Source organism: Heterodontus francisci, chromosome 4 (genome assembly GCF_036365525.1).
Source record: "Heterodontus francisci isolate sHetFra1 chromosome 4, sHetFra1.hap1, whole genome shotgun sequence".
Classification (NCBI taxonomy): Eukaryota; Metazoa; Chordata; class Chondrichthyes; order Heterodontiformes; family Heterodontidae; genus Heterodontus; species Heterodontus francisci.
In genome coordinates, this window is record NC_090374.1 from 119,968,392 (window position 1) to 120,256,749 (window position 288,358).

Consider the following 288,358-nt stretch of genomic DNA (forward strand, 5'->3'; position numbering starts at 1 on the left):
AATGATAAAACTTTAAAACCCTGAATTTATTCTAAAATACTCGATAAGGAAGGGACAGATTCGGGTCGATATGCATGAATTACCCCATTTTACAGAAGGCAGGTTAGGTTAAAATTGGTGTTTTAAAGTAACAAAAAGCAAAGACTTATTTGCATATGGGGACATTACTGCTGAACTAGATCCTATCCTCACGTGACATTCACTTCCAGTTTGGATCACTGGATAATGATCAAGTGCAGAAGCTAGGTCAATTTTCTCTTTCCCAACTGAGACTACTTAAACTGCTGTCCTAGCTGAGATCAGTTAACTCAGCATACAAAGGGAATCAAACCTGTGATTCTTTCAGTCTGGATGTTTCAGCTACTCATTGCCTTAACCACCGGTTCTGGAAAATTAGTGTTAAACTTGCAGCCTGCAATAAATTACTCACAGTGCACAAATATATTCCAACAGACTACAGATGCATGAAATGCTTCTCACTTTAGAATAAGAAGGTCAGCAGACAATTCAGATTTTCAAAGAACCATGATTTATTGGCTGCACAAAAATTGGCAAGAGAACAAGTCATACTTGTGTCTCTAGAACACTTCTATATATTTATTACCTTTGCAGATCAAAGGAACAGGAAGATTTCCTTTATGCTGTCTCTGTGTTAGGATGGGCTGTAATATGCATTTATGTTCATCCATTAGCACTTCAGGTGCTCTTTTTTTCACAGCTCCTTTATATAGCTTCCACTGTAAGTCTTTTAAGCCAATGAAAGGTTCATAACGCACTGCTCCTGAAAGTGAACACGAACACCTTAATTGACAGAACATTCAGAATTTCCTCTGGGTGTCTCCCGATTGGGCACAATAATTTCGGTGTAAGAAAAACTACTTAAGTGTCTATGCAGCTTTCTGCCAATCTTCTGCTGAAGTTACCGTCGCTTCATGGCTGACCCCTCCCCCACCCCAAGGAAATTCCTGACATAACTTTGTTTATTTATTAAGTGAATATACCAGCCTGGAATTTCCTGGAAGATTTCGGCATAACTATTGCTTAAGAGGGACGTTATGCCATTCACTGCTCCCCCGAGGAAATTGGCCCCTAATTGATTTACGTTGGCTTTACGCCAAAATCTCACTACCATAAATTTTCTTGATCATTTACATAGCACCACCCCCACAAAAAAGACCAGCTCACTCAAATTTCCTGCATTTACGTCAGTAATGTATTGGCGTAAATTTACTCCCAAATTTATATGAAAGACTCATTGCCACCTGATAGCAGTGTCACTGCAATTTTCAGTTCTGTAGCTTTTTTTTTTAGATTAGATTAGATTAGATTAGAGATACAGCACTGAAACAGGCCCTTCGGCCCACCGAGTCTGTGCCGAACATCAACCACCCATTTATACTAATCCTACACTAATCCCATATTCCTACCAAACATCCCCACCTGTCCCTATATTTCCCTACCACCTACCTATACTAGTGACAATTTATAATGGCCAATTTACCTATCAACCTGCAAGTCTTTTGGCTTGTGGGAGGAAACCGGAGCACCCGGAGAAAACCCACGCAGACACAGGGAGAACTTGCAAACTCCACACAGGCAGTACCCGGAATCGAACCCGGGTCCCTGGAGCTGTGAGGCTGCGGTGCTAACCACTGCGCCACTGTGCCGCCCCTTTTAGGAAAGATGCTTTTATAACTATTGATACTTCCTTGCTTTAAATAATTTTAACTACTGAATAGAAACTAGTTTCTATCCTAGAGATTCAAATACTTTTTCAAGCTCCCCTCCAATGGACCACCAACTTAAATTAGCAACCAACCTAAATACTTAAACTGCAAGATCCAGAGTATTCTCCATAGAACTTTATTAGTGCAAAGGTGTAATTTCTCATGAAGTTTCATTCTAGCACTTAGGTTTTGTAAATAACTACAGTTCTTAGAATTGCTTACTTTGTCATTTTCATGTCATCTGCTGAATTAGGAATCGATGCATTGGGTGGAACACATTTTGCAAATATTTATTTAATTAAATAATTACTGGTCTAATTCAATAATGCAATTATAAGGATGATTGTATGAAACCATGTGATCCAGTAGTAGCTACCAATCAAATCCACATTTGGGTTTCCTGAATTGGTGGCATTAACATAGTCAAGAACAACATTTAATTTATTAGCAAGTTTGATTATTTTTTAAATTTCTGTTATGACCAGGTGAGAAAGGTGTCTAGGGGTCCCTTTTAGCCATCACCTGGTCTTACTGTAACAGGGTTTTTTTTTAAAACACACTGTGTTTTGAGCTCCCCTTTGGTGAATCCTTGTTCACCGCTTTCTAATTCTAAGGCAAGGAAATGAGCACAAACAGGCTTCCTTAGGTTTAAAGAAGAAAAGTGAAATTTATTAAAACTTAAACTCTAATTTGGTTAATGCCTACAGATACACGCCGCGCCCATGCTAGCATGCATACTCAATATGCACATGCAAATAGAGACAGAAAACAGCAGAAGAAAAATAAAGTAGAGAGGTTTGAGGCAATCTCTGAAGAGGGATTTTTGTTACAGTGCTTCGAGCTCGCTGTAGTCCTTGCTTGTAGGTAGATCTTGCTATTCGTTGGGGCCCAGTATTCTTCTTAAACCTTGTTCACTGTCGAAGACTTTTCTCTCTTGGGGTTTATATGTATTCAATGGGTCTTCAGTTCCATGAGAAAGAGATGGGAGCAGACAGGAGAGAGGTCTTTTCCAGTCCAGAAACAAACAGCTTTCTGAGTTCAAATTCTCTGTGGCAAGTTCAAATTCAAAAAACTCGTGTGACTAAACTGGTCTGACCACATCTGTTTGTGTATTGGGGGAGCAGAGACTGGTTCCTTTGTTCCAACACTGTCTGATAGTCTGCAAAAAATGTCTTTCTGGTCAGGGGCCTGGCAATTCCTTGTGCTCGGCCCTCTTTTCTTCCCAGCAACTATTTTAAGTTTAATGTCTGTGTGGTGAAATTAAGGTGCCTCATTCTTGGCAGATGGGGGCCTGCATGACAATACTGTGACAGAAATCACACCTGCCAAATGGAAACATATTAATTTTATCATATGGAACACTAATTTGAATTGTTACTGGACATTGAACATAACTTGTTTAAAAAATACCACAGAGCAGTGGCTGAAAATATGGCTGCACATTTGCATTCTGAGAGACAGTTGCCCAGAGAGACAATGGAAGTGCCCCCTGATTCAATTAGTGAGTGGCTTTTGTCAATAGTGGTGATCAACATCCTTTGACTGTGTAAGAGCCAGAACTTCACCCTCCCCGCCACCCCCCCCCCCCCCCCCCCCCCACTGAGTGTGTCTGGAAAGCTTTGAAATCCATCAACCCTCAAGAAGCTGCTGTTGCAAACAAAGAGATGGTCACATGACCGACCTGCTGGTAAGACTGGGGCTTTTTGAATTGAGTCAGACACAGAAAGGGACAGACTGCTTGTTGAAGACCAAAGAGAAGCGAGGCCTCTCTCTCTCTCTCTCTCTGTCTCTCTCTCATGCCAAGTTCCAGGGACCCACAGAAGTAACTTAAGCCTCAAGATAGAAGACCCTGCAGCTCTCTGGTACCAACTAAACAAGTTGGAAAGTGTACACTGGGCCCCAACGAGAACTGCAAGACTTAACTTCAAGCAAAGACTTTACATCCACCCCAAAACCAGTAACTGAATTCCATCTACAACTTCAAACCTTCCCCCCTTTAATTCTTTCTCCTCTTCTGTATCTATTTGTGTGTGAGTGTATCGCGTATGCATGCTAGCGTGGTCGCATCGCGCATTTTTAGTAGTTTTAACTGAGTTAGAGTTTAAGGTTAATAAACTTACACCTTTCTTGTTGAAACCTAAGAAAACCTGTCTGGTTGATTCCTTTACAATTACAATTAGAAAGCAGTGAGCTAGGACTCACTGAGGGAAAGCTAAAAACACTGGGTTTTTAAAAGTTAAAACCTGTTACAGCCAAACCAGGAAAAGGCCGAGAAGGCAGCCCTAGACCCCTTCCTCACCTGGTCATAACAATACAATAAAGTGAACATGATAGCATTTGGGTGTACAGTTTGATCAATTTTATTGGAACTACTGAAGCAACCATTATTTTAAGTTGAGGTTCATCCATTTAGAATACTGAAATTAAAATGCACTGACCTCACTTATTTTTTTAAATATTCTGGCATAGGCAAATAAACTGCAGGGAATTTGGGTGTACGTTCCTGTCAGCCAAAATCCGTGCAGTAACAAGTGTAAATTTCAGCTTAAGTGCGATTGAGGAAATTCTGAGCCTTTTGTTTTAAACAAACCTTTCTCCCCCTACCACCACCACCATTTTTTAAAGAACATTACCCATTTGTAGTGTCTTTTCTATGAAAATCATTTTCTTTGAAAATTATTTTTTAAAACTACTATAGTATTAATTTGACTTTCATTTTTTAAAGTTTATAACAGACTTTTTTCCCACTCCACATTTTTCCTTGTTGCATCTCCTTGAGCCTCACAACTTGTGTGTTCCTAATTGGGCTACTTAAGCAGGCAGCCAAATATAACACATCAATAGTGCAATCTTGTTTCTGAGCCCAAAATCACTGGGATTTCCTGTAATGTAAGTTTTATTGAAGGGCTTTTCTACTCCTTGAGAATCTATTCTCAAGATATGCTGTTATTTTATAGAATTACACAGCAGTAATGAAGATTGTTTATATCACTGTACTTGTCAGCTTTTTTTAAAAAATCTAACTTTTTACTCTAAATGTTTTTCTTGAGTTTTCAACATTTACAGACTTACCTATCGCTCTGTAGAGATACAAAATAATGCTCACGTCTGCTGCGCTAAATTGCATTGCAAACTGTGCTCGCCCTTTAATTTTCTCTTTCTCTAGTTTTTTATAATCCCAGTTTTGTTTAGTTCTGCTTTTTATTTTCTCTGTTTCTCAGTTCGACTTATCAGCATTTCAGTGTCCATTAGAGGTTCAAAAATGTGTATATGCGGTACAAAAATGGATTTGAAACTTAGCAGTGAAATTAGCATAAAATAAAAAGTTAGAAATGAATGGTAAGGGTACTAACATGCTCAAAATAAAACTGCTGAACCTATGTCAAATGTTCCGGTAATTATAATAGTAGCAGGAGCAGCAGCTATGAATGTCAATTAGATCTATGTGTTATGGGGCAGAAACTGGAGGCTGAGGACAGACCTGAACAATCTTGAGGATACGGCTAAGAGATGTAAAAGAACCAAAATGGGGATTCCAGGGACAAAGTAAGAATGAGAAACAGAAAGATTATGTTGATGAAGTAGGGTGGGAAGAGGCTCATGTAGAGCAGAAACACTGGCATGGACAAATAAAAAAGAAGAACAAAAAGGAGGAGGAGTGGAGATGGAAGTTCCACAGGAAATTCCCTTTGAGCTCTGGGGACACAAGGCACCTGGGGAACGTTCTGGTACTTTAGCTCTCCACCACACCGCATTGTCCTGGGATTTCTATGAGTTCCCAAGATGGATAGTACTAATCCTGCCTCTGCAATAAGAGCAGGTCGAGCATAGTTGTGATATTGCTTTAAATATGTAAATAGTGAGTGTGCATCATCACTGCAGGAAGTGATGTTATACAGTATGTGACACAGTAGCAGGAGTTGTGTTGATCCCTAGTAAGGCATGTGTGTAGAGCTATCCTGTACCTTATATATAGCATTGTGAATCTTCAATAAAAAGAACCCAAAGTATTTGTTACCATTCATCATTGTGTGATTGGTAAGTTTGTGGGAAGATCCCAGTAACACAGCAAGCATAAGCATGCGAATGAAGTGAGGAGGACTTAACCAACCTCCAACTTTACTTTACCTCTTCATGCTCTTGTGGTCTGCCCAAAAGGTCAGCACCTCAAAGAGATTGTGGCGTGGATTGGAGCAGACTGGAAGGTCTGCAGGTGGTTCCGGGGCACCCCCAAGAAGGAGGTTTGCTGAAAATTATTTTCTTTGTATGGTGGGATTGTCTTTGGGCCTTGGATTTTTCAGCAGTGGGCAAAAAACTCCAATGGTGTTGGCCAGAAGCCCAACTGGAGACCTGTTCAGCTTACTGGTGCACCCATGTATTTGTTCCCACGGGGTGGGCCTCTGCCAGAAAGGCACCCAAACTGTGCAAAATGATCAGTGCCAGGAAATCAGCACCCGCTCCTCCCTCAGTAGGCACAGTGCACCTATATTACGCAGTGTTTGTCTGATGCTTAATTATGGGGAGGGAGGGAGGGAGCAAGGAGGAGAGAGGAAAGAAAATCAGTCCTATGCTTTATAGCTACAGCTATAGCTTACCTGCTAGTACTGACTGTTGAATCTGGGGCTGAAATAGAAATGGCTTGATGTTTGGACATGGTCTTCTGACTTGATTTGGCTTATCAGCACCTGTTCTCTTCTTGCTATTTTGTTCCGGTGGAAATGGTATTGACTGAGATGGAAGATTGTATTCTCCACCAAATACATTCGAATGAAGCGAAACGTTTCTCTTCCTTAGTGGACTAATTTCCCGATCAAATTGGATATCCAATATAGGTTTTTTGGGCCAATTACATACAAGCTTTGATTTTTGATTAACTTGCAGTTTAGTGTCTATGTTGCATTTAAGAGGTTTCGCATCCATGTTGCATTTAAAAATGCTTCGTTGAGGGCACGCTGAAAATGTAGTTCTTTTGGATAAGCCAGATTTAATATTATGTTCTGGTAATTTGGCAGTTTTTATATGCTGATTGTCATTAGTAGTTGATATCTCTACCTTGGGTAATTGGAGCCTCTGTGCTTTTGTTACTTTCTCCACACGATTCTGTTCATTGTAAGAATTCAGCCATCCCTGGCTTAAACTTTCAATGGCAATCAACAATTCTGATATCTAAAGAAAAAAAATTAAAAAAACAGAATTCCCATTAACTAAAATCTTGATAGATGTATAAACTTGAGATTTTAAGTCCAGCTGTGACATTACAAAGGAATACTGCTATCTTGTTAGGTCACATGGCAACTAGCCCATGTACAACATGCAAGAAATTTCATTCTGAATGCCTCGGCATCTGAGAGACATGCACTTGGGTGGTGATTCGTAGAATCAAAGAAATTTACAGCACAGGAAGTGGTGATTTGACCCATCATATCTGTGCTGACTCTTCAAAAGAGCAGTTGTGCTTACTCCCACATCCCTGCTTTTTGTCCATAATCCTATAAGTTCCTCATCTCAAGTACTTGTCCAACTTCCTTTTCAAATTATTTATGGATCCAGTTCCACCACCTTTTCAGATAGAGCACTCCAGATTCTGACAACTCTTGAGTGAAAAGAATTTCTCATGGCCCCTCTAGTTTTTTCTCCACTGGTTTTAAATCCATAACCTCTAGTTATTGACACTTTTACCAAAGGCAATATTTATTCCCTATTTACCCTACTAAAACCTATCATCATCTTGAGAACTTCTATTAAGCCACCTTGTAACCTTCTCTGTTCCAAGGAGAACAGTCCAACCTCTCCTCCTAACTGAAGTCCCTCATCCCTGGTAACATCCTGGTAAACCGTCTCTGCACTCTTTTTAATGCCTTTATATCTTTCCTGAAATGTCATGCCTAGAATTGTCCACAATACTCCAGCTGAGGCCTAACCAGTGATTTATAAATTATCATGGTCTATTTGCTTTTATATTCTATTCTTCTATTTATAAAATCAAATAACTTATATGCTTTTTAACCACCTTATCAGCTTTCCCAGCCACTTTTAAGGATATGTGTGCATGGACACCAAGGTCTCCCTGCTCATCTATACTTTTCAAAATTGTGGCATTTATAGTTTACTGTCTTTCCATATTAGTCCTTTCAAAGTGCATCACTTCACACTTCTCCACATTGAACTCTATCTGCTAGGCTTCTGCTCATTTCACAACCCCAAGTCATCCTGAAGTCTACAACTATCCTCATCATGATCTACTACTTTGCCAATTTTGTATCATCTACAAAACTTTATAGTGCTGCTCCCTATATCCAAGTTTAAGTCATTTATAAAAATTACAAAGAGTAATGAACCCAATTAAGAGGTTATTACCCTATTTAGCCATCTAGACTTTAGCTCTGAGATTCACACAAACCTCTCTGCCTCACTACCTCTTGCTCCTCCTTTAAGACACTCTTTAAAACCTAGCCCTATGAGCAATCTTTTGGTCACCTGACCTCATGTCTCCTTTAGCTCAGTGTCAATCTTTGCCTGATTACACTCCTGGAAGTACTTTGGGTGCAATTGGTCAATTTAATATTCTTCTGTTATGAGTATATGGGTAAACACACTCACTGCAACATAACAAGAATTTATCTGTCCTATTCAGTTAATTAGAATAGTTATATAATAAAAGCAAAATACTGCGGATGCTGGAAATCTGAAACAAAAACAAGAAATGCTGGATTCACTCAGCAGGTCTGGCAGCATCTGTGGAAAGAGAAGCAGAGTTAACGTTTCGGGTCAGTGACCCTTCTTCGGAACTGACAAATATTAGAAAAGTCACAGATTATAAACAAGTGAGGTGGGGGTTGGGCAAGAGATAACAAAGGAGAAGGTGCAGATTGGACCAGGCCACATAGCTGACCAAAAGGTCACGGAGCAAAGGCAAACAATATGTTAATGGTGTGTTGAAAGACAAAGCATTAGTACAGATTAGGTGTGAATATACTGAATATTGAACATCAGCAAGTGCAAACCTGAAGAAAAACAACCTGAAAAAAACAGTGGGTAAGCAAACTGAACAAACTAAGATGAAATGAAATAAATGCAAAAAAAGATTGTAAAAAATGTAAAAAGGAATGCAAAAAAAAAGGAAGAAAAAATAACTAAAAATGACTAAAAATGAAAGTAAAGTGGGGGGCTGTCATGCTCTGAAATTATTGAACTCAATGTTCAGTCCGGCAGGCTGCAGTGTGCCTAATCGGTAGATGAGATGCTGTTCCTCGAGCTTGCGTTGATGTTCACTGGAACACTGCAGCAATCCCAGGACAGAGATGTGAGCATGAGAGCAGGGGGGAGTGTTGAAATGGCAAGCAACCGGAAGCTCAGGGTCCTGCTTGCGGACTGAGCGGAGATGTTCCGCAAAGCGGTCACCCAGTCTGCGCTTGGTCTCCCCAATGTAGAGGAGACCACACTGTGAGCAGCGAATACAGTATACTACATTGAAAGAAGTACAAGTAAATCGCTGCTTCACCTGAAAGGAGTGTTTGGGGCCTGGGATAGTGAGGAGAGAGGAGGTAAATGGGCAGGTATTACACCTCCTGCGATTGCAAGGGAAGGTGCCCTGGGACGGGGACGAGGTGGTGGGGGTAATGGAGGAGTGGACCAGGGTGTCGCGGAGGGAATGATCCCTTCGGAATGCTGACAGGGGAAGGGAGGGGAAGATGCGACTGGTAGTGGCATCACGCTGGAGGTGGCGAAAATGGCGGAGGATGATCCTTTGGATATGGAGGCTGGTGGGATGAAAAGTGAGGACAAGGGGAACCCTGTCACGGTTCTGGGAGGGAGGGGAATGGGTCGGACACGGTTGAGGGCCCTGTCAACCACAGTGGGGGGAAATCCTCGGTTGAGGAAAAAGGAGGTCATATCAGAAGCACCGTCATGGAAGGTAGCATCATCAGAGCAGATGCGTCGGAGACGGAGAAACTGGGAGAATGGAATGGAGTCCTTACAGGAGGTAGGGTGTGAAGAAGTGTAGTCGAGGTAGCTGTGGGAGTCAGTGGGCTTATAATGGATATTGGTAGACAACCTATCCCCAGAGATGGAGACAGAGAAGTCGAGGAAGGGAAGGGAAATTAGAATAGTTGTTTCATTGATGAGCTTTGTTTGTTTTCTTTGTCATGTGCTATGTTATTCTTAGCAATAGCACTGCCTCTTTTTTTCTCCTCAATTGGGCATTTCCACATCATGCAATATCAACAACTGAGAGCTAAATCAGAGGGAGTGTCATCTGTACTTTTCTTTGGGATCTCTGCAGATGTTCAGGGTATTGATATTTCGAAATGCTAGTTTAACTTGTGTGACCTTGGAACACATTTTTCACTCAACTTTGAGGTGAAATTTCCTTACTATTGCCTTAAATGTTTCCTCAAAATAGAGTCAGTAGTCATACTTAATGGTAGGAACAGAAATGGCTAATGCTAATTAAACAAAGGCCTTTATAAACAAAATATTTCTTATCCATGATAGAAAATAAACCATCAAGACCACAGGCTTGGAGATGGCCTGTTCAGGAGACATTAAATATGGTGGTCCAAATTTTGCAGTCAGCAGCAAAGCAAGGGCACTCACCACTGACCTCAAAGAAAGCTGCCCACAAAAATCTAGCGATCTCTGTGGCAAGAATTTTCCCTCTCCCCACAGCAGTTTAAACCTGGCACCAAATCAAGGAAATGTCTTGGCGTGCAGCAGCTGTGATGTCAGCGAGCAGGTAGGTAACTGATCAAATTGAAGTATTCACACACAGCAAAGCAGGAAGTTAAAAGCACTTAAAACCTTTCAATTTCAATTTAAACTTGCAGAGATAAATGTATGACTGTATTAAGATAGAAGCTAAAATGAAGGTAAACACTTTTTAAAAGTAAGAATTTTATGTTTTTAAAATTATATGGCATTCTTTATCATTGTGGAGAAATTTGACATTCTGCAAATATAAAATTAACTTTTTAGGGCTAATAAGGATGCTTACCATAAATATGAAGTTAGTATGCTGTTAAAACCCCAGCTACAGCCTCATTCAACAAGGTGTTACTTTTTCTAGGGTTTTTACAATGAGGCTAAGAGCATTAGAGTGGAATTTCTCATCAATTCATGATTGCAGGGAAGATTGTGTCTGTGGGAACTTCTACAGTGCATCCCTACGGAGGAGCGTAGACTCACTGACAGCAACTCCTGGACTGATGTGTTATTCTCCATATGTCTGAACTCCCAAAGTTGCTGTCAGTTTCAGTAGAGCCATCATTGCCACAGAAAAAATCCAGGCCGTTGGCCTGGAAATTCAATTGTGCACCTGAAAACAAGCAGGGTGGGGTGTGTGCTGTGCATGGTCCCAGTGACCATGTGACATTGGTACTAGCACCTCATTATGGGCCATTTATATCTGTGTCCCATTTTCATGGCAGCACTACCATTCGAATTGATTTAGCGGTGCTAGGAATACCTTACAGCAAGTTAAGTAGAAAAACTACAGAAAAAAATTCCATTATCCTCGGTCTTAAAACGTCTCAAGATTGGGGTGGAAATTGCTTAGGGTATGACCCGCTCCGCTGCTGTAGCTTTGGTGGAAGTGTGGCAGAAACCCCATTTGCAGAAGCTGGGGGGGTTCTCTGACAAGCTTCTACTGAAGTTAAGTCAGTGGAGCTGGAGAAAGATTCCAAGGGAAGGAAGCACCAGCTGTGGCTCACTAAGGAAGTTAAAGATAGTATCAAATTGAAAGAAAAAGTGTACAATTCAGCAAAGAGTAGTGGCAGGTCAGAAAATTGGACAGAATATAAAAAATAGCAAAGCATGACTAAAAGAATGAGAGAAATTAGAGTACCAGAGAAAGCTAGCTAGAAATATAAAAATGGATAGTAAGAGTTTCTACAAGTATTTAAAAAGGAAAAGAGTAAGTAAAGTGAGTGTTGGTCCTCTAGAGAGTGAGTCTGGGGAGTGTTATGATCCTGTAGTTTTTTTTTACTTTTTTGGGAAGTATGCGGTGTGTCTTTATAGCTGTAAAAGGATCAGTATTGCTTTAAGACAACAAGTTCCAGGAACTGTGAGCAAGGAAAGTGCATCTTGGTTGCCATGGGATTCAGCCATACAGAGTGGAAGTACCAGCCAGCTTTAAATGTGCATTCTGGTTGCCCTTGGATACAGCCACTCAGAGACTGAGGATCGAGAGATGCAACGTTGCAATTTAATTTTGAACTGGCTTATAGTGGAAACAGACCTTTTTAACTCACAGACACAGATAGCTGGACCAGTGTTACGACCAGCTGAGAAAAGTATCTAGGGGTCCCTCTCAATCTTCACCTGGTCTTACCATAACAGGGTTTAATTTTAAACACACCGGGCTGGATTTTACCGCAGGTGGACAGGAATTTGCCACTGATGTAAAAGCCGGTGGTGAACCTGCTTCTGCCTAGCCCGGGGATCCGTCCTGCATTTCACGGGGCCCTGGGCCTTTAATTGTCCCAAGGCAGGACTTCCACCCGCTTGAGGGAAGAGGTCCCATGTCAGTGAGCTGCCAGCCGATCAGTGGGCTGGCGCTCCTCGTCGCAGCAGCACCACTGATGCCATGGAGCCAGGAGGGAAGGTAAGTTGGGCATGCCTCACCAGTGAGATCAGTTGTGCCCTTGTGAGGCTAGAGTGGTCATTTGGGATGTCTTGGGTCCCAGGGGTGGGTTGGAAGGTGGGGCAGGCCCTCAATTGGGCACTCTGTGCCTGACTGCCATGGCCCCGTCCCCGGTGCACAGAATGGCCAGCAGCTATTGCTGGGTGGCCTTTCATATCCCCAGCATGCCTGCTTGCCATGGGTAAAATACCCATGGAGGTGGGCGAGGGCCCTCAAGTGGCTGTTAAGTGGCCACTTAAGGGCCTTGATTGGCCTTGGGTGGGTGGCTGTTCCTCCCTCCAACCCCCCTGCCCGACTGCCGTAAAGTTGACTGGGGGCAGGAATGGGGTGGGTAGGCCTCACGGAGTCTCCCACAATTTTACGCCACCCCATCCTCCCCCATGCCACCATCTGACCTGCTGGGGCGGCGTAAAATTCAGCACACAGTGTTTTTAGCTCCCCCTTGGTGAATCCTTGTTCACCGCTTTCCAATTATAAGGCAAAGAAATCAACACAAACAGGGTTTCTTATGTTTAAAGAAGAAAAGTTGAAATTTATTAAATTTGAACTTAAACTCTAATTCGGTTGACGCCTACAGATATACGACGTGTCCATGCTAGCGTGCGTATGCGATACACACATGCAAATAGAGACAGAAAAGAGCAGAAGAAAAATAAAGTGGAAACATTTGAGGCAATATCGGAAGAGTTTTTGTTATGGTTCTTCGAGCTCACTGTAGAGTCCTTGATGTAGGTAGATCTTGCTTTTCTGGGGCCCAATATTCTTCTTAAACCTTGTTCGCTGTAAGAGACTTTTCTCTCTTGGGGTTCATATGTCTTCAGTAGATTCAGAGGCTTGTGAGAAAGAGATGGGAGCAGACAAGAGAGATCTTCTCAGTCCAGGAGCAAACAGTCTTTCTCAGTTTAAACTCTCTGTGGCTAGTTCAAAAGACCTTGGAACAGCCAGTTGGTCATGTGACCAGCTGGTCTAACCAGTCCTGGATTGTATCACCTTAGCAGATTCTGGAATTCTCCTCTTACACACAATACCTGGTGATCAAGGTCCATTATGGTTGAATGTGTCAGGGAATGGTCCTTTGTCCTTCCAAGCGTTGTCAGTTAATATGCAAATGTCTTTTCCATTCACAGCTGATCTGTTTAACAAGTAACAGTTCTTCGGTCCAGCAATAGTTTAAAATCAATGTTCATGACAAGTGGGGGCCTAGCATGACAACCAGCATGAATGGAACAGAGATCTCTGATCATTTAAACCGAAGGAAGATGACTTTAGACTGATCACTTTTTCACCCCTCAAAATTCTAAAGTGAAATTGATTCATTGAAGTGTTGGCGAGTTGTTGATCGGCTGAGGTCATCGCTGGATGAAAGAGGTGTTGAAGTTTCTGATGTTAGACATTTTTTTATCCCCATCGGACGGCTGTGAGGACTTCAAGCAACCTTGGACTATTCCATATTAGAAGATTCCACTTCAGCAGGAGCGTAAATCTGCAAGAACACTAATTTTTCTATTTTAAATGTTGTTTATCCTTTAGTAGTATTTAAGAATTTAGTTTTTTCTAATTAAACAGTTAATTTGTTGATCTAAAGACATCTGGTTTGGTTAGCCTCATTTGGGGGTTAATAGATGGTCAATTTGGCTGTTGTTTTCTTTAATTTGGAAAGTTTAAAGAGACATTATCTGTGGAGTGGCAGGACTGATTTGGCAGTGCCTTGCTCCCACCACAATCAGAATTATATAGTTTGATTGGGGAGTTTGTCTTGAGCGGTTGGTAGAATCATATTTAATTAGGTAGGTCGCGTCTGGGATCAGAATCAGACTAATTGGAGGGCTCACATTTGGGATCATATTAATTACTTGTTTCTGGGATAACATGTTTAAATTGAGGTCAATTGGAAACTCTATTGTTGGGATCTAAATCTAACACCAATTACAAAGAAATTAAAAGAACCAAGTCTCTTGTATAATAAGGTATAGTTTATACCATTGTAATGGCAATAGTGGTTGCAGCAGGGTTTTTGGGAAAGCAGAATGTTTCCCTGAGTGACTTGATAACTAACTAAGAACAAGTTAAAAGAACTGGCATCAAAATTGGGGTTGGAATTGAAATCAGGTGCTAAAAAAGCAGAGATGATTGACATAATAGCCGAACATCTGGAATTAATAGAAGATGATGATGATGCTGATGAAGGGCAATATGAGGAACAAAAAAGTAGTAGGTTCGAGAGTGATATTGCCTAGGATTCAGGTAGAAACAAAAAAAACTTGAAATAGAAAAAGAAACAGCAATAGCAATAAGTAAACTTGAACTTCAAAGCGAGCATGAAAGAGAGGGAATTTAAGTTAAAAGAGATGGAACTAATACAAAAGGGTAGTCTTAAATCCAGGGAAAATTCAGGTCAAGAAGAATCTGAATTTAGCTCAGGATCCAGAAAAAAAGTTGTTCAAATTTATACAAGCTTTTCATACATTCAAGGAAAGGGACATAGAGGCACTTTCATATCTTTTGAAAAAATAGCCAAACAGATGAATTGGTCGAAAGAAAGCAGGACACTGCTTATGCAGGACAGGTTGGTAGGCAGAGCTCATGAACCTTATGCCATGCTTCCTGAAGAGGCTTCTACAGATTATGAGATGGCAAAAAAGGCTATTATCACTCCGTATGAGTTAGTCCCTGAAGCTTACCGTTAGAGGTTTACGAACTTACAGAGATTGTCTGGGCAGACATATTTAGAATTTGAGAGGGTGAAGCAAATTAACATCGACAAATTAAAGATAGAAACCACATATGAGAACCTTCGAGAATTGATTCTCTTAGAAGAGTTTAAAAACTCATTCGTTCAGTAGTGAGAACTCATATAGATAACCTGAAAGTTTTGAAAGCTAGGCAAGCAGCAGAAATTGCTGATGATTTTGAGTTTGTGAATAAGCCAATCTATTTTGTCCGTCACTCCCATAAACCCAAGAAGGATAGAAAGTGGGAGAGTGAAAGGAAGGCAAGTAGCCGGGGACAAGAAGGAACAGCTGGGAATGCCCCAGGATCACCTCCTCAGGTCAGAAAGGAAGGTCCTGAAGGTAAAAGTGAGGTTTGCAAGCCCAAGTGTTATCATTGCAACAAAATGGGTCATCTTCGTTCAGAGTGCTGGAAATTACGAGGTAAACCCATAGGACTTGTAGGGGTATGCAAAGCTAGTGCAGAGGAAAAGACCCTTACTGAGAGTTTAGCAGACCAGGCCATAGCTTTAACAACAGCTGTGAAATCAGATACTAAAACTGAAAGGAGTATAGAGGTTAAGAATAAAATACCTGAGAGTTATAAAGAATTTTTGTCAAAGGGGAGAGTAATTCCATATCCAGTAAGTGAGGCAGGAAAAACTATCATTATACTAAGGGACACAGGAGCAACCCAAACACTCTTGCTGGGGAAAGATATGAGGTTTCCACCAAAGAGTGCCTTGAACCCTAAAGTTTTAGTTAATGGAACTGGCGGGGAGAATATACCCATACCTTTGTATAAAGTATGCCTAGAGAGTGACTTAATAACTGGGGTAGTAACTGTAGGTGTTGTCCAGTTTACCAGTAAAGGGAATTGATCTACTTCTAGGAAATGATGTGGCTGGATCAAAAGTATCAATTTCTCCTATAGTTATAGAGGAACCAAGTGAAGTTAAGGAAACGGAGCAATTACAGGAACAGGTTCCAGGAATATTTCCTGCCTGAGTAGTCATCCGAGCAATGGCTAAACAGGATCCATTATCGGAGGTAAAAGGGGCACCACAAATAGAGAGCCAAGTATCTGAAACCTTATTTGGGGATTTAGGTAATCCAAATGAGATGTTTAACAGATCATCTATCATTGTAGCACAGCAAGCTGATCCAGAGATAAACCGATTAGCACAGACGGCTCTGTCAGAAGCTGAGGCGAAAGGAGTTCCGGAAGGCTATTACATGGCAAACGGGGTTTTGAGGAGGAAATGGAAACCACCTCATAGACCTGCCGACCAAGACTGGACAGTTGGTGAACAGATAGTGGTACCACCTAAGTATCTACAAGGATTATTAAGGCTAGCACATGGCATTCCTTTTGCAGGACATAGGAAAATTCGGAAGACCAAATCACACATAAGCCAACATTATTATTGGCCAGCTCTTACGAAGGACATGCCATACTGTCAAATGGTGGGAAAACTGCAACCTACCATACAACCAGGGGATGAAGTATAAGTGTTGTTATTGTTACAGGGAGAACCATTAAAAACACGCTTCAGTGGCCCATATTGAGTGATCAAAAGAGTGGGTAAGGTAGATTACTTGATTGACACCCCTGATCGCCAGAAGCAGAACCGGTTGTGTCACATTAATATGCTCAAACAATATTACCACACGGAGGAGGATAAGCCAGTACAGGTATGTCAGATAATCAGGACTGTTGAGAAGAAAAAGGATAGTGAGGAAAAGGCAGAAGCAGGCCTAGGAAATTCTCAGACTGAATCTCCAACTATCCCAATAGCGAATAAAGAATGGCTAGGAAAATTAAACAATAGGCTTTTACACTTAGAGGCAAAACAGCGTGAAAACTAACCAGGGTTTACACAATGTTTCAAAAAGTTTGTAGGGACAAGCCAGTACGTACAACCTTAGCCACACATGATGTGGGTATAGGAGGGACCATTCCTTTGAAACAATATCCTTGCCACTTAGGTCCAGACAGACAGGCCCAAGTGGAAGCAGAGGTACAATGCATGCTGAAGGGCAGCTTCGATGAACCTAGTCAGGATAGCTGGAATTCGCAGGTATCTTGATGCTTAAACCTGTTGGGTTGGCTCAAACTTGCACAGACTATAGAAAAGTCACTGCAGTAAAGAAGGCAGATTCCTACCCAAATTCTCATTTAGAAGACTGTATGGACAGAGTGGGCAACACAATGTGTCTAAAAGAGACAGATGTGTTGGACGGATACTGTCAAATTCCTTTGACACCCTAGGGTAAGAAAAAGTCAGCTTCTGTTACACCAGACAGGGTTTTCTAGCATCAAGTGATGCCACATGGGTTAAGGGGTACTCGAGAAACATCTCAGAGAATAGTGAACCCAGTAGCGGTCAGTGCTCCTAGCTGGCTGAAGGGATGGTCAATAGGGACACTTGGAAGGAAAACTCAAAACAACTGGAAGACTATGCTTGGAAATTTGAAATGGGTTAATTGGGACAATCTTTGAAAAAACTTAAAGCCGAAAATGTTCTGCTGGAACTTGTTGCTGTAATCTTAACATTTTAGAAAAGTGTATGCCAGTAAATGTGGAAAAAAATATTTTAGACGTTTTTTTTCAAATTTTATATTTCACACATTGTAATGAAACGTATTTCAGGAATGGTGTTTCATTCCGCCAGGGGCGGAGGTGTTATGATCCTGTAGTTTTTTTTCTTTTCCGGGAAGTATGCGGTGTGCCTTTAAGGCTGTAAAAGGCTCAGTACTGCTTTAATTCAACAAGCTCCAGGGATGGTGAGCAAGGAAAGTGCATCTTGGTTGCCCCGGGATACAAACATAGAGTGTGGAAGTACCAGCCAGCTTCAAATGTGCATTCTGGTTGCCCTTGGATACAGCCATTCAGAGACTGAGGATTGAGAGATACAATGTTGCAATTTAATTTTGAACTGACTTATAGTGGAAACAGACTGTTCTAACTCAGAGATACAGACAGACAGCTGGACCAGCAAGAATGGAACAGAGATCTTTGATAATTTAAACTGAAGGAAAATGAATTTTAGACTGATCACTTTTTCACCCCTCAAAATTCAAAAGCCAAATTGATTCATTGAAGTGTTTGCGAGTTATTGATCAGCTGAGCTCATCGCTGGATGAAAGAGGAGTTGAAGTTTCGATGTTGGACATTTTTTGTCCCCATCAGATGGCTGTAAGGACTTCAAGCAACCTTGGACTGTTCCACATTGGAAGATTCCACTTCAGCAGGAGCGTAAATCTGCAAAGACGCTAATTTTTTTCTATTTTAAATGTTTATATCTTAGCAGTGTTTAAGAATTTAGTTTCTTCTAATTAATTAGTTAAATTTGTTGATCTAAAGACATCTGATTTGGTTAGCCTCATTCGGGGGTTCATAGATGGTCAATTTGGCTGTGTTTTTCTTTAATTTGTAACGCTTAAAGTGATATGTTAGGCAATCTGTGGAGTGGCAGGACTGATTTGACAGTGCATTGCTCTCACCGCACTCAGAATTATATATTTTGATTGGGGGCTTTGTCTTGAGCAATCGGTCGTAACAGGAATTAATAATGGAAAATAAGGAAATGGTGGAGGAATTGAACAGATTTTGTGCACCTGTCCTCACTGCCTCACTGTAGAGGATACAAATAACATCCTTGAAATAACCGTGAATCAAGAGTTGAAAGGGAACTTAAAACAATTACCATCACCAGGGAAAGAGTACTGAGAAAATTATTGGAACTAAAAGCTTACAAGTTCTCAGGTCCTGATGGACTTCATCCTAGGGTCTTAAAAGAGGTGGCTGTTGAGATGGTGGATGCATTGGTTTTAATTTTCCAATATTCCCTAGATTCTGGAAAGGTCCCATCAGATTGGAAAATGACGAATGTAGCTCCGCTATTCAAGGAGAAAGACAGAAAGCAGAAAGCTACAGGCCAGTTAGCTTAACATCTATCATAGAGAAAATGCTGGAATCTATTATTAATTAGGTTAAAGCAGGTCATTTAGAAAATCTCAAAGTAATCAGATAGGGTCAACATGGTTTTGTGAAAGGGAATTCATGTTTGACTAATTTATTAGAGTTCTTTGAGGCAGTGACAAGCAATGTGGATAAAGGGGAACCTTTGGATGTGTAATTGGATTTCCAGAAGGCATTTGACATGGTGCCATATCAAAGGTTACTAAACAAAATAAGAGCCCATGGTATAGGGAGTAACATATTAGCATGGATAGAGGATTGGTTAGCTAATAGGAAACAGAGTGTTGGCATAAAGGGTTGTTTTCAGGTTGGCAAACTGTAACTAGTGGAGTGCCACAGGGATCATTGCTGGGGCCTCAAATATTTACAATCTATATTAATGACATGGATAAAGGGACAGAATGTATGACTGCTAAATTTGATGATGATACAAAGATAGGCAGGAGAGTAAGTTGTGAAGAGCATATAAGGAGTGTGCAAGGGGATACTGATAGGTTAAGTGAGTGGGCAAAGATTTGGCAGATGGAGTATAATGTGGGAAAGTGTGAACTTGTTCACTTTGGCTGGAAAAATTAAAAAGCAAAATATTATTTAAATGGAGAGAGACTGCAGAACTCTGAGATGCAAAGGGATCTGGGTGTCCTAGTATACAAAACAAAAAAAGTTAGTATGCAGGCACAGCAAGTGATTAAGAAGGCAAATGCAATGTTGTTGTTTATTGCAAGGGGAATGGAATAGAAAAGTAAAGATGGTTTGCTACAGTTGTACAGGGCATTGGTGAGACCACATCTAGAGTATGGTGCACAGTTTCGGTCTCCTTACTTAAGAAAGGATATAATTGCAATGGAAGCAGTTGAGAGAAGGTTCACTGGACTGATGCCGGGGATGAGAGGGTTATCTTATAAGGAAAGGTTGAACCGGCTTGGTGTGTATTCGTTGGAGTTTTGGAGGATGAGAGGTGATCTTCTTGAAACTTATAAGATCCTGAGAGGACTTGACAGGGTGGATGTTGAAAGGATGTTTCCCCTTGTGGGAGAGATTAAAACAAGGGGCACAGTTTAAAAATAGGGGGTCTCCCATTTAAGACAGAGATGAGGAGAAATTTTTTCTCTCAGAGGGTTGTGAGTCTGTGGAACTCTCCTCCCTGGAGAACAGTGGAAGCAGTGTCATTGAATGGTTTTATGTGAGAGGTAGACAGATTCTTGACAAACAAGGGAGTCAAAGGATACCAGGCGTAGGCAGGAAAGTGGAGTTGAGTCCACAAATAGATCAGTCATGATCTCACAGAATGGTGGAGGAAATTCACCACAGACATCTTCAGTGTTTTGCAAAAACATTCACTTCAGCAATTAAATTGTACTACTACTTAATTGATTAGCCACTTAAAAGAATTGTCCAGTTTGATAAATTATATTTTTAATTTACTTAAAGAGTTGTAGAGTCAAAATGAGGAGACCATTGTTTTTCAGGTTGAGACCATTTGCCCATTGAGTCCATGCCGGCTCTCTGCAGAGCAATCAAATCAGTCCCATTCCCCGGCTCTGTCCCCATTGCCCTATAAGTTTATTTCCCTCAAGTGCCCATCCAATTTTTTTTTAAATCATTCATTGTCTCCACCTCCACCACTCTCGTAGGCGGCAAGATCCAGGTCATTATCACTCACTGCATACAAAAGTTCTTCCTCACATCCTCCTTGCACTTCTTGCCCAAAACATAAAATCTGTGTCTCCTAGTCCTTGCACCATCAGCTAATGGGAACTTCTTTTCTTTGTCAACCCTATCCAAACCTGTCAGAATCGTTTACATCTCTATCAAATCTTCCATCAATCTCCTTTGCTCCAAGGAGAACAAACCCAGCTTCTACTGCATAACCTTGTAGCAAAAATCCGTCATCCCTGGAAGCATTCCAATAAATTCCTCTGCACTGTCTCAAGGACCCTCACATTCCTTCCTAAAGTGTGAGTGACCAGAACTGGGAGCAATACACTAGTTATGGCCTAACCCAAGCTTTATAAAGGTTCAGCATAACTTCTCCACTTTTGTACTCAATAGCCCTATTTATGAAGCCCAAGATCCCATATGCTTTATGAACTATCCTCTCAATATGTCCTGCCACCTTTAATGATCTATTCACATGAACTTCCAGGTCCCTCTGTCCCTGCACACTCTTTAGAACTGTACCATTTAGTCTATATTGCCTCTCCCTATCCCTTTTGCCAAAATGCATCACCTCACAGATCTCTGTATTAAATTCCATCTCCACTTGTCTGACCATTCTGCTAGCCTATCTATGGCCTGTTTCTGTTGATTGGTGTTATCCTTACTGTCTGCCATACCTCCAATTTTGGTATCATTGGAAAGTTTTGAACTTTTACGCTGTATTCCAATATCCAAGTCATTTATGTGTATCAAAAAACACAGTGAACCTTGGAGAAACCGCTGTCTACCATCATTCAACCTGAAAAACAACCATTTATCATGACTTATTGTTTTCTGTCCTTAAGCTAATTTTTTATCCAAGCTGACACTGCCCCCCCTATTCCATGAACCTCAACTTTGGTAACCGGCCTTTTATGTGGTACTTTGTCAAAAGCTTTCCTGAAATCCATATAGACAACATCCATTGCTTTCCCGTCAAAAACCTTTTCTGTTAGTCAAGCATGATCTGCCTTTTACAAATCCGTGCTGGGTCTCCCTAATTAACTCCTATTTTATTTCTCACTAATTTTTCATCACCCCCGCCTGACCTGGAGTTGCCAACTACTTGCAGAGGAATAGTACCAAGGCTGCCAGTTCCCCTCCTGTACTGCTTATTTGGCTGCTAATTATGTATGAGCTTTGACAAAAAGTGTTGGTAGCTGCAGACACTTTGGTGTCCCCAGGTAGCTCGCTGGAAATATGGCCTTGAAGATCAAGATGCTGTGTCACCAGCAATGGCTCGCAGTTAATTTCTTGAAGGTGCCATGAGAGGAAGGCAACCAGGAGGGTAGTTAGTGGTGTCTGAGATTGGGATTGGTTGGGAAGGGTAATGCAGTAAGCAGAAGCCCATCTGGTTTAAATGTGGAGCTGGAGGGAGGCTCCACATCAAGATAAATATAATTTAAACACTTATGTTGTTGGTTGTGGCCTGCAGCAGTTCCCTTAGGTAAGAACATAAGAACAGCAGCAGGGGTAGGCCATACGACCCTGCGAGCCTGCTCCTCCACTCAATAAGAATGTGGCTGATCTGATCTTGGCTACAACTCCACTTTCCAGCCTGATCCACACAACCATTGTATCCCCTATAGTTCAAAAACCGGTCTATCTCAGTCTTGAATATATTCAATGATTCAGCCCCACCGCTCTCCGTGATAGAGAATTCCAAAGATTCATGACACTCTGAGATAAGAAATTCCTCCTCATCTCTGTCTTAAATGGGCAACCCTTATTCTGAATCAAATAGGACGCATGTAAATCTGCTTTTCATTCAAGGCAACCCAAAATCCCACAGGGTCTTTAAGTAGTCAGTGGGCTTCTTATTTAAATATGCAAAGGAACGAAAACCTGTTTCAGGCATGGACCCTGAATGCCTATTTTTTGACTACACCAATACGGTGGGCAGCACACTTTTAGCTTGTAATGAACATGTGCTTCCGGCCCACTGTATTAGAGACTTACGCATCTCTTTTGTGCCCAAAAATGAGGCACAGTGTCATCAAATTTCTCGGTCCACAGTTCCTCAACCAAGTGGATGGACTCAGGCCTATAGCCGTTTCATTGTTATCCAAAAAGAAGATTGCATGCACTGTTGGTTGACTTGCCATCTGAATGCAACATTTACATTTGCTCCACAAAGCTGCTCATTTTTAATGTAGTGATAAAACCCATTTCATCAGGTAATATTGACACCTCCAGATGCCTAATTACAACAGTAAACTGAAGCATGGCTGCTGTTAGGGACATTATCAATGTACAGTGGCACAAGTCTTTAGGTAAACTACGCAAAAGAATTATTAGTAGGCTCAGGAGACACATTAGCATATGCTAATTTGCTACTTGTATTTTTCCCATTTGGTTCTTACCCTAAAGGAGGAACTTTCAATTAGTCTGTCCTCTTCATCGCTCCATTCTTCTTCATTTCCTTTCATCTTAAAATTCTTCAGATTTTAAGCACTATGGAGAGATTCACCAGCTCTTCTTTTAGCAAGCAGCTAATATAAAGACAGCATAACATAAATAGGTTTGCCGTCCTGTTCATATTCTATACTACTTTTAGTAATCGAATTATGATGAAATGTTACTACACTCTACTCTAAATAATTTGCCACATACCTATTTCTTTTATGAATAACACAAGTGAAATTCAGACAGTGCTTTACTGTAGGCTTTTAATTCATTTTATCAGTGAATTCACTGATGCTTGTTGACACTGACTGCAAGCAGTGACCAAAGAGCTAAATCAGATTTATAATCCAATGTGATTTGAATTAGGGCACTTTTGGGCTAAATGACAAAAAAAAATTGCCCAATTTGAATAATTGTAGGTTTAGAATTAGATGACTAATTCCCATTATTTCAGATGATTAAATCTTAATGATTCACCAAAATCAATTTTAAAAAATGGATTTAGGAGGAATTGTAAAAATCAAAACTAGGGACAGAATTAATAAATTAAATTTCTTACACGGGTTTCATGATTCATTAATAAGTCTTCAACATAACAATGGGCTGAATTTTATCAGCTACACTGCGCTGTGCGGTTGCGCACTGTGAAGTCGGCAACCTTCCGACACTGAAGTGCCGCTGCAGAGCCCCCATGATATTACGCGTGGGGGCTCGCTTAAAAGGGGGCAGAATGGTTGCCCCAGATGACGTAGAGGGGGCAGCCACCGCGTACCTGGCAGCGGTGTCCGGCGCCACCGCGCAGGCGCCGTCGCCATTTTTAAAGGGCTTCAAGCCCTTCAGGAGAGATTTAAATATTTAAAGGTGCTGGTTTGATAAAAGTTTCAATAAAAGTTTAATTTAACTTTGAATCCCCTCTTCCACCACCCCCCCAATACTCAGTACTCAATACATAAATTGACCTATCCCCCCCAAAAAAACTTTTTGAAATTCTGAACTTTCCCTCCGAACTTCAGCATCTTTGACCCTCAAACCCTTCCCATCATCCCCTCAACCAATAGGAATAGTTTTCCCCGCTCCCACCCTGATAATTTTAGTCCTCCCTCCTCCCCACTAGTGTCTCTACTCAGAACTCCGTAGGATTTGTGGCCGGCTCCCGTAATATCGCCGTGGGCAACTGCTGGTCCAGGTAAGTTCATTACCATTTATTTTAATATATTTTAATATTTAAATGAAGTCTCTGCCACTGCTGTTAATATGTGGCGAGGCCTTCTCGGAGTCGTGGGGGGCCACTCCCTGCCAAGACCCACGGCATCGAGGGGCTGGTAAAATCCAGCCGAGTGTTTCCATCTACCTTGATTCCCTGTCATGCCACGAAGTGAATTTAATAAGATTTAAAATGTTAATCTGACCACTGGCTGGTCATAACTGCCTGTTATAACTACATGGTACTGTACTACCTATTCCCCAAAAATCACTCAAAATGTTTTCTGAAAATATGTCATCCACTTTTTAAAGCCCAAAAATGAAAAAAATCATATTTCACACTATTGGATTCATCCTTTACCCTTTTAACAGATTTGAAAATCTAGAGTTAGTAATATGTTTGATAATTCACTTAATTTATTATTGACAATACATTAATCTTAAAACCATACAACATAGCACACATCAGCCTCACTTCTAACACTCACAGGCATAGATTTAATGAGGAACTGTGAAAATGGCTTCTCCAAGCCTGTTCAAGACTCTGGGTCTTGAAGGTAGCAAAATGTCTTTGCAACTAAGGAAAACATTGCATCTCTTCTTATACCTTTTTTTTATGGTCTGATTCCTGCTGGATGCAACACTATATGATCTTTTATGGCCAATCACTGTTAGAATAGATTGTCAAAGAGAGATGAGAGGCCTCATGTCTTTTAATACCATACTGTTACTTCCTATCATTGCTTTACCCCAAGCCATAGCTTTGTTGTAAACAACCTTTGATGCATGCTTTAGAGCAGCATTTGCTTTTTATATTGCAGTAATCGCCTTCTCTCACACTATCTTGTACTGTGATGAAAAGTCTGTGTTTCAAAAGCCAATGGGGGCTAAATTCAACAGCTCCAAAAATGGGCACAAGGATCGCCCTGTGGAAAGAACCCTGACCCATTACTTCCGATGTCAATCTGCCTGCTAATTAACATCTAACTGTGCTGTTTAAGCCCCCCTCAGCAGGGGGCTTAAAATTATCGGAGGCTAGCGTGTTAAATCTAGCCTGCACTACTTAAAGCCTGTACCTCCTAAAAGGGATATAGATTGTGGTTGGAAGTCAGTGTGGAACTTATTCTGATGTGGAAAAAAATGTAATAAAGGCACAAATGGAAAAGCGCATCTTTAAAAGTCATATCCTCCCTGCAACTACACCACTAGCCTCAGCAACTGCTCAATACACCATAGAATCATAGAAAATTTAAGGCACAGAAAGATGCCACTTGGCCCATCATGTCTGTGCCGGCCGAAAAACGATCCACCTATTCTAATCCCACCTTCAAAGCATTTGGTCCGTAGCCCTGCAGATTACAGCACTTGAGGTGCATATCCAGACTCCTTTTGAATGAGTTGAGGGTCTCTGCCTCAACTACCCTTTCAGGCAGTGAGTTCCAGACCCCCACCACCCTCTGGGTGAAAATGTTTTTCCTCATCTCCCCTCTAATTTTTCTACCAATCACTTTAAACCTATACCCCCTCATCACTGACCTCTCTGCTAAGGTGAATAGACCCTTCACCTCCAGTCTATCCAGGCCCCTCAAAATTTTGTACATTTCAATCAGATCTCCCCTCAGCCTTCTCTGTTCCAAGGAGAACAACCCCAGCCGATCCAATGTTTCCTCAGAGTTGCATTTTTCCAGTCCTGGCAACATCCTCGTGAATCTCCTCTGTACCCTCTCTAGTACAATTATGTCCTTTCTGTAATGAGGTGACCAGAACTGCACACAGTACTCAAGTTCTGGCCTAACCAATAAGTTATACAGTTCCAGCATAACCTCCCTGCTCTTATATTCTACACCTCGGTTAAATAAAGGACAGGATTCCATATGCCTTCTTTACCACATTATCAACCTGTCCTGCTACCTTCAGGGATCTGTGGACAGTCACTCCAAGGTCCCTCACTTCCTCTTCGCTTCTCCGTATTTTCCCATTTCTCGTGTATTCCTTTGCCTTGTTTGACCTCCCCAACTGCATCACCTCACACTTCTCCAGGTTGAATTCCATTTGCCACTTTTTTGCCCATCTGACCAGACCATCAATATCTTCCTGCAGCCTATAGCTATCCTCCTCGCTATCAACCACACGGCCAATTTTTGTGTTGTCTGCAAACTTCTTGATCATGTCCCCTACATTTATGTCCAGATCGTTAATATATACTACAAAAAGTACTGAGCGCTGTGGAACGCCACTGGAAACAGTCCTCCAGTCGCTAAAACATCCGTCAACAATTACCCTTTGTTTCCTGCCATTCAGCCAATTTCGTAGCGACCTTGCTGCATTTCCCTGGATCCCATGGGATTTTATTTTTTTAACCAGTCTGCCATGGGGACCTTGTCAAAAGTCTTGCTAAAATCCATGTAGACCACATCAACTACACTATCCTCATCGATCTTCCTTGTTACTTCTCCAAAAATTCGATCAAATTGGTCAAACAAGATCTTGCCTTAACAAATCCATGATGACTATCCTTGATTAACCTGTGCTTTTCCAGGTGACAGTTTATCCTGTCTCTCAGAACAGATTTCAATAATTTGCTCACTATTGCGGTTAGACTGACTGGCCTGTAATTATTCGGTCTATCCTTCGCTCCCTTTTTAAACAGAGGATCAACGTTAGCAGTTCTCCAATCCTCCGGCACCACACCTGTATCCAGTGAGGACCGGAAAATGATGGTCAGACCTTCTGCTTTTTCCTCTCTTGCTTCTTTTAACAGCCTAGGATACATTTCATCTGGCCCTGGTGATTTATCAACTTTCAAGGATGTTAATCCCATTAATACTGCCTCGCTCCCTATGTTTATCACATCGAATACTTCACGCTCCTCCTCCTTATCTACAATATCTGCATCATCCCCCTCTTTTGTGAAGACAGATGCAAAGTATTCATTAAGAACCATACCAACATCTTCCGCCCCTACACATAGGTTACCTTTTTGGTCTTTTATGGGCCCTACTCTCCTTAGTTATCCTCTTACTCTTAATGTATTGATAAAACATCTTTGGGTTCACCTGGATTTTGCTTGTCAATATTCTTTCATCCCTCTCTTTGCTTTCCTAATTTCCTTTTTGATTTTCTCTCTCCATTTTCTATACTCCTCTCAGCTTTCTGTAGTATTGAGTTCTTGTTGTCGGACATAAGCTTTCAAAGAACAAAGAACAGTACAGCACAGGAACAGGCCATTCGGCCCTCCAAGCCTGCGCCGATCTTGATGCCTGCCTAAACTAACACCTTCTGCACTTCTGGGGCCCATATCCCTCTATTCGCTTCCTATTCATGTATTTGTCAAGATGTCTCTTAAATGTTGCTATCGTATCTGCTTCTACCACCTCCCCTGGCAGCAAGTTCCAGCCACTCACCACCCTCTGTGTAAAGAACTTGCCTCGCACATCCCCTCTAAACATTGCCCCTCGAACCTTAAACCTATGTCCCCTAGTAACTGACTCTTCCACCCTGGGAAAAAGCTTCTGACTATCCACTCTGTCCATGCCGCTCATAACTTTGTAAACCTCTATCATGTCGCCCCTCCACCTCCGTCGTTCCAGTGAAAACAATCGGAGTTTTTCCAACCTCTCCTCATAACTAATGCCCTCCAGACCAGGCAACATCCTGGTAAACCTCCTCTGTACCCTCTCCAAAGCCTTCTGGTAGTGTGGCGACCAGAATTGCACGCAATATTCCAAGTGTGGCCTAACTAAGGTTCTGTACAGCTGCAACATGACTTGCCAATTTTTATACTCTATTCCTCGACCGATGAAGGCAAGCATGCTGTATGCCTTCTTGACTACCTTATCCACCTGCGTTGCCACTTTCAGTAACCTGTGGACCTGTACGTCCAGATCTCTCTGCCTGTCAATACTCCTAAGGGTTCTGCCATTTATTGTATACCTCCCACCTGCATTAGACCTTTCAAAATGCATGACCTCACATTTGTCCGGATTAAACTCCATCTGCCATTTCTCCGCCCAAGTCTCCAACCGATCTATATCCTGCTGTATCCTCTGACAATCGTCACCATTATCCGCAACTCCACCAACCTTTGTGTCGTCCGCAAACTTACTAATCAGACCAGCTACATTTTCCTCCAAATCATTTAAATATACTACAAACAGCAAAGGTCCCAGCACTGATCCCTGCAGAACACCACTAGTCACATCCCTCCATTCAGAAAAACACCCATCCACTGATACCCTCTGTCTTCTGTGACCGAGCCAGTTCTGTATCCATCTTGCCAGCTCACCTCTGATCCCGTGTTACTTCACCTTTTGTACCAGTCTGCCATGTGGGACCTTGTCAAAGGCTTTACTAAAGTCCATATAGATAACATCCACTGCCCTTCCTTCATCAATCATCTTCGTCACTTCCTCAAAAAACTCAATCAAATTAGTAAGACGCGACGTGCCCTTCACAAAACCATGCTGTCTCTCACTAATAAGTTCGTTTGTTTCCAAATGGGAGTAAATCCTGTCCCGAATAATCCTCTCTAATAGTTTCCCTACCACTGACGTAAGGTTCACCGGCCTATAATTTCCTGGATTATCCTTGCCACCCTTCTTAAACAAAGGAACAACATTGGCTATTGTCCAGTCCTCTGGGACCTCACCTGTAGCCAATGAGGATGCAAAGATTTCTGTCAAGGCCCCAGCAATTTCTTCCCTTGCCTCCCTCAGTATTCTGGGGTACATCCCATCAGGCCCTGGGGACTTATCTACCTTAATGCTTTGCAAGACACCCAACACCTCCTCCTTTTTGATAATGAGATGACTGAGACTATCTGCACTCCTTTCTCTAGGCTCATCATCCACCAAGTCCTTCTCCTTGGTGAATACTGATGCAAAGTAGTCATTTAGCACCTCGCCCATTTCCTCTGGCTCCATGCATAGATTCCCATCTCTGTCCTTGAGTGGGCCAACCCTTTCCCTGGTTACCCTCTTGCTCTTTATATATGTATAAAAAGCCTTGGGATTTTCCTTAATCCTGTTTGCCAATGACTTTTCATGACCCCTTTTAGCCCTCCTAACTCCTTGCTTAAGTTCCCTCCTACTGTCTTTATATTCCTCAAGTGCTTCGTCTGTTCCTAGCCTTCCAGCCCTTACAAATGCTTCCTTTTTCTTTTTGACTAGGCTCACAATATCCCGTGTTATCCAAGCTTCCCGAAACTTGCCAAACTTGTCTTTCTTCCTCACAGGAACATGCTGGTCCTGGATTCTAATCAGCTGACGTTTGAAAGACTCCCACATGTCAGATGTTTCCTTTAATAAATAAAAACAAGAAATGCTGGAAATACTCAGCAGGTCTGACAGCATCTGTGGAGAGAGAAGCAGAGTTAACGTTTCAGGTCAGTGACCCTTCATCAGCATCTGCAGTATTTTGCTTTTATCTAAGCTTTCCTTTTCTGCCTTAACTTACCTGTAGGCTCCTTGACATCCATGGGGCTGTATATTTGGCCATCTCACCCTTTTTCTTTGTGGGAACATGTTTACTCTGAACCCCTTGAATTTTCCCTTTGAATGCCTCCCACTGTTCTGACACTGATTTACCTTCAAGTAGCTATTTCCAGTCCACTTTCGCTAAATCATTCCTCGGTTTAGTAAAATTGGCCTTTCCCCAATCGAGAATTCTAACTCCTGTTCTATCTCCTGCCACCCCTTCCACCTGCCCATCTTCATTTCCTAAAACTAAGTCTAAAACTGCACTCTCTCTTGTTGGACTTGCTACACACTGGGCAAAAAAGTTCTCCTGATTGCACCTCAAGAATTCAGCTCCCTCAATTCCTTTCACACTAAAGCTGTCCCAGTTAATATTGGGGCAGTTAAAATCCCCTACTATTACTGCCCTATTGTTCTTGCACTTCTCAGAGATTTGCCACATCCCAATCACTCACATATCAACAATCTCTATCATTCAGCACTCATACATAATATTCTTGGCTTCACCTCACTCTCACACACTTAGCACTGCTGCAAGCCTACACCCACATAATCGCAGCTTGAACACACAGCCAGCTATTCAACAAATACAGCCACATCACCCAAACAGATTTCACCACATACTCGGACACGCTTCCCTCTCTCTTGCAGGACAGGGTGGCGGATAACGGGAGGCAGCAAGACCTAACAGGCACAGATGCATGTCCTTACCCCCATGGAGGCGACGGTGCTCTCCATCATTGGAGGAGTCATGTCTGAGGTTGTGGTCAGCGGCGGGGCTGAAACCAAAGTTGACAGTATCCTCATATCTAATCTTCCTTCTCGCATCCCACTTTCCCTCACCCCACAATCTCTTTTTATTTACAAGATGCAGATGGTGTAAACATGCACCTCCTACTTCCCACCCCCAACTCTCTTTTACCACAACCCTACCCTTGTGCCTTTCTCCTTTCAGATACCCAAGAACTGCAAACTGGCCAGGCAGTGTGGAAGAAGAACAGGTGGAAGAGCAAGAAGATAGTGATGATGAAAAAAACACCATCACTCAATCTCATAGTCGTAGCCACCAGCTCGGATATTGACCGTGTAATTTGGAGGATAGCTTAGAGGCAGGATCTGCACATGGTGAGACACTGGGCACAAATATCCTACAACCAGAGCAGGGGAGCAAGTGTTGTGCAGCTTTCCAGAGGGCAAGGTTGCATACAAGTTCTGCTGCCGACGACTTCGATGGGGCAGGCTATAGAAAGTGATTGATGGGCATGCACAATAAAATTCTTGATACGTTGGCAGAAGGCCTGCATGCAATGTCAAGGAGTACAGAGGAATCCAACAACAACTTTGCACAAGGTTATGCACAGAACTTGAAGCCCATCTAGCATGGAAGTAATGGTCAACTCTATTAGCATGCTTGCAGACTGAGCCATGTTGCAGCGTCTATATCTCAGCTTCCACTGCAGCACAAACAGAAGCCACCCAACATTTGGGTACCACAGTGGAAGCTCAGATGTCAACTTCCTGCCATGCCAGCTCAAACTGCTGCCACCATGGCTGCGGATACCAGTGTTAAAAGGGGCTTGCAAGGTGTCACAGGAGCCCATCATCTGTCCTCCAACAGATTACTAGGAATGCTGAGGTGCTGACCTGAAGGAGTGACCGTGGAGCATGAAGCTTAGTTGCCTCCTTCTACTCCTCAGCTGCTTGCCGTATAACTGATGACAAAGGCGAGTTTGTGCAGGATGCAGCAGACCACCACAAATCTTGACACCCACTCTGCCAAGTACAGCAGGGCTCCTCCAGAGCAGTCATCCAGGCAGCGGAAGCATTGTTTCAGTATGCAAATGATCTGCTCTACAACATTTTGTGTGGTAGCATGGCTTTCTTTGTACACATATTGCCCACACATATGTAGGTTGTGCCACAGAGTCACAAGCGGTGATGTCAGCGAATAGTCCTATTGCCAAGTAGTTTGCCGTGGTGGTTCAAATGCAGTGGCGCAACAGAATGCCACAGAATGAAGATACCATGACTGCTGCCAGGATACCAGGCACTGATCTGCATGATTCTCTGCATACAGTCATACACCAGCTGGATTTTGAGGGAGTGGAATCCCTCTCAGTTGCGGTACCTCTCAAGAGTTGACATCCAGCGCTGCAAAGTGACGTGTGTGCAGTCAATGGCACCCTGCACCATTGGAAGCCTGCAATCCTAGCTAAGCTGCATGCATGATACCCCTGCTGCTCTTTAGCAAAAGAGAACAAAATGTAGTCAGCTCCCTTTAAATAGACAACTTTATACAACACTGGACAGCAAACAGATTTTGCAACTATCTCCAGCTCCAGCCTGGAAGGAACCGGCCACATAAAAGTTCATGGCCACAGCCACAGGCAATGCAGTCCTTGCCTTGCTTTGAGGTTGCAGATGTAGCTGCAGTAGGTGGCATATATCAGTGAGGATGTTCTCAGTGAAGTGCAGATGTCTCACATGCTGGCCGGAATTTTATGACACCCTCACCCCCACCACTGGGAGCAGGCTAGGAGACAGTGGGAGGTGAGACATAAAATTGTGTAGGCCATTTCAGGGCCTTTTCCTGCTGCTGCTGGGATTTTACCAGAGGCGGATGAGCACTTCGGCACCTGAGGAGGTCACCCAATAATACCTGGTGGCCTCCTTACGGGCTGGGAGTCCCTCCTGATCGGGCACCCTGATCGCCACAGAGGGCCCCCAAAGCACCATGGGCCACCTTGCTGAAACACCCCCTGCCCTATTGCTCAACTCTCACCCACCTCACCAGGGCCTGGCCAATTGTACCCGGAAAGGCCCAACCCCACTTACCTTTTCCGCGTCCATCATGGCTCCTCTCATTGGGTGCAGGCCCAGCAGTGACCACTGCTCTCCGGTGGCACCACTGGGACTGAAGAGCTGCCCTGATTGGCCGACAGTTCTTGGAGGCAGGACATCCTGCCTCAGAGGGGCGGAAGCCACAACTGCATAATAGCTGCGTGGCTTCCAGGCCCAGTGAGGCAGGCTCACCCCTGGCTTTCTAGCCGGTGGGCAGGGTCACTGTCTCCATGTAAAATTCTGGCCACTGTTCATCACTGAGGTTCAGGTAGGAGAATTGCTCCCTGAACGCCCTGGATGGATCATCAACTTTACTTCCAATTTCCAGCCTTCTCTCACCTTCACATGGTTCATCTCCAACATTTCCCTTCCCTTCCTCAACTTCTTTGTCTCTATCTCTGGGGATAGGCTGTCCACTAATATTCATTATAAGCCCACTCACTCCCACAGCTACCTTGACTACTCTTCCTCACAGCCTGCCTCGTATAAGGACTCCATTCCATTCTCCCAGTTTCTCCGTCTCCGACGCATCAGTTCTAATGACACCTCATCCCCTTCCCACAGCACCTTCGCATGCAATCACAGGAGGTGTAACATCTGCCTCTCCTCACCATCCAAGGCCCCAAATACTTCTTCCAGGTGAAACAGCGATTTACTTGTGCTTCTTTCAATTTAGTACACTGTACTGGCTGCTCACAATGCTTTCAGGCAGAGCTGTTCATTATTCTGCCATTAACACTTTGTCTGGACTCATGCTTTGTCTTTCACTACAACTATTAGGATTCCCTTTGTCTTTGCTTTTTGTTCCTTGACATCTCTACCATTAATTTCTCCTGCCCTCTGCCCTACATACACCTTTTTGTTCTTCCTCCCTTCACTTGCTCAAAGCCTATTACATTTCTAACTTCTTTTGCCAGTTCTAACGAGAGGTCTCTGACCTGAAACATTAACTCTGTTTCTCTCTCCACAGATGCTGCCAGACCTGCTGAGTATTTCCAGCACTTTCTGTTTTATTTCTGGGTGAATGTGGCCTGCTGCTGAGAGACCTTCTCCCCCTCCTCTTCTAGCAGCTTGGCCTGCTCTCATACCCTTTGCTTACTCTCCCAGTCATGCTGTATTCCAATGCCTATTACTGCACCCATGTCTGGGATAAAGCCTGGCTACCTGACCCGACCAAACCCAGCTACGTGGTGTCGGGTTCGGGTCGGGTCTATATTCTGTGTCCAGCATTCGGGCTTGGGTCAGGTTTGGGTTGGCTCTGGTCGGGTATGTTGTGTATTCTTTTCTTTTTAATCTACATTTTGACTCAATTTTTTTCTGTACTAATAACATGTTTGATATTTTTGGGTCGGGTTGGGCGTGAAAAAATATTGAAGGACTCGGGCCCGGGTTGGGTCCAGCTTGGCTGTGGTCGGGTCGGGCCTGGGTTTTAATTTTATACCCAAGCCAGGTTTTTGTCCGGGAGAAAGTGAGCTGTGCAAAATCTGTGAAGTCAGAAAAATGCCCTACAGCACATGCCACACCACTCCCTGTAGACGTTAGCAACTTTAAAGAACTCTAGAAAGGACCAAACACTTGACCAACTGAAGCAACAACCAGAAGAAATCAATCAGCAACTTATCTGAAAGTAGTTGCTGATTGCTTTAAATTGTGCTGGTAAGGGAAGGGTCAGGGTGCTTCCTGCTGCAGCCATGCGTGATTAAAACAGGTTTTAACTGGAGCATTGAGCTCGTAAATGGCAGTGCTGCAGTACAATTGAACAGCCTACTCAGCATACTTCCGGTGGACGCGCACATTAAGCCCTCACCTGCACTTGAACTATGTGCGCACGCTGCGGATCCTTTTGCATTTCTTAAGGTCACTCATCGTGCCAAAGAAATGCACGCTACGCATCCGAATTTTATGCCAAAAGTATTTCAATGCTAACAACTCTTTAAACTCAGTATTAATTACCAGGCTTATTTATTTAACAACATGCATGTTTTAAAGTGCAATGTCCTCTGTCCTGAAATTCATTCTTCTCCACTGTTATCATCACTTTGAGAAAAAGACAGGCTTTGAGAGAACTAATTTTGTCTACAATACTGTTCTGCTTTGTTCTGTTAGAATAATGTAAAAAAAATGCGTAGTCTTACATAGACTAACATAATGACATTGATATATTGAATTTTCTTTTCTTTCTTTTAATGTTGCATTTTTCCAAAAGTCCAAACTTTGACTTGGTATTTTTGCCCAGAGCTTGTGGGCAGCTTTCTTCAAGGTCAGTCGCAAAACCGTTCTTGGGTTGCTGACCGCAAAATCCAGGTAATTACATTTTCGTAAGCAGAGAGGCTGCTTGAGATCTATGTGCGAGTGTGTGTGTAGGGGGGAGAATGATTTATGATTTACTAACTTTTGTGTATTATAGACGTTACGTTTGAAATTTCCCTGTTATCTGCTCTGCCCTCCCTCACAATATTCAATAATTGAAGTTTGCACTATACCGTATCTCCGGCAACGTCCATGCAAGGCTTCGTGTTCACAAGCGCTAAGAACTGCCTATCCAGACTTAACTCGGAGATTCAATCTGCCATTGATGCACTTAGCACCAAATACACATGTCGGCGTCCACCCAATGCCTACCTAAATCAGTCACAATCAAGTCAGGATATCGTCACAATCAAGTCTTTCGCCCGAGGAACCCTTCCCAGCAGTGCAGGCGCGATACAGCTATACAGTGAAGCCAGCTCTGGGGGACTAACTGTTATGACGCTGGCTTTAATAGTTGCTCCACAAATGCCTCAACACCGTTTGTAGTTCACAGATTCATTTAATTGAAATTATTGGGAAAGGTGGGACAAATCGCGAGATGTTTTGTCTTCTGCAGTTAAAAATAGTTCAGACGTTTGGCCAAAAATCCTTTGGTGCTCACTTCATGGGTGACCTCTGCACGGGAAAGTTCGAATTTGCAACTTATGTACATTGAGTTACAAGAGGGATTTAAAATTAGTCACATTTAAGATATAGATATTAAATTAAAGGAGAACAACTAAGATTGGTCAAAAAAGCTTTCGCTTTACCATTTGATAGAAAGTTATTTTTGCACAGTAAATTTTTAGCATTTTAAATTAACAAGTAAAAGGTGTTAATGGTACTTTTATCACTGACCAACGCAAACAGATGGACCGCTGGGTTGAGCACTACCTAGAACTGTACTCCAGGGAGAATGCTGTCACTGAGACTGCCCTCAATGCAGCCCAGCCTCTACCAGTCATGGATGAGCTGGACATACAGCCAACCAAATCGGAACTCAGTGATGCCATTGATTCCCTAGCCAGCGGAAAAGCCCCTGGGAAGGACAGCATTACCCCTGAAATAATCAAGAGTGATTATGCCAGCCAAGAGCGACGTCTCAATTCATTCAATCTTCGCTGCCTTCGGAGAATACTTGGCATCAGGTGGCAGGACTATATCTCCAACACAGAAGTCCTTGAAGCGGCCAACATCCCCAGCTTATACACACTACTGAGTCAGCGGCGCTTGAGATGGCTTGGCCATGTGAGCCGCATGGAAGATGGCAGGATCCCCAAAGACACATTGTACAGCGAGCTCGCCACTGGTATCAGACCCACCGGCCGTCCATGTCTCCGTTATAAAGACGTCTGCAAACGCGACATGAAATCGTGTGACATTGATCACAAGTCGTGGGAGTCAGTTGCCAGCATTCGCCAGAGCTGGCGGGCAGCCATAAAGACAGGGCTAAATTGTGGCGAGTCGAAGAGACTTAGTAGTTGGCAGGAAAAAAGACAGAGGCGCAAGGGGAGAGCCAACTGTGCAACAGCCCCAACAAACAAATTTCTCTGCAGCACCTGTGGAAGAGCCTGTCACTCCAGAATTGGCCTTTATAGCCACTCCAGGCGCTGCTTCACAAACCACTGACCACCTCCAGGCGCGTATCCATTGTCTCTCGAGATAAGGAGGCCCAAAAAGAAAAAGAAAAGAAAGAAAAAGATCCTTGGCTTAAAAATGGCTGTGTTAGGTAATCAAAGTTATACAGGGTCTGGTTTAGGAGATTGTTTAGAGAGAAAATGTCAAAAGCAAAGCATTGAAATGAACTAAGAACAGTACAGCACAGGAACAGGCTATTCGGCCCTCCAAGCCTGCGCTGATCTTGATGCCTGCCTAAACTAAAACCTTCTGCACTTCCGGGGACCGTATCCCTCTATTCCCATCCTATTCATGTATTTGTCAAGATGCCTCTTAAACGTCGCTATTGTACCTGCTTCCACCACCTCCCCCGGCAGCACGTTCCAGGCACTCACCACCCTCTGTGTAAAGAACTTGCCTCGCACATCCCTTCTAAACTTTGCCCCTCTTACCTTAACCCTATGTCCCCTAGTAACTGACTCTTCCACCGTGGGAAAAAGCTTCTGACTATCCACTCTGTCCATGCCGCTCATAACTTTGTAAATCTCTATCATGTCATCCCTCCACCTCCGTCGTTCCAGTGAAAACAATCCAAGTTTATCCAACCTCTCCTCATAGCTAATGCCCTCCAGACCAGGCAACATCCTGGTAAACCTCTTCTGTACCCTCTCCACATCCTTCTGGTAGTGTGGCGACCAGAATTGCATGCAATATTCTAAGTGTGACCTAACTAAAGTTCTGTACAGCTGCAGCATGACTTGCCAATTTTTATACCCTATGCCCCGACCGATGAAGGCAAGCATGCTGCATGACTTCTTGCCTACCTTATCCACCTGCGTTGCCACTTTCAGTGACCTGTGGACCTGTACGCCCAGATCTCTCTGCCTGTCAATACTCCTAAGGGTTCTGCCATTTACTGTATACTTCCCACCTGCATTAGACCTTCCAAAATGCATGACCTCACATTTGTCCGGATTAAACTCCATCTGCCATTTTTCTGCCCAAGTCTCCAACCGATCTATATCCTGCTGTATCCTCTGACAATCCTCATCACTATCCGCAACTCCACCAACCTTTGTGTCGTTCGCAAACTTACTAATCAGACCAGCTACATTTTCCTCCAAATCATTTATATATACTACAAACAGCAAAGGTCCCAGCACTGATCCCTGCGGAACACCACTAGTCACAGCCCTCCATTCAGAAAAGCACCCTTCCACTGCTACCCTCTGTCTTCTATGACGGAGCCAGTTCTGTATCCATCTTGCAAGATCACCTCTGATCCTGTGTGACTTCACCTTTTGTAACAGTCTGCCATGAGGGACCTTGTCAAAGGCTTTACTGAAGTCCATATAGAGAACATCCACTGCCCTTCCTTCATCAATCATCTTCGTCACTTCCTCAAAAAACTCAATCAATTTATTGAGACACGACCTCCGCTTCACAAAACCATGCTGCCTCTTGCTAATAAGTTCGTATGTTTCCAAATGGGAGTAAATCCTGTCCCGAAGAATCCTCTCTAATAATTTCCCTACCATTGATGTCAGGTTCACCGGCCTATAATTTCCTGGATTATCCTTGCTACGCTTCTTAAACAAAGGAACAACATTGGCTATTGTCCAGTCCTCTGGGACCTCACCTGTAGCCAATGAGGATGCAAAGATTTCTGTCAAGGCCCCAGCAATTTCTTCCCTTGCCTCCCTCAGTATTCTGGGGTACATCCCATCAGGCCCTGGGGACTTATCTACCTTAATGCTTTGCAAGACACCCAACACCTCCTCCAAATGGTCGGGAACTTTTGAATAACCGTGTTCTATTCCCATTTTGGCTCACCAGATTTTTCAATGATGAGAATTATCTATTGTTGGCCATGAACAGGCTGAGAAGAAAATAGTTTTCAAAACCCAGAAATTGGTCGCATTAAATGAGTTTTTTATTCCATTCAACGTATAACATACCTGTTATAGATAAGGGGTTCAAAAGCCAATATCTGACATTTGGAGGTTAGTCAGTAAGATGAAGACCCAAATGTTATTGCGTTTTTGACATTATTGGGTATAATGGCAGCAGGCAATTCATTATCAAAGCTGAAACTGGCTCGAACCATTGCCCATGATGTCATTTCCACTGTGGGTAGGAGAGCCAAATCCTCCACCCATCCCTTAGGCTTAGGCTTTACATATATTGTGATGGAAATCCCACATGGAGGACAGCGAATGTGGTACCATTATTCAAGAGGGTAGCAGGGATAAACCAGGTAATTACAGGCCAGTGAGTATAACATCAGTGAAACTATTGGAAAAAATTCTGAGGGACAGGATTAATTTCCACTTGGAGAGGCAGGAATTAATCAGGGATAGTCAGCATGGCTTTGTCAGGGGGAGATCGTGTCTAACTAACTTGATTAAATTTCGAGGTAGTGAGTAGATGTGTAGATGAGGGTAAAGCAGTTGATGAGGTCTACATCGATTTCAGTAAGGCTTATGATAAGATCCCACATGGGAGATTGGCTAAGAAGGTAAGAGCCCATGGGATCCAGGGCAATTTGGCAAATTGCATCCAAAATTAGCTTAGTGGCAGGAGGCAGAGGGTGATGGTCGAGGGTTGTTTTTGCGAGTGGAAGCCTGTGACCAGTGGTGTACTGCAGGAATCGATGCTGGGATCCTTGCTGTTTGTCGTGTACATTAATGATTTAGAAGTGAATATAGGAGGTATGATCAGTAAGTTTGCAGATGACACGAAAATTGGTGGTGTTGTAAATAGTGAGGAGGAAAGCCTTTGATTACAGGATGATATAGATGTGCTGGTAAGATGGGTGGAGCAGTGGCAAATGGAATTTAATCCTGAGAAATGTGAGGTGATGCATTTTGGGAGGACTAACAAGGCAAGGGAATATACAATGGATGGTAGGATCCTACGCAGTACAGAGGGTCAGAGGGACCTTGGTGTACTTGTCCATAGATCACTGAAGGCAGCAGCACGGGTAGATAAGGTGGTTAGGAAGGCATATGGGATACTTGCCTTTATTAGCCGAGGCATAGAATATAAGAGCAGGGAGGTTATGATGGAGCTTTATAAAACGCGAGTGAGGCCACAGCTGGAGTACTGTGTACAGTTCTGGGCACCACACTACAGGAAGGATGTGATTGCACTGGAGAGGATGCAGAGGAGATTCACCAGGATGTTGCCTGGGCTGGAGCATTTCAGCTATGAAGAGAGACTGAAAAGGCTAGAGTTGTTTTCCTTAGAGCAGAGAAGGCTGAGGGGGGACCTGATTGAGGTATACAAAATTATGAGGGGCATTGGTAGGATAGATAGGAAGAAACTTTTTCCCTTAGCGGAGGGGTCAATAACCAGGGGGCATAGATTTAAGGTAAGGGGCAGGAGGTTGAGAGGGGATTTGAGGAAAAGAATTTTCACCCAGAGAGTGGGTGGAATCTGGAACACACTGCGTGAAGGGGTGGCAGACGCAGGAACCCTCATAACATTTAAGAAGCATTTAGATGAGCACTTGATACGCCATAGCATACAAGGCTATGGGCCAAGTGTTGGAAATGGGATTAGAATATATAGGTGTTTGATGGCCGTCACAGACACGATAGGCTGAACGGCCTGTTTCTGTGCTGGATAACACTATGACTGTATGCCAAATGGAAAATAATAATTTTGTCGTATGGAACTTTGCTTGAGACTCTTCCTAAAATTGTTACAAATAACTTTGAAAAGGCAGAACAGCATCTAAAGATGGCCACACACAAATTTGCACATGAAAATCCAGAGGCTGTCTGGAGGTGATTACCCAGTCTAATCAGAACAATGGGGGTACTATCTGATTAAATTACGTAGAATGGCTTTGTCAATGTTGATCTTCAAAAGCCATCGACACCCATTAACTTGGAAAGAGGCAAACACCCACCTACCAAGTATGTCTCAACAGCCTTGAATTTCAAAGATCCTTCCAGAAGTTGCTGTTTCAAACAAAGAGGCGGTCACATGACATGACTACCTGTGTAACTCTGAGAATTTGTGAATTGTGTCTCAAAAAGACAGTAACTGAAATCCTGGAAGAAAACAGCACCACTCTCTCTCTCTCCAGCAAAGTCCCATGGAAGCCTTGGTGGCAGCTACGAAGCCTCAAGACTACAGATCCTTACAGTCAACAACCAGAAGGACATGAATAAAGCCCCTCTCCTGTCTTCCGGAACCAGAGAAGCAAGCTCGAATTGTGCACGTGTCTCAGCGAAGTCTTCAAGACTTTAACTTCATCTAAAGACACTGACACTCAAAGAACAAAGAAACAAAGAAAATTACAACACAGGAACAGGCCCTTCGGCCCTCCAAGTCTGCGCCGATCCAGATCCTCTATCTAAACATGTCGCCTATTTTCTAAGGGTCTGTATCTCTTTGCTTCCTGCCCATTCATGTATCTGTCTAGATACATCTTAAAAGATGCTATCCTGCCCGCGTCTACCACCTCCGCTGGCAGTGCGTTCCAGGCACCCACCACCCTCTGCGTAAAGAACTTTCCACGCATATCCCCCCTAAACTTTTCCCCTCTCACTTTGAACTCGTGACCCCTAGTAATTGAATCCCCCACTCTGGGAAAAAGCTTCTTGCTATCCACCCTGTCTATACCTCTCATGATTTTGTACACCTCAATCAGGTCCCCCCTCAACCTCCGTCTTTCTAATGAAAATAATCGTAATCTTCATAGCTAGCGCCCTCCATACCAGGCAACATCCTGGTGAACCTCCTCTGCACCCTCTCCAAAGCATCTACATTCTTTTGGTAATGTGGCGACCAGAACTGCACGCAGTATTCCAAATGTGGCCGAACCAAAGTCTTATACAACTGTAACATGACCTGCCAACCCTTGTACTCAATACCCCGTCCGATGAAGGAAAGCATGCCGTATGCCTTCTTGACCACTCTATTGACCTGCGTTGCCACCTTCAGGGAACAATGGACTTGAACACCCAAATTTCTCTGTACATCAATTTTCCCCAGGACTTTTCCATTTACTGTATAGTTCACTCTTGAATTGGATCTTCCAAAATGCATCACCTCGCATTTGCCCTGATTGAACTCCATCTGCCATTTCTCTGCCCAACTCTCCAATCTATCTATATTCTGCTGTATTCTCTGACAGTCCCCTTCACTATCTGCTACTCCACCAATCTTAGTGTCGTCTGCAAACTTGCTAATCAGACCACCTATACTTTCCTCCAAATCATTTATGTATATCACAAACAACAGTGGTCCCAGCACAGATCCCTGTGGAACACCACTGGTTACACGTCTCCATTTTGAGAAACTCCCTTCCACTGCTACTCTCTGTCTCCTGTTGCCCAGCCAGTTCTTTATCCATCCAGCTAGTACACCCTGGACCCCATGCGACTTCACTTTCTCCATCAGCCTACGTTGGGGAACCTTATCAAACGCCTTACTGAAATCCATGTATATGACATCTACAGCCCTTCCCTCATCAATCAACTTTGTCACTTCCTCAAAGAATTCTATTAAGTTGGTAAGACATGACCTTCCCTGCACAAAACCATGTTGCCTATCACTGATAAGCCCATTTTCTTCCAAATGGGAATAGATCCTATCCCTCAGTATCTTCTCCAGCAGCTTCCCTACCACTGACGTCAGGCTCACCGGTCTATAATTACCTGGATTATCCCTGCTACCCTTCTTAAACAAGGGGACAACATTAGCAATTCTCCAGTCCTCCGGGACCTCACCCGTGTTTAAGGATGCTGCAAAGATATCTGTTAAGGCCCCAGCTATTTCCTCTCTCGCTTCCCTTAGTAACCTGGGATAGATCCCATCCGGACCTGGGGACCTGTCCACCTTAATGCCTTTTAGAATACCCAACACTTCCTCCCTCCTTATGCCGACTTGACCTAGAGTAATCAAACATTTGTCCCTAACCTCAACATCCGTCATGTCCCTCTCCTCGGTGAATACCGATGCAAAGTACTCGTTTAGAATCTCACCCATTTTCTCTGACTCCACGCATAACTTTCCTCCTTTGTCCTTGAGTGGGCCAATCCTTTCTCTAGTTACCCTCTTGCTCCTTATATATGAATTAAAGGCTTTGGGATTTTCCTTAACCTTGTTTGCTAAAGATATTTCATGACCCTTTTTAGCCCTCTTAATTCCTCGTTTCAGATTGGTCCTACATTCCCGATATTCTTCCAAAGCTTCGTCTTTCTTCAGCCGCCTAGACCTTATGTATGCTTCCTTTTTCCTCTTAGCTAGTTTCACAATTTCACCTGTCATCCATGGTTCCCTAATCTTGCCATTTCTATCCCTCATTTTCACAGGAACATGTCTCTCCTGCACGCTAATCAACCTCTCTTTAAAAGACTCCCACATATCAAATGTGGATTTACCTTCAAACAGCTGCTCCCAATCTACATTCCCCAGCTCCTGCTGAATTTTGGTATAGTTGGCCTTCCCCAAATTTAGCACTCTTCCTTTAGGACCACTCTCGTCTTTGTCCATGAGTATTCTAAAACTTACGGAATTGTGATCACTATTCCCAAAGTAGTCCCCTACTGAAACTTCAACCACCTGGCCGGGCTCATTCCCCAACACCAGGTCCAGTATGGCCGCTTCCCGAGTTGGACTATTTACATACTGCTCTAGAAAACCCTCCTGGATGCTCCTTACAAATTCTGCTCCATCTGGACCTCTAACACTAAGTGAATCCCAGTCAATGTTGGGAAAATTAAAATCTCCTATCACCACCACCCTGTTGCTGCTACATCTTTCCATAATCTGTTTACATATTTGTACCTCTATCTCACGCTCGCTGTTGGGAGGCCTGTAGTACAGCCCCAACATTGTTACCGCACCCTTCCTGTTTGAGTTCTGCCCATATTGCCTCACTGCTCGAGTCCTCCATAGTGCCCTCCTTCAGCACAGCTGTGATATCCTCTTTGACCAGTAATGCAACTCCTCCACCCCTTTTACCTCCCTCTCTATCCCGCCTGAAGCATCGATATCCTGGGATATTTAATTGCCAATCATGCCCTTCCCTCAACCTAGTCTCAGTAATAGCAATAACATCATACTCCCAAGTACTTATCCAAGCCCTAAGTTCATCTGCCTTACCTACTACACTTCTTGCATTAAAACAAATGCACCTCAGACCACCAGTCCCTTTGCGTTCATCATCTGCTCCCTGTCTACTCTTTCCCTTAGTCACGCTGACTTCATTATCTAGTTCCTTACAGGCTTCAGTTACTACCTCCTTACTGTCCACTGACCTCCTCATTTGGTTCCCATCCCCCTGCCACATTAGTTTAAACCCTCCCCAACAGCGTTAGCAAAAGCACCCCCAAGGACATTGGTTCCAGTCCAGCCCAGGTGTAGACCGTCCAATTTGTAATAGTCCCACCTCCCCCAGAACCGGTCCCAATGTCCCAAAAATCTGAACCCCTCCCTCCTGCTCCATCTCTCAAGCCACGCATTCATCCTGACTATTCTTTCATTTCTACTCTGACTAGCACTTGGCACTGGTAGGAATCCTGAGATTACTACCTCTGAGGTCCTACTTTTTAACTTGGCTCCTAACTCCCTAAATTCTGCTTGTAGGACCTCATCCCGTTTTTTACCTATATCATTGGTGCCTATGTGCATAACGATAACTGGCTGTTCACCCTCCCCTTTCAGAATGTTCTGCAGCCGATCTGAGACATCCCTGACCCGTGCACCTGGGAGGCAACATACCATTCGGGAGTACTAAAAGCAAAATACTGCGGATGCTGGAAATCTGAAATCTGGAGTTCCAAAGAAGGGTCACTGATCCGAAATGTTAACTCTGCTTCTCTTTCCACAGATGCTGCCAGACCTGCTGAGTGATTCCAGCATTTCTTGTTTTTGATACCATTCGGGAGTCTCGTTTTCGACCACAGAACCGCCTATCTACTCCCCTTACAATCGAATCCCCTATGACTATAGCCCTTCCACTCTTTTTCCCGCCCTTCTGAACAGCAGAGCCAGCCACGGTGCCATGAACCTGGCTACTGCTGTCTTCCCCTGGTGAGCCATCTCCCTCAACAGTATCCAAAACGGTATCCCTGTTTTGGAGGGAGATGACCGCAGGGGACACCTGCGCTGCCTTCCTGCTTTCTCTGCCTTTTGGTCACCCATTTCCTTTCTCCCTCAGCAATCCTACTCTGCGGTGTGACCAATTCGCTAAACGTGCTATCCACGACCTCCTCAGCATCGCGGATGCTCCAAAGTGAGTCCATCCGCAGCTCCAGAGCCGTCATGCGGTCTAACAAGAGCTGCAGCTGGACACACTTCCAGCACGTGAAGGAGTCAGGGACAGCAGCCATGTCCCTGAGCTCCGACATTGAGCAAGAGGAGCATAACACGGGTCTGAGATCTCCTGCCATTTTTAATCTCAGTATTTGAATTCCATTTATTATGAACTTTACTTCAAGCTCCCAACTCTGTTTTCCCTCTGTAATCTATTTATATGTGTGCGTGTCTCTCGTGTGAATGTGAGCATGGATGCGTCATGTATTTTTGTAATTTTAACCGGTTTAGAGTGATCAAGTTAGTAAACTTACATTTCTTTTTTAAACTCAACAAAACCTGCCTGATTAATTTCAATTGCAAATGTACCAGAGGAACAGGAGCAAGTGCTCACTGAGGTGGTAAGCTAAATCATTGTGTTAAAAGAATAAACCTTGTTGCGGTCAAACCAGAGAAACAGCGAAAGGGGAGCCTGAGACCCCTTCCTCATCTGGTCGTAACAACAGACATACTGATACAAAAGTATGGTGTCATATGTCAGGCTTTTGCTTGACTAGTCTGTGGGACAGCTCTCCCAGTTTTGGCACAAGCCCCCAGGAGGACTTTGCAGGGTCAACAGGGCTGGGTGTGCCATTATCATTTCCGGTGCCTAGGTTGCTGCCGGATGGTCCGTCCAGCTTGATTCCTTTTACATTTTTCTCAAGTAGTTTTGGTAAAACTGAGTGGCCATTTTAGAGGGCATTGCTGTAGGTCTGGAGTCACATGTAGGCCAGATGAGGTAAGGATGTCCTGCCACATCCAGCCGTGAATGGTGATGGACAATAAACAACTAACTGGAGGAGGTGGCTCCACAAATATCCCCATCCTCAATGATGGGGAAGCCCAGCACATCAGTGCGAAAGATAAGGCTGAAGCATTTGCAACAATCTTCAGCCAGAAGTGCTGAGTTGATTATCCATCTCAGCCTCCACCTGAAGTCCCCAGCATCACAGATGCCAGACTTCAGCCAATTTGTTTCACTCCGCGTGATATCAAGAAACGACTGAAGGCACTGGATACTGCAAAAGCTATGGGCCCTGACAATATTCCGGCAATAGTACTGAAGACCTGTGCTCCAGAACTTGCTGCGCCCCTAGCCAAGCTGTTCCAGTACAGCTCCAACACTGGCATCTACCCTGCAATGTGGAAAATTGCCCAGGTATGTCCTGTACACAAAAAGCAGGACAAGTCCAACCCGGCCAATTACCGCCCCATCAGCCTACTCTCAATCATCAGTAAAGTGATGGAAGGTGTCATCAACAATGCCATCAAGCGGCACTTGCTTAGCAATAACCTGCTCAGTGACGCTCAGTTTGGGTTCCGCCAGGGCCACTCAGCTCCTGACCTCATTACAGCCTTGGTTCAAACATGGACAAAAGAGCTGAACTCAAGAGGTGAGGTGAGAGTGTGAGTGCCCTTGACATCAAGGCAACATTTGACCGAGTATGGCATCAAGGAGCCCGAGCAAAACGGAGGTCAATGGGAATCAGGGGGAAACCCTCCGCTGGCTGGAGTCATACCTAGCGCAAAGGAAGATGGTTGTGGTTGTTGGAGGTCAATCATCTGAGCTCCAGGACATCACTGCAGGAGTTCCTCAGGGTTGTGTCCAAGGCCCAACCATCTTCAGCTGCTTCATCAATGACCTTCCTTCAATCATAAGGTCAGAAGTGGGGATGTTCGCTGATGATTGCACAATGTTCCGCACCATTCGTGACTCCTCAGATACTGAAGCAGTCCATGTAGAAATGCAGCAAGACCTGGACAATATCCAGGCTTGGGCTGATAAGTGGCAAGTAACATTCGCGCCACACAAGTGCCAGGCAATGACCATCTCCAACAAGAGAGAATCTAACCATCTCCCCTTGACATTCAATGGCATTACCATCGCTGAATCCCCCATTATCAACATCTTAGGGACTACCATTGACCAGAAACTGAACTGGAGTAGCCATATAAATACCGTGGCTACAAGAGCAGGTCAGAGGCTAGGAATCCTGAGGCGAGTAACTCACCTCCTGACTCCCCAAAGCCTGTCCACCATTTACAAGGCACAAATCAGGAGTGTGATGGAATACTCTCCACTTGACTGGATGGGTTCAGCTCCAACAACACTCAAGAAGCTCGACACCATCCAGGACAAAGCAGCCCGCTTGATTGGCACCCCATCTACAAACATTCACTCCCTCCACCACTGAAGCACAGTGGCAGCAGTGTGTACCATCTACAAGATGCACTGCAGCAATGCACCAAGGCTCCCTCGACAGCACCTTCCAAACCCATGACCTCTACCAACTGGAAGGACAAGGGCAGCAAATACATGAAAACACCACCACCTGCAAGTTCCCCTCCAAGTCTCACACCATCCTGACTTGGAACTGTATCGCCGTTCCTTCACTGTCGCTGGGTGAAAATCCTGGAACTCCCTTCCTAACAGCACTGTGGGTATACCTACCCCAAATGGACTGCAGCGGTTCAAGAAGGCAGCTCACCACCACCTTCTCAAGGGCAATTAGGGATGGGCAATAAATGCTGGCCTGGCCAGTCACGCCCACATCCCATGAATGAATAATAAATTTTAAAAAATCCTACCCTAAAGGTCATTAGTGAACCAGATCGGTTTTTATGACAATCCACATTACTGAGACTAGCTTTTTAATTCCAGATTTAATAATTGAATTTAAATTCCACCAGCTGCCATGATTTGAACCTGTGACCCCAGAGCAGTAGTTTGGGCCTCTGGATTGCTAGTCCAGTAACATTGCCACTATGCCACCACCTGCCCTGAGGAGTGATGGAGAGGATAGTGCAATACAAGAGGTAATTTATAGGAATGGAATGGCTAATGAGAAGGAAGCAGTAAGGTGGTGAAGGGTAGTGGATCTAATAATAATACAGAAGCTGTGTTAAGTATTATTAGGGTTTATCATTATTCATAAGGTTTACTAATAGTCGTACGGTTTATTAGTATTGGCAAAGCTTTATTAGCATTGGTACGGTCTATTAAACTGACGGTGTGCGGATTGCAAACTGAGTGTGGAGATTCAAGTTCGGTGAAGGGAGAGGAGGTACTCCATTTTTCTACTTTTTTAACCCTCCAGTATTTGGTTCCTGCTTTGGTGCAATGGAAGCAGCTGTTTGGTGATTACCTGGTAAGCTATTCTACTGATAGTAAATAGTCTGTAAAGTTAAGGTATGGCAGGACAGCTCTGCCAAATGGAATGTACAGGCTGTGGCATGTGGAATGTCACAGAAGCACCACATATCTTAGACAAACACATCTGCAGGAAATGTCACCGGCGCAGACGCTTGAGCTCCTGATTTTGGAACTCGAGCGGCAGCTGTAGTTACTGTGTTGCGTCTGCAAGGTGGAGGACGATGTGGATAGCACGTTTAGGGAGATGGTCACACCACAGGTTAGGAGCATGCGGGCAGATAGGGAATAGGTGATCCCCAGGCAGTCTAAGGGAACCAGGCAGGTAGTGCAGGAATCCCTTCTGATCTCACTCGCTAATTGATTTTCCATTTTGGATACATGAGAGGGTGATGGCTCCTCAGAGGAGTGCTGTCAGAACCAAGTTTGTGACACCACATGTGGCTCAGCTGCACAGAAGAGGAGTGGAAGAGCAGTAGTGATAGGGGATTCATAGGCCATTTCAACACCCACTCCCTTTGCTGTCATGCCCACCTCTCTGTCCTGGGATTGCTGCAGTTTTCCAGTGAACCTCACGCAAGCTCGAGGAACAGCATCTCATTTACCAATTAGGCACGCTACAGCCTGCTGGACTGAACATTGAGTTCAATAATTTCAGAGCATGATGGGCCCCCCTTTTTATTTTTAGTTATTTTTTTCTTTTTCATTTGTTCTATTTTACTTTTTTAATTTGGAAAATGTAAAAATGTTAATGGCATGACAAATGAAATGGAAGGGTTGTGAGGCAACTCATGATTGTATAGAAGGAAACTGATCTCCCTTGCACTTTGTATTTTTTGGTGCTGTTTGAAACTGTTTGGCAATGTAATTTTTACAGATTTTTATGAATAAAGTATATTTTGGAAATAAAAAAAGTGAATCATGATCTTAACTGCCCTTATTGTATTTTTTTTTCAAGAAGAATTTAAAGCATTGAGAAAGCATCACCAGCAATAGTTCTCTCATCCTCTGCTGGCAACAATCCGATTTCGTTTACATTACAGTATTGATGCTGAAATCAAGCTGTAGTCAGCTGTATGCAAATGTTATGGAGACTTTCAACCAGTAAAAAAAAAGTATACTTTTCCTCAAAAAGTGGCATTCAGACTGAGACTTGCTATGTTTTCACCCCTATTCCCCACTTACTCATGCGAGTGTCCCATCATCAAAAGGTGGGACACTTCACTAATATATTTAAACCCGGCTTCCAAAGTACAATTAGGAGCCTGATTTAAATTTAACGGCTTCCAAGTGGGTTTCCCAGGACCCTCCTGAGGCTGGTTTCCTCACCGGGCAGCCAGTCGACCGGTCAATTTGGCTGGCTGCCAAGAGGAAAACAGGAAAAAAAAAGCCCTGGAGGTCTGCTGATAAATTCGGCAGGAGCTCAGCGTCACCAGCCACAACTTCCCTTCCATATTGGGACGAATGGTTATTGTACATTTAGGACGATTACAGAGCTACACTAATGCTATTTGTCAAGCGGATGAATACTGTAGCGGGGACAAATAACTTGTATTGAATGTAAATGCCACTTAGATAAGATTTTTAAAATTCCTTTTTGTGGGATGTAGGCGTCGCTGGCAAGGTCGGCATTTATTGCCCATCCCTAATTGCCCTTGAACTGAGTGGCTTGCAAGAGGGCAGAGGGCAGTTAACAGTCAACCACATTACTGTGGGTCTGCAGTCACATAGGCCAGACCAGGTAAGGACAGCAGATTTCTTTCCCTAAAGGACATTAGTGAACCAGATGGGTTTTAACAAATCAATGATAGTTTCATGACACTAGTACTGAGACCAGCTTTCAATTCCAGATTTTTATTAATTAGCCTGGGCCTCTTGATTATTAGTCCAATGATTATAATCACTACACCATCTCCCTGATTACAAGATTAACAGAAGAATGAAGTGGGAGGTTGAATACTTTACCGCCAATGGCTATTGAGTTACAGAGTACATCATTTAAACATATTTGGGTAAGTCTATAAAAGGGAAGCAAAGTAAATGCATGAGAATGGAATTTGAATAGATAGCTCTGGTTGAAGAGCTACTAGCACACGTATATTGGACTGAATGGTTTCCTGTGCTGTAATTTCTATGATTTTATGATGTTGGAGCTTTCGCTTAACCTACCCAGGTATTGATCACTTTATGTGAAGTACTACTTTCCTAATATTAGTCTCAAATTTGACTTTTACCAATTCATGCAGTTTTGAAATCCTTTTTAAGATCAATGTTTTCTATTAGTATCATACTCAAGGTAACAATATAAACGTGATTAATTTTTGCTTCGTCCCATATTTCTGGGCTAATCCATTATCTCACCGAAAATATAATAATCCACTGTAACAGCCATTTAATATGAAGTTTTTGTACAATTTAGCATTTTGTGTTTTTTTAAATACATTCACTACAGTCCTGGGGAGCATAACACTTTCACTTTCAATAAAAACAAGAAATGTTGGAAATACTCAGCAGGTCTGGCAGCATCTGTGCAGAGAGAAGCAGAGTTAACGTTTCAGGTCAGTACCCTTCTTCAGAACTGACCTAAAACGTTAACTCTGCTTCTCTCTGCACAGATGCTGCCACACCTGCTGAGTATTTCCAGCATTTCTTGTTTTTATTTCAGTTTCCAGCATCTGCAGTATTCTGCTTTTACTTTCACTTTCTATTTTGGACTCAATCTCAGCATCACTCTTAACTCTGGTATAAACAGCCAGACGCAATGTAATGTTTTCTAACCATCCTTCAGGGTTCGCCAATTCTGCATTTATATTACAGTGCCACCTTCTGCAGGTCAGGTGAATCAGGCAGCAGAGACACACCTGTTCATGTGCTGCTGCATGGCCACCAGCCATTGCAAAGGTCCAGGAGTCAGAAATGAAAATCATACGTGTGACTTTCAAGCAATGGCATGTGCAAAACCTGGTTTATATTTCTCCCAATGTTATAGAATTTGTCATGCAATGTAAATGGGGCAGACTGCACAGCACCAGCAATCAAGAGAAACTGTCAAATATGAGTTGGCCATGAGTTAGTATCGACTTAATGCCAAGTATTGAGTTCCATGTCGCAGGCTCACAACCATTAAGTTTGACCTAAATTACTGGCAGATTTGATTTAGTGTAGCAAGTCATAAATTTCTACTTGCTCTTAAGCCAGGCAGATCTTCAGTGAACTTCTGAGATTCTACATACACAGCACATCTACTATTAGACTTTAATTAAAAAATAAATAAATACAACTTTTGTTTTAAAAGGAACCTAAGAAACGGGGAACCTATGTGAGCACAAACAATAAATTACAGAAATTTTAGACTGAAAATCCTGAATTACAATGTGCGTATCAAGTTACAAAATGATTAAATATTTGACCATTTAAAATACACTTTATACATGTAATTTCTATTAAAACTTTTCATATTTCATGGAGATGAAAAGTCATGGATTACTGGAAATATCTCAATGTTCAAAGCATTATCTCACAATAGTTAATACTCACATCCAACAGCTGCACTGGAACCAAACAAATAAAAGCTGTGCACCATCAAGAATTTAATAACTTGATACTAATTCTGGATATATAGTAAACAGAATACATTTCAAAGCCCCAAGGATTTACATCCCTCTAATGGGGCACAGCATAATTTATGAACTTATTGCTCATGAAGTATCAGATCTGCCCAATCATGAGATATAAATCACCAAACAGCAATAATCATTCACATCTCTTAGGTGCATTTTTATCTGATGAAAAAACCTGAAAGGGGTCAGGCTCCAGACAACTCGTGGATATTTTAGAGTTTCATTAATCTGAAAGAAACAATCTTGTATCCAATTTTGATGGTGCCACAGCACATTGGACTGCATGTGTGGCATACAGTGTAGAATGTAGATACTTCAATTTATTAAGCTTCCAATATCAGCCTTACTTTCATTTTGCACCCTTAGTAGTTGGCAGTGGAAAAGAAGGATGCAGACAGCAAAAAGATGCTAATTACAGCCTGTTAATAGCTTTGTCTTTGACATAGAGTATAAAAATTGGCAAGTCATGCTGCAGCTGTACAGAACTTTAGTTAGGCCATACTTAGAATATTGCATGCAAGTCTGGTTGCCACACTACCAGAAGGACATGGAGGCTTTGGAGAGGGTACAGAAGAGGTTTACCAGGATGTTGCCTGGTCTGGAGGGCATTAGCTATGAGGAGCGGTTGGATAAACTCGGATTGTTTTCACTGGAACAACGGAGGTGGAGGGATGACATGATAGAGATTTACAAAGTTATGAGCGGCATGGACAGAGTGGATAGTCAGAAGGTTTTTCCCACGGTGGAAGAGTCAGTTACTAGGGGACATAGGTTTAAGGTGAGAGGGATAAAGTTTAGAGGGGATGTGCGAGGCAAGTTCTTTACACAGAGGGTGGTGAGTGCCTGGAACTTGCTGCCGGGGGAGGTGGTGGAAAGAGGTCCAATAGCGACGTTTAAGAGGCATCTTGACAAATACATGAACAGGATGGGAATAGAGGGATACGGTCCCCGGAAGTGCAGAAGGTTTTAGTTTAGGCAGGCATCAAGATCGGCGCAGGCTTGGAGGGCCGAATGGCCTGTTCCTGTGCTGTACTGTTCTTTAACATTAATGAAGCTGAAATAATAAAAAGGCCAAAACAAGCCTTTAATTCTATACATTTTCAAATTCTGTTTATGGCACAGTTTGTAGTGACTATAAATATATGAGCAGAAACAACAGTATAGAAGATTTGAAGATATCAAATGCAAGCATCTTTTTCCCCCAGAAGAGAATTGTATTTATCTGAATCAGGCACAAATTTATTAATCTCACCAGCTAACACTTCAGTTACACAAACTTATTATCCATTATATCATGATTGAACAGAAATGAAAGTATATTATTTTACACCATAACCTCTTGTGCAAAACTCCCCATCAGGAGAAAGATCCATTGCTAGTGCTAAAATACCAGAAATGCATTTTCAGTTTCTTCCCCCTTCAAAACTCATTAAAACAAAGATTCAGCTACACTCAATGGCCTAAATGTTGTGTCTCAACACAATAATGCTCTTATTAGTATTCACTTTTCATCGTTGGTTTCAGTTAAACATGAAAACTCTCTCCACAGCCACAGGTTCCTTTGATGTTAGGATTGTGGAATACAAATTCACTTGCGAGTTTATTTTCAGTATAGTCCATTTCTGTTCCTAAAAGTGTCAACTGTGCCTTCTTTTCAATGAATATTCGAACACCTGTAAGAGAAAATGAAAAGCAAATATATCCCCATGCCATGGGAAAACTAGAATATATGCCACCTTTTTATACATTGTACCACACTGTTACCTCTGGAGTCTGCAAGGATCTATCCTTAAGCCACCTCTTATTTCTCACCTGCATGATACCCCTTGAAGACATCCAAAAACCCAATGTCAAGTTGCACATGTAGCTCTACCTCACCATCACCCCTCTTGACCCATCCACTGCCTCTGATTTGTCATGCAGCTGAACCAAAATTAGTACTGGATGAGCAGAAATTTCATTCAATTACATATTCGGAAGACCGAAGCCACTGTATTCAGCTCCCACCGTCATGATCCTGTTGGTTTTTTTGGGGAAATATACGATGTGCCTTTAAGGCTATAAGAGATTAGTACTTCTTGAAGGCAGCAAGCTTCAGAAGTTACTGAGTGAAGGTGCATCTTGGTTGCCCTGGATACAAGCAGAGATAGAGAACAGGACATACAATGTTGCATTTCAATTTTTTGAACCTGATGTTGGAGACAGTTTGAGACACAGACTGCTCTGACAGACAGCTGCGTGCTAGCACCTAAAAAGAGATTTCTCAGTCAATTTAAATTGAAGGAAGTGAATTTAGAATATTTATTTTTACCTTTCAAAATTCTAAAAGTCAAGCCAGATTGATTCTTTTGAAAGTGATTGCGAATTGTTGATCTGCTGTGGTCATCGCTGGAAAGAAGAGTTTGATGCTTCAAATGTTGAACTGAATTACCGAATTCCTATCGTTGGATTCATTGGACTCTAGAAAATTGCGAATGGACTTTGATTCAGAGGACTGTTCGTGAGGAAGTGTAAATCTGCAAGGACTTTACTGTTATTTCTATTTTTAGATATCGGTTTATCTTAGCATTGTTAAAGATTTTTTAGTTTTTCTAATAAACAGTTAATTTGTTAATGTCTAAAGATATCTGGTTTGGTTCACCTCAATCGGGGGTTATTGGATTGTTCAATTTGGCTGCTGCTTTCTTTGATTTGGAAAGCTTAAAGATATATGTTATGTGATCTGTGGGGCGGCAGGACTGAATTGACAGTGCGTTGCTCCCACTGCAATCAGAATCATATATTTTGATTGGGGGCTTTGTCTTGAGCGGTCATGCCATAACACCACACAAACATCGCTCTCCCTGGCCACTGTCTGAGGTTGAACCATACCATTCGCAATACTGGCATCCTCTTTGACATGAGCTGAGCTACTGACCCCATTCCACTTTTTTTTTAATTATTTAGTTACAGTTACAGAGATCCAGCACTGAAACAGGCCCTTCGGCCCACCAAGTCTGTGCCGACCATCAACCGCCCATTGATACTAATCCTACACTAATTCCATATTCCTACCACATCCCCACCTGTCCCTATATTTCCCTACCTATACTAGGGGCAATTTATAATGGCCAATTAACCTATCAACCAGCAAGTCTTTGGCTTGTGGGAGGAAACCGGAGCACCCGGAGGAAACCCACGCAGACACAGGGAGAACTTGCAAACTCCACACAGGCAGTACCCAGAATTGAACCCGGGTCGCTGGAGCTGTGAGGCTGCAGTGCTAACCACTTTATTTGTTCATGGAATGTGGGCATTGCTGGCAACATCAGCATTTATTGCTCATCCCTAATGAGGAGGAGGTGGTGAGCCATCTTCTTTAACCGCTGCAGTCTATCTGGTGTCGACACACCCATGGTGCTATTAGAAAAGGAGTTTCAGGATTTGATTCCAGCGACAGTGAAGGAATGGCAATATATTTCCAAATAAAGATAGTGTGAGACTTGGCAGGAACTTGCAGGTCATGGTGATCCAATGTGCCTGCTGCCCTTGATCTTCTGATGGTAGAGGCTGTGGGTTTGGAATATGCTGCCAAAGGAGCCTTGGCGAGTTGATGCAGTGCATTTTGTAGATGGTACACACTGCTGCCATGATGCACCAGTGGCTGAGGGAGTGAATGTTTAAGGTGGTGAATGTGGTCCTGCTTTGTCCTACATTGAGTCACGCTCCATGAATGTTGTTGGAGCTGCACTCATCCAGGCTAATGCGGAGTACTCTATTACACTCCTGACTTGTGCCTTGCAGATGGTGGACAGGCGTTGGGGAGTCAGTAGATGAGTTACTCACCGTAGAATTCCCAGCCTCTGACCCGCTCTTATAGCCATAGTATTTATGCGGCTGGTCCAGTTAGGTTTCTGGTCAATGGTTACTCCCAGGATGTTGATGGTGGGGAATACAGTAATGGTAATGTCATTGAACATCAACGTGAGGTAGTTGATTGTCTCTTGTTGGAGATGGTCATTGTCAAGCACTTGTGTAACATGAATGTTACTTGCCACTTATCAGCTCAAGCCTGAATGTTGCCCAGGTCTTGCTGCATACTGGCACAGACATTATGAGGACTTGCGAATGGAACTGAACCCTGTGCAATCATCAGCGAACATCCTCACTTCTGACCTCATGATACAGGTAAGACAACTGATGAAGCAGCTGAAGATAGTTGGGCCTCAGACACTGCCCTGAGGAACTCCTGTGGCAATGTCCTGAGGCTGGGATGATTGACCAACAGCCACAACCATCTTCCTTTGTGTGAGGTATGACTCCAACCAGTGGAGAGATTTCCTGATTCCCACTGACTTTTGTTTTACTAGGGCTCTTTGATGCAACACTCTGCCAAATGCTGCCTTGATGTCAAGGGCAGTCACTCTCACCTCACCTCTGTAATTCAGGCTTCTGTCCATGTTTGAACCAAGGCTGTTGTCAGGAAAACACTATATGCCAAAAGGGACATATTAATTTCATTGGTTGGAAACTTACCTTAGACTTTTAATGGGAAAAATCCTACAAGTTAACCTTTAAAAAAAACTAGCAGCCAAGGTGGCCACTGCAAATTACATTTGAAACACCAGGAGATTAGACTGGAGACAAAGAGTCTAACAAGAAGCCCAGCCAGAACAATGCTTTGGCTAACCGAGTAGATTAGCCAGATGATCCTTGTTAGCGAGCCAAAGCCATCCTGAGGCATTCATAAGTGGAGACGTCCCTCCGGGGGATGCACACTAGCAACCCCACCTAAGAGGAGTTTTGGGTTTTAGACTTTGGACCTCATTAGAAACAAAGGGGATTGATAGAACCATGTGATTACTTGCTCATCTCTGAAGAAACTGGACGTTTTGTCACAGACAGCAGACAAGCAGTACCTGAGTATACAGCAACGAAGCCGGAGGTTGCTCTCTCCCCACAAAATATCAAAAGAACCAGCCGCGACTAGGGACCCTCCAAGCCTAAGACTGCTAAAGCCAGCAACCAGGGGAAGAGAATCAACTACCAATTCTGCCTTCAGGAAAACTATGACCAAAGCAAGCCAACCAAAGCACACTTTGACCAGCGAGGATTTCAAGATTACAGCTTCAACCGAGGACTACTGGATTTACAGACTGTATTTAAATTCTATTTATTTTGGACTTTAATCCAACCATCAAATCTGTTTCTCTCTGTAATCTACTTGTGTGTGAGAGATTCTCGTGTGAATGCGTGCATGAATGTGTAGCGTATTTTGAGTGTTTAAATCGGGGTTAAAGTGTTAAGTATAATAAACTTACCTCTTTCTTGTTTAAAGTCAAGAAAACCTGTCCGATTGGTTCTTTTGCAATAACATTAGAGGAAAAAGGAGTGCAGGACACGACGTTTGGCACCAGTATGGCTGCAGGAACTGCCGGAAACATGCCAAGAACCCCACCAGAAAGGCCGAGAGGGGGGTTTTGACGACTGGGCAACTCTCAACCTCCATAAATTTGCCCAGGCATGCGCCATGGAGAGGTCACTCCACTGACCACCTCCAGGCGCGTATCCATTGTCTCTCGAGATAAGGAGGCCCAAAAGAAAAGAAAGAAAGAGGAAAAAGGTAAAACACTCAGAGGTGGTAAGCACAACCACTGTTTTTAAAAAGGAATAAACCCGGTTGCGTTCAAACAGGAGGAAGGGCAAAAGGGGAGCCTGAGACCCCCTCCTCACCTGGTCGTAACACTGTAATGAGGTCTGGAGCCAAGTGGTCTGTGCAGAACCTAAACTGAGTGTCGGTGAGCAGGTTATTTGGGAATAAATGCTGCTTGATAGCCCTGTTGATGACACCTTCCATCACTTTGCTGACGATTGAGAGTAGACTGATGGGGTGGGAATTGGCTGGATTGGCTTTTTGTGAAAAGGACATACCTGGATAATTTTCCACATTGTGGGGTAGATGCCAGTGTTGTAGCTGCACTGGAACAACTTGGCTAGGGGTGTGGCTATTTCTGGAACATTAGTCTTCAGCACCAAAACCGGAATGTTGTCAGGGCCCATAGCCTTTTCTGTATCTGATGCATTCTGATGTTTCTTGATAAATTGTTGAGGACACAGCTCTGATCCTTGATTGCATTCAGCACCGTAAACATTCACTCTTGCCACCACTGGTGCACTACGGCAGCAGTACGTGCCATCTACAAGATGCAGTGCAGCAACTCAAGGGTTCTTCGACAGCACCTTCTAAACTCACAACCTCTACCTTCCAGAAGAACAAGGGCAACAGGCACATGGGAACGAGCACTACCACCTCCAAGGTCCCCTCCAAGTCACACACCATCCTGACTTGGAAATACATCATCGTTCCTTCACTGTTGCTGGTTCAAAATCCTCCCTAACAGCACTGTGGGTGTACCTACACTACATGGACTGCAGTGGTTCAAGAAGACAACGCACAACCACCTTCTCAAGGACAATTAAGAATGAGCATTAAATGCTGGCCTTGCCAGCGATGCCCACATCCCTTGAACAAATAAAAAAAGTCATTTTGACTACTCCTTTTGGTGCAAGTTCCATGTTCTAACCACTTTCTGGATAAAGACATTAAGGGCTCTAGTTCTAGTCTCCTCTGCAAGTGGAAACATCTCTGAATCTACCCAACTAACCCCTTTCATAATCTTGAAGACCATCATCAAATCAAGTCCAGTTTTCCTCTTTTCTAAAGAAGAGTCTTAGCCTCTTCCATCTTTCCTGATTCTTTCCTCTCAATTCTGCTATCTTTCTAATGAATCTTTATTGCACCTTCTCTAGTGTTTCTGTATCCTTTTTATGTTATGGAGACCAGAACTGTTCACAGTAGTCGAAGTGTAGTTTAACCAAGGTTATATACAAGCTTAGCATAACTTTTCCACTTCTCAATTCCATCTCTCTAAAAATGAATCCCAGTGTTTTATTTAAAATAGCTTTACGTGAATAATGTTTTGCTGCTTTTAGTGATTTGTGTAACTTGACCCGCAGATCCCTTCTGCTGCTCTATCCCATTAAGACACTTATTTTCCAAGAAGTATGTGGCCTCATCTCTTCTTGGCCTTTTGGCCACGATCAAGTGTGTGTAGTATCCTTATTCTTCCTAACAAAATATATCACCACACGCTTGTCTATATTGAGGTTCATTTGACATTTACAAACTCATTCCGAAAGTTTATTAATGCCTTCCTGTATTTTGTCGCAGTCCTCGATATTAACTACAACCCCCAAATTGACGGCGTCTGCAAATATTTAAGTTGTACTTCTGATTCCCGAGTTCACATCGCTTATGTTAACGGTAAACAACAGTGGTCCTAGCACTGATACTTGTGCAATATCCCTTTCCACCTTGTGCCAGTCTGGGAAACTACCTTTAACCCCTACTCTCTAATTTCTGTCAGCCATTGTAGAATGGAATGTATCCATTCTGCTACTTGTCCCACCTTCACATGCTCTGACCTTAGTCATGAGTCAACTAAGTGTTAACTTATCAAAGGCCTTTTGAAAATCCATTTAGTATATTACCCTTATCCACCCATTCCATTACTTCTTCAAAGAATTCAGTAAGGTTGGTCAGGCCTTCCCTTTTGAAATTTGTACTTTATTATATTTTTAGTTTCTAGATGTTTTTCTATCGGCTGCATTTGCTGACAACACAACCACTAGGTGGCGTACTGCTGGCACATGCACAAATGCATCCTCACCGACTGAAATGTCACTGCCGGCAACGTCTCAAGAAGCTGCGAGTAATAAAGATGCAGTACCCAATTAGACACAAAAAAGTGAATTTAGCCCAAACCACCTCACCCCTCAATGGATCGCTGCCTCCAGCCCCCTCCCCCAACAGTACCCCGCTCTCTCCCGCGATTGCCGCCTCCATCCCCAACAGTTCCCTGCTCCCTCCTGCAATCACCGCTTCAATTGCTGCAATCAGTTTCCTGCTCCCTCCCGCAATCGCCGCTTCAATTGCTGCATTCAGTTCACCACTCAGAGTTTTACAGCACAGTAAAAGTCCTGCGATCGTCACCTCCATCCCCAACAGTTCCCTGCTCCTTCCCGCAATTGCAGTGGCAATCAGTTCCCCATTCCCTCCCGTGATCGCTGCTTTCTCTTCCCTGCTCCCTCCGCAATCGTCGCTTCTCTTACCCGCTCCCTTCCGCGACTGCCAACTCAATTGTTGCTTCTCTGCCCCGCTCCCTCCTGCGTCCATCTGCTTGCTGTTCTCTCCCATTTCCAACTGCTCACCACTCTTCCCCACACCGCCCCAACTTCTCCCACTTGGCCACTTGCTGCGTGGTTACGTCATTACATGCGGATGTCATTACGTGGTGACATCAGTGCACGGTATCAGAGGAAGGTATATGCCCATACCTTTATATCAGGTGCACCTGGAGTGCAACCTTGTTTTAGGACCGGTAACCATGGGGATTATCCAGTTTACCTGCGGACGGGACCAACCTGCTCCTGGGTAATGATCTGGTGGGGGCAAAGGTGGTTTCCCCAGTGGTTTCAGAGAGACCGAAAGAGGTCAGGGAGACAGAGCAGTTGCAGGAGAAGGTCACGGCATTTTCCGACTGTGTTGTGACCTGGTCCATGGTCAAACAAGCTCCGTCAGAGGTGGCTGAACTGACACTGCAGACAGATGACCCTACTGTCTGGTTATCTGAAACGTTCTTTGGGAAGTTAGAGGACCCAAAGGATGTGTTCAACAAGTCTTCCTTGGTTGAGGCTCAGCAAGCCGACCCAGTGTTAAAGTTAGCACAGACTGACCAAACTGAAGTTGAAGCAAAGGGAATCTCAGAGTGCTTTTTGGAGAATGAGGTGCTGATGAGGAAGTGGAGACCTCCTCACAGACCTGCAGACGAAGAGTGCACAGGAATTCACCAGATAGTGGTGCCGCTGAGGTACCATAAGGAAATACTAAGAACAGCCCATGAATATCCAATGCCTGGACATGTCGGTATATGGAAAGCCAAGCCCACATAAGACAGTGTTTTGACTGGCCACAACTCCATAAAGATGTGGTGGAGTTCTGTAAAACTTGCCACACATGTCAGGTCGTGGGGAAGCCCCAACCTGCAAGAAAACCTGCACCCCTAATTCCCATACCAGCTTTTGGGGAACCCTTCAGCAGAGTGCTGGTGGATTGTGTGGGATCACTGCCAAAAGCAAAAGGGGACTACTAGTATCTTCTTACCATTACGTATGTGGCTATCTGATTCCCAGAGACCATCCCCCTAAAAACTATCTCTGCTAAGGTAGCGGTGGAGGGGCGAACCCAATTCTTTACCCAATGTGGGCAGCCTGCCAAGATCCAGATGGATCAAGACATGAATTTCATATCTAGTATCTTTCAAAAAGTCATGGGTAAAATGGGCAAAATACAGCTAAAGTCCTCAGCCTACCACCCACAGTCACAAGGGGCTTTGGAATAGTACCACCAGACCCTAAAGGCAATGATCAGGGCATACTGCTTTGGAGTACCCCCATGACTAGGACAAAGGGCTGGGATTTCTCCTGTTTGCTACCAGGGACTCACCCAATGAGTCCACTGGCTTTAGTCCCTTTGAATTAGTTTATAGACACAAGGTGAGAGGTCCTCTTAAACTAATCAAGGAGAGGTTTTTGGGACACAAGGATGAGCCTTCCTTGTTAGACTATATTTCCACATTCTGGGGCAGCTTACGAGAGCCTGTGCAGTGGCTCAGGAGCACCTAAAAATCTCCCAGACAGTTATGAAAAGGCAAGCAGATAAAAATGCCAAGGCCAAAACATTTCAGCATGGAGATCATGTATTAGTACTACTCTCAATACAGGGTGAACCCGAGAGCCTGGTTCAGTGGCCCCTACAGAGTAGGGTGAACTATTTCATTGACACCCCAGACTGTAGAAAAAAAACAAAGGCTGTGCCACATTCATATGTTAACACACTATCACAGCCGGGAAGAGGTCAAACAGCCCAGGCAGTCAGGAAAGAGGAGGACAAAAAGGACAGCGAGGAAGAGTTAAAGGAGGGCCTGGAGGATTACCAAATTGAACCCCTTACTGTCCGATTGGCCAACACTGAAATGTTAGGAAAATTAGACACTGTACTCTCCTATTTAAATGCAGAATGAAGAGGAGTCCTAACAAGGCTGCTCACAGCATTTAAAGAAATCTGCAGGGACACACCAGGGTGCACAACCCTAACCCTACATGATGTGGATGTAGGAGAGACCCCTCCCATAAAACAAAAACTCCTATCGCCTAGGTTCCAGGAAACTGACCCAGGTTAGAGATGAAATTCGGTATATGCTATAAAAACAAGCTGATTGAACCCAGCCAGAGCATCTGCAGTTACCCAGTTGTGCTGGTGCCCAAGCCCGATGGCTCATCAAGGCTCTGCATTGATTGCAGGAAGGTTAATGCAGTGACCAGAGCTGACTCCTACCCAATTCCTTGCCTGGAAGACTATTGATAGAGTAGGAAATGCCCCCTGCATAACCAAGATAGACTTGCTAAAAGGATACTGGCAGGTTCCCTTACCAACTCAAATCAAAGAGATCTCAGCTTTTGTCACCCCCAGATGGCCTATTCTAGTGCCAAGTGATGCCCCTTGTATTAAGGAATGCCTCAGCCACTTTCCAATGGCTGATGAACCAGGCAGTGGCTGGTCTTCCCAACTGTGTCGTATACCTGAATGATTTGTTAGTGTACAGTGAGACCTGGAGGGACCTAGACCTATTAGAAACCCTCTTCTAAAGGTTACAGTCAGCTGTCCTTGTGGTAAACCTTGCAAAAAGTGTTTGCTAAAATTTAAGTACCCTACCTAGGGCATGTTGTAGGTCAGGGGTGAATGCTGCCCAGAGCAGTAACAGTACAGGCGCTGATGGATTTTCCCGTCCCCATGACCAAAAAGGGGAAATAATGCGATTTTTGGGGATGTGTGAGTTTTACCGCAAATTTGTCCCAAACTTCAGCACTATAGCTGCCCGACTGACAGACTTACTGCAAAAAAGAGCAAAGTTAGTGTGGTTAGAGAGGTGCCAAACAGCTTTCGAGAGGCTAAAAGCCATCTTAACCAATGAGCCGGTGCTTGCAGCTCTGAATTTTAATAAACCATTTAAACTGGAAGTTGATGCTAGTGACCTAGGGTAGGTGCCGTTCTGCTCCAAGATGTTGAGTCAGGCATTGAAAGAACAGTTGGGTACTTCTCCAAAAAATTAAATCGACACCAAAACAGGTGTTCCACTGTGGAAAAGGAGGTGCTGGAAATGTTGCTAGCTCTCCAGCACTTTGAGGTCTATGTCCAAAATGGATATAGGGAGATTATAGACTATATCAACCATAATCCTTTAACCTTTGTAGAGAAATTCAAAAATCAAAATACACTAAAAAGGGTGCGAGGGATAGGCCAAATAACTACAGGCCGGGTAGTCTGACCTCAGTGGTGGGTAAACTGTTAGAATCAATTCTGAGGGACAGGATAAACTGCCACTTAGAAAGGTACGGATTGATCAGGGATAGTCAGCATGGATTTATTAAGGGAAGGTCATGTCTTACTAACTTAAATTCGTTGAGGAAGTAGCAAGGAGGATTGATGAGGATAGTGCAGTGGATGTGGTCTACATGGATTTTAGATAGGCACTGACAAGGTCTCGCATGCAGACTGGTCAGTAAAACGAAAGCCCGTGGGATACAGGGGAATGAGGCAGGTTGGATCCAAAATTAGCTCAGTGACAGGAAACAAAGGAATAGAAAGCTGGGCTCAGTGTTGGCTCCCTTGCTGTCTGTATTAATGATTTGGACTTAAATGTGGGAGGCATGTTTGGGAAATTTGCTGATGACACATAAATTGGCCATGTAGTTGATAGTGAAGAGGATAGCTGTAGACGCCAGAATATCAATGGTTTGGTTGAGTGGGCGGAAAAGTGGTAAATGGAATTCAATCGAGAAAAGTGAGGTAATGCACTTGGGGATGGCAAATAAAGCGAGGGAATATACAATAAACGGGAAGATATTGAGATGGGTGGAAGTGAGACTTTGGAGTGCATGTTCACAGGTCCCTAAAGGTGGCAGGGTAGGTAGACAGAATAGTGAAGGCAGCATATGGAATGTTTTCCTTTATTGGCCAAGGTATAGAATACAAAAGCAGGGATGTAATGCTGGAACTGTATAAAACGCTGGTTAGGCCACAGCTGGAGTACTGCGTACAGTTCTGGTCACCACATTTCAGGAAGGACATAATTGTTCTGGAGAGAGTACAGAGGAGATTTACAAGAATGTTGCCAGGGCTTGAAAGTTGCAGCTATGAAGAAAGATTGGATCGGCTAGGGTTGTTTTCCTTAAAACAGAGGAGGCTGATGGATGACTTAATTGAGGTGTACAAAATTTTGAGGGGCCTAGATAGAGTACACAGGAAGGACCGGTGCCCCTTAGTGGAGAGGTCAATTACCAGGGACACGGATTTAAGGTGATTGGTAGAAGGATTAGAGGGGACATGAGGAAAAACTTTTTCACCCAGAGGGTGGTGGGTATCTGAAATTCACTGCCAGGAATGGTGGTGGAGGCAGAAACCCTCAATTCTTTTCAAAAGGTACCAGGACATGCACTTGAAGTGCTGTAACCTGCAAAGCTATGGACCAGGTGCTGGAAGGTGGGATTAGATTGGGCAGCTAGTTTTTACGGCTGGCACGGACAAGACGGGCTGAATGGCCTACTTCAGTGCCGTAATTTTTCTAGGGTTCTATGGTTCAGGCTACTTCGATGGAGCCTGCTTTTGCAACCCTACCACATCGCAGGAAAAAACAATGTGATAGCTAATGCGTTGTCCAGAGTCTAACTCATTGCAGAATCATCCCAGATGAAAATTAAACCAGAGCATAGCTATGGCAGTGTGAGACTGAGAAGTGATTGTTTGAGAATGAATGTGTACGCACAGTTCCTTTCTTTTTAAAAATCTAATAATGAAATGCCCCTGTTGTCACATCTTATTCCACATGGCGTGGAGGTGGCATGAATGTGCTATGCTGAATGATGATTTTAATTCATCGGTTGCGAACCTAAGTTAAACTTTTAATAAGAAAGCTGGAAACCTACATTCAACTTTTAAAAAGAAAGCAGCTAAGATGGCCACCGCAATTTGCATTGAAATACCTCACATTCCAAGGTATCGAGGTAGAGATGCATGTCTTAATAGCCCTCATCCAGAACAAGGGCTTGAGCAGTTTGAATGAGCTCCCTGGTATTGCCTTCATTAGCAAGACATTCAAAGCCATCTTGGATTATTAACACTAGTGGAGACATACCTCAGAGTGGAGAAACAATGAGACCTGAGAGAAACTGGAATTCTTAGACTTGGATATCATTAAAGTGCAAAAGAGAATACACTGGGACAATCATGTGACAGTCTCTCCATCTGTATGAAAACTTGGAGTTTCTTTCAGACATCAGACAAGCACTTGAGTTTTTTTTAAACCAGTGCAGGACTCAAGTGGTCTGTCTGTCTCCCCTAGGCAACACTAAATTTTGAACCCTGTCTGCGGGCTGCAAAACATCCAAGTCTATCGTTGCTGCAGGCAGAGACTCTGGGGGGAAAGCCATCTGCAATACTATCTCAAGGAAAACCTGAACCAAGTGGCCACCTCTACCAGCCAGAAACTTCAGGACCACAAGTTCAGCGGGAAGACCACTGAATTACCAGACTCCACAGACTATATATTCTTTTAATTGTTCTGGACTCTAATCCAACCAATCTATTCTTCTTCACTCTGTAACCTATTTGTGTGTGCGGAGATTCTCATGTGTGAGAAAGTTGGAGCATGGTTTATTATTTTACTTAGATCAGGTTTTGATTTTAAGTATAATAAATTAACCAGTTTCTTGTTTAAACTCAAGAAACCTGTCCGATTGATTCTTTTATGATCATAGCACATTAAGGGTTAAACACTCACTGAATTAGTAAGCACATCCACTGTTTAAAAGAAATAAAGCCTATTGCAGTCAAACAAAGATGGATAAGAGAAGTGCCTTTTGACCCCTCCTCTCCTGATCATAACACAATATACCACAGATATTTACAATAGTGTACAGAAACTGATGGAAAATACTTCTAGAGTGTGTATATAACTAGTATACTTACCATCCTGGATTACTTCTTCATCTGATTCTGTTTTCTCCTTTGTGTATTCTAAAGTATAAGACAGGCCATTGCATCCTCTGGTTCGAACACCGATCTTCAATCCAATCTACCACATTTACATAATTTACATAGTTGTAATAGATTATTTTGCATTATATAAGTAGCATCACTATATAACTTAAGCTGTAAAGAAAAGTTTTTTTTTTAAACCAACACTCACTCTTGCCAACACTCACTCACTGTCCATCTTTTATCTATTTTCGACAGACAGGCAAGGGTGTTTTTTTTAACCTGATGATACTCACATATTCAGGCTTTTCCTGAAGCAGCTGCTTAATTTTATTAACAGCCAAAGGAGTCTAGGGAGGAGGAAAAAACATGTTTAAATGTTTAATAATTGTTTCAATTTTTAAATATCATGCACATAATTTAGAAGCCCATCATTTTTGTAGGAACATATTGATAACATTGAACTCTATTTACTGTACTGAATCTGGGAACTGTGGATATTTCTCATATTTCCTCCAGTGACATCATAATTAATCAATTGGAGATCAGGACTACTTTATTAGCTCCCACCGATTTTCCACAATTGAATTTATCCATTTCCTTCCACTCAAAGCCTACTTGAATCTGTAATTGTCATCTTAGTTTGAGAATACGAAAGATTAATGGGATACAAACACAATATCCCTTTGAAGCGGAGGCTAGTTTTCTCTTTATCGTGTCGACTATTTGACATGCATTGAAACCCGTCACGATAGCTAAAAATCTGCAAACCAACCTACACGAAAAAATCTACAATTTTATATTTGCCAATAATGAATGTACACTCGGGGACACAACCACATTATCCAAGTCCAGAGAGCTCAGGTGCAGTTCTGCCAAACTGCACCTGCACTGCGGCGCAGGGGTTAGCACCACAGCCTCAGAGCTCCAGCGACTCGGGTTCGGTTCTGAGTACTGCCTGTGCGGAGTTTGCAAGTTCTCCCTGTGACCGCGTGGGTTTTCGCCGGGTGCTCTGGTTTCCTCCCACAGCCAAAGACTTGCAGGTTGATAGGTAAATTGGCCATTGTAAATTGCCCCTAGTGTAGGTAGGTGGTAGGGAATATGGGATTACTGTAGGGTTAGTGTAAATGGGTGGTTGTTGGTCGGCACAGACTCGGTGGGCTGAAGGGCCTGTTTCAGTGCTGTATCTCTAAATAAACATTGGTACCCTTGACACACTCGTGGATCCCTAATCATTATTTTTTATTATTTATTTAGAGATACAGCACTGAAACAGGCCTTCGGCCCACCGAGTTTGAATAGCTAAAACTGCACTGTTTACAAGCAGAGAGCGCTGGTATGCTTCCCACTGCTTGTCTATCTCCTTGTAAGATCATTGGTTCGTGGAGGTTTTTGGACTCAACTGGAAAGAATTCCAGCTCCCAGTGACCAGTCTACACTTCAGGTTCCTTTAGTCAAATGACTAACAGGGTCCGACAATACTGCAGACCTGCCTGTTTCAGGTATCAGATTTATCAAAAGACAATTTCAAACTTGCATCACCAAGAATGTTATTTTGCAATCATTTCAACTGCTAAGGGAGGGGGGGGGCGGTGGAAGAGGAGGACGGGGGGGCGGTGGGAGAGGAGGACGGGGGGGCGGTGGGAGAGGAGGACGGGGGGGCGGTGGGAGAGGAGGACGGGGGGGCGGTGGGAGAGGAGGACGGGGGGGCGGTGGGAGAGGAGGACGGGGGGGCGGTGGGAGAGGAGGACGGGGGGGCGGTGGGAGAGGAGGACGGGGGGGCGGTGGGAGAGGAGGACGGGGGGGCGGTGGGAGAGGAGGACGGGGGGGCGGTGGGAGAGGAGGACGGGGGGGCGGTGGGAGAGGAGGACGGGGGGGCGGTGGGAGAGGAGGACGGGGGGGCGGTGGGAGAGGAGGACGGGGGGGCGGTGGGAGAGGAGGACGGGGGGGCGGTGGGAGAGGAGGACGGGGGGGCGGTGGGAGAGGAGGACGGGGGGGGGTTGGGAGAGGAGGACGGGGGGGGTTGGGAGAGGAGGACGGGGGGGGTTGGGAGAGGAGGACGGGGGGGGTTGGGAGAGGAGGACGGGGGGGGTTGGGAGAGGAGGACGGGGGGGGTTGGGAGAGGAGGACGGGGGGGGTTGGGAGAGGAGGACGGGGGGGGTTGGGAGCGGAGGACGGGGGGGGTTGGGAGCGGAGGACGGGGGGGGTTGGGAGCGGAGGACGGGGGGGGTTGGGAGCGGAGGACGGGGGGGGTTGGGAGCGGAGGACGGGGGGGGTTGGGAGAGGAGGACGGGGGGGGTTGGGAGAGGAGGACGGGGGGGGTTGGGAGAGGAGGACGGGGGGGGTTGGGAGAGGAGGACGGGGGGGGTTGGGAGAGGAGGACGGGGGGGGTTGGGAGAGGAGGACGGGGGGGGTTGGGAGAGGAGGACGGGGGGGGTTGGGAGAGGAGGACGGGGGGGGTTGGGAGAGGAGGACGGGGGGGGTTGGGAGAGGAGGACGGGGGGGGTTGGGAGAGGAGGACGGGGGGGGTTGGGAGAGGAGGACGGGGGGGGTTGGGAGAGGAGGACGGGGGGGGTTGGGAGAGGAGGACGGGGGGGGGTTGGGAGAGGAGGACGGGGGGGGGTTGGGAGAGGAGGACGGGGGGGGGTTGGGAGAGGAGGACGGGGGGGGGTTGGGAGAGGAGGACGGGGGGGGGTTGGGAGAGGAGGACGGGGGGGGGTTGGGAGAGGAGGACGGGGGGGGGTTGGGAGAGGAGGACGGGGGGGGGTTGGGAGAGGAGGACGGGGGGGGGTTGGGAGAGGAGGACGGGGGGGGGTTGGGAGAGGAGGACGGGGGGGGGTTGGGAGAGGAGGACGGGGGGGGGTTGGGAGAGGAGGACGGGGGGGGGTTGGGAGAGGAGGACGGGGGGGGGTTGGGAGAGGAGGACGGGGGGGGGTTGGGAGAGGAGGACGGGGGGGGGTTGGGAGAGGAGGACGGGGGGGGGTTGGGAGAGGAGGACGGGGGGGGGTTGGGAGAGGAGGACGGGGGGGGGTTGGGAGAGGAGGACGGGGGGGGGTTGGGAGAGGAGGACGGGGGGGGGTTGGGAGAGGAGGACGGGGGGGGGTTGGGAGAGGAGGACGGGGGGGGGTTGGGAGAGGAGGACGGGGGGGGGTTGGGAGAGGAGGACGGGGGGGGGTTGGGAGAGGAGGACGGGGGGGGGTTGGGAGAGGAGGACGGGGGGGGGTTGGGAGAGGAGGACGGGGGGGGGTTGGGAGAGGAGGACGGGGGGGGGTTGGGAGAGGAGGACGGGGGGGGGGTTGGGAGAGGAGGACGGGGGGGGGGTTGGGAGAGGAGGACGGGGGGGGGGTTGGGAGAGGAGGACGGGGGGGGGTTGGGAGAGGAGGACGGGGGGGGGTTGGGAGAGGAGGACGGGGGGGGGTTGGGAGAGGAGGACGGGGGGGGGTTGGGAGAGGAGGACGGGGGGGGGTTGGGAGAGGAGGACGGGGGGGGGTTGGGAGAGGAGGACGGGGGGGGGTTGGGAGAGGAGGACGGGGGGGGGTTGGGAGAGGAGGACGGGGGGGGGTTGGGAGAGGAGGACGGGGGGGGGTTGGGAGAGGAGGACGGGGGGGGGTTGGGAGAGGAGGACGGGGGGGGGTTGGGAGAGGAGGACGGGGGGGGTTGGGAGAGGAGGACGGGGGGGGTTGGGAGAGGAGGACGGGGGGGGTTGGGAGAGGAGGACGGGGGGGGTTGGGAGAGGAGGACGGGGGGGGTTGGGAGAGGAGGACGGGGGGGGTTGGGAGAGGAGGACGGGGGGGGTTGGGAGAGGAGGACGGGGGGGGTTGGGAGAGGAGGACGGGGGGGGTTGGGAGAGGAGGACGGGGGGGGTTGGGAGAGGAGGACGGGGGGGGTTGGGAGAGGAGGACGGGGGGGGGTTGGGAGAGGAGGACGGGGGGGGGTTGGGAGAGGAGGACGGGGGGGGGTTGGGAGAGGAGGACGGGGGGGGGTTGGGAGAGGAGGACGGGGGGGGGTTGGGAGAGGAGGACGGGGGGGGGTTGGGAGAGGAGGACGGGGGGGGTTGGGAGAGGAGGACGGGGGGGGTTGGGAGAGGAGGACGGGGGGGTTGGGAGAGGAGGACGGGGGGGTTGGGAGAGGAGGACGGGGGGGTTGGGAGAGGAGGACGGGGGGGTTGGGAGAGGAGGACGGGGGGGTTGGGAGAGGAGGACGGGGGGGTTGGGAGAGGAGGACGGGGGGGTTGGGAGAGGAGGACGGGGGGGTTGGGAGAGGAGGACGGGGGGGTTGGGAGAGGAGGACGGGGGGGTTGGGAGAGGAGGACGGGGGGGTTGGGAGAGGAGGACGGGGGGGTTGGGAGAGGAGGACGGGGGGGTTGGGAGAGGAGGACGGGGGGGTTGGGAGAGGAGGACGGGGGGGTTGGGAGAGGAGGACGGGGGGGTTGGGAGAGGAGGACGGGGGGGTTGGGAGAGGAGGACGGGGGGGGTTGGGAGAGGAGGACGGGGGGGGTTGGGAGAGGAGGACGGGGGGGGTTGGGAGAGGAGGACGGGGGGGGTTGGGAGAGGAGGACGGGGGGGGTTGGGAGAGGAGGACGGGGGGGGTTGGGAGAGGAGGACGGGGGGGGTTGGGAGAGGAGGACGGGGGGGGTTGGGAGAGGAGGACGGGGGGGGTTGGGAGAGGAGGACGGGGGGGGTTGGGAGAGGAGGACGGGGGGGGTTGGGAGAGGAGGACGGGGGGGGTTGGGAGAGGAGGACGGGGGGGGTTGGGAGAGGAGGACGGGGGGGGTTGGGAGAGGAGGACGGGGGGGGTTGGGAGAGGAGGACGGGGGGGGTTGGGAGAGGAGGACGGGGGGGGTTGGGAGAGGAGGACGGGGGGGGTTGGGAGAGGAGGACGGGGGGTGGGGGGGGAGAAAGGACGGGGGGTGGGGGGGGGAGAAAGGACGGGGGGTGGGGGGGGGAGAAAGGACGGGGGGTGGGGGGGGGGGAGAAAGGACGGGGGGTGGGGGAGAAAGGACGGGGGGGGGGGGGGAGAAAGGACGGGGGGTGGGAAAAAGAGGACCCAGGTGAGGGGGTGAAGACGGCGGAGGGGGGGGGGTGAAGACGGCGGAGGGGGGGGGGGTGAAGACGGCGGAGGGGGGGGGGGTGAAGACGGCGGAGGGGGGGGGTGGAGACGGCGGAGGGGGGGGGGGGTGAAGACGGCGGAGGGGGGGGGGGTGAAGACGGCGGAGGGGGGGGGGGGGTGAAGACGGCGGAGGGGGGGGGGGTGAAGACGGCGGAGGGGGGGGGGGGGGTGAAGACGGCGGAGCGGGGTGGGGGGCAAGTACAGGGATGAAGAGGAGGAGGGGAGATTTAGGATGGTTTGTGGGGGGAAAGATAATGAGTGTTCGCTCGATGATTATGCCTGCCTGGACAATCTTTGAACAGTTTTACTGATGGAGACATAATCCAATAATGCTTTAAGCGGTCTAACGAGATCTGGTGTTTGTCAAAGACGTTCTCGCTGCCGAGATATTCATGATGAATTAAAGGCCAAAGACTAGATAGTTGGAAATTTCAGAGTGCAGAGGTAAGTGAGTTGAGGAAAGAGTTTATTTCCAGGGTAGATACTTTTTCAGAAAAATGTGAATCATATAATGTTTAAAAATAATTGTCCATTACTCTCAAAATGGGGGAGGCGTTATTAAAAGGGACTGCGACTTTGAAATCTATTGCCGGAGCTACGTAAAAATGCATTAGATTCTCAAAACATCCTAAGTTGCAGTTTGTGATGGAGCTCTGCAATAACCGGAGCCGCAGCATCTCGAACGCCCGCTCCCCGGGACCCCCGCGAGCCCCCAGCCGTTTGTTTGTTTATCCGGGAACCCCGCGAGCCCCCAGCCGTTTGTTCACCCGGGACCCCCGCGAGCCCCCAGCCGTTTGTTCACCCGGGACCCCCGCGAGCCCCCAGCCGTTTGTTCACCCGGGACCCCCGCGAGCCCCCAGCCGTTTGTTCACCCGGGACCCCCGCGAGCCCCCAGCCGTTTGTTCACCCGGGACCCCCGCGAGCTCTCGGGCTGGGGTTGGACGAAAGTGTGTGGAAACGGTGAGACTTAAAATTGGAGTGGTGTCTTCTCACTTACCAAAGTAAGCGCCACTCTGGTCGGGACCAGCTTTCTCCTGGCACTGACAGCTCTAATAGAGGCTCTCAATATGGAGCCAGACATATTGTAAGGACTGGGGGAGGGAATGAAGGAGGACCTTGGGGAGGGAGGAGAGGAATAAAGAACAGACACATTGGGGCATACTGCTACCCACTCTGCAGTATTGGACAATCTGATTGGTAAGGCCAATAATCAGCCCCAATATCAGCCAATGGGGAAGCTCTATAGTAAGACGTGCCTATCTTGTCAAGGTTACAGAATCAAAACAAGTGTTATTTAAGGCGAGTGCCTCAACGGGTTTGAATGCTACTCTCATTTACATAATTTAATTCAGAATTTTTAACTATATATAATAATCAGGAGTTTAATGAGGGTTGAAACTAACTTGGCAGGGGCGTGAGAAATAAGAGGTAATGTTAGAGAAGAAAAACAAGATGCACAGAGAATTCGGAGAGATATATAGTACTCAAATAGGAAATTATAAGGTATTAGGTGGGTCAGAGTAAGAGGGAATGCAATAAGGCCTAAATTAGAAGCAAAATACTGCAGACGCTGGAAATCTGAAATAAAAACAAGGAATGCTGGAAATACTCAGCAGGTTTGGCAGCATCTGTGGAGAAGCAGAGTTAATGTTTCAGGTCAGTGACCCTTCAGCAGAACTGACCTGAAACGTTAATTAGAATCATGCAAGAATTATAGTCTAGATATAATGGGGGACTTTGTCTGAATTTAAACTGGGATAGTAATAGTGTGAAGAGCAGAGAGGGGGAGGAGTTTATGAAGTGTGTCAGAAGAATTTTCTAGATCAGTAAGTCTGGCCCAATGAGGAAGGAGGGATTGTTGGATCGGGTTCTGGGGAATGAAGCGGGTTAAGAGTCAGCAGGGAACATTTAGGGGACAGATATAATATCATAAGGTTTAGGTTGGCTATTGAAAAGGACAAGGAGAAATCCAGAGTAAAAATAATTAATTGGGTGGGTGGGTGGGGGGCAATTTCAATGGGTGGCATGGATTTTGCCCAGGTAAATTAGAATCAAAGATTGGCAGGCAAAACTAACAGAACAATGGGCTGCCTTGACAGAGGAGATAGTTTGGGTACAGTCCAATTACATTCCCACAAGGGGGAAAGGTAGGACAAGCAAAGCTAGATCTCCCTGGATGAGGAAAGAGATAGAAAGTAATAAGAAGCAGAAAAACGTTGCATATGACAGATGTAAGTTGATAATATAAATGAGAACCAGGATAAAAATATAAAGTTCAGAGGGGAAATGAGAAAAGGAACAAGTAAAGAGAGACAGTATGACACTGGCAGCTAACATAAAAGGGAATCCACAAGTCTTCTATAGGCATATAAATAGTAAAAGGGTGGTAAAAGAAAGAGTGAGGCCGATAAGGGACCAAAAAGGGGATTTATGCATGGAAGCAGAGGGCATAGCTGAGGCACTAAAAGAGTACTTTGCATCTGTCTTTATCAAGGAAGAAGATCTACCTAAGTCATAGTGAAAGAGGAGGTAGTTAAGACACTAGATGGGCTAAAAATTGATAAAGAGGAGATATTAGATAGGTTGGCTGTACTTAAAGATGATCAGTCACCAATACTGGATGAGATGCATCTGAGGATACTTAGGGAAGTAAGGGCAGATATTACGGAGGCATTGGCACAATCTTCCATTCCTCCTTAGATACAGGGGTGATGCCACAGGACTTTATTTGAAGAATTGTAAATGTTACACCCTTGTTCAAAAAAAGGAGTAAGGATAAGGCTAGTAACTACAGGCCAATCAATTTAATCTCAGTAGTGGGAAAGCTTTTAGAAATGATAATCTGAGACAAAATTAACAGTCACTTGAACAAATGTTAATTAATTAAGGAAAGCCAGCATGGATTTATTAAGGGCAAATTGTGTTTAACTAACTTGATTGAGTTTTTGATGCAGAAACAGGGTTGATAAGGGCAATGCAGTTGATGTGGTGTACATGGACTTCCAAAAGGTGTTTGATAAAGTGCCACATAACAGGCTTGTCAGCAAAGTTAAAGTCCATGGAAGAAAAGGGGTAGTGGACGCAAGCATACAAAGTTAGCTGAGTGACAGGAAACAGGGAGTAGTGGTGAACATTTTTCATACTGGAGAAAGATATATACTGGTGTTCCCCAGAAGTCGATGTTAGGACCTCTGCTTTTCTATGTTAATGGCCTAGGCTTGGATATGCAGGGTACAATTTCAAAATTTGCAGATGACACAAACCTTGGAAGTAATGTGAATTGTGAGGAAGATAGTGATAAACTTCAAGAGGATGTAGCTAGGCTAGTGGAATGGGCAGATATGTGGCAGATGAAATTTAATGCAGAGAAGTGTGAAGTGATTTATTTTTGTAGGAAGAACAAGGAGAGGCAATGTAAAATTGTTAAGGCCATGTGGTGAGATTAAGGTGGTTCCTACTGTTCAATTCCCACCTGATCACAGCAAGTGTGTTTGATTAGGGTTTAACCTCTGTTTTTTTTAATTTGTCAAATAAACAGACAGACAGGTTTTCTTTAGGTTAAAAACAGAAAATCAATTATTTAGTGAACAATACACCTTATCCTGAAATTATTGCAACTCCATCCGCTCATTCATTCGTACACACCAACAGCATTGTGGCTGTACCTTCCTCACATGGACTGCAGTGGTTCAAGATGGCAGCTCACCACCACCTTCTCAAGGGCAATTAGGGATGGGCAATAAATGCTGGCCTTGCCAGCGATGCTCACATCCCATGAATGAATAGAAAAAAACACACAAGAAGAGACAGAGAGAGGAAAAGGGTGAAGTTTAGGGAGGTGGTGGCATAGTGGCATTGTCACTGGACTAGTAACCCAAAGACCCAAGGTAGAAGGTGGAATTTGAATTCAATTAATAAATCTGGAATTAAAAAAGTTAGTCCAATGTCCATTGTCATAAAAAATATCTGGTTCACTAATGTCCTTTAGGGAAGAATCTCTGCTGTCCTTACCTGGTCTGGCCTACATGACACCCACAGCAATGTGGTTGACTCTTACATGCCCCCTGAAATGGCGTAGTTGTATCAAACCACTACAAAGTCAATAAGGAATGAAACGAGACGGACCACCCAGCATCGACCTAGGCACCGGAAACAACAACAGCCCAACCCTGTCGACCCTGCAAAGTCCTCCTTACTAACATCTGGGGGCTTGTACCAAAGTTGGGAGAGCTGTCCCACAGACTAGTTAAGCAGCAGCCTGACATAGCCATACTCATGGAATCATACCTTGCAGACAATGTCCCAGGCACCGCTATCACCATCTCTAGGTTTGTCCTATCCCACCGGCAGGACAGACCCAGCAGAGGTGGTGGCACAGTGGTATACAGTCGGGAGGGAGTTGCCCTGGGAGTCCTCGACATTGACTGCAGATCCCATGAAGTCTCATGGCAGCAGGTCAAACATGGGCAAGGAAATCACCTGCTGATTACCACCTACTGCCCCCCCCCCTCAGCTGATGAATCAGTACTCTGCCATGTTGAACAGCACTTTCAAGGGCACAGAATGTACTCTGGGTGGGGGACTTAAATGTCCATCACCAAGAGTGGCTTGGTCGCACCACTGCTGACCAAGCTGGCCGAGTCCTAAAGGACATAGCTGTTAGACTAGGTCTGCAGCAGGTAGTGAGGGAACGAACAAGAGGGAAAAACATGACCTCGTCTTCACCAATCTGCCTGCCGCAGATGCATCTGTCCATGACAGTATTGGTAGGAGTGACCACCACAGTCCTTATGGAGACAGAGTCCCGTCTTCACATTGAGGATACCCTCTGTCATGTTGTGTGGCACTACCACTGTGCTAAATGGGATAATTTCAAACAGATCTAGCAATGCAAAACTGGGCATCCATGAGGTGCTGTGAGCCAACAGCAGCAGCAAAATTGTACTCAACCACAATCTGTAACCTCAAGGTCCTGCAAATCCCCACTCTACCATTACCATCAAGCTGGGGGACCAACCCTGGTTCAACGAAGAGTGCAGGAGGGCATGCCAGGAGCAGCACCAGGCATACCTCAAAATGAGGTATCAACCTGGTGAAGCTACAACACAGAACTACTTGCATGCCAAACAGCATAAGCAGCATATGATAGATAAGTAATTCCATAACTAACGGATCAGATCTAAGCTCTGCAGTCCTGCCACATCCAATCATGAATGGTGGTGGACAATTAAACAACCAGCTGGAGAAGGTGGCTCCACAAATATCTACATCCTCAATGAAGGGGGAGCCCAGCACATCAGTGCAAAAGAAAAGGCTGAAGCATTTGCAACAATCTTCAGCCAGAAGTGCTGAGTGGATGATCCATCTCGGCCTCCTCTTGAAGTTCACAGATGTCAGTCTTCAGCCAATTCGATTCATTCTGCGTGATATAAACAAACAACTGAAGGCACTGGATACTGCAAAAGCTATGGGCCCTGACAACATTCCGGCAATAGTACTGAAGACCCGTGCTCCAGAATTTGCTGTGCCCCTAGCCAAGCTGTTCCAGTATAGCTACAACACTGGCATCTACCCAGCAATGTGGAAAATTGCCCAGGTATGTCCTGTACACAAAAAGCAGGACAAATCCAACCCGGCCAGTTACCACCCCATCAGTCCACTCTCTATTATCACTGAAGTGATGGAAAGTGTCATCGACAGTGCTAACAAACGGCACTTGCTTAGCAATAACCTGACCAGTGATGCTCAGTTTTGGCTCGCCAGGGTCATTCAGTTCCTGACCTCATTACAGCCTTGGTTCAAACATGGACAAAAGAGCTGAACTCAAGAGGTGAGGTGAGAGTAAATGCCCTTGACATCAAGTCAGCATTTGACCAAGTATGGCATCAAGGAGCCCAAGCAAAACTGGATTCAATGGGAATCAAGGGGAAAATTCTCCACTGGTTGGAGTCATACCTTGAGCAAAGGAAGATGGTTGTGGCTGTTGGAGGTCAGTCATCTCAGCTCCAGGACATTACTGCAGGACTTCCTCAGGGTAGTGTCCTCGGCCCAACCATCTTCAGCTGCTTCATCAATGACTTTCCCTCCATCATCAGGTCAGAAGTGGGGATGTTCACTGATGATTGCGCAATGTTCAGCACCATTTGCGACCCCTCAGATGCTGAAGCTGTCCGTGTAGAAATGCAGCAAGACCTGGACAATATCCAGGCTTGGGCTGATAAGTGGCAAGTAACATTTGTGCCACACAAGTGCCAGGCAATGACCACCTCCAACAAGAGAGAATCTAACCATCTCCCCTTGACATTCAATGGCATTATGATTGCTGAATTCCCTGGGGGTTACCATTGACCAGAAACTGAACTGGAGTAGCCATATAAATACCATAGCTACAAGAGCAGGTCAGAGGCTAGGAAATCTGCGGCAAGTAACTCACCTCCTGACTCCCCAAGGCCTGTCCACCATCTCCAAGGCACACGTCAGGACTGTGATGGAATACTCTCCATTTGCCTGGATGGGTGCAGCTCAACAAAACTCAAGAAGCTTGACACCATCCAGGATAAAGCAGCCTGCTTGATTGACACCCCTTCCACAAACATTCACTCCCTCCACCACCAACGCACAATAGCAGCAGTGTGTACCATCTACAAGATGCACTGCAGCAAGGCACCAAAGCTCCTTTGACAGCATCTTCCAAACCCACGACCTCTACCACGTGAAGGACGGGCATCAGATGCATGGGAACACCACCACCTGCAAGGTCCCCTCCAAGCGACACACCATCCTGACTTGGAACTATATCACCATTCCTTCACTGTCGCTGGGTCAAAATCCTGGAACTCCCTTCCTCTCAGCACTGTAGAGGTACCTACCCCAAATGAACTGCAGCGCTTCAAGAAGGCAGCTCACCACCACCTTCTCAAGGGCAATGATGAGGAAAAAACGCTGGCCTAGCCAACGACGCCCACTTCCTAGGAACAAATAAAAAAAACAAAGGACGTCTAACATCTTTCCATATCTTTTCTTTTTTCTTCAAGAATTAGCAAGTATTTGGACAAAGTATTCTTTTTGTCTGTTTTTTTTGTAATAGAGCTCTAAAGAGTAAATCTCTATTTTTTCAGTTAACTAGTGTATGTGTGTGTGTGTGCGATGGGCCTAAGGTAAAAAGGGAACTTATATTTCAATCTGTGTGTTCATGCTTTGGCTTAATTTCTGTTATATCTTGTTTTATAATAAACTGATAATTTTGTTGTTTATTCAAGAAACCTGGTTGGTGTATTTTATTCTGGGCTAAAAATAGAGTCTATGACTGACCATAACGGTAACTGGAAAACATTTTATGATATGTTGTGACTTGTGGAGAAGTGGAACGAGAAAAACAGTGCACTCCTCCCGCCTTGGTTGTAACAATGTGGTCGGTGCAATTTTCATATCAAATGGCATGACTTTACACTGGAACAGACCATCAGGTGTCACAAAGGCAGATATTTATTTAGCTTGGTCAGACAGGGAACTGGCTAATATCCTTTAAGCAAATCAATCTTTCTAACAAAGGCCCAGTTTCCCACACTATCAATACAATCTTCAAGCCTTGGGATTGGATAGGAGTCCATCTTAGTTACTGCATTAAACTTTCAGTAATCTATACAGAATCTTTGAAAACTGTCTGGTTTTGGTACTAAAACCACAGGAGAACACCAATGACTTTGACTAGGTGCAATTACATCAATTCTTAGCATGTACTGAACTTCCTCACTGACTTTAGCCAATTTACTGGGATTGAGTCTGTATGGGTTCTGTTTAATGTGTTTGACTTCCTCTACATCACCCTCATGAATCACCAGAAAAGTATGACTTGGCTTATCTACACATACTAACTTATACTCCCTCAATAGGTCAATTATGTCTTTCCTTTGGTACTCAGGTAGGTGTTGTAGCACCTCATCCAGGCCCTCTAACACCTCTGTGTTCACCAGTTTTACCGCAGAAGGTTCAATCTGGGACACTCAGTCTTAGACTCATCATCTGGTATATGGCATGCACCAGTCTCACCTCTACATTCTGTACCACCGGTGCTGCAGCTACACAATCCACAAGAACCCTACTAAATGACTCATTAAATTGATATTAATGGTGCTGGCTTAATCAAAGGCTGTGGCTTCCCAATGATTTGACATGTGTGGTATGTCTTACAGAAGTCAACCACATTCATGTGCAGTTTTGGCCAGTAAAAATGCATCATTACCCTAGTCTGTGTTTTCTGGATACCCAAATGACCTGTGACTGGTATCACATATACAGTTGTCAAAATTTTACTGCAGTAGCTAGGAGGGACAACAATTTGATGAACCACAGCCCAATCCTCTTCAGCGGGCTTCTGGGGAGGTCCCCACTTCCTCATCAAAATGTCATTCTAAACATAATAACACTTAGGGACCTTTTCAGTCTCTGCCTCAGAACCCATTGTCTGAGACAAGCTTCTCAAGTCAGGGTCTGCCTGTTTTGCCTCAATCAAAGAAGATCTGCTAAACAATTCAGCATTGTTAGCCTTGGAACCTTTGCCACCATCTCCATCCAAATCCTTTGTTATGGCGGTGCTTCTATATTTTTTGTTAGGTTTCTTTTGAGGACTCATGTATTACAGAGTTATGGACAATGTTTTGTTTGGGAAAACTGAAAAGGATTCCATGGTTGTTTTTTTCACTGGGGTCATTGAAAAGACACTGAGAGGTCTTGTTTGAAGATAATATTTACTGGAAGTTACCTGTGTTTATATAAATACCCAGCAGGGGCTTTTTGACTTGGGGGAAATAACAAAGAACAAAGAACAGTACAGCACAGGAACAGGCCATTCGGCCCTCCAAGCCTGCGCCGATCTTGATGCCTGCCTAAACTAAAACCTTCTGCAGTTCCAGGGACCGTATCCCTCTATTCCCATCCTATTCATGTATTTGTCAAGATGCCTCTTAAACGTCATTATCGTACCTGCTTCCACCACCTCCCCTGGCAGCAGGTTCCAGGCACTCACCACCCTCTGCGTAAAGAACTTGCCTTGCACATCCACTCTAAACTTTGCCCCTCTCACCTTAAACCTATGTCCCCTAGTAACTGACTCTTCCACCCTGGGAAAAAGCTTCTGACTATCCACTCTGTCCATGCCGCTCATAACTTTGTAAACCTCTATCATGTCGCCCCTCCACCTCCGTCGTTTAAGTGAAAACAATCCGAGTTTATCCAACCTCTCCTCATAGCTAATGCCCTCCAGACCAGGCAACATCCTGGTAAACCTCTTCTGTACCCTCTCCAAAGCCTCCACGTCCTTCTGGTAGTGTGGCGACCAGAATGAGATGTTTAAAGAGAAGTGACAGCTCAAGGTATATAGGGGCCAGGAGGCTTGACTCTTGAGATACTCTTTTTGGATTAACTTTGGACAGTGTGTTGGTGTGTGAACTGTTTTGAAGGCAGTTGGAGAAAACCAGCCAAGAGATCAGTCACCATCACCACCCTCTTTCATCTCTTGGAGAACTTCCTGAGAATCAAGTGTAAGAAATAGAGAAACATTTCTCCTGAAAAGCCTACCAGAAACCCCTGTTTCTGCATTTCTCTTGGAAAGCCTGCCAAACTGATCATCGCCTGAAAAGAACTGTTCTGGAAAGATCCCAATGACAGCCGTCCACGTGTATTTGGGATGCCAAACCAAAAAGGGACAACTGACATCTTTCCATATCTTCTCTTTTTTTCTTCAAGAATTAGCAAGAATTTGGCCAAAGTATCCTTTTTGTCTTTTTTTTTGGAACAGAGCTCGAAAGAGAAAATCTCTATTTTTCAGTGAACTGGTGTGTGTTTTTTTTTATTCATTCATGGGATGTGGGTATCGCAGGCCAGGCCAGCATTTATTGCCCATCCCTAATTGCCCTTGAGAAGGTGGTGGTGAGCTGCCTTCTTGAACTGCTGCAGTCCATGTGGGGTAGGTACACCCAGAGTTCTGTTAGGAAGTTCCAGGATTTTGACCCAGTGACAGTGAAGGAACAGCGATACAGTTCCAAGTCAGGATGGTGTGTGACTTGGATGGGAACTTGCAGGTGGTGGTGTTCCCATGTATTTGCTGCCCTTGTCCTTCCAGTTGGTAGAGGTCACGGGTTTGGAAGGTGCTGTCTAAGGAGCATTGGTGCGTTGCTGCAGTGCATCTTGTAGATGGTACACACTGCTGCTACTGTGCGTCGGTGGTGGAGGGAGTAAATGTTAGTAGATGGGGTGCAAATCAAGCGGGCTGCTTTGTCCTGGATGGTGTCGAGCTTCTTAAGTGTTGTTGGAGCTGCACCCATCCAGGCAAGTGGAGAGTATTCCATCACAGTCCTGATTTGCGCCTTGTAGGCGGTGGAGAGGCTTTGGGGAGTCAGGAGGTGAGTTACTCGCCTTAGGATTCCTAGCCTCTGACCTGCTCTTGTAGCCACGGTATTTATATGGCTACTCCAGTTCAGTTTCTGGTCAATGGTAGCCCCCAGGATGTTGATGGTGGGGGATTCAGTGATGGTAATGCCATTGAATGTCAAGGGGAGATGGTTAGATTCTCTCTTGTTGGAGATGGCCATTGCCTGGCACTTGTGTGGCACAAATGTTACTTGCCACTTATCAGCCCAAGCCTGGATATTGTCCAAGTCTTACTGCATTTCTACACGGACTGCTTCAGTATTTGAGGAGTCATGAATGGTGCTGAACATTGTGCAATCATCAGCAAATATCCCCACTTCTGACCTTATGATTGAAGGGAGGTCATTGATGAAGCAGCTGAAGATGGTTTGGCCTAGGACACTACCCCGAGGAACTTCTGCAGTGATGTCTTGGAGCTGAGATGATTGACCTCCAACAACCACAACCATCTTCCTTTGCGCTAGGTATTGCTCCAACCAGCGGAGGGTTTCCCCCCTGATTCCCATCGACTACAGTTTTGCTCGGGCTCCCTGATGCCATACTCAGTCAAATGCTGCCTTGATGTCAAGGGCAGTCACTCTCACTTCACCTCTTGAGTTCAGCTCTTTTGTCCATGTTTGAACCAAGGCTGTAATGAGGTCAGGAGCTGAGTGACCCCGGCGGAACCCAAATTGAGCGTCACTGAGCAGGTTATTGCTAAGCAAGTACCACTTGATGGCACTGTTGATGACACCTTCCATCACTTTACTGATGATTGAGAGTTGGCTGATGGGGCGGTAATTGGCTGTGTTGGACTTGTCCTGCTTTTTGTGTACAGGACATAACTGGGCAATTTTCCACATTGTAGGGTAGATGCCAGTGTTGTAGATGTACTGGAACAGCTTGGCTAGGGGTGCGGCTAGTTCTGGAGCACAGGTCTTCAGTACTATTGCTGGAATATCGTCAGGGCCCATCGTCTTTGCAGTATCCAGTGCCTTCAGTCGTTTCTTGATATCATGCGGAGTGAATCGAATTGGCTCAAGTCTGGCATCTGTGATGCTGGGGACTTCAAGAGGAGGCCGAGTTGGATTAGCAACTCGGCACTTCTGGCTGAAGACTTTTGCAAATGCTTCAGACTTATCTTTCGCACTGATGTGCTGGGCTCCCCCATCATTAAGGATGGGGATATTTGTAGAGCCACCTCCTCCAATTAATTGTTTAATTGTCCACCACCACTCACGGCTAGATGTTGCAGGACTGCAGAGCTTTGATCTGATCCGTTGGTTATGGGATCGCTTAGCTCTATCACATGCTACTTACGCAGTTTGGCACGCAGATAGTCCTGTGTGTAGCTTCACCTGGTGCTGCTCCTGGCATGCCCTCCTGCACTCTTCATTGAACCAGGGTTGGTCTCCTGGCTTGATGGTAATGGTAGAATGGGGGATATGCCGGGCCATGAGGTTACAGATTGTGGTTGAGTACAATTCTGCTGCTGCTGATGGCCCACAGCAGCTCATGGATGCCCAGTTTTGCATTGATAGATCTGTTTGAAATCTATCCATTTGGCATGGTGGTTGTGCCACACAACACGATGGTGGGTATCCTCAATGTGAAGGTGGGACTTCGTCTCCACAAGGACTGTGCAGTGGTCACTCCTACCAATACTGTCATGGACAGATGCCTCTGCGGCAGGCAGGTTGGTGAGGACGAGGTCAAGTATGTTTTCCCCTCTTGTTGGTTCCCTCAATACCTGCCACATACCCAGTCTAGCAGATATGTCCTTTAGGACTCAGCCAGCTTGGTCAGTAGTGGTGCTACCAAGCCCACTTTTGGTGATGGACTTTGAAGTCCCCCACCCAGAGTCCATTCTGTGCCCTTGCCACCCTCAGTGCTTCCTCTAAGTGCTGTTCAACATGGAGGAGTACTGACTCATCAGCTGAGGGAGGACAGTCGTTGGTAATCAGCAGGAGGTTTCCTTGTCTATGTATGACCTGGTGCCATGAGACTTCATGGGGTCCAGAGTCAATGTTGAGGACTCCCAGGGCAACTCCCTCCCTTATGTGCCGCCACCTCTGGTGGGTCTGTCCTGTCAGTGGGACAGGACATACCCGGGGATGGTGATGGCAGTGTCTGGGACATTGTCTGTCAGGTATGATTCCGTGAGTATGACTATGTCAGGCTGTTGCTTGACTAATCTGTGGGACAGCTCTCCCAACTTTGGCACAAGCCCCCAGATGTTAGTAAGGAGGACTTTGCAGGGTCGACAGGGCTGTGGGTCTGGAGTCACATGTTAGGCCAGACCAGGTAAGGACAGCAGATTTCCTTCCCTAAAGGGCATTAGTGAACCAGATGGGTTTTTACAACAATCGACAATGTTTTCATGGCCATCATTAGACTAGCTTTTTAATTCCAGATTTATTAATTGAATTCAAATTCCACCTTCTGCTGTGGTGGGATTTGAACCCATGTCCCCAGAGCAATACCCTGGGTGTCTAGGTTACTAGTCCAGTGACAATATCGTGTGCGTGCGTGCGCGTGTGTGTAAAAAGGGAACTTTCGTATTTCAATATTTGTGTTCATTACTGGTTAAGTCTTGTTTTATAATAAACTGATAATTTTTTTGTTTATTAAAAAAACCTGGTTGGTCTATTTTATTCTGGGATAAAGAGTAGACTATATGATCGACCGCATCGATAACTGGGTAAACATTTAAATATTTGTTGTGACCTACGGAGGAGTGGAACTAGAAAAGACAGTGCACTCCTCCCAGCTCGGTCGTAACAGCTTAAAAAAAGTATCAGCCAACCAAACACCTGAATTGTCCTCCGCGACAACAGAATCCTTTTAATCTTGTTTAACCCTATGAGACTGGGATCTAGTGACAACACAATTTGGGAATATTCCAGGATATTCTTCCTGCAAAACCTCAGTTTTGGTAGCCTCAGCTGGCTTTTCCAAAACTACTGGAGATACTAATACCTTATCCTCAGCCAAGTCATTTTCTAGCAGAAAATCTACCCCCTCAATGGGCAAACTAGGAACGACACCAACGATAACAGGACCAGTGACCATGTCACATTTTAAATTAACCTTATATAAAGGAATGGGTAAATAAGTTCTATCTATCCCTTGGACTAATACCTTCACATTCAGCGAACTACCGGGAAGAAATTCATGTCACCTGCCAACATTAGTGACTCTGCTGCCCCTGTATCTCTAAGGATAAAAATTGGCTTGCCTGCCTCACCAGATAACTGTGGAGATACTTCACCCTTAAACAGAAAACTTCTATAGCCTTCTACAACTTTATTCACTCTATCAGTGAACGTAGGAGTAACTACCTGCTTGTCGTGAATGTTACCCACTAAGACAGTATTTCCTGGGGAAGCACCCTTCAACATGCAACCACGCAATGGGCTTGTTTTTCCACTTCCAACACTCAGCCTTCAAGTGTCCTTTCTTATGACAGAAATAGCATGACGGTTCCCTCGAACCAAACCATTCCTCCTGGCTTTCTCTTTTACTAACCTGAGGTGTGTCTGTGTATTTACTTTTGTCATATTTCTCAGTAGAACCAGATCTTTTTTCATTATCAACCTTCCTATCTCTCCAACTTCTCTGAATGCTTCCAAGCTGGCCCTAGTAACTATTGCTTTTGTGGGTCAATTGGTCATCATCTGCCATTACTACAGCGTCCCTTCCTTTACCAACTTTATGTTTTTCCAGGTGGGACCTTATTTTTGAAGGGACACTATTCTTGAATTCTTTCATCAGAATTACTTTCCTAAGGCTCCCAAAATCTTGCACAATCTTTTGTCAATCTACATCACCTATCAAACACCATTTTGTTCTCCCTCGCAAATTCCATTTATTTATGGCCCTGTTACTTTTTTAAATTTCAAATTTTTTGTCTGCAGGCCTCTGATCCCAACCCACAGGCATTGAGAACAGCTGTCTTTACTTTGTCATTGTCTCGTGAGGATTCATCTGAAAGAAATGAGGACACCTTCAAAGCTTTCCCTACAAAAATACTCTGTAGGAGCATTGTCCAAGATGATTTAGGCTACTCAAGATTCATGGCAATCTTCTCAAATGACACAAGATACATTTCTATTCCCATTCACTAAATTTAGGTACCAAGCGTATATTTTTTGCCAAATCAAAACTACGAGGAGTTTCATCTGGGTCATCCTCAATTTTTACACCCGATGCATGCCCACTGGCTTTGAGACTTTCCATTTTCATTTTGTGGTTTAATACCATTTTTTACATTTCTTGTTCCCTTTCGTTTTCTTTCTCTTCCCTTTCAAGTTTAATCCTCTTCAGTTCAAAATCAAGTTTTCTCATTTCAAATTGTTTTTGTCTTTTTCTTCTTTTTCCACTCTCATCTTCTCTAATTTGAATTGCCCCCTTTCTCTTTCTCTTTCTTTTTCTGATTCAATTTTGGCTAGTTCTACTTGAATACTAGCAGAAACATTCTTTTCTTCCTCAAGCTTCTGGCAAGGAATCAATTCTTGGACTTTTCCGGGAGCGGACTCCGCTCCACAGAGATGGGCAGCCAATTAAGGCCCCTCTTTAGGGGCCTTTTGGTGCTGATGCCAGTATGTACCAGTATTTTACCAGCATCGGAGTGGCACCCCACTCCCCAACCCCCACTGTGCGTGTGGAGGCTGCCAGCTTATTCAAGGTGTCCTCCCAGTGGTGAGCAAAGGGCCATCAGAGCCAGAAGCTCCATGTCCCAATGACAGGGCCCTGCCCTCCAATCTGATGGCCCTACCGGCTTTGGGCTTCGTGATTTAATTAATTCTATGCAGGCAGCAGAGGGAGCCTTCTGGTGATGCTGCTGGCCTGACATAGCTGCGGGCTCTCTGTTTGGGCCTGCAGCGTCTGGCATCCTCTGGCTGTCCTTAATAGCAAGCTGGAAGCGTCCATCAGGAGGTTGCCTTCTGGAAGGTTGAGCCAGTGAATGCGCTAACGACATGGGCAGGCTCAAAAACCCATATGGACCTGACAACGGGGTCCCAACACGCACTGGAAAATCCAGCCCGTGGTGTCTAAGGAACTAGTTAACCAAAGCCAACTTCAAGCTGTCTCACCCACTTTTCAGGCACAATTAGGCTGAATTTGAAGCTACCGGGTTTGATGTGGTGAACTATATGTAAATGAACTAATGGCATCAACATTTCGAATGAAATATGGCTCCGGTACCAAACTTTTTTATGTGAAGCTGTGAAGCATTTGTCATAATTATTACCTTGGTTGCATATTTAATGAAAATCATTACATTGTACACCAAATTTAATATTAGATTTTGCTACCTCTTTTCAACAACCATGCAAAGAAAAAGGATGTGAGGTAAATTTTAGGTATTCAATATCATATGAATGTACACTATAAATTATTTATTTAAGAGATAAAAGAACTATGAATCTAAATTAAAAATATGTTGTAAATATACTCGTTCTGATGAAGAACGTCTATCCAAAACATTGTTCGGCAGCATATTTAAAGAGAAAAGATAAGTTCATATTTTGGGTGTTGACTGTTGGTGGACTAAAGATATTCTGACTGTGTGAACAAGATAGGGTTGTTGTTTATGAATTAGCAAATAGATAGCTTCCCTTTGACTGGGTGTGGGGAGGAAGAGAGAGAAGGCAGCATGATTAAAATGTTAAAGTATTAAACTTTTGTCAGACCAGTGCGTAATTTGTAATTGTTATCCTGTGCTAATACAATCTGCTTCAATTATAAAGTAAATGCAATTATTAACTATTATTCCAATGTTTACCAAAGTTTGAAAATGGTTAACATTTGGATTGCTAGGCTTCTACAAAGAAATTGCTTGAATTTCAAAAAGGAAAATATCATAATTTGAACATTATTTGGCTTTCATGTGTTCTGTCAAAGACACACCACGTTGCACGGCCAGTGGAGTCTCATGTATTCCACTATTCAAGAAGAGAAGACTAATTTGATTCATCATATATACAGTTTAATTCCTAGGAACTGCAAAAAAATGTTGCGAGTAACATGCATGGTGGGCTGTTTCTGGTTCTTGTATACAAGTATTGTGGCTGTTTGTGTTTTGCCCATATTTTTGCTATTATGAATTATTATTAATTGTTAAAACGACCAATAGTTTAACCCGGACGAAGTGTGCTAGGGTTGTGATGTTTTAAAATCTTTGAGTTGGCAAGAGATATACTAGGCACCCTTCTTGTTCTCAGAATCACAGAAACAGGCCATTTGGCCCATCAAGTCTGTACCAATGTTTTTCTCTACCTCGTCTGATTCTACTCTCCTGCACATTCCCCATACTCTAACATTGCTTTTTCATGCAAATATCTAGTTCCCTTTAAAATGAATTTACGGGCTTTGCTTCAGCAATGGTTTGTGGCAGAGCAATCCACATTCTAACCATCCTCTGTGCTTAGAAATATTTTAACATATCCTTTAGATCACTTTGTGATTATATTAAATTTTCCCCCTCTCATTGTTGTCTTAAGTCTGAAGCTGAGGAGAATCATCAAGCATTTGAGTGGAAACAATTTATCACTATTTACTTATCTCAACCTCTCATAACCATCAGGTCACCTCCTTGACCTTCTTGGTTCATGTGGAAAAAGCTCTAATTTCACAATTCTCTCTTCATCATAACCCCTCATAACATCTTAGTGAATCGACACTGCATATTTTTATTGTTTTATATTAATCCACTAAGGGTGTGTCTAAAACTGTACAAAGTACTCCAACTGGAGCCTAAGATCTTGTACAAATTCAATATTACATCCTTACTTTTGTATTTTTTGCATTAATATGCAAACCAAGGATTCAATTTGCCTTTTTATGACCATATCTACTTGCTACCTTTAATAAATGTACCTGTGCTCCACTACCCTATTTAAAATCTTACCATTTAAGCTGCATTTCCTTTTTCCCTTACTTTAAAAATGTATTATTTCACATTTTCTCTAAAGTGAATTACATCTGCTGTCTACCTATCCTGCTAGCCTGTATAATGCCTTCCAAAATGGTAACATTTTCCATAATCTTTAATTTGATGTCATCAGCAAATTTTAATACTGTCCTCTCACTTCCAAAGTTCAAATTATTGATGTACATAATAAATAAGAGCAGTCAAACCAGAGCTTTCCAGTTGAGAAACTACCTTTTACTCTTGGTTTCTATCCTCCAACTATATTCTATCATGTTATCACATTCTCCTTACTTGCTTTTGCCATTATCTTTTACATTAACATAGGCCTATCATGTCTGTGCCGGCTCTTTGAAATAGCTCTCCAATTTAGCCCCACACCCCAGCTTTTTCCCCCATAATCCTTAAAGTTAGTCCTCTGCAAGTACCAGCCTTTTGAAAGTTCCCATAGTATCTGATTATACCACCCTTTCAGGTAGTGTGTTCCAAATCTTAACAACCCACTGTGTGAACAAAATTTCTCATGCCACCTCTAGTTCTTTTGCCAATTATTTTAAATCTATGACATCTGGTTACTGACCCACTTGACACAGAGAACAGCTTCTCCTCACTTGCTTGATCAAAATGCCTCATTATATTGAATACTTCTATTAGGTCTCAATATCAACAACATGCATTTACATAGCACTTTTATCGTAATGCCAACATCCCAAGGTGCTTCACAGGAGCGTTATAAAGCTAAAGTTGACACGAGCCACATAAGGAGATATTAGGGTAGATGACCAAAAGCTTGTTCAAAGAGATAGGTTTTAAGGACCGTCTTAAAGGAGGAAAGTGATATATAGAGGAAGGAAATTCCAAAGCTTAGGGCCTACGTAGCTGAAGGCACAGCCACCAATGATGGAGCAATTAAATTCAGGATGTTCAGGAGGCCAGAAAGTGTGGATATCTCAGAGTTGTGGGACTGGAAGAGATTACAGAGATAGGGAGGGGTGAGGCCATGGAGGGATTTGAAAACAAGGATGAGAACTTTGAAAGTGAAGCATTGCTTAACTAGGAGCCAGTGTAGGTCAGCAAGAACAGAGTGATGGGTAAAGGGAACTTGGTGCAAGTACGGACACAGGCAGCAGAGTTTTGGATGAGCTCAAGTTTACGGAGGGTAGAATGTGGGAGACTGGCCATGAGTGCGCTGTAATAGCCAAGTCTATTGGTAACAAAACATGCATCAGAATTTCAGCAGCAGATGAGCTTAGATGGGGCAGAGTCAGGTGATATTTCTGCCTCCATGTAAGAGGTTGTCTTTGTGATGCAGCAACTATGTGATTGGAAGATCATCTTGGGGTCAAATATGACACCAAGGTTGTGAAGAGGTTGTTTCAGCCTCAGACAGTTGCTAGGGAGAGGGATGGAGTCGGTGGCGAGGGAACGGAGCTTGTAGTGGGAACTGTAGACAATGGCTTCGGTCATCTTCCAATATGTAATTGGAGGAAATTTCTGCTTATCTAGTACTGGATAGCGGACAAGTATTTGACAATTTAGAGATAGCAGAGGAGTCGAGAGAGGTGGTGACGAGGTAGAGCTGGATGTCATTCAGCGTACATCCCGGGGGCAGGATAGACTGATGATGGCCTTCCCGCTCAGAGGCCAACTGAGGCCCTTAAGTGGCCTATGACCTCATAAAATGAGGCACCTTCCCTGTTGTCTTGGGGGGGTTCTTCCTTTGTAGTTAGTTTGTGGCACACGGAGGACTCTCACTAGGAACAACTTTACCCCTTGGGACTGCCCACCCCCCCTCGCAGGGACTATCCGGACTAGCCCCGGCGACCCTGCCTCACCTACCTCTGTTCTGGGGTTCCAGTGCTGGGCCTGGGTCCAAGGCCTCTGCAGTACTGACAGTGGCCATCGCTCCCGGTGGTGCTGTCAATACTGCTGAGCGGCCAGCCCTCTGATTGGCTGGCAGTTCTTAGTGGTGGGATCCCTGTCCCTTTAAAGAATTTAAAGGGACAAGGATCCCACCTCCTGAAACTTTGCTTTAAAAAGACCGGACAATCGCTCTGGGGGGCACGACAAGGTCGAGGCTGGGCTCCCGCCCCCCCACTTCTTCGGTCTAGCGCCTGAAGCCCCCATCTCCAGCACAAAATCCAACCCATGATTTACCTTTAACAAATCTTTGTTGGGTATCTGTTATTAACCCATGCCTCTCCAAGTGAGAATTAATTTTGTCCTTGACAATGGTCTCCAGTAGTTTCCCCACCACTGAGGTTAGACTGACTGGCTTGTAGTTACCAAGTTTATCCCTCACCCCTTTTTTTGAATAAGAGTGTAACATTTGAAATCCTCCAGCCCTTTGGCACAGTGTCATAACCAAAGAGGATTGAAAGATTGTGGTCAGAGCTTCTAATATCTTCACCCTTGATTCTCTTAGCAACCTAGGATGCATCCCATTTGGACTGGGTGGCTTGTTAACTTTGAGTGATGTCAACCTATTTAGCATGCCCTTTTTATTTATTTTTTGATCCTATCCAATATCTCTACTCCTTCCTTTCTCCTCTACTGTGACATTAATGTCATCATCTTATTTTGTGAAGACTGATGCAAACCTGCCTCCACAAGATTTTCGTTTTTGTCCTTAATTGGCCCCATCATTCCTTTAACTAACTTTTTACTTTTTATATGTTGATAAAGATTTTTGGGTTCACTTTTACATTATCCACTAATCTTTTCTCATTCTCTCTTTGCTCTTATTATCTTTTTCCAATTTCCCCCTGCGCTACCTGCATTCTGCATGGTTTTTGATTGTATTCTGTACCTGACTTTTGCCATAAAACATTTTATATTTTATTTTAACCTTTATTTCCTGTCATCCAGGGAGCTCCAGCTTTGGATGTCCCATCTTTCCTCCTAAAGGAAATATGCTTGATTTGCACCTAAATATCTCTGCTATTGCTCATTTACTGCAGCATAAATTGGCTAAGTTCTGGAGATTTGTAACTCACCTTGTATCTCTTCATCTCCTGTATTTGTTGGCCATTATGTTTCCAGGAAAATTTGACCCCTTCTGTCTTTTGGAATTCCACATGGACTGGTCCTAATTAGCTCATATTATTTCAAGTGCATAGAAATTTCATCTGATGCAATAGACTGGGGGCTAGAATTTCCACTAGGATTCCTTGATATCCTGTTGTAACCTTGGCAGATGGCAGAAACCCCAGAGAAACATAATGCTCTGGAGACATGAGTTCAAATCCCACCACGGCAGCTGATAGAATTTAAATTCAATAAATTAATAAATCTGGAGCTTCAGCGACCTGGGTCCGATTCTGGGTTCTGCCTGTGTGGAGTTTGCAAGTTCTCCCTGTGACCGCGTGGGTTTCCGCCGGGTGCTCTGGTTTCCTCCCACAGCCAAAGACTCGCAGGTTGATAAGTAAATTGGCAATTGTAAATTGCCCCTAGTGTAGGGATGTGGTAGGGAATATGGGATTAATGTAGGATTCGTATAAATGGGTGGTTGATGGTTGGCACAGACTCAGTGGGCCGAAGGGCCTGTTTCAGTGCTGTATCTCTAAATAAATAAATATAAATAAATAAAAAGTTAGTGTCAGTAATAATGATCATGAAACTACCAGATTTTCGTAGAAACCCATCTGATTCACTAATGTCCAACAGGGAAGGAACTCTGCCGTCCTTACCTGCACTGATCTACATGTGACTCCAAACTCACATCAATGTAGTTGATTTTAACTGCCCGCTGAAATGACCTAGCAAGCCACTCAGTTGCGTCAAACTGCTACAGAAAAGTCAAAGAAGAATAAAACCAGTGGACCACCCGATATCGACCAAGGCACCAGAAACGACAGAGGCGCACCCTGCAATGTCCTCCTTGCTAACATCTGGGGACTTGTGTCAAAATTGGGATAGTTGTCCTCAGACTATTCAAGCAACAGCCAGACATAGTCATCCTCACCGAATCATACCTTACAGCCAATGTCCCAGACTCCTCCATCACCATCCCTAAATCTGTCCTCCCACTGCAGGACACACCCATTAAGGATGGTGACACACTGGTATACAATCAGGAGGAAGTGGCACTGGGAGTCCCCAACATCGACTGTGGACCCCATGTAGTCTCATGGCATCAGCTCAAACATGGGCAAGGAAACCTCCTGGTGATTACCACCTACCGCCCTTCCTCAGCTGATAAATCAATACTCCTCCATGTTGAACGCCAATTGGAAGAAGTAAGGGTGCACAATGTACGCTGGGTGGGGGACTTCAATATCCATCACCAGTAGTGGTAGCACCACTACTGACCGAGCTGGCTGTATCCTGAAGGACATATCTACCAGACTGGCCTGAGGCAGGTGGTGAGAGAACCAACAAGAGGAAAAAACCTACTCGACCTCACCCTCACCAATCTATCTGTTGCAGATATATCTGACCATGACAGTATTGGTAGGAGTGACCACTGCACAGTCTTCGAGGAGATGAAATCGCATCTTCACATTGAGGATACCTTCCATTGTGTTGTGTGGCACTACCACTGTGCCAAATGGGACAGATTCAGAACAAATCTAGCAGCTCAAAACTGGGCATCCATGAGGCGCTGTGGGCCATCAGCAGCAGAATTGTATTCGACCATAATCTGTAACCTCATGGCCCAGCATATCCCTCACTCTACCATTGCCATCAAGCCAGGATCAACCCTGGATTCAGTGAGGGGTGCAGAAGAGCATGCCAGGAGCAGCACCAGGCATACATTAATTGAAGTCCAAACCTGGTGAAGCTACAACATGCATGTTAAACAGCGCAAGCAGCATGCAATAGATAGAGCTAAGCGATCCCACAACCTACGAAGCAGATCAAAGCTCTGCAGTCCTACCACATCCAACATCCAGCAGTTAATGGTGATGGACAATTAAACAATTAACCAGAGAAGGCGGCTCCACAAACAGCCTCATCCTTGATAATGGGGGAGCCCATCACCTCAGTGCAAAAGACTAGACTAATGCATTTACAACTATTTTAACCAGAAGTGCCGAGTAGATGATCCATCTCGGTCTCCTCCTGAGTTTCCCAGCATCACAGGTGCTAGCCTTCAGCTGATTCAATTCACTCAAGAAATGCCTGAACGCACTGGACACAGCAAAGGCTACAACATCCTGGCTGAAGATTTGTGCTCCAGAACTAGCCACAACCCCAAACCAAGCTGTTCCAGTACAGCTACAACATTGGCATTTACCGGACAATGTAGAAAATTGCCCAATCTGGTCAATTGGCGCCCCATCAGTCCACTCTCAAACATTAGCAAAGTGATGGAAAGCATCAACAGTGCTATCAAGTGGCACTTACTCAGCAATCACCTGCTCAGTTAGGGGTCCACCAGGACTTCAGACCTCAATACAGCCTTGGTCCAAACATGGACAAAAGAGATGAATTCCAGAGGTGAGGTGAGAGTGACTGCCCTTGACATCAAAGCAGCATTTGACTGTGTTGCATCAAGGTGACAAGTTCCCCTCTAAGCCACACACCATCCTGACTTGGAACTATACCACCGTTCCTTCACTGTCACTGCAATAATCCTGAAACTCTGTTCCTCACATCACACGGGCTGCAGCGGTTCAGGAAGGGAGTTCCCCACCCTCTCTCAAGGGCAATTAGCAGGGATGAGAAATTTTTGCCAAATGGCAGATATTGGGGTTTCGGAAATCTGCCATTGGCTTCTCCTTTTCCGACCTTAAAAGACTGGCTTAAAAAAAATCGTAACTACAGTTCCATTTCTTTTTTAAGTTGCCAACCATGAAGCTGCCCGAGTTCAATGGGTTACAGTGTGCGCGTGTGTGGGGGGATGTTGGATGGAGTACTCTGTGTATGTTGGGGGGGGGGGGGGGGTGTGTGGTGCGAGTTGGATGGAATACAATGTGTGCGCGCGCCACGGAATTGCATGGCTACAGTGTGTGGGGGGAGGAAGTTGGAGGGGGTAGTGTGTGTGTGTGTGTGTGGGGGGGGGGGGGGGGGGCAGTTGTTTGGGGTATAGTGTGTGGAGGGCAGCTGGATGGGGTATAGTTCTGATGAAGGGTCACTGACCTGAACCGTTAACTCTACTTCTCTCTCCACAGATGCTGCCAGACCTGCTGAGTATTTCCAGCATTTCCTGTTTTTATTTCAGATTTCCAGCATCTGCAGTATTTTGCTTTTATTATATGGATGGGCTAGAGTATGTGTGTGGAGGGCAGCTGGATGGGGTAGTGTGTTTGGGGCAGCATTAGATGGAATAGTGTGTGTATGTGTGGGTGAGTGTTAGATGGGGACAACTTCTGAGCTTCAATCTGGAGGACAGACAAATCCATATAGACAAACAGTTGCCCCTAGATAAGAAGGAAGGTTAGACTTATGGCAGAATGAAGTAACAAGGGGGGCAAGTACAACACTGTCTGCTGACTTATATTTGCTCTGATGAGCTGCCTCCATGGACCTATGGTTGAAGGTTCTTTCAGCACCATGGCTAATATCATTGACTCAGATCATTGACTCAGGGTGAATGTTAGAACATGCAGTGCCATCCAAGAAGACACAAGACTAGCGATCCTGTCAGTGGCAAACTGGACAAGATGTAGGCTGAGGAGAAACATCAGGGGAGAAAAGAAAAAGAGGAACAGATGAAAAGATTAGAAATCACACACCAGAAACTGACTACAAAACACTCTGCCAAAGCAGTTATGATGGCTAGAAAGGCCCATGTTACAACTCTACATTCATCAGCTAAAGGGAAAACCTAACCAGTCAATTAGCAGTGTTTGTTACACTTTAGCACAGATTTGTTTACAAAGCCAAGAATATCTCAAATTGTGTGATGTGAAGAAAACCTGTATAAAAGCCAACAACAACTGGCTGAGCATAAGAGCTGAAGCAGAGGAAACTTTCAAGAATGGTCATAGCTGGAAAGATATCAAGGACGAAAATGCAGACTTGTTATACAAGGACAAGATCAGGCTGAGATGGGAAAATGCAGGAAACTGCTTGAAGAACCAGAAAAGATAAAAGATATAAAGTTAAAAGAAGATCTAGAACCTGAGGTACTGAAAGATAAGAAAAGCTATAAAGAACATCGAATGGAAAAGCAGAAGGACAAAATCAGTTACCAGCAGAAGCACTAAAAGTGAGAGGTGAAACAGTAGTAGATGCAGTGAAAGAAATTATTGATGATATATGTACAATAGGTGAATGTGCTTGCAAGTGGACTATATCTGAGATGGTCACAATGCCCAAAATAGCAGGCATCCCAGGACTATCCAAAACATTGTACACTAAGTTTCAGTCATGCATCTAAAGTACTGCTTGATGTCATCAGGCAGTCACCCCCGAGTGAACAGAGAAGTGGTAGAGGAGCAGTTTGGCTTCATTCCAGGAAAGGGTACAACTGAAACTATGCTCAGAAATCTCATGGAGAAATGTGAAAACAAGCAGTAAGTCCAGCTTTGGCTCATGTTCATAGACCATGCCAAAGCTTTCAACACTGTCCAGCTTGATGCTCTATAGAAGACACATATAGACTTTTGAAGAGCTATACAGAAATGTTTCATGAGTTATCAGAGTCAGCAATGAGCATACAAACCAATTCAGTTTGAGAAGGGAGTCAAGCAGGGGTGTCTTCTGTGACCTACACTGTTTAATGCTGTGGGAGAGAAGATAATGAGGATGGTGCAGGAAGAGAGTACTAGAGAGATGTGCCTGCATCATAGGAGATTGTAGCATATGAAATCTCAGGTATGCAGATGACACCACACTCATAGCCAGAAAAAAGGAAGAGCTAGAGACTATGGCAGGCCTGGTCAAAAGACATGGAGAGTCTTTTGAACTGAACATAAATGAGGCAAAGACCAACATTAGGGCTCTAAATCACCGAGTTAGAAGCAGTGGATAAATTCAAGTACCTTAACTTGATGATAACCAACAAAGTTACATTCAAAAATGAAATACAGGTTAGATTAGCTATAGCAAGAGGCGTGACCAGCGACTTAAGTAGCATCTGGAAGTCCAAAAGCATCAACATTATATCTAGTAGCCACTAGTGTGGAGTGTTGCATTTTAAGGATGCGCGAGTTGGACTCTGAAGAGGATAACAGCTTATGAAATGTGGGTGTGGCGGAGGATGCTCAGAATCAGCTGGAAGGACAAAAAAGTGGGTTAGGTCAAGAATAGAAGTTCAGGAATCAAAAGAGTTGCCAAATACAGTTAGAGAGAATAAATTGGCCAAGTATGAACATCGGAAATGAAGATCCGACAAGCTTTGTCTTGGCAACAATTGAAGGAGAATTTGAGGGAAAAAACAAAAAAGAGGAAAAATCAGATCGGTGGATGACATTGAGAGGTGGACTGAGGGAGGCTTGAAGAAAGCCAGAGAAGAAGCAAGACGATGCCAATGGCCCCACTAAGGCTATGGTGACAATGAATGAACTAGCAGAGATTTACAAATAAGTTTTCAAGGTCATGTTCTGGTGTTAAAATTTACTTCATCCTTCATAATTACACGATGAAGAGGCTTGGAAGCATTTGCATTCATTACAGATCATTAACAGTACTATAATTACATGATTGCTTGTCAAAATCTTTTTGACTTTTTTTTGGCTTCGGCCACTCTCACCCGAATTAGGGAGGAGCAACAAATGCTGGCCTTGTTAGTGATGTTCACATCCCATGAATGAAAAAAAAAGCAATGGCCATTTATGCAGTTTTCGCTGATCATTGACTAAAATTGTGGCAGGAGATAGGTAGAAGCTCCTGAGAAATTCCAGACATAGTTTAACAATATTTGAAGAAAGATTAATTGTTCTGTACTTTTCCTGGCTTATCCCAGTCTCTCATTTGAAAAGAGTCAAAGTTGCCATCCTTCAATCTTCTGGCACAATCATCCTTTTTTGAAACGATAGTTAGACTCTCAGCTATTTCCTGCCTCGGAAAAGGTGAATAGCTACATTTATATCAGGTATGGCTCAGTTGGTAACTCTTGCTTCTTAGTCAGAAGATTGTGGGTTCAAGTCCCACTCCACAACCTGGAGCTCAAAAATCAAGGCTGAGACTCCATTGCAGTACTGAGCAAGTGCTACACTGTTGGAGGTGCTATTTACTCGAAATCAAACTTGGAGGAGTGGCAAACAGTAAGGATGATATGAACCACCTACAACAGGACACAGATAGGCTATCAGAATGGGCAGAAAAGTGGCAGATGGAATTTAATACAAGAGTGAGGTGATGTATTTTGGCAGAAAGGATAGGGTGAGGCAACATAGACTTAATGGTACAGTTCTAAAGCGTGTGCAAGAACAGAGGGACCTGGGAGTGTATGTGCATCGATCTTTGAAGGTGGCAGGACATAGAGAGAGTGGATAGCAAAACATATGGAATCTTAGGCTTTAGAAATAGAGGTATAGAGTATAAAAACAGGGAAGTTATACTGAATCTTTATAGAGCTCTGTTTAGGCCACAACTCGAGTACTGTATTCAGTTCTGGTCACCACACTTTAGGAATAATGTGTAAGTTCTTGAGAGGATGCAGAGGAGATTTACCAGAATGATTCCAGGGATGGGAGCTTTTAGTTACAAGGTTAGGTTGGAAAAGCTGTGGTTGTTCTCCTTGGAGCAAAGGAGATTGAGGGGAGATTTGATAGGTGTATAAAATTATGTCAAGCTTAGATAGGTTAGACAGGCAAAACTGTTCCCATTAACTGATGGCGCAAGGACTAAGAGACACAGGTTGAAGGTTTTGGGCAAGAGATCCAGGGGGAATGTGAGGAAGAACTTTTTTACGCAGTGAGTGGTGTTGATCTGGAACCCGCTGCCCACGAGGGTGGTGGAAGCGCAGCCGATCAATGATTTCAAGAGGAAATTGGATTGGCATTTGAAAAAAATATACTTGTAGGGCTATGGGGATCGAGTTAGGGAGTGGGACTGATTGGATTGCTCTGCCGAGAGCTGACATGGACTCGATGGGCCAAATGGCCTCCTTCTGTGCCATAAATGTCTATGACTCGACCTCCCTCTTTGGGAGGCCAGAGAAAACCCATTTCTTGTTCTTGGGATCAGTACAATGCAAAGCTTGGCAGACCAGTGGGCCTGACACCAAAAAGCAAAGAATGGTTGTGTTTTAAATTCTATACAGGAGTATTATCATCCAAGAGTTGAAGTTCTTAAATTATAACTCCTTATATATTATATGCTGCTAGATATGCATCACAACATTCTGGTGGTGATTTGCTGCGTAATCATTGGCAGTGAGTACTTAGAAAATTAGCCTCTGTCACTATTTAAAAAAAAATCTGCACAGCATACCAAAGGCAAAACTCCAGACAGCTTCTCCTTATGTTCCACTTTCCTAAACAATGTTGTTTTCTGAAACTCTATTCTGTCCATATAGAAAGTCAAATGCTGAGCCAAGGATGCTTAAATTGACTTGTTTTAGACTGCTACATAATGCATTCCAAAGGAAACTGGTCATTGCCCAAACCAGATCTATCAGCAGGACCACAGTGAAGTGCAACTTAACTCTTACTTAAGAGATATCAAAGACAAGAGATATTAGTAACATTCCAAATGCAAGTACAACTATAATTGGAAGGTCATTGATCCTATCACAAGGTAAGCATTAATTATAGTAGAGATAAAGTGATTCTTAACAACAAATGAGTGCCTAAATCCTTATAACAGTATCTTAGCTATACGTTTCAAAATATCTCGGATGGAAATTCTGGAGGGGATAGTCTTCCCATGGTGTTGTTGCTCTGGTGTTTTTCAGTGGTACTGGGACTGGGAATTGCTTTCAAAATGCCACTGTCTACAAATCATAGCCTAGGAATTTATATAATGTCACCATGAGTCACCATAAATGCTAGCAGGTAAGTCAGCTGCCTTCTTTTACATAGTAAACCACAAAATGTCCATAATCGGAACAGTAACAGCACTTACAAAAAAGTTACATTGTAGCTGATGCAGAAGGATTTGTAACAAAGCCCAAGGAATTAAACCTAAGGATTCATTTATTTATTTACAGTATTTAACTAAATGATAGAATAGGAGTTACTTAACTTTAAAACATTAGGAATTAATAAATAAGAGGCAAGGGCAAAAACTGAACTATTAGCTGTAAATAAGTCACCAAAGACGTACTAGGCTAAATAAACTAAACTTAGCAAGAGAAGTAAAAGAATCAGGTTAACTCCATTTGTTAATCATAATTTATTAAAGTTAGCACTAGAAATAACTGCTGTACAATACAATAGGTAATGGCACTACTGTGTCAGGAGTGCAGAATATGGGAATTTGTGGACAGTGAAACTGTCTAGGATGACCAATGGGTGAATTGAGAACAAGGGAGGATATAGCCATTAACAGATCAAATAAAGAATTTAGGAAAAATGTATTTACAGAGTGGTTAGAATGTTGAATGTGCTACCACGTAGAGTGCTTGAAGCAAAATAACTGACATTTAAGGGGAAGCTTGATGCATGCATGAGGGGAAAGAGAATAGAGGTGACTGGGGCATTTTATCAGGATTACTTGCAAATAAACATATAATCAATGCAAAATTACAGTAAAGTAAATTGAGTAACAAAGTCCAATTAGTAAATAGCAATATTGTGGACTAAAAATCTGTTCAATACAAAAATGTTTTGAATAATTGGGGGACTGGGCGGTCAGAATACTGTCCCTTCCTAAAATCCGGATAAAACCTTCCTCTTTTGGTATGAAGACACTTTGTTGCAGCCCTATCCTGCAATTGTTCCGCTAATAATGAACAAGGTGACCATCAAGTGCATCTGCTGTCTGCCACCTATTATTGCATAACTAATACATTTTTGTTTTCAACTCAATGCCATACAGCTTTTATTTTTGCTGCACTTCATAGAAAAAACCATTAGGGTTTAACTACACCAGAGAGATCTATAAGTGTTCTGTAGAAAAAAACTACCATGGTGTAATTAACGACCAGTGGACTTACTTTATATCCTGACTATTGCAGACCAATTATGTTTTAAGGAGATTTCTGTCTCTTGAGCTGTTTAAAGGTGTTTGTGAATTTGAAAAAAAGTTCATGCATTGTGCACAAAGACATCATGCTGAAATACTTCTTCCCACATCCTTAGAAAATTTAGTTGGAATATCTTATTCCTAGACAATGCTCATTTCTGAACAAATTGTTTATAATTATAGTTCAGGTACTTAAGTGTTTGGTACAAATAAAAAGTTATGAACACAATTCAAAATGGCCAAACTTTACCTTTTCCACATAATTAGAAACTCAGTTAAGTTTTTCTACGAATTTTATTTGTTGCCACAAGACAGTAGTTGAGAGATTTTGAATGTATATTTACCACATATGTACAAACACAAGATATCTGGTTCACATTTTTTATACAAGCATCATTGTTTTAAACAGCTGGGCAACTGAAGCAGCAAATCCTCAAAAACATACATTTATTCAAAAGCAACATATCACAATCATACAGTATCAAGCATATTCAAGATTCCCTTCTCCTGATGTGTGACTTGTGGATTACATAAAACAAGTCATTGTATAATTTTCTTAGTTGTATTTTTTCAAAAATAACACTGTAAAAATATCACTGGTACAATAATTCAAGGTACTTACTTTTTGGGTGTAATTAATGGTTCAAGGTAAATGAATGTAAGTGTAAATAAACAGAATCCATCCATTCATCTTTGCCATATAACCAATGTCCAAGATTGATTTTATTGTTTAGAAACAATGATACATTTCTTCTATTGTTCACATCTATAGTAATTAAATAACTTTTGAATCACTGTTGTGATATTTCTGTGTTTTAATAAATTTACCAAATATGACAAGTTTTTGTACAAACTTTATTCCCCCCGACAAATTCACAAATATGGCACTGCAAAACGAAACAAAATAAAATTCAAGATTGAATAGAAAAGTAATTTATGAAATTAGATACATACTTGCCTGAACTTTGTTAATTGCTTTGAAATAATTTAACAGTGAATGTGCCACCTTTTTATCTATTCAATTTGCATAATAATTAGGAAGTTAGTAAGTTGTAATTTGGTTTACAGTAAAGAAAAGGCGTCAGATCAGTCAAAAAAATTAAAATATGGCTTGAAATTTACACTTGATATAACAAAGGAACGTTTTAAACAAAGAGTGTGATTTAATGAAAAACTCAATAAGATCCCACTGCGGCAACATTTTACGGAACATAAAATCACTCTATTCCTTTAAGAACAAGCATAAAACATTTACTGGGTTGCCTTAACTGTGGCAGAATTGCAGAGGATTTCCACAAAGCTGCTGGTTTATAACCATCAATCAAATGAAATGCAAATATACCATTTTCTCTCCCTCCTTTGAAATTTATTCTGGTTGGGTCCTTTTACGTTGCGATCTTCCCTGAGTTGAAGAACTTGTTGAAAATTTACTGCTAAGACCTGTAAGCAGATTTATTTATTTTTGAACAGAAATGTGAAATTTTAAATAAATCATGAAAATGCTAGTATTACAGCAAAACGAGTACTCAAAAAGATGGGAAATCTGGGGGGAGTACTCTGTATTCAAACTGTATTCAAAGTACAACCCCTTACATCTATTGTCACACACACAAGAATTGCAATGATACATCAATCATGAACAAAATCTGAGGTTATAAAAACTGACTTTGTCTTTTAAAAATGGCCACTGAAGAAAATGGCTTTGCCTTTGTGTATTCGAACAGTCTGGCAAGGATAAAGGGCAAATCTTCAAAGCTAAGAGATGTCAACTGAACCCATCCTAGAACATTCCAGGATTTAATGTATTCTTCTGAAACAAAGCAGGTGTGAAGTAGCCACGTCCTGAGCTATTGTGCTATCACCCTGGGGTAGAGACCAGAGCGTCTCCTACCAGGAGGTGAGAAGTAACACAGCTTTACCTTAAAAAAGACAGCCGAGAGAAATAGACTCCAGAGAAACAGAGAAGAAAAACAACTTGTTTTCCAGCAAACCAGAAGCCCTGCTGTAGAATCCTGTATCCAAACTAGACAGCAGTGAACTAGAAGCGATCCACCATCTTCAACTGAACTTTCAATCGAGAGAGAAATCTACAATCATCTCAGGCCTGCATCCGAGAACTTGATGTCCAAGAGAATTCAATAGGTTTATCGTGACCTCCCCCCACCTCTAAAAATCACTTTCCTCTTTTCCCTATCTGTCTCTTTTCGTGTGTGCGCGCATACCAGCAAATGTGTGAATGGATGCAGTTGTGACAATTTCGGGATAAGGCGTATTGATCAATAAACAATTGATTTTCTGTTTTTAAACCTACAAGGATACCTGTTGCTGTTTGTTTTTCTGAAAAATAAAACACCAAGGGGTTAAACCCTAATAACAAAACACACTTGCTGCAGCCAGGTGGGGAACTGAACAGTGGGAACCACCCACATCACACCATATGGCCGTAACACTATGAAGTGGGAAGGGGAATAGGTTAAAAAATCAATTTCCTGCTCTCAGAAACGCTTGGGTGATACAGCTGACTGGAAAGTGTGTCCGGGGAGTGGTTCCATTTGAGTCGAATTAAAGCTTCTATCCAGCCAAGGCACCAAACCAGAGCCATCCAATGCCAACAAAACACACCAGCTAGGCACAATGAATACTTTATATACATAACTCATAAGAAAATACAATGCAGTTCACTCTTTCTACCTTCTAAAGCCTTAAATTGTAGTGGTCAGATTAATGCTGTTGTAGGTTTTGCAATGAATTCTTTCTAATTAAAATTGGGCTTTGACTGGGGTGGGGGGGGGGCGTAAAGCCAGAAAATGCCTCCAGCAGAGGTCCACCATGGGCACCAATGCCGGGAAGGTCTGGCCCGATATTGCCAGCGGCGGCGAGGCCTCGTGGTGGCACCCCCCACCACTCAGCGACGGGAGCACAATTTAAGTATGTAAAACAATGCAAATTAACGAGTTAATCACTTACCTGCTCCCACCCGCTGTCCTGCTCTGATAATTGGTGCCGGTGGCTGACACTCCCGTGCCTTCAGATCTCCTTCCGGAGATCTGATGCGCGACACTGGTGGGGAGGGGGAGCAGGTATGTATTCCAGTGCAAGGTTGGGGGGGTGGGGGGCAGGGGGAGTGGGAAGAGCAGCATCAACCTATTCTGATTGGTGTAGGGGATGGTGGGAAGGGGTTGAAGTTAAAAATTTATAAACTTGGGGGGGGGGGGGGAAGAGAAGGTCAAGTTAAGAATTTTGGCGAGGGGGGGGTGGGGAGAAGAGGGCAAGGAATGAACTGTATGGTTATGGGGGGCAGGGTGTGAGAGGGGCTGGAAAAATTTTTTTTTAAATTAAATGTAAAATGCCTATTTCTTTAAATATGTAAACTAAATGGAAGGGCTGGAATCACTTAAAAAATGGGATTGGCGCCTGTGCAATGGCACCCGACGCTGTTGCTGGGGATGCACCACCTGCCCCCTCCACGTTATTGGGGTGTGGGGGCGATCCGCCCAAGCCATTTAAATGAGCTGCTGTGTTTAACATCGTGAACATATCAATAACTTACATTAACATAGCACTTTAAACTTAAAAATGAATGCAGAGCCAAAGGAAACATGACCAAAGGCTTGGTCAAGCATATCAGAGGGTCTTAAAAGAGGAGAGTGAGATGGGAAGGCAGAGGAGAACAGAGGGGGAATTCCAGAATTGGGGCCTAGGCAGCAGAAGGCATTACATCCAATAGTTGGGAAAAGAGAAAGGAAAATGTACAAGAGGCTAGAGGCAGTGGAGATTTGAAGGTGGGTGGTTTGTAGGGCTAGGAGGAGATTACAGAGATAGGGAGCAGAGAGGTGAAGTAAACACTTAAAAGCAAGGATAGGATTTTAACATTTGAGGCTTTGGCAGCCAGGATCCAATGTGAGTCAATGAGAACTGGGATGATGGGCAAACAAGATCTGGATACGGCATGGACAGTTTGAGACTGAGCCCCAGGAAGGGGAAAATGCAATAGGGCTCAAGGGTATGGAATTCACAGCAAAAGCCAAAGGCAGTGGCATTGGTCTTCACAATGTTTAAATGGCAGAAATCACAGACTGGATAATGAACAGGAAGTCTGATTACTGAGACGTAGCAGAGTAGTCGAAGGAAGTGGAGGGCAGGTAAAGCTGACATGTGAAAGCGCACTTCAAGTTTGCAGAAGATGTCACAAACGCACAGCATGTAGATGAATAAAAGGTGGGGGTGGGGCAGGTGAGAGGGCAAGGTTAGAATTTTGGGGACTCAAGGTGGCAGTGCAGATCAGGAAGAAAAGTCATTGTTGGAGATGCTTTGACTACAAATGGTTAGATAAGAGTGCAACCAAGTGAAAGTAGTCCTTTTTTAATTCTTTCATGCGATGTGGGTGTCACTGGCAAGGCCAGCATTTGTTGCCCATCCCTAAATGCCCGTGAGAAGGTGAAGGTGAGCTGCCTTCTTGAAGCGTTGCAGTCCATCTGGTGCGGCTACACTCTTAGTGCTGTTAGGGAGGGAATTCCAGGATTTTAACCCAGCAACAGTGAAGGAACGGCGATATATTTCCATGGCAGGATGGTGTGTGAGACTTGGAGGGGAACTTGCAGGTGGTGGTGTTCCCATGCATCTGCTGCCCTTGTCCTTCTAGGTGGAAAAGGTCAAGGGTTTGGAAAGTGCTGTTGAAGGAGGCATGGTAAATTACTGCAGTGCATCTTGAAGATGGTACACACTGCTGCCATTGTGCGTCACTGTTGGAGGAAGTGAATGTTTAAGGTGTTGGATGGGGTGCCAATTAAGCAGGCTGCTTTGTCCTGGATGGTGTCAAGTTTCCTCAGTGTTGCTACAGCCGCACTTCATCCAGGCAAGTGGAGAGTATTCCATCACACTCCTGACTTGTGCCTTGCAGATGGTGAACAAGCTTTGGGCAGGCAGGAGGTGGGTTACTTGCTGCAGAATTCCCAGCCTCAGACTTGCTCTTGTCGCCACATATTTATGTGGCTGCTCTACTTCAGCTTCTGGTCAATGGTAATCCCCAGGATGTTTTTAATGGGGCATTCAGTGATGGTAATGCCATGTCTGTCAAGGAGGGATGGTTAGATTCTCTCTTGTTGGAGTTCATCATTGCCTGGCACTTAGGTGGCACGAATGTTACTTGCCACTTATCAGCTGAAGCCTGAATGTTGTCTAGGTCTTGCTGCATATGGACACAGACTGCTTCAATATCCGAGGAGTTGCAAATGATGCTGAACATCCTACAATCATTAGAAAACATTCCCATCTCTGACCTTATGATGGAGCTTAGCTCATTGATGAAACAGCAGAAAATGTTTGTGCCTAGGACACTACCCTGAGGAACTCTTGCAGTAATGTCCTGGGGCTGAGATGATGGGCCTCCAACAACCACAACCATCTTCCTTTGTGGTAGGTAGACTCAAACCAGTGCACAATTTTCCCTGACCAGTTTGGTTAGGGTTCCTTGATGCCACACTCGGTCAAATGCTGCCTGGATATCCACGGCAATCACTCTCAGCTCACCTCTGGAGTTCAGCTCTTTTGTCCATATTTAGAGCAAAGGCTGTAATGAGTTCAGGAGCTGAGAGGCCCTGGCAGAACCCAAACTGAGCATCGGTGAACAGGTTATTGGTGTTTAAGTGGCACTTGATAGCACTGTCGACGACACTTGCCACCAATTTGCTGATGATCGAGTAGACTAATGGGGCAGTAATTGGCCAGATTGGATTTGTCCTGCTTTTTGTGGATAGGACACATCTGGGCAATTTTCCACACTGTCGGTGCCAGTGCTGTAGCTGTACTGGAACAGCTTAGCTAAGGGCACGGCTAGTTCTGCAGCACATATCTTCAGTACTATTGCCGGAATGTTGTCAGGACCCATAGCCTTTGCAGTATCCAGTGCCTTCATCAGTTTCTTGATATCACATGGACTGAATCAGATTGGCTGAAGACTGGCATCTGTGATGCTGGGGACTTCAGGAGCAGACCGAAATGGCTCATCCACTCAGCACTTCTGGCTGAAGATGGCTGCAAACGCTTCAGCCTTTTCTTTTGCACTGATGCGTTGGGTTCCCCAATCATTGAGGATGGGATATTTGTGGAGTCTCCTGTTCATTGTTTAATTGTCCACCACCATTCATGATGGATGTGGCAGGACTGTAGAGCTTTGATCTGATCTGTTGGTTCTGGGATTGTTTAGCTGTGTTTATATTGCATGCTGTTTCCAATATTTGGCATGCAAGTATCCTGTGTTGTAGCTTCACTGGGTTAACACCTAGCTGGAGGTGTTGACAGAGACGTTGATGATGTCAAAGGCTGCAGAGAGGATGAGGAGGAATAATATACCATGGCTACAGTCAAACAGGATGGCATTTCTGACTTTGATGTGGGTCGTTCCGATGCTGTGGCAGGAATGGAAACCTGATTGGCGAGGTTCAAACAGAGTGTTGCGGAAAAGATGGGTACAGATTTGTGAAGCAACAACATATTTAAGGTAATAAAAACAAGAAATGCTGGAAATACTCAGCAGGTCTGGCAGCATCTGTGGAGAGAGAAGCAGAGTTAACGTTTCAGGTCAGTGACACATTTAAGAACTTTGGAGAGGAAACGGATGTTGGAGTGAGGCAGTAGCTTTCCAGAACAGAGGAGCTGATAGTTGCTTTTTTGAGGAAGGACATGATGAAGATGGTTTTGATAAGGGGTGGGTCTTTGTCTGAGAAGAGGGCACCATTTACAATATCAGTTAGCACGAGAGACAGGTAGGGAAATTGGGTTATCAGTTTAATGGGAATGGGGTCAAGAGAGTTGGAGGTGGGTCTTATGGGTGAGATGAGCTGAGAGGGAATGTAGATTGATGGGAAAGAAACTAAAGGAGGAGATGCAGGATCGTGTCTATGGCAAGGAGGTTTGGCTTCATAGGCAATGCGAACGGTGGAAGGGAAAAAGACAGCTGAAAAGATGGTCTCAAATCATAGTGACAAAGAGGTCCATGAGCTCCTCACACTCATTGTTGGAAGTGAGGTGGAGGGGGCTGAGGAAATAGGTTTAAGGACATGGTTGGTAGTGCAGAAAAGGGTCTTTTTTTCCCCCAGGAGCATCCTGGAGCAGTGGACAGTTTTGGAAAAGGAGACAGCAATAACAATTTTATGGATAGCTTACTAGATTTGTAATAGGTATGTAGACCATGTTAAATTTTAAGGTGGCACACCTGATGTTATTACATATTTTGATACTCTAGTTATTAAGTAATATCAAAACACGATTGAAACTTCCAAACCTGCTTGGGACTTTAAGAATCCTTTTTGTTTTCTCTTCTCTTTCTGTGAAGAATATAAAAATTTATGAATTAGTAGCCAGACAAGTTTTTTTCATAAACTCAGGCACACCTCCTCCTTCCCTCCACCCCCATCCCCTTTTTTGTTCTACTTGATAAGCTGACATATACCCAACTGTATGATATCAGACATCTGACACTTTAAATTATCTATGCAAATTTCTAGTCTGTAACGCAGCAATTATTCTCTCCCTTACCACATTTACTTTGGTGTACTCATTTCCAATGTTGGATGCTGAGGATGCAGCATTCATTTGTAACAATGCAGCAAATTCAGCACTCGTCACACCTGCAGCAAAGCAGAACATACATAACTCCTCAGGCAAATGTTAAGTACAAAAAATTAATTCTGGAAAATGGCATAATGAAATGTAGGTCTTGAAATCAAATTTTCCTCACTAATGAATTACTACTCAAAACAAAATAGAAAGTATTCCAAATAGGTTGAAAATTATTTATTTGAAAACAAAACTGTCCAATATTTTGTAGAAAAGAGGTATTCAAGAGTAATACTGTAGTTAATTGTATTATAGCTCTATGGTCTGATTCTAAGAAGACAAATGTATGCTCACGAAACTAAACATGTACTGGTAAGTGTGAATGAGTTACAACCACTTCAATGCCTTCCAGCATTGCACTCAAAAGCTTTGGTGACATTGCTGCAAGGCAATGAGGCAAGTTGTCACTGTCTCCAGAAGTGTGGGATTTTTATGCCAAATTAGCCACTTGCAGTGGTAAAATAATAGCTGTTAAAAAACATGGCAGCTGCTCCTTCTAACATTTGGCTGGCTGTATGGCTAAGCTTTTCATAATGAGTAATTCAGCAGTTTATAATCTGTATAGATTCTTCAGTCATCAGATCAGAAAATAAAGTTGTGAACTAAGACTTTGGAAGTGAATATGCAAGTGCAGTTGCTCTTGGTGTTGCAATTATATTGAATCAGTTCCATTGAATTCTATTGCACTGGTATCTTCGAGCTGTATTACAGAACCATAATGTAAAACAATTAATTAGTAGTCATTTAGTAGTACAGAACTAGAGTATTGCTGAAAATAGAGACATGTTGTTGAAGCTTTTCGTCTTGCACTCATCAGGACAATCGCAAGAATAACCAATGTAAGGGAAAACAACTTATACTGCATGAGAAGAGAGTGCTGATTGGTTGGCAAGTGAACTCTGATTGGTGGAGGCATTTCCATGGAGAATGCATCAGTTTACAGTGACTGACAGTTAAATGCCAAGCTTGGTTTGAAATTTAAACCAGGCAGCTTGACTCTGATTGGTCAAGGCATTGCCCTGAGGAATGAACCAGCGAATGGCTGTCCACATATTTTGTTCAGCTGAAACAGGCGCAATGTTTGTACATATTCTTTCTGTCTGCAAAGAACAGGACCCTGTGTATTGATATACGTAGCTTCCAGTACGTGCAAATGCGCCACGCTGTGATCCCTACTGACAATGTTAAATTGGTTGTCAGCATAATTCTTAGCACACTGTGGATTATTTAGCAATGTTGTCCAATTGCGGAAACACACCTAATATTGGACACTGTGATTTGAGTTTTGCAAGCATGGGCTAGTTGGGTACAGCCCGTTGCGAACAGCAGAAGGAACATGTTGTTTGATACAGTCTTTGGGACATACAGCCTATATACCTAGCATCACACTGGCATTGAAATTCATATATCACATTACTCATTTGTGTGATAGGCTGGCTGGACATCTTTTTGGCTTGACGGCAGCATCCTGTTAGTGGTGAACACCACACGTGTCACGCTGCTACAATGCAGTAGCAAAACAGCTAGCTTTACCTGTTGCTCAAATTTTTGGGATACATTACCCTTCCAGGGTAATTTGAGGTAGACTGGGCACTTTTCAGGGCCAAAAATGATGGCCTTAGGCCCATTCATAAGTTTGCGTGATATACAGAGAGAAATGATCAGATCAGGGTGGCCATTGTCACGCAGGATGTCTTTGATTCGCCCTATTTTAGCATCAAGTTTGCATGGTGAGCAAATGGCTCGGGCCCTATTTATGAGGTTGCGGAGAAGGCCAATCTTATAGCACGTGGAACTGTAAGAATCCCAACGCGTGTATTTACCACTGAAGGTAGGTTTGCGGTAGACTGTGGTAGAGAACCCCTTAACCGATCTCCCAACTAATACGTCAAGGAAAGAAAGCTCATTTGACTGCACCATTTCAAAGGTGAATTTGAGCGCAGGATGGAGCCCATTAAGACGTGTAAGGAAATAATTGCATGCAGCTGCGAATTCAAATGTAGATAATACGTTTGCTATATTTCAGAAATATGCCAGAGGTAGGAGGTTAGGTGTCATTCCATCAAAGACATGTTTGTCATGGAACCCAACAAAGATGTTTGCGAGAGCTGGGCCTAGAGGGGATCCCATGGCAACACCATCTATTTGGGCTTACATGGTGTTGTTAAAACTGAACTCAACTGTGCGAGTTGCCGAATTCATAAGTTCAATGAATACTGATTCACGCAATGGCCGTTTCACGCTGCTACTACACAATGGCAACATGTGTGATGTTTGTCACTAACAGGATGCTGCCGTCAAGCCAAAAAGACGTCCTGCCTATCACACAAATGAATAATGTGATATATAAATTTCAATGACAGTGTGATGCTAGGTATATAGGGCATACGTCCCAAAGACTGGCAGATCATATCAAACAACATGTCCCTTCTGCAACGGGCAAGGTGTGGGCCTTACCCAACCCAACCAGCCAGTGCTTGCAAAACTCAAAACAGTGTCCAACATTAGATGTGATTCCGCTATTGGACAACATTTGCTAAATAATCCACAGTGTACTAAGAATTACATTGACAACCAATTTAAGATTGTCAGTAGGCCTCGCAGCCTGGCACATTTGCGCATACTGGAAGCTACATATATTAATTCACAGGGTTCTGTGAACGAAATAAGTGACAGCCATTCACTGGTTCATTCCTCAGGGCAATGCCTTGACCAGAGTCAAGCTGCTTGGTTTAAATTTCAAACCAAGCTTGGCAGTTAACTGTCAGTCACTGTAAACTGGTGCATTCGCCATGGCAATACCTCTGCCAATCAGAGTTCACTTGCCAACCAATCAGCACTGTCTTCTCATGCAGTATAAGTTGTTGTTTTCCCTTACATTGATTATTGTCCTGATGTGTGCAAGACGAAAAGCTTTGACAACAGGTCTCTATTTTCAGCAATACATAACCAATTAGAATCAGGCTGCTAATGACCAACAGTTAAAACTCAACCTCAGTATTTAATTAGTACCTTTGTGATGGGGACATTCCTTTTTGATGTGACCTTCCTTCCCACAGATAAAGCAACATTTATCTCTGTCCTCCTGCTTCCTCCTTTGTTCTGGATATTGCTTGGAAGTTCTGTCCCTGAGAATTTCATTTGTTGTTCGGTCTTCCTTTGATTTCCTAGGTGGACGAACCTCTGGGTATGCCTCTCCCTCTTTTTGTGGAATATCCTTTAATCCTTGTCGATGCAGCTTTGGCACTTCCTTGTTTGGGGATCCTTTGTCTTCAGGTTTTCTTTTTGCTTTGGTTTCAAAGGGTCTTTGAAATTTGTCATTGAAGCCCGACTTGGATCTAATATCATCGAGGTTTTGTCGTCTTGTTTTGCTGCTAACAATTAAAGAAAAAAGAATTCTTTGTTAGGTGACAATTACTTGTGACTATTGAATTGGATGTATTCAGAACAAAAAAATTAATTTAGTCGCATTGGTGGCAATGCATCAGAAATTCAGTACTTTTTCTTTGCTCAAAACAAAGATCAAGAAGTGCTACCGGCAAAGAGCTTTATATGGCAAGAGCACATGGCTGGAATTTTGTTGCGGGGCAAGGGGCAGGGGGAATGAGGGGGTGATGGTCACATTACTCATTTGTGTGATAGGCAGGACGTCTTTTTGGCCAAAATTTCTCACTCAACAAAATTAATGTATAGAAAATTGTATTTATTGGTTCAAAAACAGTATACTGCCATGTGGAAGACTAAACAGAAAAGGTTTCTAAAAATTGCCCATGATTGCCTTTCTGCATCACTAACTTATAAGAAAAAATATGCAGCGCTAATGCAATTTTATTTTTTTCCTTATATATCTCAATAATATATGGTGGTCAGGGAGGAAGATGGATTGGGACAAAAACATATGGAGTTTGTGGCAGGAGACAGATACAATGCTATCAGTCTTCCCATTGCTTATGTTCAATTGTGGTCAATGTAAGAGGATGCCAAGCCCTTGGAGAGGGTGTTGAGGGGATTTACTAGAATATCGCCAGTGATGAGGAACTTTAGTTATATGGAGAGACTAGAGAAGCTGGGATTGTTCTCCTTAGAACAAAGCAGGTTAAGGGGCCATTTAATAGACATATTCAAAATTGAGGAGTTTTGATAAGATTAATTAAGGAGAAACTGTGGCGCAGTGGTTAGCACCGCAGCCTCACAGCTCCAGGGACTCTGGTTCGATTCTGGGTACTGCCTGTGCGGAATTTGCAAGTTCTCCCTGTGTCTGCGTGGGTTTTCGCCGGGTGCTCCGGTTTCCTCCCACATCCAAAGACTTGCAGGTGATAGGTAAATTGGCCGTTGTAAATTGCCCCTCGTGTAGGGAGGTGATAGGGAATATGGGATTACTGTAGGGTTAGTATAAATGGGTGGTTGTTGGTCGGCACAGACTCGGTGGGCCGAAGGGCCTGTTTCAGTGCTGTATCTCTAAATAAATAAAAAACTGGTAGAGGATCAATATCCAGAGGACATAAATTTAAGATATTTGGCAAAAGAACAAGAGGGGAGAAATTTTTTTTAACACACAGCAAGCTGTTATGGTCTAAAAGGGTAGTGGAAGCAAATTCAAAAGTAACTTTCGAAAGGGGATTGGATATCTACTTGAAAGGGAAAATATTCAGGGAGATGGGGTAACAGCAGGAGAGTGGGATTAATTGGATAATTCTTTCAAAGAGCCGACACTGGCATATGACCTCCATCTGTGTTGTATGATTCTATGACATAACATTTAGCTTTCATAAAAACTAAGAATAACGAACATTGTTATGAAAGTGCTTCCATTTTTGGATTTTGTTTTTTGAGGTCTTGTGTTAAAACTGAAAATATTCCATGAATTTTTTTTGTTACTAAGTTTACTGAAAGGACAACTGAATTGTTGTTTGAAAACAACCTGTGCTGGAAATCAAGTGCTTTAAGCTCAATAAACAACAGAAACCTTGATGACCTGGGGAAGACTTTTACAGAGAAGCCACATGTCAAGGGGAGATCAGGAGGTTGACTTTCTGTTTGGGGAAGATATTGTTTTCAGTTCAGATAGGGTGTGAACTGTTTTGAAGACAGTTGGAGATCAACTTGCCAAGGAAAAACCATCCAGCTCAGCTATTTCTCTACCTCTTTGAAGAAACCCTGCAAAGATCCAGTGTTGGACAGCTAAAATCCCAGATGCTGCATCTCTCCTAAGCTGGAAAAAACTGCCAGATTAATTTTCAATACCGCCTGAAAAGAACTGCTTCAGAAAAGATCTCAGTGACTCATCTCCGTATACCCAGACGCCAGACCAAAAGGGACAAATTACATCCTTCCATATCTTCTCTTTTTTTCTTCTTCAACAATTAGCAAGTATTTGGCCAACTTTTTTTTGTAACAGATCTCTGAAAAGAGAATCTCTGTATTTTTTCAAAGTATATGAGTGTGTGTGTGGTGGGGAATTTAAAAAGGGAACTTTCACATTTCAAACTGTGTGTTAATGCTTTGCTTCGTTACTGGATAAGTCTGGTTTGATAATAAACTGATAATTTTGTTGTTTATTAAAGAAACCTGGTTGGCGTATTTTATTCTGGGATAAAGAGTAGAGTATATGATTGACCGAATCGGTAACCGGGTAAACATTTTTAAAATATATGTTGTGACCTGCGGAGAAGTGGGACTAGAAAAGACAGTGCACTCCTCCCACCTCGGTCGTAACAACATTAAAAAAGGGAATGAGTGAGAAGAGTTAGGATATTCCCTCTTCAGTGTCCCGTTCCTCATCTTTTTAATCATCTTTCACTATGGGCTTTGGTCCTTCATCCTGGTTTTTCTAATAAAAGAATAATTTAGAGAAAAGTGGTACAACTGTAACTGTCACTGCAATTAATTCATGGACTCGTTATCTTTTCCTCCACTCTCTCCTAAGGGCACTCACTCATGATAAGCAGGGTCCCACATTCGCTGGCAGTGACTACTTTTCATGTCTGATAACATTTCCACTATTTGTAAAGCAAAAGAAGATACCTTTGCAGTACAGATGAAGTGAGCAGGAATGGGGAGGAGTTTTTGTTCTATGATCTGAATTAGAATTACTTACATGGCAAGCACTATGTTTGAAGATTAGGCACCTCAACTGCAAAAAAACAAAGATCAGGAGTTTATGGTGTAAACTTTGCTCTTCAGTGCTAGCAGCAAAGAGCTTTGCTGATAGGAGCACATGTCAGGAATTGGGGGTGGGGGTGGGAGGCACCCCCACAATTTCCACTCATCAAAACCAATGGGCAGAAAACTGTGGAGAGCATTTGCTCAAATTCTTAATATGCATTCCCAGTAGCCAAATATGTGCGCTGAGCGTGCCAGGGTTGAAAATTTATTTTGTTTAATATATGCCTTCCTGGCTTCAAATCTGAGGCATTACATTGGATCTCGAAAAAAGGCAAACTTCATTAACTTTAAGGGAAAAATGCAAACAGAATGAAAAAAGTTCATCAGCCCTTATGACCTGATCCTTTCAGATAAGTATTTTTATTAAATATCGAGCGTAAGCAATGTTAACTTTTGGCAATAGTGTAAACAAGGCGACATTGGATTGACCATCCGTTTTTCACCTCGTCTAATTTTCGTATCCATTGATTTCAAACTGCCGATCAGGTTCTGCATAATGAACGGCTGACCCAAATCAACCATTCACACCTTTGCCAGAAGATAAAATTACCCCCAGTATTTAAGAGTCTAATTGTCCTGCCTGAAACACTCTTCCTGGGAATCCACTCCAGTGGTGAAACTTCCAGGTATCTGTTTTAAATTCGCTGTTCACAACCATGAACTTGCACCACCTTGTCTTTATTTATTTAGAGATACAGCAATGAAACAGGCCCTTCGGCCCACCAAGTCTGTGCCGACCATCAACCACCCATTTATACTAATCCTACATTAATCCCATATTCCTACCACATCCCCACCTTCCCTCAATTCCCCTACCACCTACCTATACTAGGGGCAATTTACAATGGTCAATTTACCGATCAACTTGCAAGTCTTTGGCTGTGGGAGGAAACTGGAGCACCCGGCGGAAACCCACGTAGTCACAGGGAGAACTTGCAAACTCCACAAAGGCAGTACCCAGAATTGAACCCGGGTCGCTGGAGCTGTGAGACTGCAGTGCTAACCACTGCGCCACTCTTTCCCTTTTTGTTTCTTCCATGCATCAAAAAGGCCGCCTTTGCTAGGTCTGCTTTGAAGCTGAAGAATTCTGACTTACCGAGACATTGCATCCCTTCTGACACTAGGGATCAGCCTCATTGCACCCCTCCTCATTGCTTCTTGGGCTTTTTTAGGAATCAGGATTCTACAGACTACTCCAGTTTTCAACCTAACCAGGTACTGACCAAAGGTTATCGACTTGAAATGCTAACTTTGTTTCTCTATCCATGGATGCTGCCTGACTTGCTGAGTATTTGCAGCATTTTCTGTTTTATTTCAGATTTCCAACATCCACAGTATTTTGCTTTTGTACAGCTTCAACAATGACTTCTATGAACACCAGCTATTACTATTTCCACTTAGGGAGTTCATACTTTTTTTTTCTCCTTTCAATGTCATGGAAGTGATTCTGCTTAAAATATTTTTTTAAAGGAATTTATAGTTAAACTGAATAAATGTTGGACCAGTTTTTTTTTAAAGAGAGCCATCAAGAGGACACAGAAGGAGCCGGATTGGCAACAATGTTACTGTTTGTCACATGACTCAAGTTAAAGATAGAACAGAAACTCTGCTAACAGGGGCAGAGAAATGACAAGCGCCCCTTTGATTGGACAAACTCAACAGCAGCAGAGAACACCTGGGATGGGCAGAAAACTCAAGCTTTGTGTGTCAATGTGTGTTTTACTTTCTGGAGTGAGATAAAGTCAAGTCTGCTCCTGAAGTCAGGGAAGGACAGAAGACCACAACACAGCTCGCTTTCCAGAAATTCCCTAAAAGACCCTTAGAAGTCCACTGTGTCAATTCATCTCGTTTCCTGTCTTTGAAGAAAGCCTGCTAAAATTAATTCTCAATGCTGCCTGAAAAGAACTGTTCTAAAAGATGTCAGTGACCTGTATAGGTGTACTCAGAAGTTAGACTGTATGCTAGTTTTGGAACAACATATCTCATCTGCTGTTTACATCAAAAAATGAGCAAGTAATCTGCCCAAGTTATTTTTGTCTGTAACAGAGCTCTGAATTAAAATAAAATCCCTTTTTTCAGTTAACTGATGTATATATCAGTGAATGTGAAGGGATTAAGGTAAAAACGGAAGTTTAAAATCTGTGTGTTTATATTTTACGTCATTACTAATTAAGACTTGTTTTATAATAAACTGATAAGTTTGTTGTGCAACAAAGAAACCTGGTTAGTGTGTTCTATTCTGGGACAGAGTATATGATTGACTTGAGCTTGAGGAAAAATTGACAAAAAAAACTTGAGCTAGAATTGCAAAGAGAAAAAGAGAGAGAAGAAAGGGAAGTTGAGATTAGAAATCTGGAACTAAGTTAAAAGAGTACAGTGAAAGTTCTGGTGGGGAAAGATCGGTCTTCAGCTCCAGGCCCAGTGGAGAGCTGTTTAAATTTGTGCAAGCCCTCTCAAGTTTGAGGAAAGGGATGTAGAGGCATTTTCATTTCTTTTGAAAAGATAGCCAAACAGATGAAGTGGCCAAATGAAAGCTGGACACTGCTTATGCAAAGCAGGTTGATGGGCAGAGCTCATGAGGTTTATGCCATGCTTTCTGGGGAGGCTTCTGCAGATTAAAAAATTTTTTAAAAAAAATTCATTCATGGGATGTGGGCATCACTGGCTATGCCAGCATTTATTACCCATCCCTAATTGCCCTTGAGAAGGTGGTGGTGAGCTGCCTTCTTGAACCACTGCAGTCCATGTGAGGTAGGTACACCCACAGTGCTGTTAGGGAGGGAGTTCCTGGATTTTGACCCAGTGACAGTGAAGGAACGGCAATATAGTTCTAAGTCAGGATGGCATACGACTTGGAGGGGAACTTACAGGTGGTGATGTTACCATGCATCTGCTGCTCTTGTCCTTTGAGGTGGTAGAGGTCGCGGGTTTGGAAGGTGCTGTCGAAGGAGGCTTGCCGCGTTTGAGATGGCAAAAAAGGCTATTCTCGCTGCGTATGAGTTAGTCTCTCAAGCTTACTGACAGAAGTTTCAGAACCTCCGGAGATTGGCTGGACAGACATATAGAATATGAAAGGGTAAAGCAGAGGTTCCTGGGGCTATATGTGTGCAAATCGTTGAAAGTCAGGGCAGGTTGAGAAAGCAGTTAATAAGGCACATGGGATCCTGGGTTTTATAAATGGGGTATAGAACACAAAAGTAAGGAGGTTATGATGAACCTTTATAAAACAATGGTTCGGTCTCAACTGGAATTTTATGTCCAATTCTGGGCACCAAACCTTAGGAAGGATGTGAAGGCCTTAGAGTTGGTGCAAAAAAGATTTACAAGAATGATTTCAGAGATGAGGGGCTTCAGTTATGAGGATAGAATAGAGAAGCTGAGCTTCTTCTCCTTAGAGAAGAGAAGGTTAAGAGGAGATTTGATAGAGGTGTTCAAAATTACGAAGGGTCTGGACAGAGTAGCTAGGAAGAAACAGTTTCCCTTGGCAGAAGGGTCGAGAACCAGAGGATACCAATTTAAGGTGAATGGCAAAAGAACCAAAGGCGACCTGAGGAAATCTTTTTTGGGCAACGAGTGGTTAGGATCTGGAATACTCTGCCTGAGAGTGTGGTGGAGACAGATTTAAATATGGCTTTCAAAGGGTACTGCATAATTATCTGAAGAGAAAAAAGTGCAGGGCTACGTGGAAAAGGCAGGAAAGTGGGACTAGCCGAGTTGACCTTGTAGAGAGCTGGCACCGGCTCGATGAGTTGAATGGCTTCCTTCTGTACAGTAACCATTCTACGATTCTATATTATAGAGTATTAAGCATAGTAGGTTATGGTATGGTTGAACATAGATTAATGAGTATTAACCATAGTAAATGTAAATGGGGATTTGACTGTGGATTAAGCATAGTATGTAGTTATGTGGTATATTAAGGTATATGGACTATGGGCTGAATTTTACCGGCCCCTTGATGCTGTGGGTCGCGGCGAGGGGGCCGGTAAAATGCTGCGGGGAGAGGCCTGCCTTGACCTACGACGGCAAGAACTGCCCGTCGCATATTATCAGCAGCGGTGGGACCTTGGTGCGGCCCCCACCCCCAAGTGGCAGGCCCTTTATCTCCATATTAAAATTAGGCCTAATGAAATGCAAATTCACCTACCTGCAGGCGGCGGCCATCCCACTCCGATATTGCGGCTGCCGTTTGAGCTCCGCGCACCTTCGGAACGCCCTATGGAGTTCTGGGTGAGAAACTGGTGGGGAGCGGGGAGTAATAAAATTGTCAGGGTGGGACAGGTGGAGGAGTGGGGAGGACACTTTTTTATTGGATGTGGAGATGGTTGGAAGGGGTTAGACGCCAAATGTACAAAGGTATGGGGGAAAGTTCGGGAAGGGAATAAATTATTTTTTGAGAATAAATGCCACTTAAATGACCATTGGGGGAGTTGGGGAAGAGCATCAACATCTTTATTCATTGCTAATAAAACTTCCTGATGATAGCGCCGTTAAAAATTAAAAGTACATTGTAAGGGCTGAAAGCCCTTTTAAAATGCCGCTGGCGCCGGGGACACGGCGGCTGCCCCCTTACGTCATCGGGGGCGGCCATGCCGCCCCCTCTATTTAAATGAGCCCCCGCGCATAATATCACGGGGGTTCAGGGACGGCGCATCCGTGCGGATGCACGCCGTTTTTAAGAATGTGCTGCTGCAAACTGCAGCGCACTCATAAAATTCAGCCCTTTATCATTAATACAGGCACTGCAAACGTGCATGGGTGGGCAGTGCTCCCTCTGCAGTTGCAGCATCACCAAATGTAGCCTTTTTTTAATGTCTTCCTTCCACTAACTTTTGATTCCATCTCCGTGAAACCTTCTGAGATTGGCCAGGCTACATTTTTCTCCTCTTAAAAATGGAATAATATTTGGCATTAAACGGCATTTCAAAAATGAGTGGGCCATGTTGATTTTAAGTTACAGAAGGAGGAAGCTTGGGTGCTAGGAATAGCAGAGTGTAGGGCGTCAGAACAGGAGGGCTCAGGATTGGGTAGCCAGGACCTAGATCTGGAAACATCGGTGCACAAGGCTGGATACTCCTGTTATACTTAAAGAAAGTGGTATTTAAGGTATTAAAGTGGAACACATTTCTCTATGTAACACCAGATTATTGTATTGCATTACACAGAATAAAAAAATAAATCTGTCCAATCATCCCATCTCAGCGTTGAAGCTCCACTCGAGCCCCCTCTCATCATTCCTCATCTAATCCATGATCATAATGAATGGCGGAGCAGGCCTGAAGGGCCGAATGGCCTACTCCTGCTCCTATTTTCTATGTTACTATCAGCACAACCCACTATCCCTTTTTCCCTCATATGCTTGGCTAGCTTCCCCTTAAATGTATCTATTCGCCTCAACTACTCTCTGTGGTACAGAGTTCCACATTCTCACCACTCTGTGGGTAAAGATGTTTCTTCTGAAACCCCAATTTGATTTTTTGATGACTATCTTATATTGATAGCCTCTAGTTTTGTTCTTCCCCACAAGTGTAAACACTGTCAGTATCTACTGTATCAAAACCTTTAGTAATTTTAAAGACCTCTATTAGGTTACCCCTCAGCCTTCGCTTTTCAGTGAAAAAAGACTCAGACTTGCCTGATAACAGAACTGAGATTATCCTATCATCTTATAAATCATTTTTGCACCCACTCCAGTGCCTCAATAACCTTTTTGTAATATGGAGACCAGAACTGTACACAGTACGCCAAGTGTCGTCTATGCAAGGTTCAATACAGGTTTAGCATAACTTCTCTACTTTTCAATTCTATCCCTCTAGAAATAAACTCTACTGCTTGATTTGCTTTTGTTATGGCCTCATTGACTTCCATTGCAACTTTTAGTGATTTGTGTATTTGTACTCGCAAATCCTTTTGTTCCTCTAATCCATTTAGATACTTATTTTCCAACATTATTTATTTAGAGATACAGCACTGAAACAGGCCCTTCAGCCCACCGAGTCTGTGCTGACCAATAACCACCCATTTATACTAATCCTACATTTATCCCATATTCCCTACCACATCCCCACCATTCTCCTACCACCTACCTACACTAGGGGCAATTTACAATGGCCAATTTACCTATCAACCAGCAAGTCTTTGGCTGTGGGAGGAAACCGGAGCACCCGGCGGAAACCCACGCGGTCACAGGGAGAACTTGCAAACTCCGCACAGCCAGTACCCAGAACTGAACCCGGGTCGCTGGAGCTGTGAGGCTGCGGTGCTAACCACTGCGCCGCCCTTCTTCACTAAAATTTCACTGCAGCACTGAAAGAATAAATAACTGGTTGGGCTGCTGTTAGAATATGGTATCCAGTTTTGTATCCTACTTTAAAAGGATGTCACGGTCATGGAGTGTATATAGGAGAGATTCACTAGATAAGAGGTTTTAGTTATGGGGAGAGACTGGAGAAACTGGGGATATTATCAGAATAGGTAAGGTTAACAGAGATCTGTTCAAAGTTATTGAGGGTATGCTAGTGTAGTAGCTATGTTTCTGTGCGAGTAATTCAGAGGCCTGAAATAATAATCCAGAAAACACGAGTTTAATGGCCACCAAGGAAGTTTGAAAATTTCAATTCTATTTAAAAAGAAAATCTGTAAATAAAAAGCAGGTATCAGTAAAAAATGACCATGAAGTTACTGGATTCTTGTAAAAACACAACAGGCTTGCTAATGTCCATTAGGGAAGTAAACATGCCATCTTTACTATGTCTGGCCTATATGGGACTCCAGTCCCTCAGGAACGTGGTATTACTCATCTGTATCAAACCACCTTTTTTTTCAAGAAAGCAGCCCAGAACTAGAAATGGGCAATAAATGCAACTTTGCCAGTGATTTCCACATATTGAGAATGAATTTTTTTGAATAACCGAAATAGGGAAAACCACTTCCACTTTGGTGAGTTGGTAATTTAAGAGTTTAAATTCCTCACCAATAAAAATAAACAGAAGAGTTATTTTTTTTTAAAAACACAAAAGGGTTGTTCAAACTTAGAATGCCCTAGTGGAAATATTGGTGGTGGAAGCATTAAAAAGGAAAATGAATAAATATTTGAGGAAGAAAAAAAATACAGAAGGGGAAAAAGCAGGGAATATGACTAAGAGCCAGAAGAGGCATGCTAGGCCAAATGACCCCTTTCTCTAATGTGAAATTCTTTGATCTATACAATGAACCATCATTTTTTAAAATTGAGTTAATGACAGAAGAATCAAGATTCTAAAAAAAAAAGTACATTTATAACACATGTGCACTTAAGTTGGCTCCCTTACCTTCTCCGCATGGGGCAGTCTTTCATAAAATGACCAATTTTCCCACAAATTCTACAACATCTGTCATTTGGAGCTACCTCCCCTTCAGTCAGAATTTCTGGATCAAAGAAATACTCCTTCAATTAAAAAAAAATCAATAAGTTAAACACAAGAACAATCATTGCATCTGCACAACTGATAGTATTTTTAGTAACACGGCTTCTTTTTGAAACCAAGATGAAACTTCTGATAACTTTACACAATGAACTGAAAATTTCAAACACTCATTCTCTCTGTCTGCCATTACTGATGCATTAGACAGGCTCTTTTTTGCTAAAAATATTTCCCATCAAGAACTTTTTACAAAGCTCGAGCCTGTGGAAAACTTGAATATGACTCCCACATTTGAGAAGACTCTGAACTATTCTCTTGCAATCCTGAAGAGGATATAATAAAACCATTTTGTCTGTTGATGATTCTTTGTTAACCCATGCATTTTATTCTGTCCATATTTAATAAAGGTGACTCTGATCAAAGACATGCGTGTAGGAGAGTTGAGCTTCTTCATCCTACTACTTTCCTGTTTTGGATCAATTAAACCAAGTGTATCATTAAAATCAAATGTTTTTACTATAGAAGGTTAGTGGCCTATCTGTATCAGAGCTGAGCAAGTGTTACGTCAGGGATGCCTTTCCAATTTTGGCATTTGGAGAAACCTCTCAAGATTCCGTTTTGTAATAAAGATTCTTCTCTTTTAAAAGGGAGCCCTAACAGCTTTAGAAGTCTTAAAGGAGATAGGAGATTGCTTTGTCTGGCATTTTTATAATTTTAGTAAATTGAAAGAATCTTGAAGATTGGTATGTGGTTGAGCGCACTATTTAAAGGCAAAAGAACCAAAGGTGATGAGAAAACTTTGACTTTTTAAAAAATGCGTGTAGTTAGGATTTGGAATGCACAGCTTGAGGGGGTGGTGGAGGCATATTCAACTGTGGCTTTCAAAAGAAAATTGGAAAAGCATCGGAAGATAAAGAAATTTGCATGGTTACAGTGAAAGGGTGGGGATGTGGGACGAGCTGAATTCCTCTTGCAAAGAGCTGGCATGGACTCGATAGGTTGAATGGCCTCCTTCTGTGCTATAACCATTCTATAATTTTAAGGTGTCAACAGCCATACTTGGAAATTACAGATCAGCAAGATTAACAGCAGTTTTACACAAAGTCTTTAAAATGATGTGAGAGATTTAGTAAGTGATTAAATGGAAAAATATAACCTATTAAAGTATCGTCAGCATGGTCTCAGTAAAGAAAGATCATGCTTTGCTAGCCTGTGGAGTTTCTCCTGAGAATTTTTGGCATTGTGGACAGATTTGGACAAAGTTCCACATTAGCAATTAATAGCCAAGATAAAAAGTCATGGAATTGGAGGATAGTACTGATTACAAATTTGGGTTAAAAACAGGGACCAGCTATAAAGAATTTATGAGCTGAGTACACTCTATGGGTTGGTTTTACTATTTTTAATATCAATTGCCCAAATTTTGCTGTGGTAATGATGGCAAAACCGTCAGCGTTAGTCATCATTACGCCACTGAAATTGACAAATTTGGGAGTTTGGACAGGCGCAGAAGATCGCGCATACCCACAAGGTGCTGCCAGTGCGTGTACTGAAAGAGGTAGTTTAAATCTGGTGCCAGGTCAAGGGGAAGTCTTGGCAGTAATAACAGTAGGCAGAGGAAAATTTAAGGCAGTTTTGAGAATTTGATCTTCACACAAAATATTAGCAATGCCTGGAATGGAATTTTGGGTAGAACAGTGGAGGTGAAAGCCCCGGAATAGTTTAAGTATCAGCTAGATGCCCTGACATTGATGGTGGTGGGGGGGGGGGGGGGGAAACAGGAGAGGAGAAAAAAAGTCTTTTTTTTTCAGATTACAATAGGTCAAATCACTCTCTTCTGGCAATTTAGACAGAGTCACTGGATAAAACAGATTTAACTTACGAACATAGGAGTAGACCACTTGGCCCCTCAACAACGCACCAATTATCTCGCTAGCCACTTCTTTTAGTTCCCTAGGATGAAGTCCATCAGGACCCGGGGACTTGTCAACCCACAGCTCCAACAATTTGCTCAGTACCACTTCATTGTAATTTTGAGTTCCTCCCTCCTTTCCATTTCCTGATTTACAGCTATTTTTAGGACTTTACTTGTATCCTCTATAGGGAAGACTGATGCAAAGTACCTGTTCAATTCATCCACCATCTCCTCATTTTCCCTTAATAATTCCCCAGACTCACTTTCTATAGGACCACTCACTTTGTTAACTTTTCTTTTTAAAATATCTATAGAAACTCTTACTATCTGTTTTTATATTCCTAGCTAGCTTTCTCTCGTACTCTAATTTTTCCCTCATCAATCTTTTAGTCATTCTTTGCTGTTTTTTATATTCTGTCCAATCTTCTGACCTGCCTCCCATCTTTGCGCAATTATATGCTTTTTCTTTAAGTTTGATACAATCTTTAATTTTTTTTAGTCAACCACGGATAGTGGGTCGTCCCCTTGGAATTTTTCTCTCTCATTAGATGCATCTATTCTGTGTATTCTGAAATATCTCAAATATCTGCCACTGCATCTCTATTGACCTATCCCTTAAGCTAATTTGCCAGTTCACTTAAGCTAGCTCTGCGTTCATGCCCTCATATTTGCCCTTATTTAAGTTTAAAATACTAGTTTTGGATCCATTCTTCTGTCCTTCAAACTGAATGTAAAATTCAATCATATTATGGTCACTGCTACCTAGGGACGCCTTTGCTATGAGGTCATCAATTAATCCTATCTCGTTGCACAATACCAGCTCTAGTATAGCCTGCTCTCTGATTGGCTCCAGAATGTGCTGTTCTAAGAAACTATCCCAAAAATATTCTATGAACTCCTCATCTAGGCTACCTTTGACCCTCTGATGTTTCCAGTCTATATGCAGATTTAAATCCCCCATGATTATCACTGTACCTTTCTGACAAGTTCCCATTATTTCTTCCTTTATACTCTGTCCTAGCATTTGGTTACTGTTAGGGGGCCTGTACACCACTCCCAAGAGTGACTTCTTTCCTTTATCATTTCTCATCTCTACCCAAACTGCTTCTACATCTGGTTTCCTGAACTTGGGTCATCCCTCTCCAATGTGCTAATACCATGATTAATTAATTGAGCCACCCCTCCACCTTTTTCCGGTTGCCTATATTCAAAAGGAAAACAGGCACAGGAACAACAAACTCATTAAGCTTCCTTCAATCCTGTGTAAAATAAATTGATCAAGAACATATTTAAGTATTATCTGTACAATGCTGACCCATCCAATAAATGCTGGCCTGGCCAACGATGCCCACATCCCATGAATAAATAAAAAAAAAAATCCACAAAAAACAAGGCAAATATAGCCTCGCCAACTACCACCATATCAGCCTCTTCCCAAACATCAGGAAAATGATGGATGTAGTCGCAATTGTTCACCAGTAACTTGCTGAATGATAATCAGTTTGGGTTCCAGCAGAACCAGTCAGCTCCAGGCCTCATTAAAAGTCTTGATCTAGATATGGACAAAAAAGCTTAAATGCCAGACAACAAGCAAGAGCAGCTATCTTCAACATCAATGCAACATTCGATTGAGTATGGCCCAATGGAATCTTATCAAAACAGTGATCAATGGAGTCAAAAGAAAAGGTTTCCACTGCAGTCATATCTGACACACAGGAAATTGGTTGTGGTTATCAGAATCTAATCACCACAGCCCGAGGACATCACTGCTGGAGTTCTTCAGAACAGCATTGTTAGCCCAACAAAAGAACAAAAAGAAGAACAGTACAGCACAGGAACAGGCCATTCGGCCCTCCAAGCCTGCGCCGATCTTAATGCCTGCTGAAACTAACACCTTCTGCACTTCCAGGGCCCATATCGCTCTATTCCCTTCCTATTCATTTATTTGTCAAGATGTCTCTTAAACGTCGCTATCGTATCTGCTTCCACCACCTCCCCTGGCAGCAAGTTCCAGGCACTCACCACCCTCTGTCAAAAACTTGCCTCGCACATCCCCTCTAAACTTTGCCCCTCGCACCTTAAACCTATGTCCCCCAGTAACTGACTCTTCCACCCTGGGAAAAAGCTTCTGACTATCCACTCTGTCCATGCCGCTCATAACTTTGTAAACCTCTATCATGTCGCCCCTCCACCTCCATCGTTCCAGTGAAAACAATCGGAGTTTTTCCAACCTCTCCTCATAGCTAATGCCCTCCAGACCAGGCAACATCCTGGTAAACCTCCTCTGTACCCTCTCCAAAGCCTCCACTTCCTTCTGGTAGTGTGGCGACCAGAATTGCACGCAATATTCTAAGTGTGGCCTAACTAAGGTTCTGTACAGCTGCAACATGACTTGCCAATTTTTATACTCTATGCCCCGACCGATGAAGGCAAGCATGCTGTATGCCTTCTTGACTACCTTATCCACCTGCGTTGCCACTTTCAGTGACCTGTGGACCTGTACGCCCAGATCTCTCTGCCTGTCAATACTCCTAAGGGTTCTGCCATTTACTGTATACCTCCCACCTGCATTAGACCTTCCAAAATGCATTACCTCACATTTGTCCGGATTAAACTCCATCTGCCATTTCTCCGCCCAAGTCTCCAACCGATCTATATCCTGCTGTATCCTCTGACAATCCTCATCATTATCCGCAACTCCACCAACCTTTGTGTCGTCCGCAAACTTACTAATCAGACCTGCTACATTTTCCTCCAAATCATTTATATATACTACAAACAGCAAAGGTCCCAGCACTGATCCCTGCGCAACACCACTAGTCACATCCCTCCATTCAGAAAAACACCTATCCACTGTTACCCTCTGTCTTCTGTGACTGAGCCAGTTCTGTATCCATCTTGCCAGCACACCTCTGATCCCGTGTGACTTCACCTTTTGCATCAGTCTGCCATGCGGGACCTTGTCAAAGGCTTTATTAAAGTCCATATAGACAACATCCACCGCCCTTCCCTCTTCAATCATATTAGTCACTTCCTCAAAAACCTCAATCAAATTAGTAAGACACGACCTCCCCTTCACAAAACCATGCTGTCTCTTGCTAATAGGTTTGTTTGTTTCCAAATGGGAGTAAATCCTGTCCCGAAGAATCCTCTCTAATAATTTCCCTACCACTGATGTAAGGCTCACCGGCCTATAATTTCCTGGATTATCCTTACCACCCTTCTTAAACAAAGGAACAACATTGGCTATTCTCCAGTCCTCTGGGACCTCACCTGCAGCCAATGAGGATGCAAAGATTTCTGTCAAGGCCCCAGCAATTTCTTCCCTTGCCTCCCTCAGTATTCTAGAGTAGATCCCATCAGGCCCTGGGGACTTATCTAACTTAATGCTTTGCAAGACACCCAACACCTCCTCATTTTTGATAATGAGATGACTGAGACTATCTGCACTCCCTTCCCTAGGCTCATCATCCACCAAGTCCTTCTCCTTGGTGAGTACTGATGCAAAGTACTCATTTAGCACCTCGCCCATTTCCTCTGGCTCCATGCATAGATTCCCATCTCTGTCCTTGAGTGGGCCAACCCTTTCCCTGGTTACCCTCTTGCTCTTTATATATGTATAAAAAGCCTTGGGATTTTCCTTAATCCTGTTTGCCAATGACTTTTCATGACCCCTTTTAGCCCTCCTAACTCCTTGCTTAAGTTCCCTCCTACTGTCTTTATATTCCTCAAGTGCTTCGTCTGTTCCTAGCCTTCCAGCCCTTACAAATGGTTCCTTTTTCTTTTTGACTAGGCTCACAATATCCCGTGTTATCCAAGCTTCCCGAAACTTGCCAAACTTGTCTTTCTTCCTCACAGGAACATGCTGGTCCTGGATTCTAATCAGCTGACGTTTGAAAGACTCCCACATGTCAGATGTTGATTTACCCTCAAACAGCCGCCCCCAATCTAAATTCTTCAGTTCCTACCTAATATTGTTATAATTAGCCTTCCCCCAATTTAGCACCTTCACCCGAGGACTACTCTTATCCTTATCCACAAGTACCTTAAAACATATGGAATTATGGTCACTGCTCCCGAAATGCTCCCCCACTGAAACTTCATCCACCTGGCCGGGCTCATTCCCCAATCATTCCCAAATGCAGCTGCTTCATCAATAGCCCTCCCTCCCATCATGGGGTCAGGACTGGGACTGTTTGCTGATGATTTCCAAGTATCTACTTCCATTCACAACTCTTCTAATAATGAAGCAGCCTATACCAGCCTACAACAGAACCTGGCTAACATTTGGCTTGGGATGACAAGTGACAGATAACATTCGCACCACATAAGGTAATGTTCATCTTGAACAAGAGATAGCTCAGTTATCTCCCACTGACCTTCAACAGCACCATCATCGCTGAGTTCCCCATCATTAACATTTTGAAGGTGATCTAGGATTGTGATGATTGGACTCTGACAACCACAACCAGTGGCCAACTTTGTGTTAGCTATAATTCCAGCCACTGGAGGGTTGTTCCTTTGATTCCACTGTTCTGACTTGGCCATACATTGCTTTTTCTTCATTGTCACTGGGGGAATAACCTAGAATTCCATAGCTAACATTATGGGAGCACCATCATCATGAAGACTGCAATTATTTAAAGAGAAGATCCACCTTTATCTTCTCAGGGAAATCAGGAATTAAATGCAGCCTTGCCAATAGTACTTATGCCCCGAGAACAAATTTCAAAACCCCCTAAACATTTGAGTGTTCAAGCATTGTGAAAGATTACTTTATGAACGCTGCTACACCACATTCTTTTATGTCTCCTATCTCTCCTTGAAATGTTATAACCACAAATATTAAATTCTCACACAGGTCCAAACCAAGTCTCTGTCATAGCTACTGAGCATTCTCCTCCGTTGTTACTAATGCATGTGATCCTATTTTGAACGCTTTGTGCATTTGATTATATCATTCAATCTTGATTCCAATTTTTGATGATCTTGCTTTTTAAAGCTCTTCCTCCCTCTGAACTACTTTTGATTACGTTCCTATACCACGTTAACTACCTCATCTTTCTTTTCCCCTACTCCTGCAAATTAGGTTAACCATCTCACAAAGTATTGCTGGTAAAGAGATTGGTCCCAGCCCTGTTCAGATGAAGTCCATCTATCCTAGACAGACCACACATACCTCAAAAAAGTTATTTTATTTAGTGATATAGCACTGAAACAGGCCCTTCGGCCCACTGAGTCTGTGCCGACCATCAACCATCCATTTATAGTAATCCTACACTAATCCCATATTCCTACCACATCCCCATCACCTTCCCTATATTCCCCTACCACCTACCTATACTAGGAGCAATTTATAATGGCCAATTTACCTATCAACCTGCAAGTCTTTGGCTGTGGGAGGAAACCGGAGCACCCGGCGAAAACCCACACGGTCACAGGGAGAACTTGCAAACTCCGCACAGGCAGTACCCAGAATTGAACCCGGGCCGCTGGAGCTGTGAGGCTGCGGTGCTAACCACTGCGCCACTGTGCTTTTAATGTCCCAGCAATCTGAACTTCTCCTCTGATGCTATGGCCCAGCTTTTGCAGTAGTAATGACAGTGAATCTGTCATCGTACGCCATCATTACTCCCCTGAAATGGGCACAAACCTCTACAGTCCACAAAAGCATAAACGCGGAAGTTCAGAAGTTGCTGTCAGTGATTCTATGCTTTTCCATCAGATGCGCTGTTGAAGTCCTTACTGACTGCAATCAACTGACGAAAACTTCCATTTTCATGCTAGTAGTCCCACTGTAAAAACCCTCGAAAAAAAGTCACACCTTGTTGAATTAGGTCTAACTGCGTTTTTAATGGCATACAAACTTCATAATTTTACTGCTGAAAACCTCTCTGGTCCTGAAAAACAAATTTTATATTTGTGGAATGTCAAATTTCTCAATGATAAAAGATTCTATATTTTTAATTTTTTTTTAAAGTTTATGATATTGTAACTTCTATCTTCCTCCCTTGTGTATCTCACAATTTTTATTTGGCTCTCTGTAAAATGATTAAAAAGTGAAGGATACTAAGTGCTTTTAGCTTCCTGGTTTGCTGTCCGTGAAACTACTTCAATGTGACTCGCTGCTTACCCTACTTGATGACATCATTCTTGCTGGACACCTGGAGACCCCCCCACCCCGACTTGTAGCTAGATTCATATTAATGTTGGGAAAAATGAAATCTACATCACAGAGATTGCTAGAGGTTTGTGGGCAACTTTCTTCGAGGTCTGTGGTGAGCTCCATTGCTTCGCCGCTGACTGCAAAATCTGGCCTGATGACTCCAGTCACACCTTTACCTTTGTTATCTTATTGTTCCTGTACTGACTAGCATGTAGCATTGGGAATAATCAAGAGATTATTACACTTGAGGCCCTACTCTTTAATGAGTCTCATTTTACAGGATCTAAATTCTATTTCTTTCCATGTTCCTACACGAACCACATCCTCTGGCTGTTCTCTTTCCCTCTCCAAGTTTTGACACCTGCGCCACCATTTGGAACTCTGAGCTGAGACTAGAAAAGTGCCAGTTTGTTCTGATAATTATGGCACCCCCATTATTATTGAGTTTCTTTAGTTCATTCCCTACCTCTTTGGCACTGTGGTTTGCTTATGGTTGCCTTCCTCAAAGTTGTCATGATCACAGGTATTTAGTACCATATGCCTATCTGTCAATTAAACACACTCGGGAGGATCCCTGCATTGCCTCTTGTCTCCTCTTTCTAGCTGATGGATAGTCATTCACTTCCCTTCCTCATTAACTGACCGTGTACGTGATGACCATCTCCAGGAACTTTACAGCCTCTGGTAAGCAATGGAATAATGGCAGATGTTTTTCAAGCTCAGAAACCTTAAACTTCAGTGAAAACAGCAAGGGACAGTCCTGGCAGATACTGCACCAGTTGTTCCCCCATATAAGACTAAACTGTTTTCTCTTAAAAATTTATTAGATTTAAACACAACAACTTAGTGATTCAACCCCTCTTATCATTTTAGGCCAACTGTACCTCAAGGCTGAACTCCCTCTAAGGCTGAACTCTTGCTGACGCTAAACTCCACACACTCTTGGCCTTTTGCACTTCACTGGTCTCTCGCTGCTCAATGGTGAAAGCAGTGGTGGCATACCAGATGACACTAATTAAAAATTAGGATGTGAGAAATAAATAGGGAGGCAGAATGTTTTCTTTGAATGTCTAAAAGATTTCTGCAGTAGGTTATCAAAGAAGGCCACTGAATCAGATAGTATAATAGACAAAAAGTTATGTTTATGGAGAAATAAGGGTTATGATGACCAATTTTATAAGCCAGATTGATCATTAAAAAGTGATAGGTATATTGTGCTCTTAATGGCCTACAAATTCTTACATTTCCTACGATACTAGCTGTAAATGCTTTGTTAAAATTATATTAGAGGATTTTTTTTTTTAAAGTATCGCCTGGTGTTAGGAAATTAGGGTACAAACAGCCTTTTAAAGGAAACATGTTACTCTTATAATTAAGGAATGATTTTCTCCCATTATCCAAAATAAAAGGATAACCAATTATTCCATTTGCATATATAGAAAGATTAGTCTTTTTCATGCCTATGTCAAATAAAGATGTCACGAGTGGAGTAAATTACTTTAATGCAACAAGCAGAATTGATGTTGAGAAGTATATATGTGAATTGCAGACAAAAATACAAAACATACCATAATAGTGGGATATTCCATTGGGATGAATTTAATTGGAGTTCCAAAAACTTTTCTCCCATTGATGAAAGCTTTCATGATAAAATTTGTCACTAGAAAAATAAAGAGAAACCATCTATATATCAGAACCACATAGCTAATACTGAGAGCTATTTAACAGGAGACAAAATGTAACTTACTCTTTCGGGACAATCCAGCTCCAAGGTTATGGTTGAGGTCAAATGGATCTATTACAAACAAAATCTTTTGATTACATTGAGAAAACTACTTTTTGTTTATACTTAAAACAATCACGATTTGAAAATTCAATGCCCATCTGACTGTCAAAAAAATGTTCAAAGTGTACATAATCAAAAGCAGTCACCAGTGAGGGGTCAAGTAAAGGCCACACAGCCTGCCCATACAAACAATGTGCAGCATAAATGTGCCTTGAACTGGCTGTCAGCTCATGCAGTCTCCTGCAAGAGGCAAAAAAAAGCATAGGCCAATTTGGGAAATAATTCTGGAAAATTCCTCTCCTATCCCTGAAGTTCCATACCCAATATACTAATTACTGCTGGCTCACTAGCTTCTATCACTCAAGTCGCCTTCTACATAAAGGCTGATCCAAGTTCCTTTTGAAAGGCCTACAGTGAGTCAATACTCACTACACATTCCAGCAATCTATTCTAGAGGCCAGAAGGCCAATGAATTTCTGCAAAAGGAAGTATTTTCTAACATCTAATCTAACTTTTTTTTTGTCCTAGGCCTCTCCTCACTATCTAGTTCAAATAATGAAGCAATTGAACATAATCTGAAAGATCTCAATCATATCTACCAGAAGTCTAAATTTCTGAAATGAAATAAGCTCCAGTTCCTCAAGCAGTGTGTCAAATCTGGAGCCCTCGTCTGGACTTTCTCTAGGGTGTCAACATCACCACCATTTGGGACCAAAATTGTACACAGTACTCAAGATGCAGCCTCCCTTACAAGATTCTTATAAACTGTAAGTACTGTACTCCTGGCTTTGTATTGGTGTCTTTGATAAACATTGTAAAATTAGATTCACTCTCTCGACAACTGTGCAATACTGGCCAATACTTGTCAAAAATTCTTTTGAAGGAAGAAGCTGCACACAATCAAAAGTAGGGAACAGTAGTGTGAAAAGAACAAGGCACTTACAGTGTTTCATGAACTATGACCTTTAAGTCTCTCTCCTGCTTCACCATCTTCAGAGTGTAAGCCTCCATGAAAATATTTGCAGCAGTAACCTGGCTAATTAAATCTAATCTGATATTTTGGTCACTGTTGCCCAGGTGTTCCACCACATGGAGGCGCACTACCATTTTCAGATCACTGCTAAAAAAATATCCAATCCAGTAACTGATTTTTTCCTAGCTGTCACGCACACTGGAAGTGCGATGATATGGATCAATTCTGAAGAGTTATGAAAAACTGACAGTCTTTAAAAAATGAACCTTTATTTTAAAAAAAGTGAACGGTCCCAAAATGGCCACTGTAGGAAAGGGACTAGCCTTTGTGTATTCAAACTGTCTGACAAAGACGAAGGACAAGTCTTCAAAGCCAAAATGTGTCAAATGCACCCCATCCTAAAAACATTCCAGAATTGAATGTCTTCTTCTGAAACAAAAAAGGTGTGAAATAGCCATGTCCTGGGCCATTGTGTGATCACCATGGGGAAGAGTTGAGAAGTCGAGAGGTGACATAGGTTTACCTTAAAAAATGACAGCCAGTGGGAGAGAAAGAGAAAGAGAGAAAAGTAGAGAGAGAGAAGCAACATCCTAACAGCTTGTGTTTCAACCAAGCCAGAAAGCACGTGCCCTGCTGAAGAATCCTACATCTACATTAAACAGCAGTGAGAACTGGAAGTGACCCACGTCTTCAACTGAACCTTGAATCAAGAGAGAAATCTACAATCATCTCAGGCCTGCACCCATTGAGGACTTGTTTTCCAAGAGAATCAACAGGTTTATCGTGTCCCTCCCCGACTAAAAGTCACCTTCCTTTTTCCCTTCTCTATCTGTCTCTTTTGTGTGTGTACGAGTGAATGTGTGAATGGATGTGTTTGCCACAATTTCAGGATAAGGCGTACTGATAACAATTGATTTTCTGTTTTGTTTAAACCTACAAGAAAACCTGTCGCTGTTTACTTGAGAAATACAACACCAAGGGGCTAGACTCTAATAAAAATACACTTGCTGCGATCAGATGGGGAGTTGAACAGTGGGAACCACCCATGTTGCATCATGTGGCCGTAACATAGCATTCTCTCCTAAATGCTGCATGAGAAAAACAATTAATAATATTAACAACTATTTTGGACCGTCCCTCTCAACACTTCGCTGTCTTTAATAAGACTTCTGAACAACTGGGTAATTAAAATCCCCATTAAATATACACCATTTAATTCTGTAGTCATGAGGGTAAGGGCTGTTACTGTGCCCTTCAACCCTCTCAGACACAGGCACACACTTATAGAAAACACAAATATACCTTTTAAAAATATAACAAATTGTATCATGCAAGTCACAATGAATAATTTTTGCAAGATTTACCTTCTATAACTATATATTTAGAAGTCCACTGCTTCTTGAAGGTTGTGAGTAGAGCCTTTCGCCTGATGCTGATAACATGTTCTTTAAAATCAAACTCCTCTGTGTAGAACCTGAGAAGCCCCAGCCACAATTCTCCTACAGACTCTTTATTCTTTCCATAGTCTGGCCATTTTCTTTTCTACAATAATACATTTTGAAAGGACTGCATTAGTTTTCAGCCATACAATGGTTTCTTTGAAGTTGAGCTTAGCAACAAGCCCCACCAAAAAGACTCAAATGTTATTCTAGAATAAAATTGACAGAAGAAACTAATGATGCTTGGTTTAAAAATAACCTACCAGTTCATCCAATTTATCAAAGTAATAGACATTCCAACCATCAATGAATAGTTCTGTTTTTTTCATCCCATCGTATATCTGAAAATCAGTGGAAGTTTAATTGTGATAATTCTACAAAACAAACTCAATTCTTATACAAACCAAGAATTATTAATTGAGTTCTTAGCTTTTTATGAAGTGAACTTGATAATTCTTTTACCTAATTTAGAATATAGAAACTGTATATATTTTCTGTATTTTCAATACACTGTGCATATATCTTCTTTCAGTTTACTACACAATTCAGCGCTGTTCTGATGTATAAAAAATAGATTTCCAGACAGTTGAAATATTAGTGACACCTTGTTCTAAAAAGCAACATGTATTCCTGTACAAGAGTTTGAAGTTAATAAGTAAGTTTAAACAAGTGTGTACTTCTGGTGAGGATCTTTGTTAATTCTTGCATACCTCTTGAAGGACAGGAATTACTGGTGGCTTCCTTTGCTGTAGGAAATAAAGTGCCATTAGGGTATATGCATATGAAGAAAGGCTGCCTCTGGATGCATCCCCAATATCGCACACCTGTTTTAAAATGAAACACATTGCTAGTACTTGACGTGTAGTTAATTGACTCCAATAAAGGCTCCAGGACAAGTCAAAATGCAATTTAGCATAACAAGCTGTCACAGAATATACCAATACAATTATTCCAAAGCTCACTATCATGTTTTTACACCAAGTGAATCCTGACAACGCACAGGCCTGCAACGTCATCAGAGTGCGCGCTTGCGCAGCAACATCTTGCCAGGACTTAGTGGCGCATGTGCAGATGACATCATCACGCAGCGCTAATGTCATCGCATATCTGCGCTAGATCCATCTTCGCGCATGCGCGATAAAGTGTCATTGGGTATCCAGCCCCTCACTTGGCTGGAGGAAGCGGCAGAATGGGAGACTTTGAGGCTGGAGTACGACCCCCTTGCTCCAGGCCTCAACACTTCCTCCCTTCAGCCGCTCGCCGCTCCCCTCCACTCCCCTGGCTGATCGTTCCTCGCTTTGCGCCACCCCACTCTCCGGCTGCTCGCTCCTCCCCCCACCCCCTAGTGCTACACCGTGCCACTACCCTCCTCTCGGCCACGCGTTCCTACGCCATCCTACGTCTCCTACATGGAGACTGATGAGACGTGGGAGCGAGTGGACGAGAGAGAGGAAGCAGCGTGGTCCAGAGCTCGCGGCTATGGGGGTGGGCAGGGGGAGCAAGTAGCTGGAGAGTGGGGTGGCAGGGAACAATCGAGGTCTGGAGCTAGCGGCGGGTAGTGGGGGGGGGTGGTGGAGGGGAGAACGGCCAGTGGGACAGGAACTAGTTGCTGCGTTCGGGTGAAATCGGTCCTGGTCAGTCTTCTAAACGAATCATAATAACGAACTGGCAGCACATTTTATACTCTGCCCGATTTTCCACCGGGGTGTCAATTCACTATCTTCCAATGGAAATACAATCATAAAATTCCTTTTGTATTTAATATTACTGGAATAGTAAATGGATCTGAGAATTACAGTTAGTATCCTATAACTACATAGTAGTGTATTACTGGGCTTCCACCCAACTTAATGTAAGGTTAGTTTGCTAGAACAATCCAGCCATGAGCATTTCCTGTGATAAATTGAGCAGCGCCATCTTTAATCCTGGCAGCTGCCTGAACGTCGCAGACACTGAAGTTCCAGTTGAAGAGCCTGCATCTGCGCATGTGCAAGCACTGCGCCGTCAGCAAACGCAGCCTTTTTTAGATTAGTATTGTATTAAAATAGATGCACAGAACAGGATTAAACTAGATGACTACTTCTAAGCCTTCAAAGCCCAAAGATAATGTCAAATAATGGACAGCCTCAAAGCATTATCTCTAAAGAAACACACACAAAACTTTAATCAATTCTGATATATAAAAATAAAAGTATAGTTACCTTGGCGAAAACCTTCATAGTATATCCTAAGTATTTCACTCTGGGGTCAATTGCTGCGTAACAGGCCAATAGTCCAGTGTTATGCAAGGCCTGCAGAAAGAACACAGATTTGTTTTGTTGAGTCAAATCAATCAGACTGCAATTAACTAAAACTGTACATACATATTTATGTAGAAAACACTGAAGCAATTGTGCAAAGTTGATTATAGTCTTAAAAATTATCAAATACCCAGTGGTGTAATTAGTCAAAATCTGAAATTTAGTTAATTATTTTCATTGTCTTTGGTAGATAACAATGATCAGATGCACAAAAACAATTGGCCTTGAAATCAAATATTTAATTCTTTACAGGTCTAATGAACAGTATTTATTAATACTGCATCTAATTAAAATGTGTTTCTTACCAGAGTGTTATACAAACTAATGTCTCCCTCAAGGCCACTTCTTACGTGGTAAAATTTAACGATCGGAACTTTTGCTGTTGTAATGGGCAGAATGCTCTTTAAGCCTAAGATTACATTTTAAAATCAGAGGTTACAATTTCAAAATGGCAAACAATGCTGTTAGCAATTATGATAATTAACGATAAGAAACAAAAATAACAAGTGCTCAAGATCTGAAAGAAAATCATACATCAACATGGAAGCATACAGCAAGTCAGTCAAGATGTGGAAAAAACAGACAAGTCAATATTTCTGGACAGGCCCTTCACTCACCAAACAGTTTGGCCTACTAATGGAACAGCTCCAAATAACCATGCAGGCCAAAACCCTAATGGGTAGAATGGCCCTAGCTGGACAAACAGGGGGAAGCTTACCAGTGCCCTGTTCTGGTAAGTTGTGTGACTTTAGCAAGCTAAACTCCAGCAGTATCTCTGATTACATGTGGGCAGCCCCAATACTTGAGCATGCACTCAAGTTCTCTGGACTTTGGGTAACAGGTATGTCCTTTTGAGAAGACCACGCGCACTCCGTATTGAGGAAAAAGAAATCCTACAGGTCGTTATATATCTCCGAGTGGCTTACATTAAAGACTGTTAAACATGGTGATGAGTTTACGTGTATCAAGACATCCAGCTGATCAAAATAAATGTCACTTACCAAGAAAATTTTTTATATAAAATACATTGAATTTGCTGCTATGTTGTACGACAGTCAGCAACAGGGATTCAGGAGAATACCAAGGAAGCAGAGGAAGGCTGTGGGCTTGTTCAAGAGGGACTTGAGTTTGGGGAAATAGCATGAAAGGTAGGCTGGGAACTTGTGCCACATCAGGGAGAAGAATCAAGTGGAATATGATCCTAGAAAAAGGAGAATGCAGGCAGGTCTGGAGGAAATAAAGTTAAGGAAAATGCAGAGAGAGCAGGCTCAAATGGCCCAAAACAAAAGAGGAACTGGTAGGCTGGGGTCCTGAATAGTAACCAACGTAGACACAAATACATACAGAGGGAGACCTTAAAGTAAATAGACCAGTGACAAAAGAGCTAGACATGGTAAGCTAGATTCTTAAGAGTAAGAGCTGATGCAAGGACCATGTCTTGTGGGCCTATCTTGATTGGGACGCCTCAGGGCAACATCGGAGAAGTTAAGTTTGAGGACAAGTAGTGGAATGAAGGTTCAGCTTGGAGCCAGTGCAAGGTCAAGAGATGTTGGAAGGCCATTCTTAAAATCAAGGTGCCATTGCAGAAGTGTATTGATGGGTCAAAAGCTAGAGGAACAGAGCAAGGTCCAGTTCGCAGATGAATGGCGAGGAGTCCAGAAGTGAGTGCAAGAGCACAGTTTGATCTGGAAAACCACTGAAGCTTGATCCACACCAGTGGAACAGCACTTGATCTAGAAGACCAGCAAAGTGAAGTTCAGGAATCCAGGAGCACGTTCTTGCCCAGAGCCCAGTGGTGGAACACAGCACAGCCCATGAGCCAGGGGAGTGACATGGTGGTGGTGGGGAACGGTATGGAGTTTTGCCCAGGGGCTCACGAAATTCAACCCAATAAAACCTACAGAGTAGCTTCGATGGAGCCTGACAACAGAGGGCCCGATTTCCTGTAATTTGCAGCGAGGGAGAAAGATCAAAGGCTGAAGCAATGGTCCTAGTAAGTGAAGATGTTAGCTAACAGGGAAGAGCAGAGCCTGAGATTGGACTTGGTAGCCAGTGCAGTGCAAAGCACAGATGGCTCAGTACCTCTAGATGTGCGAAGATTCAGAAAAGGACTGTTCGGCAGAAGTGGAAATAGATCTGATTCGTGTAAAGATACCAAGGGGAGCAGCACCAAACAGAGTGAAAGAAGCCACCAAAGGCATAGTTTCATTTTGTGAGCCAGTGAACCAACTTGTTTCAGGTGAGGTGAGAGTGACAGGCCTTGACATCAAAGCAGCATTTGACTGAGTCTGGCATCAAGGAGCCCTAGTAAAAGTGAAGTCAATGAGAATCAGGGGGAAAACTCTCTGCTGGTTGGAGTCGTACCTAGCACAAAGGAAGATGGTTGTGGTTGTTGAAGGCCAATCATCTCAGTCCCAGTATATTGTCGCAGTAGTTTCTCAGGGCAGTGTCAAAGGCCCAACCATCTTCAGCTGCTTCATTATTGACCTTCCCTCTATAAGGTCAGAAGTGGGGATGTTCGCACAAATATTCAGTTCCATTCTCAACTCCTCAGATAAGGAAGCAGTCCATGCAGCAAGACATGGACAACATTCAGGCTTGGGCTGATAAGTGGCAAGAAACATTTGCAACACGCAAGTGCCAGGCAATGATCATCTCCAACAAGAGAGTCTAACTATCTCCCATGACATTCAGCATTACCATTGCTGAATCCTCCACCATCAACATCCTAGGGGCCATCATTGACCAAAAACTACAAGAGCAGATCAGAGGCTGGGAATCCGCACCTGGGGAAGGAAGAAATGTGAATGCTGGTAGGTGGCTACAGATGTGGTCCATAGAAGAGGAACTCAATGGGGTTTATTCATTGCAGGCAGTAAAGTTGAGGAGACACCATCTATCGCTTTGTTCCTCTAAAAAGATGAAGCTATTTTTTGACAAATTACCTGTAAATTATTGCCATGAATTGACATTCAATCAAGCTGATAGGACAAAGTTTAATTAAAGGTACCTTCAATTCAGAGCTTTAGCTGACAGAGAAGAAAATCTAATCCAGGTCTTAAACAAGGAGAAATTCCAACCAAAACCTTATTTAGTTCTATTTCAAGTTGTTTAAAAATATAAGATTGTCTGGGTAGCACAGTGGGTTAGACGCTGGCTTTTTACCAGACTAAAAGACGGATGATGTGGGTAAATGTAATTGGGGGTACTCTTCTGAGATTCGGGTTTCCTCTCTTTTATGGCATTGTGCGCGCCCAAGTGGCCCATGGGGAGTGTGAAGGATCACATGACATCCGGTTTAAGGCCTTCCTTGATCAGTGGGCACTGCAGGATATTAATTGTATTATTAATGAAACAAATATTATGAATTCGTTTTTATTTTCAATATATATTCATTTGGGTAGACCATTTGTGTACAAATATTAGAGGTGACCTCCTAGGGGGTTAGCCCAGTGCCATTCTATTGGCCCACTCCAAAATAACTCAGGTTGGGGCTGACACATTTTTGGGGTCAGAGCAGAGGTTGCTTTGCTTTCCATCTGGCTGTGCTACATTTAAGCTCGAGTGCTTAGTCCTGAAATGAAAGGTATTTCTTTTTTCAGCACTGACCTCTTTCACCTCGATGAGTCGCGTTTTCTTTTTGAAAACAGGGTTTTAATTGATATTAACTGAGCTGTGCAATACCTGTATGCTTTCTGAGCACTCTTGCCAAATCCTCAATAATCTTTATGCAGTTTAATCCCTGCAAAAAACGTAAAGAAAACTGTTACTTTTGTCTCCCCTTTTATCCTCATTTGCTGGATAGGATTGATAGATTTTCAAAAAGGTTCCACATTAGGGATCAACAACTAAAGTAGAGCCACATGATGGGGGTAAAATATTATGCTCAATAAATAACAAACTTAAAAAAAAAATTAAATTTATAGATTAAACCAAAATATGAGGCAAAGCAAATATTGAGAAAATGCAGAGATTCTGGCGGGTAGATTTAGGTAATTGGGCTAGTAAATGCAGGTAAATATATGTCCTGCCACTTTCAAAGATCAATATACGCACCCCCAGGTTCCCTCTGTTCCTGCACACTCTTTAGAACTGTGCCATTAAGTCTACACTATCCCTTCTGCCAAAACACAACACCTCACACTTCTCCGTGTTAAATTCCACCTGCCACTTGTCTGCCCATTCTGCGACCCTATCTATGTCCTGTTGCAGACGATTCAGATCATCCTCACTGTTTGCTACTCCTCCAAATTTAGTATCATTGGCAAACCTTGAAATTCTACCCTGTATTCCAAGATCCAAGTCATTTATATACAGCAAAAAAGCAGTGGTCCTAGCACTGACCCTTGGGGAACACCACTGTCTACCATCCTCCAGTCTGAAAAATAACCATTTACCACGACTCGCAGTTTTCTGTCCCTAAGTCAATTTTTTATCCAATTGGAGACTGACCCTCCTACTCCACGAGCCTCAATTTTGTTAACCAGCCTTTTACGTGGTACTTCATCAAACGCTTTCTTAAAATTCATACCCTTCATCAACCTTCTCTGTTGCTTCAAAAAATTCAGTTAGACTAGTTAAGCATGATCTGCCTTTTACAAATTTACATTGACCATCCTTAATTAACTCAAACCTCTCCAACTGCCTGTTGATTTTTTCCCTGATTATTGTTTCTAAAACCTTACCCACCACTGATATTAAACTAACTGGCCTATAGTTGCCTGTATAGGGCACATATCTGAATATGATTATTCCAGGTATCAGGGATCAATTTTGAGGAAAGATTCTCTTTGGAAAAGAGAAACCTTCAAAAAGACGGATTTAGAGTTTTCAAGATAATGAAGGGGATTGACAAAGTTCAAATTTGAAGGGTGGAGTTAAAAATTAAGGATAATTTGATAGTAACAAGGTTCTAAGACATTCCATGTTCAGTACATATTACACAGCAATAAATTAAACTTTGAAACTTATCCAAATGCCTTTTAATTAAAGAAAACTACTAAAAGTCAGAGTTATTAAACACACCTCTGCTGTTTCCCGATCTTCAAATGTCATACAGATATCAAGATCACTTTGTCTAAAACCAAACCCATTCTTGGAGGACCCAAACAAGCAGAGTTTTGCTTTAGCTGCAAAATAATAAACAGCACTGAATTTTACAAATAACGTTTCTTCAATTGTAAAAAATTCTTCTGAACCACATTTGAGGAACCACCTGAGGAATTGTATTTTCTCCAATTTGCAGTTCATCATGGTGTTTTTAAAGAAAGCTTGGGGAATATGCTACATGATTATGATGACTAAAACAAATTGAGTAAATCCTCTGTGGGTGTCTAAACACACCTAAGTGTCGGGAGTAATAGATTTGCTCCAGTGGTGAAAGAAATGCATTTCAGCCTTCCTTTCTCCACACTAGCACATTGTTCGGATCACTTGGTTAAGGATTTTATTTGCAAGCAAGCAGATCAAGTACAACCTTTAAAAACAGTTTAGAATTTTGCTTACATACTTCAATAACAATGTCAAAATGCAACAGTACTTTTCTATTGAAAGTAAACACTGAACACATCTTGCAAATTTCAAGGTCTTATTCAAAAAAAGGATTCTTACTTTAGAAAATATATAGGCTGATTTTCCTGGCCCTTCCCCCTGGGAACTTCATCTTCTGCAAGCGCAAAGGCCAGGAAACGGAACAGAGACCTGGATTGCAAAAGGCACAGGTCAGCCAGAGCTGTGTCATAAGGGAGGTGGTGGAGCAGACAGCTTCCAACCTGCTGTCTCTTTCTTTGGATGCTATGCATGCTGGGTGCCCAAGTGTGTCTGGGAAAAGCTGGTGCTGCAGTCTGCCCAAATCCCTGTTGACCAGAGGGTCCAGGACAGGCCAAAGATCTACTATATTTATTTGGTGCTACACTCCTTCCTGAATATTTGCATTTCAATCAGGTCCCAATGTCTGTGGCCAGAAAGGCAGTATATGGGACTGTGCTGGGACTGCCCAGGCCATTTAAATTCCTGTACTTTTTGGAACTGAACTTTGGGTGTGCTATTAGGGTTCAGGCAGGGGAGGCAGTCTTTGTCTCTAAAAACATGATCACATTTCATAAAATAATTTTGGTTTCTAATACTAATTATTTCTCACACCAAAAGACTTATTCAATATAGTAAATTAATAACTAAAGACATACAAATGGTAATCATACCATCAAGTTCCCTCCTGATAAATGCCTCCAGTTTTATCAATATATGTTCACGTGCTTGAATTTCCAGAAAATCCGGGGCAAAATCATCTGTTTGTAAAGGGAAGATGTTTAGTTTCCATAGTTTATTTGATGTCTTGGAACTTCAAGGTTACCAGTTGAAAATATACTACACAACAGATTTCTCTTTACAAATCTAATAATTGCACTTGCGCTTAGAGGCCCTTTTTAAAAAAAAATGGAGTGTAACCAGCACATAGAGTAAGATAGACCCAACTGGCAAAAAGACCATCTATTTTTAAACAAAGAGAGCTCAAACTTTCTTCCAAGAGTCATGATCTTCCCTGTGGTCCCATACTATATAATAGTTTTTGGTTCTCAGTTCTTTACATTGGAAGGAGCCCACAGAGTTCATCATGCTTACACAGCAAAAGAATATTTTTTTTAATAAAAAGTCTTCCCTGGTGCTAAATGCAGGGAGAGAATATGCTGTTTTATAAGGAAAGGAACATTACAACAACATTAATTCATATAGCACTTTTAAAACAGTAAAATGCCTCAAGGTGGTTCACAGGAGTGTTAACATTCAGCATTTGACACCGAGCCACATTAGGTGGTGTTAGGATAGATGATCAAAAGCTTAGTCAAAAAGGTAGGTTTTAAGAGGTAGCTTAAAGGAGGAGAGAAAGATAGAGGCAAAGACGTTTAGAGAGGGAATTCCAGAGCTGAGAGCCTAGGCAGCTGCAGGCGTGGCCGGCAATGCTGGAGTGATTAAAATCGGGGATGTGTAAGAGGTCAGAATTGGAGAACCGCAGGGATCTCGGAAGGTTGGGGTACAGAGATAGGGAATGGTGAGGCCATGGTGGGATTTGAAAACAAGGATGAGAATCAGTGAGCGCAGATGGGTGAACGGGACTTGGTGCAAGTTAGGATACAGGCAACAGAGTTTTGGCTATGTTCATGTAGGGTGGAAGATGGGAGGTCAGCCAGGAAAGCATGAGGTTAGTCAAGACTGAAGTTAACAAACCATCTCCTTTTCACTATGGCGTTCAATCCTTCTACATCTCCATCACTCACCACGACGGCCTGAGGGCCAGCGCTTCTTCTTTGAACAGAGGCCCAACCTGTTCCCATCCACCACCACCCTCCTCAACCTGGCTGAACTTGTTCTTAACATTGAACAACCTCTCCTTTGACTCTACGCCTTTCCTCCAAATAAAAGGTGCTGCTATGGGAATCCGTATAGGTCTAGCTATGCCTGCCCATTCATGGGATATCTGGAACATTCTTTGTTCCAGTCTTACTCATCTCTTTTACAGGTGCACTGATGACTATATCAGTGCAGTTTCCTACTTTTTTCCCCCGAAGTGGAAGATTTCATCAACTTTGCGTCCAATTTCTACCCTCCCCTCACATGCTCCATTTGACTCCTCCCTTACTGACTTCTCTATCTGCATTTCTGGGGATAGGCTGTTCACTATTGTCTACTATGACCCCACCGAATCTCACAGCTACCGCGACTACACTTCCAGTAAGGATTCTATTCGATTCTCTCAATTTCTCCGTCTCTGTCGCATATGTTCTGACGATGCCACCTTCCATATGCGTCTTCCCTTTTCCTCAACCTTGATTCCCCTCCAGCGTAGTTGACAGAGCACGCAATTGCATCTGGCCAGTTCTTGCACTTCTGTTCTCACATCATTCCCTCCCTCCCAGAACCACAATAGGGTTATCTTTGTCCTTGACCATTCTGCTGTTCAAATGTGTAACTTGGCATGTCATGAAATGCATCAAGTTCTAATTGTTGTATACTCTGGATGTTAATTAGAAAATAAAATTGATCAGAGCACTCAAAAATGAACCAGAAGGATCCAGTAGAATGGACCAGACAGAGGATTAACTACATGCAAAGCCAACCATATTGAAGGCAAGTAATCAACAACCTTCATTTGTCCTCCACCTGAATTAGGATAATTAGGAGAACTAGCCACACCCCTAGCCAAGCTGTTCCAGTACAGCTACAACACTGGCATCTACCCAGCAATGTGGAAAATTGCCCAGGTATGTCCTGTACAAAAAAAGCAGGACAAATCCAACGCAGCCAATTACCCCCCCCCTATCAGTCTACTCTCGATCAGCAAAGTGATGGAAGGAGTCATTGACAGTGGTATCAAGCGGCACTTGTTCAGCAAAAACCTGCTCACTGACGTTCACTTTGGGTTCTGCCAGGGCCACTTAGCTCCTGACCTCATTATAGTCTTTGTCCATACATGGAAAAAAGGGCTGAACTCCAGAGGTGAGGTGAGAGTGACTGCCCTTGACATCAAAGCAGCATTTGACCAAGTATGACATCAAGGAGCCCTAGCAAAACTGGAGTCAAAGGGAATCAGAAGGAAAACACTCTGCTGGTTGGAGTCATACCTGGCACAAAGGAAGATGGTTGTGGTTGTTGAAGGTCAATCGTCTCAGTCCTAGGACATCACTGCAGGAGTTCCTCAGGGTAGTGTCCTGGGCCCAACCATCTTCAGCTGCTTCATCAATGACCGACCTTCAATCAAAAGGTCAGAAGTGGGTATGTTCGCTGATGATTGCACAATGTTCAGCACCATTCATGACTCCTCAGATACTGAAGCAGACCGTATTCCAGATGCAGCAAGATGTGGACAACATCCAAACTTGGGCTGATAAGTGGCAAGTAACATTAGTGCCACACAGGTTCCAGGCAATGACCATCTCAAACAATGGAATTACCATCGCTGAATCCCCCACTATCAGCATCCTGGGGGTTACCATTGACCAGCCACATAAATACTGTGGTTACAAGAACAAGTCAGAGGCTGGGAATTCTGCAGCAAATAACACCTCCTGACTCCCCAATGCCTGTCCACCATCTACAAGGCACAAGTCAGGAGTGTGATGGAATACTCTCCACTTGCCTGGTTGGGTGCACCTCCAACAACACTCAAGAAGCTCGACACCATCCAGGACAAAACATTCATTCCCTCCAACACTGATGCACAGTGTGATTTGGACAGGTTGAGCGAGTGGGCAAATATAGTATAATGTGGATAAATGTGAGGTTATCCACTTTGATGGCAAAAACAGAAAGGCAGATTATCTGAACGGTGATAGATTGGGAAAGGGGGAGGTGCAGCAAGACCTTGGTGACCTTGTGCACCAGTCGCTGAAAGTAAGCATGCAGGTGCAGCAGGCAGTTAAGAAAGCAAATGGTATATTGGCCTGCATAGCGAGAGGATTCGAGTACAGGAGCAAGGATGTCTTGCTACAATTATACAAGGCCTTGGTGAGACCACATCTGGAGTATTGTGTGCAGTTTTGGTCTCCTTATCTGAGGAAGGATGCTCTTGCTGTGGAGGGAGTGCAGCGAAGGTTTACCAGACTGATTCCTGGGATGGCAGTACTGATGTATGAAGAGAAATTGGGTCGATTAGGCTTGTATTCGCTAGAGTTTATATGAGAGGGAATCTCATAGAAACCTACAAAATTCTAACAGGACTGGACAAACTAGATGCAGGAAGGATGTTCCCAATGGCGGGGAGTCCAGGACCAGGGGTCACAGTCTAAGAATAAGGTGTAGGCCATTTAGGACCGAGATGAGGAGGGATTTCTTTACCTAGAGAGTAGTGAACCTGTGGAATTCTCTACCACGGAAAGCAGTTGAGGCCAAATCATTAAATATATTCAAGAAAGAGTTAGAAATAGTTCTTAGGGTTAACGGAATCAAGGGATACGGGGAGAAAGCGTGAAAAGGGTGCTGAGTTTGGATGATCAGCCATGATCGTATTGAATGGCGGCGCAGGTTTGAAGGAACGAATGGCCTACCCCTGCTCCTATTTTCTATGTTTCTATTAGTTGTAATCTTCCAAAATTCCCTAGATTCTGGAACGGTCTTAGCAGATTGGAAAACCATAAATGCAATTCCTCTATTCAAGAAAGGAGGGAGACAGAAAGCAGGGACCTATAGGCCAGTTAGCCTAATTTCTGTCACTGAAAAAATTCTGGAATCCATTATTAAGGAGGTAGTAGCAGGAAATTTAGAAAATCATAATACAATCAAGCAGAGCCAACACAGTCTTATGAAAGGGAAATCTCTCAAGGATGTAACAAGCAGGGTGGATAAAAGGGATATCAGTAGATGTCATATATTTGAATTTCCAATTAGGTGCTACATAAATGGTTACTGCACAAGATTAGAGCTCATGGTGTTGGGGGTAATATGTTAGCATGGACAAAGGATTGGCTGACAGAAAAGAGAGTGGGATAAATGGGTCATTTTCTGGTTGGTAAACTGTAACTAGTGGGGTGCCACAGGGATCAGGGCTGGGGTCTCAACTATTTGCAAACGATATTGATGACTTGGATGAAAAAGCTGAGTGTATTGTAGCCAAATTTCCTTACGATACAAAGATAGGTGTTAAAGCATGTTGTGAGGAGAACACAAAGAATCTGCAAGGGATATAGATAGGTTAAGCAAAAAATTGGCAGATGGAATATAATGTGGGAAAATGTGAGAAGAAAAGAACATGAAAACATAAGAAATAGGTTATCCACTTTGGTAGGAAGAATAGAAAAGCAAAGTATTATTAAATGGAGAGACACTACAGAATGCTGCATTACAGAGGGATCTGGGTGCCCTCGTACATTCAACAACAAAAGGTTGGCATGCAGGTACAGCAAGTAATTAGGAAGGCAAATGGAATGTTGCCCTTTATTGCAAGGAGGATGGAATATAGAAATAGTGAAGTCTCGCTACAACTGTACAGGGCGTTGTCGAGACCACACCTAGAATATTGCATACAGTTTTGGTCACCTTATTTAAGGAAGGATATAGTTGGACTGGAGGGAGATCAGAGAAGCTTGACTAGGCTGATTCCTGGGATGATGGTGTGGTCTAATGAGGAAAGGTTGAGCATGTTGGACTTATGCTCATTGGAGTTTAGAAGAGTTAGATGGTCAGTCGGGCTCGCAGTATGGCGCATTTGCGCGTACTAGAAGCTATGTCTATTAATACATAGAGCCCTGTTTTTTGCAGACAAAAAGAACATGTACACACGTTGCGCCTGTTTCAGCTAAACAAAATAAGTAACAGCCATTTACTGGTTCATTCCTCAGGGCAATACCTTGACCAACAGAGCCAAGCTGCCTGGTTTAAATTTCAAACAGAGCTTGGCAGCTAACTGTCAGTCACCATAAACTAGTGCATTCTCCATGGCACGCCTCTATCAATCAGAGTTCATTCTCATACAGTATAAATTTGTTGTTTCCCGTACATTGGTATTCTTGCAAATTGTCCTGATGAGTGCAAGACAGAAAGTTTCGACAAAATGTCTCTATTTTCAGCAATATCACAATTCTGTTCTCTAAGCATAAAATAGAAACGACGGTGACTTAGAACCATATCATATTGGTATTAAAAGATTGTTAAGGAGGGAAAAATTAGAGCATGAGAGAAAGCTAGCTAAAAATATAAAAACAGTAAGGGTTTCTACAGATATTTAAAAAAGAAGAGTTAACAAAGTGAGCGTTGGTCCTATAGAAAGTGAGTCTGGGGAATTAATAAAGGAACATGTACACACGTTGCGCCTGTTTCAGCTAAATAAAATAAGTAACAGCCATTTACTGGTTCATTCCTCGGTAGATGGCAGATGAGTTGAACAGGTATTTTGCATCGGTCTTCACTGTAGAGATACAAGTAACATCCCAGAAATAGCTGTAAATCAGGAAATGGAAGGGAGGGAGAAACTCAAGAAAATTACAATCACCAGGGAAGTGGCACTGAGCAACGTGCTGGAGTTGCGGGCTGACAAATCTCCAAGTCCTGATGGACTTCATCCTAAGGTCCTAAAAGAAGTGGCTAGTGAGATAATTGATAAGTTGGTTTTAATTTTCCAATATTCCCTAGATTCAAGAAAGGTTCCATTAGACTGGAAACCAGCGAATGTAACTCCTTTATTCAAAAAAAAGAGATAGAAAGCAGAAATTTCAGACCAGTTAGCTTTGCATCTGTCATAGGGAAAATGTTAGAAACTATTATTAAAGACGTTATAGCAATGGCACTGAGAAAAATTCAAGGTAATCAGGCAGAGTCAACAGGGTTTTATAAAAGGGAAATCATGTTTAACCAATTTATTGGAGTAACATGTGCTGTGGATAAAGGGGAACTGGTGGATGCACGATACATAGATTTCCAGAAAACATTTGATAAGGAAAATAAAAGCTCATAGTGTAGAGGGTAACATATTGGCATAGGTAGAAGATTGGCTAGCTAACAGGAAACAGACTGCAGGCACAAATGAGCCATTTTCTGGTTGACAAGACGTAACGAGTAGTGTGCCACAGGGATTAGTGCTGGGGCCTTAACTTTTTACAGTTTACAGGAATAAAAAGAAGCATATTATCTAAATGGTGAGAGATTGCAGAGCTCTGAGTTGCAGAGGGATCTGGGTGTCCTGGTGCATGAATCACAAAAGGTTAGTATGCAGGTACAGCAAGTAATTAGGAATGCGAATAGAATGTTATCTTTACTACGAAAGGAATTGAATACAAAACTAGGGAGTTAGTTATACAGGGCATTGGTGAGACCACATCTGAAGTACTGTTTACAGTATTGGTCTCCATTTACGGAAGGATGTAAATGCATTGGAAGCGATTCAGAGAAGGTTTAATAGACTCATACCTGGAATGGGCGGATTGTATTATGAGGAAAGGTTGGAAAGGCTAGGCCTGTATCTGGTGGAGTTTAGGAGAGTAAGAGGAGGCTTGATTGAAACATACAAGATCCTGAGGGACCTTGACAGGGTGGATGTGGAAAGGATGGTTCCCCTTGTAGGAGAATCTAGAAATAGGGGTCACTGTTTAAAAATAAGGGGTCACCCATTTAAGACAGAGGTGAGGAGAACATTTTTCTCTGAGGGTTGAGTCTCTTTGGAACTCTCTTCCTTAAAAGGCAGTGGAAACAGAGTCTTTGAATATTTTTAAGGCAGAGGTAGATAGATCCTTGATAAGGGAGTGAAAGGTTACTGCGGGTAGGCAGGAATGTGGTGTTGAAGTTACAATCAGATCAGCCATGATCTATTGAATGGCAGAGCAGGCTCAAGGGGCCGAGTGGCCTACTCCTGCTCCTAATTTGTATGTTTGTATGTATGTCATACGAATCTCAAACACCATAAAATGCTAACGATTGAGAAAAGTGCAACTATATACATGAGCTCAGTGTGCTCAGGAACAACAAACTGGATAGGAAAGGAATTGGAAAGATGAACATTGCATATAGAAGCAACAGGTAAAGGAAGTAGACACATTGGTACAGAATAACCTTTCCAACAAGATATTGGGGTGAAAGGTTATAGGGGTGAAAGGTTATGACGGTAGGCGGGAATGTGGAGTCAAGGTTACAATGAGATCAGCCAAGATCATATTGAATGGCGGGACAGGCTTGAGGGGCCAAGTGGCTTACTCCTGCTCTTAATTCGTATGCTCTCTATCATTGGATGGTAGAATGCAGTTTTCTGTCAAGTATCGTAAATAGTGAATTTTCGTTCCACTCCAATCCTAGAGTTTTGAGGCGGAGAGAGGAAAGGCACCTTTTCAATTAGGGAAATAGCAAGTACTGTAGAGGACTAATTTTTGCAGCAAGGGTGATGAGGAAAATTCTACTTTCTATCTTCTTGACAAACAAAATTAAGACGTTGAATTAGCACATGGAGATAAAATGCCATGATTTCTCAATCCACATAACTAACAATATGATACAGCATTATGCTAATACACTATGACCGGTGGTACTCAAGTTTAAACCAGAGAAAAACAGCTTTTAATTTCTTTAAAAAAATGAGGAATCTGATTTTTCTTAAGTACTAAAAAATAGTTTAAAAAAAGACTATACTTACAGCAACACTGGGTAGAAACTTGATCCAAGACATTCAGAAACCTTGGAGTCATTTGTGGTAATGGGTCAAGGTCAACTCTTTTGAAGTCCTCTGGACAATCATGCTTTAAGTGCCCTTCTCGCTTACATAAGCTGCATACAATTATGGAAGCCTATTCAGGAGAAATGGTGACAGTAATTTTTTCTTTGCAAAAAACTGCACACCATTAACACAATCTAATATGCAGTTGTTGAACGGAATAAGCTTAACCAAATCGTGAAAGTTTGTGCAATTACTTTTTCTATGCTCGAACCATTCTGATCAACAAACTCTAACACATGCATGCAATCGATCAAAATACAGCATCAGTTCCAGGAAAAAAAAATGTTTCTGAAGGTGGTATTACCTTGCCCTTTGTGAAAACAGCTTTACTGAACATATAAAACATATTGTCATCGCTGCTCTGCGATTCATGTCCACGCAAGGTTGTTCCAATTTCCCCAAGAACAATTTCCTTATTTATTTCATGCTGAACTTCTTGATTCTGCTTCATAGTTACTTCACTTTCTGCAGTATGTCTGACGAGCTGAGAAGTCATATCATTTCCACATTTTGCTGGTGTATGTCCCTTCCATTTCACCAACTCATCATCAACCACTCCATCTTCATCAAACTGATTATCTTCTTCACTAGACTCAGTATATAGATTCTCAATTTCTTCTTCAGCTGTAAGACTGTCCTGGTGAACTCGTGGGGTGATATTTAGATCTAATTCATCATCACCATCATCTTCCTCATCCTCCTCCTCCTCTTCATTCCGGTTTAGGGTTCCTTCGTGGTGCTGCATTGGCTTTTTAGAGAAATTATGTAATTCATCTGCACTGTCAGAGCTTTCTCTAACTTCATCATTCAATTTTGTTTCCTCATCTTTCACTTCTAGTTGACTGGAGTCTTCTACACCAAAATCATCACTTTCCATATTATGAGGATTCAGAAAACTCTCAGAATCTGAAAGGCTTTCAGAATAAAAGTTCTCTCTGTAACAATTTATATGCTTTACACTTATTTCATCATCACTAGAGGTCTCATTATCTGCTTCTGTAGATTGTTCAAATTTGCCTTCCTTTATTATCCTGCCAGTAATGGTTGAGTTGTCTTTCCGCTCTCCAGATGGATCAAACAGTTCCTCATCATTTCCACTTTCTAAAAGTTCATCACTGTGTTTATCTTCACCTTCTAGTTGATTTTCATCATCCTCATAGAACTCATCTCCAGAAATTCCAATCTTTTGTACATCAGATATCAGCTCTTCCTCGGTGAAGCTTCCACTCCCACACACTTGTACTGTTTGTAGATTTCGATAGGAATCTTCAGAAGGCAGATTTTCACCATCTTCACATAAAGCATGATCATGCAACTGTGGACATTCTCCATCACGGACCCCTGCTGAGATAGCAGATGTCATACTACGTAGCTGGGTCTTTGGAGTAGAACGGTCAAGCAATTCCTGTTGGTCTACTGCAACATTAGATGCTCTTTTAGAATTAACTTTTTCATTGTCTCTTCTGTTATACTTTGCTGACTTGTACTTAGGCAATGCAAAATACTTGTATGTTGCCCTTAAACAATGAATGATGTAGTCATATACCATTTGGCTATTAAGGGTTCGTGCAACATTTCTCTTTACAGAGTATGGATCTGGAGGGAAAAAGACATGATCAATGATGGTCAGTAACTACATTGTTCAGCAAAATAACATCATCAACTGAATTTTATAGCTGATTTTCAGGTGAATTCCAGGAATGTTTTAGCAATTTAGAGCAAGAGTATATCTAGGGGCCAGTGTTACATTTTGATGGCACTTGAAATAATCAAAGAATCAAACCATACAAAACATATTTTGCACACGTGCATTGTATAAACATACACACGATAAAACCAAATAGGGCAGTAGGCTTTGTACAGGCTATGAAATTAATATAGATCTGTCGGAGAAAAAGGTTAAGTTCTATAATTTTCATTACCTCAGAACATCTAATCCTATATTAGTTATGGTTCTAAATATTTCCACAATTTTCTTTGCAAGAGATTGATTACTAATCCATACTTATTGTCTAGATGTTTCATTTTGTTCTAAGATTGTCTTTTATGCATTCTGCTGTAAATACAAAACTACATTCATATAAGTATAAAAACTTTCTTTCCTTATCATACACTTTAAGTAGTTTACAATACCTTTGTACCTACTCAAATTATGTAAGGCTAGGCTAATTAAAGTATAGGAAAGGTATTGATGAAAAGGCTATAAGATGATTACTGATATAAGCAATGTCAACCAAAAGTGAATAGGCAACTACATATTAGGTGTTTAGGAGTCAGTGGTCTTCTTTAAGTTTTGCGTCAATGTGCTGTGAACTGGACAATTAAGAGAAAGCCTTGCCATGTCCTCACAAACTGCAATGGAACCACTATCGTCGAGTTCCGAACAGCAAATCTGAGGGTCTCCACTAACCAGGAACTTAAACGGACCAGCTATATAAATAACATGGCTATAAAAACAGGGCACAGGCTTGTTACAAAGTCAGTAAAGCAATGGCATATTTACCACTAACCTGGATGAGTACAGCCACCACAATATTGATGAAACTTGACAGTATCTAACCTGCTTGATCAATGTTCTTGCCATTGCAGACAATATGCATTGAGTCATACAGCACAGAATCAGGCCCTTTGGCCCATCGTGTCTATGCCAGCCATCAAGTACCTAACTATTCTAATCCCATTTTCCAGCATTTGGCCCGTAGCCTTGTATGCTATAGCGTTTCAAGTGCTCATCTAAATACTTCTTAAATGTTGTGATGCTTCCTGCCTCTACCACCTCTGCAGGCAATGAGTTCCAGATTCCAACCACCCTCTGGGTGAAATTTCTTTCCTCAGATGCACTCTCAACCTCCTGCACCTTACCTTAAATCTATTCCCCCTGGTTATTGACCCCTCTGTTAAGGGAAAAAGTTTCTTCCTATCTAACCTATTAATGCCCCTCATAATTTTGTATACTTCAATCTTATCTCCCCTCAGCCTTCTCTGCTCTAAAGAAAACAACCCTAGCCTTTTCAGTCTCCCTTCATAGCTGAAATGCTCCAGCTCAGGCAACATCCTGGTGAATCTTCTCTGCACCCTCTCCAGTGAAATCACATCCTTCCTATAGTGTGTACACAGTACTCCAGCTGTGGCTTAACTAGCATTTTATACAGCTCCATCATAACCTCCCTGCTCAAATATTCTATGCCTCGGCTAATAAAGGCAAGTATCCCATATGCTTTCCTAACCACCTTATCTACCTGTGCTACTGCCTTCAGTGATCTATGGACAAGTACATCAAGGTCCCTCTGACCCTCTGTACTTCCTAGAGTCCTACCATCCATTGTATATTCCCTTGCCTTGTTGGTCCTCCCAAAATGCATTACCTCACAGTTCTCAGGATTAAATTCCATTTGCCACAGCTCCGCCCATCTTACCAGCCCATCTATATCGTCCTGTAATCTAAGGCTTTCCTGCTCATTATTTACGACACCACCAATTTTCGTGTCATCTGCAAACTTACTGATCATACCTCCTATATTCACGTCTAATTCATTAATGTACACTACAAACAGCAAGGGTCCCAGCACCGCTTCCTGCGGTACTCCACTGGTCATAGACTTCCACTCGCAAAAACAACCCTCGACCATTACCCTCTGCCTGCTGCCACTAAGCCAACTATGGATCCAAATTGCCAAATTGCCTTGGATCCCATGGACTCTTACCTTCTTAACTAATCTCCCATGTAGGACCTTTTCAAAAGCCTTACTGAAGTCCATATAGACTACATCAACTGCTTTATACCCTCATCTACACATTTCGTCACTGCCTCAAAAAATTCAATCAAGTTAGTCATACACGATCTCCCCCTGACAAAGCCATGCTGACTATCCCTGATTAATCCCCGCCTCTCTAAGAAGAGATTAACCTTGTCCCTCAGAATTTTTTCCAACAGTTTCCCAACCACTGATGTTAGACTCACCGGCCTGTAATTACCTGGTTTATCCTTGCTACCCTTCTTAAATAATGGTACCACATTCGCTGCCCTCCAATCCTCTGGTACCTCACCTGTGGCCAGAGAGGATTTTAAAATTTGTGTCAGAGCCCCTGCAATCTCTTCCCTTGCCTCACATAACAGTCTGGGATACATCTCATCTGAGCCTGGGGATTTATCCACTTTTAAGCCCACTAAAACAGCTAATACTTCCTCCCTTTCAATGCTAATATGTTCAAGTATATCACAATCCCCCTCCCTGATCTCTACACCTACATCGTCCTTCTCCATAGTGAACACAGATGAAAAGTAATCATTTAAAACCTCACCTATGTCCTCCGGCTCCACATACAGATTGCCACTTTGGTCCCTAATGGGTCCTACTCTTTCCTTGGTTCTCCTCTTGCCCTTATTATACTTATAAAATGCCTTAGGATTTTCCTTTATCTTGCCCGCCAGTGTTTTTTCATGTCCCCTCTTCGCTCTCCTAATTACTTTTTTAGTACCCCCTACACTTTCTATACTCCTCTAGTGCCACCACTGTTTTCAGCACTCTGAATCTGCCGTAAGCCTCCTTTTTTTTTTACTGATCCAATCCGCTATATCCCGTGACATCCAGGGTTCCCTGGACTTGTTGGTCCTACCCTTCACCTTAATGGGTACATGTTGGCTCTGAACTCTCACTATTCCCTCTTTGAATGACTCCCACTGATCTGATGTCGACTTTCCTCCAAGTAGCTGCTCCCAGTCCACTTTGGCCAGATCCCGTTTTATCGTCTTAAAATCGGCCTTCCCCCAATTCAGTACATTTATTTTCAGTCCATTGTCCTTTTCCATAACTACCTTAAATCTTAGAGTTATGGTCACTATCCCTGAAATGCTCCCCCACTGACACTTCTACCACTTGTCTGGCTTCATTCCCTAGGATTAGGTCTAGTACTGCCCCTTCCCTTGCAGGACTGTCTATGTACTGGCTCAAAAAGCTCTCCTGTCTGCGTTTTAAGAATTCCGCCCCCTTTAAGTCTTTTGCACTAAGACAATCCCGGTTGATACTGGGGAAGTTGAAATCCCCTATTATTTTTACACCTGTCTGAGATTTGCCTACATGTCTGCTCCTCTATCTCCCCCTGACTGTTTGGGAGCCTGTAGTACACCCCCAGCCAAGTGATTGCCCCCTTTTTCTTTTTAAGTTCTACCCATATGGCCTCATTTGAGGAACCTTCTAAGATATCATCCCTCCTTACTACAGTAATCGACTCCTTGACCAACAGTGCAATGCCACCTCCTCTTTTACCCCCTCCCCGGTCATGCTTGAAGATTCTATACCCTGGAATATTGAGCTGCCAGTCCTGCCCCTCCCTCAACCATGTCTCTGTGATAGCAATATCATAATGCCATGTGCTAATCAACGCCCTCAATTCATCTGCCTTACTAGTCAGACTCCTTGCATTAAAATAGATGCAATCCCTTAGCAGGTCTATATTTGCTCTGCCTTCCAGACTGACTCAGTTTCTCTTCCATATTTGACTGTGCAGTATCCCCTACTGTAACTCCACTCTGCCAAATTAGTTTAAACCTCCCCCCAACAGCATGAGCAAACCTCCCAGCCAGGATGTTGGTCCTGTTCTGGTTCAGGTGCAACCCGTCCAACTTGTACAGGTCCCACCTTTGCCAGAAACAGACCCAGTGATCCAGGAAACTAAAATCCTCCCTCCTGCACCACCTCAGCCACACATTCATCTCCTCTATCCTCCTATTCCTATACTCACTTGCATGTGGCACCGGGAGTAATCCAGAGATTACAACCTTTGAGATCCTGCTTTTAATCTGCTACCTAGCTCCCTAAATTCTTGTTGCAGGACGTCATCCCTCTTTCTACCCATGTCGTTGGTACCAATGTGTACCACGACCTCTGACTGTTCACCCTCACCCTTCAGAATGTCCTGTAGCTGCTCCAAGACATCCTTGACCCTAGCACCAGGGAGGCAAAATACCATCCTGGAGTCTCGTTTGCGGCCACAGAAACGCCTGTCTGTTCCCCTTACGATTGAATCTCCAATCAGTATGGCTCTCCCACTCTTTTTCACCCCCTCCTGTGCAGCAGAACCATCCATGGTGCCACGAACTTGGCTGTTGCTGCTTTCCCCTGGGAGGCTATCCCCCTAACAGTATCCAAAGCAGTATATCTGTTTGAGAGGGGGATGGCCAAAGGGGACCCCTGCACTATTTGCCTGCGCCTACTACTCCTGCTGGTGGTCACCCCTCCCTTTTCTGCCTCTGCAGCCATTACCTGCGGTGTGACTACCGCGCTAAACGTACTATCCATGACGTCCTCAGTATCTCGGATGCTCCACAGTGAGTCCATTCGCAGCTCCAACTGCGCAATGCGCTCAGCTAGTAGCTGCAGCTGGACACACTTCCTGCACACATGGTCGCCAGGGACACTGGAAGTGTCCCTGATTTCCCACAGAGTGCAGGAGGAGCATGCCACAGGGCTGAGCTCTCCTGCCATGACTTAGCCTTAGATTAAGCTCCTTAGTTACTCCCTCTAATTTAGAGTACTAATTACGCGAGGGACCTTATTCTACTCCAAACGCTACCTACTACAATCTAAATTCCCTACCTTTACTTCGGCTATTGAAAGTAGTAAGAAAGGGTAGAAATACCCACCTGTTCCTACTTACCAATCAGCTGCCTCCCCTTGCAGCGCATCACTTTCTGAACTGTGACGTCAGTCTTGGAAATCTCTCAATGTCCCTGTGAGAGCATGCCTCTTTTAAACTGCTGGAACTCCCGCTCGATGGTGCCTGTCTCCTCGTAGATCTGCTCGGTCTCGCTCTGTCCCTGGTCTCTCGCAGCCTCTTTTAAACTGCTAGAACTCCCGCTCGCTGGTGCCTGTCTCCTCGCAGGTCTGCTTGGTCTCGCTCTCTGCGACTGCCATCACACCTTGCATTTATAGAAAAATACAGGTGCTAAGCCAAGGAGGAGTTACTGGGAAGGTGACCAAAAGCTTGATCAAGAGTTAGATGTTAAGGAAGATCTTAAAAGGAAGTCAGTGTGTAGAGAGGTGCAGGAATTTAGGGAGAAATTCAACATGATGGGACCTAGGCGGCTGAAGTATGGCCACCTATGGTGAGGTAAAAAGATGGAGAAAATGTGCAAGGTCAGAGTTAGAGAAAGGAAGAGCTGGGGGATATTTTAACACAAGAATAAAAATTTTAAGTGAGTCGTTGGAGGAGCCAATGTTGGTCAGTAAGGACAGCAGTGATGAGCAATTAGGACATCATACACGATAGCATATAGGCAACAGAGTTTTGGATGAGTCTAAGTTTAAGGAGGGTGGTGCATGGTAGACTGGCTGAGAGAGCATTAGAATAGTTGAGTTTGAAGCTGACGAAAACATGAATGAGTGTTTCTAAAGCAGACAGGCTAAGAGAGGGACACGAGTGGGCGATGTTATGGAGGTGGAAGTAGCCAGTCTTTATGACGGAGTAGTATGGGATCAGAAAATCAGCTTGGGGTTGAATAGGATGCCAAAGTCACGAGTCTGGTTCAGCCCGAGACAACAGAGAGAAATGAAGTTGGTAGCAAGAGTAAGGAGTTTGTGGTGGGGGCCAAAGACATTGGCTTCTGTCCTTCTGAGGTTTAGCTTGACAGTACTGTGACTCATCTAAGGCTAAATGTTGGACGAGCAGTCTGACAGCACAGAAGCAGCAGAGGACCCATGAGCGGTGGTGAAAACAGTGGAGTGTCATCAAGGTACTTGTGGAAAGTAATCCCATGTCTGTAGATGATGTTGCCAAGAGGAAGCATATAGATTAAGAGGAGGAAAGGGCTGAAGATGCAGAAGTGGGAGGAGAAGTCACCCACTTCACCACTGGCATGCTGTGGCTCCAGTATGAACTATCGATAGGATACAATTCGACATTAACAGGAGAGCAGGGCTCTGCAACATTTTGGGAAAAATTGGCTGTCCACCGAAACTCCTCAGTCTCATCCGCTCCTTCTATGACAACATGCACTGCACTGTACAGTTTGATGACTCCACTTGCAACAATTTCAGAGTGAAGAATGGAGTGAAACAGGGTTGTATCCTAGCCCCCACTCTGTTTGGTATCATCTTCTCCATGCCCCTGACCTTCGCCTTCTCTGCAGATATGGAAGGCGTCCACTTGCACACCTGGTCAGACAGCAAGCACTACAATCTATCAAGGCTGAAAGTGAAGACAAAAACACATCGCGTTCTGAAAAGGGAACACCTCTGTGCTGACGATGCTGCACTAGTCACTCACATGAAAACTCAGCTACAAAATCTCGGACTGGTTCTCCCATGCCTGTAACTTATTCTCCTTGATCATAGGTGTCAAGAAAACCTTGGTCATGGGACAAGATGTTGCATCTTTGCCCCTGATCACACTAAACAACACCCCACTGAAAGTGGTTAGCAAATTTTGCTACCTTGAGTCCAGGGTGACAGACAATCTGTCCCTTGATGCAGAGCTCAATACACGCATCGGGAAAGCAGCTACCACTTTTAGCTGGGATAACATCAAGCTGACCCTTAGGACCAAGTTGATGGTTTCTAAGGCTTGTGTTCTCAGCACCTTGCTGTTTGGCTGTGAAACATGGGCGACTTACAGCTATCAGGAAAAGAAGCGAGTTGGCCATGACGAATTGGGAAACATTACTTAAAGGGATGACGGTGGATAGGCAATGGCAAACATTTAAAGAGTGCATAGACGAATTGCAAAAATTGTTTATCCCTGTCTGGCGCAAAAGTAAAACGGGAAAGGTAGCCAAACCATGGCTTACAAGGGAAATTAGAGATAGCATTAGATCCAAGGAAGAGGCATATAAATTTGCCAGGAAAAACAACAGACCTGAGGATTAGGAGCAGTTTAGAATTCAGCAAAGGAGGGCCAAGGGATTAAGGAGGAGAAAATAGAGCACAAGAGCAAGCTCGCGGGGAACATAAAAACTGACTGTAAAAGTTTCCATAGGTATGTGAAGAGAAAAAGATTGGTGAAGACAAAATTAGGTCCCTTACAGTCAGAAACAGGGGAATTTATTATGGGGAATAAAGAAATGGCTGACCAACTAAATTCATACTTTGGTTCTGTCTTCACAAAGGAGGACACAAAGATCATACCAGAAATGTTGGGGAATACAGGGCTTAGTGAGAGAGAGGAACTGAAGGAAATCAATATTAGTAGAGAAATTGTGTTGGGGAAATTGATGGGATTGAAGGCCGATAAATCCCCAAGGCCTGATGGTCTGCATCCCAGAGTACTTAAGGAAGTGGCCCGAGAAATAATGGATGCATTGGTGGTCATCTTCCAAGATTCTACAGACTCTGGAACAGTTCCTACAGATTGGAGGGTAGCTAATGTAGCCCCACTATTTAAAAAGGGAGGTAGAGAGAAAGCAAGGAATTATAGATCAGTCAGCCTGACATCGGCAGTGGGGAAAATTCTAGAGTCCATTATCAAAGATTTTAAAGCAGAGCACTTGGAGGACAGTGGTAGAATCAGACAGCATGGATTTACGAAAGGGAAATCATGCTTCACAAATCTACTAGAATTCTTCGAGAATGTAACTAGTAGCATTGATGAGGGGGAGCCAGTGGATGTGGTTTATTTGGACTTTCAGAAAGCTTTTGACAAAGTCCCACATAAGAGATTAGCATGTAAAATTAAAGGGTACGGAATTGGGGGTAGTGTACTGCGACGGACAGAAAATTGGTTGGCGGACAGAAAACAAAGAGTAGGGATAAATGCGTCTTTTTCCGAATGGCACACGAGTGACTAGTGGGGTATTGCAGGGATCGGTGCTAGGACCCCAGCTATTCACAATATATATTAATGATTTAGATGAGGGAACTAAATGCAATATCTTCAAATTTGCAGATGACACAAAACTGGGTGGGAGGGTGAGTTGTGACGAGGATGCAGAGAGGCTTCAGGGTGAATTGGACAAGTTGAGTGAGTGGGCAAATGCATGGCAGATGCAGTATAATGTGGATAAATGTGAGGTTATCCATTTTGGTACCAAAAACAGGAAGGCAGGTGATTATCTGAACGGCTATAAACTGAGAGAGGGGAATATGCAGCAAGGCCTGGGTGTTCTCGTACACCAGTCGCTGAAGGTAAGCATGCAGGTCCAACAGGCGGTAAAAAGGCAAATGGTATGTTGGCCTTCATAGTGAGAGGATTCAAGAACAGGAGCAGGGATTCTTGCTGCAATTATACAGGGCCTTGGTGAGGCCACACCTGGAATATCGTGTGCAGTTTTGGTCTTCTTATCTGAGGAAGGATGTTCTTGCTATTGAGGGAGTGCAGCGAAGGTTTACCAGACTGATTGCTGGGATGGTGGGACTGATGTATGAGGAGAGATTGAGTTGGTTAGGATTATATTCGCTGGAGTTCAGAAGAGTGAGGAGGGATCTCATAGAAACCTATAAAATTCTACAGGACTTGACAGGGTAGATGCAGGAAGGATGTTCCCGATGGTGGGGGAAGTCCAGAACCAGGGGCCACAGTCTAAGGATACGGGGTAAACCTTTCAGGACTGAGATGAGGAGAAATTTCTTCACCCAGAGAGTGGTGAGCCTGTGGAATTCGCTACCACAGAAAGCAGTTGACGCCAAAACATTGTACGTTTTCAAGAAGGAGTTAGATATAGCTCTTGGGTCTAAAGGGATCAAAGGTTATGGGGCGAAAGCGGGAACAGGCTACTGAGTTGGATGATCAGCCATGATCATAATGAATGGCGGAGCAGGCTCGAAGGGCCAAATGGCCTACTCCTGCTCCTATTTTCATCTTCACTGTCTGTGGCGCATTATGGGTATAAACTGGCAGGACTAAATCACAAATGCGGCAGTCCTCTCAAAGGCAGAGCTCCGAAGTGTGTTGGCACTAATCAAACAGAGGTGGCTTTGGTGGATTGGTCACATCCGCAGGATGGGAGATAGTAGCATACCCAAGGACCTTCTGTATGGTTAGGTAGCCGGGGCCAGTGGGAACCCAAAGCTCCACTTCAAGGATGCTTGCAAGCATGATATTAAGGCCCTAAATGTTGACTATCACACCTGGGAGTCACTAACTGGCGAAAGGGAAATGCAACACATCATGTGGACTGGTGTGCATTACCATGACAGCCAGTTGCTACGAGCTTGACAACAGGCGCCAATGCCGAAAGCAACAACTCTGTGTCACTGACAGCTTCATGTGTGGTACTTGTGGTAGAACTTGCCTCTCAAGGATTGGCCTTCACAGACATCAGCAAAGGTGCATCAAGAGAAGACAGCCCACCTAAATCGTTTGCTTGCTCTGTGCCCATCATCTTTCGTAGATGGAAGGATGCTAACCAACCAACCACTAGGATGCACTGCAGTAAATCAACAAGTTTATTTCGACAGCACCTTCCATCCCTGCAACCTCAACCACCAAGAAGGACAGAAGCAGTAAGATCACGGGAACAGCATCACCTCTAAGCACCCCTCCTAGTAAAACACTATCCTGACTTGGACAAACATTGCTACTTCTATATTACTGCTGGGCCAAATTCCTGGAATTCTCTACCCAGCACTCTAGGAGCACCATCAGCATAAAGACTGCAAAACAACAGCTTATATTTCGATCGCACTTTTAAGAGAATAAAGCATTCCAAGGTGCTTCACAGGAGCATTATAAAGCAAAATTAGACATTGAACTGCAAAAGGCGATATTATGGCAGACGGCCAAAAGTTTGGTCAAAGAGGTAGATTTTAAGCAATATCTTAAAGGAAGAAAGAGAAGTAGAAGGGCAGGGAGGTTTAGAGAGGGAATTCCAGAACGCAAGTCCTGGGCAGCTGAAGGCACAGCCACCAAAGGTGGATCAATTAAAGTCAGGGATGCTCAAGAGGCTAGAATTAGATAAGTACTGCTACCTTGGAGGGTTGTAGGGGTTATATAGATAGGGAGGGGCGAGGCCACGGAGGGATTTGAAAACAATGTTGTGAATTTTAAAATTGGGACACTGCTTGAGTGAAGCCAATGTACATCAGCAAGCATAGTGACGACAGGTGAATGGGACTTGATGCAAGTAAGGACCTGGGCAGCAGAGTTTTGGATGACCTCAAGTTTACAGCAGGTAGAATGTGGGAGGCCTGCCAGGAGTGTATTGGAAAAGCCAAGTCTGGAGGTAACGAAGGCATGAATGAGTGATTCAGCAGAAAATAAGGTGAGGCAGGGGCAAAATCAGGCAATGTTACAGAGATGGAAATAGACAGCCTTAGTGATGGAGAGGATGTGTGTTTGGAAGTTCATCTCCGGGTCAAATATGACACTAGGGTTGCGAACAGTGTGGTTTAGTCTCAGACAATTGCCAGAGAGAGGAATGGAGTTGGCAAATAGGGAACAGAGTTTGGAAAGGGGACCAAAGACAATGGTTTCAGTCTTCCCAATACTTAATTGGAGGAAATTTCTGCTCATTGAGTACTGAATGTCAGATAAGCTGCCTGATAATTTAACAACAGTGAAGGAGTCAAGAGAGGTGATGGTACGGTGGAGCCAGGTGCTGTCAGCGTACATGTGAAAATTAACGCTGTGGTTTTAGATGACGTCGCCGAGGGGCAGCATGTAAATGCGAAATAGGAAGGGGCTAAGGATAGAGGTAATGGTGCAGGAGTAGGAAGAGAAGTCATTGCAAGTGACACACTGACGACGATTAGACAGATCAGAATGGAACCAGGTGAGTGCAGTCCCAACTAACTAACAGCGGAGAAGCCTTGGAGGAGGATGGTGCGGTCAACCACATCAAAGGTTGAAGACTACAGAGAAGGACGAGGAGGGATAGTTTACCTTTGTGGCAGCCACATAGAATGTCGTTTGTAATTTTGATAAGAGCTGTTTCAGTACCCTGGCAGGGGCGGAAACCCAATTGGAGGGATCAAACATGGAGTTCCAGGAAAGACGGGCATGGATTTGGGAAGCGACAACAGGGTAAAAGCACTACCATTTTTTCCAGTGCAACCTGGCTTTGCCACACAGCCCTATCCCAAGAATAAATTAAGAAAAAAAAGTGCCTCATCTAATTTTGTACTTAGAACAATGCACTGACCTATAGCTATCAATAGTTGTCGTGCATATAAGAAGTGCAATGATGCAATAATCATGAACAAAATCTGAAGAGTTATAAAAACTGATTCTCTTTTTAAAAATTAACCTTTCTTTTAAAAAGTGAATAATCCAAAATGGCCACCGAAGAAAAAGGCTTGGCATTTGTGTATTCACACAGTCTGACAACGACAAAGGACAAATCTTCAAAGCTAAGAGATGTCAACTGAATCCATTCTAAAACATTCCAGAATTGAATGTCTTCTTCTGAAACAAAGAAGGTGTGAAGTAGACACGTCCTGGGTTATTGTGCGATCACCTTGGGGAAGAGACCAGAGTGTCTCCTACCAGGAGGTAAGATGTAACACAGCTGTATCTTAAAAAAGACAGCCGAAAGAGAGACACTTAAGGGAAAGAAAAACAGCAACATCCAGCAGCTTGTTTTCCAGAAAATCAGAAGGCACGTGCCCTGCTGTAGAATCCTACATCTGCATTAGACTGCAGTGAACTAGAAGTAATCCACCATCTTCAACTGAACTTTCAATCAAGGGAGAAATCTACAATCATCTCAGGCCTGCACCCAACGAGAACTCGATGTCCAAGAGAATTCAAAAGGTTCATTGCAACATCCCCCACTAAAAATCACATTTCCCCTTTCCCTCTCTATCTGTCTCTTTTTGTGTGTGTGCACGCGAGTGAATGCGTGAGTGGGTGTGGTTGCGACAATTTTGGGATAAGGCGTATTGATCAATAAACAATCAATTTTCTGTTTTTAAACCTACAAGAAAACCTGTCGCTGTCTGTTTATTTGACAAATAAAACACCAAAGGGGTTCAACCCTAATAACAAAACACACTTGCTGCAGTCGGATGGGGAGTTGAACAATGGGAACCACCACATCGCACCATGTGGCCATAACAGTGTAATTAGGGACAACTTAGTATTCACAAAATATTGGCCTCCAACAGAACAACAAATCCTCGATCCCCCGACCAACTGTGGGGGGAATAGGGGCAGGTTAGAAAAACAAACAATAATTAGAGTCACAATGAGAATGGATTATTAAATTTGTAGGTGTTTTTGTATACCTTCTACAGCAATTCTCCTTTTGGGCCAGTCTTTCGCTTCCCGAGAAAGCGGTTCTTTGATTCGTATACAAATAACGTAATCCGCCAGTGGAAATTCCAGTGCATAAAATCGAAGCAGTTCAACCCACAGCTGCCCCACCGGTACAGAATTTTGCTGATCTCGTCCAAATACAAGTGGAACCTATCAAAGGAATTTGGTTAAAAAGTTATTCAATTACTATGACTGTTTAAAGAAATTACTGAAATCCATCCACAAGGTAGAAAAACATACCTTTCCTTCATTTGAATTTCCATCATCCCCACTGGCAGGTTTGAATTCCCAGATAACCTCGTTTTTTTCTACACCTTTAAGATTGAAGTTGGCTAGGTTATCCACCAAAAAACCTTCAACCTTTAAAAAAAATAAAAGTTTTAGTAAGACAGTTAAGATATCACAGTTATATTATTTATATATTTCAAACAGCATACATACAATTATATTGAATGCCCAAATTTTAATATGCCACTGGATCAGTGATTCAACTCTTTTTACATAGGTTGTATTGTCCTGCTGTTAGTGGCCAGATACAGGGCACATTCGTTAGTGTTTATTCAGATGCCCCTCTTCCTCCTCTGCTAAACATAAAGTCAAAAGATTGAATATGAAGCTGGAAATGAGAGAAAGCTAAATAAGATCAAGCTCACAACCACAATTAAGAAAGCACAAAAATAACTGGCCCGATAATGGTGATAAAACTGACTAACCATGAAAATGCTGGTGCCAATATTCTTACAGCGATTTTTAAGAAATCAAACCAATATTTGTTCCAGTTTTTCTTTCAAAATATATCAGTCATGTTTATTTAATATGGTATTAACTCTGGTCATAATTCTCTGCTAACAACTTAAAAGTTTACTCATCAGAATACTCCAATGGTACTCTTTACAATTCCCTTTTTAGCAGACTGAACATAAAACAAAGCAGATTAAGTTATAAAAGCACATAAATATTTTCAGGTCTCAAACGCTGCTTGCAATTATGTAGAACCTCCTGAATAGCAAATAGGAAGTAATAAAACAACTAAATAAAATTTGAGACTTAGGCATCTCACCCATAATCCCAGATATACAGGCAGAATACATTCCTTCCTTTGCTGCAGAAAGTAGATTACCATCAAAGCAAATGCATAGGGTGGCAGTCCTCCTTCATCTGGACTATCAATGTGACAAAGCTGAAAACAATAAGAAGTTTCTTTGATTTAAAAAATTCACACATTTACAATCATAGAAGCACAGAAAGCCATTTGGCCTGTTGTGCCAGTGCTGACTCTTTGAAAGAGTAGTCATGCTTAGTTCCACACACTTGATTTTTGTCTGCAATCCTGTAAATTCTTCACCTTCAAGTACCAGCCCAAATGCCTTTTAAAATATTTACGGAATCAGCTTCGATTACATAAATAGGAGGAGTAGGAGTAGGCCATTTGGCCCCTCGGGCCTGCTCTGCCATTCAATAAGATCATCGCTGATCTGATTATGGCATTAACTTCATGTCCTTGCCAGTCCCCCTTAACCTTCGATTCCCTTGTAGATCAAAAATCTGCCTAGTTCAGCCTTGAATATATTCAATGACCCAGCCTTCACTGCTCTCTGGGGTAGAGAATTTCAAAGATAAGTGACTCTCAGAGAAGAAATTTCTCCTCATCTCGGTCTTAAATGGGCGATCCCTTATTTTGAAACTGTGCCCCCTATTTTTAAGATTCTTTCACGAGGGGAAACAACCTCTCAACATCTATGTTGTCAAGCCCTGTCAGAATTTTATATGTTTCAATAAGATTACCTCTCATTCTTCTAAACTCCAATGAGTATAAGCCCAACCTGAGCAACCTTTCCTCATAAGACAACCCTTTAATTCAAGGAATCAACCTAGTGCACCTTCTATGAACTGCCTCCAATGCAAGTATAACCCTCCTTAAATAGGAGACCAAAACTGTACACAGTACTCTAGGTGTGGTCACACCAATGCCCTGTACAGTTGTAGCAACTTCCCTATTTTTACACTGTATTGCCCTTGCAATAAAGGCCAACATTCCATTTGCCTTCCTAATTATTTGTTGTACCTACATGCTAATTTTCTATGATTCTTATACGAGACACCCAGATCCTTCTGTACTGCAGCATTCTGCAGTCTCTCTCCATTTAAATAATACTCTGCTTTTCTATTCTTCCCACTGGGGGTCAGTTAGCAAAGTTGGCTAGATGGGTAGACTGTGTTGCACAAATACGCCAACAGTGTGGATTCAATCCCCGTACTGTCTGTGGTAGTTCATGGAGGCCTGCCTCCTTGCCTTGCCCTACACTTGGAAGCTATACATTACCAATGGTCTCTCTCGCTAATGGAGAGAGATGCCTATGGACCCTTGGGACTATGGTTAGAACCAAAGTGGACAACCTCACATTTTCCTACACTATGAGCTGAACTTTACAGACGCCCGATGTAGGGGGTCATGGTGGACGGGGCCGGAAAATGCCTCCGGGGGAGGCCCGCCATGGACCTCGACACTGGGAAGGCCTGGCCCCATATTGCCGGCAGTGGCAAGGCTGCGTGGCGGCCCCCCTGCTGCTCGGCAACGGGAGTCCAATTTAAATATGTTAATTAATGTCAATAAATGAATTGATAACTGTTGTGCTCCTGCCGTCCCTCCCAGAGCGGTATTGGTGCGGTGGCCGGCACTCCCACGCCTACTGGGGATCCGAAGCGGAACATGGTGGGGAGGGGGGAGTAGTTAAGTATTTCAGTATGGGCTGGGGGGGGTGGGAGTGGCGTCAGAATCATTTCATTGGTTAGTTGATTAGGGGATAGAGGGAAGGAATAAAATTTATGAACTTTAGGGGTGGTGAGGGGGAAGGTCAGGAGCACAGGGTAATTATTTTGGTGGTGGGGAGGCGGGGGGGTGGGTGGGGGGAGAAGGCTAAGAAATTAAATCTATGGCTGTTGGGGCGGGGGGGGGGGGGGGTGGTGGGAGAAGGACAAGATCAATTAACTTACATTTTTTTCAAATCTATTCTCCTTTAAATATTTAACTGTAATGACAGGGCTCAAAACCCTTTAAAAATGGCATCAGCACCTGCACAAAGGCAGCTGGGGATGCACCGCCCACCCCCTCCACATCATTGGGGGGGTTGGGGCGGTCCACTCCAGCTGTTTAAATGAGCCGCTGCGTTTAATATCGCGGTGGCTCTGCGACGTGCGGTCCTCTATAAGGTCACCGCTTAACTGTCTCTGTTCAAAGGAGAACTGTCCTAACTTTTCCAACCTCTCCTCACACCTGAAGTTCCTCATCCTAGGTGGGAATGCAAGTTGCAAGGTGGATGCAAGGAGTCCTCAAGGCGACCTGGACAGTCTAAGTAAATGGGCAAGAACATGGCAGATGGAATATAATGTGAATAAGTGTGAAGATATCCACTTTGGTAGAAAAAAAAACAGAAAGAATATTTCTTAACTGGTGAGAGGTTGTGAAGTGTTGATGTCCAAAGGGACCCGAGTGTCCATGTTCATGAGTCACTAAAAGCTAGCATACAGGTGCAAGCAATTAGTAAGGCAAATGGTATGTTGGCCTTCATCACAAGGGGTTCCGAGTACAGGAGTAAAGAAGTCTTGCTGCAATTGTATAGCGCCTTGGTGAGACTGCACCTGGAGTATTGTGAACACTTTTGGTCTCCTCATCTAAAAAAGGATATACTTGCCATTGAGGGAGTGCAAAGGAGGTTCACTAGACTAATCCCTGGGATGGTGGGATTGTCTTATGAGGAGAGATTGAGGAAACTGGGCCTGTATTCTCTAGAATTTCCAAGATTAAGAGGTGATCTCATTGAAACTTACAAAATTCTTATAGGGCATGATAGGATGGATGCAGATAGGATGTTTCCATGACTGGTGAGTCTAGAATCAGGGGACATAGACTAAGGGGTAGGCCATATAAGACTGAGATGAGGAGGAATTTCTTCTCTCAGAGAGTGGTAAATCTTTGGAATTCTCTACCTCAGAGGGCTGTGGAAGCTCAATCATTGAGCATGTTCAAGACAGAAATTGATAAGATATCTGGATACTAATGACTTCAAAGGATATAGGGATAGTGGGGTTGAGGTAGATGATAAGCCATCATCTAATTGAATGGCGGAGCAGACTCAAAGGGCTGAATGGCTCGCTCCTGCTCCAATGCATCCCGGAAAAACTACCTTTTTAAGGCCTCTACATTTTTCCTGAAGTGCGTCATCCAGAATTATCCACAATACTCCAGCAGAGGCCTCATCAATGATTTCCACCATTTTAGCATGATCTCTTTGCTTTTACATTCTATTCCTCTATTGAGAAACCCAAGCAACCCATATGCTTTTTTTTAACCATGCAGGAACATATGAATTAGGAGCAGGAATAGACCACTCAACCCCTCGAGCCTGCTCCGCCATTCAACAAGATCATGGCTGATCTGATTGTAACCCCGACTCCACATTCCGCCTACTCCCTATAACCTTGCTTTTCAAGAATCTATCTACCTCTGCCTTAAAAATATTCAAAGACTCTGATTCCACTGCCTTTTGAGGAAGAGAGTTCCAAAGACTCACGATCCTCAGAGAAAAAAAATTTCTCATCTCTGTCTTAAATGGGCGACCCCTTATTTTTAAACAGTGACCCCCTAGTTCTAGATCCTCCCAGAAGGAAAAACATCCTTTCCACATCCACCCTTTCAAGACCCCTCAGACCTTATATGTTTCAATCAAGTTGCCTCTTACTCTTCTAAACTCCAGTGGATACAAGCCTAGCCTGTCCAAGCTTTCCTCATACGACAACCCACCCCCATTCCAGGTATTAGTCTAGCACACTTTCTCTGAACTGCTTCCAACGCATTTACATCCTTCCTTAAATAAGGAGACTAATAACTGTACACAGTACTCCAGATGTGGTCTCACCAATGCCCTGTTTAACTGAAGCATAACCTCCCTACTTTTGCATTCAATTTCCCTCACAATAAGCGATTCATGGACTAGATCCCTCTGCATCTCAGAGCTCTGCAATCTCTCACCATTTAGATAATAAGCTTCTTTTTTATTCTTCCTGCCAAAATGGACAATCTCACATTTCCCATATGATACTCCATTTGCCAGATCTTTGCCCACTCACTGAACCTATCTATATCCTTTTGTAGCCTCATGTCCTCTTCACAACTTACTTTCCTACCTATCTTTGTGCTATAAGCAAATATAGCAACCACACCTTCAGTCCCTTCATCCCAGTCATTTATATAAACTGTTAGAAGTTGAGGCCTTAACACCGATCCCTGTGGCACACCACTCGTTACATTATCAACTTTCCCAGCCCTTTAAATATTTGTGTATACAGACACCAAGGTCTCTCTGCTCATCTTATACTTTTCAAAACATGCCATTTATACTTCACTATCTTTCTATATTATTTTATTTATTTAGCGATACAGCACTGAAACAGGCCCTTCGGCCCACCGAGTCTGTGCCGACCAGGAGAAATGCCGTGAACAGCAGATGCCCCTCTACATTGCTTTCATTGATCTCACCAAAGCCTTTGACCTCGTCAGCAGACGTGGTCTCTTCAGACTACTAGAAAAGATCGGATGTCCACCAAAGCTACTAAGGATCATCACCTCATTCCATGACAATATGAAAGGCACAATTCAACATGGTGGCTCCTCATCAGAGCCCTTTCCTATCCTGAGTGGTGTGAAACAGGGCTGTGTTCTCGCACCCACACTTTTTGGGATTTTCTTCTCCCTGCTGCTTTCACATGCGTTCAAATCCTCTGAAGAAGGAATTTTCCTCCACACAAGATCAGGGGGCAGGTTGTTCAACCTTGCCCGTCTAAGAGCGAAGTCCAAAGTACGGAAAGTCCTCATCAGAGAACTCCTCTTTGCTGACGATGCTGCTTTAACATCTCACACTGAAGAATGCCTGCAGAGTCTCATCGACAGGTTTGCGTCTGCCTGCAATGAATTTGGCCTAACCATCAGCCTCAAGAAAACGAACATCATGGGGCAGGATGTCAGAAATGCTCCATCCATCAATATTGGCGACCACGCTCTGGAAGTGGTTCAAGAGTTCACCTACCTAGGCTCAACTATCACCAGTAACCTGTCTCTAGATGCAGAAATCAACAAGCGCATGGGTAAGGCTTCCACTGCTATGTTCAGACTGGCCAAGAGAGTGTGGGAAAATGGCGCACTGACACGGAACACAAAAGTCCGAGTGTATCAGGCCTGTGTCCTCAGTACCTTGCTCTACGGCAGCGAGGCCTGGACAACGTATGCCAGCCAAGAGCGACGTCTCAATTCATTCCATCTTCGCTGCCTTCGGAGAATACTTGGCATCAGGTGGCAGGACTATATCTCCAACACAGAAGTCCTTGAAGCGGCCAACATCCCCAGCTTATACACACTACTGAGTCAGCGGCGCTTGAGATGGCTTGGCCATGTGAGCCGCATGGAAGATGGCAGGATCCCCAAAGACACATTGTACAGCGAGCTCGCCACTGGTATCAGACCCACCGGCCGTCCATGTCTCCGTTATAAAGACGTCTGCAAACGCGACATGAAATCGTGTGACATTGATCACAAGTCGTGGGAGTCAGTTGCCAGCATTCGCCAGAGCTGGCGGGCAGCCATAAAGACAGGGCTAAATTGTGGCGAGTCGAAGAGACTTAGTAGTTGGCAGGAAAAAAGACAGAGGCGCAAGGGGAGAGCCAACTGTGCAACAGCCCCAACAAACAAATTTCTCTGCAGCACCTGTGGAAGAGCCTGTTACTCCAGAATTGGCCTTTATAGCCACTCCAGGCGCTGCTTCACAAACCACTGACCACCTCCAGGCGCGTATCCATTGTCTCTCGAGATAAGGAGGCCCAAAAGAATCTTTCTATATTATTTTATTTATTTAGCGATACAGCACTGAAACAGGCCCTTCGGCCCACCGAGTCTGTGCCGACCAAGAACCACCCATTTATACTAACCCTACAGTAATCCCATATTCCCTACCACCTACCTACACTAGGGGCAATTTACAATGGCCAATTTACCTATCAACCTGCAAGTCTTTGGCTGTGGGAGGAAACCGGAGCACCCGGCGAAAACCCACGCAGTCACAGGGAGAACTTGCAAACTCCGCACAGGCAGTACCCAGAATCGAACCCAGGTCCCTGGAGCTGTGAGGCTGCAGTGCTAACCACTGCGCCACATAATAGCTCGTCCAAAGTACATTACTTCACACTTCTCCACACTGAACTCCATCTTCTATGCTTCTACTCATCTAACAATCCTGTCTATATCATCCTGAAGTGTACAACTATCATTATTTACTACATTGCCAAGTTTCCTATCAGCAAACTTTATAATGCTGCTTCCTACACCTGAACATAGGTGATTTATAAAATTTAACAGTAATGGACCTAATATTTAGCCCAGTAAACCACTTCCTAGTCTTAAAAACATCTACCTACCACCACCCTTGCTTCTCGTCTTGAGCCAACTCCATATCCATACTGCCATAATAATGTTTGATGAAATATGCTGCCTGATGTGGCAAAATGATTTACCTTCTTCAGACTTTTATACACAAGTCTCTGGAAAATTAACATCTTAATTAAACTTAGTAGTCTATCTTCAGGCAAAAAATGCATTATGTGGAATGGTTATTGACTAGAATGTCTTGGCTGCACATCCCTTTTTGAATTATGCATCAGAAGATAAGTGTTGGAAGGCTGCTCATGTCCGATAAACTACATTAATAATGTAGTGAAAAGCTGTATTAAGTCAACACCTGGAATGAGCATCCAGGCAGGGGAGTGAAGGCAAAAAAACTAGAATCATTCAAGAAAAAGCTGGAAACTGTAATGGTTGAACTATAGTTTTTTTGAAAAACATGGATGATAAACTAATTGGGTGTCCTCATCCTTAATTATGTTATGATCTATGAAAGTGATTTTTTTTGTTAAAATGTTTTTTGAGGAATTCATTGCTGTCATGCAGGCCCCCAAGAATGAGGCATATTAATTTTGTCATATGAACATTGATTTTAAACTTGCTGGAAAGAAGAGAAGGCCTGTTACAAGGGCTGCCAGACACTTAGCTGAAAAATCTGGATGCTCATTCCAGGTGTTGACTTAATACAGCTTTTCACTACATTATTAATCAGACATGAGCATCCTTCCAATACTGTTATCTTCTGATACATAATTCAAAAAGGGATGTGGAGACAAAAGGACCATTCAACCCACAATGGATTTTGATCACCAGACATTGAAGGTGTAAGGAAGAGCATTCCAGAGACTGCTAAGGTGATACAATCCACAAAAGCCAGGACTGGTTAAACCAGCTGGTCACATGACTAACTGGCTGGTCCAGGGTTTTTTGAACTAGCCACAGAGTTTTTGAACTCAGAAAAACTGTTTGCTCCTGGAGTGAGAAGACCTCTCCTGTCTCCTCCCATTTCTTTCTCACACGCCTCTGGACCCACTGAGGCCACATGAACTTTGAGAGAGAAAAGTCTCCTACATCGAACAAGGTTTAAGAAGAATACTGGGCCCCAACGACCTACCTACAATCAAGGACTTTACAGCAAGCTCGAAGAATAGTAACCAAAACCATCTTCAGATATTGCCTCAAACTTTTCCACTTTACCTATTCTGCTCTTTTCTGTCTCTATCTGCATGTTTGTATCATGTATGAATGCTAGCGTGGGCGTGTCGCACATCTGTAGGCGTTAACCGAATTAGAGTTCAAGTTTAACTAAGTTCAACCTTTTTTCTTTAAACCTAAGAAAACCTGTTTGGCTAGCTTCTTTGCCTTACAATTGGAAGTTAGTGAACAAGGATTCACTAACGGGGAGCTTAAAAAAATGGTGTGTTGAAAATTAAATCCTGTTACGTGAAGAACAGGTCAAGGCTGAGGGGGAACCCTAGGCCCCTTTCTCACCTGGTCGTATCAATAGTCGAACTGAACAAATGTTGGACAAGTTTTTTTTCCCCAGGGGCACTGAAAGAACTCATTGGTAACAATGTTTAATGGTTATCACATGATTCAAGTTAAAAACAGAACAGAAACCCTGGTAACAGGAAAAATGTGGGCAGAGAAGACAGTAGCACCCTTTGATTGGACAAGCCCAGGGAGCAGCAGAGTGCACCTGAAAGGCAGCAAACTCACAAGCTTTTGGTTGTGTGTGTGCGTTTTACCTTCTGGAGAGAGTGGCTGATAAAGTTACTGTTTAAAAATAAGGGGTCGCCCATTTAAGACAGAGATAGAGAGAAATTTTTTCTCTGAGGGTCATGAGTCTTTGGAACTGTCTTCCTCAAAAGGCTGTGGAAGCAGAGACTTTGAATATTTTTAAGGCAGAGGTAGATAGATTCAAGACTGCTAAATTACTTCTCAACACCGCCTGAAAAGAACTGTTCTAAAAGATCCCGGTGACCTGTCTACGTGTACTCGGAAGTTAGACTGAATGCCAGTTTTGGAACAACATATCTCATCTGCTGTTTTCTTCAAAAATGATCAAGTAATCAGCCCAAGTGCTTTTTTGTCTGTAATAGAGCTTTGAACTTAAAAAAAAATCTTTTTTTTGGTATGTATGTGGGCTAAGGTAAAATAAAAGGGACTTTAAAAGTTGGTTAAGGTAAAAAGGGAACTTTAAAAATTTACTTCATTACTAGTTAAGATTGTTCTATAATAAACTGTTAATTTTGTTGCTCATTAAAGAAACTTGGTTAGTGTGTTCGATTCTGGGAAAAATAGAGCATATGACTGGCCATATCGGTAAGTGGAAAAATTTTAAATATAGGTTGTGACCTGTGGAGAATAAACAGTGCACTCCTCCACCTCGGTCGTAACAATAATGAGAAATATTGTATCCATCTCCATCTTTGAAAACTAATTATCAAGATGCATATTACTTGGTACAAAGTCAATTTGATTTTGCAGACTCATGGAGATCTGCCATATCTGGTTTCTGCTACTCCTTGGAACTACTCCAGTGGTGGGACATTACCCATGCATCATAGTGTGGTTCCTTTCATTTTGATAGGAGCTGGCATTTTGCAATGTTTTGAGATCCATTCTGGAGTTACCTGACCCCTCAAAGTCAACAACTTTAGCACTTTTAACATAATAAAATGTCCCTGCGTGCTTCACAGGAACAAAGAAAAAGGGTGGGACTCACAAATCTAGACGATTCTGGATGTAAAAGAGCATACACAGTAGGATAAGGCAAAAAAAAAAACTTAAGTCAGCTACCAAAAGCTCAATATTGCAGAAAGCCAAGGGGAGTATAGAAAGTGAAGGGGTGAAATTGAAAAGGAAATTAGGAAAGCAAAGAGAGGGCATGAAAAAAATATTGGCAAGTAAAATCAAGGAAAACCCAAAGATGTTTCATCAATACATAGAGCAAGGGGATAACTAAGGAAAGAGTAGGGCCAATTAGAGACCAAAGAGGTAACTTGCATGTGGGGAAGCAGAAGACCTGGAAATGGTTCTTAATGATTTTGAATTTGTTTTCACAAGAGAGAGGGATAAAGCAGACACTGCTGTTAAGGAGGAGGAGTGTGAAATATTGGATGGGATAAACATAGTGAGGGAAGAAATAGCAAAGTGGTTAGCATCCTTGAAACTGGATAAATCACCAAGCCCAGGTGAAATATATCCCAGGCTGCTAAGAGAAGCAAGGTAAGAAATAGTAGAAGCTCTGATGATCATTTTCCAATTCTGTCAGGCTACAAGCATGGTGCTGGTGGATTGGAGGACTGCTGACATTGCATCATTGTTTAAAAAGGGAGGAAGGGATAGCCTGAGTAATCACAGCCTAACCTTGGTGGTGGGCAAATTATTGGAAAAAGTTCTGACAGACAGTATAAATTGTTAATTAGAGAGGCACGGATTAATCAAGGATAGTCAGCATGGGTTTGTTAAGGGAAGGTCATGTCTGACTAATGATTGAATTTTTTGAGGCGGTAACAAGGAGGCTCGATGAGGGTAGTGCATTTGATATAGTCTACTTGGATTTTAACTAGGCTTTTGATAAGGTCCCACGTGGCAGACTGGTCAGAAAATTAAAAGCTCATGGGGTCCAAGGAAAAGTGGCAAGTTGGATTCAAAATTGGCTCAGTGGCAGGAGGCAAAGGGTAATAGTGGAAGGCTGTTTTCAATGTGTTTCCACAAGCATGCAATAAAATCTATGTGCCCCCTCTCCCACCAGGGTTTTGCAGCACCTGTTTGGATCCTAGACCCTTCTTTAATATCCACTCCCACTGGGGTGTATAAAGCTGTTCTGAGACAAAAGCAGCTAAGGTGAGAAGGAGGGAGCCAAATGGCAGGTTTCCACAAGGTTACAAATTCAAAATGAGGTAGTGTTCAGTTTGACATGAGGGATGAATTTCCTCAGGGGTTTTTGTGTCCCACTGTTGCAAATTTGTTGGAAGCTTGCCACAAATCTCATTTGCACATGTAAAATGGGATTTCCACCACAGTTACAGAACAGGGATTGGGGGTAGTGGGGTGAAGGATGGTAAAATTTACCAACAGAAAATACACTCGCCAGATTTTTCTTACAATTTATGCAGTGATGCTGAGCAACTCTTGGATGTCAATGGCACATTTATGGAAAAAAGTCACCAGCAGCACCTGAGAGAAGAAATACCCATTCTGACTGGCAACATCACTTTTTATGTTCATATGCATCTTTTACTCACTATTAGTGGACACGAATCACCCCCCTTTAGTTGCAGCAAAAGAGTAACCTAGAATGTACCTTTAGATTTTATCTATCTCGAAATTCTACAACCCTGTATTCTGGAATTGTCTTCATAAACCTCTTTGCCATGTTACGTCTTTCATTTTTAAAGTCTCCTCTAAATTTAACCGACTGCACCTTCACCCTCCTTCCTTAATCTTTTCACCTTGCTTTTGTTCACCTCCCAGTAAAGCATTTTGGACATTTCATTACGTGAAAGGTAATAACTAAAAGTAGTATGTTGTTCTTAACAATGGACAGAACTCAGTCAATACTACTGCAAGTTTTCTCTAAATATGTCAGGGATTTAGAGTAAAGGATGCAATCATTTCCGAATTAGGAAAGGGAAGAAAAGTTAAAATCTGCCAGATACCTGAAAATACTTACCCTGAAACAAAGCAAGTAAATGACTAAAAATGAAGTCAAAAGCAAATTAAATGCAAACTAAATTAAAAAGAAAAGCATTTATATTAATTTAAAAATTGAGGAAAGAGTGTAGCATAAGAATTTAAAATGAAACATTTACTGTACTTATCAAACCACTAGTCTAATAAAATAATGAATTTCTTACCTTTCCCCAAGATCTAAAGGCAATAACCAGTGGAGTAAGACAAGGTTCCAACTTCTCCAAAGCAGCTAAGTGACATGTTGTGAGCCATGCATTTTCATTACCTGCACTCACTTTACATAAAAGGTCACTGAAGGGAATAAAAAAATTACATAATTATCATAGAATCATAGACTGGTTACAGCACAGAAGGTGGCAATTCAGCCTGTGTCCAAACTGGCCCTCTACAAGAACTCAGCTATTCCCACTCTCCTGCCTTTTCCCTGTGGCCCTGCAAATGTTTTCTCCTCAGGTACTTATCCAACTCCTTTTTGAAAGCCCCAATTGCATCAGTCTCCACCACAGGCACTGCAGTCCAGATCCTAACCACTCACAGTGTAAAAAATGACTCCACTGGTTCTTTTGCCAATCACCATAAGTCTGTGTCCTGTGGTTTTTGACCCTTCTACCAGTGGGAACATTTCCTCTCCGTCTAGACCCCTCACGATTTTGAACACTTTTACCAAAGCTTCTCTAAGGAGTGCAAGTCCAGCTTCTCCAATCTACCCACATAACTGAAGTCCCTCATCCCTGGAACCATTCTTGTAAATATTTTCTGCATCTTCTCTAATGCCTTCAGATCCTTCCTAACGTGTGGTGCCCAGAATTGGACACAATATTCCAGTTGAGGCTGAACAAAAATTTTATAAAGGTTCACCATAATTTGCTTTTGTACTCTATGCATCTATTTATAAAACCCAGGATCCTGTATACCTTTTTAACTACTTTCTCAACCTGCCCTACCACTTTCAACAATTTGTGCACATATACCCCCCAAGTACCGCTGCTCCTGCACCCCCTTTAGAGTTGTGCCTTTTCTATTGCCTCTCCTTGCTTTTCCTACCAAAATGTACCATTTCACACTTTTCTGCATGAAATGTCACCAGCCCGACTATGTCCTCTTGAAATCTATCAATATCCTCCTCACAGTTCTCAATATTTCCAAGTTTTGTGTCATGTGCAAATTTTGAAATTGTGCCCTGCACATAGTTATGTAGTCAGATTTATTGCACAACATCCAGTGACAAAGGTAAGGCAACTTTGTATACATTAGATTAGATATTGGATTCTTTCTTCTTGGACACCACACAGAGGGTTAAGGCCAGTTTCTGCTAGCTGTTTCTGCACAGAATATACATTACAATCTAACTAATTTTCACACCTCAGAACAAAGGCAGAATCATGTATATTTCAAGACGACCTTGGTTTGTAAGGTTTGATTGCTGCTGTTATATGTGGATGGAGGATCTGTATAATAGATTATTCAAAGAATTTGCCACATATCCACAAATTAAGCATCAAGCCAGTGTATTAAACCCATCCTGTGCTTGATGCCTTCAGTAAAGGGGAGGGGGGTGCTTACTGGGGTACGGACTTTAATTGGCAGCTGTGTATGAGGTGAAGACATGGGTAAGAGCCTTTTTTATGTAATGCCTTTGACGGACAGTTCTATGGCCAGGAGCTTCAGTTTGAGCACCCACTTAGTTTATGGGAGTCAGGGGCCCCCTGCTATTTACAAGCTCCCTAGTAAGAAATCAGTGAGTGAATTTCAAAGACCAATTTTATGTTAAGGGCTAGCGCAGGACAAGCATCTTTGCTGTTTTGGCATTGAGAATAGTAAAGGTTGTAATTACTATAAGTGTACTGCTCCAACTGAATACAATTTATTTACCTGTTCAATAACATTATCAAAATTTGTTGGGTTACAGTCCGAGTCTTGGTTAGGGAAGTGTATGTTCTTCTGCCTACCAATGCTCAGATCACATGGTGGCACATGATACATTCTATGAAGTCAGAGCAAAGTGGCAAGGATTCTCTGTTTGACCTCTGGGTGTCACTACAGTTACCTATGGGCACACAAGGACATAACTCTCATTCAAGAGAGATGCAAGGTCTGCTTCTAAGCATAGTCAGTATGGCTAAATCCAAGGAAAATATTTATGAAATCTTCAAAACATTTTTTTTTAAAACTGCATTTCACCGAAGATTTACCAGCTTTATATTTACATCTTCAGTACAACTAATTAAAAACAGGCATTTTTCTACATTCTTACTATGATCATGGATATTACAATGTTTCAAAACAATCTATTGATTCAGGGACTTACTTTCAAGGTATCACAGACATATATAATTTAATTTTTGATAACAAGTTAACCTGGAAAGTACACAATCTAGGTTTCTACTTTGCTGAATGTGTGGATGGGACTTTAGGTAAATTGCTTTTGCAAAATCGAACACCTTTTTAAAAATGGAAAAAGGCCATGATATCCAACAAGCCTGACCCTTTTAAATTTGTACGAGTACAGAAAACGACTTTGAATTACCAAAAGACTATACCGAGAAACAAACCTAAGAATCATCAGTTGGTAAGGCTACTTGCACAAAAATCACAGGCTGAAAGCAATCAGCATGAGACTGGAGCAAGAAAAAAGTTTTTCCCTATTTAAAATAAAAGAACATAAGAAATAGGAGGGAGTAGGCCATTCAGCCCCTCAAGCCTGCCCCGCCATTCAATAAGATCATGGCTGATCTGTCCCAGGCCTCAACTCCTCTTTCAGGCCTGCTCTGCAAAACCCTTGACTCCCCGAGATTTCAAAAATCTATCTTCCTCCTCCTTAAATACATTTAGTGATCTAGCCTCCACAACTCTGAGGTAGAGGATTCCAGAGATTCACCACCCTCTGAGAGAAGAAATTCCTTCGCATCTCAGTTTTAAATGTGTGACCCCTTATTCTGTAACTATGTCCCCTAATTCGAGATTCCCCCATCAGTGAAAACATATTCTCAACATCTACCCTGTCAAACCCCCTTAGAATCTTATACGTTTCAATAAGATCACCTCTCATTCTTCTAAACTCCAATGAATAAAGGCCTAACCTGTTTAGCCGTTCTTGATAAGACAACCCCTTCATCCCAGGAATCAGCCTAGTGAACCTTTTCTGAACTGCCTCCAATGCTAGTATATCTTTCCTTAAATACGGGGACCAAAACTGTACGCAGTATTCCAGGTGTGGCCTCACCAACACCCTGTACAGTTGTAACAAAACTTCCCTATTTTTAAACTCAAACCCCCAAGCAATAAAGGTCAAAATTTCATTTGCCTTCCTAATTACTTGCTGCACCTGCATGCTAACTTTTTGTGTTTCTAGTATGAAAGCTATATTAATTATACGTATAGAAATAGAAGGGTTTTACTGATTAAGGCAAATCATAAAAACACTAGCTTTCACTCAATTTCCAACAAGTTATAGTTCAATCACAGCTTCTACTGTGAAATTAAGAGAATTGTGAACAAAGAAGAAATTAAGCATTATAACTGAATACAAGTCTTCCTGCATACCAACTCAAGAATGGTACTGACAGTGTTCAGCAAGTCACCTTCCCAGTTTCTTAATCAGGGAATGGTGAACACTGCTCGTCTCCAGGGAGGAGAGGGAAAAGAGAAGAAAAAGACAACCTTGATACACATACTGCAATGAAAATAGTAAGTACTTAAGTTTAGCATGACTTCTGCTGGTGTGTTAAAATTCACATAATTAAGTTTAGGTTCACGAGTACTCAATGGTTAGTCTTTTACAAATGGCTGAGCTCGCATTACATGTTATAGTACAATAATTACATTCAGATGAAGAAAAGTAAGTCCCAACAAACCTTTGCTTGTCTCTGCATAGTACGACAGGCACTCTGGCATGGAACTCCGCCTCAACATCAATGAAAGAAACTGAATAAATTTGGGAAGAGCAAAAAAATCTATTTAACAATTCTTCTGACCGTTAAACTGTTCTTTCTGCTCATCATTGGGAGATTCAATATTTATGAACCGAGCTAATACTAAACTAACTTGAACAACACATTTACTAGGGACTGTGTTGACAAACAAAATGCAGATCCTTCAAAAGGACCATTTGTTCAGGCCCAGTTACAAATTCTTTTGAGGTAGAACTTTAAGCATTACTTGATAAACAATTAAAAGGCACACAATATTCGTCACTGTATAAACATGGTGACTCACTTTTAGTGGGCAACAGTCTTCTAGAAAATTTTGACGAAGAACCCCTATTCTGATTTACTGGACCACTAATGATTAATTTTAGTATTTGTAAATTAGCTCCTGGGATAGCACCTAGGCTCTTCTAGTTTTGACCTATTGGAAAAGGACAAAAATATTACAAAATGTGGCTAACTTTTAATTTGCTGCTGGTATTAGGTTCAAAACAATGTACATTGCCATTGTTTAAATGTGTCAAACTTAAGGCAGCAAAATACATTTCTGTAGGTTTCATGTCTGTTTTTATCTCCAAGGCAAAAGATAGGTAAACACAATTCAACAATCTACTTACAAAATACCTGTATAACTGATAGTCATACATATATACATATAATTGTAGAATACGTAATGGTTTCTAAAAACAGGGCAAGCTGATTATGCATGTAATAATTGAAGGATTGTTCTCATCATTTGAAAAACTTACTGCTATTCTTAAGGCTTTCCTGAACCAGCAATAGCACATCTGGTTGATTCATCTGAGAAACAAAAAGGACAGGTGTACTGATTTATGAAGCAAATTCTTCACCTACTGCTTTAACTTAAAACTCATTTCCCTCCTTTCTCCCATCACAAGAACTTCAAAATATCACTCCAACCTTCATAAGGGTCATGTTGTTTGCAGAGATAGCTCCAACAAGAATTTTAGTTGGAACATACTGACATACATGCTCTATGCAGTTCTGGTATACATATTAAATCTTTTCATGTATACTTTTGCTCCAGAATCAACAGTTTTGATCAAAAGTAAAACATCTAAAGCTTTTTATTTTATTCAGAAAATTAACAGAAAAATCCCTGCTGTTACTAAGTTTTTGATGATATACAGAGTAGAGGGTAACTTAGTTTTGGGATCCTGAGTTTCAGTCCTGGGAGGATTTATTTCAAGATGGATAAAATGAGTTTGATGTTTTAGCAGGATCTGGAGAGAAGGTCACAAAGCAACACAAGGTGGTAGGGAAAGAATGTAGTGCTCGATAACTATCAGACACCCAGTCTAGGCTGTTGGCAACTGCAACAGAGGTCAGCAATCCCAGATGGTGCGAATGAGACAAGTCTCTTTCTGCAATCAGAATTCACAAAATATTTATGTCAGAGAGATTGCAAAGCAGACCTTATATTCGGGTTTCAAAAGTAGCCTGGAAATTCAGCATTCAGAAGGTCAAACAAAAAACGTTCATGCTTGACCAATTTTAATATCCGACTTATTATCTAAAACAGGGTACTCAAAAACTGATTGCATACATAGCTGATGTACAGAGTTCTTTGTTCAGTGTTTAGAAACTTACATGAGCTGGAAACTGTATGTCAATGTTAAGGTCAGAATCTCTAAAGCCAAATCTTGTACAAGAGGAGCCATATAGTCTAAGTGAGCAATCTGGATGATAAAAGAAAACCATTATACAGACTCTATATGGCTTATTTGAGTATTGCAGTGAAATAAAACTACTACTCCAGTATATTACCAAAAATATTTTAAGTTTATACCAAGAGTATACCTGAAAAATTATTGCAGAACAAAGCATTACAAAAAAGAATTTTGTGTAACAATTTATATCAAAAGTAAAAATGTAAAGCATTACACAAGAAAAATAATACTGTACCTGGCAATAAAACCTGAAAAACCTTTTCCATTCTTCTTGTAATTTCATGCCTTTTGCTCACATCTTCTTCAGTTATGCCATGCTCCTGTACCAGTTTGTTAATGGCAGCATCAACTGCTCTTACTTGTGCGAGATTTGGAGGAGGAAGCTTTGTGAGCATTTCTTCTTCTTGCTTTTCCTAATATCACACACCCAAGTTAGCTAACCAAATATTCTCTGTTCCAAACACAATATCTCATCTTTTGCATTTATTCCAGAATCTTATGGAGAACCCCACAAATATTTAATACTCTACACAGACTTTTCATTTCCAATAATTTAGCCATTTTAGGCTGACATTTCAATAGAATCACTGATGCCATTTAATGTTAAAGATAGGGAACTGAAAAAAAATTCTACCATAATGCAATCCTGTAAAACATCTAATCAACTGTCTAATATAAAAGCAAAATACTGCAGATGCTGGAAATCTGAAATAAAAACAAGAAATGCTGGAAGTACTCAGCAGGTCTGGCAGCATCTGTGGAGAGAGAAGCAGAGTTAACATTTCAGGTCAGTGACCCTTCTTCAGAACTGGCAAATATTAGAAATGTGAAAGGTTTTAAGCAAGTAAAGTGATGGTGGGGCAAGAGATAAGGAGAAGGTGTAGATAGGACAAGGTCACAGAGAATAACCGACAAGGTGGTCATGGAGCAAAGGCAAACAATATGTTAATGGTGTGTTGAAAAACAAAGCATAAGTACAGATAGGGTGTTAACAGACTGAAACTGAACAGCCACAAGTACGAACATGAAAAAAAAAGTGGGTAGGCAAACTGAACAAACTAAGATAAAATAAAATAAAACAAACACAAAAAAAAAGAAAGAAAAAAAAAATAACTAAAAATAAAAGTAAAATGGGGGGCCCGTCATGCTCTGAAATTACTGAACTCAATGTTCAGTCCGGCAGGCTGTAATGTGCCTAATCGGTAAATGAGATGCTGTTCCTCAAGCTTGCGTTGATGTTCACTGGAACACTGCAGCAATCCCAGGACAGAGATGTGAACATGAGAGCAGGGGGGAGTGTTGAAATGGCAAGCAACCAGAAGCTCGGGGTCATGCTTTCAGACTGAGCAGAGGTGTTCCGCAAAGCGGTCACCCTGTCTGCGTTTGGTCTTCCCAATGTAGAGGAGACCACATTGTGAGCAGCGAATACAGTATACGACCTTGAAAGAAGTACAAGTAAACCGCTGCTTCACCTGAAAGGAGGGTTTTGGGTCTGGGATAGTGAGGAGAGAGGAGGTACATGGGCAGGTATTACACCTCCTGCGATTGCAGAGGAAGGTGCTGTGGGAAGGGGACGGGGTGGTGGGGGTAATGGAGGAGTGGACCAGGGTGTCGCGGAGGGAATGATCCCTTCAGAACACTGACAGGTAAAGGGGGGGGAAGATGCGTTTGGTAGTGGCATCACGCTGGAGGTAGCGGAAATGGCGGAGGATGACCCTTTGGATATGGAGGCTGATGGGATGCAAAGTGAGGACAAGGGGAACCCTGCCATGGATCTGGGAGGGAGGGGAAGGGGTGACGGTAGAGGTGCGGGAAATGGGCTGGACACGGTTGAGGGCCCTGTCAACCACAGTGGGGGGGGGGGGGGGGGGAATCCTCGGTTGAGGAAAAAGGAAGACATCTCAGAAGCGCTGCCATGGAAGGTAGCATCATCAGAGCAGATGCGTCGGAGACGGAGAAACTGGGAGAATGGAACGGAGTCCTTACAGGAGGCAGGGTGTGAATAAGTGTAGTTGAGGTAGCTGTGGGAGTCGGTGGGCTTATAATGGATATCAGTAGACAGCCTATCCCCAGAGATGGAGACAGAGAAGTCGAGGTAGGGAAGTGTCGGTGATGGACCATGTAAAGGTGAGAGAAGGGTGGAAATTAGAAGCAAAGTTGATAAAGTTTTCCAGTTCGGGGCAAGAGCAGGAAACGGCACCGATACAGTCATCAGTGTACCGGAAAAAGAGTTGGGGGAGGAGGCCCGAGTAGGACTGGAACAAGGAATATCCGACATATCCCACAAAAAGACAGGCATAACTAGGACCCATGCGTGTACCCATAGCAACACCTTTAAATTGAAGGAAGTGAGTGGAGTTGAAGGAGAAGTTGTTCAATGTGAGAACAAGTTCAGCCAGGCAGAGGAGGCTGGTGGTGGAATCAACTGTCTAAATAGTTAGAATGAGGGTTAAAAAATAAAATGCCAAGCATTTAAAATGGGACAAATATTGCATTTGAATGAAGATTACTGGATCGACAACAGCAACATTTGTCAACTGTGGCAGATTTGGAGGCGAAGCATTGTGATGTTCAAACAGGAATTTTAAACATTGTGCATGTGAATATTTTTATCACTCTGTTTGAAAATATTGCAGTTCCCTTTGCAGCAATAATCTATTCCCCCGACAAAGAAAAATGGAAGAGTCATATTTTAAGCTAAGTAACACCATTTTTTTAAAACTTAAAATACATAAATTACTAAATCAATATTTCACACTTATGAGGTAACGTGATTAAGCGCCAATAAAATCATTAACTAAAACAGGGCTCCAGACCTTGATCTTTAACACAAGCTTGCACAAACACAGTGATAACAAAGAGGTTCTCTCCAATTTCACTCCTTTCCTTTTCTCCCAGTGTGCCTATCCTTCATGAATATGGTGCAATTTGCAGGTAGAGCAACAGTTTCACCTCACACAATCAATATGAAATTCTAAGTTAATTTTGCAAATGTAGAACATGTGGATTATGAAGTAGAAATATTTCACAGATCTTCAATATTTAAACTCAGCTTAAAATCATTAAACATAACCATTGCCAGCAAGGTTCAGCCCTGCTTCGAGGAACTGATTTTAAATTTATGCAGTACCCAAAACTTAAGTTACGACACCAACAATATCATATATTTGAAAGCAAGTCCTTAAAATGAATTACAACAGTCTTTACATAACAAAGCTCATCATCACTGGGTTTTTCCCATTCATAAGTACTGATTTCCTGATAGATGCTTAGAGAAGCATTCCAAGATCAAATGTTGAGTTAACAGCTAACTGTCTGCAATTTAGAATGCATATTAGAAGTGAACAAAGAAAATTACAGCACAGGAACAGGCCCTTCGGCCCTCCAAGCCTGCGCCGATCCAGATCCTCTATCTAAACCTGTCGCCTATTTTCTAAGGGTCTGTATCTCTTTGCTTCCTGCCCATTCATGTATCTGTCTAGATACATCTTAAAAGACGCTATCGTGCCCGCGTCTACCACCTCCGCTGGTAACGCGTTCCAGGCACCCACCACCCTCTGCGTAAAGAACTTTCCACGCATATCCCCCCTAAACTTTTCCCCTCTCACTTTGAACTCGTGACCCCTAGTAATTGAATCCCCCACTCTGGGGAAAAAGCTTCTTGCTATCCACCCTGTCTATACCTCTCATGATTTTGTACACCTCAATCAGGTCCCCCCTCAACCTCCATCTTTCTAATGAAAATAATCCTAATCTACTCAACCTCTCTTCATAGCTAGCGCCCTCCATACCAGGCAACATCCTGGTGAACCTCCTCTGCACCCTCTCCAAAGCATCTACATCCTTTTGGTAATGTGGCGACCAGAACTGCACGCAGTATTCCAAATGTGGCCGAACCCAAGTCTTATACAACTGTAACATGACCTGCCAACTCTTGTACTCAATACCCCGTCCGATGAAGGAAAGCATGCCGTATGCCTTCTTGACCACTCTATTGACCTGCGTTGCCACCTTCAGGGAACAATGGACCTGAACACCCAAATCTCTCTGTACATCAATTTTCCCCAGGACTTTTCCACTTACTGTATAGTTATGAATAAAAGGCTTTGGGATTTTCCTTAACCCTGTTTGCTAAAGATATTTCATGACCCCTTTTAGCCCTCTTGATTCCTCGTTTTAGATTGGTCCTACATTCCCGATATTCTTTCAAAGCTTCGTCTTTCTGCAGCCTCCTAGACCTTATGTCTGCTTCCTTTTTCCTCTTAGCTAGTCTCACAATTTCACCTGTCATTCATGGTTCCCTAATCTTGCCATTTCTATCCCTCATTTTCACAGGAACATGTCTCTCCTGCACGCTAATCAACCTCTCTTTAAAAGCCTCCCACATATCAAATGTGGATTTATCTTCAAACAGCTGCTCCCAATCTACATTCCCCAGCTCCTGCCGAATTTTGGTATAGTTGGCCTTCCCCCAATTTAGCACTCTTCCTTTGGGACCACTCTCGTCTTTGTCCATGAGTATTCTAAAACTTACGGAATTGTGATCACTATTCCCAAAGTAGTTCCCTACTGAAACTTCAACCACCTGGCCGGGCTCATTCCCCAACACCAGGTCCAGTATGGCCCCTTCCCGAGTTGGACTATTTACATACTGCCCTAGAAAACCCTCCTGGATGCTCCTTACAAATTCTGCTCCATCTAGACCTCTAACACTAAGTGAATCCCAGTCAATGTTGGGAAAATTTAAATCTCCTATCACCACCACCCTGTTGCTCCTACATCTTTCCATAATCTGTTTACATATTTGTACCTCTATCTCACGCTCGCTGTTGGGAGGCCTGTAGTACAGCCCCAACATTGTTACCGCACCCTTCCTATTTCTGAGTTCTGCCCATATTGCCTCACTGCTCGAGTCCTCCATAGTGCCCTCCTTCAGCACAGCTGTGATATCCTCTTTGACCAGTAATGCAACTCCTCCACCCCTTTTACCTCCCTCTCTATCCCGCCTGAAGCATCGATATCCTGGGATATTTAGTTGCCAATCATGCCCTTCCCTCAACCAAGTCTCAGTGTGGGGCAAGTATGATCTAAAGACTAATACATTATTAGATGTCAACAATTAAACAAAGCAAATACTTTTCAAACACATAGTAGAAGCCACCATAATGAAAATGCAATAAGATCATGGCTTTATGGGGAGATGGCGGTGTAGTGGCAATGTCACAGCTAGTAATCTAGAAGCCCAGGCTAATACCCCGGGGACACAATTTCAAATCCCACCATGGCAGCTGGTGGAATTTAAATAATTTTTAACAAAAATCTGGAATTGAAAGCTAGTTCCAGCAATGGAGCCATGAAACTATCATCGATTGTCGTAAAAACCCAACCGGTTTACCCTAACACATTCCATGTTCCACACTGCTATCACAAGTAATTTACCCACAAGTCAAAAATCTTTGGACTCTTAAAGGCTTCTAAAAACAAGTATTAAGCATTATATTGCAGTAATTAACTCCAGAAGAACACACATTATTGTGAATATGGTGTTTTCTTTCAAGAATGTACACTGGTGAGTTTGAACTGTATAGTCATAATTCATGAAATTAGTACTGTAATTCTGACCCAGTTTCATTTTGTAAACAACAGATCCCAAAGTAGACAGCTGATAGAAAAAAATATATAAAACTTTAGTACCAACTCACCTTTACACACTTTTTGTGTCGCTTCTCCTTAATGTGCTTATAGGCAGATGAGACAGTTTCAATTAGCACATCACAAAGCTTACAGGTGTACTTCGCAGCAGGGCAGCTTCGGGCACGCTGAAAAAAATTGCAGCACAAATTAGAAATGGAGGAGTTTTAGAAATATGCAAGGATTTTAGTTTGTTATATCAAAGATAAATGCAACAACCAATATAGTCAGCACGGCTCATAATATTGCAGATATTTCAACATCATTCTGTGGTATAAATTCTGTGGAACTTTTGCTCCACAATGTATTGCTCTAATACCCCAAATTTTCAAGTCTTAAAAAGATGACTGAATATGGTTTTGAAAGAATTAAAAACATGCATGGAGTTAGGTACAATTTGGTATGCTTTAGCTATGAGCAACACAGCTTCTGACTTGTACTTCTTAAAATGAAAAAGATGAAATGCTCTCAAACACCAACAAAGGCTGCTACAAACAGAAAATTCAATCCATGAACTTTCAATCACAATCAAAATGGTTTCTAGGGGTAAATGCCAAGAGTTGACAAGTTTGGAGTTCTCCAACAATTTGTAGGATATAGAAAGAATATTACCCAGAGTTGGTGTCTGTATCAACTGTCCATTCCAAGGACCCATCTACTTGGAGATCTGATAAATTGGCAATATGTCAGTACACTGAAGGCCTCAATGAACTAGTTTGAATAGAGGCAGGGAGCTCTCCACAGTGTCTCCTAGCAGCCTAACAGGTATGGATGATATATATGTCAAATTCCTTAAAGTTACTGTAGGAGCAAAGGATTGCTCGACAGCAAAAACTAAAAAATAAACAATTATGGAGTTGTCGACTAATCATGGCAATCATTCTCTATCCCATTACCAATAGGCGTACTGTGGCTGCAGTGTGTAGTATCTACAGGTTGCACTGCAGCAAGTCACCAAGGGTTTTTGAAAGCAACTGTCAAACCTGTGATCTCGACCATCGAGAAGGACAAAGGTAGAAGGTACATGGGAATACCATGGGAATTTGCCTCTAACTCAGACAACATCCTGACATGCCTATTTATCACCATTCCTTCATTGTCAATCGGTCAAAATCATAGAACTCACCACCTTTCAACCAGGTGAAGGAGCCCAATACCTTCACCACATGGACTGCAGTAGTTCAAGAAGATGGCCCACCATCTTCTCCTCAAGGAGTGGGAAATAAATGCTGGTCTTGCCAGCAATGCCCATATTTAGAGTATGATTTTTGTTTTTAGAATTAGTTTATAGCAGACCTAGTCATGAAGAGGAAAACCCCAGATAGTGGAAGGCTTTGGGAACCACTTGGTCCAAAGTTACATGTTTTGCTCAAGCATGCTACACTTACCATATGCCATTTCTCAAATTACCCATTTAGTGTATCCCAAAATAATATTCTCTGAAAGAAATCTAATTTGCATTTGAAGGAATCAACACGCTATATCTCTTTTCACTATCTCACTAGGGAGCTTGTTCCGTAGATTTACTACTCCCTCACTGAAATGACGTTTCTGCAGAAAAGTTTTGAATTCACCCTCTTCAAGTGTAGGCTGCATCCTCTGTTCTGTTCTGGATAAAGTGAAACAGCTTGTCATGGTTGACATTATCTAGTCCCTTTAGATTCCTAAAAACATTAATCCTGTCTCAGTATCCCCATGTCCAGTGAGAAAGTAACCAATTTATGCAATTACTCGTTATAATCCAATCCCTTGAACCTCTCAAAACATTCTGGTTGCCCTCTTCTGTATTCTTTCACGAGCTGCAATATCTTGCAATGCAATGGCCAGAACTGTATACAGAATACCAAGTGCACATGCACCAATGACTTATAAAGTGGTAGGATTATCTCACTGTTGCAGCTCAATATTGACCATTTAATACATTTGAAAACCTAATTTGCTTTATTCACCGAGCATTCCTGTGTTAGCTTCAACTTGTCATACAGGAGCCCCAGTTTTCTTCCATTTTCCATACACGAGAGAGAGGGTGGGGTTTTTATTCTTGCCTCAAACTTCTCCATATCTGAAAACTCTCATTGTAGATATTGGAGGCAAAATTTGTTGGCCCCTGAAAATAGGCATGGGGATCGTGATGTGGGATTAACCTGTGCCTATCCCTTCCAATGCAGGCTGTACTCAAATTTTGTGCTGCCTGCTAATTTAAATTATACTAAGTGTTGATTGACTGCACCCCTCAGCAGCAGGCCCGAGCTTGTGTGAGGCTAGGACCACTTAAAGCTTGCCTGCACTTCCTAAAAGGAAGGGGCATTGTGGCTGCAGCAGGAATTGGAAGTGGCTGGAGAAGAATGCCTGACCTGCAAGAAGAGTGAATTTGGTGCTACAGGGGAGACAGCTTGCTCAAAGGTTCTCTGATGGAGCAACTGGGGCCTTGATGCAGGAGATGGACAAGAGGAAAGATGTTCTTTATCCACCAGGGCCAGAAGGCCCTCCAGACAAACTTTGTGAAGGCAGTGGGACCAGATAGTCACAGCTGCCAATGCAGGCAATGTAGCCGAGAACCTGGATGCAGTGCTGGAAGAGGTTTCATGACCTCATGAGTGGTCAAGATCAGCAAATTAATCATCAAATGCCATATCCTTACAACTGAAATCACTAGCCTCACACATTGCTTAATTCACCATATCCCATCACTCAACTACCAACAATTTCCATCAACTGTGACTCATGCCTAACTTTCATAGCCTCACCTCACCCTCACACACTTAGCACTGCTGCAAATCTCACACCCACATCTCAGTTTGTACACATTGCCAGTTTTTCACCATGACAAGCTTATCACCCAAACATACTGCAACACACTCGCTAACAGAATTCTCTCTCTGTTGCAAGACAAAGTGGTCCACAAACGCAAGCAGCAGGAGCAAAGTGGCAGAGGACAGGCACGGCTGCATGCCCTCACCCCGATTGGGGGAGACAGTGCTCGCCATCATTACAGCGGCCAAGAATGAGGCTGTAGCCAGCGGTGGAGCTGAAACCATACAAGAGAAGGGTATGCTTATACGCAACCCTGCTCATTCCATTTCCTCTCAAGACTGCAACCTGGCCAAGAGTGGTGCAGGAACATAAAGTGATACAGGAAGAGACTGATGAAGAAGAAACACCATCACGTGCTCTCACACTTGCAACCACCAGCTCAGACACTGACACTGCGCGTCCTTGAGACGAAAGCTTAGAGGCGGAAGCTGAAGATGCAGTGAGACTCTGGACATGAGTGGGCAGCAGCTAAGGAAGGGAGAAAGGGTAACACAGATGCCAGAGCGCTGGAGGGCAAGATCACACGAGTTCTACCGAAGAGGACTCTGATGAGGACTTCAAAGGGGTACAAAGAAAGGCTGACAGGAATGCACACTGAAATGCTTGGTGCATTCAGGCCTGCCGGAAAGCCCTGCTGTCACTGTCTAGGAGTCTGGGACCAACCTTGCACATGGCTTTGGACAGAGCTTGTTCTTTCCAGCATGGAAGTAGCAGCCAACTCTATGAGAACACGTGCAGACCCAACTACGATGCAGCATATGATGGCTGATGTTCCAGCTTTCAACACAGCACATGCAGAAGTCACACAATGTCTGAGTGTTGAAGTGGAAGCTCAGACTGAAGTCATGCAAGCTGCCGTGCGGGCTCAGACTGCGGCCATCATGGCCATGGATACTAGTGCTCAAATGGGCTTGCAGTGTCACACAGCAGTCCAGCAATCTGACCTCCAGCAGATTACTAGGATTGCTGATCCGCTGCCACTGTGGAGTGGCTCCTGGAGCACAAACCTGCTGTCCTCTCTCAGGAGGACAGCATTCGTTCTCCCACCCCAGCCACTCCATCAGTGCCCTTGCTGTTGCCTGTTAGCCAGCCAGGTCAGACTGCTGCCGCCCAAAGCGGAGCCTTCTAAGGCCAGAGCTGCACAAGGTGGTCCTGGAAGGCCATCTGCCGTCTCCCCCGTTGAAAGTCTTCCGTCAGCCATGTGGCAGCCACTGCGGAAGCACTGTGTAGGAGCACTAGGCCAGGCAAAGGCACATGAAAAAGAGGGACTAAGGGAACGCACAAGAATAATTAGATGACTTTAGTATGGGGTATTGGATGGTTTGTTTGATAAAGTTGGTTTGGAATGTTTGCTTTGTGATGGCTATTATTTTAGCACTGTGGGCAAGAGGATGCCTTGATGGTCCGTAACAGAGGGTTGTTAAGATGCGACACAGTTGCTTTTCTTCTGCTCATGTTTAGTTTAGAGATACAGCACTGAAACAGGCCCTTCGGCCCACCGAGTCTGTGCCGACCATCAACCACCCATTTATACTAATCCTATACTAATTCCATATTCCTACCACATCCCCACCAGTCCCTATATTTCCCTACCACCTACCTATACTAATGGCAATTTATAATGGCCAATTTACCTATCAACCTGCAAGTCTTTGGCATGTGGGAGGAAACCGGAGCACCCGGAGGAAACCCACGCAGACACAGGGGGAACTTGCAAACTCCACACAGGCAGTACCCAGAATTGAACCCGGGTCGCTGGAGCTGTGAGGCTGCGGTGCTAAGCACTGCGCCGCCCATGTACGTAACAAATAGAAAATATGTACACGTCTAACACAGGGCCTGAAGACTATAGATTTCCCAACACCTTGAAACAATGTAAAATCCTTTGACCAAATAACAATGGTACATATGTCACTCTTTAAAAAATAGATTAAATTCCCTGTATGTATAGAATCTAAATGTTTTAAGCATACTAAAAATAAATTTTATCTTATCAGTGTATCAAAACCAGTCTAATAAATAACTGAATTACTTTTTTGAGTCTGAAGATAAATTCTCGATGTAGCCTTTCTTCAACCTGATATAATCCAAGCCGTTGTTCTTTTGTTAATTTGGATTCATCAATAACAGGTGCGCTGAAGTCTTGCAATTGTTCATTTCTTTTCATTTTCTTGGGCTTCTTTTGGCCTTCAAAAAAAAAGTCTCAAATCACAAAAGTCTCAAATCACAACCACTGCACACAGATAATACAGTTTCAAAAAGGATTCTGTCATTAAACAATCTGAAAAGCTAAACAAAATCTTTTAGAATGTCATTTTGACACAGAAGGAGACCATTCGGTCAATCAGGTCCATGCCAGCTCTCTGTAGAGCAATCCAGTCAGTCCCAGTCCCTTGCTTTATCCCCAGAGCCCTGCAGGTTTATTTCCCTCAAGTGACCATCGAATTTCCTTTTGAAATCATTGATCGACCATCCTCATAGGCAGTGTGTTCCAGGTCCTTACCACTCGCTGTGTAAAAAAGTTCTTCCTCACATCTCTCCTGCATGTCTTGCCCAAAACCTTATATCTGTGTCCCCTAGTCTTTGTACTTTTAGCGAACGCGAACAGCTTTTCTTTGTCTACCTTATTTAAACCTGTCATAATATTATATACCTTGACCAATAATCTCCCCTTAACCTCCTTTGCTCCAAGGAGAACAACCCCAACTTCTCCAACCTAACCTTGTAGCTTAAATCCCTCATCCCTGGAGCCATTCTGGTAAATCTCCTCTGCACCCCCTCAAGGATCCTCACATCCTTCCGAAAGCATGGTGACCAGATCTGGATGCAATACTCTAGTTGTGGCCTAACCAGAGCTTTATAAAAGGTTCACTATAAATTCCCTGCTTTTGTACTTAATACCTCTACTTATGAACTGTATACTGTATGAACTGCATAAATCATTGGTTAGGCCACAACTCGAGTACTATGTGCAGCTCTGGTCATCTCCTTACAGAACGGATGTAATTGCACCAGAGAGGGTACAGAGGAGATTTACGAGGATGTTGCTGGGACTGGAAAATGCAGCTATGAGGAAAGATTGGATAGGCTGGTGTTGTTCTCCTTGGAACAAAGAAGGCTGAGGGGAGATTTGATTGAAATGTACAGAACTGTGAGGGGCCTGGATGGAGTGGTGAACAGCCTTAGCAGAGAGATCAGTGACTAGGGGGCATAGATTTAATGTGATGGGTAGAAAGATTAGAGGGGAGGTGAGGAAATGTTTTTCCACCCTGAGGGTGGTGTGGGGTCTGGAACTCACTGCCCGAAAGGGTGGTAGAGGCAGAAACCCTCAACTAATTTAAAAGGTGTCTGGATATGCACCTCAAGTGCCGTAATGTGCAGGGCTACGGGCCAAATATTGGAAGGTGGGATTAGGCTGGGCAGCTCGTTTTTTGCCAGTGCAGATACGATGGGCCAAGTAGCCTCTTTCTGTGCTGTAAAGTTTCTATGAAGCCCAAGATCCCATATGCTTTGCTAACTACTCTCTCAAAATGTCCTGCCATCTTCAGAGATCTATGCACATGAAGACCCAGGTTCCTCTGTCCCTGTGCACTCTTTAGAACTGTGCCATTAAGTCTGTATTGCCTCTCAATAAATTTGCCACCCTCTAATCCTCTGGTACCTCCCCTTTATCTAGGGAAGATTGGAAGATTATGGCAAGCCCTTCTGCTATCTCCATCCCCAGTTCCCTTAGCAACCTCAGATGCAAGCCATCCGACCAGGCGACATATCCACTCTAAGCATAGGCAGCCTTTCCAGTATATCCTGACCATCAATTTTCATCCATTACCTCCACTTCTACTGATATTTTGTCAGCGTCATCTTCCTTAGTAAGCACCAATTAAAAAGTACTCATTAAGTATTCTAGCCTTTGCCCTGTGCCTTTGAGCATATATCACCACCTCTGTCCGTAATAGACCCCGACCTGCCTCTTAATACCTGCTTACTATTTACATGCCAGTCGAAGATTTTTGGGTTCCCTTTTATGCTAATTGTCATTCTATCCTCATATCCTCTCTTTGCCAGTCTTATTTTCCTCTTCACATTCCCTCTCAACTTACTGTATTTGGCCTGGTTCTCACTTGAAAAATTCACCTGACATGCATCATACACCCTCTTTTTATTTTCGATCTCCCTCATCATCCAAGGAGCCCGGTTTTGGCTCCCCTACCTTTCCCTCTTGTTGGAATATACCTAGCCTGTGTCTGAAACATCTCCGCCTTAATGATCACCCATTATTCGGTTACAGCTTTTCCTGTCAGTCTTTGGTTCCACTTTCTTCTGGCCAGATCTCTCATCTCATTGAAGTTAGCCCGCTTTCAAATTAGAAATTCTACTTTAGATTGTCCCTTGCTCCTCTCCATTACTAATCTAAACCTTTTGATAGGATGATCACTCTTACTCAAGCATCCCCCACAGACACTTGGTCCACTTGGCCCACCTTATTTCCCAAAACCAGATCCAGCAATGTCTTCTTCCTAGTTGGATCGAGAATGTACTGGTCCAGGAACTTCTCTTGGACGCATGGACTGCAGCGGTTCAAGAAGGCAGCTCACCACCACCTTCTCAAGGGCAATTAGGGATGGCAATAAATGCTGACCTAGCCAGCGATGCCCACATCCCATTGAATAAAAACAAAACACATTTCAGAAATTCCTTTCCCTCCTTACCCTTCACTCTAACATTACTCAAATTTTGATTGGGATAAAATCCCCCAACCTCATGACTCAATAATTCTTGCACACCAGTGATTTCACTGCAGATTTGCTCCTCTGTGTCTCTCACTCACTATTTGGAGGCCTATAAAATACCCCCTGTCATGAGATCATACCCTTTTTGCTTCTCAACTCTCACAAAATGGATTTTGTCCTTGCCCCCTCAAGGACATCCTCTCTTTCCAACACTGTAATGTCTCCCCAAATTAGTACTGACATCCCACCTCCTTTTTCTCCTTGCCTATCTTTTCTGAATACTTTGTAACTGTGAATATTAAGCAGCCAGTCCTCTCAACTTTTAAGCCACACTTCTGTTATTGCCACTACGTTATTGTCCCACATGGCTATTTGTACTTGTAGCTCACCAACTTTATTCACCACACTTTGTGCGTTTACCTACATGTATGCATTCTAAACGTCTCTTTGCATTCCTCGTAGTCCTTCTTAGTCTGCTCCTATCCAATATGGTACTACTTCCTTCTCTAGTACCATCGAACACTCTCACTCCTTTATGCACCTTATTCCTCTTTTCTACTTCGACATACTGGTACCAAAACCCATCCCCTCACCTGCCCTAGTTTAAATCCTTCCTAATGCCATGCCTGCCAAGAACGAGGCACATTCATTTTGCCACATGGACATGAAATTTCAAATTGTTGCTAGGAAGAGAAGGCCTATTACAAGGGGTTACAGGGCCCTGGCTGGAAAGACATTTTTGCATACTAGCAAGCAGTGTTGGAACAAAGGAGCTATCCACTGCTCCCAATACACAGAATAGACGTTGTCAGACCAGTTTAGTCACATGACTAATTGGCTGTTGCAGAGTTTGAACTGATTGTTTAAAATTGGAGAAAGAGTGTTTGAAGACAGAAAGCTCTTTGCTCCTGGATTGAAAAGACCTCTTGTGGCTGGCTCGCCACAGCCTCTCCTGTATGCTCCCATCTCTTTCTCATGGAACTTAAATCCACTCAAGACATATGAACCCCAAGAGAGAAAAGTCTCCTACGGTGAACAAGGTTTAAGAAGAATACTAGGCCCCAACAAAAAGCAAGAATTACCTATTAGCATGGACTCTAGAGTGAGCTCGAAGAACCGTAACAACTCTTCAGATATTGCCTCAAACCTTTCCACTTTATTTTTTCCTTCTGCTCTTTTCTGTCCCTATTTGCATGTGTATCGCATATGCATGCTACCATGGGCGCGTCATGAATCTGTAGGCGTTAACCGAATTAGAGTTTAGTTTAAGTTTTAATAAATTTCACTTTTCTTCTTTAAAGCTAAGAAAGCCTGTTTGTGCTCATTTCTTTGCCTTATAATTGGAAAGCGGTGAATAAGGATTCACCAAGACGGAGCTCAGAACACTGTGTTTAAAAATAAAACCCTGTTACAGTAAGACCAGGTGAAGGCTGAGAGACACCTTTCTCACCTGGTCGTAACACTAACCACAGTAGTGAACCTCCCCACAAGGTCATTGGTCCCAGTCCTGTTGAGGCGCAACCCATCCCTTTTGAATAGGCCACTCCTGCCCCAGAGCTGATCCCAATGCCCCAAGAATCTGAAGCCCTCCCTCCTGCACCATGCCTCAAGCTACACATCGCATCACCACTGTACAGTAATTTAGAATCTAAGCAACCAATAAACACTGATTCTTAAATAAAACTCACCTTTTCCAAACCTCCAATTAAAAAATTCAAAAACAAAAAGCACACATCTAAAATAACAAAACGTTTTCATATCTACATCCCAGTCAGAGCAGCTATTTTATAACTTTCAAAAGTTGCATGCTTCGAGTTAAGCAGGGAACTTCTCCTGTTATACTGACAGATATTGAGACCCCAACCAACACCTAAAACAGATGATCTGGCCATTTATTTCATTGTTGTTTATCAGTGCTGGCTGAGTGAAAATTGCCTGCTGCTTTCCCTGCATTACAACAGTGACTAGTGACTGAGTGAGACCAGCGGTGTTTAAAAGAGCAGAGACAGCGGGAAAGAAGGAGACTGAGTGAGACCAGCAGTGTTTAAAAAGTGCAGCGACAGCGCGCCTGAGTTTTGAAAAAAAGCCAACAGTGACATCACAGGAGAGCTGCAAGGTGATTGGTTGGTGAGTTGCAGCTGTTAGAATATCTTTTTTTTAAAAAAGGGTAAGTTTTTTTTTGTTGAAAATAAAATCTCTGGTGATAAGGCGAGTACTACTAAAGTGTTCTTTTTTTCAGGACTTTAGATTGGAGTGGGTAGAATAAGGCCCCTAGTATAATTAGTATTTTTTAATTAAGGGAGTAACTAATTAACCTAAGGGTAAGTCATGGCAGAAGAGCTCAGCCCCATGATATGCTCCTCCTGCGCTATGTGGGAAATCAGGGATGCTTCCAGTGTCCCTGATGACCATGTGTGAAGGAAGTGTATCCAGCTGCAGCTACTGGCCACCCGCATTACGGAGCTGGAGCTGCAGGTGGATTCACTGTGGAGCATCCGCGATGCTGAGGAAGTCGTGGATAGCACGTTTAGTGAGGTGGTCACACCGCAGGTAATGGCTGCACAGGCAGAAAAGAGATGGGTGACCACCAGACGGAGTAGTAGGCGCAGGTAGGTAGTGCAGGAGTCCCCTGTGGCCATCCCCCTCTCAAACAGATATACCGCTTTGGATACTGTTGGGAGGGGGATGACCTCCCAGGGGAAAGCAGCAACAGCCAAGTTCGTGGCAGGGGAGGAAAAGGGTTGGAAGAGCTATAGTGATAGGGGATTCTATCGTAAGGGGTGCAGATAGGCGTTTCTGTGGCCACAAACGAGACTCCAGGATGGTATGTTGCCTCCCTGGTGCTAGGGTCAAGGATGTCTCAGAGCGGCTGCAGGACATTCTGAAAGGGGAGGGTGAGCAGCCAGAGGTCGTGGTACATATTGGTACTAACGACATAGGCAGGAAAAGAGATGAAGTCCTGCAAAGTGAATATAGGGAGTTAGACAGATAGTCAAAAAGCCGGACCTCTAGGGTTGTAATCTCAGGATTACTGCCTGTGCCATGTGCTAGTGAGGGTAGGAATAGGAGGATTAGGCAAATGAATGCGTGGCTGAAGAGCTGGTGTAGGCGGGAGGGCTTCAGCTACTTGGATCATTGGGATCTCTTCTGGTGCAGAGGTGACCTGTACAAGGAGGACGGGTTGCATCTAAACTGGAGGGGGACCAATATCCTTGCGGGAATGTTTGCAAGCACTACTCGGAAGGGTTTAAACTAGTCTTGCAAGGGGGTTGGACCCAAAGTAATAGTCTCTCAGATGAGATAGTTGAGGCAAATGTAGAGGTTAAAGCAAGCAAGTCCAGTAGGCAGGCCAGGGAGGGGCAGGACAGGGAGCGTGGAAGGTCTGGTAGGCTAAACTGCATTTACTTTAATGCAAGAAGCCTTACAGGTAAGGCAGATGAACTCAGAGCATGGATCGGTACATGGGATCGTGATATGATAGCTATTACGGAAACGTGGTTGAGGGACGGGCAGGACTGGCAGCTCAATGTTCCGGGGTACTGAGCTTTCTGGCGTGACAGAGGTGGAGGTAAGAGACTAGGGGGAGTTGCACTATTGATTAGGGAAGACATCATGGCGGTACTTAGAGAGGATATCCTGGGGGGAATGTCCAGCGAGGTCATATGGGTAGAACTTAGAAATAAGAAACGGGTGATCACTTTGATGGGATTATACTATAGGCCCTCCAATAGTCAGAGGGAAGTGGAGGAGCATATATGTAGGGAAATCACAGATAGGTGTAGGAATTATAGGGTTGTAATAGTAGGTGATTTTAACTTCCCTAATATTGACTGGGACTGCCTTAGTGCTAAGGGATCAGATGGGGAAGAATTTGTTAAGTGTGTCCAGGATAGTTTTCTGAAGCAGTATGTGGTCCTACGAGAGAAGGGGCTACACTCGATCTCCTCTTAGGAAATGAGGATGGGCAGGTGGTTGATGTGTCAGTGGGGGAGCACTTTGGGACCAGTGACCATAACTCTATTAGCTTCAAGATAATGCTGGAAAAGGATAGGTCCTCAGGTTGAAGTCCTAAATTGGAGGAAGGCTAATTTCGATGGCATCAGACAGGAACTCTCAAAAGGGAGAGGCTGTTTACAGGTAAAGGGACGTCTGGCAAGTGGGAGGCTTTTAAAAGTGAGATAGGAAGAGTTCAGGGCCGGCATGTTCCTGTTAGATGGAAGGGCAAGGCTGGCAAGTTTAGGGAAACTTGGTTGACGAGGGATATTGAGGGTCAGGTCAGGACAAAGAAGGAGGCATACGTCAGGTATAGGCAGCTGGGATCGAGCGAGCCCCTCAAGGAGTATAGGGGATGTCGGACTACACAAAGAACAGTACAGCACAGGAACAGGCCATTCGGCCCTCTAGGCCTGCGCCGATCTTACACTTAAGAAGGATATTAGGAGGGCGAAAGGGGCCATGAGATTTCCCTGGCAGATAAGATAAAGGAGAATCCTAAAAGATTCTATAAGTATATTAAGATGAAAAGGGTAGCCAGGGAGAGAGTAGGTCCCCTTAAGGATCAGTGTGGCAATCTATGTGTGGAGCCACAGGAAATGGGCAAGGTCTTAAATGAATATTTCTCATCCGTATTTACCGTGGAGGTGGTCATGGAAGCTAGTGAGTTCAAGGGAGGGAACACCGATATCCTGGAGCATATCAACATTACAAAGGAGGTGGTGTTGGAGGTTTTGAAGCGCATTAAGGTGGATAAATCCCCAGGGCCTGACCAGGTGCATCCTAGGATGCTATGGGAAGCAAGGGAGGAGATTGCTGGGGCCCTGGCAGAGATTTTTGTATCATCGTTAGCCACGGGTGAGGTACCAAAAGACTGGAGGATAGCTAATGTTGTGTCTTTATTTAAGAAGGGCGGCAGGGATAAACCAGGGAACTACAGGCCGGTGAGCCTTACATCAGTGGTGGGAAAGTTATTGGAAGGAATTCTGAGACAGGATTTATATGCATCTGGAAAGGCATGGTCTGATTAGGGATAGTCAGCATGGCTTTGTGCGTGGGAAATCATGTCTCACGAATTTGATTGAGTTTTTTGAGGAGGTGACCAAGAGGATTAATGAGGGCAGGGCGATGGACGCTGTCTATATAGACTTTAGCATGGCCTTTGACAAGGTCCCGCATGGTAGGCTGGTCCAGAAGGTTCGAACACATGGGATCCAGGGTGAGCAAGCAAACTGGATACAAAATTGGCTTGGTGATAGGAGGCAGAGGGTGGTAGTGGAGGGTTGTTTTTCAGATTAGAGGCCGGTGACCAGTGGTGTGCCGCAGGGATCGGTGCTGGGCTCTCTGTTTGTCATATATATTAATGACTTGGATGTGAATGTAAGGGGCATGATTAGTAAGTTTGCAGATGACACCAAAATTGGTGGTATAGTGGACAGTGAAGAAGGTTGTCTAAGGTTACAACAGGATATAGATCAACTGGGAAAGTGGGCAAGGGAGTGGCAAATGGAATTTAACACAGACAAGTGTGAAGTCATGCATTTTGGGAAGTTAAACCAGGGCAGGGCATCACCAGTGAATGGCAGGGCCCTGGGGAGTGTTGTTGAGCAGAGAGACCTTGGGGTGCAAGTACATAGTTCCCTGAAAGTGGCAACACAGGTAGTCAGGGTGGTGAAGAAGGCGTATTGCATGTTTGCCTTCATCAGCCGAGGCACTGAGTACAAGAGTTGGGACCTCATGTTACAGTTGTACATAATGTTGGTTAGGCCGCATTTGGAGTACTGTGTGCAGTTCTGGTCACCGCACTACAGGAAAGATGTGATTAAGCTGGAGAGGGTGCACAGAAAAGATTCACAAGGATGTTGCCTGGTTTGGAGAGCTCGAGTTTTAAAGAGAGATTGGATAGGCTGGGTCTGTTTTCCCTGGAGCGAAGGAGGCTGAGAGGGGACATGATAGAGATAGCCAGAGTCTGTTTCCCATGGTAGGGGTGACTAAAACTACAGGGCATAGATTTAAGGTGAGAGGGAGGAGGTTTAAAGGGGATCAAAGGGGTAAATTTTTCACACAAAGAATAGTGAGTATCTGGAATGAGCTGCCTGAGGCAGGAACAGATGCGACATTCAAGAGGCATCTGGCCAGGTACTTGAATGAGCAAGGCAAAGAGGGATGTGGAATTAATGCAGGCCGGTGGGATTAGTATAGATAGGCATTATGGTCGGCATGGACGCGGTGGACCGAAGGGCCTGTTTCTATGCTGTCCGACTCTATGACTACACTTTGGGATATCAGAGTTTTAGAAAGGCACAATATCAATGCACATCTTTCTTTTGTCAATCTCCTTAATACTTATTATTTAAAAAATAAAGTTCTTGATAACCATGATTAGGATAAGGAGGAGGACAAACACAGAGACATATGGAACTTAGGAAAAGAAGTGGACCATTCAGGCCCTCGAACCTGTTCCACCATTCAATGAGATTCACCTGTCTTGGCTCCATATTACTTCATACCCTTGGCAAGCAAAAATCTATCAATCTCAGATTTAAAATTATTAATTGAGCTAGCATCTACTGCTTTTTGTCAGAGACTTCCACACTTCCACCACCCTTTGCGAGAAGTGTTTCCTAACTTATTTACTGAATGGTCTGGCTCTGATTTTAAAGTCACGTTCCCTTGTCCTCGACACCCTTACTTGCAGAAAAGGCTTCTCTATCCCTCCTATCAATTCCTTTCAAAATCCTAAAAACATCAATCAAATCATCCCTAATCTTATATATTCCGGGAAACACGAGTCGTCTATGTAACCTCTCTCTATAATCTAACCCTTGGAGCACTGGGAACATTCTGGTGAATCTGCGCTGCACTCTTTCAAAGGCCATTATATCCAATGGTGCGATGCCCAGAAATATACAGATGTGGTCTAACCAGGGTTTTGTGTTGCTGTAGCAAAACTTTCTCTCCTTTATATTCTAGCCCTCTAGTTATAAAGGCTAACATTCCATCATCCTCTTTTGAGTATTTTTTGTACTTGACTATTACATTTTAGTGATCCGTGTACATGGATCTCTAAATCCCTTTGGATCTCCATTGATTCCAGCTTTTCACCATTTATATAGAAACATAAAAAATAGGAGTAGGCCATTCGGCCCTTCAAGCCTGCTTTGCCATTTATTATGATCATGGCTGATCATCCAACTCAGTAACCTGCTCCCACTTTCACCCCAGAACCTTTGATCCCTTTAGACCCAAGAGCTATATCTAACTCCATCTTGAAAACGTACAATGTTTTGGCCTCAACTGCTTTCTGTGGTAGCGAATTCCACAGGCTCACCATTCTCTGGGTGAAGAAATGTCTCCTCATCTCAGTCCTGAAAGATTTACCCCGTATCCTTAGGCTGTGACCCCTGGTTCTGGACTTCCCCACCATCGGAAACATCCTTCCTGCATCGACCCTGTCGAGTCCTGTTAGAATTTTATAGGTTTCTATGAGATCCCCCCTCACTCTTCTGAACTCCAGCGAATATAATCCTAACTGACTCAATCTCTCCTCTTACATCAGTCCCGCCATCCCAGGAATCAGTCTGGTAAACCTTCGCTGCACTCCCTCTATAGCAAGAACATCCTTCCTCAGATGAGGAGACCAAAACTGTACACAATATTCCAGGTGTGGCCTCACCAAGGCCCTGTATAATAAGCAGCAAGACATCCCTGCTCCTGTACTCTAATCCTCTCGCTATGAAGGCCAACATACCATTTGCCTTTTTTACCACCTGTTGCACCTGCATGCTTACCTTCAGCGGCTGGTGTACGAGAACACCCACGTCTCACTGCATATTCCCCCCTCTCAGTTTATAGCCATTCAGATAATAATCTGCCTTCCTGCTTTTGCTACCAAAGTGGATAACCTCACATTTATCCACATTATACTGCATCTGCCATGCATTTGCCCACTCACTCAACTTGTCCAAATCACCCTGAAGCCCCTCTGCATCCTCCTCACAACTCACCCTCCCACCCAGTTTTGTCATCTGCAGATTTGGAGATATTACATTTAGTTTAAAAATGCTTGGATCTATACCTTTTTAGTCCAAAATCCATGATCTCACACTTACCTGCATTGAAATCCATCTGCCACAGTTTTACTCACTCATTTAATCTATAAACATATCTTGTAATTCTATCCACTATAACTCTCCATTGTGTGATCTAAAGTATTTAATAAATATAGTGAATAGTTAAGGCCCCAACACACATCCTTGTGGGACGCCACTAGTCACTATCTTCCAATTCAAGTCGATACCTATTATCCCCACTTTCTGTGTTCTACCACCAAACTAATCTCCTAACCAGGGTAATAATTTACTTTAATTCCATGGGCTTTAACTTTAGTGAACAGTCTTTTACGTGCAACATTATTTAACGCTTTCTGGAAGTCCATATAAACTAAATTCATAGACATTCCCCTGTCAACTATTTTAGTTACTCATTAAAAAATGTAATTAGGTTGGTTGTACATGACCTACTGTTTACAAATCCATGTTGGTTGGCTCTCTCTAATCAGCTCATAATTCTCTTAGGTCCTCAGTCAATTTGTCCTTAATTATAGATTCCAATAAGTCCTCACAAAAGATGCAAGATTAACAGGTCTATAATTTCCTAGTTTCCCTCTCTCTCCTTTCTTTATTAATGGAGTTACATTTGTAGTTAAGGGAGAGTAACAACACCACGGAACAATGGATTACATATGGGAGTGGGGAAATAATTTTTTTCTAGCTTTCATGAGAACAGGGAAAAATATTCTGTGCAATTATGGAAGACAAAGCATAAGATTAGTCAAGGCTTCTTTGGAAAAGAAGATGGTGCATAATTATGGTATTAGTAGCAAATGTTTCTTAAAAACAATGTCAGAATACTATAAAGGACCTATATAGGCAACTAAAGGATACTACAGGGTAGATTCAAAAGGATTCTTAATCATTTTAAACCAGTCTATACTTCTGCAGATGATGCTCATTTTCTAAATGAGGGGCACTCAGCATTCAATAGCATTGTTAATATTAAAATAGATAATAATGTCACCTTGGATAGATTGATAGGGGCCCATGTCTGGAAAATATCCATCCAAGCCTGATTAAAGAAATGGGACAGTATCTTCAAAGTCTGGAGAAATTCCCTTAGACTGGAAGCTAGCTCATGTACTTCCTAGTTTCAAAAAATGGGCCAAGGAACTACAGGCCTATCAGCCTGACATCCATTACTGGAAAAATAATAGAGGAGATCATAAGAGTTGCCCTTTATGATCACTGAGAAAGGGAAGGGCCATTAGGAATTCACAACACAGTTTCCAAAAAAACCAAAAAATAAGTCATGCCCAACATATTTGATAGCTTTTGTGAGGATGTCACTAAGGTAATGGATGAGGGAAATCCATTCGACATTCTCGACATTCTAAAAGCCTTTGATAAGGTAACTCACACTAGGTTACATCGCAAGATAGAATCTTGTGGGATCAGTAGAAATGTTGTAGGGCCAACCCAGAATACACATCATTTGAAGGGAATAATGAAAGAGGTTGTGAGAGAAAATGATCTAGGTGCTATTGTGCAAAGATCACTAATGGTTTATAAATAATGTAGAGAACTGTAGCTAAAGCTAAAAAGGTACTGGGTTGTATGAAAAGAACCATTCAGTATAAATCAAAGGACACCATTTTGACACTCCACAGATCACTGGCCAGATCGCATCTAGAGTACTGTGGCCAAATTTTGGTCTTCCCAACTGGTGGGTGACATAATGACCTTGGAAACGGTCCGAAAGAGAACAAAAATGATTCCTAGCTTAAAGAACCTCAGCTCCTTAGATAGGCTCAAGGATCTTGGTCCATTTACTTCAAAACACGTGGACTTACAGGTGACATGATAGAGGTCTATAAAATAATTAAAGGGCTGGATATTGTCCCTATTGATGGATTATTCCAGTTTACCAGATTGGGAAAGACCAGGGACAAAAGTTTAAACTATGCAAGAGTAGGAATAGACTGGATGCTAGATGGCTCTTCTTCCAGAGAGTAGTGAGCCACTGGAATACATTGCTGGCTGGTGGGGTATGTGCTAACTCTCTGTTTGCTTTCAAAACAGAACTGAACCGGTTCCTGACTGGGCAGGGATTGCATCATATTGAAGTTAAGTGTCTGTATAGGTTAACACTTGGCCCATGTGATCTCCTGAACTGGTTTAATCACCTGAGGTGTTTGGAGAAGAATTTTACAGAGTACTTTTTCCCTTATCGGCCCTGGGTTTTGTCACCACACCCAGGAGATTACATGGCTGTGTTGGTGAGTGGATGGAGGGAAGTCGTGTTTAACCATCACAATCTGGCCATCATGGTGTGGGACAGGCTTGATGAACCAGCTGGTCTTATCCTATCCGACAATTTTGCCTGTTCATATATACAAGAACAAGTGTGTGTGTTAGTAGGGTGCAATTCCACCATTAAGGCAATAAGGAACCTTATCTGTTACCTTGACCTGAATGCTATATTACCTGTTGCCATCGTAATGGATAGAATGTAGTGGGTGATAAAACAACTGGCAACGAAACAACCAAAAAGTGTGGCCCAAAAATAAATCAATGACACATTATGACAAGGATCTTGCAAAGGCAACTTGAGCAGTTAGATTGTAGAATGTTTTTGGAATAGCAAAAGATCTCTAGGATCTTAGTGCCATGCACCAGACTGGTTAGGTAAACTGATTAGATACAACAAAGTGTGATGGGAAACATAGTGTAGAACAGAGGGCTATTGATCCTCAAAACTTTGGAACAAGCTGTTCAGAGGAGACAGGTTTCAGCTAAACTGGATTGGTACCAATGTTCTTGTAAAGAAGGTAAACAGGGAGAGGATTAAACTGATAGGGAGAAAAGTAAAGATAAACAAATTAAACCAAAAAGAAACTTATAGCTGATGCAGATCTATCAAAAAATTGAACTTTCCTATAGTGCCTTTAATGTAAAAAAAAAACAAAATATTATTTCTAACATAATAAAAGCAATACTTTGGAGGACAGGCCTTTTAAGTGCATACATGTGATTACTGAAAACATTCGCAACAAGATGACTGAATGTGAGGCTAGGTTGGTAATTGTAAACTATGATAGGTAGGACAGGGTATAAAAGAAAAAACAACGGGTGCTTGTCAGAAAGGTACAGCGATAATCATGGGGGATTTTAAAATCGATAGATTGGAAAAATCAGATGGACAAAGGTAGCCTAGATGAGCAGTTCATAGAATGTTTTCAGGATAGCTTCTTAAAACAGGACATTCTGGAGCCAGAGAGCAGGCTATACTAGACCTGGTATTGTGCAACGAGATAGAATTAATTAATGATCTCATAGTAAAGGCACCCCTAGGCAGCAGTGATCATAATATGATAGAATTTTACATTGTTTCAGGGAGAAAGGAGTGGGTGAGTATTTTAAACTTAAATAAAGGCAATTATGAGGGTATGAAAGCAGAGCTAGCAAAAGTGAATTGGCAAAATAGGTTAAAGGATAGGTCAATTGAAATGCAGGGACAGACACTTAAGGGGATATTTACAAATACACAGAACAGACACATTCCAACGAGAAAGAAAAATTCCAGGGGTAGGACCCACCATCTGTGGTTAACTAAAAAAGTTAAAGATAGTATCAAACTTTAAAAAAAGCATATAATTGCACAAAGATGGGTGGCTGGTCAGAAGATTGGACAGAATATAAAAAGCAGCAAAGAACAACTAAAAGGTTAATAAGGAGGGAAAATAGCCGTTTGTAGGTACAGAGCTTTAGTATTGCTGAAAAGACATTTTGTCGAAGCTTTTCGTCTTGCAATCAAGACAATGTGCAAGAATACCAAAGTAAGGGAAACAACAAATTTATACTGTATGAGAAGAGTGTGCTGATTGGTTGGCAAGTGGACTCGATTGGTAGAGGCATTGCCATGGAGAATGCACCAGTTTATGGTGACTGATGCAATGAATTTGGCCTAACCATCAGCCTCAAGAAAACGAACATCATGGGGCAGGACGTCAGAAATACTCCATCCATCAATATTGGCGACCACGCTCTGGAAGTGGTTCAAGAGTTCACCTACCTAGGCTCAACTATTACCAGTAACCTGTCTCTAGATGCAGAAATCAACAAGCGCATGGGAAAGGCTTCCACTGCTATGTCCAGACTGGCCAAGAGAGTGTGGGAAAATGGCGCACTGACACAGAACACAAAAGTCCGAGTGTATCAAGCCTGTGTCCTCAGTACCTTGCTCTATAGCAGCGAGGCCTGGACAACGTATGTCAGCCAAGAGCGACGTCTCAATTCATTCCATCTTCGCTGCCTCCGGAGAATACTTGGCATCAGGTGGCAGGACCGTATCTCCAACACAGAAGTCCTCGAGGCGGCCAACATCCCCAGCTTATACACACTACTGAGTCAGCGGCGCTTGAGATGGCTTGGCCATGTGAGCCGCATGGAAGATGGCAGGATCCCCAAAGACACATTGTACAGCGAGCTCGCCACTGGTATCAGACCCATCGGCCGTCCATGTCTCCGCTTTAAAGACGTCTGCAAACGCGACATAAAATCCTGTGACATTGATCACAAGTCGTGGGAGTCAGTTGCCAGCGTTCACCAGAGCTGGCGGGCAGCCATAAAGGCGGGGCTAAAGTGTGGCGAGTCAAAGAGACTTAGCAGTTGGCAGGAAAAAAGACAGAGGCGCAAGGGGAGAGCCAACTGTGAAACAGCCCCGACAAACAAATTTTTCTGCAGCACCTGCGGAAGAGCCTGTCACACTAGAATTGGCCTTTATACCCACTCCAGGCGCTGCTTCACAAACCACTGACCTCCTCCAGGCGCTTACCCATTGTCTCTCGAGATAAGGAGGCCAAAGAAGATGGTGACTGATAGTTAACGGCCAAGCTCTGTTTGAAATTTAAACCAGGCAGCTTGACTCTGATTGGTCAAGGCACTGCCCTGAGGAATGAACCAGCGAATGGCTGTCACTTATTTTGTTCAGCTGAAACAAGCGCAATGTGTGTACATGTTCTTTCCATCTGCAAAGAACAGGGCCCTTTGTATTAACATATGTAGCTTCCAGTACGCGCAAATGCACCACACTACGAGCCTGACTGACAATCTTAACTTGGTTGTCAGCAACATTCTTAGCGCACTGAGGATTATTTAGCAAACGTTGTCCAATCACTGAATCACATCTAATGTTGGACACTGTGTTTTGAGTTTTACAAGCACAGGCTGGTTGGGTACAGCCTGTACCTTGCCTGTTGTGAAGAGCGGAAGGGACATGTTGTTTGATACAGTCCGCCAGTCTTTGGGACGTACGGCCTATATACGTAACATCACACTGGCATTGAAATTCAAATATCACATTACTCATTTGTGCGATAGGCAGAACGTCTTTTTGGTTTGACAGCAGCATCCTGTTAGTGGCCAACATCACATGTGCTGTTACTGCAGAGCAGCAGCGTGAAACAGCTAGTTTTACCTGTTGCTTAGATTTTTGGGATACATTACCCTTCCAGGGTAATTTGAGGTCAACGGGGCACTTTTCAGGGCCGAAAATGACAGCCTTAGGCCCGTTCATAAGTTTGCGTGATATATAGCGAGAAATGATCTGATCGGGGTAGCCATTGTCACATAGGATGCCTTTGAATCACCCAATTTCAGCATCAAGCTTGCATGGTGAGCAAATGGCTCGGGCCCTATTTACGAGGCTGCCGATAAGGCCAATCTTACAGCATGTGGAACTATAAGAATCCCAACGCATGTATTGACCAGTGAACAAGAAATGCTGGATTCACTCAGCAGGTCTGGCAGCATCTGCAGAAAGAGAAGCAGAGTTAACGTTTCGGGTCAGTGACCCTTCTTCGGAACTGAGTTCCGAAGAAGGGTCACTGACCCGAAACGTTAACTCTGCTTCTCTTTCTGCAGATGCTGCCAGACCTGCTGAGTGAATCCAGCATTTCTTGTTTTTGTTTCAGATTTCCAGCATCCGCAGTATTTTGCTTTTATTGACCAGTGAAGGTAGGCTTGCGGTAGACTATGGTAGAAAACCCTTTAGCAGATTTCTCAACTAGTACGTCAAGGAAAGGGAGCTCATTTGACTGCTCCATTTCAAAGGTGAATTTGAGCGCAAGGTGGAGCCCATTAAGACGTGTAAGGAAATTGTTGCATGCAGCTGCAGATTCAAATATAGCAAACGTATCAACATATCGGAAATATGCAAGAGGTGGGAGGCTAGGTGTCATTCCCTCAAAGACGCGTTTCTCATGGAACCCAAAAAAGATGTTTGCAAGAGCTGGGTCTAGAGGGGATCCCATGGCAATGCCAACTATTTGGGCATGCATGGTGTCGTTAAAACTGAACTCAACTGCGCAAGTTGCCAAGTTCATATGTTCAGTGAATACCGATTCACGCAATGGTGGTGGGTCTAGTTTGCCATGATATAGTGCTGCAATGAAAATATCTATGGCTTCCTTAAGTGGTACACTAGCTAACAGGAAGCAGACAGTAGGCATAAATGGGTCATTTTCTGGTTAGCAAGCTATAACGAGTGGTGCGCCACAGGGATCTGTACTGCGGCCTCACCTTTTTACAGTTTATATAAATGACTTGGATGAAGGGACTGAAGGTATGGTTGCTAAATTTGCTGATGACACAAAGATAGGTAGGAAAGTAAGTTGTGAAGGGGACATATGGATATAGGTTAAGTGAGTGGGCAAAAATCTGGCAAATGGAATATTATGTGGGAAAATGTGAAATTGTCCATTTTGGCAGGGAGAATAAAAAAGCATATTATCTAAATGGTGAGAGTTTGCAGAGCTCTGAGATGCAGAGGGATCTGGGTGTCTTAGTGCATGAATTGCAAAGGGTTAGTATGCAGATACGGCACGTTATTAGGAAAGCTAATAGAATGTTATCGTTTGTTGTGAGGGGAACTGAATACAAAAGTAGAGAGGTTATGTTTCAGCTATACAGGGCATTGGTGAGACCACATCTGGAGTACTGTGTACAGTACTGGTCTCCTTATTTAAGGACGGATGTAAATGCATTGGAAGTAGCTCAGAGAAGGTTTACTAGACGAATACCTGGGATAGGCAGGTTGTCTTATGAGGAAACAGTGGACAAGCTAGGCTTGTATCCTCTGGAGTTTAGAAGAGTAAGAGGCGATTGAAACATATTAGATTCTGAGGGGTCTTGACAGGGTGGATGTGGAAAGGATGTTTCCCCTTGTGGGAGAATCTAGAACGAGGGATCACTGTTTAAAAATAAGGGGTCGCCCATTTAATACAGAGGAGGAGAATTTCTCTCAGAGGGTTATGAGTCTTCGGAACTCTTGTCCTCAAAAGGCGGTGGAAGCAGAGTCTTCGAATATTTTTAAGGCAGAGGTAGATAGATCCTTGATAAGGGAGTGAAAGGTTACTGCGGGTAGGCAGGAATGTGGTGTTGAAGTTACAATCAGATCAGCCATGATCTATTGAATGGCAGAGCAGGCTCAAGGGGCCGAGTGGCCTACTCCTGCTCCTAATTTGTATGTTTGTATGTATGTCATACGAATCTCAAACACCATAAAATGCTAACGATTGAGAAAAGTGCAACTATATACATGAGCTCAGTGTGCTCAGGAACAACAAACTGGATAGGAAAGGAATTGGAAAGATGAACATTGCATATAGAAGCAACAGGTAAAGGAAGTAGACACATTGGTACAGAATAACCTTTCTAACAAGATATTATGCCTGGAGCTATGCCTGGCAAAGACAGCAAAGAATTCAAGGGTAATAAAATGCTAGAAATACTCAGCAGGTCAGATGGCATCTGTGGAGAGAGTGCAACAGAATTAACGTTTCAGTTCTGATGAAAGGTCAACAACCCAAAACACCTGCCCATCCTCCCACACCACCTCCCATCATACCTTCCAGGGCTCCAAAAACTTCTTCCGGGTGAAACAGTGATTTACTTGTACTTCTTTCAATTTAGTATACTGTATTCACTGCTCATGATCTGGTCTTTTCTACACTTGGGATACCAAATGCAGACTGGATGACCGCTTTGCAGAACAGCTACATTCAGCTCATAACGGTGACCCCGACCTTCGAATCGCCCATCATTTTAATTCCCTGCTGCACTCATACTCTGACCACTCTGTTGTCAGCCTCCAATGCTGTTCCAATGAAGCTCAACATAAGCTTAAGGAACAGCACCTCATCTTTCAATGAGGCACTTTGCAGCCTTCCAGACTCATTGAGTTCAACAATTTCAGATCATAACGAATGCCCCATTTTTTCCAGAGGCAGCTGTTGGTAATTCTGCTGTTCCCATTTACACCGTCTCTAGGCCAATCTTTTGTTTCTTTACTTGTCTCATTACCATCTCCTTTTGCCCAGTATCATCATCATTTCTGTCATTTAATCTCTCCAACCGTCCACCATATCACAGACCATCCCTTTTGTTCTTTGCCCCTCCCCCATTCTTGCTTAAAACCTGTTACTTTTTTAAAAATTCATTCATGGGATGTGGGCTTCGCTGGCTGGGACAGCATATATTGTCCATCCCTAACTGCCCTCGAGAAGGTGGTGGTGAGCCGCCTTCTTGATCCGCTGCAGTCCATGTGGGGTAGGTACATCTACAGTTCTGTTAGGAAGGGAGTTCCAGGATTTTGACCCAGCGGCAGTGAAGGAACGGCGATATAGTTCTATGTCAGATGGTGTGTGACTTGGAGGGGAACTTGCAGGTGGTGCGCTCATGCAACTGCTGCCCTTGTCCTTCTCGTGGTAGAGGTCGTGGGTTTGGAAGGTGCTGTCTAAGGAGCCTTGGTGCATTGCTGCAGTGCATCTTGTAGATGGTACACACTGCTGCCACTGCGTGTCGGTGGTGGAGGGACTGAATGTTTATGGATGGGGTGCCAATCAAGTGGACAGCTTTGTCTTGGATGGTGTCGAGCTTCTTGAGTGTTGTTGGAGCTGCATCCATCCAGGCAAGTGGAGATCATTCCATCACACTCCTGACTTGTGCCTTGGAGATGGTGGACAGGCTTTGTGGAGTCAGGAGGTGAGTTACTCACTGCAGGATTCCTAGCCTCTGACCTGCTCTTGTAGCCACCATATTTATGTGGCTACTCCAGTTCAGTTTCTGGTCAATGGTAATCCCCAGAATGTTGATAGTGGAGGATTCAGCGATGGTAATGCCATTGAATGTCGAGAGATGGTTAGATTCTCTCTTGTTGGAGATGGTCATTGCCTGACACTTGTGTTGCACGAATGTTACTTGTCACTCATCAGCCCAAGCCTGGATACTGGATATTGTCCAGGTCTTGCTGCATTTCTACACAGACTGCTTCAGTATCTGAGGAGTCGCGAATCATGCTGAACATTGCGAAATCAGCAGCGAACATCCCCAATTCTCACCTTATGATGGAGGGAAGGTCATTGATGAAGCAGCTGAAGATGGTTGGGCCTAGAATTTCAGTTTTGCTAGGGCTCCTTAATACCATACTCAGTCAAATGCTGCCTTGACGTCAAGGGCAGTCACTCTCGCCTCACCTCGAATTCAGCTCTTCTGCTCATGTTTGAACCAAGGCTGTAATGAGGTCAGGAGCTGAGTGGCCCTGGCGGAACCCAAACTGAGCGTCACTGAGCAGTTTATAACTAAGCATGTGCCTCTGGATAGCACTGTCCACGATACCTTGCATCACTTTGCTGATGATTGAGAGCAGATGGGACAGTAATTGGCAGATTGGATTTGTCTTGCTTTTAGTGTCCAGGACATACCTGGGCAATTTTCCACATTGCCGGGTCGATGACATCTCTAACTTTGTCCAGTTCTGGTGAAAGGTTAGCGACCGAAAGCGTTAACGCTGTTTCTCTTGTCACAGATGCTGCCTGACCTGAACATTTACAGCATTTTCTGTTTTTATTTCAGATTTCCAGCATCCACAGTATTTTGCTTTTGTTTCAGTAGGATAGAAGTCTAATGCAGTCATGCTAAAGCTGCCTATTTGTTGAGTTCTGGTTACCAAGAAATAACCAAGCCCTACAAGTGGTACAGAGAAGGGCAATGAGGCTAATCCCTAGTGTCAGAGAACTAAAACTACACTTTTCAACCATGAAAGGAGATGAATGCCAGAGTATCTTCGAGGTACACAATGAAATGGCATTTCAAGATAAACTACGACAGCAGGGTATGGGGACACAGATAAAAGGCAAGTCCAGCATTGATGATAAAACATGTCTTATCGTGCTCAGTGATTAACACCTTGAATAGTCCTGAAATTTCAGAAGGCCCAATGCACTGCCAAAACTGAGGCAGCACAGGGCTCCCATCCACTAATTTGCAATGGCACCCAAACCTGTGCCTAATCCTGGAGATGGGAGTCATTTACAGAATGGCATTCACAGCATTACTAGGAGCCTGCCCCAAAGGGATACTTGGAATAGGACATTGTGGCTCTGCTGGAGGGTCATGGGCCTGCCTGACCTATATAACCATGTATATATTACAAATTTTCACTTTCAGTTGCTCCCTTTTGGTTATGACACTCTCCAAACTCTCACTCTGACTATAGTTTAGCCATGGCACCGTGGGGTCCACTTTCAGGGACTGAACTATTAGTAATCCCAATTCATGCCAGAATACTACTGCTAACTGCACACTGGACAGAACTGGCAGGATTTCAGAAGAATTCTAGCACCCCATCACTTCCTCCTCTCAAGATAGAAAGAACTTGCATTTATACAGCTCATTTCATCACCTCCCAAAGCATTTCATAGTCAACAAAATATTTTTGAAGCATAATCAATATTGTAATGTGGGGTAATGTGGTGGCCAATTTGCACACGGTAAAGTATCAGAAACAGCAATCAGATACATGGCAAAATAATCTGTTTTAGTGGTACGCACTGTTCAGGACAAATATCTTGGTTAAATTTGCAGTTAAGTTCCTCCCATCTTGCTATTATAATGCTCAAATTTTCTTTAAATACAGAATGAAGTGCTGTTAGTTTTCAATCAGAGCGTTAAGAAAGAAAATCAAGTTCACTTTCAGTTGCTCCCTTTTGGTTATGACACTCTCCAAACTCTCACTGACTACAGTTTAGCAATGGCACTGTGGGGTCCACTTTCAGGTATTGAACTAACAATAGAATAATTAGCATTCTGAAAGTGAGATTTAGAATAATTAACATTCTGAAAATGAGATCTAGAGCAGTGGTGCCTAAGCTTTTTGCCTTTGTGAGCCACATAGGTGCACAGAGCCTTTGGGCCAATTATAAAGTTTAAATTCATTTCCATTAATTTGCATATATAGTATATTTTGCTCGTACTAACAGATCTTGGAGTTTTGGTTTTGGGTTTGTTCAATGAAATAACAGCACTAAAATCATTCTTTTCCAACATATAAAATCACCGTACGACTCTTGATCATCAGATTATCTTGATACAATACTTATTGAAAGATTATAAAATTCATCACATACCAAAATTTGGTTAATAATTTTTTTTCAAACATCACCACTGCTTACAATTTTATTTGTGAAAGTGGTTGGTAACACTTGATAGTGCCAAACATGTGGCATTTCTGCAATTGGGTACGTTGCTAAATATTTGGTAACCTCTTCATCAGTGGCTGCCCATTGACAAAGGAAGTATTACTTTATAGAACGGTATTCAAATTCTGGAAACCAGGGTTTACGAAACATAAACTGAGAGATGAGTAACTGGGTACTAACTGGAAAGGACAGAATAATAAACATAGATGATCCTAAAAAGAAACATACCTTCTGTTTGCTTTCCAGACATTTCATTATTTACATATTCCTTACGGAGCTGTTTTCTAACATTCCTGACTTTATCACCACTACTTTGAGTCTTGCAGTTCCATTCTGTTTTACTGCATTCAAGGTCCTTTGCTGGAGATTTATACTTCAACTCAAAAGCACTGTCCCTCCATTTCCTCTCCATGTTCTGAACTGGAGAACGCTGCTGCTCACCAGATATCCATTTTCTACCTTTTTCCTTGCGCCCATCAATGGACCGTGTCCCTGCACTGTAACCTGCTCTTATGAGTGCATTTGGGCTGCTCGTGATGACTTGAGCGCCCTTCCTTGGACTAGTACCATTGTTCTCTTGCACTTCTCTTGGCTTTTGGGTTTCTGTTCTTTTATTAAAACCCTTTGAGTAGCTTCCAGGTGCAAAATGATTTTCTTGGTAGAGAGTGCTCCTCCAAGAGTTAGTTTCTTCCTTGCCAATGACCACCTCTTTGCTCCTTCTGGGAAAATTAGGCCTTTCCTCCATTTCAGTTCATTAAAATACAAGAGCCTGTAATTTGAGAATGAACAAAAAGGTTAATTTTGATTTTTCTGTAAAATAAATCTTTTTACAATTTCTTACCACACCCCAACACAACTAACACCTGGTGCAATACAAGTTCATGAGCAGTGGTCATCCTTTGCTAGCTTGTCCAAATGGCCTTTCTTTATGTGTAAGCCTGTACAGCGACTGTCAGCAGGTCATTTGACTATGGGGATTATCACAGCTGAATCCCATTCTTTACTCACCTGATATCCATGACCGGAGTGGACATTTTGTCTGAATTTTTCCCAACCCTAAGCAGAGTGCTGAGAACAAGTGTAGAATAAATCTTGTTCAACTGTTTAAATTTCATCAGCACAAGATGTTTGCTTTTAATAGAGAAAGCAGAATCAGCTAACATTTTGCAATATCCTAGAACACAGGAAAAGGAGTATGTCATTCAGCTCCTTGAGCCTGTCCTACCATTCATGACTGTTCTGTATCTTAACTCCATCCATCTGCCTTGATTCCATAACCCTCAGTACCCTTGCCTAATCTATCAATCTCAGTTTTGAAATTTTCAATTAACCTAACCTTTCTGTAGCTTTTTGGGAAGGGAGTTCCAGATTCCCAATATTCTTTATGGCATCACCCCTGAATGGCCTAGTTCTAAATTTAAGATTATGTCCCCTTGTTCTGGACTCCCCCACCAGAGAAAATAATTTCTCGCTATCTACCCTATCAACTCCTTTAAACACCTCAATTAGGTCACCCCTTAATCTTCTATACTCAAGGGAATATAAACCTGGTCTTTGCAATCTGTCCTCATAATTTAACCTTATTAGCCCCAATATCATTCTAGTGAAACTCTGCTGCACTCCTTCCAAGACCAATATATCCTTCCTGAGGTGCAGTACTCAGAATTGAACACAGTATTCCAATCCCTTTATGAGAAAAGTCAATACTCCATTAGCCTTTTTAGCACCGCAGCCTCACAGCTCCAGCGACCCGGGTTCAATTCTGGGTACTGCCTGTGTGGAGTTTACAAGTTCTCCCTGTGTCTGCGTGGGTTTCCTCCAGGTGCTCCGGTTTCCTCCCACCGTCAAAGACTTGCAGGTTGATAGGTAAATTGGCCATTAGCAATTGCCCATAGTATAGGTGGGTGGTAGGGAAATATAGGGACAGGTGGGGATGCGGTAGGAATATGGAATTAGTGTAGGAATAGTATAAATGGGTGGTTGATGGTCGGCACAGACTCGGTGGGCCGAAGGGCCTGTTTCAGTGCTGTATCTCTAAACTAAACTAAACAGTACCTCTCCACTCACTATCTTTTAGTGATTTCTGTACCCAGACTTCTAACTTTCTTTGCCCCTTCACAGTTCCTAGCATTTCACCAATTAGAAAACACTCAGATCTATCTGTGTGGAGACAAAAGTTGTTTAAAGTCAGAGGTGTATTGAATAGGGAGGTCCTATCAGTATGAAGTTTGAAGCAAGCAATGAGTTGGTAAAATTTTACTTGCATCAAAAAGTTATTTAACATGTAGTATTGAGTTTCTATCTAAGTGGATTATATTGAAAGAAGTCAATATCATGACAAAAAAATTAGAATAAGTGAATTTTTACTTTCAAATTTTTTTGACCGAATACTCAGAAATGGAGGCCTTATTGTTTTTAATTCTTCAAATTAGTAGGCATGTGTCAAGAACAGCAAAAGCTAATACCACAATATGATCAAAAAGACTACCCACGTTTGAATTACCTATGTTTTTTAGTTGGAAATTTATTTTGCTTTGGCCACAGGCCCATTATACTTACCAATCATTCATTCCTAGAACCATCCCTTAAAATTTAGCATCCAGTGCTAAGATTAGGTTACAAAATAATATTTTAGTTACCTGCAACAGACTTCTTTTCAAGAGGCAGATCAAAAAAGACAAAGCTACAATTTCTTACATACACTAGAATCATACAATGGATACAGCACAGGAGGAGGCCATTCAGCCAATCATGCCTGTGCTAGCTCTCTGGTCGAGCTATCCAATTAATCCTGCTCCCCTGCTGTTTCCCCATTACCCTTTAAATTTTTTCCCTTCAAGTACTTATCCAATTCTCTTCTGAATATTACTATTAAATTCTCTTCCACCATCCTTTCAGACAGAGCATTCCAGATCACAAAAACTTGCTATAAAAAAAGTTTCCTTATAATGCTGCTTGTTTTTTGACTAATCATCTTAAATCTGTCCCCTCTGGTTACCGATTTTTCTGCCAATGGAAACAGTTTCTCCTTATGTACTCTATCAAAACCATTCACAATTTTGAACACCTCTATCAAATCTCTACTTAACTTCTCAGCTTTAAGAACAGCCCCAGCTTCTCCACGTAACTGAACTTCCTCATCCCTGGCCTGACATTCTCCTTAAGAGCAGTGCCCAGAATTGAACACAATACTCCTGTGGTACTGTGGCTTAACTAGTGTTTTATAAAGATTTAACATAACATCCTTGTTTTTGTACTCTATGGGTCAGGTGTACTCAGGTCGGATGGTGGCGTGGGAGAGGATGGGGGCAGCGTAAAATTGAGCGAGAGGCTCTGGGAGGCCTACCCGCCCCGCTACTGCCTCTGGTCAACTTTACGGCAGTTGGGTGGGGGAAACTGCTCGCCCGAAGCCAATCAAGGCCCGTAAGTGGCCACTTAAGGGCCCTCGCCCGCTTCCACGGGTATTTTACCCCTGGCAAACAGGCGCGCCGGTGACGTGAAAGGCCGCCCAGCGATAGCTGCTGGTATTTCCGCGCGCTGAGGGGGCAATGGCAGTTGGGCACAGGGTGCCCGATTGAGGGCCGCCCCCACCTTCCAACCCACCCCCGGGGCCAAAGACACCCCCTCCCCCCCAAACGACCACTCCAGCCTCTCCAGGGCACGACCGATCTCCCCGGTGATGCATGTCCAACTTAACTTCCCTCCTGGCTACCTGTTGTCAGTGGGGCTGCAGTCGCAGCAGTAGCCACCACTCCCAGTGGCGCTGCGGGAACTAAGAGCTGCCGACCCGCAGCTCACTGATGCAGGACTTGCTCCCTCAAGCGGGTGGAAGTCCCGTCTCGGGATAATTAAAGCCCGGGGACCCGTAAAATGTGGGACGGATCCCCGGGCTAGGCGGAAGTGGGTTCGTCACCGACGAATTCCCGTCTGCCTAAAGTAAAATCCAGCCCTATGTTTCTATTAATAAAGCTCAGGGTCCCATATGCTTTTTCAACAGCCTTCTAAACTAGCCCTGCCATGTTCAAAGAGTTTTGCAGATACATCACCCTACCCCTATGCCTCTCTGTTCCTGAACCCACTTTAAAATTGCACCATTTAGTTTATATTGCATCTCCTTACTCTTCTTACCAAAATGTATCACATAATACTTCTCTGTTAAATTTCATCTGCCATGTGTCTGCCCATTTCACCAGTCTATGTCGTCCTGAAGTCTGCTCCTAACCTGCTCATTGTTTACATCTAAGTATCGTATCATCGCAAACTTTGAAATTATGCTCTGTATACCCAATTCCACATCAATATATCGGAAAGAGCAGTGGTCCCAAAACTGACCCCTGTGGCGCACCACTGCATACAACCCTCCAGTCTGAAAAAGTAAGTTCACCGTTACTCCTCACTTTCTGTCCCTCTGCCAATTTCATATCCTCGCAGGCACTGCCCATTTAATCCCAAGGACTTAAAAGTTTGCAAACAAATCTATTATGTGTTACTCGTCAAATGCCTTTTGAAATTCTATATACTTATTAAATGCACTACCCTCATCAACCCTCTCCGTTACAACAAAGTCATTGATCAAATCGGTCAAACGTGATTTGCCCTTAATAAGTCCCTGCTAACTTTCATTCATTTTACTTCTCTAAATGCCAATTAATTTTGTCCCAGATTATTGTCTCAAAGTCTGCTCTCCACTGGCGTCAGGCTGACAGGCCTGTAGTTGCCAGGTTCATCCCCCTTCCCTTTTTTAAAAACAGAGGTGTAATATTTGCAATCCTCTAGTCCTCTGGGACAACCCACATATCCAAGGAGGATTGGAAGATTGTGGCCAGACCCTTTGCAATTTCCACCCTTACCTCCTCTGTAACCGAGGATGTATCCCAACCGGACCAGGTGACTTTTCTACTTTCGAGGACTACAAATGTTTGAAGTACATCCTCTAACTATTTATATCTGATCCAGTATCGCTACTGCCCTATCTTTACTGCTACATTGGCAGGATCCTCCTCGCTTGTGAAGAGGGAGGTAAAGTTCTCATCTAGTACCTCAGCCATGCCCTCTGCCTCCACACAAAGATCCTCTTCTTGATTCCTAATTGACCACAACCTTTATTTGACTACCCTTTTACTACTTGTGCGCGCATAAAAGTTTTCCTCTGTACTTTCTATATTCAGCTTGGTCCACTCCTGCATGACAAACCTTAAAATTGGCACAAGCCTCTTTGTTTCTGTCTCATTTTAATCTCTATATCTTTAGTCATCCAGGACTCTCCAGTTTTGAATGATCTTCCTTTTTCCCCTCGTGGGAATGAACATGATCAGCTCCTTTTATGAGGGCCTCCTATTGTTCAATTACTGATTCGTCTACCAATTTTTGATTCCAATCTACCTGGGCCAGATTCTTCTTTAACTCACTGAAGGTAGCCCTCCTCCAGTTAAGAATTTTTATGCTTGATTGCAACTTGTCTTTTTCCATGACTACTCTAAACCTGAGGATACTGTGATCACTATTTCCCAAATGTTCACCCACAAAAACATGCTCCACTTGCCTCACTTCTTTCTCCAGAACTAGATCCAGTACTGCTTCCTTCCTCATCGGGCTGCTAACACCTTGGTCAAGAAAATTCTCTGTTTTTGCCAGTATATCGTAGTTTCATGTGGCAACTTGTGTCTACAATTCACCAACCTTATTTACCACGCTCCATGCAATTACATACATGCATTCCAAACTCATCTTAGATTACCTTGCATTTGCCACCCCCACCCCGCTGTTTGATCCCTCCTATTTCTAAATTGTTCTTTATTCTAGTGCTGTCTGTCTCTCCCAGTCCTTTGTGCACCGTGTCTCTTCTCTAATGTTTCATCCTGGTGCCCACCCCCTTACCATAGAGTTATCAGTCTAAATTACTGCATAAACAAAAAGAAAACTTTTACTGTCCAAAACTAGGGAAATATGTGATTAGATTTGAACAAATGAAGTTTATTAATTTTATCAATAAATTAGTTAAAAGAAAAACAATTAATTTTTACCAAATTCAAGTTTTCTATTCCTCCAGGTATATGAAAACATTGTTACAATGACTACTACAATGTTACAATGACGAGTGGTATTCAAATGATTTTTTTTTAATGAATGAACTTGGGAGTATAACCTACTCTGAATATTCCCCATAGTTTTTGTCATTTCCTCCAACTATCAATTCTACAAACCAATCTACCTCTGAATTCAAACAAACCCATACGCTCAAGCAATTCTCAAACACTTCTGCATAAGAGAATTATCCATAACTGAAAAATGGACAGTCTCCTTTTAAAAAAAAAACAAAAAAAAAAACCTCACCATACAACCCTTAATTAAATACATCACATACTGGTGTGTTCGGAGAAACAAGATTTGATCTTAATTCTTCAAGTACAATTCTTCCATTGTGCTGATGAAACTATTAATGCCACCGACATTAACAGTTATGTACTAAAATGTTTACCCCGTTCTATCAGATTAAAGGTTGAATTTCCCTGAAGTATAGTTTTGATAGACCTAGCCAATCTTAATGTAGATAATCCTGGTGTTTACTTACAGCAATTAAACATCCTGGCTTTAATAGCCTACTAAATACAGCTGCAATTCAGCATATTGTGCATTACATGGTGTAATTTTCCTGCGCTTCTAAAACAATACACCCTCTGACTTGCCACGAACAGTAGCACACGTGACTCAATTTAAATACCCAACTTAACAGAGAGAGCTTGCCTCTAGTGCTCTTTCTCATGGATGAATGCTTGAAGACAAGTCCTATTGAAGTGCAACAAACCTGTTTTTGTAAAAGTCTGATCTTCTGCCCCTGCCAAACCTTCTGCACTTGAGACCAATTCTTTTTCCTTCCTTGGCTACTCACTGAATCAGACAATATGCAACCTTATTTCCCTGTATAATCATAAACTGAGTTTCAAATTCCATGTCTTACCCATCAATAAGAGGAACTATTTCCACTTTTGTAGCACCATCTATATACTCCCCTATCCTTCCCGCAATACTGCTGAAATCCTGATCAATGCCTTAGATGCCCCCAGCCTCAACTCCTTCGATACTTTCCTTGCCAGGCTCTTGAACTACAACCATCATAAACAACTAGTTCAAAACTTCACCACCACCACCTTGCTCTTTTATCATCCCTTTCTGGGTCAGCATTCATTGCCTCCTAATCTCTCAATACATTGGAATTCATAATCCTCTTTGCTATGCCCCTCGCTACTTTTGTAAACACCTGCAGCCCTGTGTGCCAGCATGTGCTCTCCACTCCTCTGGCCTCCTTTGCATGTTGTCCTCCTAAGCTCTTATTTCAGTGGAAGGGCCTTCAGCCCATTTGCCCCATAGTCTGGAACTGTTACCCTAAAGTGTCCCCCTTTCTACCTCTTTTGACTCCTTCAAAAGTCACCTCAAAACCGGACTATAATCATGCCTTTGCTCACCTCCCTTAATTATTTGCCTGTTATTGCCCAACATCTTTCTTCACCTCTGTGAAAGGCCTTGGAACATTTTACTATGCTAAGGATGCTACGTAAATACAAGCTGTTGTTGTAGCAATGAACTACATGAACGAGAAAAGTCTCAAATCACTTCTTTGTCTGTCTGTGCTGATTTATTTGACGTCAGTTCAGGTCTTAGCATCCCTTGGAAGTGAAAGAAATTAGCTATTGTCGAGACTCAGAAATTAATAAAGCCCCTTGGAGATGGTCCAGGACATACAGAACCTCACTCCAGTCATCAGGAGTGGTAGAGAGAAACTCAAGGGGAAAGGTTGAAGCTGAATAGAAGAGACAAACACTACAGTGGAGAAAAGGAAAAAGGTGACACTTCTGGCAAACATTTCACATTTTATCATTTTTCTTCCTGTGGTGATTGTATTTTTGCAGCTTCCCAACTTTCCCCAAACCTTAATTAAACCACATCTTTCCAAGTGAGTATTAATTTTATCCTGTAACATACCCTTGGGAACCTTATCCATTACCAACACCATTATTCTGACTGCATGGAGCATCGTGCCTTTTTTTTATATTCGTTCTTGGGATGTGAGCATCGCTGATAAGGCCAGCATTTATTGCCCATCCCTAATTGCCTTTGTGAAGGTGGTGGTGAGCCACCTTCTTGAACTGCTGAAGTCCATGTGGTGTAGGTGCACCCACAGTGCTGTTAGAGAGAAAGAAAAAAGACTTGCATATATACAGTCATTTTCATCAACAGTGGACATCTCAAAGTGCTTTAGCCATCCAAGTACTTTTAAACTGTTGGCACTGTTGTAATGAAGGAAACGCATCAGCCAATTTGCACACAGCAAACTCCCACTAATAGAATGTGATAATGACCAGATAATCTGTTTTCCTTTGATTTTGATTGAGGAATAAATATTGGCCAGGACACCTCCAAGCTCTTCTTCAAAGTAGTGTCATGGTATCTTTTATATCCACACAGGCAGGCAGATTGTGCCTCGGTTTAACATCTCATCCAAAGGACAGTACCTCCGATAGTGAGGCACTCCCCTCAGTACTGCACTGGAGTGTCAGCCTTGATTTTTGTGCTCAAGCCCTGGAGTGCACTTCAACTCAGAACCTTGTGTCTCAGAGGAGAGTGCAACCAACTGAGCCACAGCTGACACGCTAGGAAGGGAGTTCCAGGATTTTGACCCAGTGACAGTGAAGGAACGGCAATATAGTTCCAAGTCAAGATGGCGTGTGACTTGAGGAAACTTGCAGATGGTGGTGTTCCCATGTGTTTGCTGTCCTTGTTCTTCTAGGTACTGGAGGTCACGAGTTTGGAAGGTTATTGAAGGAGCCGTGCCAAGTTGCTGCAGTGCATCTTACAGATAGTGCACAGAGCTGCCACTGTGCACTGGTGGTGCAGTGAGTAAATGTTTAAGGTGGTGGATGGGTACCAATCAAGCGGGCTGTTTTGCCTCGGATTGTTGTTGTTGGAGCTGCACTCATCCATGCAAGTGGAGAGTATTCCATCACACTCCTGACTTATTCCTTGTAGATGGTGGACAAGCTTTAGGGAGTCAGGAGGTGAGTTACTTGTTGCAGAATTCCCAGCCTCTGATCTGCTCTTGTAGCCACAGTATTTACTTATATGGCCGGTCCAGTTCAGTTTCTAGTCAATGGTAACACCCAGGATATTGATGGTAGGGATTCAACGAAGGTAATGCCAAGGGGAAGTGGTTAGACTCACTTGTTGAAGATGGTCATTGCGTGGCATAAATGTTTCTTGCCACTTATCAGCCCAAACCTGAATGTTGGCCAGGTCTTGCTGCATGTGCGCACAGACTGCTTCAGTATCCAAGGAGTTGCGAATGGTACTCAGTACTGTGCAAACATCAGTGAACATCCCCACTTCAGACCTTATGTTATAGGGAAAATCATTGACAAAGCAGATGAAGATGGCTGAGGCTAGGACACTACCCTGAGGAACTCCTGCAGCAAAGTCCTGGTTGTGAGTGACTGGCTTCCAACAACCACAACCATCTACCTTTGTACAAGGTATGACTCCATTTAGGGAGAATTTTCCTCCTGATTCCTATTGTCTTCAATTTTGTTAGGGCTCCTTGATATCAAAGGCAGTCACTCTCACCTTACCTCTGGAATTCAGTTCCCTTGTCCATGTTTGGACCAAGGTTGTAATGAGGTCTGGAGCTGAGGGGCCCTGGCAGAACCCAAACTGAGCACTGAACAGCTTGTTGCTAAGTAAGTGCTGCTTGACAGCACAGTTGATGACACCTTCCATCACTTTGCTAATGATTGAGAGTAGATTGATGGGTCAGTAATTGTCCTGCTTTTTGTGGACAGGACATACCTGGGCAATTTTCCACATCGTCACGTAGATACCAGTGTTGCAGCTTTACTGGAACAGCTTGGCTAAAGGTGCAGCTAGTTCTTCAGGAGCACAAGTCTTCAGTACTACAGCAGTAATGTTGTCAGGGCTCATAGCCTTTGTTGTATCCTGTGCCTTTAGCCATTGCTCGATGCCACGTGGAGTGAATCGAATTGTCAAAACACTGGCATCTGTGATGGAAGGGACAGAAGGTGGCCAGAGACGAATCATCCACTCGGCACTTCTGGCTGAAGATGGTTGCAAATGCTTCAGCCTTTTCTTTTGCAATACATGATCTATTATTCGATCTAATTTTAAGAACTGCTCACATGTACTCCTTAGTGTGCATTATAAAGTGGAACGATCAATTTTAAGGTAACAATCTTATTCCAGAGTTCAGATAGGTCATGAAACAAATAAGCTTTGCTCCCGCACTTAATCAGTTCAACAGAGAATCTAAGATTAGATTATTTTGTAATAATTTTACAAGTACAATAATGCACATCAGTATTGCTTGGAATGAGCTCATTAAAATGACATGGCAAAGAAAAAAAATTAAAATTAATGTGACATAATTAATAAAGAATGTGATACTGCCACGCAACAAGTTAACTCAGGGTATATTTTTGAAGTAAAATACACCTTGAAGAAGGGTCACTGACCTGAAACTTTAACTCTGTTTCTCTCTCCACAGATGCTGCCAGACCTGCTGAGTTTTCCCAGCACTTTGTTTTTATTTCAGATTTCCAGCATCTGCAGTATTTTGCTTTTATTTTAGTATATTTTTGGAGGTTTGGGCGTTATCATTTCATGAACTATTCCATTATCGACTTAAGACACCAAAACTAAAATACAAGAGTATTACACATGACTAAAGAATCCTTCATTGAGTCAGTAAAGTTATCCAGTGAGTAGTTCTGCTATAACATCTTGGGTCTGATAGTCAGTCTACGCTGATTTATTTGAACAAAAACAAAATACTACAGATGCTGAAAATCTGAAATGAAACAGAGAATGCTGAAAATACGCAGCAGGTCAGGCAGCATCTGGGAGACAGAAAGAAAAATTAACGTTCTAGGGCGATGACCTTTCGTCAGAACTGGAAAAAGTTATAGATGCAACATATTTGAAGGCAGTGAAAGGGGTGGGGGGGGGGGGGGGCGGAAAGAACAAAGGTGGTCTGCAATAGGGTGGAAGACAGGAGATATTAAATGACAAAAAGGATGATGGTACATCTCTCCTGGCTTCCAGCTTAACACAGACGCTTCCCTTTGTTCATGCTTGCTAGCACCACCACCCCCCCACCCCCCCTTCAACTCTGCCTCTGATTTATTTGATTACAACTTCCGCCAGGACCGCTCAGCTCCATTACAGCCTTGGTCCAAACATGGACCAAAGAGCTGATTTGAGAGTGACTGCACTTGTCTTCAAGGCAGCATTTGGCCAAGTGTGGCACAAGGAGCCAGAGTAAAATTGAAGTCAATGGCAGTGAGGACGAAAACCCTCCATTGGCTGGAGTCATGCCAAGCACAACGGAAGATACTTGTGGTTGTCAGCAGCCAAGCATCTTAGCCCAGGACATCGCTACAGGATTTCCTCAGGGTAGTGCCCTAGGCCCAACTATTTGCAGCTGCTTCATCAATGACCTTCCCTCCATCATTAGGTCAGAAGTGGGAATGTTCGCTGATGATTGCACAGTGTTCAGGTCCATTCACAAATGCTCAGATAACGAAGCAGTCCATGCTGTTATGACGGAGGCAGGAAGAGTGCACTGTTTATTCTAGTTACATTTCTCCACGGATAACAGCATACATTTAAATGTTTTTCCACTTACCGATATGGTCAATCATGGACTCTATTTTTATCCCAGAATAAAACACACCAACCAAGTTTTTTTTGATAAAGAACAAAATTATCAATTTATCATAAAACAGGTCTTAACCAGTAATACAGTAAAGCATAAACACACAGATTGTAACATCAAGGTTCCCGTTCCACCGTAGCGCGGGCATGTGCACACACGCACGCACAGGTTAACCAGAAAAAATAAAAGGGAATTTCGCTTTAGAGCTCCATTCCAAAAACCCCACAAAAAAACACCGACTGAAAACTTGCACATTCTTGAAAAAAAAAAGATATGGAAAGATGTCCTTTGTTTTGGTTTGGCGTCCCAAATGCGTATAGACGGCTGTCACTGGGATCTTCCTAGAACAGTTGTTTCCAGGTGATGTTGATGATTAGTTTGGTTAGGCTTTCCAAGAAATGCAGCTACAGAGGCTTCAGATAGGCCTTACAGCAAAAATGCAGCAACAGGGGTTTCAGTTCCCACGGATTCGATACACAGGGTTTCTTCAAATACAGGAGGAAAGAGGAGACTGATTCACTGGACATGCAGGGTTTCTTTCAAAGGGAGAGAAAGCGATGAACTGGGTTTTCTTGGCAGGCAAAAAACAACTGTCTTCCAAACAGTATACACTCCAACTGTCTTTTTAAAACTATTTTCCATATACCATCTCATTGTCCGAAGAGAAACCATAAACAATGTCACAATAAACAAGCCTCCTGACCTCTATAAATATTGACCTGTCACTTCTCTGCAAACAACTCGCCCCAAGTCAAAAACAGCCCCTGCTGGATAATTATCTACAGACAGGTGCCTTCCAGTAATTCTTTGCTTTCAAATTCGGTCCAAAAACATTCTGGTGATCCGCCTTAAAAAAAATCACTACGTTCAGCATCTCTTCAAGCTTCCAGATGAACCAATGTCTATAACTCAACTATAAGTCCTTAAAAACATATTTTACAAAAATAGAAACACTCGTAACAGTGCCTACATGCAGCAAGACCTGGACAATATTTAGACTTCGGCTGGTAAGTGGCAAGTACCATTCATGGAATGGTTACAGCACAGGAGAAGTCATTTGGCATATCGTGTCTGTGCCGGCTCTCGAAGAGCAACTCAGCTAGTCCTACCCCCCGTCTTTTCCCTGTAGCCCTATAAATTTTTTCTCTTCACAATTTCTCCTTAACAAATCTGTGCTGGCTTTCCTGAATTAATCCACATTTGTCCAAGTGACTGTTAATTTTGCCCCAAATTATTGTTTTTAAAAGCTTTCCACCACCGAAGTTAAACTGACTAGGCTGTAGTTGCTGGGTTTACACTTATTTCCTTATTTGAACAAGGGTGTAACATTTGCAATTCTCCAGGCCTCTGGCACCACCCCTGTATCTAAGGAATATTGGAAGATTACGGCCAGTGCCTCCGCAATTTCCACCCTTGCTTGGTTCAGTATCCTCTGTTGCATCTCATCCGGACCTGGTGACCTATCAACTTTAAGTACAGCCAGCCTTTCTAATACCTTCTCGTTATCAACTTCTAGCCCATCCATTGTCTCAACCACCTCCTCTTTCATTGAAACTTTGGCAGCAGCATCTTCCTTGATAAAGAAAATCATTTAGTACCTCAGCCATGCCCTCTTCCTCGATGCGCAAGTTCCCTAATCGGCCCCACTCCTCATTTTACTACCCTTTTACTATTTATATGCTTACAGAAGACTTATGGATTGCCTTTTATGTTGGCTGCCAGTCTCTTCCAATACTGTTTCTTTGCTGGTTTTTTTCACTTCCCCACTGAACTTTCTATATTCAGCCTGGTTCTCGATTGTATTATCAACCTGGCATCTGTCATACACACCTTTTTTTCTCCGTCATCTTACTTCCTATCTCTTCCCTCATCCAGGGAGCTCTGGTTTGTCTGTCCTACCTTTCCCCTCATGGGAATGTACCTTAACTTTAGACTAACTATCTATTCTTTAAAGGCAGCCCATTGTTCCCTAACAGTTTTGCCTGCCAATCTCTGATTCCAATGTACCTGGGGCAGGTCCATTCTAACGCCATTAAAATAGGCCCTTCCTCAATTACTTACTTTCACTCTGAATTGCCTATCATTTTCCATAGGATCATAAGGTTTCAGTTAGTTTATGATCATTGTCCCTTAAATGTTCTTCTATTTACACGTGATCCACTTGTCCCAGCTCATTCCCCAGAACCAGTTCCAGCAATGCCTCCTTCCTCATCGGACTGGAAACATAATGATGTAGAAAATTCTCCTGAACTCACTTCAGAAACTCTGACCCCTCGCTACTCTTTGCACTATTACTATCCAGTCTATATTAGGAAAAGTGAAGTTCCCCATTATAACTACAGGTTTTGTAACTCTGTAATTCCCTGCAAATTTGTTCCTCTATATCTTTCCCAATAGCAGATGCTGGCCTGTAGAATACACTCAATAGCACAAAGGTACCTCTAGTGCTTCTTAGTTCTAAGCAAATAGATTCTGTCCTTGACCCCTCTAGGACAGCATCTCTCTCCAGCACTGTAACATTATCCTTAGTCAAGAGTGCTACCCCTCCTCATTTCTCTCCTTCCCGATCTTTCCTCAACATCTTGTATCCAGGAATATTTAGCAGTCAGTCCTGCCCTTTTTAAGCCAGGTCTCCATTAATGCCACATCATATGCATACATATCTATCTGCACCAGCAGTTCACCAATCTTATTTACCACACTCCGTGCATTCACATACATCACCGTAAACCCAATTTTTAAAAATTCATTCATGGGATGTGGATGTCACTGGCTAGGGCTGCATTTATTGCCCATCCCTAATTGCCCTTGAGGAGGTTTAAGGCCTTATTGGATTCTTACTCTGACCCCATCATACTCTAGAGCTATGTTTCTCCCAATTCTCTGTGCAACGTCTTTGCTCTCAAAATCCTACCTCCTGGATCTCATCACCCACCCCGCCAACAGCACCCCCCACCACCAAATTAGTTTAAAACCTCCCAAGTAGCACTAGCAAACTGCCCTGAAAGGTCAGTGGTCCCAGTTCTGTTCAGTCTGTCCAACCTATACAGGTACCATCTCCCCCAGAAACAGTTCCAATGTCCCAGGAATTTAAAGCCGTTCCTCCTGCTCCAGCTCTCCAGCGATGTATTCATCTTCTTTATCCTCCTATTTCTACACTCACTAGCGTGTGGTACAAGGAGTAATCTGGAAATTACTATCTTTGAGGTCCCGTTTGTTAGGGAACTAGGAAAGAAACTAAAATCTGCCTGCAGGACCTCATCCCTCTTTCTACCTATGTTGTTGGTACAGATACGGACCACGACAGCTGGCTGTTCACCCACCCCCTTAGAATGCTCAGCTGCCGCTCAGTGACATCCTTGACCCTGGCATGAGGAAGGCAACACACCATCCTGGGTTAATGTCTGCGGCCACAGAAACACCTTTCTGTTCCCCTACTTATTGAATCTCCTAACCCTATTGCTTTCCCAAACTTTCTCCTGCCCCCCCTGTACAGCTGAGTCAGCCATGGTGACATGGACTTGGCTCTACTCCATGCCCCATATGAAAGATCTCGCTCACCAATATTCCGAACTGAACACTGTTTGGAGAGCGAAATGCACTCAGAGACTCTTGCACTACCTGCCTGGTCCTCCTTAACTGCCTAACAGTCATCTATTCACTCCCTCCACCACTGGGTACCCACGGCTGCGGTGTGTACCATCTACAAGATGCACTACAGCAACTCACCAAGGCTTCAACAGCACCTTCCAAACCCACAACCTCTACCACCTAGAAGAATGCAAGCAGCAGACCCGCACGAACACCACCACCTACCGGTTCCCCTCCAAGTCTCACACCATCCTGACTTGGAAACATCTTGCCATTCCTTTACTGACACTGGGTCAAAATCTTGGAACTCCCTACCTAACAGTACTGTGGGTGTATCTACATAACATGGATGGTTCACCACCACCTTCTCAAGGGCAATTAGGGATGGGCAATAAATGCTGGCCTTGCCAGTGATGCTTACATCTCATAAGCAAAATTTAAAAAATTGTAGAAATGTTAAATTGGCTCCTTTATGCTTCAGTTAGATGATGATTCAATCGGGCTCTGTCTCCTGATCACTAGGCAGTAGCATCTGTTGGAAATTGTCTGTGTGGGGACACCAATTGACACCAGAAGTAGGTTTATCTGTGATGTACCAGCAATCAATAGCCTGCTGATACTCAATAAAGCCTCTACAAACAGCAGCCACATAGACAAAGTACCGGAGGGCACCCAATGCTCCTGGAACTGCACCCCCAACAAATAACAGAGACAACTGGCCAAAATTAAAAGGCATAACAGTAAGAAATGCAGTAATTCCGTTCCTAGTCTCTACTCTTTGATCACTGGCCCTGATATTTTGATATCAAACAATTCTATAAAATCAGTGGATAATATATTACCATATAAATAAATGTGAAAATGCGCATGGGTCTTCCTCCTCCTCCTTGCTGCTTTATTTCACTTAGTATCAGTTTTCGGAGTGGGACATTGATTGGAGGCAGGACTCGGAGATAACCGAACCCCTGCCACCCCATGAAGTCCAACACTCATTCCCACAGTAAACCCTCTGTTCTGATTTTATCCAAAAGTAAATAAAGTTCTCACATCAGCTTCGGCTCCCCTCGGTGCCCTCCTTGAACCACATCATCTCAAGTTCAGCTTTTTTTTAAAAACTCAATAACTTGCGTCCTAAGAAGTTAAGGAGCGAGCATATTGTAAATGTGTGAGCAGCGGGCTGAGTGTGGTAGTAGGAGCGGTGAACGTCCACAGCAGCAGGGCCCAAAGTCCAGGGCCTACCGCTCACACAAACGTTACCTACCGAGCGAGCGACCGTTTAAAGCAGCGACTTCCGGCTTCTGTCTGCACAAGGCGCCGCATCTTCGGGGCTGGAGGTCAAGGTGAGGAGTGAGAGAAACTAACCTGTGGCTCCAGTCCCTGTCTCCTTGCTGCTACTCTGACTGCTCGCCCGTCGCTGCGCATTCCCCTCAGTCAAACAGAGAGAGAAACTCAAACACAAATCTCCAGAGGAGAGCTTTCCTTCCGTGCCAACCTCCAGAAAAACTGTCCCTGCAGGCCACTAACCAAACTGCAAGAAGGACTCAATAGAGGAGGGAAAAAAAGCACAATAGAAAGAAAATAACTTTTACTTGACCTAAGAAAGTCTCATGCACCCCATTCCTCAGTGGGAATCTGTCAATTTTTGTTTAACAGTGCTGCATTAATAATTTATTGGGGTTATTTTTTGGGCTTCAAAGTCAGCTTGGATTATTAGTTGGTAGAGTCATAGAAAGTTTAGATTTAGAGATGCAGCACTGAAACAGGCCCTTCGGCCCACCGAGTCTGTGCTGACCATTAACAACCCATTTATACTAATCCTACACTAATCCCATATTCCTACCACATCCTCACCTGTCCCTATATTCCCCTACCTATACTAGGAGCAATTTATAATGGCCAATTTACCTATCAACCTGCAAGTCTTTTGGCTGTGGGAGGAAACCGGAGCACCCGGAGAAAACCAACACAGACACAGGGAGAACTTGCAAACTCCACACAGGCAGTACCCAGAATTGAACCCGGGTCGCTGGAGCTGTGAGGCTGCGGTGTTAACCACTGTGAGTGTGTGTGTTTTGGGGGGGAGGGTGTGTGTGTGTGTTATGGGGGGGAGGGTGTGTGTTTTGTGGGGGAGGGATAGACGCCACTTGGTCCATCATGTCTGCCAGCCGAAAAATGCTCCACCTATTCTAATCCCACCTTCCAGCTTTTGGTCCGTAGCCCTGCAGATTACGGCACTTGAGGTGCATATCCAGACTCCTTTTGAATGAGTTGAGGATTTCTGCCTCAACTACTCTTTTAGGCAGTGAGTTCCAGATCATCACCACCCTCTGGGTGAAAAAGTTTTTCCTCATCTCTCCTCTAATTTTTCTACCAATCACTTTAATCTATGCCCCCTTGTCACTGACCTCTCTGCTCAGGTGAATAGATCCTTCACCTCCACTCTATCCAGGCCCCTCAAAATTTTGTACATTTCAATCAGATCTCCCCTCAGCCTTCTCTGTTCCAAGCAAAACAAACCCAACTTATCCAATCTTTCCTCATAGTTGCATTTTTCCAATCCTGGCAACATCCTCGTAAATCGCCTCTGTACCCTCTCATGCAATTTCATCCTTTCTGTAATGAGCAGAACTGCACACAGTACTCAAGTTGCGGCCTAACCAATGAGTTATACAGTTCCAGCATAACCTCCCTGCTCTTATATTCTATACCTCAGCTAATAAAGGAAAGGATTCCATATGCCTTCTTTACCACCTTATCGACCTGTCCTGCTACCTTCAGGGATCTGTGGACAGTCACTCCAAGATCCCTCACGTCCTCGACACTTCTCAGTATTTTCCCATTAACTGTGTATTCCTTTGCCTTGTTTGACCTCCCCAAATGCATCACCTCACACTTCTCCTGGTTGAATTCCATTTGCCACTTTTCTGCCCATCTGACCAGACCATCAACATCTTCCTGCAGCCTACAGATATCCTCCTCGCTATCTATCAGACGGCCAATCTTTGTGTCGTCTGCAAATTTCTTGATCATGTCCCCTACGTTTTTGTCCAAATCGTTAATATATACAACAAAAAGCAGGGAACCCAGTACTAGCCCTACGGAACGCCACTGGAAGCAGCCCTCCAGTCTCTAAAACAACCATCAACAATTACCCTTTGTTTCCTGCCACTGAGCCAATTTTGTATCCACCTTGCTGTATTTCCCTGGATCCCATGGGATTTTTTTAAACCAGTCTGCCATGTGGGACCTTGTCAAAAGCCTTGCTAAAATCCATGTAGACCACATCAACTACACTATCCTCATCTATCTTCCTTGTTACTTCTTCAAAAGGTTCAATCAAGTTGGTCAAACAAGATCTTCCCTTAACAAGTCCATGCTGATTATCCTTGATTAACCTGTGCCTTTCTAAGTGACAGATTATCCTGTCTCTCAGAATAGTTTCCAATAATTTGCCCACTACTGAGGTTAGACTGACTGGCCTGTAATTATTCGGTCTATCGCTCGCTCCCTTTTTAAACAGAGGTACAATGTTAGCAGTTCTCCAATCCTTCAGCACCACAACTGTATCCAGTGAGGACTAGAAAATGATGGTCAGACCTTCTGCTATTTCCTCTCTTGCTTCTTTTAACATTTCATCTGGCCCTGGTGATTTATCAACTTTCAAGGATGCTAATCCCATTAATACTTCCTCTCTCCCTATGTTTATCAAATCCAATACTTCACACTTCTCCTCCTTAACTACAATATCTGCATTATCCCTCTCTTTTGTGAAGACAGATGCAAAGTATTCATTTCGAACCATACCAATATCTTCCGCTGCTGCACATAAGTTACCTTTTTGGTCTTTTATGGGCCCTACTCTCTCCTTAATTATCCTCTTACTCTTAATGTATCGATAAAATATCTTTGGTTCACCTTGATTTTACTTGCCAATATTCTTTCATGCCCTATCTTTGCTTTCCTAATGTCCTTTTTGATTTCACCCCTCCACTTTCTATACTCCTCTCGGCTTTCTGCAGTAATGAGCTCTCAGTATTGGACATAAGCTTTCCTTTTCTGCCTTATCTAACCCTGTAGGCTCCTTGACATCCATGGGGCTCCAGATTTGGCTGTCTCACCCTTTTACTTTGTGGGAACATGTTTACTCCCTTGAATCTCCCCTTTGAATGCCTCCCACTGTTTTGACACTGATTTACCTTCAGGTAGCTGTTTCCAGTCCACTTTCGCTAAATCACTCCTCAGTTTAGTAAAATTGGCCTTGCCCTAATTGAGAACTCTCACTTCTGTTCTATCTCTGTCCTTTTCCATAATTATGTTAAAACTGACTGAATTATGATCACTACCACCAAAATGCTCTCCCACTGCCACTCCTTCCACCCGCCTATCTTCATTTCCTAAAACTAAGTCTAAAACTGCACCCTCTTTTGTTGGACTTGCTACATACTGGGCAAGAAAGTTCTCCTGAATGCACGTCAAGAATTCTGCTCCCTCAATTCCTTTCACACTAAAACTATCCCAGTTAATATTGGGGTAGTAAAAATCCCCTACTGTTACTGCCCCATTGTTCTTGCACTTTTCAGAGATTTGCCTACATATTTGCTCTTCTATCTCCCTCTGATTGGGGGGTTTGGGGGTCTATAGTACACTCCTAGCAGTGTGATTGCCCCTTTTTTGTTCCTTAGCTCAATCCATACGGCCTCATTTGATGAATCTTCCAAGATATCTTCCCTCCTCACAGCTGTAATAGTTTCCTTGACCAAAATTGCTACTCTCCCTCCTTTCTTATCTCCTTCCCTATCGTGTCTGAAAACCCTGTAACCAGGAATGTTGAGCTGCCATTCCTGTCCCTCCTTAAGCCATGTTTCTGTAATAGCTATGATATCATACAGCCACGTGTCTATCTGTGCCCTCAGCTCATCTGCTTTATTGGCTATACTCCTTGCATTGAAATAAATACCTGTGAGCACTGCCAAAGTCTTTTTGTTATTTTCTAACCTTTCTTTCCTCTGTCTTCCAGACGCATCCATTAATTTTCTGCCTTTCATTTTTATTTCTGATTTTAGTCTACTCTCAGGTCCCCATCCTCCTGCCAAACTAGTTTAAACTAGTTGGTAGCACACATGCTCCTGCTTCAGAAGATTCGAGTCCACTCCAAGAACACTGATGGAATTAAGTATTCCTGTATATTTTGATGAGGCTGAGGTCCCCATTCCAAGAGTTTTAAGTATTTCTAAGAAAAGCAATAAGTTTCCTTTTGTTTCTGAGAAGCATTATTCTGGAAAAAAAATTCAAAAAGGGAGAATAATTTTTGAAAGGAAATGTAAAATAATGGTTACAGAGAAGGTCTGCCTTATGCATTTACTCATATCCATTGCAGCTCCCTTCCTCAATGTTGTTCCCATTCTACCCAAGGTCACCAATTCTCTCCCCAACACTCCTGCTTGGATCCTAAGTGCATTGCTGCTCTTCCCCAGTATGGTTGTTGTCCATCTCAACTCATACCAACACATTTGCTATATTTTTTTATTCGTTCATGGGATGCAGGCTTCACTGGCTAGGCCAGCATTTATTACCCATCCCTAATTGCCCTTGGGAAGGTGGTGGTGAGCTGCCTTCTTGAACCGCTGCAGTCCATGTGGGTTAGTACACCCACAGTGCTGTTATAATCCCAGTTCTAATTTTGTCTTTGCCACAATTCTTATCCTTTTCAAGATTACCACTCCTCTCCCAATCCTGTTTCTATCCTTCCAAGATATTGGGCTGAATTTTATCAGCACGCCCGCTCTGCAGCGGCACACTGTGAGACCTTTGGTCTTCTGACATGGAAGTGCCGCCGCAACGCGATATTATACGCAGGGGCTGATTTAGATAGAGGGGGCGGAGCGGCCACCCCCGCTGACGCAAGGAGGCGGCCGCTGCGTCCCTGGCAATGGCGCCTGGTGCCAACGCGCAGGCGCCGGCTCCATATTTCAAGAGCTTCAAGCCCTTCAGTAATTTTTTAATATTTAAAGATCCCGGTCTCCGGGAAATAAAAATAAAATTTTATTTCGACTCTAAATTCCGTCTCCCACCCCCCCCCAATGGGTAATTTATATATAAATTGCCCTCTGCCCCACAATAAACCTTTATTGATATCCTGAACTTTGTCCCCCGAAATTTGTTCCCTTTGACCCTCAACCCCTTCCCACCATCCCCACAGCCAATAAGAATTGTTTCCCTGATTCCCCACCCCACCCGACCCGCGCTGAAAATTTTATTCCTCCCCCTCTCCACCAGGTTCTCAACTCGGAACTCCATACGGAGATCCGAAGGCACGCGAGCTGTTTTCAGCAGCCGTAAAATCAACATGGGACAGCTGTCGTCTGCAGGTGAGTCAATTGACATCTTTTTATTGTTAATTTAAATATTTAGATGAAGGCCCTGCTGGCCGCACCAAGATTTCTCCGCCATCGGTAATATGCGGCGGACCCTTCCCGACTCGGGAGTCGAGGCGGGCCTCTCCCCGCAGAATGTTATCGGCCCCCCCGCCGCGACCCACGATGTCAGGGGCTGGTAAAATGCAGCCCATTAACTATCTGGTACTGTGGCCTGTTGTGAATGTTGCTTTAAGAACATGTATTGAAAGTGGGTGTGATTATCACAAAGGGAAGTGATCTCATGTAGCATGTGACCATGCAGTTGTGAGGTGTGGATCCCAAGCTTCTTTATTGACTCTCTTTCTCCCTCTCTGGTCTTCGCTTGGCTTTGAGCTTTTTTCCCTTTGCTTTGAATTTTCTTTTTAAAGTTCTGCTGTGTGGTCCAGTCTTCTAACTGCACTGTTGCTACCCTATAATGTTTGTTTGCTGTACATGGAGATACCAGACAATTGGTATTGTTATGAAGATGCTTCTATAGTTTTTGTAAAAAATTTTTTGAGGACTCATATTCAAATTGTGGAGATGAATCCATTGGAATTCATTGGGCGGCACAGTGGTGCAGTGGTTAGCACCGCAGCCTCACAGCTCCAGGGACCCGGGTTCAATTCTGGGTACTGCCTGTGCGGAGTTTGCAAGTTCTCCCTGTGACCGCGTGAGTTTTCGCTGGGTGCTCCGGTTTCCTCCCACAGCCAAAGACTTGCAGGTGGTAGGTAAATTGGCCATTGTAAATTGCCCCTAGTGTACGAGGTGTTAGGGAATATGGGATTACTGTAGGGTTAGTATAAATGGATGGTTGTTGGTCGGCACAGACTCAGTGGGCCGAAGGGCCTGTTTCAGTGCTGTATCTCTAAAGAAAGAAATAAAGAAAAGGAAGGCTGAAGATTTCATAAATGCTGGACTTTGCTTTGTTGTTGACAGTTCACTGAAAGGACACTGAGATGTTGTTTGAAGACAACCTGTGCTGGAAATCATGGGCTTTAAGTTCAATGAACAACAGAACCTTGGTGACCTGGGGTAGATGTTCACAGAGAAGCCACATGTCAAGTTTTATGGAGGTCAGGAAGTTGACTTTCTGTTTGGGGAAGATATTGTTTTCAATTCATGTGGGGTGTGAACTGTTTTGAAGATAGTTGGTGTTTTGCCTGCCTGGGAAAAAGAAACCACCCAGCTCAGCTCTTTCTCTACCTCTTTGAAGAAACTCTGCAAAGATCCGGTATGGGAGAGCTAAAATCCCTGGTGTTGTATCTCTCCTGAGAAGCTGGAAAACCCTGCCAGATTAATTCTCAATGCTGCCTGAAAAGAACTGCTCTCGAAAAGATGCCAATGACCCGTGTCCGTATACCTGGATGCCAGACCAAAAGGGACAAATAAAAACAAGAAATGCTGGAAATACTCAGCAGGTCTGGCAGCATCTGTGGAAAGAGAAGCAGAGTTAACATTTCGGGTCAGTGACCCTTCTTCGGAACTGGTTCATTGAAATGGTTCATTCGGAACCCAGTTCCGAAGAAGGGTCACTGACCTGAAACATTAACTCTGCTTCTCTTTCCACAGATGCTGCCAGACTTGCTGAGTATTTCCAGCATTTCTTGTTTTTATTTCAGATTTCCAGCATCCGCAGTATTTTGCTTTTACAAAAGGGACAAATGACTTCCTTCCACATCTCTTTTTTTTCTTCAACAATTAATAAGTATTTGGCCAAAGTATTCTTTTTTTGTCTTTGTTTTTGGTAACAGACCTCTGCAGAAAGAATTTCTGTATTTTTTTCAGTGTATGTGTGTGGGGCATTTAGAAAGGGAACTTTCAGATTTCAATCTGTGTTTATGCTTTGCTTCAATACTGGATAAGTCTTGTTTAATAATAAACTGATAATTTTGTTGCTTATTAAAGAAATCTGCTGGTGTATTTTTTTGGGATAAAGAGTAGAATATATGATTGATCACATTGGTAACTAGGTAAACATTTAAATATATGTTGTGACCCGTGGAAAAGTGGAATTAGAAAAGTGCACTCCTCTGACCTTGGTTGTAACAGTGTGAACAAAAGTTAGACATGTTTTATTTGAGAACTCAGACTTCTGCAGATATATTAAAACTATGTTACAGAGAGCTCAAGAGGCACGCTCTTGGCGAGCCACACCTTACAACTGGCATGGTCACGTGCTTTGAGATCACTTCCCTTTGTGATGATCATGCCCATTCTCTGTACATGTTCTTAAAGCAACATAACACAACCTGGCCATTTTCTCCTTGAACCATAGAGCAATTACAGCACAGAAGGAGGCCATTTGGCCTGTTGAGTCTGTGCCAGCTCTCTGAAGAGCAATTTAGTTTGAACTAATTTAATTCTTTGCCTGTAGCCCTGCAATTTTTGTCTCTTCAGCTGCTTATCCAGTTCCCTTTAAAAGCCGCAATTGAATCTGCCTCCACCACTCTTTCAGGCCAGATCCTAACCACTCAGTGTGTAAAAAAGATTTTCCTTATGTCACCTTTGGTTCATTTGCCAATCACCTTAAATGTGTGACCTCTGGTTCTCAACCCTCCTGCCAATGGGAACAATTTCTCTCTATCTACTCTGTCTAAACCCCTCATAATTTTGAATAGCTCTGTCAAATCTCTTCTCAACCTTCTCTTCTCTAAGAACGGCCCTGGTTTCTCCAATCTATTCACAGAACTGAAGTCCCTGATTGCTGGAACCATTCTTGTAGATTTCTTTTGCAACCTCTCTAAAGCCTTTACATCCTTCCTAAAACATGGTGCCCAAAATTGGACACAATACTCCCGTTGAGGTGGAACCAGTGTTTTATAAAGTTTCATCATAATGCTAGAAACACTCAGCAGGTCAGGAAGCATCTGTGGAGAGAAGAGCAGAGTTAACATTTCAGGTCTGTGACCTTTCATCACCACTGACGTGTCAGGATTCTGTTTCCTCTTTAGCTGTTTAAATTAAGTCATACAAAACACGTACATTACAATATATGTGCCATTCAGATTGGTTAATGATGACATTAAAGTGTTTTATTTTAGCACTGTGCTGCCTGACAACACAGAGTATGCGCAGAGCGATCACCGACACTATCAGTTTGACTGAACACTTGCCAGCTTGCCAGTATGAATCCATGCATTCAAGCATTGACATCACCACATAATGACATCTGCACGTTATAATGCTACCATGCACCAAGCGGGCAAGTGGCCAACCGGGGGGAAGAGAGCGACAAGGCAGGGCAGTAGCGGGGGGTGCGGGAATTGGCACGCTGGGGAGCAAGCAGTGACTGGGGGGGGCAGTGGTGAGGCGGGAAAGCAGTGGGGGAGGGGGAAGTGGCAAGCTGGGGAGCGAGTGGCAAGGGGGGAAGCCACAAGGTGGGGAAGCAGTGGGGAGGAGTGAATGGTGAGGCAAGGAGCGAAGGGGGAGTGAGCGGCAAGGGGGAGAAGCGGTGAGGGTATGCGAATGGCAAGGCAGGGATGCGGTAATTGGGGTGCAAACGGGAAGAGGGGAAGTGGCAAGCGGCAAGACGGGGAAGCGTCGCGAGTGGGGAGTGAGCACTGAGGGAGAGAAGTAGTGAAGGGGGAGAAGCAGCGAGGCAGGGAAGTGGCAAGGGGGTGCGAGCCATGAAGCAGGTAAACAGGGAGCGAGTGGTGAGGGGGAGAAGCAGCAAGGCGGGGAAATGGCGAGTCGGTGTGATTGGCGAGGCGGGGAGTGAGCGGCGAGGGGGAGAAGTAGCGAGGTGGGGAAATGGCGAGGGGGTGTGATTGGCGAGGCGGGGAGTGAGCGTCGAGGAGGAGAAGTAGTGAGGTGGGGAAATGGCGAGGGGGTGTGATTGGCGAGGCGGGGAGTGAGCGTCGAGGAGGAGAAGTAGCGAGGTGGGGAAATGGCGAGGGGGTGTGATTGGCGAGGCACTGAATGAGCGGCGAGGGGGATGCGAGCAGTGAGAGAAGTGCAAGCAGTCGGGCACGGGAGAGAATGGCGGGATGGAGTGGTGAGCAGTCAGGAACAATGGGAGGGAATAGCGAGCAGACGGATGCAGGAGGAAGCGGCGAAGAGAAGTGGTGATTGCAGGAAGGAGTGAATGACTGAATGTGACAATTGAGGTGGTGATTGCGGGAAGGAGTGAGGAACCGAATGTGGCGATTGAGACAGCGATGGCGAGGGCGAGTGGGCAACTGAATGCGGCAATCGAAGCAGTGATCATGGGAGGGAGTGGGGAACTGTTGGGGATGGAGGTGGTGATAGCAGCTATTGAGAGGTGAGAGGGTTTAATTTGGGTTAAATTTGTTTTTTTGTGCCAAATTGAGCAGTGCCATCTTTATTACTAACAGCTGCCTGAGATGTCGCAGACAGTACGGGCTGAATTTTACGGCGGCACGCTTTGAAGATCGTGGTCCAATCGCACGGATTGCCCATCGCTGAGCTCTCGCTATATTCAGCGCGGTGGCTCATTAGCATCACGGTGACGCGCCGCCCCCGCAAATTACCTGGCGTGGGGCAGGACATCCGGTGCCATGATCGTCATTGATTCAGCTGAGGAGCAGGTGCTGGGGCCCTATTTAAATGCCCCTGCACCTGCTTTCTGACAGCTGCCAAATACTTAGCTCAGAATACTGTGGATGCTGCCAATCTGACAGAAAAGCAGAAAGTGCTGGCAGAAAGGTCTGTCACCTTTCATCAGAACTGAAAGTTAACTCTGCTTCTCTCTCCACAGATGCTGCCAGACCTGCTGAATTTCTCCAGCACTTTCTGCTTTTCTGCCACATACTTACTCTGCTTTACCCTATGCAGTTGAGATCCTCTTCTTCCACTCAAGTGGAACATTTCTTCTTGTAGGCTTGCTGCACTTGGGTAAGAAATCTTACTTTTGCACATATGAGAAAGTGAGACTGAGTTGTATCATAAAAGGCAAATACACTCTCAGAAATAAAACCATCATTTAATGATATCTACATACTATGGGCTTTTAATTTCCTGAATGTGAAAAGCCACAGACTAATATGCATTTGGATTCTGCATTCATTGCGTAGCTGACTGTTATGTGAAAAGACACGGTAACTGGAATTGAAATTATCTCTTAAAGAACCAGGAAATTCTGTTTCTCTTCTAGCAGCATTGCCAACCTGAAATATAACATCAATAATTATGATTAACTGGTGCAGAATTAGAGTGTACGTTTACATGTATATCTGTGTCGATCTGTCATAGATGAAAAACCAGGACAACAGCACAAATTTCCCCATTAGCCGTGCATTAGTTTTAAAACATGTGCAAAAAGAACCTTGCAGCCAGAAGTTAGAGCAGTTACACTGTGGAATAACCTTTGCTTATAAAGGACCAGACCAAAAACTGAAGATGGCAGAGGGGCACTCCAGGGTGGCCTTCAGCTCAGTGATGCTTCCCTGCACACTTTCCTCCAGGCTGTGTGGGCAAGGCGGGAATTCCTTTTCCCCAGCGATGGTAAGACCAAGGCAGCCTGGCTGGAGTTGACAGAGGAGGTAAGTAGCCGTGGGGCCATCTGGTGTCAAAGGGTCCAATGACGAAAGAGGATGAACTATCATTCCCCCAGCCAGCCGGGGCCCTCCAGGCCTCATGCGCACAGAGTATGACCGCCAAGGTCATCTACAGCCAAAGGGCAATCTGATCAGCAGCCTTCCTCCAGTCAGGCTGCTAGTGCAGATGTGGCACCGCAAAGGAGCATCCACAAGCATTTCCAAAAACCGTGGCACAAATGGGTCTGCACAAGTGACACAACTCTGTAAAAAGTTCAATCTCTAAATCTTCTTCACTAATATGCATGTTGCTTTTACTGTATGAATGAAGTGTGCCAGCATGTACTAGTTGTGCCTCCTCCCATTACATCATTGGCCTTTCAGAACTGCTAACGTTTGGAATAACATCATTGCCATGCCAGTATTCCTCATGTGCGTCTCCACGGATGCAGTAACTTGGACAATGGCTCAGTCTGCTGCTGCCAGTAATGGTGGATGCAAAGATGTTGCAGATACAGACTGCTGCACAACAGGTGAACGAAGGTGCTATGTGGCTTGCAGAGCCCATGGTGGTTGCTATGGCATGGAGAACCTTTGATCAATAAACCCTGCATGCGGTGCCTGGATGCTCTCTGTCCTCCTATGCGCCTTTCCTGCTGCAAGTTCTCAGCATCCTCATTGTCAGAGGAGGAGTCCTGCTCATGTCTGTCCTCATCCTGCAAGGCCTCTCCGCTGTTGAGTGCGTAGTTGTGTAGAACACAGCAAACAGCAACGATACAAGCTGCCCTTTCCAGCTTCTACTGCAGGGCACCACCTGATCTATGCAGGCAGCGGAAGCACATTTTCAGCATGCTTATCACCTGCTCAATGGTGGCTCTTGTAGCTCCATGGCTGGCGTTGTATCTCTCCCTTGTAGCAGTGGTGGGGTGTGTCACTGGTGTCAGGAGCTATGTCTGCAAGGGTTAGCCCTTGTCTCCAAGAAGCCAACCCTCCATCTGAGCCAGTTCAGTGAACAGCAGCGCCAGCTAGGACTGGCGCAGGATGAAGTCATCATGGCAGCTGCCTGGAAAGCGGGCACAGATGTACATAAATCAGTTACAGTGATCACATACTAACTGAATGTTGAGTGAGTGGAAGCCCTTATGGTTTACTTATGCAGCTGATCGCCTGGCAGGAGCCTTGATGGCCATATGGGTGCAGTCTATGACCCCTTGCACCTGTGGGAATCCCGCGATGCAGCCGAAACCAATGGCCCTCTTGGCCTGGCTCCCAGGGTCCGTACTGAAGCGGACATAGTCACTGGACCTCTGGTACAGGGCATCCATGACCTCCCTGATGCAGCAGTGCACTGCTGACTGAGTGACCCCACAAAGATCTGAAATGATGCAGAGGTTTAAACGTTAAGAGCCGCTGTGACTTTGAGGGCCACAGGCATTGGATGTCCACTGAAGCCCATGGGCTGCAGGTCATCGTCGAGCAGGGCACAGAGATGTGTCACCACCTCTCTGACACCTGCAGTCGCCTCTGACACAGGCGCGCAGACATCTGCAAGTATGTCATACGGAACCTGTAGATGCCCGGCGATCTGTAGTGGCGAGTTCGCCTTGGGGGCTGCTGCTGCTCGCGATTGGGGGTCTCTATGTGGGATGTACCTGCCTGTTGGTTTTGCCTGCGGTGCATATGCATCCTCACTAGAAGTGGATCAAATAATATAGGATGAACCATATCCATCTCCAAGTGACAATTAAACTTGGTTTCTTCACTTCTTTGAAGGTTCCTAACAGGGCAGCCATTGATGTTGACTGGTACATCAGGTGCTTTCATGCATCAACAATATGGCATGACATGGCATTGCCCATATTAGCTCCCACTAAGAGTGCCACAGCATGACCACATTAAGATTGTAACAGCTGTTACCTGGCCCACCAGCCAGATAACCTTTACACGCCTACCGTTTCTGGCACCCTCCCCACACACAGGTTGACTGGAGTACCATTGCTCCTCCACTCACACAAACAAACAGTGGCACAGAGCAGCCACCGCTTACAGAGGGAGGGTATGCAGTACCTCCCTTCATACCTGCAGAGCTGATCCCCTGGTAACACCATCCCCCCTCCCACCTCCCTTCAAGTCTGCAGAATTGAGACCCTGGTATATCCAGACTTAACTGCACTTCCCTTGAATCTGAAGAAGCAGAAGACGTGTTAGAAGCAGACCCAGACAGGGTACTGCTAGCAAAGATACAATTGGAACAAAGGAAACTTGAATTAGAGGAAAAAGAGAGAAAGAGGCAGGAGATGGAGAAAGAAAGAGCCTTCCAAAAGGAACGTGAAGAAAATGAAAGATAGGAGAGGGAAAAAGAGAGAGAGGAGAGAGAGAAAGCAAGACAGGGGAGAGAAAGAGAAAGAATATTCCAGAAAGAATGCGATGAAAGAGAGCTGAAGTGGCTTGAGTTAACTAGGGGGTGACAGAGTAACCCTTGTCAAAGCATGGCCAATATGGAGGAGCGTAATTCAGGGCTGGGTACAGAATTGTTAAAACTAGCTCATCTAATCCCAATATTCAATGAAGAAGATGTGGAGGAATCTTTTGTGTCTTTTGAGAAACTGGCAAGGCAGCTAAAATGGCCTGCTAAAACCTGGTCTCTTTTACTACAAAGCAAGCTAACTGGAAAAGCCCATGAGGTTTATTCACTGTTGCCAGATGAGAGTTCATCAAATTACGAACTGACCAAAAATGCTATTTTTGGGGCATATGAATTAGTATCCAAAGCCTACTGCCAGAAGTCTAGAACCCTCAAAAAGCAAGCTAATCAAACTTATCTGGAGTTTTAAAGAAGTAAGCAGCTGGTTTTTGACCAGTGGCTGAGCGCTTTTAAAGTACAGCTCAGCTATGAGAATCTCAGGGAAATAGTTCTGTTAGAGGAATTTAAAAACACTCTCCCACTCTCAATAAAGACCCATGTAAAGGAGCAGTGGGTGCAGGGAGCCCCGCAAATGACCACTCTGGCCGATGAGTTTGCTTTAATTTATAAGTCGGTTTCCCAGGGGAGAACCTTTCCTAATCACCTCCACAAATCCGAAAAGGACAAAGGGTGGGAAGTTGATCTCCCCCCCAGGCAGTCCTGGGAGAGAAAGAAAAGCAGGAGACACAGAGGGCCCTCCTCCAGCCAAAAAAGAAGGTGCTGTGAGCAAGAATGAGAGCTGGAGATGGCACAGTGGTGCAGTGGTTAACCACCGTAGCATCACGGCTCCAGCGACCCGGGTTCAGTTCTGGGTACTGCCTGTGCAGAGTTTGCAAGTTCTCCCTGTGACCGCGTGGGTTTCCGCTGGGTGCTCCAGTTTCCTCCTACAGCCAAAGACTTGCACGTTGATAGGTAAATTGGCCCTAGTGTAGGTAGGTGAATGGTGGGGATATGGTAGGGAATATGGGATTAATGTAGGATTAGTATAAATGGGTGGCTGTTGGTCAGCACGGACTCAGTGGGCCGAAGGGTCTGTTTCAGTGCTGTATCTCTCTATGAGACCTGCGTGCTTCCATTGTAATAAAGCAGGACATTTAAAAACTGACTGCTGGAAACTAAAGGGAAAACCAGTAGGTTTAATCAAGGTACACCTGCTCAGTGAAGATGAGGACCTGATGGAAAGCACAGCAGAACAAGCTGTGGCTTTAACTGCAGTAAGAGTGCAACCCAGGAAGCTTACTATGGCCATTGCAGGAAAAGCTAATAGGATTCCTGAGGTCTATCAGGGTTTTGAGTTTGAAGGGAAAGTAACCCCATATCCCTCGGGGATACAAGGGCCACTAGATCCCTTTTACTGGGAAAAGGCCTGACCTTTCCTCCAGAGAGTGTAGCAAACACCAAAATGGTGGTGAATGGTATCGGAGGGCAGTGTATGCCTATACCTGTACACCGGGTGCACCTGGAGTGCGACCTAGTTTTGGGACCGGTGACTGTAGGGATTGTCCCTAGTTTGTCTGTGGACAGGGTTGACCTGCTCCTAGATAATGATCTGGCAGGGGTGAAGGTGGTGGCCCCCCCAGTAGTGAAGGAGAGATCGCAGGAGGTCAGAGACAGGGCAATACCAGGGGACGGACTCCTGCAGTTTTCCTGAATGTGTAGTCGATCAGGCCATGATCAAACCAGCTCCCCCAGAGGAGACTGCATTAGCACTACAGGCAGATGACCATGAGGCCTGCCTGTCCGAGACTTTCTTTGGAAAGTTAGGAGACCCAGCGAATGAATTAAATGGATTTTCTCTAGCTGAGGCTCAGCGAGCCGACTCAGTATTGCGAGAGTTAGCACAGGCTGCCCAGTCTGAAAGTGAAGCAGAGGGAGTCCTTGATTGCTACTATTTAAAGAATGAGGTACTGATGAGGAAATGGAGTTCTCCTCACAGACCTGAGGGCCAGGAGTGGACAGTAGTTCACCAGTTAGTGGAGCCACAGAGGTATCGGAGAGAAATATTAAGAAGGGCCCACAAGACTACAATGGCTGTACATGCATGTATACAAAAGACCAAAGCCCGCATAAGACTGCAGTTTAACTGACCAAAACTCCACAAAGATGTGGTGGAGTAGTGCAGGAGTTGCCACATGTGCCAGGTTGAAGGGAAACCCTAACCGACAGTGAAACCTGCACCCCTAAGTCCTGTACCGGTGTTAGGAGGACCCTCCAGCAGAGGGCTGGTGACCTGTAAGGAACTCCGGCTGAGAACAAATGGGACAGTCAGGCACAAGGCTGGCAAAGTTTTGACAGTGAAGGGGAAAAAGTGACCAAGAGGGCAGGTTAAAGGAAGTCGGGGAGGAATCCTAGATGAAAACCCCAACTGTCCGGTCAGCCAACCCCGAAAAATGTGAAAAGTTAGAACCCACATCCTCTTATATAAATGCAGACACTAGAAGCACCCCATCAGAGTTGCTAACAGCATTTACAGGAACGTGCAGAGACAAAGAAATACCTCAAGGGGACAGAGAAACCGGGAGGGTGATGCCTCACCTAGTCGAAGTGCTGCAGTGGAGTGCAGCAATACCTGCAGGCAAGAATGTCCCAGAGCACAAAAGGGAGGTTAACAAAGACTCCTCCCCAACAGTGAGAGGAAAAGGGAACCACCCATCCCCTGAAGTCAAAAGCCTTTGCATGACTCAGCAAGGCACTGAAAGAGAGTTCAGGATGGACCTGCCCACTACTAAAACAGTCCTGGAAAAAAAATTACCTCAGCAGGAACAAAGGCCTTAGGCAGTCATGGAAAGGGGCGAACTGTAGAAAGACTTCACCAAAGAACCACATGTTTACTGGGATGCCAAAAAAGGGGGAAATTAAAGCAGCACTGGCACCAAGAAAGGACAGTTTAATAAGTTTTAAGATTCATGAATAAATGGGACTGAATGAGAAGAATGCATGGTTTTCTGTATCATATATATTTCTCTCACCCCTTTTAATGCAATGCGCCTTTTTTTCAAATTGCATTTCATTTCCTTGGGTGTGGAGGTGTCATGCAGGCACCCACCTGCCAATAATGAGGCATAGTAATTTTACCACATGGACATTACATTTCAAATTGTTGCTGGGAAGAAGAGAAGGCCCGATACAAGGGGTTGCCAAGCCACCTGGCTGGAAAGACATTTTTGCATATTAACAGACAGTATTTGTAGACAAAGGACCATTCTCTGATCCACCCAATACACAAAGCCAGAAGTGGTTATATCAGTCACGTGACTATCCTGCTGGCCAACTTGGGGAGTTTTAAATTGTACAGACAGTGTTTGAACTAGCAGAAAGCTCTGTGCTCCTGGATTGAAAAGACCTCCACTCTTCCTGTCTGCTCCCATCTCTTTCTCACGGAACTGAAACTCACTGAAGACACGTGAACCCCAAGAGAGAAAAGTCTCCTACAGTGAACAAGGCTTAAGAAGAATACTGGGCCCCAACAAGAAGCAAGATCCACCTGCAAACAAGGACTTTACAGTAACAAAACACTCTTCAGATATTGCCTCAAACCTTTCCATTTTATTTTTCTTTTGCTCTTTTCTGTCTCTATTTGCATGTGCGTATCGTGTATGCATGCTAGTGTGGGGCACATCGTGTATCTGTAGGCGTTAACCGAATTAGAGTTTTTAGTTTAAGTTTAATAAAATTTTACTTTTCTTCTTTAAACCTAAGAAAGCCCGTTTGTGCTCATTTCTTTGTCTTATAATTGGAAAGCGATGAACGAAGATTCACCAAGGGGGAGCTCAAAACATGGTGCTTAAAAATTAAACCCTGTTCCAGTAAGACCAGGTGAAGGCTGAGAGGGACCCCTAGACACCTTTCTTACCTGGTCGTAACAATGTCATTGGTGCCAATGTGGATCAAAACGTCCGGCTGTTCAACCTCCCCCAGAAGGATGTCCTGCAGCCGCTCCATGACATCCTTGACCTTGCAGCAGAGAGGCAACACACCATCCTGGAGATACGTTTACTACCGCCTGTCTGATCCCATGACTATCGAAACCCCTATCATTATTGCTCTTCCACTCTTATTCCTCCTCTCCAGTGCAGCTGAGCCACCCGTGGGGCCACGGACTTTGCTGAGGATAGGGAAAAACTGTTCCCACTCATGAAAGGATTGAGAACTAGAGGGCACAGATTTAAAGCAATTCGCAAAAGAAGCAAAAGTGACATGAGGAAAAACTTTTTCACACAGTGAGTGTTTAGGATCTGGAATGCACTCCTGAGAGAGTGGTAGAGGCAGATCCAATCGAGGCATTTAAGAGGAATTGGACTGTTATCTGAAAAGGAAGAATGTGCAGGGTTATGGGGAGAAGGTGGGCGAATGGCATTAGGTGAATTTCTCATTCGGAAAGCTGGTGTGGACAAAATGGGCCGAATAACCTCCTTGTGCACTGTAACAATTCTGTGATTTTGTGATTCTGTGATGTGGAACCTGATGAGCATTTGGCTGGTGTTGCTGAGGGTAGTATGCAGATGAGAAATAGGAAAGTGTGTCGGTATAGATTCTTGGGAGTCTAAAGGTAAATGTGCGGGACTGGGAGGAGCAGGAGAAGATGCCATTGCAAGTGATACTCTGGCTATAACTGGATAGATAAGAATGGACCCAAGTGAAGTCAATGACACCCAGCTGGACAATGGAGGAGAAGTGTTGGAAGACAATGTGGTCAACCATGTCAAAGGCTGCAGACAGATTGCAAGGGATGAGGAGAAATAGTTTACCAGGGTGTTTGGACCGAGGCAGGAGGAATGCACTGTTAATTCAGTCCCACTTCTCCACAGGTCACAACATATTATTTTAAATTTTCCCACTTATCGATATGGCTAATCATATACTCTACACACCAACTAGGTTTCTTTAATGAGCAACAAAATTAACAGTTTATTATAAAACAAGTCTTAACTAGTCATAAAGTAAAACATAAATGCACAGATTAAAACATTTTAAAGCTCTAACATTAACTTTTAAAGTCCCTTTTTTTTACCTTAGCATCTCACACTCAATCACACACATATATGTAGAACCATAGAACCATAGAAAAATTATGGCACAGAAGGAGGCCATTCAGCCCGTTGTGTTCGCACCAGCCGAAAAAACCAGCTGCCCAATCTAATCCCACTTTCCAGCACCTGGTCTGTAGCCTTGCTGGTTAACCCCAAAAAAAGAGGGATTTTTGGATAAGAGCTCTATTACAGAAAGAAAAAACCACCCGGGCAGATCACTTGCCCACCCCTGAAGAAAACAGCAGATGAGACACGCTGCACCAAAACTGGCATACATTCCAACTTTGGAGCACATGCAGATAGGCCATCAAGATCCCCCTAGGACAGTTCTCTTCAGGCAGCATTGAGAATTATTTTTTAAGCAGGCTTTCTTCAAATACAGGAAACAAGACGAATCATCACAGTGGACATCACAGAGTCTTTTATGGAATTGCTGGAAAACGAGTTTGGTTGTAGTTTTCCGTTCTTCCTTGGAATTCTCTCCTCCGTCTGCAGCAGACTTGACTTTTATCTCCTTCCAGAAGGTAAAACACACACATACACTGATACACAACCAGAAAGCATGTCAGTTTTCTGCACTCCCAGGTGCTCTCTGTTACTACAGGGCTTGCCCAATCAAAGGAGCGCTTGTCACTTCTCTGCCCTTTTACCAGGGTTTCTGCTCCAAGCCTAACATGAGCCATGTGACAATCAGCAACACTGTTGCCAATCCACCTTCCTCAGTGTCCCCTTGATGGCCCTCTTTTTTAAAAAAACCTGGTCCAACATTTATTCAGCTTAACTATAAATTCCTTTAAAAAATATTTTTAACAAAACAGAATCACTTTCATAACAATGGTCACAATCACATCAGATGTCATTTGTGAATTTAATAAGGGCCGTCCCAGTGCTGTGGCAGGGGTGAAAACCTGATTGGTGATATTCAGACATGGGGTTATGGGAAAGATGGTGATACTGCAGCTCAGGATTTGTTTCCAGCCCTCTTGGAAGATGTGATCGAGGTCAATTAAAAATGAATGAGTTTACTCAGCCATATGGCAATTTTGTCCTTAAATTTACCTTTATATTTCTTAATTATTGCATAGATTATCCAATCAGAAACAGCTGGCAGATATACTTTCTTTTTCATTAAGACACAATTTTACGCAGCTTCAAGTATTTTCCTTGATTTTTCAGCAGAATATCTCTAGGAAAACCCAAGAAACAGCATTTTGCTTCAACTAGAAATGGCAAATGTTCCTAAAATTTTCTAGACTTACATATGACATATGACCAAACTGCCTACAGTGATGCAACAAAATAGGCATTTCTGTCAAGCTTCTGTTCTAGTTCCATAAGAAACAAAGAACGAAGATCTTACATTGATGTAATGACCACAGGGCATCCCAAATTGCTTGACAACAAATGACTATTTTTGCAGCATGGTCGCTATTATCAAGTAGCAAACTCCAGCAGCTAATGCTTGTGTGCACAGTAAGGATTCACAACCATTAATGAAATTAGTGAGGCAATCTGTTTTTTGGTGATGTTGGTTAATGAATAAATATTGACTAGGATGCCAGGAGAACAGTAAATTGACTTATATTCCATAAGTTTCATTTGTGCTTTGGAAGCAGTCAGAATCATATGTTGAGGCTTGTGATGAGCGTGATTGCCACTGGCATTGTCATCCCTTTGCTCAAGGTTGTCTGAAAGTCTGTTTGCAATAGATGGTACTACTCTGTATGTGCCTCCCTGGTGAATTGGAGTTTGTGAAGGCAGCATTTCCTGCCATAATTGTGCCTGGGCCTCTAAGGATGGTTAATCAGGTAATGGTGGGTGCAGGCAATGGGTCTCTGATGCAATCTGACCTCCATGACACAAAAACAAGAAATGCTGGAATCACTCAGCAGGTCTGGCAGCATCTGTGGAAAGAGAAGCAGAGTTAACATTTCGGGTCAGTGACCCTTCTTCGGAACTGACAAATATTAGAAAAGTCACAGATTATAAGCAAGTGAGGTGGGGGTGGGGCGAGATAACAAAGGAGAAGGTGCAGATTGGACCAGGCCACATAGCTGACCAAAAGGTCACGGAGCAAAGGCAAACAATATGTTAATGGTGTGTTGAAAGACAAAGCATTAGTACAGATTAGGTGTGAATATACTGAATATTGAACAGCAGCAAGTGCAAACCTGAAAAAAAACAGTGGGTAAGCAATTAGAAAACTGTATGTCTCTTGCCCCACCCCCACCTCTCTTGCTTATAATCTGTGACTTTTCTAATATTTGTCAGTTCCGAAGAAGGGTCACTGACCCGAAACGTTAACTCTGCTTCTCTTTCCACAGATGCTGCCAGACCTGCTGAGTGATTCCAGCATTTATTGTTTTTGTTTCAGATTTCCAGCATTCGCAGTATTTTGCTTTTGTATTAAATGAATACTTTGTATCTATCTTTATCAAGAAAGAAGATGCTGCGCAGGTCATGGTGAAAGAGGAGGTAACTCAGACACTTGAAGGGTTTAAAATTTATAAGCAGGAGGTATTGGATTGGCTAGCTGTACTTAAGGTTGATAAGGCACCAAGATCGAATGAGATGCATCCGAGAATACTGAGGGAAGTGAGAGTCGAAATTGCAGAGGCACTGGCCATAATTTTCCAGTCTTCCTTAGATTCAGGCGTGGTGCCAGAGGACTGGAGAGTTGCAAATGTGACAACCCTGTTCAAAAAGGGTGTCAAGATAAGCCCAGCAAATACAGGCCAGTCAGTTTAACCTCAGTGGTGGGAAAACTTTTCGAAACGATAATTCAGGACAAAATTGATAGTCATTTGAGAAAATGCTGGTTAATTAGGGAAAACCAGCACAGATTTGTGAAGGGCATTTCATGTTCAACTACCTTGCTGGAGCTTTTTGATGAGGTAACAAAGAAGGTTGATTAGGGTAATACTGTTAATGTGGTGTACATGGACTTCCAAAAGCTATTTGATAAAGTGCCGCACAACAGACTTGTGAGCTCATGGAATAAAAGGGACAGTAGCAACATAGATGCAAAATTAGCTGAGTGACAGGAAACAAAGAGTAGTGGTTAATGGATGTTTTTCGGACTGGTGGAAGATTTGTAGTGGAATTCGCCAAGGGTTGATGTTAGGACCCTTGCTCTTCCTGATATATATTAGTGACCTAGACCTTGGTGTGCAGGGCACAATTTCAAAATTTGCAGATGACACAAAATGTGGAAACATTGTGAACTGTGGGGAGGATAGTGTAGAACTACAAAAGGACATAGACGGGTTCATAGAATGGGTGTACAAGTGAAGGATGAAATTTAGTGCAGAGAGGTGTGAAGTGATTCATTTTGTTAGGAAGAGCCACATGGAACTCTGCTGAACTCCCTGTCCCCCCACACTTCCCCTGTGTGACAGTGGACAGCTTTGCAATTGTCCTCTGCCAGCAGCCAGCCTGCTGCCTCTTTTACACCTACTTCAGGCAGACAGCAGGCTGACTGGCTGTTAATGAGGCCATCCGTTAAAAGTGGACAGGACACCCCTGGGTGGGAAGTTCTGCAGCTGCCCAGGCTTTCTGCTTGGGAGTTAAAATTTACACTTTGGAATTTCTCTAACGAGTCAATCTGCCAGTTAGGGATGAGTGTTCAAATAAATTCAGACTTCAGGTTTGGATTCAACATCAGGGGATTTGAAATTAAAATCAAGCCCTAACTTTAATACAGCAGTTGTGATCAGGAACATCCGCCAAATTTCTGTATTGTTCTTAATGTAGAAAAACATGCTAAGACACTTTACAGAGGTGTGTGGAAATTGGGCACTGAGCCAAAAGAAGAAATTAGGAAGGTTGACCAAAAGCTTGGTTAGAGGAAGGTTTTAAAGAGGGTTTTAGAGAAGAGAATGTGGAGAGATGAAGAGATTAGGGAATTTCAGAGATTCACTATCCACCCTCCACCACCAGAATATTTGCATTTCCTTATACCAGGCAGCAAATTTATACTGTTGCTTCTCTATTCATTCGACATCCTTCCTATATTGTTGAGTCCTAAACCACACACAGTGCTCCAACTGTGGTCCTACTAAGATTTTCCATAGATCCACCAATATATCCCAACTTTTATATTCTACGCCTCTTACTATAAAACTCAGCATTCTATTATATTTTTTTAATGGCCTTATCCACTTATGGTGTTGCCTTTAGTGTCTTGCGTCCTGTGTCCTGAGTTCTCAAATCCATCTCCTCCCCCACACCTCTCAGCAATCCCCCATTCAAAGAATAATGATACTTCTTTAACGAAAATGTATTGTCACATATTTACTGATATTGTATTCCATCTTCCACATTTTTATCCATTCCACCATCTTATCAATTATCCCTGTGTGGCTTCTTTTGGCCCTCAGAATTATTTACTATGCCTCTTACTTTAGTATCATCTGCAAATCAGGACACCACTCCTTCTAGCCCTATATTCAACAGTGAATGGAAGTGGTCCCAGAACAGCAGACCAGCAGCCATTTCACCATCACTAGTCGCTCTTTCAATTACTGCACTCTTGCCCTTTGGAACTCCCTTCATAGATCCTCTGCCTTGTTACTTTCTTCCCTGCTTTCAAAAGCTCCCTCAAAACCCTTCTGTTTGACCATTGCTGTTGTCCGCAGCACAAATATTTCCAGTCTCTCCTTTTTTTAAACACCTATTATCAATATCTTTCCTCCACTTCATAAAGCCTCTCGAGATGTCTCTATGAGAGGAACACTAATTAGTTGTTGCAGCTGTAGTTTAATGGTTTGAACACTAATTCAGTAGCTGTGATGACCAATGGTTTATTCACTATCTGGTCAGCAAGATCTTGAAATGAGTTTACATTCGTTCATAATTTCTTAAAATTAATTGTCTAACTAGATGCCATGAAATTGCTAACATAATGGCAGAATCTTCTCACTTTATTCCTCGCTGGAACGGCAGGACCGTTTTTGGGTCAGGAACCCCACTGACTGATTTGTGCATCTAGCCATTGCTCTTTCCCAGAGCAAACTAATTATCACCCTGCCTCCAGACTCCCTGACCAATCAGGGAGAGCAGACTGGATGACGTGTCCATTCTGTCAAAGGATGGATTTCTAATTAAAGGGACCATGGCACGGGTTACAAGAGCTCACCAGTACTTGGACTTTTGAGGCTGCAGCAACCACAGGAATAGAGAGGAGACTTTGGATGGCTGCTCCCTGGAGGTCTTGCTCTTATCTAGAGGTCTTGCCGTGGGATCTGAGGGGTTGCAGTGAGGAAGGCCCTTCCTGCCACAGTATACCGAGGGGCTGGAAACCATGTAAAACCCATCAGGCTGTATGCACAAGAGAATATTTGACATGAAGTGTAAATGTACATTGTAAATATAAACTGAAATGGCAAGTGTAGTGAGAAACTGATTTATATCACACTTTTTGTAATGTCAAATTTGAACTGTTATGTAATGTACCTTTACAAATTTTATGGATGAAGTATATTTTTGAAAAATAAAACGCTCCCAAATGGGAGGAAGTGGATAACCTCACCAAAAAGCAGGAATGGATGGAAGTGGCCGAGGAAGTCAGCAGAAGTGTGGTCTCTCCAACGTGGAGATAGTGAACTGGGGATCCAGGACCTTACAGGTGCCAAGTCCCACACTCTGACTTGCCCAGCATTTTCCTGCACAGCACACCTCAGGGCAACACACCTTGTTGCTCCACTCATTCCTCTCTGCGGGCACCTCACATCCCCACCCGAACAGCCAACACTCACACTCATCCTCAGCCTCTTCACCCATGCCTCAGTCATCCTCCAAAATGATGTCCCTCCCTCCTCTCCACACAGGCAATTACGAACACTCACACCTCTCTGCTTTCTCTCCTTGCAGAAGAGAGACCCAGAGGGGCGGGGGGCATGTGTGAGGGCTCGTGGTTGGACCTCCAGTGACCTTGTCGGCCATTTGCAGTGCATGCCCACCTGCTGCACTGTGAAGGAGGCTCTCTCCAGGATGCGGCAGATGTCAGCAGTGACCTGGCGTTAGAGCCTGAGCTTCCTCAGACACTGGTGCTCAGACATATCGAGAGAGCTGATCCCCTGTCTGTAGACTCTGTGTTGCGGGTCTCGCCTTCTTCCAGCTGGATCTCTGAGTCCATCCCATCTGCCCTGTGGCGTGCATGCGATTGAGGAGAAGGCATCTGGCGCTGTTGCTGGTATTGCTCCTGCTGCTGCTGGAGAAGTTGGCAGTGGTGTGGCCTCTGCTCTTGCCTCTCAGCAGAGGCAAAAGGTAGAGCTGCGTAAGCTGCATCCATGCTGTGGTGAAAGCTAGGAGCAGGAAAGTGTAGCTGAAGGTGAGTGAAGTGCCTTCCAAGAAGTTGGCAATCACCTGTCAAGCAGTGAAAGCACTCTGTGAGAGAAGAAGTGCCTTGAACAGCAGTCTCTCAATGGCGTGGCTAGAGCTCTTGGTGTAACTGATCAAAGCCTTCTCAGCTTGTCAGTTTCACTGAAGAATCTCTTCCCACTATGCACTCACCTTGTTGACCCTGGTGAGGGGCAGACAGGTCTGGAATCAGGTCCTCTGGCTGGAAAATCCAGCATTCAGGGTTAAAACAGTTCTTAATTGCCTTCTTAACTACCTCAACCACTTTTTAATTACGTACCCAACAGATCCAAACGGGTTCCCCGTTTGCCTTCAATCCTGCCCTGAGGAAAGCCAGAAGCGGGTTGATGTCAGGATTCTGACCCAACATCAATTTCCAGGACCTTCCCACCCCACATGCACTGGACCTCCACTGGGCTGGGAAAATTCTGCCTCATATAACTATTTGTATTTTGGTATATTCATGCAGTCAGCAAACCATGGAAGCTGGTTGATGAATTATTAGACTTTCTAATTTCATGTATGCCTAAATGATGCAAAATACATGAATTGGTTAATAATTCAAGACTGCCAGCAAATCTTTTAATTCAATATAAACAGGTTAGGTTAATGATTTTTTCTCTCCATATTGACTTGGTTGAAATTAGGAACTAAATAAAAAGACACTACCAACTTCCTGTAAACACAGACACTTCTGGAAAAAAAAACTTGACTAACTTACTTAACATAATTTGTACTTACCCCAATAATTGTTACACCAAGAGAATGTGATTAAAAATACACAGAAATCCCACTGGTGAGAGTCATTTACCAGAACACCACTAGGTGGCAACATAATAAAACACTTTACCCTCTGCCAGTTTATACACATTTTAAAGTAATTAAAGTATATTTAAAAATTATACATTCAAATTAATAGTATCAACATTCCCAATTTCATAATAAGCATGTTTTAAAGATGGTTGCTTTATGAATTTAGCCAAATTTTAATTTCAAGACTTCTGTTTGAAAGTTCAGCACAGGAAGCTCTTATGCTTCTTCATGCTTTGTGCAACCTTGCCACGTTTCCCGGGTGCCCAGTTGTATGTAAACATCCAACAATTCACATTGAGGTGAAATAGACAACAGTTATCTTGGGATCTCAGTCAGTAACTTAAAGAACAGTAACAAAATATGACATTTAATAAATTAGAAAATAATATGTTGGGGTTAGAGAATAATATAATTTAGTAAAAAGTACATAAATAAAGTTCATTTAATGTTCCCAAATGAACACAGAGTAACTAACAATGTTTTAAGAGATCTTAAGAGTAACAGAAATTGGATCAGTGCAAGTAGGTACAGTGGCTAGGAATCCTGAGGCGAGTAACTCACCTCATGACTCCCCAAAGCCTGTCCACCATCTACAAGGCACAAGTCAGGAGTGTGATGGAATACTCTCCACTTGCCTGGATGGGTGCAGCTCCAACAACACTCAAGAAGCTCGACACCATACAGGACAAAGCAGCCCTCTTGATTGGCACCCCATCTACAAACATTCACTCCCTCCACCACCAACGCACAGTGGCAGCAGTGTGTACCATCTACAAGATGCACTGCAGCAACGCACCAAGGCTCCTTAGACAGCACCTTCCAAACCCGCGACCTCTACCAACTAGAAGGACAAGGGCAGCAAATACATTGGAACACCACCACTTGCAAGTTCCCCTCCAAGTCACACAACATCCTGACTTGGAACTATATTGCCGTTCCTTCACTGTCGCTGGGTCAAAATCCTGGAACTCCCTTCCTAACAGCACTGTGGGTATACCTACCCCAAATGGACTGCAGCAGTTCAAGAAGGTAGCTCACCACCACCTTCACAAGGGCAATTAGGGATGGGCAATAAATGCTGGCCTGGCCAGTGACGCCCACATCCCATGAATGAATTAAAAAAAAAGTGGCTCCCAAGTTGCCATGAAGGGGTTCAGTGACAGCCGCCCTTGTGAAGCAGAGGCAGCCTTCCTTTGGCTCACTTTTATTCCTGCTGAAAAAAATAAGATGTGCAGCAGCTTGAACCTGTGCATACCCAAATGCTAATCCTGCTCGCCAATGCCTGGACCATGGGCTGCTACCAGTGCAGGCCCCCAAATCCGGGACTGGTATATCAACATTCCGAAGTAATTCCAGCCTGGCTGATGCCAGAAGCAAGCTTTGCAGAACAACAATTGTTCCTGTGCCCAGATGTGTTGGATAATTTGTCAATACTCTGCTGATAATTTGAAATATTGTCTATACAAAGATAAAGACACTCTATCAGGTCCAAGCCATCCAGATAGCTGAACTACTATTGTATTCCTAAATATCTTTTGCATATTCACAAATTTCTCCCTCAGTTGCAGATCTGCCAGGGCCACTTGTCTTGAACAAAGAACAAAGATAATTACAGCACAGGAACAGGCCCTTCGGCCCTCCAAGCCTGCGCCGATCCAGATCCTCTCTCTAAACATGTCGCCTATTTTCTAAGGTTCTGTATCTCTTTTCTTCCTGCCCATTCATGTATCTGTCTAGATACATCTTAAAAGACTCCATCGTGCCCGCATCTACCACCTCCGCTGGCAATGCGTTCCAGGTGCCCACCACCCTCTGCGTAAAGAACTTTCCACGCATATCCCCCCTAAACTTTTCCCCTTTCACTTTGAACTCGTGTCCTCTAGTAATTGAAACCCCCACTCTGGGAAAAAGCCTCTTGCTATCCACCCTGTCTATACCTCTCATGATTTTGTACACCTCAATCAGGTCCCCCCTCAACCTCCGTCTTCTGACCTCATTACACCCTTGATCCAGATGTGGAGGTAAAAGCTCAATTTCAGATGTCATGCTCATGCAATATGAACTTATGAACTATAAATATGAACTTATGAAGTATAAACCGGAAACGGACACTTTCCTGTAAAACAAAATGGAGTTGAGAGGTCAAGTGACCTTTTCTTTCCTGCCAATACACATGGAACTTCAAGAACCCTGAGCTAATTTTCATGTCTGGACAAGCCGTGGTGAAGTCATTAAAATGCAAACGACCCTTCCTGTGGTAATGGCTGCATGTCTCCAACTAATTTTTAAAAATGGGTTCACAATACTGTTGCAGACTCTTCGACTCCAAACTTGAAATCCAGAAAATGGGTGTGAAAAGCTCTATTTTATCAAGATGGTATGTGTAGGAGTGATACAATTGTCTGACAATGGCCGAACTATCTATGGGGGCAATGGAAGGAGATGCTCTGGTCACATGACAGAAACTAGGTATCTGATAAGGGGATTTAATATGGCACATTCTGGGCCTTGAGAAAAAAGCATCTATGCCAATGAAGAGAAAAGACCCTGCCTAAGACCACCGGCTTTAAGCCACTTGTAGGCAGAGACTCGAGTTGGCCCTGAACTCTCCACCTGAGGTACCATAACAAGCTTCACCATTGAAGCTTGACAGGAGTATATATAACAAGACAAATCTGCTGCTGCGAACATAAAACAAAAGCGAATCCATCCTCCTAAACTTGCAGAGCTTTTCTTCATTGGACAAAAAAAATTATAGGCCAACCATCATTTCAAGTCTTCACCCAGGGAAAAGCAAATGTAACAGAGAACTCTTGAAATCATAAGAGCTAAATGCAGGCTACCTTTACAAGCACAGTCTTTTCTTGGGTGTGTGTGTATCTGCATGAATGTGAGAGTGAGTGTAGTCGCATTTATTCTGGCATTGAACAATAAACATTTATCTTTCTTTTAAAATTTATGAGAAAGCCTGTTATTTGCATGTTCCTGACAATTAAAGCACTCAGGAGCTAAAACACCTTTTTTAAACACGCTGTCTTCGGTCAGTCAAGAGGTGAAAATGTGGAGCCATCCCTATCATCTCTCACCTATCCGTAACAGAATCGCACCCATGATCCACAGGTGGTGGTAAAAGCTCAATATCAGAGGAGAGGTAAGAGTAGTTGCCCTTGATATCAAGGCAGCAATTAACTGTGTATGGCACTGGGGATCCCTGGCAAAACTAAGGTCAATGAGGATCAAAAGGAAAACCCTCCAGTAGTTGGAATCATAGAAACCACAAAGGAAGATGGTTTTAGGTGTTGAAATTTAGTTATCACAGCCCCAGAATATCACTGCAGGAGTTTTTCAGTAAAGTGGCCTTAGCCCAACCACCTTCAGCTACTTCATTGATGATTATACCTCCATCGTAAGGTCAGGAGCACAACTTTTCACTGATGTTTCCACAGTATTCAGCTCCATTCAAAACTCCTCCAATACTGAAGCAGTCCATTCCAGCCTATTAAAGGACCTGGATAACATCCAGGCTTGGGATGACAAGTGACAGGTAATGTTTGAGCTACAGAAGTGCCATATGCCTTCTTTAACAAGAGATAGCTGTGCCCTTTCCCCACGACTTTCAATGGTATTACTAACTCAGCAATTAGGGGAGGTGGAAAATGGCTTTTTGAGCATTTTTAAAAAGCACATTTTAATGAATATATTATACTTGAATCAGGATTTTGGATTTAAATATTTTTCGGATCATGGATTCAGTACAGTTTGGACTGTGAATAAAAATTAACAGGAAATGGATTGTTAAGTTGGAATTCCATGCTTGGTTTAGGTGTGCAATCACTGAAAGAAGAAATTTGCATTTATATAGCACCTTTTATGACTTTATTACAACCAATGAAATACTTTTGAAGTGTAGTCACTGCTGTAATATAGGAAATGTCGCAGCCAATTTGTGTGAAGCAAGGTTCCACATACAACAATGAGATAATGACCAAATAATCTGAACAGGCAATAAATATTGCCCAGGACACTGGGGATAACTCCTTGCTCTTCTTTGAAATTGTACCATGGAATCTTTTATATACAGAGGGCAAATGGGGCCTTGGTTTAACATGTCATCCAAAAGATGCCACCTTTGACAGCACTCCCTCAGTATTGCACCAAAGTGTCATGTTAGATTATATGCTAAAAGCCCCTGGAATGAGACTTGAACCCACAACTTCCTGAGTTAGAGGGTGAGAGAGCTACCAGTAAGCCAAGGCTGATATTGGCTGATGTCTTCAAATTAGGCTAAACTCTGGAATAGCAACTGCATGTCCATAAAATGCTTCCATCATTATTTTAGTAAATTAGTTAAACAATTATCAATGGGCTGTGTGGTAACATAAGTGCACAACATTGATTCACTTGCAGGTTTTTTAGTTAATTTTTGACTGTTGAATTTCCAGCATTAAATGACAATGAATAATTCAGTAGTTCTCATTGTTCAGTTCCTTCTTCTGTTGTGCAGATTTAGAAAGTGGTAAATATGTCAGACAGCCCATGTTGCATTGACTTTGGCAATTCTCACTGCTTTTTGATCCTGATCTTGCAATCTCACTGAACACATCCCAAACATCATATATTTTTAAAAGCCCACAATTATTATTGTTTTATGTTTAACTGAATAGATTTATACTATGATTTTGCAGTTTGCACATATAACAAAAATTGGCCAGTGAACTGTCATTGTAAGAACAATTTTTAGTGTGGTGAGAATCTTGGGGTTTGGTTCATTTGTTCCAACAATCTCACTGTAACTTACTTCAGGCACCTCTGACTTGCAGCTTTATAGATTCATTGTGATTTGTTATTTTCTGTCTCCTAAACTTTTGTATCCCTTACACAGATTGAAGGCTTTGTTTGCTTCTCCTGTGTGCAGCCAGCCAACTTGTTTAGTGTGAATGTAATACAAAATAGTTAAAGTTTCACTTCCAGGCTGTCCTGCTCGATTAGTGGTAACAGAAGCCCACAATTCTGTGGTCACTAATTCAATCCCCTGAGAAGTCTGGCATTCTGCTCCGGCAGCTGTGTGCAATGGTTTCCATGGTAACTTGATCCAGTTCTTTGGCATCACTTTATGGGCACAAATTACTGGCACTTCACATTGTGCCACTGCAATGAGTGCATTTCCTGTCAGCTGTTCACAGGGCACGATTGGCATCACTGTCCCTGAGGTCAGGCATTAACTAAAAATCATTGCAGAAAAGTGAAAATGGGTCTCCGTCCTTCAGACTTTTTGGAAAATAGTACGATGCAAAGATGGAAGTTCAGATGAATTCAGAAGTTGGACTCCTATTCAGCTTTCCCTAAAATTCAAAGAGCTGCACAGAGAAAGAGAGACAAATTAGGGCGGGAATATCTTCCTGAAACTGTAGAAATAGAAAGAAATAGCAATATAAAGTATAGAAGCCACAGAGAGAATCTGAAGCAGGTGGGTGTGAAGACAGAGTGTAGTAACAATACAAAGACTTAAAAGACAGGAAAGACAGTGACCATTCCTCTGAGTTCCTGTGTGTAACACCATGGTTGATTGACTAGTATATACAATAAATTTGCTTTATATGTTGCCCACTCCTTATTTAGGCATCACCATCCTGTTATGCCTTTTGATGACACCTCAATAGGATTTTTCTGTGATAAAGTTACCTGACACACAGCAGCGACGCACTTTTTATCACGAAGGTGTCTAGCATGCCACTTCCCTAGCTTTCTGAAAAATTCCAGGGATTTTTTTTTCACCTTGGATCTCTTTCTTTGGCCTCCTTGTCTCGAGAGACAACGTGGAGCAACGCCTGGAGTGGCTATAAAGACCAATTCTAGAGTGACAGACTCTTCCACAGGCGCTGCAGATAAAATTGGTTGTCAGGGCTGTTACACAGTTAGCTCTCTCCTTACACTTCTGTCTTTTTTCCTGCCAACTGCTAAGTCTCTTCGACTCACCACACTTTAGCCCCGCCTTTATGGCTGTCCGCCAGCTCTGGCAATCACTAGCAACTGACTCCCACGACTTGTGATCAATGTCACATGACTGCATGTCGCGTTTGCAGACGTCTTTAAAGTGGAGACATGGACGGCCGGTGGGTCTGATACCAGTGGCGAGCTCGCTGTACAATGCGTCCTTGGGGATCCTGCCATCTTCCATGCGGCTCACATGACCAAGCTGGCTCAGTAGGGTGTATATGCTGGGGATGTTGGCCGCCTCGAGGAGTTCTGCGTTGGAGATATGGTCCTGCCACCTGATGCCAAGGATTCTCCGGAGGCAGCGAAGGTGGAATGAGTTGAGATGTCGCTCTTGGCTGACATACGTTGTCCAGGCCTCGCTGCCGTAGAGCAAGGTTCTGAGGACATAGGCTTGATACACGGACTTTTGTGTTCCGTGACAGTGCGCCATTTTCCCCCACCCTCTTGGCCAGTCTGGACATAGCAGCGGATGCCTTTCCCATGCGCTTGTTGATTTCTGCATCGAGAGACAGGTTACTGGCGATAGTTGAGCTTAGTAGGTGAACTCTTGAACCACTTCCAGAGCATGGTCGCCGATATTGATGGATGGAGCATTTCTGACGTCCTGTCCCATGATGTTCATTTTCTTGAGGCTGATGGTTAGGCCAAATTCGTTGCAGGCAGCCGCAATCCTGTCGATGAGTCTCTGCACACACCCTTCTGTGTGGGATGTTAATGCAGCATCATCAGCAAAGAGGAGTTCCCTGATGAGGACCTTCTGTACTTTGGTCTTCGTTCTAAGACAGGCAAGGTTGAACAACCTGCCATCTGATCTTGTGTGGAGGAAAATTCCTTCTTCTGAAGACTGTTCTTCTGAGAACAAGGGTGATCGGGGTGACTGCAACAACTACCATGGAATCTCCCTGCTCAGCATAGTGGGGAAAGTCTTCACTCGAGTCGTTTTAAACAGACTCCAGAAGCTGGCTGAGCGTGTTTACCCTGAGGCACAGTGCGGCTTTTGAGCAGAGAGATCCACCATTGACATGTTGTTCTCCCTCCGCCAGCTACAGGAGAAATGCCGTGAACAACAGATGCCCCTCTACGCTGCTTTCATAGATCTCACCAAAGCTTTTGACCACGTCAGCAGACGTGGTCTCTTCAGTCTACTAGAAAAGATCTGATGTCCACCAAAGCTACTAAGGATCATCACCTCATTCCATGACAATACGAAAGGCACAATTCAACATAACGGTGCCTCATCAGACCCCTTTCCTATCCTGAGTGGCGTGAAACAGGGCTGTGTTCTCGCACCTACACTGTTTGGGATCTTCTTCTCACTGCTGCTCTCACCTTGGATACCCTACAATTAAGTTTTAGTTTTAGATTTTAACCTCTTTTTACAGTAAATTTTAAATTTAAAATTAATTTTCCTTTGCTTTTTTAGATTCTAAAATTGGGTTCCTATCTTTTTAAAGTTTGTCACTGTATGTCTAGGAGTTGAAGGAGCATACAACCTGGGGACATGTATGGGAGAGGAGAGAATTGTCTATTCACCTCTGAGACATGGATTTGAATCCACTTGAGTGAAAAGAGTTTGGATTATTTTTACCCTGCTCCTAGTGGGTGAAAATCCAGAACATATCAAAGTGTTCATAATTGTGATTGACAATAAATCAGCATTTTGTACAGATAGTGCTTGCCTTTGGGGCGGCACAGTGGTACAGTGGTTAGCACCGCAGCCTCACAGCTCCAGGGACCTGGGTTCAATTCTGGGTACTGCCTGTGCAGAGTTTGCAAGTTCTCCCTGTGACCGCGTGGGTTTTCGCCGGGTGCTCCGGTTTCCTCCCACAGCCAAAGACTTGCAGGTAATAGGTAAATTGGTCATTGTAAATTGCCCCTAGTGTAGGTAGGTGGTAGGGCATATGGGATTACTGTAGGGTTAGTATGGTTATTGGTTGTTGGTAGGCACAGACTCGGTGGGCCGAAGGGCCTGTTTCAGTGCTGTATCTCTAAATACAAATGGATGTGCCACTCACGCACAGTAAAAGGTGTTTATTTCAGAGGGGTTATGACACATTGTTGAGCAATGTAGTGGGAGCTTTACTCTCACCATCATGTACGATTCCTTAGGAGTGACAATCATTCAAATGTGATCTATTTCAATCTTAAAAATAAACAGCTTCATATTATTTAAATGAGTTTTTGAAAATTCACCTCAAGAATCTTTGTCCTTGAGAGCCTCTTTGCCCTACACAAATTCTAATTGATCCAGAACACCATGCCCATGTTGTATCTTCCATAATGCCCCACATACCCAACGTCCTAGCATTGCTACCCTCCCCAGCTTCCCTATCCTCCATCATGAATTTCAGAATTCTCATACTAATCTACAAATTCCTCTATGCCTCACTCTGTAGTTTTCTTCAGCCCTATGTTGGAGTGTGCATCTTCTGATTCTGATCTACTGCAAACCCCATTTCCTTTTGCTCTTCCATCAGCGGTAAAGCCTTCAAAGGCCTCCTCAAGACTTTCTTTTTCAATCATGTATTTGGTCACCTCCTCCTACTTCCTACTCTGTGCCCATTGCTTTTCTCTAAAGTCAGTTCATGCTATACCTGACCTCAGAGTAACTGATGATGATACTGGTTGAAATGAATTCATCCCCAAAAATGTTAAAACTGCAGCATCTGCCATGAAGATATTTAAGATTTTATAGCATATTCAATTTTAAGACTGCACTTTTTGCATAGCCACAGAGCTGAATTCTGCTTTTTGTCCCTGGATTTTTGTTTTGTGATTAACGCTGTCATGGAGTAAAGAACAAAGGTTGGAGTTCACAAACTGCATATTCTTTAAATTGAACTCCACTGTAGAAAGTTGTATCTCTTCACAATGTATGGGACCGAAAAGAACATTTTGTAAACAAGTCTGCTAATTTTGCTGAAAACGAATTATTGACAGAAGTCATTAATTTTGTGACAGTGTAGAAAACATAACCTGTAAAGACATTTTGTCATCACCCAGGAAGATAAATCAAACAAAAAGTTATAAAGTAGCATGAAATATCACTAATTAAAACAGGTTGTGCAAATTGCCACTAGGAAATTCTTAAAATGAAACTAATAATTACTCTCCTTTTTGAAAAAAAATTGGAGCAGTTTTTGGAAATGAAGATAAATCCTGAAATACTTGCCAGATCTCTATTGTGTTGTTAAATTCAAGATGGATGCAATATAAGTCAGCAGTAAAAAGGGTAAATTATGCAAATTGTACACTACCTTTGGCCTAATAGTTAGATTTTGTCCCTTCCTGGGATAGGGTTCACCAGGCACTAGAGTCACCAATACTCCAGGACTATCCTGGGGTCTCCAGAAATTAATTAATCTCCTAACCATTGCTACAAGCAACCTGTGAGAAAAATATATTTTTTTATTTGTTTGTGGGATGTGGGCATTGCTGGCTAGGCCAGCATTTATTGCCCATCCCTAATTTCCCATGAACTGAGTGACTTGCTAGGCCATTTCAGAGGGCATTTAAGAGTCAACCATATTGCTGTGGGTCTGAAGTCACATGTAGGCCAGACCAGGTAAGGACGGCAGATTTCCTTCCCTAAAAGACATTAGTGAACCAGATGGGTTTTTACAATAATCAACAATCGTTTCATGGTCACCATTAGACTAGCTTTTAATTCCAGATTTTTATTAATTGAATTCAAATTTCTCCATCTGGTGTGGTGGGATTTGAACACATATCCCCAGAGCATTAGCCTGGGCCTCTGGATTACTCATCTGATGACATTACCACTATGCCACTGCCTCCCCAATCATAGGGGCATTAAAAACAATGGCGTGTTTTTCTTTCTCTTTCATTTATTGGTTAAAGGCGATCAGAGATTGGGAAAAAAGGCTGACAATCAAGACTCAACCAATCAGGTAATTAAGAGTCTGTTTGCTTTCCAATTGTTGTGGAAAGGCAGTGCATCATGAGGCTGGATGTGTTGAGCAACCAATGGCGGGAGCATGAGGGCAGGACAGTTGGAGGTGGAAGTTCATGTGATGAAACCTCCAGGAATATGTCCAACTGGAGTTGGTAACCCTACCGGGCACAGCTATCTTCCTGTACCCCAGTGGTCATTCTTCTCATGTGGGTCCAGACAGTAAATCTCCAAATTGGCAATGTGATCAAAATTGGGGCTGCACTGCTTGTTGCATGGGCATGCCAACAGCAGGGAGAGCTGTTGTAAAAGAAAGTGAAATTGAGCACTAGAATTATTTGATGTACTTTTTGAGGCTGTAATCAGGCAGTATATATAGCCTCTTGTAAACAGTTACTTTCTTCATCACAAGACGTGGCAGGCAGTGAATCGGTTGCTTGCCTGACGGCCCATCATTCCAACCCATGCTGATCCCTGGGCAAGCTCCTTACAGTCATTGGTGTTGTGTGATTGCCTGAAGAGTGATGTCCCTTTAAGATCTCAGTATGCTAATGAGCTAAGTACCAGGATGTCGTCATGTGCCTACAAGCCAGAGTCGCTCTGCAACTGTGACACTCAGATGAAGGTTCTATAAATAGTTTGCTCTGTACTGTGTATAATAGTTTAGCTGTTAATAAACCTGTTAGAGATCTTCAGCAAACTGGATTCCACACATCTCATTTAAGTTGCACAAGACAACATAAAGAACTCATTACAATTGGAACCTCGCAATTTCAGGTCTTAAGTGTCGGCAAACTATTCAGTCAAAGGGGATATTCAAGCAAAACTATCCCGTCCATTACAGACTGCTTGCTGGCCTATGCATGTTTTCTATTGATAATGTTGTTTCTTAAACCCAAATAAATTTTAATGCAATATTCTTGCATGTTCACACTAGTCTGTCTGCCATATATTGCTTTATTCAGGTCAGTTCACATCAGTCCTTGTTCACTTCCAGCAATTCCCTGGCAGTGTCTTCTTTGGCCTCCTTATCTCGAGAGACAATGGGTAAGCGCCTGGAGGTGGTCAGTGGTGTGTGGAGCAGCGCCTGAAGTGGCTATAAAGGCCAATTCTAGAGTGACAGGCTCTTCCACAGGTGCTGCAGAAAAATTTGTTTGTCGGGGCCGTTACACAGTTGGCTCTCCCCTTGCGCCTCTGTCTTTTTTCCTGCCAACTGCTAAGTCTCTTCGACTCGCCACACTTTAGCCCCGCCTTTATGGCTGCCCGCCAGCTCTGGTGAACGCTGGCAACTGACTCCCACGACTTGTGATCAATGTCACAGGATTTTATGTCGCGTTTGCAGACGTCTTTAAAGCGGAGACATGGACGGCCGATGGGTCTGATACCAGTGGCGAGCTCGCTGTACGATGTGTCTTTGGGGATCCTGCCATCTTCCATGCGGCTCATATGGCCAAGCCATCTCAAGCGCCGCTGACTCAGTAGTGTATAAGCTGGGGATGTTGGCCGCCTCGAGGAATTCTGTGTTGGAGATACGGTCCTGCAACCTGATGCCAAGGATTCTCCGGAGGCAGCAAAGATGGAATGAATTGAGACACCGCTCTCGGCTGACATACGTTGTCCAGGCCTCGCTGCCATAGAGCAAGGTACTGAGGACACAGGCCTGATACACTTGGACTTTTGTGTTCTGTGTCAGTGCGCCATTTTCCCACACTCTCTTGGCCAGTCTGGACATAGCAGTGGAAGCCTTTCCCATGCGCTTGTTGATTTCTGCATCGAGAGACAGGTTATTGGTGATAGTTGAGCCTAGGTAGGTGAACTCTTGAACCACTTCCAGAGCGTGGTCGCCAATATTGATGGATGGAGCATTTCTGACGTCCTGCCCCATGATCTTCGTTTTCTTGAGGCTGATGGTTCGGCCAAATTCATTGCAAGCAGTCGCAAACCTGTCGATGAGACTCTGCAGGCACTCTTCAGTGTGAGATGTTAAAGCAGCATCGTCAGCAAAGAGAAGTTCCCTGATGAGGACCTTCCGTACTTTGGACTTCGCTCTTAGACGGGCAACGTTGAACAACCTGCCCCCTGATCTTGTGTGGAGGAAAATTCCTTCTTCAGAGGACTTGAACGCATGTGAAAGCAGCAGGGAGAAGAAAATCCCAAAAAGTGTGGGTGCGAGAACACAGCCCTGTTTCGCGCCACTCAGGATAGGAAAGGGCTCTGATGAGGAGCCACCATGTTGAATTGTGCCTTTCATATTGTCATGGAATGAGGTGATGATACTTAGTAGCTTTGGTGGGCATCCAATCTTTTCTAGTAGTCTGAAGAGACCACGTCTGCTGACGAGGTCAAAGGCTTTAGTGAGATCAATGAAAGCAATGTAGAGGGGCATCTGTTGTTCACGGCATTTCCCCTGTATCTGACGAAGGGAGAACAGCATGTCAACGGTCGATCTCTCTGCACGAAAGCCACACTGTGCCTCAGGGTAGACGCGCTCGGCCAGCTTCTGGAGCCTGTTCAGAGCGACTCGAGCAAAGACTTTCCCCACTATGCTGAGCAGGGAGATTCCACGGTAGTTGTTGCAGTCACCGCGGTCACCTTTGTTTTTATAGAGGGTGATGATATTGGCATCGCGCATGTCCTGGGGTACTGCTCCCTCGTCCCAGCACAGGCATAGCAGTTCATGTAGTGCTGAGAGTATAGCAGGCTTGGCACTCTTGATTATTTCAGGGGTAATGCTGTCCTTCCCAGGGGACACAGCAAAACACTGTCATGGCAGACAACAACATTTTCATCTGTATGTTACAAGCCACGTATTAAACTCATATGATTCAATTCATTTGCCACCAATTTGTGAACACGAGAACTGGGCTGCCAATTGTATAAATTCAAACTAACCACAAATGCCACAGCGATGACAACCTGTTACTAATTTTATTGTAGTTTTGCAGTTGACAGCTGCAGGTAACTCTGATTCTGTTCCAAAGGTTTGTATAAATCTTTGATATCTGTCAGGAAGTTTTGTTCTCTTCAGTTTTTTTTCCATGGTCTGTGACTCAGCCCTTTCTATTCAGATCGAATTGCAGAAAACAGAGCAAGGTGTAATGATTCTTTAATTAGCTATCATCTAGTTTTTGTGATTTCCAAACACGAACAAAGCTTCAATACCTGCTTCAACCTGTAGAATTTTTTTCATTCTGTAAAGTGAGTAACGTGGCAAAAGAAATAATTCTGAAATTGACTTGTTGCAACATGATGATAAACAATGACCAGAGCTGCTCATTGTAATGTTACTTTCATTTATCAATTACAGTGACACATTGGGCAGTTAATCCTACTTTTGTATAAGGAAATTACTGCAAGTTCATACTTTCTACATTTAATTAAACATAGTCATAATGAATCAGCAAACAATAATCAAAACATCAATTAAACCAACAAACCTGACCTGACTAAAACAAGCCAATCTTCATCTTTGGTGCGCTCAGCAAATCATATCTGAAGCAGTGTCTGAAACCTCCTTTGCTATTTGACTGTTGCTGAGTCACAGGTCTCCCATAAATATTTCATGTATGAAACAACTATGATTTATAGAATTATAGGGATTTATTGAAATCCACAATGATCCAATTACAGATTACCCTGGAGATTTTAAAGCAATCTATGACATATACTGTAATTAGCACATTATAGAGTAGAATTGATTTATTCAATTGACTTAATTTTTTTAATTTCAGTACACAAATAAAACCTACTGTTGAGCAGGAAGAGAAGAAAATAACAAATATATGAAGATAAATTATAAACTGTTGATTCTTTTATGATTTATTTGGCACGATACACAGCACTTTTTATATTAATTGGTTAAGAATCCAGAGGATAAAAGCGTGTGACAGAAGCCAGAACACTACAGAAATTATACCAGAAGACACAGGGCTAGCTTTAAACATACATTCCTGGGGGAATAGTTTTGTTATTTGCTATTTGTAGCAAAATTTTAAATATGTTCACAAAAAGGATTTTTTAAACATTCTGGCTGTAAAATTCAATTCTGTTGTGGCAGTAGTTTCTGCGCTTTGGGTGCTGTTTTGGTTCCAAAATGGCATCAGTGCTGTGTGTGCACACCTCCGGTGCAGGCCATGCCAAATGCTGTTTTAGGGAGGTCAGTATCGTGGGCGATAGGAGCATGCATAGAAAGACAGGTTGTGTCACCAGTCGCTGTTAATGCAGATTTGATGCAGTGGTGCCATTTTCAACCTCACCTCTCCAGCTAAAGCCCTCTCTTAAACATACACAGCGGAACCCACCACCAGACCTATTTAAAGGGATCATTAACAACTTGCAAGTTAGTTGCTGATTTATCTTTACTGGCTCAGTTTGAGTTTGTGGAGTGTTTGCTGTTTTGTGGAGTTGGTAATAGTTGGTGAAATCTGCAGGCAATGGTGCTGCACGTGGAGAAGGCCTTGGTTGTGACTTCAAGAGTTCTGGTCAAGTGACTTGCTCCAGCCATGGGTGCTATTGTTGCAATTCCCTTTGGGCTACAGCAGGAGAGGGAGATTGAGCAGAGGCAGCAAAGAGGAAGACAAGCTACTTGCGGAGGGAGGAGGAGGAGGGTAGAAGGTGTCTCAGCAGAAGGCTTTTTCCACTCAGGGTCTTTTGGGAGCAATTCTCTTACCTCAACTTAAGGCAGGTGCAGTGTGTGCCATGTACATTTTATGATGGAGGTGCTCACAGAATTCTGCCACCTCTTGCAGGCAGACCTGCAACCCCAAAGCAGAGTAAAGACGGCACTGCCAGTTGCTGTGAAGGTGACCGAGACCATAAATTTGTTCGTATCAATATCCTTCCAGACTGGAGCTGGTGACATCTATAATATCTCCCACCATCCACTGCTGCATAAGAGAGGTGACTGACACACTGTATGCCAGGAGAGGAGTGTTCATTGTGTTTTCTCTGACCATAGGGAAGCTGGTAGAGTGAGCACATGTCTTTGCCGGGATAGTGGGTTTTCCCATGATGTAGTGCTATTGACTGCACACATGTGGCTTTGCAGATGCAGCATCTAATGCTGAGATGTACCACAACTGCAATGGGTTCCACTCTCTGAATGTGCAGTTGATGTCTGAGCATGCTCAGCACATCATGCTGGTGAATGCCTGATCTCCTGGCAGCAGTCATGATGCATTTGTTCTGTGCCAGTCAGGGTTTTCTTAGCTTTTGAGCTACCATGTCAAACCAGAGGGTTTGTTGTTGGGTGACTAGGGCTATCCAATTAACAATTGGCTCATGACTCCAATGCATAACCCAAACACACGGGGCCAGCATATATATAAGAGCCATGCCACCACACAAAACATCATAGAGCAGTCCATTGGGATGCTCAAGTACTTTTCCCCTGCCTGGACTGCTTTGGAGGAGCCCTCCAGTACATCCTAGTCACATATCCTGATTTGTGAGGTCTTCTGTGCCCTGCACAATCTCGCCATCATACAGACACAGTACCTACCACCAGGGATATGGCAGGAAGGCCGGGAGTGGACCTGCGGGAGGAACATGGAGTGGGCAGCAGTTAAATAAGGCCTGAGGATCGCGGCCTACAGCACTTACCTGCCAGGAGAGCAGTGGACAGAAGCGGACCTGCAGGAGGAACACGGAGTGGGGAGCAGTTAAATAAAGCCCGAGGATCGCGGCCTACAGCACTTACCTTCTGGGAGAGCAATGGCCAGGAGCGGATCTGTGGGAGGAACACAGAGCAGGGAGCAGCTAAATAAAGCTCGAGGATCGTGGCCTACAGCACTTGCCTTCCAGGAGAGCAGTGGACAGAAGCAGACCTGCGGGAGGAACACGGAGCAGGAGCAGTTAAATAAAGCCCAAGGATTGCGGCCTACAGCACTTACCTTGCAGGAGGGCAGTGGACAAAAGTGGACCTGCGGGAGGAATACGGAGTGGGGAGCAGTTAAATAAAGCCCGAGGATTGCGGCCTACAGCACTTACCTTCCAGGAGAGCAGCGAACAGAAATCCAGGCACGCCTGAGTTTGAAAAAAAGTGAACAGAGTGACATCACAGGAAAGCTGTGATTGGAAACTGGTTGGTGAGTAACTGCTGTTCGGGAGTATCAGTAAATAGCTGGGTTAGTACATTACTGTTCGGGTGTGTGTGCGAATAGCTACAAATTAGAAAAAAAACTAAAATTAAAATTTAGGTAACTACCTTATAATTAAGGCACACAAACAGAAGGGAAAAGCTGGTGAGTCTACTGTTCTGTTTTATTTTCAAGCACTAAGGTTTATTACTGAGGTTATTACTACTCTTGATAACAGTTTAGTATTGGTAGGGCATATTAATAATGGTAAGGTAAATTAGTTTTGGTAAGTGGACATCACAGGGAAGCTGGTAGGTGATTGGCTGGGTGAGACTTCAGAGTCACAAACAGCGCAAGAGGAGAGAGAGCGACGAAGCACAAGGAACTAGCTGGTGAGTATCTGGCGGGTATTTTCTTACTTTCTTATTTCTGCTGATTTTTATTTTTTCTCTAACATTTAAGTCTATCTACTAAATAGAAGCTGAAATACCAGTAGTCAGTAGATGGTTACTCATTTGTTTATTTTATTTATAACCATTTTATTGTGTTCATTTGTCTTCCACTTTTAGTGCAGTAAATAAATAATTTGAGGCACGGCAGGGCTGCTCACACCCATTGAATTCACATCCTGTGGAGACTCCAGGACCCTACCCGTGTCCTGGACAAATACATGTGCAGAAAATGCTACCAAATGCAAAAACGTGAGCGCTGACTCTTGCAACCTAAGGAGCAGTTAGTGTCACTGAGGTGCATTGTGAGGATGAGAGATAAGTGGATAGCCCGTTTCAGGAGGTGGTTACCCTGCAGCTTAAGAGAGCGTAGGCAGAGAGGGACTGGGTGGCTGCCAGACAGACAAGATGGACAAGGCAGGTAGTGCAGGAGACCCTGGAGGGGATTCCACTTTCTAACCAGTATTCAGTTCTGAATACTGATGGGAGAGAGGATTCCTCTGGAGAGTGCAATGAGAGTCATGACCAGAACACCATGGGTGGCTCAGCTGTGCAGGGAAGGAGGAGGAAAGCAGAAGAGCAATAGTGGTAGGGGATTCCATAGTCAGAGGAACAGACTGGCGTCTCTGTGATCGCAGACGTGATTCCAGGATGGTATGTTGCTCCATAGTGCAAGGGTCATGGATATCGCCGAATAGCTACAGAGTATTCTGGAGGGCAAGGGTGCACAGCCAGAGATTGTGATCCACATTGGTACCAATTATATAGATAGAAAAAGAGATGAGGTCCTGCAGGCTGAGTTTAGGGAATTAGGAAAGAGATTAGCAAGCAGGATCTCAAAGGTAGTAATCTCTGGATTACTCCAAAGGCCACGTGCTAGTGAGTATAGAAATAGAAGAATACACCAGATGAATGTGCAGCTGGAGAGATGATGCAGGAGGGAGGGCTTCAGATTTCTGGGGCATTGGGACTGGTTGTGGGGAAGGTGGGACCTGTACAAACGGACGGTCTACACCTGAACAGGACTGGGGCGAGTATCCTTGCAGGAAGGTTTGCTAGCTCTGTTGGGGATGGTTTAAACTAGCTTGGCAGGGGGATGGGAACCTGAGGGCAGTTTCAGATAGAACAAATTCAAGGCCGGGTATTGGAGGCAGGAAATTAGCGAGTGTCTCTGAAAGACAGAAGTAGCAAAGGTTAAAAAGTGTGCAGCACAGGCATTTGGCAGTGTTAAAAGGTATTTATTTCAATGCAAGGAGTATAGTAAATAAAGCCGATGAGCTGAGGGCACAGATAGACACATGGCAGCATGATTTCGTTGCTATAATGGAAACTTGGGTTAAAGAGGGGCAAAATTGACAGTTTAACATCCCTGGATATAGAATTTTCAGGCAGGATAAAGAGGGGGATAGAAAAGGAGGGGCGGTAGTATTATTGATTAAAGAATCAATTACAGCTGTGAGGAGGGATGATATGCTAAATGAATCATCAAATGAGGCCATAGGGTTGAGCTCAGAAATAAAAAAGGGGGAGCCACACTACTAGGAGTGTGCTAAAGACCCACAAATAGTGAGAGGGAGATAGAAGAACAAATATGTAAGCAAATTTCTGAGTGCAAAAACAATAGGGCAATAATAGTTGGGGATTTCAATTACCCTAATATTAACTGGGATACAAACAGTGTGAAAGGCACAGAGGGCACAAAATTCTTAAAGTGCATTCAAGGGAACGTTTTTAGCCATCACATAGCAAGCCCAACGAGACGGGGTGCAATTCTAGATTTAGTCTTAGGAAATAAAGCTGGGCAAGTGGATGATTATTATGGAAAAGGACAAGGATAGAACAGGAGTGAAAGTTCTAAATTGGGGGAAGGCAAATTTTATGAAGCTGAGAGGTGATCTGGCGGAAGTGGACTGGATTCAGCTACTTGAAGGAAAATCAGTGGCAAACCAGTGGGAGGCATTCAAAAACGAGATTCTACAGGCACAGTGTACACATGACCCCACAAAGAAAAAAGGGTGGTACTGCCATATCTAGAGCCGCTGGTTATCTAGAAGCATGTAGGGTAAGATAAAGCAGAAAAAGAAAGCTTATGGCAGTCACAAAAAATTAATACTTTAGAAAGCCTAGAGGAGTATAGAACATGCAGGGGTGAAGTAAAAAAGGAAATTAGGAAAGCAAAGAGAAGCCATGAAACATATTGGCAGGTAAAATCAAGAAAAACCTAAAGATGTTTATCAGTACATTAAGAGCAAGAGGATAACGAAGGAAAAGGTAGGGCCTATCAGAGGTGTACAAGGTAACTTATGCATGAATGCAGAAAATGTGGTCACGGTTCTTAATGAGTACTTTGTCTCTGTCTTCATAAAGGAGAGGGATGATGCAAAATTTTAATAAAAGAGGAGTGTGAATTATTAGATACAATAAGCATAATGAGAGAGGAAGTACGAGAGGCTTTGACATCCTTGAACTTGGATAAATCACCAGGGCCTGACGGATTGTATCCCAGGCTGTTAAAGGAAGCCAGGAGGAAATAACGAAAGCTCTGAGGATCATCTTCAAATCTTCAGTAGATACGGGCAAGGTACCAGAGGATTGGAGGTCGCAAACGTTGTACCATTGTTTAAAAAGGGTGCGCGGGATAGACCAAATGATTATAGTCTGGTCAGTCTGATCTCGATGATGGGCAATTTATTAGAATCAATTCTGAGAGATAGGATAAATTGTCACTTAGAAAGGCACAGATTAATCAGGGATATTGAGCATGGATTTGTTAAGGGAAGGTCGTGTCTTACCAACTTAATTGAATTTTTTGAGGAAGTAGCAAGGAGGATTGATGAGGGTAATGCAGTGGATGTTGTCTACATGGATTTTAGTAAGGCATTTGACAAGGTCCCACATGGCAGACTGGTCAGAAAGTAAAAGCCCATGGGATTCAGAGGAATGTAGTGAGTTGGATCCAAAATTGGCTCAGTTCCGGGAAACAAAGGCTAATGATCGACCGATGTTTTTGCGAATGAAAAGCGGTTTCCAGTGGTGTTCCACAGGGCTCAGTGTTGGGTCCCTTGCTGTCTGTGGTATATATTAATGATTTGGACTTAAATGTGGGAAGCATGATTTAGAAATTTGCAGATGACACAAAAATTGGCCGTGTAGTTGATAGTGAAGAGGATAGCAGTAGACTCCAGAACGACAGCAATGGTTTGGTTCAGTGAACGGAAAAGTGGCAAATGGAATTCAATCTGGAGAAGTGGGAGGTAATGCATTTGGGGAGGGCAAACAAAGCAAGGGAATACACAATAAATGGGAGGATATTGAGAGGGGTAGAGGAAGTGAGAGACCTTGGAGTGCATGTCCACAGGTCCCTGAAGGTGGCAGGACAGGTAGATAGAGTGGTGAAGCAGGCATATGGAATGCTTCTCTTTATTGGCTGAGGTATAGAATACAAAAGCATGGATGTAATGCTGGAACTGTATAAAACATTGGTTAGGCCACAGCTGGAGTATTACATACAGTTCTGGTCACCACATTACAGGAAGGATATCATTGTTCTGGAGAGAATACAGAGGAGATTTACAAGAATGTTGCCAGGGCTGAAAAATTGTAGCTATGAGGAAAGATCGGATAGGCTAGGATTGTTTTCCTTAGAACAGAGGAGACTGAGGGGTGATTTAATTGAGGTGTACAAAATTTTGAGGAGTCTAGATAGAGTTGACAGGAAGGACCTGTTTCGTCTAGTGGAGTGGTCAATTACCGGGGGCACAGATTTAAGGTGATTGGTAGAAGGATTAGAGGGGACATGAGGAAAAACGTTTTTACCCAGAGGGTGGTGGGTGTCTGGAATTCACTGCTTGGATCGGTGGTGGAGGCAGAAACCCTCAACTTATTTAAAAGGTACTTGGACATGCACCTGAACTGCTGTAACCTGCAAGGTTATGGACCAGGTGCTGGAAGGTGGGATTAGAATGGGCAGCTAGTTTTTTTCAGCCAGTGCAGACATGATGGGCTGAATGGCCTCTTTCTGTGCCTTAACTTTTCTATGGTTCTATGGAGTAGGAGGAAGGGAGGAGACAAACAACACATTCTCTTTCTGGTTGGGCTGGCCGAGTTTGCCTCATCTGACTACAGTTCCACTGAACACAACCCCAAATCCCCATTGTATAACAGTCACACACCTCACCTTCCCTGCGTCACTGACCATCAGAGCCACCTCTTGGCCACAATGCTGAAAGAAAAGTTACCACAAAACAGCCATTCCAAACTTACTTCATCAAACAAACCATCCATTATTCCATACAACAGCCAACTAACCACCTTTGTGCATTCCATTAGTGCGTGTCTTGTAGGTGCCTTTGCCTGTCCTGGTGCTCCTATGCAGTGCTACCCCAGTGGCTGCAGCATGGCTGGTGAAAGGCTGCTGACATTCAGTTTATGGGCACTGCAGATAGCCTTGCAGGACAATCTCGAGCAGCTCTGGGCCTAAAAAGCCTGGCTTTGGACTGTATCACCCCTTGTGAGTAGAGGACCTCTCTCCTCCTATCCATCTCCTGCACTAAGGCTTCCATCACTGCATCAGAGAACTCCAGAGCATGCTCTCTGCCCTGTTGCACCATTTGCATTATTCTTCCTGGTCTAAGACTCTTCTCCAGCCACTTGCAGCACCTTATACAGACAGAATACATCTCCCCTTTAAGAGAAAGCAGGCTGACTTTAAGTATTGCAGGCTAGCTTTAAGTGGTGCTAGCCTTGTACAAACTTGGGGACCCTGGTGACGCGTGCAGCCACAACAGCACATTTCGTGCTGGGCTCCATGCTGCTATCATTAGGGTGAACAGGCAACGCGAGGCATGCATGCTGCCTGCATTACTACAAAATTAATTACGTATTGCTGTCTTGGTGCATCATGAACCCCATGCCCGTTTTCGGGTTTTATCCAATATTTCTCTCTCTGCACTTTTTAAATTCCACTGCAGTTTAGTGCAACCAAATGATCTTCGGATACTTCAGAAATGCTATTTGTTTAAAAAATGTGATTTTAAATAAATTACAATGTATCTGATTCATTTTAACTGAAATAGATGTATATTTTCCCGTGTTTATAGCTATGCCAGCTTGGAGACATATATACACTATTACAGTCTACAGGCTTCTGTCAGTGTAAAACTTTAAAGTGTGAGTGTTCATGTGCTCAAGTTGAGCACTTAAATGGGAAGCAATCCATATTGTAGCAGCAGTGTGTTGCTGGTGCAATGCATTTTCCTCGCACAGATGAAAATTACTGGAGATGCTGCAGCGAGAAAAATGTAATTGTCAATTAAATGCTAGTGCTTATTTCTTTCAGTCTCCTAGATTGTTTTGCACCATTGGAACTGCAATCTGTACTGCGATGGTGCTGGACTTAGCAATAGTGGTTGAACAACAGCAGTAAAAGGCTTGCTGTAATGTCAGGTGGCACACATTGTGTACCGTTACTCTGCTAAACAGTGGGGATTAGGGGTGGGCTAAATGTTCCTCCAGTGATGCCATCCCACCCAATCTTGACGCCGTCTCACTGTCCTGATTCAGGGCTCATCAAACTCCTGGCAGGGTCTCCACCACACGGAGGGAGCCTGCAGCTCCTGCCCAGCAACATTCAGTGACCTTGCAGTGGAAAGGAAGTGCTGTCTTTGAGTTATATCCATCCAGTATTTTGTATGAATTTTGAGGGGCTTTCAAGAGATGCTGAAAATATTTTTTATATATATTTTATGGATTTTTATAGAAACCCCCCATCAAGCATATTTAAACTATTGTTAAACCTTCACAGAGATGTGATAATTTTGCATTCCCTTGACTGTTTCCATCTACTATTGTAATTCACAGAATTGTTACAACGCAAAAGGAGGTCATTTGGCCCATCGTGCCTGCACCAGCTTGTCCAGCAAGTACTCAGTAACACAACTGAAACTTGGAACAGTTTTCAGATCTGGTACCCAGCATAAGTCCATGTTATATCAGGTTCATGGGCAGTTCCAACAATAGCTGAGGCAAGGCACCAATTGCTTTTGAAAGTGATAGCTATATAGAAAATCTCTACAGTTTGTGCATTGTCCTAATCTGAGTGAGACACTTATTATTTCAATTTGAGCTGATACATTAGGACCGAGTATTGCTGAAAACCGAGACATTTTATTGAAGCTTTTCATCTTGCCCTCATCAGGACAACTGGCAAGAATACCAATGTAATGGAAGCAACAAATTTATACTATGTGAGAAGAAAATTCGGACATTTGGACATTAGGACTGGTTAAAGTTTTCTTTAAGTAACACCAGGCAATTTTTTTTTACCTATTAAACATCTTCTGGAAATCCCTTGTTGTACAAGTTTCAGCTTTACAGAATTCTACTGGGGGGTGGAGACTTAGTGCACGTGGTGACAATAGCCATCAAGTCATCGCAGAGGTACACCTGCAGTTAATGTGTTTGCATCATTCACAATGAAAACAATGTTATTTGTAAGAGCCTCTCAACAAAAGAAATTCAGGCTGTGTTGCTCAAAGCTTTCAAAAAGGAACTGAAAAAATATCTGGGAATGTGGTTGGAAGTTAACACATAGGTATAATCTTCATTAAACCTAACAAAGTACTCCAGGCAAAGGTTGAACATGAGGGACGTATGAATGGATAAATACTCTGAAGTTTTCCCTGATGGCCTATGGTATGGTCAGGAATGTTTTATGCAGAGTTTTCAGAAAGCAAATTAAGTGGGTGAAAAAGAGATAGTTTCTTTTTTTTAAATTTTTAACCAGGCTGGCTTTGATTATTCATTGTGGTCACCCAGCTTATCTTCGTTGGGCTCCTAAAAGCTGATTTTACTTAAGAACATAAGAAATAGGAGCAGGAGTAGATCATTCGGTCCCTCGAGCCTGCTCTGCCATTCAGTACAATCATGGCTAATCATAAGATCATAAGAACTAGGAGCAGGAGTAGGCCGTCCGGCCCCTCGAGCCTGCTCCGCCATTCAATAAGATCATGGCTGATCTTTTCGTGGACTCAGATCCACTTACCCGCGCTCCCACCGTATCCCTTAATTCCTTTATTGTTCAAAAAGATATCTACCTTAGCTTTAAAAACGTTTACTGAAGAAGCGTCAACTACTTCACTGCGCAAGGAATTCCATAGATTAACAACCCTCTGGGTGAAGAAGTTCCTTCTCAATTCAGTCCTAAATCTGCTCCCTCTAATCTTGAGGCTATGCCCTCTTGTCCTAGCTTCACCTGCCAGTGGAAACATCCTCTCTACTTGTATCTTATCTATTCCCTTCATGATTTTATATGTTTCTATAAGATCCCCCCTCATTCTTCTGAACTCCAATGAATATACTCCCAATCTACTCAGTCTCTCCTCATAAGCCAACCCCCTCAACTCCGGAATCAACCTAGTGAACCTCCTCTGCACCCTCTCCAGTGTCAGTATATCCTTTCTCAAGTAAGGAGACCAAAACTGCACACAGTACTCCAGGTGCGGCCTGCAACATAACCTCTCTGCTTTTAAACTCAATCCCTTTAGCAATGAAGGACAAAATTCCATTTGCCTTCCTAATTACTTGCTGTACCTGCAGACCAACCTTCTGCGATTCATGCACAAGGACACCTAGGTCCCTCTGCAAAGCAGCATGCTGCAACTTTTTACCATTCAAATAATAATCCTTTTTACTGTTACTCCTACCGAAATGAATGACTTCACATTTATTAACATTGTATTCCATCTGCCAGACCTTTGCCCACTCACTCAATGTATCTATGTTCCTCTGCAAAGTTTCACAGTCATCTGCACACTTTGCTCTGCCACTCATCTTAGTGTCATCTGCAAACTTTGACACCCTACACGTGGTCGCCAACTCCAAATCATCTATATAAATTGTAAATAATTGCGGTCCCAACACCGATCCCTGAGGCACACCACTAGTGACTGATTGCCAACCAGAATAGCACTCATTTATCCCCACTCTCTGCTTCCTGTTAGTCAACCAATCCTCTATCCATGCTAATACTTTACCCCTAACGCCATGCATCCTTATCTTATGCAGCAGCCTCTTGTGCGGCACCTTGTCGAAGGCTTTTTGGAAATCTAGGTACACCACATCCACTGGGTCACCATTGTCCACCTTGCTCGTAATGTCATCATAGAATTCCAAAAGATTTGTCAAGCATGACCTGCCCTTCATGAACCCATGCTGCGTCTGCCCAACGGGACAATTTCTATCGAGATGCCCTGCTATTTCTTCCTTGATAATAGACTGAAGCATCTTCCCCACTACAAAAGTTAAGCTAACCGGTCTATAATTCCCCATCTTTTGTCTACCTCCCTTTTTAAACAGTGGCGTCACATCTGCTGTTTTCCAATCTGTTGGGACTACCCCAGAGTCCAGCGAATTTTGGAAAATTACCGTCAGTGCACCTGCTATTTCTCCCGCCATCTCTTTTAGTACCCTGGGATGCATTCCATCAGGGCCAGGAGACTTATCAATCCTTAGCTCCATTAGCTTGCCCAACACTACCTCTTCCGTAATAATGATTGTTCCCAGGTCCTCACCTACGTTCATCTCTTTGTCAATTACTGGCATGTTATTAATGTCCTCCACTGAGAAGACCGATACAAAATACCTGTTCAATGCCTCGGCCATTTCATCATATCCCATAACTAAATTCCCCTTCTCATCCTCTACTTTTACCTCAACTCCACTTGGGTGCAATCCTTCTTTTGCCCTGTGTGCATCAGCAGCTATTTACATGCTATTGACATTGAAAATCCTATTCATGCAAACTCAGCATCCTCCTTGTATATCATGAGTAATGTGTTGACAGCAATGTTTAAATATTAGGATGAGCTCAAATTACATTATCATACAAGGTCAGCTCATTTGTGCAGAAATGCCTAAGCAGTACAGTGCTGGAACTATATTTTTTTCTCCTTTATATTATATATGTCATGCTTTACACCTTTTTTTGATGATGTTTTCCTTTTGCTGCTTCTATCTAAATTTATTTCAGAAGCAACAAGAAAGTAAAAGTTCCACTGGGTTAATGTCAGATGTTAAGAAACATTTTTAGCTACTCTACCCAGTGTTTTCAATTTATTTTTAGTAATGCTGTTAAGTAGTTTTAGATGCTTCACATATGTTCTTCCAAGAAAAAAGTTACACAGCTGTATTTTATTTCACAAATGAAAAACAACAAGTGGCAAAAAAAACCTGGGCATGATGTCAACTATTAACCTAAGTCTGCAAGGACATGTACAGTCATCTCAACATTGTGTTATCTTCATAATACAATTTAACGGATTTTTATTCTTGATTTAGAGCACAGAATAACAGTAACATTGTAGCGAAAGAAATTCTAGTCCATAGGCTGCACTCTTGGGCATATTGTTATAATACCACGCCCTTACTCTGGTTTTTAGATCAGGAACCAGATCACATAAGATGGGATAAGATGAGGAGAAATTTTTTTCTCTCAGAGGGTCGTGAGTCTTTGGAATTCTCTTCCTCAAAAAGCGGTGGAAGCAGAGTCTTAGAATATTTTTAAGGCAGAGGTAGATAGATTCTTGATAAGCAAGGGGTGGAAGGTTATCGGGGGTAGGTGGAAATGTGGAGTAATCAGTTCAGCCATGAACTTATTGAATGGCGGAGCAGGCTCAAGGGGCTGAGTGGCCTACTCCTGCTCCTAATTCATACGTTCGTACATATTATCAGGGACTTTGCTAAGTCCATATTTCAGAGTACCCAGATACCTGGAAACTCCTGTCTCTAATATCAGAGTTCTAATGTTTCAAATTTTTAAAAAAGGTATATTCGGGATATGGGCAGGGTTGCACCTGTTCCCTATGTGCCATGAGAAGGTGGTGGTGGGTCTTATCTTTGAACCGCTGAATGCTTCAAGCTACCACAATGTTGTTGGCTAGGGAATGTTAGGATATTGAGCAGTGATGTTGAAGGAATGGTGATATATGTTCAACTTGGGATGTGCCTTGGAGGTGATGATGCTCTTATAACATTTCAGCTCTCGTCTTTCATGGTGGTAGATGAATTAATTCAATGAACTGTGTTATAATCACTGAAATTCATCTTAACATATAAGGGGTTGCAGCGTTGAGTAAAGAAGCTATTACAGTGATAGAAAGACAGAATGTTCTTGAGGTGCCAAAGTCAAAATTTATTTGTTTGAAGTTAAGTGATCCCACAACCAATGGATCCGATCAAAGCTCTGCATTCCTGCCACATCCAGTCATGAATGGTGGTGAGCAATTTAACAACTAACTGGAGGAGGAGGCTCCACAAACATCCCCATCGTCAATGATGGGGGAGCCCAGCATGTCAGTGCAAAAGACAACGTTGAAGCATTTGCAACCGTCTTCAGCCCGAAGTGCCAAGTGGATGATCCATCTCCACCTGCTCCTGAGGTCCCCAGCATCACAGATGCCAATTTTTAGCCAATTCAATTCACTCCACATGATATCAAGAAATGACTGAAGGCACTGGATGGTGCAAAGGCTAAGGGGCCTGACAACATCCTCATAATAGTACTGAAGACTTGTGCTCTAGAGCTAGCCACTCCCCTTGTTAAGCTATTCCAGTACAATTACAACCCTGGTATCTACCTGAAAATGTAGAAAATTGCCCAGGTATGTCCTGTCCACAAAATGCAGGACAAAACCAATCATCATTTGGCAGTACAGAACTTGAGTATTGCTGAAAATAGAGACATGTTGTCGAAGCTTTTCATCTTGCAATCATCAGGACAACCCACAAGAATACCAATGTAAGGGAAATAACAACTTTATACTGTATAAGTATGCAGAAGCAGACAAAATGCATAGAATGGCAGCAAAAGCCAGAATAATCCAGCAACTAACCTTTTTACGAGGGTTTCCATTATTTGTTAAAACTTGAGAGTCTATATTTTAAAAACTGAAAAGGATTCCATGGATGCTGGAATCTTGAAGAAGCTGTACTTTGGGTGTTTTTCTTAAAAGGAAGGTCAACAGAAGGTTGACCAGTAAACAAATCTTACTGGAAAGCATCTGTTTGCAAATAACCCAGCAGGGGGTTTGTGCTTGTGACTCTGAAAAGGATGTTTAGAAGGGAATGACAAACCAAGATTAATGGTTGTCATACAACTTGCTTCTGGAAAGGTTTTAGTTTCATTTTTGAACTGTTAAAAAGCCAGTTGGTGTTTGGCCTGAAAAAAAAAACAGAAATGAGAAGTTGCTGTGTGCCTGCCAGGAGGAGACAGCTGATCTCTCTCTCTCTTTGAAAAATCCCTTTAAAGAATTCCTGCATCAAGTTGCACTGTTTGCAGAAACCTTGCATCTTTGAGGAACTTTGCATCGAATGTATGAGAAATGAAACCTTTGTTGCACACCTGATGTAAGACCTATGTGAAGCCTTCTGTAGCTGCATCTCTTGAGCCTACCCAGACTGTTCTTCAACATCCTCTACATTAGAGTGACCCAACGCAGACTGAGTGACCGCTTTGCGGAACACCTCCGCTCAGTCCAAAAGCATGACTCCAAGCTTCCGGTTGCTTGCCATTTCAACACATCCCCCTGCTCTCATGCCCACATATCTGTGCTGGGCTTGCTGCAGTGTTCCAGTGAACATCAATGCAAGCTCGTGGAACAGCATCTCATTTACTGATGAGGCTCACTACAGTCTGCCAGATTGAATATTGAATTCAATAATTTCAGAGCATGACGGTCCACCCTTTTTATTTTTAGTTCTTTTTTCTTTTTTCTTTGTTTATTTTATTTTAGTTTGTTTCATCATTCATTTTTTTAACATGTGCCTACCCACTGTATTTTTCATGTTTGAGCTTTGGGCCAGGGCTGTTCAATTTTCTGTCAATTAACACCCTCCCTGTACCGACGCTTTGTCTTTCAACACACCATTAACATACCATTTGCCTTTGCTCTATGATCTTCTGGTCAGTTATTCTCTGTGACCCACTGTCCTATCAACACCTTGCCTATTGTTATCTCTTGCCCCACCCCTACTTTATTTGCTTAAAGCCTGTTACATTTCTAACATTTGCCAGTTCTGATGAAGGGTCACTGACCTGAAACATTAATTCTGCTTCTCTCTCCACAGATGCAGCCAGACCTGCTGAGTATTTCCAGCATTTCTTGTTTTTATTTCAGATTTCCAGCATCTGCAGTATTTTGCTTTTATTTTATGTTCTCAATATTGCCTGGAAGATTCCTAGTGGCAGCCGCCTATGCACCTTTGGGATACCTCGCCAAAACAAAGGACTTCCTTCCATACCTTCTTTTAACCCTAAGTGTTTTTGTATTCCTTCTATTTCTTTGTAACAGCTAGTACAATTTTGTGTTGTAAGCATGATCCTATGTTTCCGGTCGCCTGTCAATTTAATTCTCCACCTTGCTCTCACACCAACCTCTCTGTCCTTGGCCTCCTGCAGTGTCCCAATGAAGTTAAATGTAAATTCGAGGAACAGCACCTTATCTTTTGATTAGGCATTTTACTGCCTTCTGGACTCAACATTGAGTTCAACAATTTTAGACCGGAATCTCTGTGCCATTTTGTTTCCTTTTTCTCCGCAGTTTTCCGTTTTAGTCTGGTTTTTCCCTTGTTTTTTCTTTCGGATGGCAGCTGTTCCTTATTCTGCCATTCATATCTCCTCCTGATGCATCTTTTGTTCCTTTACTTGTCCCATTAGCACTTCCTTTTTCCCTGCACCACAAACTCTGTCCTGTCTTCCACCCTATCACAGACCTTCCCTTTTTTTCTTTTTCTACTCTCCCATCTCACTTACTTAAAACCTATAACATTTCTAACTTTTCCCAGTTGTGATGAAAGGTCACTGAACTGAAATGTTAACTCTGTTTCTCTCTGCAGAGATGCAGCCAGATTAACTGAATATTTCCAGCATTTTCTGTTTTTATTTCAGATTTCCAGCATTCACATTATTTTGCTTTTGTATTCAACCAGAAATGGCTACTTGGCAATGAGGATTATCCGCAGACCCTCTGATTCCATTGTTCAACCCAAGCACATGTGGACAGCATGCATATAATGAGAGCCGCTGTGCTACACAGAATGTCATTGAGCAAACCACTGGGGTGCATAAACAATGCTTCCACTGCCTGGACCACACTGGAGGAGCACTGCAATACTCTAGAAAATGCATGTTGTGATTCTGCTGCATTCTGCACAACCTTGCCATCATGAGGGCACAGCCCTTACCACGAGCGATACAGCAAGTAACTGGGGAGGAGGAAGAAGTAGAAGGAAGGAGGGAGTCAATAGATCCCCTTTCTGGCTTGGCTGTCTGTGATTGGCTCATCTGACAGTGGTACTAGTGAACGCAACCCCAATTCCCCATTCAGCAACAGTCCCACACCATTCAATCCTTCTGATACGGGCCATCACAGCATCCTATTTGCTACAATGCTAAATTCAAAACCATCACAAAACACACATTGCAAGCCAACTTTATCAAACAAACCATTCACGATTCCATGGAGAAGCCAACTAATCACTGTTGTATGATCGCCTTAAGAGTGATGTCCCTTTAAGATCTCAGTATGCTAATGAGCTAAGTACCAGGATGTAGTCATGTGACTCAAAGCCAGAGTCACTCTGCAACCAGATGAAGGTTCTATAAATAGTTTGCGCTGCACTGTATAGAATAGTTTAGCTGTTAATAAACCTGTTAGAGACCTTCAACATAACTGGATTTCATGCATCTCATTGATGTTGCATCAGACAACATAAAGAACTCATTACATGGTGACAGCTATGGTGAAAACACAAGATCTAAGCTTGAAGACCACAGGTAAGACAGCTTTGAGAATGGCCCTTCCTACAGCTATAAGTTCAAAAGAATTACTGGCCAAAAAGTGGAAAGAAGAAAGGACTTACTTCCAGCTGTAGGAGCCAGAGCACAGAATGACAGGCTGCAATTGGGTGAGTCATTGTGCTGATGTGGTAGAGGGATACTGGTTTTAAAAAACAAGCTTTGAAGTGCTTAAAAGATTGATTTTTTTTTCTCAAACACTCCTTGTGAGAGAATAAAAACAGGGAAAACCCGATTCCTCTCCCAGGCTGATCGAGGTTGGCGCCATTACATGAGACGTCCAATAGCAAAAGCGTTGGAAAACCCCGAGAGCAGCAGAGTCTCCATTCGCACAGCCAAAGTTTAAAAAAACCATTAAACCACTCGAGCGTGAAGAACTTCATTTTATTCATTCATGGGAATGTGGGTGTCGTTGGCTAGGCCAACATTTATTGCCCATCCCTAATTGCCCATGAGAAGGTGGTAGTGAGCTGCCTTCTTGAACCGCTGCGGTCCATGTGAGGTAAGTACACCCACAATGCTGTTAGGAAGGGAGTTCCAGGATGGTGTGTGGCTTGGAGGGGACCTTGCAGGCGGTGGTGTTTCCATGCAACTACTGCCCTTGTCCTTTTAGGTGGTAGGGGTTGTGGGTTTGAATGCTGCTGCCGAAGGAGCCTTGATGTGTTGCTGCAGTGCATCTTGTAGATGGTACACACCACTGCCACTGTGTGTCAGTGGTGGAGGGAGTGAATATCACCCCATTCACAAACAATCAAGTGGGCTGCTTTGTCCTGGATGGTGTCGAGCTTCTTGAGTGTTGTTGGAGCTGCATCCATCCAGGCAAGTGGAGAGTATTCCATCACACTCCTGACTTGTGCCTTGTAGATGATGGATAGGCTTTGGGGAGTCAAAAGGTGAGTTCCTTGCCACAGGATTGCTAGCCTTTGATCTGCTCTTGTGGCCACGGTATTTATATGGCTAATCCAGTTCAGTTTCTTGTCAATGGTAACCCCCAGGATGTTGATAGTGGGGGATTCAGCGATCGTGATGCCATTGAATGTCAAGGGGAGATGGTTAGATTCTCTCCTGTTGGAGATGGTCATTGCCTGGCACTTGTGTGGTGCAAATGTTACTTGCCACTTATCAGCCCAAGCCTTGATATTGTCCAGGTCTTGCTGCATTTCTACATGGACTGCTTCAGTATCTGAGGAGTCG

At 43.4% G+C, this 288,358-nt stretch overlaps 2 protein-coding genes across 6 annotated transcripts; both read right to left on the bottom strand.

Moving 5' to 3' along the window:
* Nucleotides 1-526: 526 nt before the first annotated feature.
* Nucleotides 527-72,076, bottom strand: isca1 (iron-sulfur cluster assembly 1). Of its 4 annotated transcripts, XM_068030064.1 has the most exons (5): nucleotides 66,020-66,100; nucleotides 65,800-65,905; nucleotides 23,124-23,252; nucleotides 6,323-6,893; nucleotides 527-781 (listed from the first exon to the last, which is right to left on the bottom strand). In XM_068030064.1, exons 3-5 carry the CDS (start codon nucleotides 23,187-23,189, stop codon nucleotides 579-581), a joined length of 840 nt encoding a protein of 279 aa, XP_067886165.1. In that variant the 5' UTR covers nucleotides 23,190-23,252; nucleotides 65,800-65,905; nucleotides 66,020-66,100; the 3' UTR covers nucleotides 527-578. The 4 variants fall into 4 exon arrangements, with proteins under 4 accessions (XP_067886165.1, XP_067886167.1, XP_067886166.1 ...); XM_068030066.1 differs by lacking the exons at nucleotides 65,800-65,905; nucleotides 66,020-66,100 and adding an exon at nucleotides 35,307-35,400; XM_068030065.1 differs by lacking the exons at nucleotides 65,800-65,905; nucleotides 66,020-66,100 and adding an exon at nucleotides 35,168-35,298.
* A 28,478-nt stretch (nucleotides 72,077-100,554) lies between these two features.
* On the bottom strand, nucleotides 100,555-231,821 carry LOC137369218 (terminal uridylyltransferase 7-like). Of its 2 annotated transcripts, none has more exons than XM_068030063.1 (29): nucleotides 231,679-231,821; nucleotides 215,235-215,775; nucleotides 192,721-192,875; nucleotides 187,886-188,002; nucleotides 182,419-182,596; nucleotides 182,104-182,192; nucleotides 181,242-181,293; nucleotides 180,421-180,490; nucleotides 176,731-176,857; nucleotides 165,479-165,598; nucleotides 164,659-164,778; nucleotides 164,388-164,568; nucleotides 150,536-151,827; nucleotides 150,151-150,301; nucleotides 142,244-142,330; nucleotides 141,069-141,172; nucleotides 139,728-139,785; nucleotides 136,349-136,452; nucleotides 135,945-136,034; nucleotides 134,454-134,567; nucleotides 134,007-134,084; nucleotides 133,669-133,846; nucleotides 131,293-131,340; nucleotides 131,114-131,205; nucleotides 121,372-121,487; nucleotides 110,909-111,267; nucleotides 107,816-107,907; nucleotides 107,562-107,604; nucleotides 100,555-101,719 (listed from the first exon to the last, which is right to left on the bottom strand). In XM_068030063.1, exons 2-29 carry the CDS (start codon nucleotides 215,749-215,751, stop codon nucleotides 101,646-101,648), a joined length of 4,806 nt encoding a protein of 1,601 aa, XP_067886164.1. In that variant the 5' UTR covers nucleotides 215,752-215,775; nucleotides 231,679-231,821; the 3' UTR covers nucleotides 100,555-101,645. The 2 variants fall into 2 exon arrangements, with proteins under 2 accessions (XP_067886164.1, XP_067886163.1); XM_068030062.1 differs by having other exon boundaries at nucleotides 110,909-111,270.
* Between the last annotated feature and the right edge of the window lie 56,537 nt (nucleotides 231,822-288,358).

Excerpts from the sequence above, each read along its gene's own strand:
- isca1 (XM_068030064.1), bottom strand. The coding sequence starts at position 23,189 with ATGAAAGGAAATGAAGAAGAATGGAGCGATGAAGAGGACAGACTAATT. Across the intron at positions 6,894-23,123 it reads TTGAAAGTTCCTCCTTTAGG|ATATCAGAATTGTTGATTGC; the intron begins GTAAGAACCAAA and ends TTTTTTCTTTAG. Across the intron at positions 782-6,322 it reads TCAACAGTCAGTACTAGCAG|GAGCAGTGCGTTATGAACCT; the intron begins GTAAGCTATAGC and ends GTTCACTTTCAG.
- LOC137369218 (XM_068030062.1), bottom strand. The coding sequence starts at position 215,751 with ATGGAGGAAAGGCCTAATTTTCCCAGAAGGAGCAAAGAGGTGGTCATT. Across the intron at positions 131,206-131,292 it reads AGCTGGATTGTCCCGAAAGA|TGACAAATTTTATCATGAAA; the intron begins GTAAGTTACATT and ends TTATTTTTCTAG. Across the intron at positions 101,720-107,561 it reads ATTCTTAAAGTCCCAAGCAG|GTCTTAGCAGTAAATTTTCA; the intron begins GTTTGGAAGTTT and ends ATCTGCTTACAG.